Source organism: Saccopteryx leptura, chromosome 2 (assembly GCF_036850995.1).
Source record: "Saccopteryx leptura isolate mSacLep1 chromosome 2, mSacLep1_pri_phased_curated, whole genome shotgun sequence".
Classification (NCBI taxonomy): Eukaryota; Metazoa; Chordata; class Mammalia; order Chiroptera; family Emballonuridae; genus Saccopteryx; species Saccopteryx leptura.
In genome coordinates this window covers 41,981,469-42,190,025 of record NC_089504.1, presented here as the reverse complement: position 1 = coordinate 42,190,025, position 208,557 = coordinate 41,981,469, and the positions used below count along the sequence as shown (strand labels likewise).

At 42.7% G+C, this 208,557-nt stretch overlaps 5 protein-coding genes across 9 annotated transcripts; 1 reads left to right on the top strand and 4 right to left on the bottom strand.

The window, feature by feature from the left end:
• Positions 1 to 9,510: 9,510 nt before the first annotated feature.
• Positions 9,511 to 78,312, top strand: NAA35 (N-alpha-acetyltransferase 35, NatC auxiliary subunit). Of its 5 annotated transcripts, none has more exons than XM_066367874.1 (23): positions 9,511 to 9,611; positions 10,675 to 10,803; positions 18,997 to 19,030; positions 28,897 to 29,011; positions 29,878 to 29,952; positions 32,203 to 32,370; positions 42,600 to 42,666; positions 42,745 to 42,788; positions 43,967 to 44,017; positions 45,080 to 45,163; positions 45,962 to 46,076; positions 56,268 to 56,446; positions 59,086 to 59,145; positions 61,825 to 61,931; positions 66,823 to 66,889; positions 68,469 to 68,567; positions 69,542 to 69,720; positions 71,328 to 71,464; positions 72,245 to 72,312; positions 73,191 to 73,331; positions 73,716 to 73,838; positions 77,186 to 77,266; positions 78,106 to 78,312. In XM_066367874.1, exons 2-23 carry the CDS (start codon positions 10,680 to 10,682, stop codon positions 78,163 to 78,165), a joined length of 2,178 nt encoding a protein of 725 aa, XP_066223971.1. In that variant the 5' UTR covers positions 9,511 to 9,611; positions 10,675 to 10,679; the 3' UTR covers positions 78,166 to 78,312. The 5 variants fall into 5 exon arrangements, with proteins under 5 accessions (XP_066223971.1, XP_066223972.1, XP_066223970.1 ...); XM_066367875.1 differs by lacking the exon at positions 9,511 to 9,611 and adding an exon at positions 9,694 to 9,788; XM_066367873.1 differs by lacking the exon at positions 9,511 to 9,611 and adding an exon at positions 9,716 to 9,823.
• LOC136393666 (thymosin beta-4-like) lies at positions 36,721 to 36,900 on the bottom strand. Its single transcript, XM_066366292.1, has one exon. It carries the CDS (start codon positions 36,898 to 36,900, stop codon positions 36,721 to 36,723), a length of 180 nt encoding a protein of 59 aa, XP_066222389.1.
• Positions 78,313 to 78,602: 290 nt separating the features above from the next.
• Positions 78,603 to 135,942, bottom strand: GOLM1 (golgi membrane protein 1). The gene is made up of 10 exons (XM_066367878.1): positions 135,811 to 135,942; positions 125,270 to 125,419; positions 123,272 to 123,451; positions 106,550 to 106,604; positions 102,241 to 102,343; positions 95,406 to 95,535; positions 93,061 to 93,220; positions 92,141 to 92,413; positions 89,964 to 90,077; positions 78,603 to 83,058 (listed from the first exon to the last, which is right to left on the bottom strand). Exons 2-10 carry the CDS (start codon positions 125,396 to 125,398, stop codon positions 83,015 to 83,017), a joined length of 1,188 nt encoding a protein of 395 aa, XP_066223975.1. The 5' UTR covers positions 125,399 to 125,419; positions 135,811 to 135,942; the 3' UTR covers positions 78,603 to 83,014.
• A 25,079-nt stretch (positions 135,943 to 161,021) lies between these two features.
• C2H9orf153 (chromosome 2 C9orf153 homolog) lies at positions 161,022 to 166,690 on the bottom strand. The gene is made up of 3 exons (XM_066362881.1): positions 166,625 to 166,690; positions 165,325 to 165,493; positions 161,022 to 161,074 (listed from the first exon to the last, which is right to left on the bottom strand). Exons 1-3 carry the CDS (start codon positions 166,688 to 166,690, stop codon positions 161,022 to 161,024), a joined length of 288 nt encoding a protein of 95 aa, XP_066218978.1.
• A 19,792-nt stretch (positions 166,691 to 186,482) lies between these two features.
• Positions 186,483 to 203,876, bottom strand: ISCA1 (iron-sulfur cluster assembly 1). The gene is made up of 4 exons (XM_066367861.1): positions 203,683 to 203,876; positions 192,760 to 192,813; positions 188,578 to 188,683; positions 186,483 to 186,778 (listed from the first exon to the last, which is right to left on the bottom strand). Exons 1-4 carry the CDS (start codon positions 203,839 to 203,841, stop codon positions 186,630 to 186,632), a joined length of 468 nt encoding a protein of 155 aa, XP_066223958.1. The 5' UTR covers positions 203,842 to 203,876; the 3' UTR covers positions 186,483 to 186,629.
• Between the last annotated feature and the right edge of the window lie 4,681 nt (positions 203,877 to 208,557).

The window sequence follows — 208,557 nt, the reverse complement described above, 5'->3', positions numbered from 1 at the left end:
GGCAACCTACTCAGGACTTTCAGAAGCGGGACGCTGCTCCCTGAAATTTGGATTTGTTAACTCTAGAAGTGACCGGTCACATTAGGAATCTCTCTTTGCGCCGTGCTGCGCTGCATTCTGTCTGAGCTTGAATGACTGAGTTGAGTGTGAGACAAGTGTGTTCCTTGTGTTAATAGTGTGTATCGCCTGTATCCTACCCCTCCTTATTATTCCTGAATCATCTAGGATGGGACAACAGGAGTCTGTGCCGGGATCCCCGCTCGAGTGCCTGTTGAAGAATTTTTCTGATTTCCAGAAGAGGGCTCAGGGGTACAGAGGTCCGTCACCAAGTCCAGGTTTCCTCCGGACCCTGAGCCAGCTAGAATGGCCTACGTTTGATGTAGGCTGGCCCTCAGAGGGCACTTTTGATTTACAACTTTATTTGCTGTTAGAGCCACGGTCTATAGGACACCCCACCCAGACCAATACCTATATATAGATGTGTGGGTAGATATAGCCACTGAGCAGCCTGAGTACATTAGAAAGTGTCTGAAGGACAGCCAGCGAGGCAAACGGGCAGTTTGTCTCACTACAGGAAATGGGAAAATTGGAAGAGTCAAAGAAAAGGAAAAGGGAGAAGCCCATCTCCCGACACGGCCTGGTGAGCCGTTCAGGCTTTACCCTGTTTTGCCTGGACCACCGGAGGACCACCTAGACCCGGTGAATTCCCCTCCGCCGTATTGGCAGCAGGAGGAGCCAGATTCCTCACAGCAGGACGTGAGCAGGCTCTCGAGTCTGCCCCACACCCACACCCGAGGAGGGGTGGTCTATGGTACAGGAGGCGCCACTATTTTGCCTCCTTCTGCAGGAGGCGCCGCCGGCACCAGATGCTGGCCCACGGGCACCTCCTCGCCTCATCTATGTGCCTTTTTCCACTAGTGATTTATACAATTGGAAGCATCAGAATCCCCCATTTTCCGAGAGACCCCAGGGATTAATATCTCTCCTTGAGACCATTTTTAGGACCCATCAGCCTACATGGGATGATTGTCAGCAAATTTTACAAATCCTCTTCACTTCTGAAGAAAGGGACAGAATAATGAGAGAAGCTGCTAAGGCGGTATTGGGGGAAGAGAGGGAAACTCGAGAGGGAAGAAGGGAAATAGAAGATGCTCTCCCGTCTCAACCTCCTACCTGGGACCCTAATACCGCTGGAGGAAGGGACGCGCTTCTCCAGTATCGCCGGGCTCTGTTGAGGGGACTCAAGGCAACAGCTGGAAAGTCAACCAACCTTAATAAGGTAAGTGAGGTCATCCAGGGAAGGGAAGAATCCCCGGCAGCCTTTTTAGAAAGACTCATGGAGGCATATAGAGTGTACACCCCCTTAGACTCAGAAGCGGAAGAAAACAGGAGGCTAATAAACATAGCCTTTGTGACTCAAGCAGCTTCTGATATAAGGAAAAAGCTTCAGAAAATTGAGGGATTTGAGGGAGAGAATAGGAGTAAGCTATTAGAAATAGCCCAGAAGGTATACGTCAATAGGGATGATCCGGAGATTGGCAGAGCAAAGGAAGTTGCCAAAATCCTGATTGCTGCCCAGAAACTTCCCCCCAAAGGGAAAGGGGGACAGCAAAAGGGCCAAGGATGGCGAATAGCCAAAGATCAATGTGCCTATTTTAAGGAGAAAGGGCACTGGAAGAGAGAGTGTCCAAGGTTGAAGGCCGACAGCCAAGGGCCAAGACAGGGCCCAGAGGTCTTGCTCCAAACCTTAGACTGACGGGCCCAGGGCTCCATTCCCGCCAGCTCCCAGGAGCCCATGGTCACCTTAACAGTCGAAGGAAAGCCAATAGACTTCCTAGTCGACACGGGAGCCACCTACTCAGTCCTAAAGCAACCACAAGGGCAAATTCAGAAGGCAACCACCAAAATAGTAGGGGCAACGGGCAAAGCAGAAGCCTATCCATGGGCTACCGCAAGAATTACTAACTTAGGCCGAGGCACCATGACCCACCCCTTCCTAGTCATTCCAGACTGCCCTTACCCACTACTTGGCAGGGACTTATTGCAGAAACTTCAGGCCACCATTACCTTCGACGGGAGGAAAGCCCTACGAGGGACAAGGAGGCAAAAGTCAGCTTGGAGATAACTGTCCCACTGTCTGAGGAATACTTACTTGCCATGATCCAAGGAGGTAAGGAGGAAGGAGCAGGGGTTCCGGATGCCCTGCGTGCTCGGGTACCTGAAGTTTGGGCAGAAACCAACCCACCAACCGCCTGTCCTAGTACAGCTGTTGAGCACTGCCAGCCCTGTTAGGGTCAGACAATACTCGGTCCCGGCCCGAGCCAAACAGGGCATTGCATGGCACTTGCAGCACCTGCTGAAAGCAGGCATACTCCGAGAATGCCAATCAGCCTGGAACACCCCGTTACTCCCCGTCCAAAAGCCGGGGACCCATGACTTCCGCCCGGTGCAGGACCTGCGGGAGGTGAATGCACAGGTAGAGACTATCCATCCCACGGTGCCCAACCTGTATACCTTACTGAGCTCATTGCTCCCAACCCATACCTATTATTCGGTCCTGGATTTGAAGGATGCCTTCTTTTGTATTCCCCTGGCACCTCAGAGCCAGGAGATCTTTGCCTTTGAATGGAATGACCCAGAAAATGGACTGGTGGAGCAGTTCACTTGGACCAGACTACCACAAGGGTTTAAGAATTCCCCCACCATTTTTAATGAGGCCTTCAGCAAAGATCTGCAGGCTTTCCGCTCCTCCCATCCATCAATCATACTGCTCCAGTATGTGGATGACATCCTCATAGCTGCCAAGGATGAAGGAGAGTGTGAGGAAGCTACCTCGGACCTGCTACAAGATCTCGAGCGAATGGGGTACCAAGTCTCTGCCAAGAAGGCCCAGATTGTGACGCAAACTGTAAGTTATTTGGGGTATAACTTACAGGGAGGGCAGAGGACATTGTCCAGCCAGCGAATCCAGACAGTCTTGCAGATCCCCGAGCCTACCAGCAAGAGGCAGGTGCGAGAATTCCTGGGTGCAGTAGGATACTGCCGACTGTGGATATTAGGCTTCGCAGAACTAACTAGACCCCTACACGAACTAACCAGGGGAAAGGAAGAACGATTCATATGGACAGATAGGGAAAAGCAAGCCTTCCAAGCACTTAAGGAGGCCCTAGTGACTGCCCCGGCCTTGGCCCTACCGGATATGGCCAAACCCTTTCAGCTATTTATAGCTGAAAAGGGAGGAATATTTCTAGGGGTACTAAGTCATGAGCTCGGGCCGTGGAAGAGGCCTGTCGCCTATCTGTCCAAGAAACTTGACCCTGTAGCCTTGAGATGGCCAACATGTCTGAGGGCACTTGCTGCCACCTCAATACTAGTCAAAGAGGCTAATAAGTTGACTTTGGGTCAGGACATCCAAGTGATTGGGGAACATTACGTAGAGCAAGTGCTACGAGCACCTCCTGACAGGTGGCTATCCAATGCAAGGCTGACACAATATCAGGCTCAGTTGTTGAACCCTCCGTCTGTTCAGTTCCTCAAAACAACTGCCCTGAACCCAGCGACCCTGTTGCCAATACCGGAGTCCACAGTGGATCACAGTTGCAAGCAAATCCTTGACACGGTGACTTGCTCCCGCCCAGACTTAAGGGATCAGGCCTATGAAAAGGCAGACCTGACTCTCTTTACTTATGGGAGTAGTTTTGTCAAGGATGGACAACGGTATGCAGGGGCAGCCATGACTACGGGAGATGAGGTCCTATGGCAGAAAGCGCTCCCCACAGGGACATCTGCACAGAGGGCAGAGCTAATAGGACTAACCAGGGCCTTGCAGATAGTGGAGGGAAAAGTTGTCAACATCTATACTGACAGCTGTTATGCATTTGCCACCGCCCATGTTCACGGAGCTATATATAAGGAGAGAGGCCTCCTGACAGCAGGGGGGAAGGACATTAAGAACCGCAGTGAAATTCTTGCCCTCCTTGACGCCATTGGCTACCTGCCAAAGTTGCCATTATCCATTGCAAAGGACACCAGAAGGGGGATTCTCCTATTATAAGAGGTAACAACCTAGCAGACTCAGCTGCAAGAGAAGCAGCCACTAAGCCACAAGAAAGCCTTCTGCCATTGCTGCCTAAGCCAATGCTACCTCCAGATCCTAGATACTCCCCAGAAGAAGAGCAGGAAGGGATACAGTTAAAGGGGAAGAAAAATCAGCAGGGATGGATAGAACTTCCTGACTCCCGGCTCTATTTACCCCAGGGAATAGTAAGGGAAATAGTGAGAGATAGTCATACTAGCACTCACCTAGGGCAGAATAAGCTAGAACAACTTGTCAAGAAATATTATTCCGGGCCCAACATCAGGGATATTGTCCACTCCGTTGTCTCTAGATGCAGCATCTGTGCCAGGGTAAATGCCCAGAATAAGAAGTTGCCTCCCTTTGTGAGGTATCGGGGGAAAGCTCCTGGAGAGTTATGGGAAGTAGATTTCACAGAAATGACCCCTGGAAAGTCAGGTTATAAGTATCTATTAGTATTAGTAGACACCTTCTCAGGATGGGTAGAAGCATTCCCCATGCGAGGAGAGGCTGCTTCCACAGTTTGCAAAGTCTTATTAAGGGAAATTATACCTAGATATGGCATTCCTCTAGCCCTAGGATCAGACAATGGACCTGCATTTATCTCTAGAATATCTCAAGAACTAGCCGCTAAGATAGGTATCAATTGGAAATTGCATTGCATTTATAGGCCCCAAAGTTCAGGACAGGTAGAAAGAATGAGCAGGACTCTGAAAGAAACTATAATCAAGCTAAGGGAGGAGACCGGCAAAAACTGGGTTGAGCTCCTCCCTTTCGCCCTTTTTAAAACCAGATGTACCCCCTATCTCAATAAATGGACCCCTTATGAAATCTTATTTGGGCAACCTGTGCCCCTTGTACCGTGATTAACCAGGGAGGAGCTAGAGGTTTCTAATCATAATTTCCTCAAGTCCTTGCAGGCCCTGCAAAACATCAGAAGCGAGGTGCGAGCCTTCCAGAGATCAGCCCAACCGAACCAGAAACACAGCTCCTGGTTACCAGAACCACCGGAGCCTGGACAGTGGGTGTGGATTCTTAACCACAGATGGGCAACCTTGAGCCGCGTTGGAATGGACCGTTCCAGGTACTTCTGAGTACACCCATGGCCATTAAAATAGCAGAAGAGCCTTACTGGATCCATCTCTCCCACGTGAAACCAGCTCAACTTGACACGGGAGCCCAACACTCAGACCCGAGGAAATGGAGGGTCCGCGCAGATCCCAAGGACCCCTTAAGATTGCGGTTCACATCTGCATCCAGATAATAGGGGAACTGACGAATCCCAAAAGGAAATTCATCATCCTAGGAGGACTACTGTATTTATTAAAATTTACAGAGGGAGGATTGAGGCCGACACTAACCGCTGAAGAGCTACTCAAAAGGCTGTATGGCCCCCTTGTGAGTACAGAGGAGGAACCTCTTCCATTATACCAAAGCAGTACTCAAGACAGGTCGATTGTTCTAGTAAAGTAGCATACCTCGCCTCAGAGAAAAGTATAGGGGGAGGTTACACACAAGAGTGGAGATGCTGTGACAAACCTCGCATAATCCCCACTGTTTTAGGCAAGCCAGGACCCTGTCCTGCTGAGTGCGCTGACTTTCTATATCAAATACACTCCTCTTGTTTTGAAAGTTTTCAGGAATGCACTAGTGGTGATAATACCTATTTCACTGCCATCCTTCAGAGAACCCGAGCTGGCGTGAGCCTGGAAATAGGATCACATGGCTTAATGCAGGCCTCATGCGAAGGGGAACCCGGAAAGCCTGTATGTTGATCCAAGGTACCCCCTCTACATGTTTCTGATGGTGGAGGACCCCAAGATACTATTAGGGAATCTATAGTACAAGAAAGAATTGAACAAATCATTAACCTTATGTACCCCAAAATTAGTTATCATCCTTTGGCTTTGCCAAAGGCACGAGGTGTCGACTTAGACACTTAATCCTCTGATATACTCTTAGCTACCCCTCGGGCACTAAATGCCACAAATCCTTCCCTAGCTACTGACTGCTGGCTCTGTATGACCCTAGGCACCCCCATGCCAATTGCTTTACCAGCAGCATTCAATGAGTCTTTGCTTACCCCACACCCAAATTGCAGTGCTAGCATTCCTTTCAGAGTTCAGCCCATGAACTTCCTTAATACCTCCTGCATCTCAAGTCACCCACAAAATAACAGCTTCGATATAGACGTTGGCTTTGCAGATTTTGCTAAATGTAGCAAATTTATTCATTTCAGCTCCCCCCTCTTCCCTAGCAGGGGGCAAGTATTGCTATGTGGAGGTAACCTAGCTTTCTCCTATTTGCCTGCCAATTGGACCGGGGTCTGTGTGCTAGCCACTCTACTACCAGACATAGACATTATACCCGGGGAAGAGCCTGTTCCCGTCCCCACTTTGGACTATATCGCAGGACGCTCTAAGAGAGCTGTTACACTCATCCCACTGTTGGTAGGCCTAGGTATTACCAGGGCCGTAGCTACTGGTACTGCCAGACTAGGGGTTGCTGTTCATTCCTATGCCAAGCTTTCTAACCAGCTAATAGATGACATTCAAGTCATATCTAGTACAATTCAAGATATTCAAGCTCAATTAGATTCGCTTGCAGAAGTAGTCCTGCAGAATAGGAGGGGTCTAGACTTACTTATAGCAGAGCAGGGAGGCATCTGTTTGGCTCTACAGGAACGTTGCTGCTTCTATGCCAACAAATCTGGTATAGTCCAAGACAAAATCAAAAGGCTACAAGAAGATCTAGTAAAAAGAAGAAGAGAGCTTTTTGAAAGCCCCTTATGGAGTAGCCTCAATGGTGTTTTGCCTTACCTTCTCCCTGTACCAGGTCCATGTATTGGTTCCCTATGCCTCTTGTCCTTAGGGCCCATTTTGTTCAACAAGCTACTCAGTTATTTTAAAGAAAGAATAGAAGTAGTGAAGTTAATGGTTCTGTCCCAACCTTATACCATTCTTCCCACTGATGAAGAATCAAGGGTTTGATTTATGCCCAAAAGAGATGGGGGAATGTTAGGTTCAGGGAGGTGTGCTGTGGCTGCCAGAGTCTGACTCTTGGAGGAGCAGGAACAGGGAAGGGCTGATAGGGTCCCTGTGAGGCCAAGAACAAAGAGATCAGCACAAAGCTGGGCAAACATCCCTGCATCCCATTGGTTAGAGACCCTTGTCAGAAGTTTATGTTTGAAATTCACCACTGAGCTAAACTCCCCCTGTTGCTATGTTGCGCACAACCCCCCTAGCGAATAGCTAACTGCCACATCTGCTTCTGTAAATGCTTGCTCACTTAGGATATATAAGGACCTAGTTGTAAGCGCCAGGTGCGACTCTCATTTGCAGCCCCTTGTGGGTACGGTGTCTCCGGACGCCTTGAGAGTTCGCCCCTGCGCAGGTTAAACTTGGCCAATAAAGCAAGATCTAAACCCCTGAAAGTCTCCGACATTTGTTCTCGTACCCGGTGGATGCAACAAGCACATACTGGTTGGGGCGAAAAGGAAGGGGAGCATGATACAAAAGTCATTTACTGATAAGCTTACAACATTTATTTATAGGATCTATTAAAAGAAAAAACATTCTTACATATTAAGACTACAAGATAATACAGTAGTGATAAATGTTTTACATACCCAACACAGTAGCTGTAAATGTTTTACATTTCAACACAGTAGCGATAAATGTTCTTTTACATATCAAAGACATTCCCAAATCTTCCAGGGTTTACACTTATCATTGTTGCCACAACAGTGGAAAATGAAATGTTTTAGCTTAGAATAAGGAGAGAAGCTAACTGAAATTACCTTTGCCAGAAGTGTCCGGGCTATCTTATCAGGAAACCTAATGAGCTAGTCCCCGCTTGTTTAGTTTACAAGTTTTATATAAGAATTTCAAAAGGGATGATTATTAATAAGCATATAAAATGTTACAGAATGCAGGTTTTTCAAGCAAGGGGAGTGGGTAGTGATCCCTTTGTCTAGAGGTATAGGTCACTCTCAGGACTCTAGGAGGGAAGGAAGAGTTAGAATCAGTGTAGGAATTTTTAATTAAGATATGTAAACATTGTCTCCTAAAGGCTTTTACGGAAAAGGAATAGGAAGTTTTCAGATGTTTTACCTTCTTTGCTGTCTAGCAAGTGGCCTCAGTTCTTCCAGAGAACTACAGTTAAATTATGATTAGTTACTAAATTTTGCCCCTTTAATCTCTCTCTTTAGGTTTTTTTTTTTTCCTTCAGAAAGAAGGGGTAAAGAGGCCTGACTCCTCCTTTTAAAGTTCTATTAACAATTTTTGCAATTTCTTGGCACCTTATCACAAGGAAACGTATATATTATCCATAAGAGACAGACAGATGTGTTATTGTTAAAAAAAAAAAACTTTATTGAGGTTTGGCTTGCAAACAATAAAATGCACATTGTTTATTTCAATGAATTTATACATACGTACCACCCATATAAATAACCATCACTATGAGATACAGAACATTTCCATTACCTCAGAACACCTCGCCCTATTCCAGTCAATCATTCCTTGACACTACCCGCCCCTCCCACCCCCCCCCTGCAGTCACTGTTGTTTCCTATCACTGCAGTTTGAAGTCTTTTTATAGTTTCATATAAATGGAATCATACTCTTTTGCTCACACTGTGATTTCCTTTGTTCAGTGTAATTTATTTTGAGGTTCATGTTTTTGCATGTCTAGTAGTTCAACCCTTTTTGTTTATAATTACTATTAATTACATCGTATGGCTATACCCCAAGTTCCTTATGCATTCATTCACCAGTTGATGAACGTTTGGGTTGTTTCCAGTTTTGGGTCATTAAAAATGAAGCTATGAAAATTAATGTACAAACACAAATTTTCATTCTAAGTAAACACCTAGGAGTGGAATTGCTGGATCATATAATACGTGCATGATTAACTTTATAATAAAAGACAAACGTTACTAAAGTAGGTGTAGCCATTTTGCGTCCCCATCAGCAACAAGAGAGGTACATCGGCTCCTCATCCTAGCAAATCCTAGGATTTGGTACCGTCTTTTATATTTTAATGGGTATGTAGTGGTAAAGATGCGTTTCTTACCTGTACCAGTCTACTTACCTAACCCCATTTTAAAACTAATTATTTATAAATTTTTTTGAAATCTAAAACATATAAGAGTTTGAAAAGAAAATAGCTTGACCCTGCAGTTATGTTGTTTCTCTTTGCTCTCACGAAACCCCAAGGTGTTCTCCAGAAAACACAAATCTGGTGCCGGGCAGCCACGGCTTGAGAGAACGCTAGGAGCCACCTCTCCATTCAAGACCACGCTTGCTCACGTCACTCGGTCTTTCCGGATTTCCATGAGCCCTCACGTCACCTTTCTAAGAATTTCCCAGAGAGCCGCGCGGAGCGGGGCGGGCTCTGCGGCACTAGGCCCCGCCCCTAACCGGACCCTCCCATGGACTCGCCCCGAGGTATCTTCCGGTCTCGCGACCGGCTCTACTTCCGCGAGAAGAAACGACGGCCGCCATCGGCCCAACTGGCGGTGGTGAGGGAAGAGGTGTGGCTGGGGAGCGCAGAGTGCCCAGGCGTGAGGGAGAGGGGCGGGGTCGCGCGCACCAGGAGTGCGCATGCGTGCAAGCAGCCGGTCGTGCTGAGCTGAGAGGGGAGGGGCGGTGGCGGCGGCGGCGGCGGCGGCGGCCACAGAAGAGGTGTCGTTATTTCCGCGGTCTGGGCGGTGCGTGGTGGCGCGGGTAGCCACTGGAGTTGTAGGTAGGGATTGCCCGTGCAGAGCCGTTGAGACTACCTGTCTCCCGTGTCTGAGCGCTTCAGACCCCGCTTGCGTGGCAGACCCTGGGGACGCCAGGTCACCCTGCGCCCCTGGCCCTTCCTCCGCGCTTCAAGTGGGAGCTGCGGTTTCCCGGGTGCCCGCTGCCCGCCGCGGCCCTGGCCTTGACCGGTGTTATCGGGCGAAGACCCAGTATCAGGCGTGCCCGCACTCCCGCGCGACAATAGCCCTGTCCTTGCTTTCGTGCCCTGTGGGGACGGGGCCAGAGCCGGGTCGGACTGACCGGGCGGGGGCGGTCCCCGCCTCAGGTGCGCTCCGGCTCTGGGCCTGGCCGGGGGGACCCCACGGTGCGCTCCCGCACGCCGTGCCCTTGGCGAGGCTGTGCTCGGGTCCTGCCGCCGGGGCTGGGGTGGGGGATGGAGATTGGCCCAGTGAGCTCCTGGCAGGTGGGGGACCACCTTGACTTGAACAGTTGCGAGAGCGGATCCTCTAGAATGCTGTGGTCATCTGTGGCCTGTCTCGAAATTTGGAAGCCCTAGAGTTGGTTGTTTGGGCCAGATGTGGGATGGTTTGTAATTTTTCTCCTTAAATAATAAGGCAAACTATGGGCTCTGTTAGGCGGTTGGCTATTAATTAGTAAATGAGCTGCAGTAGTATTAATTATCGTGAGATTTAATTGTATTAAGGTATGTTTTCCCAATACTAACCTTAAACTCAGAAGACCTCTGTTTAAACAGATTAGTAAGATTTTCATCCAATACTTAAACACACGTGGCTTGCAAATACGCTGGCCCTGAAAGCTGCATCCTCTTTTACACTAGTGTTAATTTTGTAGGCATAATGGTTATGAAAGCCTCTGTCGAAGATGATGATTCAGGATGGGAACTCAGTATACCAGAAAAGGTGGAAAAAGGCAATACCAACTGGGTGGACATAACTCAGGATTTTGAAGAAGCTTGTCGAGGTGAGTGAATTTTTGGATTAAAAGTTCAAAATCTGCGGAAGGGGCCTGACCAGGCAGTGGCGCAGTGGATAGAGCATCGGACTGGGATGTGGGATGTGGAGGACCCAGGTTCGAGACTCCAAGGTCGCCAGCTAGAGTGTGGGCTCATCTGGTTTGAGCAAAAGCTCACCAGCTTGGACCCAAGGTCGCTGGCTCCAGCAAGGGGTCACTCAGTCTGCTGAAGGCCCACGGTCAAGGCACGTATGAGAAAGCAATCAATGAACAACTAAGGTGTTGCAACGAAAAACTAATGATTGATGCTTCTCATCTCTCTCCGTTCCTGTCTGTTCCTATCTATACCTCTCTCTGACTCTCTGTCTCTGTAAACAAAACAAAACAAAATTACAAAATCTGGGGAAAGGTAAAATAAAATCTTGATTGTAATTATTGTCTCAATAATATATAAGTTTGTTTATGTCAGTCTCACATATTCATTCCCTACCCTCTAGCTTTAACTTTCATTTAAAGCCAGTATAGCCTGACCTGTGGTGGCGCAGTGGATAAAGCGTTGACTTGGAATGCTGAGGTCACTGGTTCGAAACTCTGGGCTTGCCTGATCAAGGCACATATGGGAGTTGATGTTTCCTGCTCCTCTCTCTCTAAAATCAATAATAAAAATCTTTAAAAAAAAAAAAAGTATAGGCCTGACCAGATAGCTCGCTCATTTGTTAGCATGTGCAAAGGTTGCTGGTTCTATCCCCAGTCAGGACACATAAACAGATCAATGTTTCTATCTCTCACTAAAATATATAAAGTAAATATATTTTAAAAAATGAAGCCATATATATATATATATGCACATTAACTTCAAGTGTTCAATTTCTCCTATTAAAATTTTCTAACATTTTAAGTAGAGATTAGAGCATAGGTCCCCAAACTTTTTACACAGGGGGCCAGTTCACTGTCCCTCAGACCGTTGGAGGGCCACCACATACAGTGCTCCTCTCACTGACCACCAATGAAAGAGGTGCCCCTTCCGGGAGTGCGGCAGGGGGCCGGATAAATGGCCTCAGGGGGCCACATGCGGCCCGTGGGCCGTAGTTTGGGGACACCTGGATTAGAGTATACAGTAATAATTTGGAACCGTGGAAATGGGTTTTGTTGACCTAAAGACCGTAGTATTATTGTATACTGGAGGTTTGAAAATGATCAGATTATATCATTCCCGGCTTAAGTTTCTCCGCTGGCTTCCTATTGCATATAGAATAAATTTCAACCTCTTCCCCATGGCCTGTATGATCTGGTGCCTGCCTACCACTCAGACTTCATTTTTGTACCACCTCCCCACTGGGCTCATTATGTTAGTTACATAAGTTCTTATGCCATTAAACACTCCCAGGTGATTCTCCCTTCCTTTGCGTATTTTGTTTTCTATATCTTTCTTTTTTTTATTATTTTTTTTATACAGTGACAGAGAGTCAGAGAGAGGGATAGATAGAGACAGACAGACAGGAACCAAGAGAGATGAGAAGCATCAATCATTAGTTTTTCGTTGCAACACCTTAGTAGTTCATTGATTGCTTTCTCATATATGCCTTGACTGTGGGGCTATAGCAGACCGAGTAACCCCTTGCTTGAGCCAGCGACCTTGGGTCCAAGCTAGTGAGCTTTGCTTAAACAAGATGAGCCTGTGCTCAAGTTGGCGACCTCAAGGTCTCAAACCTGGGTCCTCCACATCCCAGTCTGACACTCCATCCATTGCGCCACCGCCTGGTCAGGCATGTTTTCTATATCTTAAATTACTTTGCCCCTGGGACTTCATATAGCTGGCTCCTTCCTGACCATTTAAATGACCATTACCTTTCCAGTGAGGATTTATCAAAACAACCAATCTAAGCAGATTGAGTCCCTCATTCTCTTCTGTCCAGCTTCAGCTCAGTAGAATCACCCTGTTTTATTCTCTTCATTGCATTTATTTACTGTCAGAAACCATCATTTTCAGTTATTGTTTATGTCAGTCTCACCCACTGGAATGTAAGCTCTGTGAGTGCAGAGATCTTGTCAGTAACCCTAGCATGCAACATTTCCAGGCATATAGTAAGTTTGATAAATGATTGGAGAAATGAGCGTGTTTGTTGTTTGCGGAGGAAGAGCCTTACGGAAGTGGGAGATGGAAGATAAGAGAAAGGAGCAAAGATAAAGTGAGAGCTTGAACTTTAAGAGAGGATTGGATCAAAACCATGGTAGAGAAATTAACTCGGGGAGAGGAAAGAATATGGACCTACTGAAACAGGAAAAATTGAGGTTAGATTGGTGAAGATATAGGTATATTTCTAAGTGGATGGAGAGGAATGATGGAGTGATTCACACCTTGTTGACTTCTGTATTCTCAGCGAACAAGGTTAGTTCTTTGGTGATGGTGAGGTGGAGTGTGTTTGGAACAGTGCTCATAAGGAGAGGAATGAAGACTTGGAGCAGCTGCAGGTGGAAAGGGAGCCAGTTGAGTATAAACAGAATGATAAATAATGTGCCTACCCTTCAACTGTTTTAAAATACATGTCCAATTAAAGTATGCCTAAGAGAGAGAGTAGAAAGAGCATTAGACTGGGAGTTGGGTGACTGCCTATATATGTCTGTCTAAGGGAGAGAGAAAGAAATGTAAGTTGCGGTGTAGTGTTTGTGCTCAGAGATCTTAGACTAATAAGTGGACCATACATCATGTATGGGTTTTAAGTGATCTATATTAGAGGGCTGTCATCATGAACCTAAATGGAAAAGGTTTTATGAAGTATATGTGGCTTAAGTTGGACCTTAAAGGAGTGTTTGAGTTTCTCTAAGTGAATATAAGGGAATTATTCTAGAGGTGAACCATTAAAGCCAGATACAGTTTTTATGTTTGAAGAACAGTGAATATTCTACTTCTTCATGGAAGGAACCTAGAATAAGGGATATGGTTAATCCCTGCTTCAGTGTGGATTGAGAGCGGGTAGTGTCATTTTGTCGCCAACATCTAACCATCCTATTAATTCTTCCATAATTAGCTCTTGCACTGTCTCAAGTGGCACAAATGTGATGTATAATTCTTAAAACTAAAAAGTTGATATAGAATGAATCTTCCTTTACATGTAGATTTAGGACTAAAGCCTCTGGTATTAATTTGTTTTCTCCTCTTGAAATAATCAGATTCATTACCTGGATTATAGTTTAGACTTATGTTCTAGCAGCTTTCTGAAAACTAAATTTAAAACAAACATCATTACCTCATTTTCTTTAACTATTACAGTGGTTTCTCCTGTTTTGTGATGTATGATACATTTGGCTAGACTGAAATGTACATGAAAAACATAGATGGCAATGTTTTTCATGTACATTTCTACTTATTCTTTGAGTGGCTCTTCAAAATCTTGGATTAAATTCTACCTTCATCATTTCTTTTCTTTTAGGTAGATGACACACATTCTCCCCCATATTTCCTACAACTGACATTGACGCTCTTGTTTTTATCTTTCCAAATTATTTTTGAATGTATGGTGCCATCACTGTTTTTTACTTGATATATAGTAAGTCATTCTTCTAAGGAATACCTCTGAGCTTTTTTTTTTTTCTGTATTTTTCTGAAGCCGGAAACGGGGAGAGACAGTCAGACTCCCGCATGCACCCGACCGGGATCCACCCGGCACGCCCACCAGGGGGCGACGCTCTGCCCACCAGGGGCAATGCTCTGCCCCTCCGGGGCATCACTCTGTTGCGACCAGAGCCACTCTAGCGCCTGGGCAGAGGCCCAGGAGCCATCCCCAGTGCCCAGGCCATCTTTGCTCCAATGGAGCCTCGGCTGCGGGAGGGGAAGAGAGAGACAGAGAGGAAGGAGAGGGGGAGGGGTGGAGAAGCAGATGGGCGCTTCTCCTGTGTGCCCTGGCTGGGAATTGAACCCGGGACTTCTGCACGCCAGGCCGACGCTCTACCACTGAGCCAACCGGCCAGGGTCTAACAGAGACAGAGAGAGAGAGTCAGAGAGAAGGATAGATAGGGACAGACAGACAGGAACGGAGATGAGAGGCATCAATCATCAGTTTCTCGTTGTGGCACTTTAGTTGTTCATTGATTGCTTTCTCATATGTGCCTTGACCGTGGGCCTTCAGCAGACTGAGTAACCCCTTGTTCGAGCCAGTGACCTTGGGTCCAAGCTGGTGAGCTTTGCTCAAACCAGATGAGCCCGCGCTCAAGCTGGCAACCTCGGGGTCTCGAACCTGGGTCCTCTGCATCCCAGTCTGACGCTCTATCCACTGCGACACCGCCTGGTCAGGCCCTCTGAGCTTTGTTTCTCTAGAAAACCTTGCCTAATTAAAATCATCTCATTTTGCTACCTATAAAATAGTCTGTTCTTCATATTCCATTTGGTTGTCTTGATTGTCTTGATTTAGGTGCTTTCTGAATTACAAACCCACAGCTTAGAAATTTTACTTTAATGTAAATAATCATAAAATATACACTGCTCTTCCACCTTCTGCTTACCAGATTCCTTCTTATACATGCTCTCTGTATCTCCAAAATCCGTTCCTAGGATGGTGTCTAGAACTCATGGTCGGCTATCATTTCTTCTATTCTTTTTAAGCTCTAGTCTAAGAGAATATGGACCCTCTCCCATCCCATTTTTTTCTCTCTATTTGATGGCAGAGTTTATTTTTTCTTAGTCATTCTTTATTGCAGGTACCATTGTTTATGACTCTCTTTTTCATCCATTTCTTCAGTTCTTTCCCAGTATTTTTGGAAAACTTTTTATTGCCTTCTCTTCCTTCTTTTAAAATCTAGGTTGCTTAAGTTTTCTATTTCTCTTCCTTTCTGTTTTGTCTTTTCTCACCAGAGCTTTTTTAGGTGTTCAATATGTATTTGTTTTAAGAATAAATGAAGCCTGACCTGTGGTGGCGCAGTGGATAAAGCATCGACCTGAAAATGCTGAGGTTGCTGGTTCGAAACCCTGGGCTTGCCTGGTCAAGGCACTTTTGGGAGTTGATGCTTCCTGCTCCTCCCCCCTTCTCTCTCTCTGTCTCTCTCTTTCTCCTCTCTCTCTCTCTCTCTCCTTTCTAAAATGAATAAATAAAATTAAAATAAAATTAAAAAAATAGAATAGTGACAATTAAAATAAATGAATTAAATATAAAGTGAAAAACAACATAAGATAGAAATGACAAATGCTCTATGTTTAAAGAATAAATGAATATTGCCCTGGCCGGTTGGCTCAGTGGTAGAGTGTCGGCCTGATGTGTGGAAGTCCTGGGTTTGATTTCCAGTCAGGGCACACAGGAGAAGCGATCATCTGCTTTTCTACCCCTCTTTCTCCTCCTTCTTCTTCTCCTTCTCCTTCTTCTCCGTCTCCTTCTTCTCTTTCTCCTCCTTCTCCTTCTCCTTCTCCTTCTCCTTCTCCTTCTCCTTCTCCTCTTCTTCTTTCTTCTTCCTCCTCCTCCCCCTTCCTCCTCCTCCTCCTCCCCCTTCCTTCCTTTCTTCTTCTTCTTCTTCTTCTTCTTCTTCTTCTTCTTCTTCTTCTTCTTCTTCTTCTCTCTGTCTCTCTCTCTCTCCTCTCCTGCAGCCATGGCTCAAATGGTTTGACCAAGTTGGCCCTGGGCGCTGAGGATGACTCCATGGCCTTCGCCTCGGGTGCTAAAAATAGCTTGATTGCCGAGCAATGGAGCAGCAGCTCCAAATGAGCAGAGCATCACCTGGTAAAGGGCTTGCCAGGTGGATCCCAGTTGGGGTGCATGTGGGAGCCTGTCTGTCTGCCTCCCTGCCTCTCACTTAATAAAAAAAAATAAAGAATAAATGGATATCCTAAGGCGATGTTTCTTCAGACCAGAAAAATATCTGGATCCTGGACGTCAGAAGTTTAGGAATTACTGCATTATATTAAATGCTGTCATTCTGGTGACTGCTTAGAAGCAGCATAGTTATGAACATAAGCTCGAGCACTGAAATTATAGCAATACTTGATTATAATGTTATTATTCAGTTGGTCTGGAATGTATGTCTGGAATGCTTTTAAAAGATTATCATTGAACCAATTATATATACATAGCATTTAACAATTATAGAAGTATAGATTCTTTTCTGAGAGATAGAGGAAGGGGGAGAGAGAGAAGCATCAACTTGTTCTGCTTGGTTGTGCACCCATTGATTGCTTCTCATATGTACCCTGACTGGCTCAAACCAGCGACCTTGGGGTTGCTGCCAACCCCAGGGTCAAACCAGTGACCTTGGTGTTCCAGGACGACGTTTTATCCATTGCACCGCTGGCCAAGGCAGGTTTTTTTCTTTAAATTTATTTATTTATTTATTTTTTAATTTAATGAGTAAAGAAGGGAGACTAGACAGGCAGACAGGGACATCAAGCTGCTCCTGTATGTGCCTTGACTGGGGATTTAGCTGGCAACCTCTGTGCTTCTGGACGACCATCTAACCAACTGAGCTATTCGGCCAGGGCTAATTTTTTTTTTTTTTTTTATTGATTTGAGAGAGACAGAGAAGAAGGGGGAGAGAAAGATAAAGGGATAGGGAGAGAGAGAGAGAGAGAGAGAGAGAGAGAGAAAGCATTCATTTGTTGTTTCAATTGGTTGTGTATTCATTGGTCACTTCCTGTATGTGGCCTGACCAGGGATTGAACCTGCGATTGAACATGCAACTTTTGTGTTTTGGGATGACTCTCACCCACTGCACTAGCTGGCCAGGGCTGAAGTATAGGTTCTTGATAAAACTTTCATGGACTTTTGGTCCCCCATCCACATCTATTGATCCAAATTTGAAAATCATTGTTCTAGGAATTTGCTATGTTTGTTAGCACTTAATCTAAAAAAAGGGATGGAGAGAAATTGTCCTGGTGAAAGATCTGGGCAACCTGTAAAGTATTTTTTAATTTATTTTGGTTTTGGAATTGAAAGTTATGTTTTCTTTGTTCTATATTTAAAATATGTATTTTCCGATGGCTTTAGGCGACCCCTGTGTTTTGGTCGTTTGACCCCCGCCGGGGTCGCGACCCACAGGTTGAGAACCGCTGTTCTATACCATAAAGAATATTTTCAGTGATGGAGTATGGGTTGATGGGCAGCTGTTAATTGTGATCACTGATGATAATTGCAAATACACTGTAATTGTGGATCACTTTAGATCATCGTTTGTCCAGCAAAAGTGATCTTGCCCCTTAAGGGACATTTGCCAGTGTCTGAGACAAGTTTGGTTGTCACAGTGCGGGTGGAGGGAATTACTACTGGTGTCTAGTAGGTACACACCCTAAGGATGTTGCTAATCATTGAATGCGCAGGATAATCCCAACAAAAAAAATTTTCAAAATATCAATAGTGCTGCTAGTTCATTTAGATTACTTTCAGGAATATTTAGCCATCATTTAACCTCTTGACCATGAATTCTGTAGAAAAGGGACATACGGACTTTGGATGTCTTAATATCTCTAACAGATACCATTAACATAGAGCAAGCAGTGAGAGAGAAAGACCTTTGATATGCTTTAAGGCCTCTTATGCATTGTTGAATACATCTTACCAGATTTTCCCAGATCTTGAATTGTGTATTCTGCTTTATATTAGAAGTTTTGGTCAAGAGAAAAGGTGTCTTCAGAAGTTACCACTTTCCCTCTTATAGCTGGTTATTTTGGTACTCGTGATTCTAGATAGCATGCTTTTATTGTTACATCTTGATGCCCTCCACTCCCAATCAGGTTTTATGTATCAGCTTCCCCCAATATAGTTATACCTACACTATGGATATGCAAATATTATTATTATTACTTTAGGGAGAGAGATGAGAAAGATCAACTCGTAGTTGTGTCACTAGTTGTTCATTGATTGCTTCTCATATGTGCCTTAGTCCAGGGGGCTCCAGCCAAGCCAGTGACCCCTTGTTCAAGCCAGTGACCTTTGGGCTCAAGCCAGCAACCATGGGATCACATCAATGATCCCACTCTCAAGCTGGTAACCATGTGCTGGTGATCCTGTGCTCTATCTGGTGACCTTGGGGTTTTAAACCTGGGTCTCAGGTCAATGCTCTGTCCACTGTGCCACCACCAGTCAGGTTAACCATATCTTAGAAAATAAAGTTTACATAATGCAAGCATATTTTTCAGGTGCTAATATTGTTTTACTTTTTCTTAGCATTAAAAGTTAAATATGAATACAGTATTATTTAAAGAATTTTTCTCTTTGTTTCATTTAGAATTAAAGTTGGGAGAACTGCTTCATGATAAGCTGTAAGTATTTGTGTCCTTTGGAATAGTGTGGTATGATAGTTCCATCTATTTTTTTCTCATGTACAGTACTGTTCCTTGAAGTCTGAGTAATTTTCCATTTAAAGCTATAAAAGTAAAACTAATTATAAATACATTATTAAACTTGTTGAGCTATTTTGGGGCAGCTGACTCTAGTTGTGGTATGAGATGTTTGTATCAGTAACACTGACTTAAGGTCTTTTCCTTGAGGATAAATGTACAGGATGTGGCATTTCTTTCTTTTTTTTTTTTTTTTGTATTTTTCTGAAGCTGGAAACGGGGAGAGACAGTCAGACAGAATCCCGCATGCGCCTGACTGGGATCCACCCGGCACGCCCACCAGGGGACGACGCTCTGCCAACCAGGGGGCGATGCTCTGCCCCTCCGGGGCGTCACTCTGTTGCGACCTGAGCCACGATAGTGCCTGGGGCAGTGGCCAAGGAGCCATCCCCAGCACCCGGGCCATCTTTGCTCCATTGGAGCCTCGCTGCGGGAGGGGAAGAGAGAGACAGAGAGGAAGGAGAGGGGGAGGGGTGGAGAAGCAGATGGGTGCTTCTCCTGTGTGCCCTGGCCGGGAATCGAACCTGGGACCTCTACACGCCAGGCCGACACTCTACCACTGAGCCAACCGGCCAGGGCCCGGATGTGGCATTTCTTAAAGAAAAGGTATTGGCTGTATGTCATATATGGTAGGCTGCTTGATGACCAGAGATAGGTGGCTAACTGCCTGGATAAAAGTAGATTTGGAATCCCTGGAAAGCTAAAGTAAAAAGATATGCTTGGTTATATTTGTACTCCTATAGATAGCCTCAGTTCCCATATTGCTGTATCCAGGCTCACTTTGTAGGTTAGGAATATGGAATTTTAAATTAGTAAGTGGGCAAGTTGGACGTTTGGGAAGAGGGAGTAGAACCTGAAATTTAATTCTTTTCAAACTTTACTGTGCATCAGAGTCATTTGTTGTTTTTTGTTTGTTTGTTTTTTACAGAGACAGAGAGTGAGTCAGAGAGAGGGATAGACAGACAGGAACAGAGAGAGACGAGAAGCATCAATCATTAGTTTTGTCATTGTGCATTGCAACACTTTAGTTGTTCATTGATTGCTTTCTCATATGTACCTTGACCACGGGCCTTCAGCAGACCAAGTAACCCCTTGCTGGAGCCAGCGACCTTGGGTTCAAGGTGGTGAGCTTTTTGCTCAAACCAGATGAGCCCGCGCTCAAGCTGGCAACTTCGGGGTCTCGAACCGGGGTCCTCTGTATCCCAGTCTGACGCTCTATCCACTACGCCACCGCCTGGTCAGGCGCATCAGTCATTTGAAGGCCTTTGTAAAAAGTGGATTGATGGGCCCCACTCCCAGAGTTTCTTATTTGTTTATTTTAGAGGGGACAGAGAGATGAGAAGCTTCAACTCAAAATTGCGTCACTTTAGTTGTTCATTGATTGCTTCTCATGTGCCTTTACGCCAGTAGTCAACCTCTTTTTTTTTTTTTTTTTTTTTTTTTCCTGTATTTTTCTGAAGCCGGAAATGGGAGAGACAGTCAGACAGACTCCTGCATGCGCCCGACCGGGATCCACCCGGCACGCCCACCAGGGGGCGACGCTCTGCTCCTCTGGGGCGTCGCTCTGTTGCGACCAGAGCCACTCTAGCGCCCGGGGCAGAAGCCAAGGAGCCATCCCCAGCGCCTGGGCCATCTTTGCTCCAATGGAGCCTTGGCTGCGGGAGGGGAAGAGAGAGACAGAGAGGAAGGAGAGGGGGAGGGGTGGAGAAGCAGATGGGTGCTTTTCCTGTGTGCCCTGGCCGGGAATCAAACCCGGGGCCTCTGCACGCCAGGCCGACGCTCTACTACTGAGCCAACCGGCCAGGGCCAGTAGTCAACCTTTTTATACCTACCACCCACTTTTGTATCTCTATTAGTAGTAAAATTTTCTAACCGCCCACTGGTTCCACAGTAATGGTGATTTATAAAGTAGGGAAGTAACTTTACTTTATAAAATTTATAAAGCAGAGTTACAGCAAATTAAAGCATATAATAATAATTACTTACCAAGTACTTTATGTCAGATTTTCGCTAAGTTTGGCAGAATAAATCTTTATAAAACAACTTACTATAGTTAAATCTATCTTTTTATTTATTCTTTGGTTGCTCCGCTACCACCCACCATGAAAGCTGGAATGCCCACTAGTGGGCGGTAGGGACCAGGTTGACTACCACTGCTTTATGCCTTGAACAGGGGGTTCTAGCTGAGCCAGTGACCCCTTGCTCTATCCAGCGACCTTGAGCTCCAGTCACTGACCTTTGGGCTCAAGCCAATGACCATGGAGGTCATATCTATGATTCCATGCTTAAGCTGACAACCCTAAACTTAAGCTGGTGAGCCCGTGCTCAAGCCAGATAAGGCTGCACTCAAGCCGGTGACCTTAGGGTCTTGAACCTGGGACCTCAAGGGCCCAGGTCTATGCTCTATCCACTGTATCACCACTGGTCAGGCCAGAGTCCCTTATTAGTAGGTCTACTGTGGGATCGAAGAAGTGCATTTTTATCATGTTCTCAGATAGAATTGATGCTGCTGATCCTGGGATCACGCTTTGGGAACCACTGTAGATCATCATTTTGATGTTGCAGGCAGTTTTAGGAAGGATATAATGAAACCATATCGCAAGCTGATGCAGGAAAGCTATAGAATAGGACTTGAGAGAGCATAGCTAGAGGGACCTAGCCTTCCTTATTTTCTCAATGCTTTAGGCTCAGCCCAGGGAACAGCAGCCTACCCGGACCATCTGTTAAAGTTGCATCCTTCTGGTCCTTATCTTCTTATCTGTCTTGTCTTTCTTCCCTATCACGTATAGTCTTCTATCATATTATGTAATTTATCTTTATTGCTTATTGTCTGTTTCCTTACACTAGAATATAAGCTCCATGAGGCAAGCAAATACGTTGTGCTCACTCATGTCCCAAGTGCTTAGATATAGAAGGGACTAAGTATTGAATGAATGAAATAGTTACACTCAAACTTTCTTTTACGCTTGTCTTCTTTCTCTACCATTTCTTAAGGCCTGTCTCAGTTAATGAAATACTTACTAACCAGTCCACATGCATCACAACTGGATGAAATGGCTTTTATGTTTCATCCACAACTGCTTTTAAGGCTAATAAACTATGAACATTAAACTCTCAGGATTTCTGGATTACTTTTCATTATTTACTTGCTAAAATTTTGGGCATTGTAGAGTGTAATGTGCCAAATTATCGGACTTTAAAGATATAAAGAAAATGTACAAATCTATAGGTTATATTTGATAATGACTATTCCAAGCATGACTTTCTATATGTTAGAGAAAATTTTAAGGAAGGCAAACTGACTTGGGTGGTGAACACTCGTTGCAGTATACAGATGATGTATTAGAGAATTGTTCACCTGAAACATATACAATTTTATTAATGTCGCTCCAATAAATTCAATTAGAAATAAATAAATAAACTATCATCTCCCCAAAACAAGAACTGGGTCACCTAATTATTTTAAAATGTAACAAAATGCAAAAAAACCCCAAACCCCAAGAATTCTTAAGAGCGGTAAAAATAATAAAATGGCTGGTGTAATCCTTAAATTAAATGGCGAAAAACAAATGTTTAATAAATGCATTGGCCATCAAATAGAAATGTAAATAGGGCCCACGTGGCCAGAGGTGGTAATGTCAGCGAAGTTTCATGGAAACTGATGGACTTTCATGATGGAGCTCCTCTGGTCAAGAAGAGATGAAGAAGGAATAAGCTTAAATTTGATCTTGAGAGAAAAGTATTTAACTAATCTAAAAGCTCTAGCTCTCAGCCGTTTTGGCTGAGAGAGCCATGAACACCACATATTTTAAAATGTAATTCCATACAATGACCCGTGTACATAATGCATTATCCAATAAAAATTTGGTGGTGTCCCAGAGGACAGCTGTGATTGGCTCTAGCCACCCGCAACCATGAACATGAGCGGTAGGAAATGAATGGATTGTAATACATGAGAATGTTTTATATTTATTTATTTATTTATTAGTATTATTTTTGGTATTTTTCTGAAGTTGGAAACGGGAAGGCAGTCAGACAGACTCCCGCATGCGCCTGACTGGGATCCACGCGGCATGCCCACCAGGAGGCGATGCTCTGCCCATCTGGGGTGTTGCTCTGTTGCAACCAGAGCCATTCTAGCACCTGAGGCAGAGGCCATAGAGCCATCCTCAGCACCCGGGCCAACTTTTGCTCCAATGGAGCCTCGGCTGCGGGAGGAGAAGAGAGAGACAGAGAGAAAGGAGAGGGGGAGGGGTGGAGAAGCAAATGGGCGCTTCTCCTGTGTGCCCTGACTGGGAATCGAACCCGGGTCCCCGCACGCCAGGCCGACGCTCTACCTCTACTGCTGAGCCAACCGGCCAGGGCCCTGTTTTATATTTTTAACGTTATTTCTTTTTTATTAAAGATTTATCTGCAAGCCAGAAGCAGCCATCATAAGAGCCACATCTAGCTCGTGAGCCATAGGTTCCCGATCCCTGCTCTAGCTCCAAGAATATCTGATCCTTGTAGTTCTGATAAGTAGTAGCCCCAAGGGCTGATAAGAATCAGGTGGCATGCATGGCAACCACATAACCATTTAGAACCAAGAATGTATCACTATTTAATGAGAATATTCAGCTTGCCTTGGTGATACTTTAGAATATTTGAGAAGCAAACCCCAAAGAATGGGTGTTTCCTGTTGCCCTAATTTATGGTCAAATGCATTCCCTTAGGAACACAAAAGATAAGTTATACTGTACAGTAAAGATCTTCCTCCAAATCCTCTAGACATTTTGACAAATATTTATCTACAGATGAGGATCATATTTGGATTTAAAATCTCTCTATAATATGAAGATGCTCTCATGGAGATATCAAATGAATTTCAAAATGACTGTCAAAATAATCAGACTCCAGATCCTCAAGACAAGGATGTTAAATTAAGAGTGTGTTAAGAGAGAACGAACGAGTGGGTTGATTTGAAAGTGCTGGATTAAACTAACAGTTACTTTCCTGCAGGACTCCCAAGAGCTATGCTAATACACCCAGTGCCTCCAAGAAGAGGACATGGGATAGAGTTTCCAAAATGCTCTTGGTCACAGAAGCTTCATTTCTTGGAATCCCCGTAGGACTAATGTTCTACAGAAAGTACTTTGGCACAGTGTCTGGATTACAAAGTCCCATACATTTGTTCAGTATACATTCATAAAGCAAAAACAGCAGCCTCTTTAGAAGACATAACTACTAGGTAACATGAACACTAAGCGTTCTCAAGGACTCTCAATTGAACATGTAAAATTGGTAAGGGTCTCCAGACTGCTACCTATAGGATTAAGCTAAAACAGTTTCAGAAATAGTCAAGTCCCGCTAATTTATATATACAAAAGAGAGTTTTCAAAATCTCAAAACTGCATCATAGAGATATTGTGCGGAAGCACAGTTCAGTAGAATAGAAGGGCACCACAGAGATTTGAAACATAACCTTCATTCTTGGGAATAAAGCAAGTTGACATCACCCCTTCCCCTCTTCTCATAGGAGGTCTCCAACACTGAGAAGGCTGGCAGAGCAGGGACCTCTGGGGGGTGACTGTGTGCTCCCTTTTCCTCAGCCAGTTCCAGTCCCTGTACTTTTGTACATGCTTTTCCTCTTCTACTCTGCCTAGCCAAATCTTTGCCCTGTTTGGTTATTTAATTATTTCATGCACGCATTTCTATCTTTCTAAAAAATGATTTTAAGGCCCCAATGACAAGACCCATATACTGATTCTGTCATAGTGCCTAGCTTAGAGCCAAGCCTTTATGAAATATTCGCTATAATTGTTTTATCTAAATGAAGTCATTGCGAGAGATTTTGCTTATCACTTACATTTGAACAAAATTTCACTTAGATATCCTGAGAAATTAAACTCTAATCAACACAGGTTCTGATTCTGTAAGATGCTTTTTTCATAAAACTTAAAGCAGCAGCAGAAAGAAGGAAAACTGGAGACCTAATAAAGACCTTAGGTCAGTGGTTCTCAAACTTTTTGAAGTCAGGGCGCATTTAAAATCCTACAAATAATTGTAGGTGCACTATATACAAATTTCTGAGAAATATGTTAATTAAGTCAAATATTAAAGAAAAAAAAAACAAAGTCCAAGCATGCTTTTATGGTAATTAAATGAAATAAATATGACAAAATTAAATTTATTCTGACATTAAAAAACATTTTTATGGCCTGACCAGGCGGTTGCGCAGTAGATAGAGCGTCAGACTGGGATGCAGAGGACCCAGGTTTGAGACCCCGAGGTTGCCAGCTTGAGCGCGGGCTCATCTGGTTTGAGCAAAAGAAGCCCACCAGCTTGAACCCAAGGTCGCTGGCTCCAGCAAGGGGTTACTCAGTCTGCTGAAGGCCCCCGGTTAAGGCACATATGAGAAAACAATCAATGAACAACTAAGGTGCCGCAATGCGCAATGAAAAACTAATGATTGATGCTTCTCATCTCTCTCTGTTCCTGTCTCTCTGTCCCTATCTATCTCTCTCTCTGACTCACTCTCTGGCTCTGTAAAAAATAAATAAATAAATAAATAATTTTAAAAATATAAAAAAAAAACATTTTTATGTTACATTTTTTGAGTTATGCTTTTTAGAATTCGTAAAAAGGGGTTAAAAAATAAAGACAACATTCCCTGGCCGGTTGGCTCAGCGGTAGAGCGTCGGCCTGGCGTGCGGGGGACCCGGGTTCGATTCCTGGCCAGGGCACATAGAAGCGCCCATTTGCTTCTCCACCCCCCACCCCCTCCTACCTCTCTGTCTCTCTCTTCCCCTCCCGCAGCCAAGGCTCCATTGGAGCAAAGATGGCCCGGGCGCTGGGGATGGCTCCTTGGCCTCTGCCCCAGGTGCTAGAGTGGCTCTGGTCGCGGCAGAGTGACGCCCCCGGAGGGGCAGAGCATTGCCCCCTGGTGGGCAGAGCGTTGCCCCTGGTGGGCGTGCCAGGTGGATCCTGGTCGGGCGCATGCAGGAGTCTGTCTGACTGTCTCTCCCCGTTTCCAGCTTCAGAAAAATACAAAAAATAAAAAAAATAAAAAATAAAAATAAAATAATAAAGACGACAAAAAAGTTATCTTTTTATATCTATAGATACATTCTTAGTAAGATTTAGTAAATTCAGCAGGTGTGAATATGTTAAGTTTTTTCATTCTTGTGTTTATGAGAAACATGAGCCTGATGTATCCTAGCGATTTCTTCCATGTTTGGGCATGTATTTGAAAGGCAAACTCTCATTTCCTCATCAATACATTGAAGAATTCCTCTCTTTTTACTCTTAATTGTGTTGAGGGTAGAAAATCCTAATTCATATAAATAGGATGTTGGAAGTTGTAGTAAAATGTTCAAAGCTTTTTTAGATATTGCCACGTGTTCTTCTTTTATAGAAATCCAAAAGGCTTCAAGAGACAATTCCTTATGTTTAATCATCAATCCACAATCAGTGGATATAGCTGCCAGTTCTTCTGTTAATGTTAAACCAAAATCACTTGACGCTTCCATGAATGGGTTTCTAATCCAATCATATTCAGTGTTAAGTAATGGAAAATGCTATAAATTAAATTCTGCCCATCAGCCTTCAAGCCCTATTTTATATATCAGGAGTCCCCAAACTTTTTACACAGGGGGCCAGTTCACTGTCCCTCAGACCATTGGAGGGCCGGACTATAAAAAAAAACTATGAACAAATCCCTATGCATACTGCACATATCTTATTTTAAAGTAAAAAAATAAAACGGGAACAAATACAATATTTAAAATAAAAAACAAGTAAATTTAAATCAACAAACTGACCAGTATTTCAATGGGAACTATGGGCCTGCTTTTGGCTAATGAGATGGTCAATGTCCAGTTCCATATTTGTCACTGCTAGCCGTAATAAGTGATATGACGTGCTTCTAAAACCATGACCGTGCATCCTGCGTCACCAGAAGAAGTACTGTACATGAGTGATGCTGCACTTTGCGGCGCCACCACATACAGTACTCCAGGATGCGTCGCATCCTATGCTCCTCTCACTGACCACCAATGAAAGAGGTGCCCCTTCCTGAAGTACGGTGGGGGCCAGATAAATGGCCTCAGGGGGCCACATGCGGCCTGCGGGCCGTAGTTTGGGGACCCCTGTTATATACACTTAACTTTTGCTCACTTCCAGAATCGGATTCTCCAATATGGCGCTTCTTTTTGAGAAATCTATCCATTTTATTTGGGCGTATTTATCTAAAAATAATATAATGATGTGTTAATAAATATAATAACGATGTGTTAACAAAAAGAGCAGTTATTTCCGTAATGAAATGGTATAATAGAGTAACTATTTATTTTTATATCTGGGCACATGCCGTGAACCAGCACAGCTAGTGATTCTAAAAAAAAATAGTGATTCTAGGTCCTGAGTGGGAACCGTGCAGAATTAAGAAAATAATGAGGTTGGGAGGGTCCTGTAATTGCTGCTGGCAAGAACAAAGCATGCCCAAAAACTGCATCTTGCTTTATAGGGCAAGGTGAGGCCATTATTAAATCAGTGGTCTCTGATCACGTTTCCAAGGCAACCCAAGAATTTTACTAAGTGCAGAAAGCCCCCACCATACATACCATCTTAATTTTACACCAAACAAAGGATAGAAGAAACTTGCCTCCAGTCTTTCTGGGGAACATGGGGGGTAGTGTAAACAATCCAGCACCACAGCTTAATAGCCTTTGCAACCTAATCAGGCGAGGTGGGGGATTGGGCAGACTGTCAGCTTCCAACCAATTCCCCACACCTCTGTCACCCCAAAATCTAAACTCCAAAAACCCTGTTGGGTTTTTTTTTTTTTATCTCCAACAGGCATATATTTCTCTGAAATACCATAGGGCGCACCAGTGTACCCTGGCGCACACTTTGAGAACCACTGCTTTAGGTGAAGTGTTGATGTTACTAGAAGCTAAGTTCTAAAGCTGTGCCACACATGGCTATCAGGTGGTCCAAATTGAAATGTAGCTTAATATATGCATTGGAGTTCAAAAACTTAGTATGGAAAAAATGCAAAATATCTCAAAAATTTTCAGTACTGACAATTAAAATAAAATATTTGGATATATTGAGTTAAATAAAATATGTTATTAAAATAAATTTTATCTGGCTCTGGTGGGATAGCTTGGTTGTTTAGAGCATCATCCCTAAGCACAGGTTGCTGGTTTGATCCCAGTCAGGGAATATACAGGAACAGATCGATGTTTCTGTCCCTCTCTCTCCCCCCTTCCTCTCTCACTAAAATCAATAAAAATAAAATTTTAAAAAAATTTATTTTATCTGGTTTTTTTTTTATTTTGTGTGGCTCACATTATATTTTGTTGGTCAGTGCTGCTGTAGTGTTTGGGCACCCAACACTAGAAAGTGGTACAAATATTAAATGTGGCTACTAACTTATAACCTAGTTTCAAGTTTATAGTGCTAAAAAAAGAATGAAGTGGGAAGGAAAAAATAGGCGAACTGGAATCCATTATACATCAGTTTGATGTCTTTTTACCAAAAATTTCTAATGCATAACCTGTTGAAAACAAAAGATAATTTTGTGCTTTTTTTTTCTTCACAGTGCATGTAATTTCAGTGACAAGTACACGGAAGATTTTTGTGTTAAAGGAAGGTTATTTAATTGAAGTAGATGTGTCAGCAAGTTGGAAAGACTTAAATACTTAGAATACTGTAGTTGCTAAAAGTATTATAATTGTATACCATTGTGAAAATCTTAAGCTTACTAGTTTAGAAACAATTTGTGGGATCAATTTTTTTATTTTCAGATTTGGTCTTTTTGAAGCCATGTCTGCCATTGAAATGATGGATCCCAAGATGGATGCTGGCATGATTGGAAACCAAGTTAATCGAAAAGTTCTCAATTTTGAACAAGCTATCAAGGTAGTTAACGTTGTGCTTTTTGTGTTTTCTTTTATTGTTTTTTATTCATATTTTAAAACATTTTGATTAATAATGGAAATGAAACAATATGTATATTAATTTAGGAGTATAATTTTTTCAAAGTATCTCAGCTATATAAACAAGAATTAGTTATAATCTTTAGTTATCTATTTTTATTGGAATCTGAAAATTAATTAATTATGATCTCTAAGTTGTGAATTTTGTGTGTATGCATTTTTAAAATTGAATTTTGAAAGCATTTAAGTATATTCAGAGTAGAGTAATTGATACAGGGATCAAATTTTATCTATTAATATGTTAAGTAAAATGCTTGTGGTAGTGAATTTGAAATTGACTCACTGAGACTTGATTGAGAAATTATTCAGAATTACCACAGAGTTTAATTTTGTATATTTTATGAAGAAAATTTTATTAAGTAAATGGAAATTTACAAGTAGTATAGTTAACCAACTTGAGGGAAATAAGTGTTTTTAAAAATATTTATTTTATTTTTTGTAAGTTTTGCTTTATTAAAAATTCATATTTTTTAATACTTGAAACTAATTTGAACTATGATTTTAAAATATTTTTTGGTTTGACTTTAACGGCCTTTATTCTGTTTCAAATGAAAGGGGTACTTTTTTTTTTTTAACTGAAGACCTCTTAGATACATTATTTTTAGGAATACAGAGTTAATCTGGCATCCTATTATATCAGGTGATGAGAGTTTTCTTACAATTGCTATTTTTAAATATTTAATTTTTAAAAGCCAAAAGGGCGTGAATTTGATATAGCACTTGCAAAATGCTACTGTACATAAATTTTAAAAACTTCTGTTTATATGTCGTATTTCCCTTTGTTTTTAGGATGGCACCATTAAAATTAAAGACCTCACCTTGCCTGAATTGATAGGAATAATGGATACATGTTTTTGCTGTTTGGTAAGAGTTAAGTTAACACTATTGGTTAATTTAAAATTATGACTTACCTGAATATTTAAATTTAAAAGTATACATACCACTGTCAATATGAAATATGTGTAATGCTTGGCCTAGTAAACTGTACATAAGATTAGCAGGTCAAGTTGTACTATAGGAAACAGTATTTTATCCTCTGTTCTGTTGATTTTTAGGTTCTCATTTTCTGGATGAGGGGATATTTTCTTTCTAGTGACCATCATAACATAGTCATTATCTAAGTATCCTTTTTGTTCTCAGGGTACCTGGGAAACAAATCTGTAATTGAAAGTTTCCATAAGTAAGCATGGAATCAAAACAAAGACCTTTGGATTGGCTTTGGAGATATATTTTTCCTAATCTAGAGTGAATTGTAGTAAACTGGCCATGTTTTTGAAGATGAAGAAAATTTTTTGGTGCTTCCCCTCCCCCCCCCCCCCCCATTTCTTTTCCAAGTGAAAAGAGAGGAGATAGAGAGACAGACTCCCTGACTTGGATCCACTTTGTGACCCCCACCTGGGGCTGATGCTCGGCCCATCTGGGCATAAGCCATGCTCACAACCATACTATTTTTACCACCTGAGGTGGAGGCTCCACAGAGCCATTCTCAGTGCCCGGGGCCAATGTACCTAAAGCAGTCAAGCCCTGGCTGTTGGGGGGGGGGGGAGAGAAAAGGGGGGAGAGAGGGGCTTGAGGGGTGGAGAAGCGGATAATCGCTTCTCTTGTGTAACCTAACTGGGAATTAAACCCGGGACATCCACATGCTGGGCCAGTGCTCTATGACTGAGCCAATTGGCCAGGGTCTTTTTGATGCTTTCTGTATTCCAGTTAAGTTGTTTTCCCTAAACAGTGTTGGTTAATTGTGGCAAAATTCTCATTTGTACGGCCTGTTTTCTTTTTCTTTTTCTTTTTCTTTTCTGTCTACTTTCTATCTATCTCTTTTTAAACTTCTAAGTCATGGTCCTTAAAAATATGTAAATTTTAATCATTTGGTCATTTAATAAGTATCAATTGGCAGTGTGTGTGAAGTACTTCTATTAGGCATTTTTCATGTATATTTTTCACTTAGGTCTTATATCAGCTTTATTCACTTTATGGTTTCATTTTACTTGCTTACGATTCTAGGAAGGAGTGTAACCAGAGTCCTAATCCTGATCTTTCTCCAAAGCTGTCTCTTTCCTGTGAAGATATCTTTCTTATCCTTTAGCAGTTTACAGCCCCAGTGGTTAAGAGGCAAATGGGAGGGGTTTTTCCAAGTTGAGCAACCATTATATGAGACTCTTGGGACTGTTTCTAAGAGTTTGGCCTCTAATAGGCAGATGGTTTTTAGTCTGGAAAGTCTTCTGCACACTAATAATATAAAATACATACTTTAATTAGAGTAATTTTCATGTGCATTTCTCATTTTGTAATGTAGCATTATGGGTCTTACTGTATTGCAGAATTTTGGGTTCAGTATAAAATATGACTATATAAACTTGGACAAAATTATTTATACTTTCTCTTTATCTGTAAAAGGAGGAAAATATCACCTTCCTCAAAGTGTTGAAAAAAGTGAGATAAGATATCAGTATATAAAAATACCTAGCATAGCACTTGAGACATAATAGTTACTCAATTCTGACTATAATAGGTACTCCCAGCTTTGAGTACCTAGTACCTGGCCCACTGTAACTACTCAGTAAAATAGTGTTGAATGATTATTTTTGTGTTTTAGAAAGATTCCTCTGGTTTTGGGTATAGAATTAGAGATGGGAGGCGGTAAAGCCATTGTATAGTTTCTTGTAGTAATCTAGGTGAGATAGGGTGCTGTTGACTGGGTTGGGTATTAAGGATGAAAAAGAGTTGAATGAGTGTTTAGGGACCTAGTTACATAGTTCTAAAATTTTAAATTCCCTAGTTTATGGGTTTTTATTGACTCTGTATGGAATTAATTGCTTTTGGATGCTATATTTGGAGGCACTCTCGTCTCCAAATATATTGCAAACTAAATTATATATAAGAATGCTTTCCTTATTTATCTTTAAGCTATATTTATGGTATGTGACTCTTGAAAGACTTTAGTCAGTGGAAGTGAATTCTAACTTTTTTGGCCTTTCTTTAATCACCTTTTAAGTCTTGTGGTTAATATTATATCTATTTGGGTATGTGGTACTCTGGTCTTTGACCATTGGATCACTTGACTCTTCAGACTCTGTCACCTTAAATGTATACATTCTTTTATTTCTTTTATAGATAACATGGTTAGAAGGCCACTCCTTGGCACAGACAGTATTTACGTGCCTTTACATTCATAATCCAGACTTTATAGAAGATCCTGCCATGAAAGCTTTTGCTCTGGGAATCTTGAAAATCTGTGACATTGCAAGGGAAAAAGTAAATAAAGCTGCTGTTTTTGAAGAGGTAAGATTTTGTAATATAAGAATTCCTGAAGTTCATTGACCACCTTATTCACTGTGATGGATTCAAATAATTATATAATACATATTTTTGTTACATATATAGTTAAAAACAATTTTTTAAACTGATGCTATTGCTGTTTATAAATGTACTAGAAAGCCCGGCGGTCATACGAAATGACCGCTGTTCTAGATATTATAAATTGTAATTAAAATGATTTGTGCAAAGGTGTCTGCTAATTCAAACTGAATTACCCAGGGCAGGCGGCGAGGACGCCCCTTTGCTTAGTGCCCCACGGGGTTTCCCCCTTCTACTTGCTTAATTGCTTAAAGTAGAGTGCAATGAAGGAAACCACTGGCGGTACATTTCTTAAGAGCCACCGCTAGCTCAATAAATAAAGGTGATTTAAATATGTTTTAGTCTTTTTTGCGTTTCAGTCAGCATTAGTCTGTCGTTTTTTTGCATTTCTCTCCTGCCTTTGTTCAAGGGACTCATTTTGTCGAGACAGGCTTTTTTGTCTTGCATCTGAGGCAAGCCTTGTTTCTCTATGCTCATCAGTCTCATTTTGCTGAGAAAGATGAATTTGCTCTGCGACTGAAGCAAGCCTTGTCTTTCTCTGCTCAGTGGTTTCTTTTTGTTGAGAAAGCCGTTTTTGTGCAGCTTTAGCTCCTTTTCTCTCTTCTTCAGTGCTGTATTTTCTAGAAGGCATTCTTAAAAGAAATTACGTTAAGACGTAGTTTTTATGTAAAACAGATGATTGCCAATGCAAACAAATGTTCACCTTCCCCCTGACACACTCAGTTTGCCTTCAGCCTTAAATTGTTTCAAAAGCAGATGATTGCCAATGCAAACAAATGTTCACCTTCCCCCTGACCGGCTCAATTTGCGTTCAGCCGTGGCAACTTCACCCCATTGGCTAGTACAGTTACGCAAGTAACCAATAAGCTATCGGCGACAGACACTTAAGCCGCATATAATAAAGATTCACTATAGTAATCCAGTTCTAAGAATGAACTTTCCATCTTAGTGTATGTTTTTTCTGTTGGTCCCATTCATTGAGTGTCCGTTAGGTGCACAGTACTTTGTTCTGGGTGTTGTGGGGCATATAGAAGAGCCTGCCTCTTCCCTCAGTTTCTTATAAATTAAACAGAGAAGTGCTACACTTTCAACCTTGGAGAAGAGGGAACTAAGGGAAACAAAGATATGAGGAATATTTTAGGGCAGCGATTTTCAACCTCTGTCAATCTCATGACACACATAAATTAATTACTAAAACTCTACAGCATGCCAAAAAATATATTTTTTTCCAATATGACAAAAAATTGGTATAATTTTGATTCTTTCACACTGGACGGCTATTGTTGTATTGGCTGTTGTCAATTTTTATTTGACAATCTAAGGGAAAAGAGGTCAGTTTTCTTGACTAAATAGTCAGGAATTGCATGTTTTGAAAATTCTTGTGGTGCACTGGTTGCAAATTGCTGTGTTAGGGTATAAACATTTTCCTCCAGTAAGTACTAAGCACCTCATCCTGAGGAAGTTCTAGGTTATAGACATAGATTTTCTTTCTCCTTATAGAAAATAAAGTTTCAGATGCTGATAATTGTAAAGGGAAATGTGATAGTATTTGAGATTATTGATAAGTGATTTTTAAAATTCTTTGTTGAAACTGGTAAGTTTCTTTTTAACATTGTTATTGATCCAAAATAAATGTCTTAGGCTCCTACAATGGTCCAGTGTTTAATATGTAAAGTGAGAATAATTAAATATATACCTAACTTGATTGTCCACATTTAAGTGCATGGCTTGTGAGTTGTTTATGAAATATTGTCTACTTTTTATACACTCATTGATTATTTAGTTACATATTTGAATTGACATGGTGTCACTATGGAAAATCTGATCCATTGGGTGGAATTTTTAAAAAAGAATAGCTTAGCCTGACCCATGGTGGCGCAATGGATAAAGTGTCGACCTGGAAACACTGAGGTTGCTGGTTCAAAAAAACAACAACCCTGGGCTTGCCTGGTCAAGGCACATATGGGAGTTGATGCTTCCTGCTCCTCCTTTCTGTCTGTCTATCTGTCTCTCTCTCTGTCCTCTCTAAAATGAGTAAATAAAAAATATTTAAAAAAAAAAAAAGAATAGCTTAAGTTAGTAAGTAAGAAGAGAAAAGACAAATTATTTTGAATACTGTAGTTACATTCTCAAAGTACACCCAAAGAACATAAAAAATCAGTGGTATAGACTCTACATTGTAGAGGATTTAACAATTCATACTGGAACAACTGATTATCACCCTTGAAAATTAACTGTCATTTTACATCTGTCTTAATCCCTTTGGGCTGCTATAACAGAATACCAAGGACTAGTTGGCTTATAAACAACAGAAATTTACTTCTTACTGCTCTGGAGGCTAAGTCATCCAAGATCAGTGTCTGGTGAGGGTCAGCTTCCTGGTACATCACAGCCATCTTTACACTGTATCCACACTTATTGGGGGGGGGGAGCTCTGTGGGGTCTGTCTTATAATGACAGCAGTCCCATTCGTGAAATCTCTGCCCTTGTGACTTAATCACCTCCCAAAGGCCCACATACAAATATTTTAGGACTTACTGAATAACATGCCTGTTATTTCTTTGCTCACATATGCAAAATCAGAACCACAATCTCCACCCCCTCCCAAACCCCCGCTTTTCCTCTTACATTCAGTATCCTGCAAAATGATATCTAGAGTGCTATCTTTGATTTTTTTTTTCCCCTTAAATCTTCTACTTCCAATCTCTTTTATTTTTTTTTATTTTTTTTATTTTTCCTGTATTTTTCTGAAGCTGGAAACGGGGAGGCAGTCAGACAGACTCCCTCATGCGCCCAACTGGGATCCACCCGGCATGCCCACCAGGGGGCGATGCTCTGCCCTTCTGGGGCGTTGCTCTGTTGCAACCAGAGCCATTCTAGCACCTGAGGCAGAGGCCACAGAGCCATCCTAAGCGCCCGGGCCAACTTTGCTCCAATGGAGCCTTGGCTGTGGGAGGGGAAGAGAGACAGAAAGGAAGGAGAGGGGGAGGGGTGGAGAAGCAGATGGGCGCTTCTCCTGTGTGCCCTGGCCGGGAATCGAACCCGGGACTCCTGCACGCCAGGCCGACGCTCTACCACTGAGCCAACCAGCCAGGGCTCTCTTTTATTTTTACCTTGCAGATATCTTGAATCTGGGCACTGTTTTTTCCTTCACTCCCCTTGTTGCTGCTTTAGTTTATACCTTTGTCAGCTCTAGGTTTAAGTAGAACTCTTCTTTCTGGCCCAGTGTTTCCCTTTTGTTCATTCTTTGCTTGACCCTCTTAAAAATAGGTAATCTGGTCATGCTGTTTTGCTCTTCAAAATTTTGCCTGGGGTATGTGTTTAATAACAGTAATAATACTCGTATATAATCAAATAGCCCACAAGTCTTATTGTGAAGAATTGTGTTCTCTGCTCTTTTGTTGTTTTAACTTAAAATTTTTTTTATTTATTGATTTTTGGAAAGAGAAAAAAAAGAGAAACATTGATTTGTTGTTCCACTTATTTATGCATTCTTTGGTTGACTCTTTATGTGCCCTGACTGGGGATCAGACCCGCAACCTCTTTTACTGGGTTGACACTAATCAACTGAACTACCCAGCTAGGGCCCTCTGCTCTTTTTTATCCATTCTATAATAAGTGATTCTTCAACTTTTTTCTACTATTTTCATATTTCTGGATGATAGGCTTATATTTTAATTTCTGGATTTAATAGTATTTAGTGATAGTATATCAGCACATCTCCCCCCCAGCCCAGTTTTTAGTAAGAATTTAGCATTCAAGATTATCCCCTGCCCTCCCCCAAACAGTAATTCAAGTTTTGATTAAATCATTATTCATTGTTGACATTATTGTGGTTATATAAATCTTAATGACAGATGAGCCAAACTGGTGTATTGTATGCTGGCATTTTCTTATTCATGCAAATTTTTGTTTTTCTCCCCTGGCATTTTACTGTTCACCGATCCTGAGTATATTACACTTCCATTATTTCATGCTCCTGCACAGGATGTTCCTTCTGGCTTTTACACTTTTTTCCTTTCTCTTTTTTTTTTTTTTTTTTAGGTTTTAAAACTGTAGTTACATATTTTAAAAATTGTGTATTCCAGCAATTAAAATGATTTTAAAAAAATTGCACTCTGAAGTTCTTTTCCTTCCATGCCAGCCAGGCAGGCCCATGGGAGAGACAGGTGCATGCTTTGTTGTCAGTTCTCTTTTGTGCAAAAGGGCAGTAGTTATTTAAACTGATCCAGCCTCTTTGCATCTGACAAAGTTCAACAGCTAAGAGCAGTAGAATTAGAAGGCAGTGCTTGTGGAAGGTACAGTGCACATTGGTGGTGTGGCCTCATTATGATGTGTCTGCTTCTCCTGTTCAGTCATTTCTTTTGAAGGCAGGGGATAGTTCTCTTGTGTTTCTGTCTTTGGTTTTGACTTACCGAATTTCTCAGTCTCAGCCATATTGGGTTTGTCAGCCATGGTTGCAGAGGAAGGGTTCTGGAGGTCGGAAGTCCCACACAGGTCTCACGAGGCCTAAACCAAGGTTCCAGAGGGCTGTGTTCTTTTCTGGAGGCTCTAGGGAAAGGTCTGCTTTCTTGCCTTTGCCACTTCTGAAACTCTCACATTCCTTAGCTTGTGACTGCGTCTTTAAAGCCAACAATGCTGCATATCTCTGGCCCTTCCCTGTAGTTACATTTCCATCTGATTCTCCTAATACCTTTTTCTTTTACTTACTTTGTTATGGCAAAGTCCTACTTATTTTTAAACTTGGATCCCACTCACCTGACTTGCTCAAGCAGACTTTAGTTTTCTTCTCTGCCCTTTCTTAGCATATTCTTCTGTTATAGTTGGTATATGTACATACTGGTTTGCATGGAATAGTTCTACTTGAAACCTTTAGTCCTGGTGTGATTATTAATAGCATCCTGTTCTACTCTCAGTAATATACCAGTTTGAATAATAATGGTGTGGTCCGCCATACCAATCTACTCACCTCCAAAATCTTGATTCAAGCATACTACTTTTGGTTGCAGCCACTTACTTTCTAGCTTATTTACTCTGATTTCCCTACTGCCACTGTCCTTTAGTTCAATGGAGACTGTCATTTTATGGATGCTGTTGCTTTATTTTTCTTTGTTACTCTCCTCGTGTCCTCATTTCCCTGACCCAGTGCTGAAATTACTCTTAACTCCCTTGCCCCTCTTATTTCATTGTATTGTGTCACTTATTTCACGAAACCCTAACCATCTGCCTACTTGCTGCTTGTACCGAAGCAGCAGAAGGCTGCTAGAGAAAATCCGTATCTGTGTGTCTGTTCTCACTTGAATTTTGGGACTACGAATCTGAGATGGGCACTCAACACTTGTGAAATTCCTACCCTATAACCCTTCTGTAGTGAACTTGCTTTTCTGGCCTCTAAGATGACTTTTCTACATCTTTTATGTCATTAGAAGTATCCCACCTTCTCACTATCACAAGTGCTAACCCGTGTTGATACCCACATACTCTGCCTTCTATCTTGTTAGAATTGAAAGTATCCCTGTGACAGCCTAAGCTCAGCCCCTCCACTGTGTTCTAGATTCTCTTGCCTACTGCAATTATTAACCCTTTGTTTGTATTGCATTACTAGTGCTTCCTTCACTACTATATTATTCTTATTGGCATATAAACATGCTTTACTATCACTCAGTTTAAAACAAAACACCAGTTCCTTTGATCCCTTGGCTCTTTATATTTACAGTCTCATTTCTCTGCTACCCTGTAACTATACAAAAATTCCTTGACTGAGCTGCTTCAGTCTCTTCTCACCCACTTGGACGTTCTCCAACAGGACATTCTTCTCTACTACAACGCAGACATTGGTGTTAACAAGGTCCTTACTGATAGCTGTCATGCTAAGTGCATTGTTCTCACCCTCCCTCTTCAGCCTGTCAGCACCATTTGACTCAGTTGACCACTCTTTGAAATACTTTATTCTTCTCATCTTCTTGATACAGTCGTATCTTAGATTTCTTACTTCCTTACCGGTTAGTCAATTTTAGTGCTTATTCTTTTTAGACGGCTGGAGTACTCCTGGGCTTTCTCGCTTTTCCATACCCTCTCCTTCTGTTGATTTCCTTTAGTTCTATAGTTTATAATACCTCTAGTTCTGTGGTTTTAATATATGCTGACAAACCCAAATTTATATCTCATTCTGATGCCTCCCCTGACTTCCAGACTCTAGCGAGTAGTTTCCTGAAATCTTCACTTGGTTGACCAAAGAAATGGAAACTAATGTAACCAAAATTGTACTTCATTTCTGCCATTAATCCTGCTCCTCCTCAGGTCTGCCCCGTCTCAGTAAATGGCACATACCATCATTTACCAGTTGCTCGGGTCAAAAACGATTGTATGATTTATGTCATACCCCATATGCATTTCATCAGCACATCATGTTGGTTTTACCTTTTAGATACTCATTTCAGCCACTTCTCACTTTCAGTTATCTCAGTCCAAATCACCGTCAGCTTCTGCTTGGACTATTAGATTGTGTCCAGTATCTGGTTTCACTTTGATTTTTATCCTTAAAGTCATGAAGTTTTTCAGAGTGATCTTTTAATGGCAGCACCTGTTTACCCAACTCCTCTGCCTCAGCCCTCCAGTGACTCACATTAAGTTCTTGTTATGGAGGCTTTTATTTATTACACAGACCGGTGACATTCTCCCAGCCAAATGCTTTTCCCTAGATGCCTCTTGGCAAACTCACAATTCACAGAGGACTTACAGGTGATGTTTTGTTTTGTTTCATTTTCACAGTGTTGGCCTTATTTTTTTTATATTTGGTAACATTTAAAAATCGGAAGATTTACATTAAATTGGGTTTTTGATCTGAAAAATGAGGAGGCCTTACCACACTATCCTTGCATTAATTCATGACTACAATAGGGTAACTAGTGGCTGACTTCCTTTAAACGAAGTATATTGTCTCTGGTTTGCTACGGTCTCCACCATTCCCCATGGTGTCTTTTTTTTTTTTTTTACAGAGAGGGATAGACAGGGACAGACAGACAGGAATGGAGAGATGAGAAGCATCAATCACTAGTTTTTCATTGCGCATTGCGACACCTTAGTTGTTCATTGATTGCTTTCTCATATGTGCCTTGACCGCGGGCCTTCAGCAGACCGAGTAACCCCTTGCTCGAGCCAGAGACCTTGGTCCAAGCTGGTGAGCTTTTTGCTCAAACCAGATGAGCCTGTGCTCAAGCTGGTGACCTCGGGGTCTCGAACCTGGGTCCTCAGCATTCCAGTCCGCCGCTCTATCCACTGCGCCACCGCCTGGTCAGGCTCTCCATGGTGTCTTGTAACCAGCCTAATAGACTTGGGAAAGTTACCAACTGCTTGAATTTTTGGCCCTTGCCCTATAGTAAGTGATCATTTATTCAACGAACATATTTTCAACAGTACTCTGTGCCAAGCACTATTATTAAGTCCTGGAATAAAGTAGTGAGTAAAGCAAGGGTTGGGAACCTATGGCTCGCGAGCCAGGTGTGGCTCTTTTGATGGCTGCATCTGGCTCGCAGACAAATGCCTGCGAGCATTATTTTTAATAAAAATAATAATAACATTAAAAATATAAAACATTCTCATGTATTACAATCCATTCATTTCCTACCGCTCATGTTCGTGGTTGCGGGTGGCTGGAGCCAATCACAGCTGTCCTCCGGGACAACACCAAATTTTTATTGGATAATGCATAACATACACTGGTCGTTGTATGGCTCTCATGGAATTACATTTTAAAGTATGTGGCGTTCATGGCTCTCTCAGCCAAAAAGATTCCCGACCTCTGGAATAAAGCAAAGGCCTGATCTCTTGGATTATGCATTCTTTTGAGTAGTCAATGTGTAAATAAACAAATACATAATGTCAAGTGATGATTAGTTCAATGAAAAGTAAAGCAGGGGAAGGGGATAGAAAGTGGTGTAGGGCAGTGGTCCCCAACCCCAGGGCCGTGGACCGGTACCGGTCCATGGGCCATTTGGTACCGATCTGCAGAGAAAGAATAAATAACTTACATTATTTCCATTTTATTTATATTTAAGTCTGAACAATGTTTTATTTTTTTAAAAATGACCAGATTCCTTCTGTTACATCCGTCTAAGACTCACTCTTGACACTTGTCTCGTAAGTTCGACAATTATATTTAAAAATACCACAGTTTTTTGGCCTGACCTGTGGTTGCACAGTGGATAAAAGCGTCGACCTGGAAATGCTGACGTTGCTGGTTCGAAACCCTGGGCTTGCCTTGTCAAGGCACATATGGGAGTTGATGCTTCCAGCTCCTCCCCCCTTCTCTCTCTCTGTCTCTCCCTCTCCTCTCTAAAATGAATAAATAATAAAATAAAATAAATTAAAAAAAATACCACAGTTTTTATGCCGGTTGCATAATTTTACTTTGTGCATTTATCCGTCCCACCCTAAAGGCCGGTCTGTGAAAATATTTTCTGACATTAAACCGGTCCGTGGCCCAAAAAAGGTTGGGGACCACTGTTGTAGGATACTGTTTTAGAAAGAATGCACAAGGGAAACCTCTGTATGAGGTCTTAACATTGGAACAGAGGCTGGAGTATTGTGGGGATGCAGCTTTGTAAATCTTTTGGAGATAATTTTGAGGAGGGCATCAGTAAGTACAAAGGTCCTGAGAAGAGAATGGGTTTGATGTGTCTGAGGGACACAAGGCCTGAGTGACTGCAGTGCAGTGAACACGGAGAGAGTGATGCGTAGGAAAGGAGATTGGAGAAGGAGGCCAGGGCCACATGATGAATGGCTTTAGAGGCCATGCTGGGCTTTTGGATTTTTCTGTGAGGAATGAAACTAGGTTTTGAGTAGAAAGTGCTGTGAAATGACTAAGACAATCTCTGACTTCTGGTGGCAAATTATAGCAGGGACAAGTGTGAGGAGGTAGGGACCTGTCTCGAGATAGTTATACACGTGAGAGATGGTAGTGACTTGAACTAGAGACAACTGTGAAAGGAGTGAGATGTGATTAGATTTGAAATTGAAGGTAGAACTTACAGGGTTTTCTGATGGAAAACCCTGGGCTGTGGGAAAAATGAGAGGACTTGACATGCAGGTTTGCAGCCTGAATAACTGGATAGGTAGAGGTGCTGTAGCAATATGGTCAGCACTTAAGAGAGTTCATCTTTTTAGACACGTAAAAAGAGAATCCTATTTGATGTTCAAGTAGAGATAGAGTATAAACTTCACCTAGACTAGAGGATAACCTTATAGCTCTGCTACACAACCTGAGATTTTTGAAAGACAAATCCTGTGAGTGAGGTTCTTGGAGATCAGGGACTTAATGTATGTATGTTTGTTTTTTTTCTATTTGTAAGATAGTAATACTTGATATGAATTGCATGGTCACTGATGTTTTCATTAAGAATTCAGAAATTTTGCTATAGTTCTGGCCACTGCTGTAAATACCTAGTAGTCCATTATACTAGGCTTTTATATACATTTTTATAAGAATGGTAATATGACAGAAACACTCCTTAAATAGAGCTTCTGATTTCTTAATCAAATCATCCAGATGATACTAAATTCATAGTCTTTAATGTGAGTCAGCAAGCCATTTAATTTGTTAATGTCTCAGTAGTGTTTTAAATGATTTGGGGGGGTTAGAATTCATGCGTGAATAATTTTTCTTTGGAATAGGCCTGAAGTAGGAACGTGGTTTTGCTGTAACTTTGAATAATTCTATTTGAGAAGGCTTAACTTTTGTATCCTAACCATAAAATAGGAATTTAATAGCTTTCATAATAAATCTTATTTAAATCTTGCAATCTTAAAATAAGACAGTAATTTCTATATATTTACTGTTCACCTGTGAATGTGAAAATACTCTGTAAGTGCAAATTATCTTGTGATAGCCTTATTTTACAAATGAACTTATTAAATACAAGTATATTTAAATTGCTTAAAGACAAGAAATTGAAATTAAGAATACAGAGAGCATTAGAATATGGCATTTTAAGGATACAATGATAAGGAAAGCCTGTATGTTTGATAGTATTATTTAGACAAGCAGGCTGACATTCCATTATAGTTTTCTTATTAGCAAATAGTGATTTTGTAAGAGAAATATAAGGAAAGGTTTTATTATTTCTCATTGACCTAATTATTCCTTCTTTGTACAGGAAGATTTTCAGTCAATGACTTACGGGTTTAAAATGGCTAACAGTGTGACAGATCTTCGCGTTACAGGTAATACCTTTTATAAAGCTAACTCACAAGTTTAACATCTGGGTTTGTTTCCTTTTTAAACTCATTGTCTCTTTCTAGGCATGCTAAAAGATGTGGAGGATGACATGCAAAGAAGAGTAAAGGTATGTATGTATATTTTTCTTTTTTCTTTGGTATAAGATTTTTGTTTTCTTCTGAAATGTCAGGCTAACTTTAAATACAAATAGCTAATGTAGGTAGGACCATCAGTTTCCTTTGGATATGGTGTGCCTTTTTAGTAATGAGTTTGAAAGCCATTAAGAAGCTTCTGATAAGTATTAAAAATTTAACCCTCTCAATTTTTCAGTTGCGGGCCAGTATTTTAGAATTTTTGTATGCTATTTTAAAAGTGGTATTACATTACAGTTTTAAGTTCCTCTGACATAAGGACTGTCTTCACCTTTGTATCTTTAATAGCTAGGAGAGTATCTGTAACTCAACACAGTGGAGGAGCTTAGTAAATGATAGTATCACAAATCTGCTAAAAGCTTTGTATGAATGACATCCTTCAGCTAGATGATCCTGATGATTTGGTTCTCATAGAGATTACAAAAGGAAAAAAGTTAATATTTCTACTATTTTTTTTTAACTTGTAAAACAGCATGGTTGTCCAAGCAATTTTACATTGGTGTCTTTCTTGATATTTACAATTATTAATTGAATTAGTAAAATACACATAGTGCCCCACATTTAGATGAGGAAAATACAGCTCAAAGGAATTTAGTAGCCTGCCTGAGCCTTACTTAAGGGCATGCCACTAGTCCTTGGCAGCTCTAGTGCTAGAAACCAACTTCTACCAGATCTTCCTAAAATTTTGTCAGAGGAGTCAAATATATATTACTCTTGTATTAACAAGAGGTCTTGCATTTTAGTGCAGAACAAATCAGTATTTACTATGTGATTTTATTTTTATGATATTATTTTGTAAAGGTAATCATTTTTCTAGCAGGGTTAGTTTTGAAAACATCAAGAATTTCAATGAATAATCACTCTTTTTAAAAGAAAGTACTGTGTTATGTGCTTTTACTTACGTGTTTTACTGTTTTGCTTTTGCTGCCTTTAATACCTTATTTTTGTGTGTGTGATCTTTGTAATTTATGTCAGAATTATCTTTCTGTATATAAGAGGAAAATAAATACTAAATACAGCTTCTTTTCCTTCTCAAATATTTTTCTTAAAAATAGTTCCTTACAATAAATTTAGTGCTTTACCTTGTATATTTATAATTTAATGCTTCTATAGGTTTGTGCTTGTTTTAATTCACCTTTTTTAAATATTTTAGAGTACTCGAAGTCGACAAGGAGAGGAAAGAGATCCAGAAGTTGAACTAGAAGTAATTGAACTTATTTTCTGGTAGATAATATCAGAGAAGTCTACCTCTTAATGTTGTAGTTTTATGAACTGCGTTATAATTTATGGAAGCCCTTTTTAAGGTATTTCTTTAAAAATTGGAAATTGCAAGGGATTTTAGTTCCCTTGTATTTATTTTGGTAGAATGATAATACAGCTCTTTCAAATACATGATTTCAAGCTGAGTCTTCAGTATTCCTATGAGGTAGGAAGAAAAATGACTTTTTTACAGATGATATGTCAAAGCTTTGCAGAACTCAAGAACTTGTACAATATCAAAAGTTGCCAAACCTTTTTTGAGAACCTAAATTTTCTGACTCTGCTTAAAGAGCTTTTTTTTTTTTTTTTTTTTTTTTTTGTATTTTTCTGAAGCTGGAAATGGGGAGAGACAGTCAGACAGACTCCCACATGCGCCCGACCGGGATCCACCCGGCACGCCCACCAGAGGCGAAGCTCTGCCCACCAGGGGGTGGTGATACTCTGCCCCTCCGGGGCGTCGCTCTGCCGTGACCAGAGCCACTCCAGTGCCTGGGGCAGAGGCCAAGGAGCCATCCCCAGCGCCCGGGCCATCCTCGCTCCAGTGGAGCCTTGGCTGCGGGAGGGGAAGAGAGAGAGACAGAGAGGAAGGAGAGGGTGGGGGTGGAGAAGCAAATGGGCACTTCTCCTATGTGCCCTGGCCGAGAATCGAACCCGGGTCCCCCGCACGCCAGGCCGACGCTCTACCGCTGAGCCAACCGGCCAGGGCCTTAAAGAGCTTTTTTAACAATCCTTTTTTAATGCTGCTTTAATCGGTTTTGAGATGATAGTGTAACTTTTGTCATAGGGCATTATCAGTTCTGTTGTTACAGAAGCTTTCTATTTGAGTAGAGCAGGCTTGTTATGTTTTTCTTGCATCTCCTATTTTCAGGTATTCAAAACCGAGTGAAGTTGTTTGTAACATAGTAAGTTATTAACACTGAGATTTAGGACTTAAAATATATTTTAAAATGAAATTCTTTTCTCAGACTTTGCATCTTTTAACTTCCAGTTCTTTCTTATTTTTTAGCACCAGCAGTGTTTAGCAGTATTCAGCAGAGTGAAATTTACTCGAGTGTTACTGACCGTGCTTATAGCCTTTACTAAGAAAGAGGTAAGGGTGTTAATGTAATGTCTATTTTAGGGGGATTTTTCGTGTGTGTGTGTGTGTGTGTGTGTTTCACGGAATGTTTCATTGAAGTAGTTCTGAGACTTCCATTGCAATGGTCCTGGGTGCACATACCCAGCATGTGTATTGACATCACAGTAGCCCTGATGATTTTCTCAAAAAGTCACATGAATGTTACATTCTGCTCTGTGTAACATGCATGTCTGTTGTTGGTATAAAAATAGGGTAGTCATATTTTGTGAATTGAAAAGATACAGTAGAAATGAGAATTTTAAGATGTCTTTCATTCAGGAAATAACTGTTAGATTTGTGTAGACCCCAAAGTAAGCCCTAGTTGGTGAATATTTTGTTTTTTGTATATGTGCATCTCAACTACAGATGAATTTGTGAATAGTTAAGTGGTGAGTAAAGGGCCAACTTTTAATATTGTTCTAACTTTTGTAATGCTATTTTTTTTAAATTTCACTTTGATGAATGACAAAGTAGGTATGTTGAAATTTTTCAGTTGGCTGGATCTCCTCTTTTTTTTAAACAAAGATTAACAAAGGAAACCAGAATGTCTTCTATTGTTTTTAAATAGCTCCTACAAAATACAGATATAGGTTAAAAAATGATTTCTATCCTAACAGGATCTGGACATGTTATATTAAAGGAATAGTTTATGAAAACCAATTTCATTACAACAAGCATTTAATTTCATTATTGTTTATAGGATTTTCCTATTTAATGTATATCTTTCAGTAAAAGAATATGTAAGAATGTTTTTGGTGATTTATTTGCTAGACCAGTGCTGTTGCAGAAGCTCAAAAATTGATGGTTCAAGCAGCAGATCTTCTTTCTGCCATTCATAATTCATTGCATCATGGTATCCAGGCCCAGAATGATACTACAAAAGGAGGTAATTGTCTCTTTTGCTCCTACTATTTTTTCATTCTTCCTCATCCAGATTGTCTAGTGTTTGGTTCTAAAACTTTATTTAATTCAGTCTGTTGGGACTTTGGAATATTTTGCTTCATAGACTTATAAAGTATTTATGCTCCTTTCTTTTAAAATGCTTTATAGAACAAAAACAGTACTATACTTAAACTGTATATATTCTGAGTATATACTCTGGTGACCATACTGTGGTGTCAGCAGTCACTCTCCCGTTTACTTCCTTCAGAGATCACTTCCTCCATTACTGAGTCTTCTCTGATGCCACCAGGAGGGACTGAGAGTTCCCTCATTGCACTCATACACGCCTGTTACTACAGTTTTTAGTGTATCATATTGTTGTTGTTTATCTATTTGTCTCTCCATGAGCTTTTAATCATTTAGGCCAGGGACTGTATCTCTATATCGCATGGCACACTGTTGATCCTCAAATTTTATTTATGAAATATGCTTTAACATGCCTGACCAGGTGGTGGCACAGTGGATAGAGCATTGGACAGGGACACGGAGGACCTAGACTCAAAACCTTGAGGTTGCCAGCGTGAGGATGGGCTCACCTGGCTTGAGTGCGGGCTCACCAGCTTGAGTGCAGAGTCGCTGGCTTGAGTGTGGGATCATAGACATGACCCCATGGTTGCTGGTTTGAGTCCAAAGGTCACTGGCTTGAAGCCCAGGGTCGCTGGCTTGAACCCAAAGGTGGCTGGCTTGAAGCCCATGGTGGCTGGCTTGAAGCCCAAGGACACTGGCTTGAGCCCAAGGTCGCTGGTTTGAGCAAGGGGGTCACTCACTGTGCTGTAGCCTTGCTAAGGAGCCGCAACGAAGAATTGATGCTTCTAATCTCTCTCTCTTCTTGTCTGTCTGTCCCTATCTGTCCCTATCTCTGTTTCTGTCAAAAAAAAAAAAAAAAAAAGAAATATGCTTTAACATGAAAGGAACAGTGTACTTTTTTTTGTTGTAAGAGTTGCAACTGAGTTAACATTTTAGATAATGTGTGGCAATTTTTATTACCCTTAAAACTCATTAAAATGAGATAATGTTTATATTATTTAAATTAGTTTTCCTCAGGTGTTGGTCTTTTGACTAGGAAGGACAGTTTTTACTAATTCATACTGTGAAAGCACCTCCTCTCCTGCGCTGCAGTGCAGTGGTGGTGGGCTCCTCACAAAGCTTCTTCTTACTCAGACGTTAGCAGAGCAGTGCAAAGGCAGTTTGGTTTAGGAAATCAATATTATCACAATCTTTATCTAATAATTATAATGCATTTATTAATTCATTAACTTTTTTTTTATTTTATCCAGGAGGGGAATAGGTATATAAAATGCCTAACTAGGTGGCATTCTGCAAACCATGGGACATAGAAAGAGAAAGGTGGTTATGCATAGGAAGCTATCTAGTACATGTTTATAGAGAGGTGTAACATATCTACAATTCTTCAACACTTTGGTAGTTCAAGAATACTTCTGTGAAAACCAGTTTTGTGAAGTAATATATTAATTTGAAATAATTTGTTGGGTTATATATCAAAAAGATATTAACAATGTAAAATGAAAGTATTCCAGACAGTGATTTTGTTACTCCTTTTCTGTTATCCTGACCACAGTGGGCTGTTCTGGTCTATAACACTGAGGATAATAATTGCCACAGGATCATTAGTTGCCCATGTGGTTTGTGGCTTCCCTGTACTTCAGACTAGTCAGTGCTTAAAAAAATACTGCCTGTGTGTGTATTCTCCACTATTTGCCTGCTTTTATAGTCTGCTCACAGGTAAGCATCAGGAAGATGGTTTGCATGAAGTTAGTTTCAATAAGCTTTTTAAAATATGTAATCTTATGACTAAGCAAATGAGGTTTTAAATTTAGGGAGTATTCATTCTGCTTAGTTTTCTGTTTAATACCTTTAACTGGCTTAATTTAATTTTGTAATTTCCCTTAAGCATAAAGCTAAAACAGTTCTGTGATTAAAAGACAAAAAGTGAATATCTTTCCAATAATGTTTATTCTAAGAAGAATGATGTAAAACAAAAATGTAGATTAATTTTTATCTCAGATTACCCATTTGCCTTCTTAACATGACTCCAGCTGGTAACAAAATGGCTATGTGAAGCTTGAAATCACTGAGCATTCTTTTTCACTTCTCAATGAAAGGAATATAATCAGTAGGACTTGGAAATGGGTGTAAAGGAAAAAGGTAGGAAGAATGAAAGTTGATCCAAGGATTATACTAGTGGGTTTACTCATGGATATGATGTCTTAAAGGTGCAGAAGGCAGAAGTGGTTTAGGAACAGGAGGTGGTTAAGGGGGTCAGCTCAGATATAATGAATGGGATTTTTCGATGTGATGACATAGAGCAGTCCACTAGTACAGTAAATATTTTACTCTGGAAAATGGATGGAAATGCAAGTTTTGGAGTCATTTTCATATTAAGTGCTAATTGAAGCAAATGTTTCTCTTTTTTCTTTTTTGCTTCTACTATATTATGGTTCTTAAATTCTTCATTTCTCTTTATATGTTTGTGGAATTCTAACGCATCCTTCAAAATAGTGTTTAGATCATCTCCAGTGAAATTATCCTGGTTCTACTTATCAAAATTTATTTCTCTCTCCCATGGTCTTCCATAATTATCTGTGGATTAGGTTTGGTTTTATTCTTTATAATGTAGGCATCTTTAATACTTGCTAATGAATGAAAAATTTACTTAAACTTATGTTGCCTGAAATTGATAGATACTTTTGAAGTATATTGTCAAATATGTCACTCAGTTTCAAGAGGGCTTGTCATCCTTTTAAAATAAATTTTAAAATTGTCTGATTCAAATTGGTACATAGAACACATGCATTTATCTTCTGAAATCCCAATGAAACAGTGAAGTAGGTTTTTTTTCTAAAGTAGGCATAATCAATAAAGAGGAACAAACAGGATAAGGAGACAATAGCAACAAAATTTTAGAAGCTGGAAAACAGAAGGACATTGATCTAGCTGTTTTCAAAAAGCTGAGTTCTTAGCCAGTAATAAAAGGGAGAGTCAAGAGACAGCCCAGTTTGTATTGGAGATTCACTCAACAGCCCCATTTTTATATACCAGGTATGTCAGAAAATGTGGATGAGAATTATGCTCACGACACGAGAACTCATTTAAAATTTGGTTCTAGAAGCAGAAGTTTCCTCCTTTTCTCTTTCGGGTGGCATTCCTGAGCCTCAGAAGACTAAACCTTTATTCTCTATAGTAGGGGAACAGAGATTCTAGAGTGAGGGAATGCCAGGCACAGCTGAATGGTACACATTATGGGGGAGTCGGGTGAAAATTTAAATACTTAGTATTGTCACTTAACTTCCTTCCTCCTCTTTCCCCTGACTTCTTTTCTTCCTCATTTAGCTTCCAAAGCATTATAGCCCGGCTCTTGTACTCCATTTCAGAATTTGGAAGATTCTTCTTAGGGAAATATAACACCAAGAGGTGGGGGAAAACAGCAAAATTTAAATGCACTGTTCTGATAAAAATGGCTTGGTGGAAAAGTAACCTGTATTCACAGAGCTCTAAACAGGGTTTTTATCCTCCAGTTTCTTTTAGTTAATTTTTATTGATTGATTTTAGAGAGAGAGGAAGTGGGGGGAAGGGAAGAGAAACATTGATTTGTTCTTCCACTCATTTATGCATTCATTGGTTGATGCTTGTATGTGCCCTGAGTAGGGATGACCCTACAATCTTGGCATATCAGGACACGACACTCAACCAACTGAGCTAGCTAACCAGGGCTGTCTTCCAGTTTCAAATCTAGCCAAGGATGGGCATCTTTAGCCTGAGAAAAGGTACAAGACAGGCCAGCAAGCCACATAACCTAAAAATATAAGAAAAATCAGTGCACGTGTAAAATAAAACATAGGATATCATACCCCCAAAATAATGTAATTTTTGAGACTCAAATGTAAGACTAGATATGATAAAAATAAAAACAGAACACAAAGTTGAGGAAATCTTACAGAAAGTAAAGTTAAAAAATGAAAAAGATGGAAAATAGGGAGAATAAAGAATATTATAGGATCACTCCAGAAGGTCTATTATCTAATAAGGATCAATAATTTAAGATTAGTAAAAGATAAACTAATAAAAGTTGTTTCAGAAGTAGAGATCAGGGCCCTAGTCAGTTGGCTTAGTGGTAGAGTGTCAGCATGCTGTGTGGATGTCCCAGGTTCAGTTCCCGGTCAGGGCACACAGGAGAAGCGACCATTTGTTTCTTCACCGTCCCTTCTCCCCCTTCTCTCCCTCTCCCTCTTTTCTCCCTCTCCCTCTCTCTCTCTCTCCCTCTCTCCCTAAGCCATGGTTTGATTGATTTGAGCACATCAGCCCTGGAGCCTTCACCTGAGGCACTAAAAATAGCTCCATGGAGCCTTCACCTGAGGCACTAAAAATAGCTCAATTGTGAACATGGCCCCTGATGGGCAGAGCATTGTCCCCAGATGGGGGTTGCCAGGTGGATCCTGGTCAGGGTGCATGCAGTAGTCTCTTTATCTCCCTTCTTCTCACTTGGAAAAGAAGAGGAAAATAATAAATAAATAAATAAATAAATAAATAAATAAATAAATAAATAAATAGAAAGAAAGAAATAGAGATTAGAAAGTAGAAGCAAAAACCAGAATCATTGTTAGGAAAATTTTCTGGAATTGAATGCTACAAATAAACTTAGATCAAAAGGGCAAATAAAGAACTAGCTGCCCAGCACAACCAGGATGAAAATAGGCTTTGGTCAAAGCTATCATCATGAAATTTCTGATTGGTGGGTTAAACCCAAGGTCCTAAGAGATATGAAAAAGACAAAAATAAGTTACATATGCACAATCAAATCAGAATGCTGTCAGACCTCTGAACAACAATAATGGAAACTGAAAATCAGGAACAAAGTTGAAGGAGTCATATTTCTTGATTTCAAAACTTGCTATAAAGCTGCTGTAATTAAGACAATGTGTGGCATAAAGTAAGCATTGATCTGTGGAACAGAGTTAAGAGTTCAACAATTAACCCTCATATTTATGGTCACCTTGAAACCTGTAAATGTTACTTTATTTGGAAAAAAGGCCCTTGCAGATGTGATAAGTAAGGGTCTTTCAATGAGATAATCTCGGATTATCTGGTTGGGCCCTGAATATCATTGTAATTGTACTTCTTGGAACATAAGCAGAGAGAGATTAGACACATGGAGAAGGTTATGTGGAGACGAGTATAGATTGTCAACAGAGTGTGGCCCTGTCAGTGTCTTGATTTCAGCCCAGTGAAACTGATGTTAAACTTCTGGCCTTCAGAACTATGAGAGAATAAATGTCTGTCGTTTAAAACACCCAATTTCTATGTCCATATACATATGTATATTTTCTAGTTCGATTTTCTAAAGGACGCAGGAGACCTATCATTCCAGATCTTGATTCCTAAAGACCATTGTCCACTGAATGTAACTAGGGGTGGGACTTGACCAAGATGGTGACAGGAGACTTCTGAGCTCCATTTCTCACATGGATAGTGAATGCACAGCTACATACGGACAATTCCTTCTGAAAGAGGTCCAGAATCTAGCTGATCAGCTCCTACACATTAGATCAGGGGTCGTCAACCTTTTTATACCTACTGCCCACTTTTGTATCTCTGTTAGTAAAATTTTCTAACTGCCCACTGGTTCCACAGTAATGGTGATTTATAAAGAAGGGAAGTAACTTTAACTTTATAAAATTTATAAAGCAGAGTTACAGCAAGTTAAAGCATATAATAATAATTACTTACCAAGTACTTTATGTCAGATTTTCGCTATGTTTGGCAGAATAAATCTTTATAAAACAACTTACTATAGTTAAATCTATCTTTTTATTTATACTTTGGTTGCTCCACTACCATCCACCATGAACGCTGGAATGCCCAGTAGTGGGCGGTAGGGACCTGGTTGACTACCACTGCTGTAGATGAATGAGAAAATAAGTCAAAACAGGTAGGAAAAGCCAAGACATACTCTTGCCAATAAACCCTTATACTCAGCATAGCACCATGTAGTCAGGAGAGGGCCCCCAACTCCCAGCTTCTACCTGAAGAATGAATGGTTTGGATCCTACATCTAGTGTCCCAACTTTTTTTTTTTTTTTTTTTGTATTTTTCTGAAGCTGGAAACGGGGAGAAACAGTCAGACAGACTCCCGCATGCGCCCAGCCGGGATCCACCCGGCACGCCCACCGGGGGCGACGCTCTGCCCACCAGGGGGCGATGCTCTGCCCCTCCGGGGCCTCGCGACCAGAGCCACTCTAGCGCCTGGGGCAGAGGCCAAGGAGCCATCCCCAGCACCCGGGCCATCTTTGCTCCAATGGAGCCTCGCTGCAGGAGGGGAAGAGAGAGACAGAGAGGAAGGAGAGGGGGAGGGGTGGAGAAGCAGATGGGCGCTTCTCCTATGTGCCCTGGCCGGGAATCGAACCCGGGACTTCTGCATGCCAGGCCGACGCTCTACCACTGAGCCAACCGGCCAGGGCCTAGTGTCCCAACTTTTAAGAGTCCTTCTGGAACAATGGTCTTTCAGAACCCCTGGCTCTGAAAGTCAGCATGACTTGTGTCTATAAGACCTATAACACTTTAGGAAACAAAGAAACAGTTCTTTTTCTTTCTTTCTTTTTTTTTTTTATGTGAGAAGTGGGGAGGCAGCGAGACAAACTCCCGCATGTGCCATTACTGGGTTCCACCTGGCAAGCCCCCTACTGGCTGATGTTCTGCCCATCTGGGGCTGTTGCTCAGCAACCAAGCTATTTTAGTGTCTGAGTTGAAGCCATGGCACCATCTTGAGTGCCCAGGGCCAACTTTCTCCAGCCAAGCCACGGCTGCAGGAGGAGAAGAGAGAGAGAGAAAAGGGAGAGGGAAGGGGTGGAGAAGCAAAGGTCTCCTCTGTGCTTCTCCTGTGTGCCCTGACTGGGAATCAAACCCGGGATGTCCACATGCCAGGCTGTGACGCTCTACCACTGAGCCAGCCTGCCAGAGAAGAAACAGTTCTTTTTTTTTTTTTTGTATTTATATGAAGTAAGAAGAGAGGGAGACGGACAGACAGATTCCCACATGCACCTGACCAGGATCCACCCGGCATGCTCACCAGGGGCGATGCTCAGCCCATCTGGGGTGTTGCTCTGCTGCAACCAGAGCCATTCTAGTGCCTGAGGCAGAGGCCATGGAGCCATCCTCAGCACCCGGGCCAACTTTGCTCCAATGGAGCCTTGGCTGTGGGAGGGGAAGAGAGAGACAGAGAGGAAGGAGAGGGGAAGGGTGGAGAAGCAGATGGGTGCTTCTCCTGTGTGCCCTGGCTGGGAATCGAACCAGGACTTCCACACGCCTTGCCAACTTTTTACCGCTGAGCCAACCAGCCAGGGCTAAGAAGCAGTTCTTAATGGTCTCGTGATTGCTTGGCTGTGGCTGTCCCTGCAGGGTCAGCAGGGCAAAATTACCCTGCTCCCAATTTATTCCTAAAGGAAGTTTATCTGTATACTTTAAAAGCTACTGCCCTAGCTTGACCTGTGGTGGTGCAGTGGGATAAAGTGTCGACTTGGAATGCTGAGGTTGCCGGTTCAAAACCCTGAGCTTGCCTGGTCAAAGCACATATGTAAATTGATGCTTTCTGCCCCTCCCCCTTCTCCCTCTCTTTCTTTCTCTCCCTCTCTCTCTCTCCCCCTTCCCTCCTTCCATCTCTCTCCTCCCTCTAAAATGAATAAATAAAATTTTCAACAAAAAAAAATAAAAGCTACTGCCCTAGGGTCAAGTTTCTAAATTAGCAGGCACTAGGGGCCAACTGTGATCCTTCCCAGCGACCAGGAAAGCCCACGGATACCTTGCTTGCTTTTTTCCTCCAGCTCACTCCAAGTGGCCCGTATCTCCCTAGAGGGAGCTTGTTTATATAGCTGCACCCCAGCTTTTACTGCTGGGGACTGAAGGATGGACCTGGACTGCCTAGTTCTGATAGCCAAAGGAGCTTTTATCTGTGAGTCCCAAAGGACTATAGCAAACAAAGAAGCAGCTCTTAGCGGGCTCCTGAGCACTTGCCATGGCTGTCCCTGCAGGAATCAATGGAGAGGGAGCAGTCAGCATCGCTCATCTCCCATCTTTCCCTCAGACAGGTTTACAGTATACGCATACTTTATAAGCTATTGCCTGAGTGTCTGTCGGGCTTCTAATTTAGCAGGCATCTAGGGGCTAGAGATCTTCCTCAGAGACTGGGAAAACCAGTTGGTGCCTTTCCCACCTTCTCCAGCCTGTTACAGTAATAAAACCCAGTTACCAGTGTCACCCAGGAAGGAGCTTATACACACAGCTGATGCTCAAGCTTTTGCAGCTGTCATTCAAGGGACGCGCCTCCAGATCACCTGGCTCTACTAACCAGCAGGGTTTGCATTCGGGAGTTCCACAGGACTATGAAACAAAGAAACAGTTGTTCACAGGTGTGGGAGCACCCTTCCTCCATTGATACACATGTAGGCCCAGGATAGGGATTAAGCAAAAATGCCCATCTCCCAGTTTCTGCTTGGAAAGGGTTTAACTATATACCTCCCCAACTGCTACCTGAGGGTTTAACTTCTAATTGGCCTGAATGTAAGTACTGACTTAGGACACTGATGGGTCTTGGCACAACTTCAACTATTACTAAGAAGTAAGGAGGAGGACAATCACAGAAGTTTGAGAGGCAGCTAGTAGCTTGGGCTGCCAGAGAAGGTAAACATAAGGAGGTGTAAAAGTGTTAAAAGTAAATCTATACAGCCACCCATCTGTATCAGCAGGGGACTGGTTCTAGGATCCTCCATGGATGCACAAGTCTGTGTAAAACAGTATAGAACAGATTCCCAATTGTAGATTGAAAATACTGTTTTCTATCTGTGGTTGGTTGAATCCATGGATACAAAACCTGTGGATTCCAACGGTGGACTAATTTAATTCAAGATACTCTATTGTTGTGATGGTGGTGGGTAAACCACTTATAACTCTTGTATGAAGGTTAAAAGACAAAGGTATTTAAAATGACTATACTTAAAGTAATTTGTTAATAGATTCACAATGTAAAAATATGCAAATTGTGACATCAAAACCAAAATATGGCGGAGGAAGTTTGTGTGTGTGTGTTTGAAGTTATCAGCTTAAAATAGACTACTACAAATATATTTTATGCAAGCCTCATGGTAACCACAAAGCAAAAGCCTATAGATATACAAAAAAAATAGAAAGGAATCAAAGCATATCACTACAGAAAATCATCTAATAACAAAGGAAGAGAGCAAGAGAAGGAAGAAGGGAACAGAGGAATTACAAAAATTATAAAACAACCAGAAAACAATGGACAAAATGGCAATGGAAATTCCATACCTGTCAATAATTACTTAACATGTAAACTAAATTCTCCAATGAGTACACATATAGGAGTGTAGCTAATGGCTTGTCAGTTTTGTTTATCATTTTGGTAAACCAGCTCTTAGTTTTGTTATCTTTTCTATTGTCTATCTGTTTCATTTATTTCCACTCTGATCATTATTATTTCCTTTTGTCTTCTAACTGTAGGCTTAATTTGTTTTTTGAGTTCCTTAAGGTATAAAGTTAGGTTGTTTATTTGAAATCTAATTCTTTAATATGTGCATTTGTTGCTATAAACTACCCTGTCACAATTGCTTGTGCAGCTCATAGTTATTTTATGTTTTGTTTCCATTTTTATTTGGTTTAAGATCTTTTTTATTTTCTTTTGATTTTGTCTTTGACCCATTGGTTGTTCAGAGCTGCGTTGTTGTTTAGTTTCCACATATTTATAGGTTCTCCCTTTGCCTCTTGTTGCTTTCTAACTTCATACCATTGTGGTCAGAAGAATAGTTGTTATACGGGACTATATTCACCCTATTTTGTCCTATTCCTGGCTTGGGTAGAAGCCCCCCCCCCCCCATGTAGGTAGGAAGTACAATTTTAGGTTCTTAAATGTTTTTTTACTTTATATATTTACACATACTTTAAAATATGTGTGTAGATATATTAATTATAAATTATAAAATCCTAGAGAATATTGTGATTAGAATTCGTTTGAAGATGCTTTTGAAACTGGCCTTTTTCTTTTTACATTCAGTAGTATTTGAGTTTTAAAATGCCAAGCAACATTGACAGTTTTATTTTTTCTTTTTAGATCATCCAATTATGATGGGGTTTGAGCCTCTTGTTAACCAGAGGCTCCTTCCACCCACCTTCCCTCGATATGCAAAAATCATTAAAAGGGAAGAAATGGTCAACTATTTTGCAAGATTAATAGATAGAATAAAAACTGTCTGTGAAGTGGTCAATTTAACAAATTTACATTGTATCCTGGTAAGTACAAATCTCTGTTCTGGAATATATTCATTTTAGAGATTAGGAAACTAAAGTCTAGAGAGGTCAGATAATTCATCTAGATTTTACAAATGGGAGTTTGAACCCTGGATTCTGTCTTCAAAACCTTTTACATAGGTGTATGCATGCATATATACACATAATGTATATGTATCAATATTTTTTCATACAAAAATTGGATCATGGTATTGGTAACCTTTTTCTTTAATTATTAATCTATTATGAATATCTTTCTTTTCATGTCAACAAATACATATATTTCTATATTATTTTAATGGCTATATATGGGATTGCATTGTAAGCATATATCACTTTTTATTCTCTATTCATAATTGAATTGCATTTGTCTTTTTTAGTGTTTTACTGTTATACACAATACTATGGCAAATGTCTTTATAGATAAATCTTTACATCAGGCACTTTCTTCCCACTTAAGATAAATTTTTAAACAGTGAGGTTTCTGGGTAGAGTATGTACATTTTTAAGTTGGCACTTTTTGGATTAATCTTTTTTATGGATTTAAATATAGAAAAATATACTTTTATTTTAGGAATATTAACCTTTTGAGTAGTACGAACGTTCATGAATGTCCTCACTCAAAGGGTTAACAAAAAACTCACTACTCAAAGAGTTAAAACATTGAGGTGGAGTTTTGTTAATTGGTAAGGTTATAGTGATATATAAGGTTAGTAGGAATGTAGAAAATATGCAAAACAATACTGTTGATATTTAGACACAAGTACACTAATTTATTTTGTATGACTACACCTAGATCTGCATGTGACTGTGTTCCCCCTACATGCTGAGGTGCATACTTCCTAGCCCCAAGTCATTTCCTGTGAAGTTTCCTTGTTAGTGCCAGGTTTCTTCTGTGCCTGTGTTCTTGGAGACGGCAGATGAACTGGTTCATATTCCTAGAGCTGAGCAGTGGCCTCTGGGATACACTTCATGTTCAGTGAAGATTTGTGCTTTTGTTTATGCTCTGCCTTATAATAACTTTATTTTCCCTTCCACTAATTCTTTGTCATTAAAGCCCAGTTTAAGTCTTCATTCTTTTGTGAAACTTTCACTTATTATGCCTTTATTACTTCCTTTTGTGTTTGCATTCTGTTTAGTAGTCTGTCCTCAAGAATCATAGAATCTTAAAGGTAGAAAAGATCACAGACATAAGCCAGTTCATTTTGCAGTTTATTGTACAGCTAAACAAAGGTTCAGAGAGATTATAATTAAATTAGATTGGTTAATGACACAGCAGTAAATGCAAAATGACACTGTAACAGAGGAGAGCTGGTGGGGTTGGGCCTGGACCACCGGCCCTGGGCATGGAAAGAGCCTGGTGGAGGAAAGTCTGGATGCCTGGAAGGCTTGGACAGAGGAGTAGGTAGTGGTAGTGGGGAGTGTGGCAGAGGCCAAAAGTAGAGGAAAAGATTCAAGTTAGGAAGGATAGGGATCATTAGTCTGGTGGATCTGCATAAGAAACCTATTATTAGGATAAAGTACCAGATTATAGAGAATGCTGACATATCAGTAAGATAAAGATGAGCATCCAAATGAAAACTTGAGAAAGGACATAAGCATACACATTAAAAATGCTTAACCTGACCAGTGGTAGTGCAGTGAATAGTGTCAACCTGGTGTTGCTGAGGTCCCTGATTGGAAACCTCTCCCTCTCTCATTCTCCGCTCTCTCCCTTTCTCTCTTCCTCTCTCTCTTCCCCTCTCTCCCTCTTTCTCTCCCTTTTCCCCCTTCCCTCCCCCCTTCCTGCCTCTTCATTGCTCTCATTTCAATAAATAAAAATGTTTAAATATTTAACCTTACTATTAATTTTTAAAATGCAGTTTATAACATCTAGCTTGAAAACTATAAGAAGATTTAATGTTGATAAAGGGAAATAGTCATTCTCCTGTACTCCAGTGACTCTCTCTCTCCAAAGTCTTAAAAGTGTGTATACTTTGACCCAGAAAAATATGAAGATGTTAACTACATATTATCTTTTTTCCTATCTGTATATAAATCCATGTATAGTTTTTTAAGCTATCTTTTTGGCCTATGCCTAAAATCATACAGTCGGTAATATGAATCCAGTTGGTCTGTATTTATGTGAAGTAGGAAGTAAACCTTTGCCGTTAGTAAATTATTACTGATACTGGTATTTTCATGGTGTACAAAAGTAATATGAGTATCCACACAATATTGTTACTGGTCAGTTTCTTCTAAAAAAGTGAGGCTCTAAAATTATCCAAGGTCTCATTGATGCAGTTCCGGTGGTCGGCAAACCATGGCCCGTGAGCCACATGAGGCTCTTTGGCCCCTTGAGTGCGGCTCTTTGGCCAGTTTAGGAGTACCCTAATTAAGTTAATAACAATGTACCTACCTATATATACATAGTTTAAGTTTAAAAAATTTGGCTCTCAAAAGAAATTTCAATCGTACTGTTGATATCTGGCTCTGTTGACTAATGAGTTTGCCAACCACAATCCCTATAGTGATAATCTTTAGCTATTTGTCACATTCTAACTCTGGTAGTATATTATTTCCAGTAGAAATTACCCTCTATATGCAGATGTTCTTCTGTTTTTATTTAACCCATTATTAACATTGCTTTGTCTCTATCTTAGGATTTTTTCTGTGAGTTTAGTGAACAATCACCATGTGTTCTTTCAAGATCTCTATTACAAGTAAGTTCCACCTAGTATTGAAAGTATTTCTTTAAACATCAAATTATATGTCTGTTGATATTGTTATATTAATTGATGGAACAAAAGGTAGATGTTTCTTTTTTGAAGGATATTCTACAGTTAATGTTACATTTTTAATTAGAAACATTGACTAAGAGTGTTAGACATTCATCTAGGCCATATCCTGGGCCATAAAATAAACCTTAATTTAAAAAATCAATTCAAATTTTTAAAAAAATGATACAAAGTATGCACACTGAGTGTTTTAGAATTAAATTAATAATTAATAATAGAAAGCTATCTGGAAAATCCCCCAAATATTATAAAGTATTACGTGTCTAAAGGACCCATGGATAGGCCCTGGCTGGCTGGCTCACTGGTAGAGCATCAGCCCTGTGTATGGAAGTCCCGGGTTTGATTCCCGGCCAGGGCACACAGGAGAAGAGCCCATCTGCTTCTCCACCATTCCCCCTCCTTCCTCTCTATCTCTCTCTTCCCCTCCTGCAGCCAAGGCTCTATTGGAGCAAAGTTAGTCTAGGCGCTAAGGATGGCTCCATGGCCTTTGCCTCAGGTGCTAGAATGGCTCCAGTTACAACAGAGCAACACCCCAGATGGGCAGGGCATCGCCCCATGGTGGGCATACCAGGTGGATCCGGTTTGCATGCAGGAGTCTGTCTCTCTGCCTCCCCCCTTCTCACTTCAGGGAAATAAAAAGAACCTATGGATTAAAGAGGAGGTCTTAAATTAGAATGAAAATGAAAATATAATTAATATGTTTAGTTTTTGGTCATACACTAAAGTAAATCAATAGAGAAATGGTAGTCTTTTCAGCAGGTGGTGCAAGAACAATTGGACAGGCATCTGGGGAAAAACTGATTCAGAATACACCCTAAACCTAAGTGTAAAATACGAAACTAAAATTATTACAAGAAAGGGGAAAATCTTTGTGACTTTGGAGAAGGCAGATAATTCTCAGGTATGACATCAAGAGCACAGTCTTTAAGTTGATAAACTTAAAACTTTAATTCTGGTCCTGGCCAGTGACACAGTGAATAGTGTCGGCCTGGTGTATGGACATCCCAGGTTTGATTCCCAGTCAGGGCACACATAAGAAGCGACCATCTGCTTCTCTCCCTCTCCCTCTCTCTCTTCTCCCCCTTTTCCCCCTTCTCCCCATTCTCCTCATTCTCCCCCTTCTCCCCATTCTCTCTCTCTTCCCCTCTTGATTCAACTGTAGCCCCAGGTACTGAGGATAGGTCGATTGGTTGGAGTGCATCAGCCTCAGACGCTAAAAACAGCTCAGTGCTTGAGCATCAGCCCAGATAGGGTTGCTGGGTGGATCCCAGTTGGGGCACATTGTGGGATTCTGTCTGTCTCCCCTCTTCAACTCTAATTCTGTGAAAGACACTGAAGAAGGTGGAAATGAGTCTATACGGAGCAGGAGAAAATATTTGCAAAGGACTTAAATATTAACAAAGGACTTAAATCTAAACATATGAAGAACTCTGTTTTTAAAAAACAGGCAACCCAAATTAAAACCACAATGAAATACCGTTATTTCCCTTTCAGAATATCTTTTAAAAAACAAAAGGAATAATAGAATATCAGTGCTTGTAAGGATGCAATACTGATGGAAATGTGAAGTGCTGCAGATACTTGGGAACACAATTTGTCAGATTCTTATAAAATGAAGTGTACACATCCCACTCCTACTTGTGTACCCTAGAGAAGTGGAGTCTGATGTTCTGGAAACCTATATGCAAATATTTATTTTATTTTATTTTATTGGTCAGCGAGAGGGACAGATAGGGACAGACAGACAGGAACAGAGAGAGATGAGAAACATCAATTCTTTGTTGTGGTTTTTTAGTTGTTCATTGATTGCTTCCTCATATGTGCCATGACGGGGTGGGGGTGGGAGGCGACAGCAGACCGAGTGACCCCTTGCTGGAGCCAGCGACCTTGGGCTCAAACTAGTGAGCTTTGCTCAAACCAGATGAGCCCGCGCTCAGGCTGGCGACCTCGGGGTCTCAAACCTGGATCCTCCACATCCCAGTCTGACGCTCTATTCACTGCACCTCCACCTGGTCAGGCTGTATGCAAATATTTGTTGCTGCTTGGTTCATGATTACCAAAAACTGGAAACAACCCAGATATGTTAGGAAATCCAGTAAGGTATAATGTAATAAATAGTAAAATGCACTGTGGTTATGGGTAGAAAATTAAATGTGAATTTTTATTTTATATTTAATAAAGTATTTTTAAAATATTTTTTTCCAAAGTGTTTATTAGAGATAAAGATTATTGCCTAGCTTAATATTTATAGCCATTTACTATTTCATAATTTATCAAGCCCTTTCTTATATATTAGCTCATTTGACATATTTAGACTAGTCAGTTTATTTTGACCAGTTCACAGTTACTATTCTTGACTTGAAAGATTTTTTTTCTGCACATTTTTTAGTCTCTTTCATCAAAATACACCTTAACTAAGGACTGATAAGTAATACTCATTGTGGATGCAGTGATTATTACAAATTTTACACCAATTTTTTATATTTTAATCTTTTTTGTATTCTGTAGTATTTTTAAGAAATATGGTCGTGACAATAATGACAACTATATGTGCAATATGTCAAGTGTGTGGCAGCATTACTAATATATAACTCTTGTTTTAAGACCACTTTTCTGGTGGATAACAAAAAGGTCTTTGGAACTCATCTCATGCAAGACATGGTGAAAGATGCACTTCGGTCATTTGTCAGTCCTCCGGTGCTTTCCCCAAAGTGAGTATTGTAAGACATTGTCTAGTGGACGTGTTTCTTAAAAGCCCAGAATCTCTGTCCTTTTTAGCCAAGGCATAAGGGTCTCTATAAAAAACAATACTTGAGCATTTTAAAATTGATTTATGCCACATATTTGTTTAGATTTAATAGGTTGTTGTGAGGTTGACATTATGTTCAATATGAGAAGAAAAACTTCCAAGGAGTCATCAGAAATTCAGTAAGTTGTATGGCCTGTTACTAAGTACAATACACTGTGTTAGGTAGGCACTTTGGGAAATAATTACAAAAAAAGAAACAAGATAATGCCTGACCTGTGGTGGGTGCCACAGTGGATAAGGTGTCAATCTGCAACACTGAGGTCCTCAGTTTGAAACCCCAAGCTTGCCTGGTCAAGGCACATATGAGAAGCAACTACTACAAGTTGATGCTTTCTGCTCCCCCCTCCCCATCATCTGTTTAAAATCAATAAATAAAATCATTTAAAAAAAAAAAAGGTCTCTTCTCAAGGTGAGCTGAGTCTAGATAGAAATAGAAAATGCAGATAATTGATTTTTAAATGTTCTGATGTTCTGATGGAGTCACTGACCTGAAAACATGCTGCCGTAGAGGCCAGAAAGTATTTCGGGTGGAAAGAATCATCATGAGAGTTGGCATTTTGGAAACTGAGCAGAGCTTTCTGTGGCAGAGGGAAGAAATGAGTCTTTATTTTTTAACAAAGAAGCCAGCATGGTTTTATGTTTTGTTTTGCTTTGTTTTTCCTTCTTAAGTGAGAGGTGGGGAGGCAGAGAGACAGACTCTGACATGCTCCCTAACTGGGATCCACCTGGCAAGCCCCCTACCAGGCGATGCTCTGCCCCTCTGGGGCAGTTGCTTTGTTACTCATCAACTGAGCTATTTTAGTGCCTGAAGCAAGGCCATGGAGCCATAGTCAGCACCCTGGGCCAGCTTGCTTTAACTGAGCCATGGCTGTGGGAGAAGAGAAAAATAGCGATAGAGAGAAGGGAGAGGGGCAGGGGTGGAGAAACAGATGGTCGCTTCTCCTATGTGCCCTGACCGGAAATTAAACCCAGGACAACTGTACACCAGGCCGATGCTCTCCCAGTCAGCCAATCAGCCAGGACCCAGCATAGTTTTTATTATTAATTTTGTTTTATATATTTCCTTTCTGATCAGGGAATTGATTAAATTTTATATACAGAATATTTATGGATTAATAGATTTTATGAATTTCCTTGGTTTGTATATTCAATTAAATTAGTACCTGCTATTGCCAGGTACCTTCCTAGATTCTAGGGAAAAGAAGGATATACCTGTTGACAAGGAGTTTTGACCTTTCAGTAGGAGAAACTAAACTACACAAATACGCAGTGTCAGTTTATGATAAGTGCTACGTAGATAGAGGAAAAGGGGTCGATGGTTCTCTTAGACGTGGCGGTTGTGAAATGCCTCTCAAAGTGGTGATGTGTATGAGTGAGCTGAAGGAATGATGTCAACACAGGAAAGGTCCCAGGGTTGGGCTGAGTTTAAGTAGAAGGAACAGCTCATTTTAACAAATTAAATTATTTGAGAAATATCTAAAGCAGCAGTTCTCAAGCTTTTTATTAACTTTTAGAAAATAGCCCATTACATGTTAACAAAAATGACATTTTTATGTAAAATGTATGTTTTAAAGAAAAATTAGAAAAGTGGCATTGTTTTTACATTTTTGCAAATCTTTTATTTGTCTTAATAGAAGATAGCTGGATTATTTTAACTTGCTTCTGCTTTTACTCTGTTATAATATTACATGCCAGTGTGGCCTCTGGAAATGCCCACTGTACATTTGTGAGAGAATAAGTGCAAAAGGCAAATAACACCTTAATATTATTATGAAAAAAAATTTTTTTTTTACAAGGAGAGAGAGTCAGAGAGAGGGTTAGACAGGGACAGACAGACAGGAACGGAGAGAGATGAGAAGCATCAATCATCAGTTTTTCATTGCGACACCTTAGTTGTTCATTGATTGCTTTCTCATATGTGCCTTGACCGCGGGCCTTCAGCAGACCGAGTAACCCCTTGCTCAAGCCAGCGACCTTGGGTCCAAGCTGGTGAGCTTTTGCTCAAACCAGATGAGCCCGCGCTCAAGCTGGCGACCTCGGGGTCTCGAACCTGGGTCCTCTGCGTCCCAGTCCGATGCTCTATCCACTGCACCACCGCCTGGTCAGGCGAAAATAATTTTGACTTTTGGTCTCCCCCAGACGTAGCTCAAGAACCCCCCTACCACCACCATCACCAGAGAAACCCAGGCCACACTTGAGAACTGCTCACTGCACTTCAAATCCTCGTCCCCACTTGCTTTACTCTCCCTCCGGTCCTTGTAGTTTCTATCGCTCTTTATGAATGCTTCCACACTTTACCCAAATATATGTGTCCATAAACAATACATCAATTTATTTTATGTTTTAAAACTTCACATAAATTTTGTCACACTGTATACATCCTTTTGCAACATTTTTTCTCATTTGACTTTAGCATTTGGAATCAACCAACTTGATCATGCAAATTTACTTCATTGAAATCACCCTTCAAAATACTGCAGTTCATTTTGCTAATTCTCCACCATGGACATTTAAGTTACTTCCGATTTATTACTGTTGAAATCACATCTTTGAATATGTCTCTTTGCATACATAGGCTATATACTTAGAATAGAATTAATTGCTGATCCTAGGGCATGTGCATCTTCAACTTGTTTTGCCAAACTGCTTTCTAAAATAATTAACCAATTTGTATGCAAGCCAACAGTGTAAAATGATTCCAATTTCCCCATAGTCTAGGCTTTGGTATTAGCAGACTTTTTAATTTTTGACAATGTGATATATGTGAAATAGATCCGTATCTTCATTTGCATTTTGCCTTTTCTATTTAACAGTTCTCCTTCAGCACTTAACTATAGTCCATCTCATTATTTGTGGATTCCATATTTGCAAATTTGCCTACACTCTAAAATGCATTTGTAACCCTCAAGTCAGCATTCACTCTGCTCTTATCATCTTTGTGAACATGTGCAAGCAGCCTGACACTGAGCTTGAATGAGGCAACCCTCTTGTTGCCTTCTCTCAGCCCTTATACTATAAACAACTCTGTTCTTGTGCCTTTCATTGGTGATTTAAGGGTGGTGGTTTGCAATCCAGTGTTCCTTAGCATAAGAAGGCTGTCGTGTGCTTTACAGAGAGAATGTGTTAGATAAGCTTTGCTCCGGTGAGTTCAATGCTGACAATCAACAATATACATTATATATGATGTCTGGAAAACAGACACACATAAAACAAGGTTATGTATTGATTAGTTGATAAAATGTGGCACGAGGCTGACAGGAACAGCCCTGTACTTACCCTAGCAGCACTGTTTTAGTACTAATTGAGCGTCCACAGCGACTGTGTGGAACAGCACTGTCGTGGATACCGAGAATCAACTGTGCACATAGCAGAAGCCATTGCATGGCAGCTTGTAGATGGTGAGTCACAGATCGTGGAACTTTTCAAGTTCCAGTGTTATAGATAAGAAATCTGATGCTGATCTGAGTCTTCATTTCCTTTGTAGAAATTTGACACTTTGGTTTGGAGGATTGTAGAGTTTCTCTTTATTTTTAGGAGTTTTAGGAGTTGAAGAGTTTTAGGAGTACAACAAGAATGTTCATGTGTGATTCTCTAGTCCTATCTGGAACTCAGTTATTAAAGCCTCAAGTTTCTCAGATCATTTTTCCTATGTTATTATTTAATTATTGCTTCACCTTCATCTTTTTTTCCTCTCTTATTTAGAGCTCCTCATAGACTATTCTTATCTCCATATATCTCATGACATTTATCTCTCTGTTATTTTTGCTGAGGTTGGAGAAAGTTCTTTCTCTTAATCAAGACTTCTGATGAGCATCTTTCATCTGCTGAATTTTTTATTTGAAAATTCTAGTTTTCAGATGCAGAAAGTCTTTTTTTCTTTTTAAGTGCTTTAGTGTATATAGTCTACGTAAGTAATTTTCTCACTGTGGAGTAAAAGATGTTGTGGACCTTTCAGCTCTTGTTTTGCCCACCTGTTCCAGGTGTCCTGCCCTTTCTTTCTGCATGCTCCTGATGCGCTCTCTTTCTGTTGCCTGAGACCATGCCTCTGTTTATCTTTGAGGCTCTGGTCAGACAGCTCTGTTACAGCAAACACTGAGGAGCAGCGAGTACTTAGCTCTTATCAGTGCACCAGGAGGATGTCTTTGCTTCTTCCCGTCTCCTCAGGTGCAAAGCCTACTGACCTCCCACCTCAAGGACAGAAAATGACTGTCTTCCAACCATTCAGCATGTGTAGTTCTGCCAGAGCCAGGAAGGTAGCAGATCCTCTGGACTGCTCAAGAAAGCTTTAGTCAAGAAGTGATGCTTGTAACTGAGATAAGGAATGCCACAGGGAAACCACTTAGTGAGGATAGGAGACGAGGTACCAGAGGGATGTGTGGATGATGACTTTGGCCCGTGGCTGGAAATATGGATCCATCTAGGAGAAATAGAAACTATCAGGAGCACAGTCCATTGTAGAAAAATAAGTGACATTGGAGTAGGGTCAGGAAAAAGTGGAGTTTGGGAATTCTCCTCCTTTCCTTGTTAATTTAATCTTACTCATTCCAACTCTAACTGCCCAGATATGGAACTAAAGAAATTGAGAACAGTGCACATTTATTGTGTGAACAGCACAGCAATGCTGAAATACTTCTTAATCTAGAGCCACCAGTCTTCAACTTAACGATGTATTTGGCTTCATTTCCTTCCCCCCCGCCCCCACCATCACTGTTTGCTGGTAGCACCTACAGAAATCACTGCTGCTTTTTTGGGCCAAGTAGTTTGATTCCAGTGACCTGGATATTCTCTTCCAGGTGCTGCCTATATAACAATCACCAGGCTAAGGACTGTATCGACTCCTTTGTCACTCACTGTGTTCGGGTAAGAACGTTTTTGGATTGTTGTGATGACACTTTACAATTGGTGAGGTGTGATTCCTTTGGTAACATTAATTTGTGCTGTTTTTCCATCTATCATTTCTTATTCATTTGCACTGAATAAATGGCAAGTTTCTGTCTCTTTTTATGCTTGAATTGATAGTTTAATAATGGTCATCTTCCTGGCAGGTAGGGGCAGGTACAGAGGCACCTTTTGATGCCCTCTTACTACAACCCTCAGGAACCACAGGCCTGGCTGGATTAAACTATGACCCCCATCTCGGAAAACAACAGATGGTCACCTTTTTTCTATTTTTTTTTTGTAAATGGACATAAAAACTTTACTTATTGCCTGACCTGTGGTGGCGCAGTGGATAAAGCATCGACCTGGAAATGCTGAGGTCGCCAGTTCGAAACCCTGGGCTTGCCTGGTCAAGGCACATATGGGAGTTGATGCTTCCGGCTCCTCCCCCCTTCTCTCTCTCTGTCTCTCCTCTCTCTCTCTCTCTCTCTCTCTCTCCCTCTCCTCTCTAAAATGAATAAATAAAAAGTTTAAAAAAAATTAGAAAAAAAAACCTTTACTTATTTTTGACCTTATAAACAAGGAATATTTGTAACATCTCCAGGCACTTATCCTTGTACTACCTTAATGAACAGGAATGTAGTAAAATTAAAATAATTTATATGAGATCACAGACTTTCAAATATCAAGTAATTAGGAAAAAAATACAAACCTTGTGCTGGATTAAACTTACTATGATCATATTTAATTATAAGCTCTTTATGGACAACTCTTGTATTTAATTCTAATTACTAAACATATATATGTGATATATGCACATGCACGCGTGTGCACACACACACACATATATGAAGACGGCATGGTATGATCAAAGGAGAATCAATAAAAGACTAGATCTCATTTTTATCACTAACATTGTCATTAGGCAGATCACTTTTCTATAAATTTCCAGTCTTTAAAAAGTGAAATGTTAATACTTCTTAAGAGGATAGGCTAGTTATTGACCAAGTGAGATCGTTTCTGTCAAAATATACAATATTGAAACAATATTATAATTGAATCTTATGATTCATACATCTTAAATCAGAGCATCCTATTGTTCATGTCTGTTGTCTGAACAGTGAAATGTTACGGTATTTTATCTGAGAATACTGTATAGATTAGGAGTAGAAGAACCTTATTCAGAGTTTGTAGGTTTTAGCCATTACTCAAACATTACAATTATTAGGTATTCTGGTATATTTAAAGCAGCACAGAAATGGCAGCCTTGAACATTCCCTTTTGGCTTAGATTCAGCAGAAAAGAAACTGTCCTCTTGAAATTGTGGGACAATATCTGAAGACTGAGAGAAGATATTTTTGTCATATGAAAAGAAGTTTCATAAATAGCCAGTTTCTTCTAGCTGTTGATAAAGTCTGATGCATATGTAAAATATATACTTGGGCTTGATTCTTATAGACACAGTATTTTTTTTCTCCTTAAACTGGATTTTGGAAATTTGGAATATTTTCTGTATAAGAAGTTTCGTATTGACAATTAACCAGTGTTATTTGTTACACAGCCATTCTGTAGTCTAATTCAGATCCATGGGCATAATCGGGCTCGACAGAGAGACAAACTTGGTCATATTCTTGAGGAATTTGCTACCTTGCAGGATGAGGTAAGAGCCAGCAAGAAGCCCTTTCTTCTAAAATTAAGCAATTCATATGCCTTGACCATATTTTTTAAAAGAATGTTTTGGAACAATATTTTGACTATTCAGTTTTTCAATATGGTGAATTCTCTTTTCACTTACATTGTAACAGTTTCATATACCAAAGAAAGAATTTACAAAAAAGAAACAGAACAGTAATCTATACTGAGAAACAAATTATTTCTTTGATAATCACAATAAATTATAAAATGTTTGTAGAACTATAATTAAAAAAAATTTTTTTTTGTATTTTTTTTTTGTGTTTTTCTGAAGTTAGAAGCAGGGAGGCAGTCAGACAGACTCCCGCATGCACCCAACCAGGATCCACCCAGCATGCCCACATGGGCTGTTGCTCCGTTGTGACCAAAGCCATTTTAGCGCCTGAGGCAGAGGCCATGGAGCTGTTCTCAGCGCCTGGGCAAACTTTGCTCCAGTGGAGCCTTGGCTGCAGAAGGGGAAGAGAGAGACAGAGAGGAAGGAGAGAGGTAGGGTAGGGAAGCAGATGGGTGCTTCTCCTGTGTGCCCTGGCCGGGACTTGAATCCAGGACTTCCACATGCCAGGCTGATGCTCGACCACTGAGCCAACCAGCCAGGGCCAGAACTATAATTTTACAGCAAGTTCACATTAATATAAAAATATATTAACCTTAGAGTAAATTTGTGAGTAGCAGCAATATTAATTGATAATATAACTAAAGACCTAAAGTCAGTTATTATTTTTTAGTCGTAAAAATTGGATATCTTTTTAGTTTAGGACTATTTAGCTAAATATTATCCATTGTGAAATGAGAAGTTTGGAAAAAACTTAACCAAAACTGCTTTTTTAAGTATGAGTTCTTTTAATGGTAAGATCTACACTTTCTACTCATGCTATTTTTATTTATTTTAAATTCTCATGTTATTGAAAGGAAAGTAAATGCTATGATATTTTATTCTGATAGGCAGAGAAGGTTGATGCAGCTCTTCACACTATGCTGTTGAAACAGGAACCCCAAAGGCAACATTTGGCCTGTTTAGGTACCTGGGTCCTTTACCACAACCTCAGAATTATGATACAGTATCTTCTGAGTGGCTTTGAGTTGGAGCTCTACAGCATGCATGAGTACTACTACATATATTGGTAAGAACATTTTGGGTTAAAATTGGTCGTGAGTAGGACACATACCTCAGAGGGCATCTGTAGAGTATAATTTCAGGGTACTATTTCATTTAGTGCATTTTCACTTTAGTTGTGGGACAACTGGAAGAGCTCTTATCTGTTTCTAGGGAGAAAAATTAACATACATTTTGTCCTAACTTCAGTGATGCTAGGTACTAGCTGTGTAATGTACTTAACTGTACTAAAGTTCAAAATTTCAACCAGATCTTTCTTCTGAGAAGAAACCAAGGCTAATAGGGTTATCATTGGGAGCATACTTATTGCAAACTGTAGCCCTGAGGTTTTGTTTCAAGAGATTTGAAGAAGTTGGTAAGACATGATCTTCATTCAGCAGAGTAGTTCTTTGCTTTCACTTGGAGCTAAGATAAAGAAACCTAGTAAGAGGATGCTTGAGAATGGAAAAACTGTCATTGAAAGAAAGAAAATTGTGAGCTAATGAATTCAGTTATTTCACATCTTTTTCTTAGTCTGCCAAAGTGTGGTGGTAATTTTAAAACAGTGATCTATTGCCTGACCTGTGGTGGCGCAGTGGATAAAGCATCGACCTGGAAATGCTGAGGTCGCCAGTTCGAAACCCTGGGCTTGCGTGCTCAAGGCACATATGGGAGTTGATGCTTCCAGCTCCTCCCCCCTTCTCTCTCTGTCTCTCCTCTCTCTCTCTCTCTCTCTCTCTCTCTGTCTCTCCCTCTCCTCTCTAAAAAAATAAATAAATAAAAATTAAAAAAAAAACAACAACAGTGATCTATTACTGCTCATCAAAAGCAACCAAGTTTAGTATATTAGATCTTACTATAGTTCACCTTTTTACTCATTTAAATTATGTTAGTAATTAATGTTTCCTATAGTAATTGCTGTGAGGGAATGAAAGTAATTCTCTTCCACGCTGTGGGCATGGTTTTGTCATCTCGACTCCTGTGACTCCTTAACAGAAAACCCTTGGCTATGAAAATTGAATTTGAGCATCAACTATAGTAATATGGAGAAAATAATATTGGTATACTGTCCACCATTTTAATAGATAACTCGACCAACAGGTCTGGATATAGATACTAGGGAAACATTTTGTTAACTCATAGTAGACAAGACATTTTATAGAGGAAAAGACTCAAGTTCTTTCTTTGTGGTTTGAGGCAACTGATTGGAAGCTTTTGTGCTTTTGATTTAGAGTCACTTGCTTTATTTTGTAATTAACAGGAAAATAAAATATTTACTTAATAGGTTGAGATGAACTGTGTCCTAATACAGTAAAAGCAGTATAATTGGTATTCATTTGATTTACATACACACATCATTATCAAGAAATCTGTAAATATGTAAAATGCATGTCATTATAGGAAATTAAACAAATTTTTCAGTGTTGTAACATAAATGGCTACAAGAAAGGGAAAGTTAATCACTTGTAATGCTTCTTTTTTGTAAGATCTAATATATCAGTTATGTAATTGGATAATCTATTTTTGAAAAAGACGTTAAAGCATTATGAAAACTATCTATTAGTATAATACATGTATTGCTAACACTATTTCATGTAGATATCCCCTATTAACTAACATATTTTATCCTGTAAGGTACCTCTCTGAATTCCTGTATGCGTGGTTGATGTCGACACTGAGTCGAGCGGATGGCTCTCAGATGGCAGAGGAAAGGATAATGGAAGAGCAACAGAAGGGCCGGAGCAGTAAAAAAACAAAGAAAAAGAAGAAAGGTGCTGTGGATTATTTTTAAACTTCAGAAATAAATAACAATTAGAGACATTTGAAATTCTACAAATAAATTAGATGGGGTGCTACCTGTTCCATATAATGAGTTCTCATCTTCGGGAAATATCCCACATCAGTGATACAAGCCTCTTTGGTTCCTTTCCATGCTTTCCCTATACTTCTTTGTGATTGCATGTGTCAGAGGACCTTAGGACAAGCAGCAGCCATGTGGAGCATGCAAGCAAGATAGGTTGATAGGTTAAGGAACAAGACAGCAGGAGACCTTTGATCTTTTGACAGCTCTGGGAGTCTGCACAGAAGGATGGTTACATGGCTACCAGGAGAAAGAGATGTTTCAAAAGGACTACCTTATTGTTCATTCATGGAAGGGTACAAATACTGCTACAATCACTACAAAATATTACTTTCTGTCTCCTTAGGATTTCAACAGTGTGGGTGGGCTATTAAATGACCTTTAATGGGTCCCCTATTTAAGAAGTTAAGTCTCAACATCAAGTCTCCATATGATGAATTCAGAAATTAAAATACTTCATACTAGAATTTTACAATATTAGCCATTCTGGGAACATAATTTTTATTTAGCCTTTTCAGTTATATTTTATTATTTGTAGATTTGGGCCACAAAATAAAATATAGCCTGTAGGAACTGTTTAAAATTTTAGTTTAGTAAAGAAGGTGGAAGATTTTCAAAAATTCGATTTTCTCCTGCAGTGATGCAAGAGGGAGGGGTTAAAGAGTATAGGTGATTTTCTTTCTAATTACAGTTCGCCCTTTGAGCCGAGAAATCACAATGAGCCAGGCCTATCAGAATATGTGTGCTGGAATGTTTAAGGTGTGTTCTCTTTGCTTTTTAACTACATTGCTATTGTATAGTTTAATTAAAATGGACTCTCTTCATGATTTTTTTTTCTGGGTTTTAATTTCACCTTTGTTTTTATTAACCGTCTGCTTAAAATTACCTTTTTTCCAAACCTAGTTGTTTTCATTAAATTGTTTACCAAATATTTGAACCCATGTGTGTGCCAAGCATCTTGTACTGAGCACACTGCAGGACACCAAATCTAATCAGATATGATCCTTGTCCCAAATGCCTGATTAATGACAGGCCAGTGATATGAGGGATACAGGTAAACAGATGAGGAAGAGGTTTCTTCTGATTGATGATCAGCAAAGCTTTCTTGAAAGGGATGGGGTTTGGATTTTTTAGAAGGGTGCTAGAAAGGGGTGAACTCCACAGTGAATGGCCTCAGTCAAAGCAGGCATTTTCCAGGAGGCGTGGTGAGCACGGGGTCTTAACTTGTACTTGGGGATTCGAGAAATGATTTGAAGCACTTATATTAAAATACATAGAACATGGACTGCTGTTGGAAAAACAGGACCTATGCTTATAAAAATTTATGTGCTACTTGTTTCTTCAGAAGCTTTTACATGAAGGTTTCAAAGCTATTATGAAGCATGAAAAAATAATGTGTGTGTGGTGTAACTTCACTGGGAGAGATAGTAGCAAACACTACACCTTGAAACTTTTTATATCAAAGATGGCACACAACAAAAATGAATTTACTAAAGCCAGTTTTTCTCTGTTTCTGATTTCTGAGCCTTAAGTTGTTTTGGCTGTGTGTCAATAGCTGTTTATTTTCTATTCTGAATTAATGAGAATGGTCACTTTTTCACATTGGTATTTTTTTTCACATTCTCTTTTTCCGTTAGACCATGGTAGCATTTGACATGGATGGCAAAGTCCGGAAACCCAAGTTTGAGCTTGACAGTGAACAAGTTCGGTATGAGCACCGATTTGCTCCATTCAACAGCGTAATGACACCACCCCCAGTGCACTACCTGCAGTTCAAGGTGAATCTGTTTGTTAAAATTACTGTACAATGTTTAGTCATAGACCTTCTTGGAGAGATTTGTACCTAGCCATTTTGTTAAAATAGTCAAACCAGACTATTGTTGGACCAATATGACAGGTGATAAAGTAGCAACTTAAATAGTGTGAAAATAATTTGGCTTTTTTGAGATGTATTCTTCATGTGAACAGTTATTTAAGTGTGAGAATAATACATGGCAGTATAGGAAGATTGAGAATTTAATGTTCCATAGGAAAAAGTACGTATATGCTGAGTGTCTGCTTTGGTTTCTCTATATGGATGGTCAATGGAGAATTCTTCAAAAAGTTAGTTGAGAGTTGTTCATTTTAAACCTGTTTTGACTAATAGTATTTCCCCCTTTTAGGAGATGTCAGACCTCAATAAATACAGCCCTCCTCCTCAGTCTCCAGAGCTCTATGTGGCAGCCAGTAAGCACTTCCAGCAGGCAAAAATGATACTGGAAAATATCCCAAACCCAGACCGTGAGGTGAGGGAGAGATCAATGGGAGTACATGCTTCACTACTGGGTGACAGTCTAAATACATGAGTGAACTTCATATTACTAATAAATGAAGCCTGTCATGTTTCTGCCAAGGATTTCAAATGGCTTTGCTAACCTAACTTTGTCAGACTTAAAATTATTTGATGAGAGACGTGATGTGAGTATCTCCTGTGGGTAAATGTGGAAATCATTGTACAAGGTAGAACAATGTAGAAATCAGTGCAAGGAGAAACTAAGACTTAGAAACATAAAGAAAAACAGAAATAAGATCCAGATTGATCTATAGCTTAGGCATGTGAACATTTATATTTTAATCTAAGCTTACTATATTCAAATATAATTATATAAATCTTAAATCTGAAAAATGATCTGGCTAGTTATCACAGGAAGTAAAACACTTTATCCATTTAAGCATTTAAAATAAAAGCTATTATTTTTGATGATTTTGAGATACCATTTTACAAAGCTTAGAACTTAAAAATATTAAGTTTCAGGCTTTCAATTATTTTCACAATTTGCTGTATACCTAATTTTATTCTGTAAAGTGTTACCTGCAACACAGACACCATTTTGAGGAAGCATATCTTGGTACAACCTCCATGGAAGGGTAGTTTAGCAGTATCTGTCAGAAAGTCACAAATGCTTAGGCAGTTCTGCTTCTTGGGGATTTTCTTACAGATACATAGCACAGGTGGGGACTGAGGAATTACAATAGTATTTATTGCAGTGAGATTTCTGATAGCAAAAAAAAAAAAGAAATGTTAGTGTTCTTCAACAGGGGACTGTTAATTATATACATCATACAAGGAAATACTATGTGGCCTTTAAAAGGACAAGGAGGAACATTATGTACTGTACTAGAATATTCTTTAGAATAAGAAGTTTCGCCCTGGCTCAGTGGATAAAGCATCCTCCCAGAGCACAGAGGATGGGGGTTCTACACCCCAGTCTGGGCATGTACGAGAAGCAATCAATGAGTGCACAGCTAAATGGAACAACTAAGTGGAACAATGAGTTGATCCTTCCCTCTTTCATGGTCTCCTTTCCCCTCAGTCAATGGAAAAAATTTTAAAAAGCAATTTAAAAATAATAAAAGAAGTTTAAAAAGCAAGGTAATAAACTATAGTATGCTGCTATTTCAATAAAAAGGGGCATGGCATGTATTTTCTTATATAACATTTCTGGAGAGATACATATATAAGAATAACAGTGTTTGCCTCTTGGGAGGGGAGCTGAGTGCCTTAGGGAACAGAGATGGGAGAGAGATGACTTTTTTATCATATATAACATGGTAATAAATAGAAATAAAAGGCAGAAGTATTCAAATTAGAGGAAGGTGCCTACAATAAATGGCATATTTCTTTTGGTGGACTTCATTTATTTACAAATATTTCTTGAGTGCCTCCTATGCCTCCAACACCGGTCAATTCCAGCAGTGGAAAAAGACAGAAATCCTAGCCCTCCTTGGGCTTGGGAGAGTAGTGGGTTGCAGAGAGGAAATAGACAAATGAAAAGATAAGTAAAAATAGAACAGTATATTAGAAGATCATAAGTCTTATGAAGATCAAATTGGGAATGAGATAGTGACTACATAGGAGATAGGGAGGTAGTGGGGATGAGGCATTTTTAATAAGGTGGCCCAAGCAAATCCTGGAAGGCAAAGCCAGCCACATGGCCATCTAGAAGGGAAGCCTTCTAGAGGAGATAGGGAGGTAGTGGGGATGAGGCATTTTTAATAAGGTGGCCCAAGCAGATCCTGGAAGGCAAAGCCAGCCACATGGCCATCTAGAAGGGAAGCCTTCTAGGCAGTGGCACCTGCATGTGTAAAGGTGCTGAGGCAGGAGTGTGTGAGTATTTGAAGAACAGCCAAGGACTGGTGTGCTGGAGTGGGGTGAACATGGGATGAGTTATTAGAGGGCTTTGAGCAGTGGAATGACTAGATCTATGTCCTAAAGGGTCATTCTGTTCACTTAACTGGACATAAAACTGTAAGAGGCCAGCAGTGGAAGCAGGGAGCCAGTTAGTAAGCCACAGCAGTGTCCTAGGTGAGAGCTGATGGTGACAATGGTAATCAGAAGAGATCGCATTCTCTGTATTTTAAGGTCAAGTCAGTTGGGTTGATCGATGGATGGGATGTGGTGTGAAAGGATGAGTAAAGAACAATTCCAAAGTTTTTGGCCTGAGCACCTGGATGGATTGAGTCAAATGAGGAAAACTGCAGGAGGAGCATGTGAGGAGGCATGGCTAAGAAGTCAGGAGCTCAGTTTTGGACATGCCTGTTGGATGCCCACCCAGAATGGAACTGTCATCTGGGCAGGTGGATGTGTGACCTGAGACTGAGCAGGAGTGGTTCTTGAACTTACCATGATGCATGTTTCCTGAGAGGTCAGCAAGGGGACGACAATGGGAACCTTTTCCTTCAAGTTGCATACTACTCCCGTCTTAAAGAGAAATTCAGGCCCTGGCCCATTTGCTCAGTAGATAGCATGTCAGCCCGGTGTGTGCATGTCCTGGGTTCCATTCTCAGTCAGGGCACACAGGAGAAGCAACCATCTGCTTCTCTTTCCTCCCTCTCTTGCTTCTTTCTTTCCCTCCTGCAGCCAGTGGCTCAACTGATTTGAGCGTTGGCCCCTGTCACTGAGGTTGGCTCTTTGGAGTATCAGCCTCAGATGCTAAAAATAGCTTGGTTGATTTGAATATCAGCCCCAGATGGGGTTGCTGGGTGGATCCCAGTCAGGGGATATGCAGGAATCTGTCTCACTATCTCCTCTCCTCTCACTTAAGAGAGAAATGCAGTATTCCATTTTTTGTTATTCATGTGATGGAGTGAAGCTTTTTAGACAGAAATAATAGCAGTTGATACTTAAAGCATACTGTCTGCCAGGCCTGTTTCTCAGTTTATAATATATATGAACTTATTTAATCTTCAAAACAAATCCTTATGGGATAGGTAGAATGATTATCCCTATTTTTACAGGTCAAGACACTGAGGGAACAGGAAGTTAGAGAACTTGCCAGAGGTTTCCTAGCTAGTAAGTGGCAAAGCTAGAATTTGAAAGCAGACAGCCTAACTCTTGTCCATGCCCCAACCTGTGGTGCTGCCTGAGGCCTGATGTTTTGTTTTCATGGGAGCGAGCTACAGTAACCTTTCAGGTGTTCAGCATTGATAAAATAGGGTGGTGTGCTGCTAAAAGAAATATATTCATATTTTTAAGTTGCCTTTAATGAAATATCAACACTTAATTGTAGAAAGTTACTCCTAGTATCTATACTATAAAGCCTTTTGCCTATGAATTTTATATTTTGATAGCTTAATGTTGCTCATTGTTTAGGTCAATAGAATTTTAAAGGTTGCCAAACCCAACTTTGTGGTTATGAAGTTATTGGCAGGAGGACACAAAAAGGAATCTAAGGTAAGTACGCTGTGGGGAACAGAAATGGTCCTAAATTATTGTGAAACTTCACTTTTTTCAGTATGATGTATAAGTATTATTACAAAAAATGTTAAGCACTCAAAAATCATCCTAAAAGAGATTCAGCAGTAGGAAATAGAAAATAAACTGTTTCTGTATTCCTTGAGACACAGATTTTAACATTTCTAAAGTCTACACTTTCATTCCCATTGTGTAAATTTCTGAATGACTTGCATTTAAAAAAAATGTTATATACATTTATTTAAAAAGTCATCTGCCTTTAGAAAAGTGAATGCCTCAGTACGATATTTTTAATGGCTCAGGAGATGGAAGATTCCATAAGCTTCCTTGCTCGTGTTTATCATCAGTGCTGTATAAACATTCCACACCGAGGTTCTGTGTCTTGTTGGAAGCCGACCGCCGAGACAGCTTTGGTGGCATCTGTCCATTCTGTGTACCTGTTTACTCCCGTTTTTCCGTCTTACCTCCTGCCCTGCTTACCAGGGACTCTCATTTCATTGCTCAGTACTACCTGTGACTCTGGAACTAAACAATTGCTGACCCATGACTTTTTTCTTGTAATTTAAGTCTGTTTTCCTTTAACTATTCTCTAAAGAAAGAAAACAGATGATCAGCTTGTTTTCTAGCAATCTTCAGAAATCCAGAAATAAGCTAATTATTTTTTTCCTCCGGGTTAGTGCCTTAGTTTTCTCATTTAACAGCTTTTTTTTTCCTTTCATGCTGCCTTGTCTTTAAAAGTACAAGAAACTCTAAAAATAATCTTTGTGTTACCTACTGTTTGAATGTTAGATACATTAACTTTCTGATTGTCTTTACAGGTTCCTCCCGAATTTGATTTCTCTGCTCACAAATATTTTCCTGTTGTGAAACTTGTCTGAGACGGAAGGAGACCAAAAAGGGGTAAAATCTACTTTCCGCTTCTCCTCTTAGAGGATCCATCCATCACTTACCACATAACATGAAGTAAAATGGATTCTTGCATAACCACCCATTACAAGGAATTCTTTCAGTTTGACAGCCTTATATGATGTGAATGAAAACTGCTGTTTTAAAGTGGTTCGTTATGTCCATGGATGAAGCTGGTCTTGGTGAATGCATTGACAAACGTTATATGGTTTTATTACAGATTTCATCATAAGTCATTTTTTATGAATGGAGTAAAAATAGTGTTTGTAAAGGTTAATAAATTTCTTGACAAAAATGTACTACCGGAGATGAAAAACAAGAGCACTTTGTTGATACGTACTAAGAACTGAAGGTGTTTATTCTTTAACATTTGAGTGATTCACATGATCCAAAAGACACTTCAAATCAAAGGATTTATAAACACTTGTATGGAATTTTTGGCAACATACATTTAAAAGGGATTTTGAGAGGGACCTTTAAGTTATATAGGGAGGCTAAGTTACATGGGAATTACGATTTTGTGTCATGACATTTTAAATTACATATCTGTAAGAATGTAGTTTTAAAAAACATCCTTAACTGTTGCTCTGGCACTTTTAAAAGATTAAAGTTTAGACCAAGCCCCTTAAAAGTACTTAGCACTTTTAGTTGTAATTTAAATAGTTGTTTCGTCTTCACAACTGTAGTATAAGCTTGAGAAAAGGGACTTCCTAGTTCCAGACCCAGCTCATTCAGACATCCTGATGGCATTGAGCTGTGCTGGGGTAAACTGAGTAGAGGGGTAGGAAAAGCAAGGCCACTAGAGCAGTGGGCTGACAGCGTGTTTTAGTGGGACAGGCACCGGATGGTGAGGACACAGGACGGCAGAAGCGCCGAGGAGTGCGGCGGGAGCCGCTGGAGCAGTGCCTTGCCCTAGCAGGTCACTTCAGCTGATGAAACTGATCCACTTACTTGCAGATCAGTCTAAACACGAATTGGTCTATCAAACACCTCCAGATCTTAAGGAGAGTAGGGAACCAGACACGGTGGCCTGTGCAAAAGGAGCCATAAAACAAAACTGGAGATAACTCTTATTGTCATCCTACAGCTGACAAAGGCATTTTATAATTTTGCTTTTGAAGAGATGAAATGACCTGAGGTACTGAATCAGTCCACCTGTGCATTCATTTACATTGTGAGACTGTTAGATTTTTCTCTGTAGTCCTCTGCTTTTAATGCCTTCCACTTAAAAAGAGAATGTATCCGCTTTGGGAAGATCATGTAAAGTTATTATGTAACAGCTCTGAATGTCTAAGGCCCTGCAAAGAAAGAGATACAGTGTTGGTAACCTTCTGTCTCCAGTTCAAACAGTAACCAAGCTTAAAGGAAGGTGTATTTTGTTTTGATCACAGATGTCACCTGTTGAGTTCTGGAATAATTTTTGAATGAGGCCTTCTAAGAAAACAGGAGCAAGATTGTCCTTTGTAGAAGAAAAAAAACAAACTGGCAGTTGCTGGCTGCTGGTTGAGGTCACAGAATTACTCTATTAAATGAAACTCAGATAGTAAATGTGATAATCCAGCAGCTTGTTTGGAAAATGAGTGAAAACTGGTGAATGTTGAAATGTGACCCAAGCTCTGGATAAAGGCAGACACAGTGCGTCACCCTGCGGTGCTGTCTCTGCCACTTACAGCAGCCACGAGAGAGAGACAGCCGCGCTTCCACAGGCCCTGGCTTCCCTCAGACAGCTATGTGCATTTTCTTCCTAATTCCCATGTGGTTAACATTCATTCCAAAGGCATCTGTTCTTCTAATTCTGTTTATGAAAGTTCTAAAGGGTATACTTCAGTTATACGGAAAATTAAGTTATCTAGGACCACACCTCTGATCAGTCACAATCATTTATTTGGACTTAACTGTCAGATATTTACCAGGCACCCATCACAGTACTAGAATCTCTGTAGGGGTAGAAGTTATGTAAGCAACGTACGGTCTATGTCACTCAACTCAGGACAGGGTAGCACTTTATTCTCGAGAGTAAGGATAAAAAAAAAACAAACAAGAATTTGCCTCAACTAGGTAGGGCCTTGGTTTGTAAAACTCATTGTCTGAAGTGTATATACATAGCTTAAAGATGAGAATATTGGAAGTCATTTAACTTTCCCAGAGATGTGTGCCAATCAGTATAAAAGCCTTTTGGGTTTAAGTGCATGGGAAGATACCCACTTAGAGTAATCTTGTAGTGTATACATTATGAAAATTTACAAACCAGTTTTTAAGAAACAATGGCTTAGTACACTTTAAGTGTTGCTCTCTGAACTGAGAAATAGCATACAAATACACAAACACTTTTATATACACAAACTTTTCCCCACTTTCTGACACATTCAAGGTCTAAACATGAAAAAAAAAAGTTAACCCAGTTAATGGAACCTGTTTATTTTAAATTTATAGATTTTTTAAAAAACGCATTTCAAAGACAAGTGTTAGAAGTTGTTCAGTCTCCTATAAGCTGTAATTATTTATAATTAATAATATTTTTAGGCTAAAACATAATGGGAGTAGACTGATCCCTTGCACCACAGAGGACCCTGAACGCACAATTCTCTTTACCACATTTCAGGTTCTGTGATCGAATACCCAGCTATTACCAATTAAAACAATCATGCTAGTTATCTATCTAGTTATTTAATGACAGTGTAACAGGGAATGGTTTATTTCTCAAGTTCCATCACACAAAAGTACATACTTCGGTATGTGCTGTGATTCGATTACTCAAGAAATCTAATCCAAGATTGCTTAGGAATTTGTCTGCAGTCTTACCTGCAGGAAAGAAGATGAAATGACTATCACTCCTGGCCATACACCATGTGCATTCAATAGTTTATGCCTATTAAAAATTAGAATAGCTGCTGATTCAATTTTGGATGACCAAGGAAGTTTGATATCTACTTGATGCTTATTACACAGGTTTCTGTTTTCTTTTAAACAGCCACGATCCCTATAAATTGTTGCTCTGGAATAGGTGCCTGTGATCCCAAAGGAAGCGGTGGTGACACAGCGTGACTGCCTGGGACACTGCTCACAACACACCCTCCTGAACAGGCCTTGGATGCCTCGCTTCTAAATAAAGATGAAATCCTCATGGGTTATTTTTTATTTATATGGACATCCCATCTCCACAATTTAAAAGTGGTTCTTTAGGGATCAAGAAGGGGAAGATGGCAAAACTGAAAGCAGTTTACTAAGAGTATTTCATCTCTCAGAAACTCTGCACACTGATCTTTAAACATGCAGTGAATACAGAGAGGCCGGCCTTATTAAGGAGAGAACAGCAACTCGAAGCCTAAGTGGGGGGTTGGACAAGGACTTACATAAAATCTTATAAAGCTGCTTTTATACTCTTCTTCAGTTGCCTTTTCTGGGTGGAAGCATTTAATCTTACAGATGAGGTAAAAGGATACAATACATGATGAACATCAAGTTGGACATCTTCACCTGAATGCAGGTCCTGCCTTCAGTGACAGCCAGGGTTACAGGAAGTCCACCCTGGGGAGAGGCCGGCTACGCTCCATAACTTCTGGGCCCGTTTCCTCTCTGAAAATGAGGGAGTTCTACCAAATGACCTGAGAGGACTGCATCTCAAACCCAAACTCCAAATATATTTTAGTAATCGTCATCATCCACTCACCCTTCAGAGAGCCTTGCTGAAAGTCATGGTGCGACTGCTGGCCGTTCACAAGTGGCAAAAGCCTATTTACCTGACGTATTGAGGACCAACTCAAGCCAAACCTACCATCACTGTTATCAGTGTAAAGTATGATCAGTCATTTTCAAATGAATATTAACTTGAATTTTAGATCAGTTTTGATAATCACCACCAGCTAAGTGTGTGAACTATGACAACACGACTGCTGTTTCCCTTGCCTTTCTAAACCTGCCCCGTCTGTATCAGTGTGTACCTTCAACACCAGCTTTCTCTTCTCTGCCTCCAGTGAAGCAGGCAGCGTGTCCACAAGCCGCCCCCCAGTGCTGGGCTGCCCTCACCGCTCTGTGATGGGCACCCGGTCACCTCTGCCCTGGCCCCTGTTGTATCAAAAAGTCTCATCCACTCGTAGCTTTTCTTGGTAAGGGACTTACTACAGAAAATTTTACTTTGCCCACACATATTAGCGAAGAAGTATAGATCACAAATTTTCAAATTACAGGCTACTTAACATTAATAACAAAGGCTATTATACAAGTAGTCTTTTTAAAAATTCTCCCACAAAACACCTTGGTATTTAAACTTGTTTAAAACTGCTGTTAGTGGTATTTGTGTTAACAGTGCTCTGGGCCACTGAGTGTCAGAACCAGAAGAAAGCCCACTGCAACAGTCTAGCGCCGACCAGGGAGAACAGAAATGAGGGGCTGCACCGCCCTCGCCACTGGGAAAGCAGTTCTCGGAGTGAGGCAGGTCTCCGTCGCATCAGCAGATGGGCTCGCTATGCAGCATTTTATCTCAAAATTAGATTCAGAAGAAGTGCCACTGCGCTGGACTTGGAGAACTTGTGTTGTAATATCGTTGATCTCATGAAATACCTATTAGCCAACAGATTTTAACATCTTTAATATAGATGTTTCTAAAGCAAACTCCCAAAAACTGTCTGAAAGACAATCTCGTTTTCCTACATGAAGTACTACTAAGATTCCACAATAATCATCTTTAGATGTATATTTTACTTAGTGCATTCACAGTATTCAACCCCGCATGAATATTTTGTATTTTTCACTGTTCAATCCTGATGTGAAGTATGTGATTCCAGTTTGATTCAGGGTGTGTGGTTCCTCTTTCCATGCTGATCAAGTAAATTTATCATCTCTTTTCTGATTTTCAGCATTAAGAACTAAAAAAGAAAAAACAATATTCTAGTATTAAACATTTTGAGAAACCAGCCCAGCCAATGCCATGTGACATAAGTAGAAAGTGCATAAAGAAAATTGTCTCCCATAGCAACATTATAATGGGGAACTGCAACCCTACCAAGGACAAGATAGCAACCAGGGCTATCTTAGACAAGATAGCAACCAGTACTATGGAACAAAGCTAAAACATCTGGAAATCTTTATTGTTGAAACAGTGAAAAAATGCCCCATGTCCCATAAAATATAAAATGTACTCAAAAAATGTTTGATGCTATCACAATCCTCACATGCTAGTGAGTCCCTCTGGCCCTGCGGCAGGAAGCGCAGGCCTCCTAAGGGTCCTTTGCAGTTTTGGGCAGTTTTTGTTACTCCAAAGTTCTTCCTTCACAGCGCTGAGATTGCTGTGGCTTCCACCGCCCTTACTCTATCCTTGGACACACAGACATAAAAGGATGTCACAAATAAGACCTAAAATCAAGATCTGATTTACAACTCGTACATTAAATTGTTAATGATGTTATTAAATTACTTAAATAACTGCCTTAAATTACTATCTTTTACAGTTCTCTACTAAAGTTGGGGCTAATGCCTTTTCTTTTGTCCTTAGAGCAAGCAAAGATTGAAACTACTTCAGTGATACAATCTTAAAATGATGATGATGACATCAAACTCTTTTTAAAAGCACTGATAAGCATTCATCCTACCTTGCCTACCTCCCTCACTTTTTTAAAAGCCTTGCACGAGGTTAACTCCTTAGGATGCCTGGGTGTAGGGGATGAAAGGTCACAAGCATTCACTGTGAAGCCAAACATTCAGGAGGATACGAGGCTCATTTAAAAGTGTGGTAGAGACGTACTAAGACAGTAACCACATCAGAAAACATGCTCTTCAAGAACTGAGGTCCTACACAAATGAGCGGAGAACAGAAAGATAGAAAAACTTTGTATTTGCTTACAATTCTGACAATAAGGTGTTAATCTGCATTTTTAAAATGGTACCTAAATACTCGAGGAAAATAATTTGAAAATCAAGTTAGGACTTTCATTTCTAGAAATTGCAAACAACTCTGCCATATGTAAAAGCTGACCTCTGGATAAAACAGAAAAGGGGTGTTTTAAGAACACACTGTTGAATCAGACCCAAATTGAGGAACTTTCTACCAAGTAAGGAGTCTAGCCGAAACACTTAAAATACATCAGTGTCATCAATGATAAAGACAGATGGCTTCAGGTTAAATAAAGGACACTAAAAGGTTGACAATAAATGCAGTGTATGATCCCAGGTTAGATCCTAGATCCAAAAGATTCATTGGACAATTCACTAAATTTGAATAATGTCTACAGATTAGACAATACCATCGTATCAATACAGATTTCTTCATTTTGATCTCTGTACTTTGGTCACACAAGATGTTCACATTTGGGGAACCTGGTGGATGAAACATGATTTTCTTTTAGTGTAAATTATTTTAAAATGAAAAGTTAAAAATTTTAAATTAAAAAAAAAAACATTAAAAAAAATGCATTGCCCATCATGGAAGAAAGGGCGGAATCTGCGAGGGCAGACGTGAAGTGGAAGCAACAAGGCGTGCGGGTGATGAGGGTCAGAGCCAGCTTCTGCCCTAGGACGTCTACTGCAGCCTGAGACGCGGGCTCCTCCCGTCAGCTGCAGAAGGTACAGGGAGACAAAAACTAAAGACGAGGGCTCCACACAGGTGGGGAGCCATGCAGGGGACCCCTGTATACAGCTGACACCCCAAAGGCCCATACCTCTGGTTTAAAGGTAATGAGAAATGGAGATAGACATACAGCAGTGTGCTTAGTGTACCCCAAGGTTCTCTTTACCATGCCACAGTTGCAGAGCTCCAGGGAAAAGCAACCTGGTCTCATCTCTCCAGGCAGAGGAGAACAGAAGCTCCATATCCACGCATGCTGCAAATGGCTTTTCCAGTCTACCTGAATCATTACCAGCTAGAAGCAGCGGTCACTGGGACTTGGACATGAGCTGCAAAGTATAGAATGGTGACAACAATTCCAGTGTCATGCGGACTTTTCCTGGATGTGGACTTTTCCTGGACTCCTGCTCCCTGTGACAGCTCCTAACAGACTGAACTGTGATTGGGTTGCATTTTTCAGGGATTTGGCATGGTGATGGGGCCAACTTGGACTCAGTGAACATGTTAAGAACACTGCTCTTTTATGGTTTCTTGCTGTATTGGCCAAGAGTTTGCTTAAAGGCTTTTAATCACTGTAAAAAAAAACACAACAGAAGACTGGATAAAGAAGATGTGACACATATACACCATGGTATATTATTCAGCTAGAAGAGATGATGACATCGGATCACTTACAACAGAATGGTGGAATCTTGATAACATGCGGAGTGAAATAAGTGAATCAGAAAAAAACAAGAACTGCAGGATTCCATACATTGGTGGGACATAAAAGTGAGACTAAGAGACATGGACAGGAGTGGGGTGGTTACGGGGGGTGAGGGGAGGGTAGGAGGGGGAGGGGGAGGGAAGGAGGGGGAGGGGTACAAAGAAAACTGGATAGAGGGTGACGGAGGACGATCTCTCTTTGGGTGATGGGTATGCAACAGAACTAAACGACAAGATAACCTGGAAATGTTTTCTTTGAATATATGTACCCTGATTTATTGATGTCACCCCATTAAAATAAAAAATTTATAAATAAATAAAAATAAAGGTAATGGGAAATGAAGTGCAATGGAACGGATAGCAAGAGAGCCTCGTGTGTGGATGTGGGGGGGTCTTTACCACAGGAGAGGGCTGTGCAAGTATATAATTTTACCTCATTTCCTATGTCATCCCAAAAAAGCCTGAAGAGAAAGGTTGTGGACGCTGGTGCCCATCTAAAGCCTGGCAGAAGCAAACTGCCTTCCCCGGGAGAATTCACCTGGAACTGAGTCTACAGAGACTTCCCACAGAAAAAGTTCCCAGGAAACTAGCCACTCACAGTTGAAAAGCACAATACAAAAGGAAATAATTGGAAGACATGGAATATAAAACAACTCTGTGATATTTAAAGAAATAAAATGTTTGAAAATAAGTAAGGAATAAGGGCTCAAAGAATGGCAAATACAAAGTCTAGAAATGAAAAAAAAAATTGAAAACAAAGTAATGAATTAAATGCAAGGCATAGCTGAAGGAAAAAATTGTGAACTGAAAGATATTTTTGAGGAAATTATTTTGCACGCAGACCAAAGAAAAATGAAAAATATGAAAAAGGGTAAGAACATGAATAGAAGGAGAAGATCTAGCACACTACTGAGTTCAAGAAGGAATCAAAATGTGAAGAAACATTCAAAAAGATGTTGGTTGAGATTTTCTTCCAAGGGGACCAGACTTACCAGATATAAAAAACAGCTGTTACACTCAGGATAGTGTGGTACAGTATGAATCAACAGAAAAACCAATAGAACACAAACAGCCCCTAAATAAGACCCGAACACATATGGAAATTTAGTAATTGATAAAGCAAACTCCTCAAATCACTTGAGATGGCCACTTGAAGTGGTTTTGAGTTACTTGGACAGCCCCTGAAATAACTGGACTCATACCTCATGCCATACACCTAAATGCAGTTGACTCAAAAGATATAAATGTAAAATCTGAAAGCAGGATTTTGAAAAGATGACAACAGTGGCATAGTTTCTGAATCAGAGTCCCTGAAAAAAGGAACTGAATTGAAGAACTCAAAAACCATGGACTTTTACAACAAGACTAGATGACAAGGAGTCCTGCAGCTCCCCTACAAGCTTTTAAACACAACCACAGATGGCTATTTACGTGACAGCATCTGGAAATAAAACAGAGGGAAGCAATGGAGCATCTGATGGACCTGAGGAAAGGAGAACCCCAAACAGCCAACAGATTTGTACCAGAAAGTACTTGGGCCCATGGGCAAATCGCAGCTGGAAGTGGGGGGAGGTCTGCTACTCACACAGCACATTACCACACAGTGGCCATGGCGAGACCAAGGGGCTGGTAGGAGTGAGCCCCATGGACTCCTGAAACCCAGCTGCCAGGGCTCCTTTATGGAGCTCCTTCCCAGGTGGAGTCCCACAGGCAGGACAAGAGAGAACCTGGAGAGCCAGGCGTGGGGTGGAGCAGCACCGGGCAGGGCGGGGACTGGAGCCAGGCATGGGGTGGAGCAGCACCGGGCAGGGCGGGGCCTGCAGCCAGGCGTGGAGTGGAGCAGCACCGGGCAGGGTGGGCCTGGAGCCAGGTGTGGGGTGGAGCAGCACCAGGCAGGGCGGGGTCTGGAGCCAGGCGTGGAGTGGAGCAGGGCGGGCCTGGAGAGCCAGGCGTGGGGTGGAGCAGGGCGGGCCTGGAGAGCCAGGCGTGGGGTGGATCAGGGCGGGCCTGGAGAGCCAGGCGTGGGGTGGAGCAGCACCGGGCAGGGTGGGAACAAGATGCAAAGGAACCGAAGGGTCAGACAGAAGTGGGAAAGCTGTACAGCCAAAGATGGGCCAACTTCAAAAAGGGTAATAAATGCAGTTGGGTAAAAACCCATTACATATGTTTAAATGCGTAAGTTTATATTTTTTAAATCATGATCAGATAACAGGAAATAGTCCGTTATAAAAACTGGTAAATAAACAAGCATTTGTGCTGTTCATACTAAGTGAAAAAATCCACTGACTTGTCTGTTTACAGAAATACTCCAATTAACAAATGAAACAGAAAAGGCTGACTCAGAATAACCGCAGTGAATAAAGACATCGAGCATCAGTGCTGCTGACATTACAAAAAGAAAGAAGGCCTCCTGATGAAAGAACACACCACTGTCCACCAGTAAAGGGCACCAGGAATATATAATCAGTACTATCCAGGTTGCGGGAAACTTCAAGTCAACTGGCTTTGGCTCTTTGACTACAAAGAAAAAAAAAAAGGGAATGGAGGGGGAATCGTCGGTTAAAGGATAAACTGAATTTAGGAAAATAGGCAAGACTAAACTGTGCAGTCCAGGGATGCCTACTGGGGTGATAACCTCATAAAGAAATGTGAGAGCCTGACCTGGTGGTGGCGCAGTGGATAGAGCATCGGACTGGGATGCGGAAGGAGCCAGGTTCGAGACCCCGAGGTCGCCAGCTTGAGTGTGGGCTCATCTGGTTTGAGCGAGGCTCACCAGCTTGGACCCAAGGTCGCTGGCTCCAGCAAGGGGTTGCTCAGCCTGCTGAAGGCCCGCGGTCAAGGCACATATGAGAAAGCAATCAATGAACAACTAAGGTGTTGCAACGCGCAATGAAAAACTAATGATTGATGCTTCTCATCTCTCTCTGTTACTGTCTGTCTGTCCCTGTCTATCCCTCTCTCTGACTCACTCTCTGTCTCTGTAAAAAATAAATAAATAAAATTAAAAAAAAAAAGAAATGTGAGAAAACGCCTACTAGAATGGTCAGGAGAGGGGTTACTACTGTGGGGAGGCAAGGGACTGGGACAAGGACAGGGACGCGGTCTCTGGAGGGCTGGCCAACTTCTATTTCTTGACTGGGTGTGGGGCGAGTTGACAAGGTGTTCACCTTCTAATCATGTTTTGTGTGTTTCTTCTGAATCTGTGTTTTATTTCATAACAGAAGAAAATTTTCTAAGTATACTGAATGAAAACATGGCTGAATTCCTTCCAACTCTAGATGGGACACCTTTCTAATGGACTCACTATTCAGATGCAATAAAAGATATAAAAATGTGTAAAACTTCTGCATGGCAACATTGCCATTGGCAAAATCAAGACGCACTGGGAGAAAGTATTTGCAACTTAACATCAAAGATAAGGAGCAATCTCTCTAGCATATCAATAGCTCTTAAAAACTGAGGATTAAAACACCGAGGATCTGAAAGAAAAAATAAAATTTGAAAGGAAAATCAGTGATACTAAAACCAACCAGTATGTGTCTGAGTGTGTGAGTGTACACATGTGAAGGGTGACATGATCAGAAAAGTCACCATTAGACAAGGGTTTACAATGGATGGTAAAAAGCCACACCATTTCAAAGCACCCCACTACAGGGATGAGATGAGGACTGATGGCGTAGTTAACAGTGCCTTATGACATATATGAAAGTTATTAAGAGGGTGGGTCCTAAGCATTCTCATCACAAGGAAAAATAATCTACTTTTGTGTGCCTAATATGATAAATTTTAACTTACTGTGTTAATCATTTTATGAGATACTTAAGTCAAACCATTATGCTATACAACCGCAATGTATACAGTGGTGTATGTCAACTATATCTTAATAAAAATGGAAAAAATGCATCCCATTCAAGATGACATATTAATTATATGGGAAAATGGATTTCTGCAAGGGAGAGACCTGGTGGGCACGGCCTTACCCGAGCCATCTACCTGCCCTTACATGCCTCCTGGTGCGAAGCAAGGGGAATGCACTGGAGCTACCAGATGTCTACCCTGAATCCAGTTGCAACGAAACAGACAAATCCAGAATCTAATACAAAATTCAAAATCATAAACAGTACAAAGTGCTATTATAAAAAGCTGCCTGGAAGCTCTGTGTATATATTAGGGCTTTTTTATTGGTGTGGTAGAGTGATCACATGGTGACCTGGCCATTCTGTTGGGAAATCCCTAAAGATCACTGAAGACAAATCCTCCAGCTGACTCCTGAGGGCTTGAGCCCCACGCACATGCAGACTAATTTACCTGGGCTCCTTAACCTGCACCTCCCACCACTGTCCCTACATGCAAATGCTTCTGAAGAAAAGAAAGTCTTCAAATGATGGACCACTCACAAAACTACTCTCAGGATCATTGTACAGTCACTCCAAAAGCGAAGGACCGCAGAGCAGACCCTCACAACCACACCGGGATGAGGCGAGCCCACCACCCACCACTGCTTACCATTCGCGATTTTGTCGTTGCCTGCAAGGGCTGCCTGCTTGTCTGTTTCAGACTCGGCCTCATTTTCATCCACGTTGTAGTCATCATCTCCTCCCATTTTTTGCTGGTTTCTCCCTGTAAAATTAGCACATAAACTACATCATTTCTCACTTGATGCCCTAGAAACACCAGAGCCCAGATACTGGGGTAGTTATCCCACTCAGATCTTCTTGCTGCATCTCAGGAAGTGACAGGGACTCGTGCTGCTGCCAGCACAGGTCTGTGGCAGGTTCTCTATTGCATTATGTCCACTTTGATTCTGAGTCTACATCAAATGGGGTGACTGCCTAGCTAGCTGAACCCAAATCCCAGTTTCTTTTTTTTTTGTATTTTTCTGAAGCTGGAAACGGGGAGAGAGTCAGACAGACTCCCGCATGCGCCCGACTGAGATCCACCTGGCACGCCCACCAGGGGCGACACTGCCCACCAGGGGGCGATGCTCTGCCCCTCCGAGGCGTCGCTCTGCCGCGACCAGAGCCACCCTAGCGCCTGGGGCAGAGGCCAAGGAGCCATCCCCAGCGCCTGGGCCATCTTTGCTCCAATGGAGCCTTGGGTGCGGGAGGGGAAGAGAGAGACAGAGAGGAAGGGGGGGGTGGAGAAGCAAATGGGCGCTTCTCCTATGTGCCCTGGCCGAGAATCGAACCCAAGTCCCCCACACGCCAGGCCGACGCTCTACCGCTGAGCCAACCGGCCAGGGCCCAAATCCCAGTTTCTTAAAGAGAAAACCAACTTGAGGTTACAGGAAGGCTACCACTGTTTTTAGAAACAACAGGTGTCTAGTTAATGACAGCATCGCCTTAGAAAAGATTCATTGTTCCAAAAAAAATGTCTGTTGTGAGCCAAAGGATGAAATTCTCCATCATACTCTCAGAACCAGATCATTCAGCCTGGGAGAGAACAGCAACCAGAGGAAAGCAGGACAAAATGCATCCGATGGATACAGCCATAGGGCTGAAGTAAATGTTATATACGTACCTAGGTATGGAGACAAAGGCATTTTTTTAAACTTGCCTGGGAAAGTCAGCTCTGGTTCTATTTCTTTGCCCTCACTGCCTGAAGTGGAAGCACGCACAGGCCTGAGTGCCTCATGGCCTTATTCTGCCCAGTGAATCACGGCAACTGCGCCCGGAACAAGGTGCGTTCCCACACCCAGCAGCGCTGTGGGCCCCCTAGTGGTGGCTGTGACACTTGGGGACCAGCTGCTGGGTGGTCCGAAAGCTGAATGCCACATCAGCTACCCGAGTTTCTTTTCTTTTTTTCCAATTCCTGAACTGAGAACTTGTGAAAACATGTTCTGCAGAAAGAGACACTTGAATGAAAACGATTTAAATGGAGTCAGGATAACTTCTGCAAATACGCGCACTCCCCAAATCTTTGTTACTGGGTCGTTTAGGAGCACAGGTGTCTTCTAGTACGTGCTCCTGGCTCAGATGGGATTGGAATTTCTCACATCTTTAAAAAGAAAAATACACCTGACCTGTGGTGGCGCAGTGGATAAAGTGTCAACCTGGAAACGCTGAGGTTGCCGGTTCAAAACCCTGGGCTTGCCTGGTCAAGGCACATATGGGAGTTGATGCTTCCTGCTCCTCCCCCTTCTCTCTCTCTCTCTCTCTCTCTCTCTCTCCCCTCTCTATAATGAATAAATAAAATCTTTAAAAATATATATATATATTCTCCTAAAAAGAAAAATACATCCCAGAATATCCTTATGATCTTAGTTTCCCACACTTTGAGAGAAAAGTCAACCAAACCAGAAAGGTGGGATTCACACTCCCCTTTCCACAAATTAACCCTCCCTTCCTGCCTCACCAGGTGCTGACCGGTGATTGCGTGCGGGAGCCCAGAGACAAAACAGGGCCTGCGGCGGGCCTGCCAGGGGCCTGCTTCCACCCACGCTCAGCCCCCACCAACTCTTCCACTTGAAAAGCCCCCTTGTTCCCTGGGAATGTTATTTCTGAAAACTGCAGTGCCAGGAAGTACACCGCTCTTCCCTCCTGCCTCCTACTTGATATCAGATACTGAATACACAAAAAGAAACACCAGACTGTGAACTGCTACTTAGCAAACTGCGTGGGGACCCTCCCAGTGTCAGCAAGGAGGCTGGAACCGCAGGGAGCACCGAGCACAGAGCCGCCCACCTTCCTCGCTGGCACCCTGCTCCTCCTCCTGCCCATCCCGGACCACCAGCTGGTCCCGCTCAGGCTCCTCCGCCTCCTCCGCGTTCTCCTGGCTCAGCAGCAGCGCCGTGGGCGCCCGGGGGGTCGGGCCGGCGTCTCCGGTGTCCCTCGCTCCTCCTCCGCCCGCACGGACGTCTTCCTCCATGGCCCGCTCCGGCTCCGGCCGCGGCGGCAGCCCCAGGCTGTCCCTCCGAAGCTCCTCCTCACTGACGACCCGAATGTCATTGGTTTCCTCTGTTCATAGAACATTGTTAGCTGTAACCTCACCGGTACTTAATTTCACTCAAACTGAAACCGGCAGACCACTCAGCCCCAGAGCACCCCGGGCCTGTGGACGGGCGGGGCAGCCGGCAATCCCCCAGTGGCCTCGGCAGAAGACCCCCGTACGCCCTATGCCTGGGGCTCATCTTCAGAACCATGAGGAACAGAAAAGCGGTTTCGAAAAAAACTTTCTGGAGTAAATCATCTTGATGACAGCGATCACCTACAGTGGAGGAAGGGTTACTGCTGAGGGGGCCTGAACGTCGCATGTCCGAGGCCAGTAGGTGGGAGCCACTGCCGGTGCCGAGCACTCAGCTCCCGTCCTTGGCCCCGCGGCACCACAACCCCCCGAGGAGAAGCGCAGCCTGGGCCTTTCTTTTCACAGCTGCCCCAGAGCAAGGCACTCTGCACAGGAGGAGACAGCGGGACAGAGACGCCTGCAGCCCCCCCACGTGCCCAGAGACACCTGCACCTTCGCCGCCCCACCACTGAGCTCGCTGGCACACCACTCCGCTCTCAGAGTATTTGCTCAGAGTGGAGGGCTTAAACCTCCACTACGTTTTTCATTTGAAGGGGGCTCTGAAGAGCGTTTAAACACGTAATCACCAAGCTTCACTTACCTTTCTCACCCTCTCTCCTCAAATCCGAGGCCACCTCAGAACTGGGGGCTGGCGTCTGGGGCTCGCGGCGGCTGGGCATATTTCCTTTGGCTTGGGGCCCCTCTGCCTGGGACAGAACTGCCTCCTGCAACCTTGTCTGAGGTTCACTGGGAGCCTGGAGCTGAAAAAGGAGCACAGGACAGCCAGGGCAGGGGCCCCATGACTAGAAACCTTGTAACAACCCGAGCTGCGCAACAGACCGCCATGTCCTTCTGACAAATGAGAAGAGTGGGACCCTGAGACGGCCCCAACTGTGCCCTATCACCTGTCATAAATCAGAAGACCTGAGGTGGAGTCAAGAGCTCTCAGGAAGCACTTTCAATAATAGATTAACAAGTAGGCAGAAAATCACCAAGGAAAAAGAAGACTTGGGCAACATTAGAAACAGGACAGGACAGACATCGATAAAACCCTCAACCCAAGAGCAAAATACACATCTTCTCAAGTGTGCTCTGAATATTATCCAGAATAGACAGATGTCAGGCCACAGAACAAAAGCTCAACAAATTTAAAGTGACTAAAATCATACAAAATGTGTTTTCAAATTACAGTGGAATTAAATATGAATCACAGCAGAATGAAATTTGAGAAATTCACAAATACGTGGAACTTGGGTAACACATATTCCTAAATAACATAGCAGCATTGTTCATAACAGCCCAAAACTGGGAATAACCCGAATAACTATCAACTGACAAGTGAATAAAGAAAAGTGGTACAAGCCCTGGCTGGTTGGCCCAGTGGTAGAGCGTCAGCCTGGCGTGCAGAAGTCCCGGGTTCGATTCCCGGCCAGGACACACAGGAGAGGCACCCATCTGCTTCTCCACCCCTCCCCCTCTCCTTCCTCTCTGTCTCTCTCTTCCCCTCCCGCAGTGAGGCTCCACTAGAGCAAAGATGGCCCGGGCGCTGGGGATGGCTCCTTGGCCTCTGCCCCAGGCGCTAGAGTGGCTCTGGTTGCGACAGAGCGACGCCCCGGAGGGGCAGAGCATCGCCCCCTGGTGGGCGTGCCGGGTGGATCCCGGTCAGGGCCATGCGGGAGTCTGTCTGACTGTCTATCCCCGTTTCCAGCTTCAGAAAAATACAAAAAAAAAAAAAAAAAAGAAAAGTGGTACAGTCATACAACGGGATATTATTCAGCCACAAATAAATAAATAAAGCTACAACATGGATGAGCCTTGAATGCATTATGCTAAGTGAAAGAAGTCAGACACAAACGGTCACACACTGTTTGATTTCACTGACATGAAACACCTAGATCAGGCAACTCGAGAGAGAGAAAATGAACTGGTGGCTGTCTGGGTATCCGGGGGTGTGGGGTAGATGAGGGATTTCTTTGGGGATCATGAAAATGTTCTAAAATTGACTGTGATTGATTGTTCCACAACTTTGTGAACATACTAAAAACCAATAAAATGCAAAATACTACATGGGTATATAAACTGTATTTCAATAAAGGGGCTATATTTAAAAACAAAAATGAAGATGTCCCCAGAAACAGTTTCACGGGCTGTGCTTTAGCCAGGAGGCGGCCTGACTGGGCCTGGGCCCTGACCAGCTCCACCACCAACCAGGCACTGTGACCGTGGCCATAGGATTCAACCATCCTCACAGGCCCCCGTAACCTCAAAACAGGAAAACAAGAGCACCTCTCCCCAAGGTGGCTGTGAGCTTTTAAAAAGTCATCCTGGTGAGCCCTGGCCGGTTGGCTCAGCGGTAGAGCGTCGGCCTGGCATGCGGGGGACCCGGGTTCGATTCCTGGCCAGGGCACATAGGAGAGGCGCCCATTTGCTTCTCCACCCCCTCTCCTTCCTCTCTGTCTCTCTCTTCCCCTCCTGCAGCCAAGGCTCCATTGGAGCAAAGATGGCCCGGGCGCTGGGGATGGCTCCTTGGCCTCTGCCCCAGGCGCTAGAGTGGCTCTGGTCACGGCAGAGCGATGCCCCGGAGGGGCAGAGCATCGCCCCCTGGTGGGCAGAGCGTTGCCCCTGGTGGGCGTGCCGGGTGGATCCCGGTCGGGCGCATGCGGGAGTCTGTCTGACTGTCTCTCCCCGTTTCCAGCTTCAGAAAAGTACAAAAAAAAAAAAAAAAAAGTCATCCTGGCAAAGCCTGGGGCGTGGGGACTGAGCCCGGACCTGGCAGACCCAGTCAGGGTCCCAGCATCCCAGGACCAGCCTGCTGTGTCTCAGGAAAGCAAACCGGCCAGGGAGAGCGGAAAACAGGGCAAGCCAGGCAGCAAAGACGGGAACACGACGCCTGACGAGGGGGTGCGAGCAGCTTCGGGACTCCTCGGCAGAGAAACCCAGCGTTACCTGCTGGCCGCGTTCCTTTTTCTCACTCGGGTCTCTGGGAGCCGCAGCCTCGCTCCCCCTCCGGGTCACCTCTTCTATCCGCTCCTCGCACTGCTCCTTCACCTCTCTCATCTGGCTGATGCACTGGCTCCTGGGGCGACAGGGGAAGGACAGTTCCACAGGAGTGCCTAGGCACCAGTGTGTCCCTGCTGGGACTGTGAAACCCACCCCAGGAGAGAAACGGCGCGTCCTTTTCCTGTTCTGGGCACTTTACCTAAAGACAACACGTGGCCCTGGCCGGTTGGCTCAGCGGTAGAGCGACGGCCTGGCGTGCAGGGGACCCGGGTTCGATTCCCGGCCAGGGCACATAGGAGAAGCGCCCATTTGCTTCTCCACCCCCCCCCTTCCTTTCTGTCTCTCTCTTCCCCTCCTGCAGCCAAGGCTCCATTGGAGCAAAGATGGCCCGGGCGCTGGGGATGGCTCCTTTGCCTCTGCCCCAGGCGCTAGAGTGGCTCTGGTCGCAACATGGCGACGCCCAGGATGGGCAGAGCATCGCCCCCTGGTGGGCAGAGCGTCGCCCCTGGTGGGCGTGCCGGGTGGATCCCGGTCGGGCGCATGCGGGAGTCTGTCTGACTGTCTCTCCCCGTTTCCAGCTTCAGAAAAATACAATAAATAAATAAATAAATAAATAAAGACAACACGTAAGGCAGGGCAACGAGCACTTTCGACTATTACCAGACAAGAAAAGTGTAGTTGATTGAAATTTACTAAGAATATGTCACCTTGTTCTAAACCAGGTAAACTTTATTGGCTAGAAAAAAGTAACTTAAAAAAAAATTTTTTTATTTATTGATTTTAGGGGGGGGGGAGAGCAAGAGCACATGACAAGAACATCCATCTGTTCCTGTATGTGCCGTGACGGGACTGAACTGGCAACCTCTGTACTTCCAGATGATACTCTAACCAACTGGCTATTCAGCCAGGGAAAAAAAATAACTTTAAAAAATGTCATCTGTGACCCTGACTGGTGGCTCAGTGGATAGAGCATCGGCTCAGCAAATGGACATCCCGGGTTCAACTCCCAGTCAAGGCACATAGGAAAAGTGACAATCTGCTTCTCTCCCCTCCCTCTCCCCCTTCTCTCCATCTTCTCCTCCCGCAGCCACTAGCTCGATTGGTTCAAGCTAGCCCCTGACACTGTGGATGGCTCTGTTAGAGCACATCGGCCTCAGGCACTAAAAACAGCTCAGTATTTGAGTACTGGCTTTATATGGGGTTGCTGGGTGGATCCATTATCGGGACAGACACAGGAGTCTGCCTTACTATCTCCCCTACTCTCACCTAAAAACAAAAACGTGTAATCTGTGATATAATGAAAAAAAAATTTTTTTTAAGTCTTTGTCCGCAGCTACTGGCACAGAGCTCCTAACATCCTTGGAATTTCCTGAGTAACAAGAGTGATGTCTGGTTTTCATACTGAAGCCCTATGGACCATACCTGAATTTATGCTAATACGCTGACTCACCGAGAGGAGCCTACAAAGCTCTAATCATGAACCAATCCTGGATTAGAGAGCTAGACCTTTCAGCCCCACCCCCATTCTCCAGGGAGAGGGAAGGGACTAGAGATTGAGTTCAATCGTGTAACTCATGACTTAATCAATCAACCATGTCTATGTAATGAAACTTAAGAGGAAAAGTCTGAAACATGCCTCTCGGCAATCTTCCCAGTGGGTGAATGTACGTTTGTATCAGAAAGTTGGCACCCCAGCTCCTGCACCGACCGGCCTTCAACACAGAACATTACCTTTAGCTGTTCCTGGGTACATCTTTTATAATAAAACTGTAATTGTAAGTCTAGAACGAACCTGAGGGGGTTGTGGGAAGCCCTGAATTTGTAGGTAGCCAGGCAGAAGTACAGGTGGCTTGGAGACACCCGGAACTTGTGGCTGGCATCTGTAATAGCGGAAAACTTCCGGGACTAAGTCCCTTAATCCATGGGGTGTGTGCTAACTCTGAGCAGTGTGAAAACTGAATTGAATTTCTGCTTCCAGGAAGATGGAACAGAGAGATTTTTCTCTATTCCTCCACTAAGCACAACTAGAAACGCTGGACATTATATTTTAAACAAAGATAAAAGGACTCTGAAAGAGGGAGAGGAGAAGGCAAACCAGCTAGGGACCTGGGCCTAAAGAACAACACAGTGCTTTAGTCACGAGAGAGTACATGGGAAGCCACCATTCCTCCTTCCACTGGCAGTGACGAGGTCCCCTCCCTCTCCAACGGGGGCACCAAGGAAGAGTCAGGACTCTCACCACTGCCCAGAGGCTCCAACCAAAGAACCAGGAAGATCTCAAATTGACTGAAAAGAGACAATCCATAGATACCCCACTGACATGAGAGAAAAGTTAAAATAATCTGACAAAGGTTTTAAGGCAAGTACAAAAAACTATTTCAAGGAGTGTTTAAAACATGCTTGAAGCAAATGAAAAAATAAATAGCTTCAGCAAAGAAACAGAAAATCTTAGGAAAAGAAATAGAAGATTTAAAGAGGAATCTAGTGGAAATAAAAGAATTTGAAAATGCATTAACGAAAATCTAAAAACTCTGTGGAGAAAAAAAAATCAGTGAACTAGAAGATAGAACAGTAGATATTACATAATCTGAACAGAGATAAAAACTAATGGTGGGAATTAAATAGCAAAACACAACAAGAAGAAAACACAGCTTCAACCTGTGTGACTCTAAAGATCTAAGATTCATGTCATCAGACTCTGGGGGGAGATTTCCCAGCTAGGCTCATACAACTAATCATTGTTATGCCCACCCCCAATAGATGACTGTTCTTCACTCACCCCCTGACAACATGATACTGTCCGCTTGCCCAGACAGATCACCCCGAGCGCCCCTGGTTCTCTCTCTTTTCTAGAAAAAGTCCCAATCTCCTCCTCTACTTCCCATTCTTTAAGACTCAATTCTACATGGCCTTTGCTAAGAAGTAATTTTAGGGCTTTAGACAAACATTCATGAAAATGATGTAGTGTGATTAAGAAACAATATCTTAAAAAAATAAAAAAAAAGGAAAGACAATATCTAAAGGCACTTCTAAAAAGTGGCTAAGTTAGCATCAGGTTTGGCTGAGTAAAACAGAAAGGCCAAAAGATAGTAGCTTATTTTTTTCCTCCTATAAAAGAAGTCTGGACACATGAGGTTCAGGGCCATTATGAGAGCTCTGGGTTGTTAAAAATCCAGGCTTCTCTTTCCGTCTCAATGTGCTTAGCACTGGTTTCTGTCCACGTGAACACTCATGGTCCAGGACGGCTGACAGTGGCTGGCCTCTGGGGGAGGCCCGGCAGCAGAAGGAAGGAAGAGAAAAGGTCAAGGACAGGGATGTGCCAGTGGACTGTCCTCAAAGCTTTCCTGGAAGTCCCACCCCATAATTTCCTTTTTCCACCAGCAAGAACTTAGTCGCTTGACCATATCTAACTTCAAAGAAAGATTAGAAATGTTTTATTTTTATTGGGGGGGGGAATGAATTGATTTGGATAAGCACTGGACAGTCTTTGCTATACACAGTTTCAAAAGTGTTTGAGCCACAAAAATTGATAAAGTAACTGAACAGGAGCCTAGTGCACAGAGAACAAAAAGAGAGACATCTGTGTACTGAAAGAACCAGACAGGTCTGATTTATTTACCCAGCAATTTCACAGGAGCTGAGGATTAGCAAAGGAGCAGGTGCAGGGCTGTGCCTGGACCTTGAAACCCACAAAAGGGAAATAGGTACTGTTTCCGCCTGCTCTCAGCCTTGCCAAAATCAAGTACAAAGAGACTCTATCTCTCAGCCTTGCAGAGTAAGGGCAGCTCTCCACACTCCAGCTCGACAGCAAGAAGTGAACAACCTCAGAAAGAGGCTCAAACTCTGAGACACAGGTCAGACAGACCATGGCAGTGTTACCTCTCGGAGCCTCCAGCTGGCTTTTTCTTACACGTATGCAGTGAATATCCAGGCATTAGCTGGAGCTCAAATACAGAGACATACAAGACTTGGCCACTGGAGATCATCCTAACTGGTACAATTGACGGTCGAAGACTATGAACGGAATGTGCTCGGTATAGGAACCTACCCAGGCAGACAACCTGATTATCCAGGATGCTGATGTCAGTGTATTATTAATGACATTCCACCAACTCCACTTTCTCAGACACGGAGATGAGATGGCAGGCACTTCCTCTCATGCACCAACGCTAGGTGCTCTGGGGAGAGAATGCAAGGCTGTCTGGGTCAACAACAGTGACCTCTGAGGGATGTCTACCACAGGGTAGTGGGAAGAAGTGGGGACATGTGCTGACTCTGATAGCTGACGAAAGAACACTAACTTGCTCATCAGGACACCTGGCCTTTCCGCCAGCTTCTTCACCCTCAACATTGCCTTTTATAAAATGTTTAGACCAGAGAGGGTGTTTTAATGGAAGATGGGCAAATTTATAAATGGACATACACACCAAGTTGTGCATTCAATTTGTGGGTCCCTGATGCACAACTTTGTGTGTATGTCCATTTATACATTTGCTAACAAGGTGTTCAAACCTTTTATTAGATCCCTACAAAGGGTCTATAATCCAAAGGATATTACAAACAACTTTTTCAGGCTTTGAACATTCTATGAACACCAATCATCCCTGGGAAACATCTTGTATCTGGTTCAGGGCTTTGGACACAACTAATGAAACAGACGTGCTCAGCCAGAGTGCTCCATCTATCAGCCTCCGAGAGAAACAGTGGACCCCGCACACGCGGTCAACGCAGATCGTCCTGCTCACTGCTGTCTGAATGCTCCTATCCGGGAACAGAGCTGCTGTCACTGCACCCTGGCTGACTTACAGCTAAAGTCTTCTGGGTCACACACATCAAGTGAAGCTATTCATGGCCTACTGCATTTCAGTCAATAGAAGGGAAATACATGGCTGGAGGTGTTTTTTAAGGATGATTAATAAGATTAGGGCACCTCATTTTTGTCTGAAAGTTTTCATTGATTACCAGCCTAGTTCAGGGCTTCTCAGTTCAGCACTTTGTATTTGGGGGCAGATAAAGCCTTGTTGTGGGAGGAGCCCTGTGCTTCTCTACCCCCTCGATGCTATGGCACCCTCTTCCAAGTTGTGACAACCGAAAAAATGTCTGCCAAAGTCTCTTTGGGGCAAAATGCCACCCATTGAGTGCACTGGCCTAGCTGAATAAGGCTTGGTAGGCATATTTTCCTTACTGTTTCCTTTGCATTGACTGCGCATGTCCTTTCCATATTCATGTACTTGGGGGTTCCTGGTATGAGTTGTATTTAGTTTCAGAGAGGTCAGGAAGATATTACAATGAGTGGACAGTATTTTGGAAGGCATCAGAACGCCTGCAAGGGCAACAGGAGTGAGGATACTTACTCTCAACACTGCTGGTGGCCGTGCAGATGGCCAAAACCTCAGAGAAGGCAATTGGGCAATTCATACTAAATGACACACTAAACCTTGAGCTAAGTCTTTTTCAGAAGAAAATAATCTAAAATAATAATTTATAAAAGGTATAGGCATTGATATTAAGCCAGTTATAATAACCAAAACTTAGAAGTTACCTCAATATCCATCAAACAGGGACGTGGTGAATTAAATTTGATGCCTCCGTAGTATGGAATATTCCAGCCATTTTTAACGATGAAACACTTTGGAACAATATGCAATTCTAGATATACATAATGCAAGTAAAAAATGATTTAAAATTTTAATGATGACTATAAGTATGCAAAAAAAGCTGTGTGAACTTGGGCACAAACTAAAGTCAATGAGAAGAGGGTTGGGTCGCAGGTAGCTGGAGAGCTCTGCTTGTGCCTGAGTTACATTGTTTTCATGAGGGAAAAAAGGAAAAAAATTCACCCATTACAACTTCCTTCTCTACCCTCTAAATTGTCTTTTTACTATCTTACTGAATGGGTGTAGCTAACTTTTAAAAAGTTTATTGCTTTGTTTCGATCATAAAAGTCCTCCAATAAATAAAACTGTAGTTTTTGTATATAACTGCAGTTACCAACTTAAAACAGATGTCATAGCTATAAGCCAGAGGTCTAATGTACAGCATGCTGACTACAGTTAATAATGTCATGTATACCTGGAATTCACTAAGAGAGTAGCTTAAGTGTTCTCACTATACACACACACAAAACGGTAAATATGTGTCGTGAGAGTACGGCTGACTAGTTAGCTTAACAGGGGCAGTGTTCTACAATGTATATCAAAACGGTACATTTTACACTTTCAATATACAGATCTGTCAATCACGCCTTAATAAAGCTGGAAAAATAAAAGTACTCCATTCTCATTGCAGAAATTTGGAAAGACACTTAAAAAAAATCTCAAGAACACAAAAGCAATATGTCATATTGACACTATGCCAACAGGCCTCTCAGTCTAGGAGTTGGACTTAGGTTGCATGGGAACACTTCTGGGACCCATGAAAGGCTTTAGATGTACTGACTTAACCAGTTCACCTGTGTTTTATAGAGTTTGAAGTTATATTAGGTTTTAAAGTAGATATAGTAAGTCATTTCCTGCTAAAGAGAACTGTCCTCTTATTTATCTTGTATTATGAGCCCACTGTCTAACACTTCCCCACGACTTTCTGAAACACTAACACTTAAAATATAAAATGCATGACTTCTGAAGGGCCTGGCTCCTGGAGGGGACTGGACCGTTCCCACCGAGCCCTGTATGCTCTCTGACAGGAAGGCCGAGTGGGTATGAGGCTGCACGTGGCCTGCTGCCCTGGGCCTGAACCTCAGCAGCACCCGAGGGCCTGCACGCGCTGCTGTCACACTTACAGGTCGTAGGAGAACTTCCTCTCCAGGTGGGTCTGGTTCTTCTGAAACTGGAGGACATCCTGCTGCAGCTTGCTGTAGCTCTTCTGCAGGGCCTTCAGCTGGTCTAGCCAAGAGGGGGGCAGGAGGTCACACAGGGCACCAGGGTGGCCACCAGGCAGCAGCAGACGCACCCCAACCACACCCAGAACACAACGGGCAGGGGCACACAGAGAACCAGGAGGGAAGGAGGAAGGGAAGGGGAAGGCAGGAGGACACAGTCCCCTCCCAGCACTCAGGACACCCAGCCACCAAAGCAGCCTTGCACAATCTACGGTCCCACAGGAACCTGGACCTTGCTTCTTTCCCAAACCTCTCTTCTCTCTCCAATCTCCTTTTGACCTCCAACCCTTAAAATGCTTGTTTCTTTTTCAGACATCATAAACCGAGCTGTCCCACAAGGCTGCACATGCCACCACATGCCGCACTGGTTTTGACACCTGTTCGGAGAAGCAGCCTCTCCTGCCGAGCACCCCCGGCCCCATCCCCATCCTTGGCTGCCAGCCCACCTGCCAGGATACTCCCCCTGCCATTTACGGACAGCCAAGCTGCTCTCTGAGGCCCCAAGTTCACGTAAGCACCTGACCCTCTCATCTGGGCAACTGTAGATTTCTTTGAGAAAATTCATTAGCCCCATCCCTGCTGCCTGGACGACTTGGCTTATAAAAGCAACATAGTAGGAAAAATAGAAATTAAGTAGGTATTTAGAAATCTGGCAAGAACTGCAAAAGAGAAAGGATGGAAAGCTTCAGAAACATCGAAAACAAATCTTGTAGCCTGACCAGGCAGTGGCGCAGTGGATAGAGCGTCGGACTGGGATGCAGAGGACCCAGGTTTGAGACCCCGAGGTCACCAGCTTGAGCGCGGGCTCATCTGGTTTGAGCAAAGCTCACCAGCTTGGACGCAAGGTCGCTGGCTCCAGCAAGGGGTTACTCAGTCTGCTGAAGACCCGTGGTCAAGTCACGTATGAGAAAGCAATCAATGAACAAAAAGCAAGGAAAAACTGATAATTGATGCTTCTCAACTCTCTCCATTCCTGTCTGTCTGTCCCTATCTATCCCTCTCTCTATCTCTGTAAAAAAACAAAAAACAAAAACACCTTTAAAAAAAAAAAGGAAAAGAAATCTAGCAAAAAACTCTATAGGAAAAAGCAGCAGCTGACAAAGGGCCAAGCTGGGGGTGGAAGGACAAGCTGGTGACACCAGACTGGGCAGATGGCAGCAGCAGGGCCCGGAACAGAGCCCTGTACAGACCTGGGCTCCCAAGGCTGTCCTACAACTCTAAACCTGCAAGGCTCTCCAGGGGAAGTAATGAGAGTGAAGGGCCCATGAACTGCTGCTGCACACAGCAACAAGCCTCCACGTCAGCAACCTTTGTGTGATGTCCTCAAAAACTCAAACCAGGGCGGCGTGGGGAGGAAACTGATCAGTGGGGGCCTGAGGTTGAGGCAGAGCCAGGGCATTGACCACAAAAGGCTGGGGGAACTTCCTGCAGTGACAGGCATGAGCTGTGTAGTGACTATGACTGGTGGCCTAGGGCAGTGGTCCCCAAACTTTTTTGGGCCACGGACTGGTTTAATGTCAGAAAATATTTTCACAGACAAGCCTTTAAGGTGGGACAGCCAAGACAAGCATCAAGAGTGAGTCTTAGCCCTGGCCGGTTGGCTCAGGGGTAGAGCGTCGGCCTGGCGTGCAGAAGTCCTAGGTTCGATTCCCGGCCAGGGCACACAGGAGAAGCGCCCATTTGCTTCTCCACCCCTCCCCCTCTCCTTCCTCTCTGTCTCTCTTTTCCCCTCCTGCAGCCGAGGCTCCATTGGAGCAGAGATGGCCCGGGCGCTGGGGATGGCTCCTTGGCCTCTGCCCCAGGCGCTAGAGTGGCTCTGGTCGCAACAGAGCGATGCCCCGGAGGGGCAGAGCATCGCCCCCTGATGGGCAGAGCGTCGCCCCTGGTTGGCGTGCCGGGTGGATCCCGGTCGGGCGCATGCGGGAGTCTGTCTGACTGTCTCTCCCCGTTTCCAGCTTCAGAAAAATACAAAAAAAAAAAAAGAGTGAATCTTAGACAAATGTTAACAGAGGGAATCTGGTCATTTTTAAAAAATAAAACATCGTTCAGACTTAAGTATACATAAAACGGAAATAATGTAAGTTATTTATTCTTTCTCTGCGGACCGGTACCAAATGGCCTATGGACCAGTACCGGTCCGTGGCCCGGGGGTTGGGGACCACTGGCCTAGGGGACTCTGCATTGGTCTAAATGTATATAGAAAGGCACATACAAAGGGTAAACTTTATTGTGTGTAAATTACTGTTCAATTTACAGTGCAGTGGATAGAGCGTCGATCTGGGATGCTGAGGACCCAGGTTTGAGATCCCAAGGTCGTCGGCTTGAACACTGGCTCATCTAGCTTGAGCGCAGGGTCACTGGCTTGAGTGCAGGGTAGGTGGCTTGAGCGCAGGATCACAGACAGGACCCCATGGTCACTGGCTTGAGTCCAAATGTCGCTGGCTTGAAGCCCAAGGTCACCAGCTTGAGCCCAAGGTTGCTAGCTTGAGCAAGGGGTCACTCGCTCTGCTGCAGCCTCCCTGGGTCAAGGCGCATATGAGAAGCAATCAATGAACAACTAAGGTGATACAACGAGTTAATGCTTCTCGTTCTCCCTTCCTGTCTGTCTTTCTCTCAACTAAATAAAAAATAAACCTAACCTTAAAAAAAAAGGATTCAAAATCAAACCAAGCATGGGGCAATGGAATACTATTCTGCAATAAAAAGGCATGAACTACTGTCATCTAAACTGTGTGGATGAGTTTTAAAGTATGCTCAGTGGAAGAAGCCAGAGAATGAAGGATATGTATGTCTGAGTCCATGTATATAAAACTGTAATAAATGCAAACTAGTCTAGAGACAGAAAGCAGATAAGATGCTAAATGGGAGGCCCTGGCCGGTTGGCTCAGTGGTAGAGCGTCAGCCTGGCGTGCAGGAGTCCTGGGTTCGATTCCCGGCCAGGGCACACAGGAGAAGCACCCATCTGCTTCTCCACCCCTCCCCCTCTCCTTCCTCTCTGTCTCTTTCTTCCCCTCCCGCAGCCGAGGCTCCATTGGAGTAAAGTTGGCCCGGGCGCTGAAGATGGCTCCCTGGCCTCTGCCTCAGGTGCTAGAATGGCCCTGGTTGCAACAGAGCAACGCCCCAGATGGGCAGAGCATCGCCCCCTGGTGGGCATGCGGGTGGATCCTGGTCGGGTGCATGTGGGAGTCTGTCTGACTGCCTCCCCGTTTCCAACTTCAGAAAAATACAAAAAAAAAAAAAAAAAAAAAAGATGCTAACTGGGGAGGAGTATCAAGGGCACAGAGAAACTTCTGGGAGTGATGGATACGTTCACTGTACTGATTTTGGTGGTAGTCTCTTGACATGTACACTAAGTCAAAGCTTGTCAAACTGTGCACTTTAAATATGTGTAGTTTACTGTATGTCGGTTATACCTAATTAAAGCTGTTTAAATATACTAAGTACAGTCATGCTCTGCATAATGTTTTGGTCAGTGACGGACCCCATACATGACAGTGATATACCATTTGTGTAATGTATAGCCTAGGTGTACAGTAGGCTATGCCATCTAGGTTTAGGTAAGTACACTCTATGCTGTTTGCACAATGACAGAATCACCTAATGACACATTTCTCAAAACCTATTCGTAGTTAAGCAGCACCTGACTGTACAGGAAATGTTGCAGACTATATTCTCTTCTTGAGGTTTAATCACGAACATCAGCAGATCTCAGGCTCTTAGAAGAGTCCAGCAACCAAGTAACCCATTTACCTTTGTGTAACCCTGCATCTCCCCTATTAATATCTTTACACTTCTAGACCAGCCCTGTCCAATTGAACTATGCATATATATCTTCCCCACAATGCAGACCACATACATATCATAGATAGGGGTGTGGGTATATAATTTTTTCAATGTATCAAAAATAAAGAGTATGAATTCTTCTGCACAGAACAGCTTGCAACATATTCAGTAATATTTTTAAAGGAAAACCTCTTTAAGGAAATATAGTTAGGCAGAAAGACTACTCAATCACTCATAACTACATCCATCATTAGATAAGAAAACCTAGAGCCGGACAAAAGAAAGGAGCCCCCTCCCCAGCAAAAGACCTGATGTCTGGTGTAAAAGAGGGGAGGGGGAGGGGAGAGAAGGGGAAGGGGAGAGAAGGGGGAGGGGAAGGGGGGAGGAGAGGTGGAGGGGAGGGGAGGGGAGGGAAGGGGCAGCTCACCTTGCAGGGTTCTGATGAGCCTCTCGCCTGTGGTGATATTATTCACTAAAACAGCCTGCAAGGAAGATAAACACAGAATGAAACACCCAGAAGCTAATGACTAAGAGGTCCACATGGGGAAAGAGGAAGGGGCAGCCCCTCCTCCACCCAAAGCAGGTGCCAGGAGGGAAGGCCTCTATGCAAGCAGCTGTCCCCTGGACTATGGGAGGGAGGGACGTTCAGAGCCTGAAAAAGAATGTGTGTGTTGCTTTCCAAACACCAGCCTGTCACAAAGGGGGAGCCAGGCCCCCAGCTCTACTTGAGCTCCAGCACAGGCTCCCACTACATGCAAGGGCCCGGCCCTGCCTGGCAGAATCGGCCCTGCCTGGCAGAATCGGCAACTCGGCCCTTCTCTGGGGGAGCCTGGGTACAGTCGCATCCTCCATCAGAAGTCACACTCTGAGTCCCAGGCTGGCTGACAGAGCACAGAGAAGGGGACTCGGTGACCACTCCACCAGCACAACCTCTGAGCCACTCTGACCTCTGGCCTCTCCCTTCTGTCCACAGAGTCCACAAGAGTGAGGAGTGGAGGGTTCACACCCCGTTAGTTACACAAAGTTGGGAATGCTGACAACACGGGGGAAAAAAAAGCAACAAGGAACTCAGGATAACAATGGAAAAAGGTAACATGCAAGAAAAGTGAGGGTGCAAGTCAGCATAGCGGCAGCCTGCGTGCGCTGGGGAACCAGTTTACACGGGTGCCCGCTGAGCGCTCCACACCCGCCTGCTCACTCACTCTTCAAACCAGCTGATGAGGTGGGCAGAGCATTATTCACCTTAGGGGGTAGGAAACTGAGGCACAGACTGCTCAGGAGGCTCAAGGCCACACGGCTCTCTCAACAGCAAACAGGCAAAGCCAAACCTGAGCTCCAGCAGGCCAGCTCCAGGAAGCAAGTTTTCATCACTACTTGCCACACTGGATCTAAACCCCGCGCGGGACACCAATCCAGTGGACTGCACCTAGCGGTAAGAGCAAATAAAAGCCCGAAGAAGACGGAACGAGGATATGAAGTATCAGAGGACATCACACTGGCAAGTGTTTTGTGAACACATGCACTGTGTCCTGGGCCACGATGGGAAAACTCCTCCCTGTGTGGTAGCCAACAAAGTCGATAAAATGCTGCATGCTGGACATGCCGCCCATGACTCGGGGACACATTCCTGTCCTGTTCCTTGTTAATGGTGACAATGACAAGCACACTGCCTCCCCCTCTGTGCCTCTGGTTCCTCCTGGACCTCTCTGCCCAGTTGTCACTCTTTCTTTGGCCTGGACAGTTTTCTGGGGTGTTTATGAATACAGGGGTGTGCTCCCAGAAATCAAATCTGGCCAAACAAATCTGTGTTGATTTTGGGAGAGCTGAGCACAGGAACATTTCCTGGAATAAGAGGAAAGAAGTCACAGTGCTAATACCTGTATAATTTAGCCCTCAGGGAGAGCTTACCAAGAGGGGTGTTTATAGATATTCTAAGCCAACAAAAAAGAAAAAAATATATATATAAGTATATATATATAAGTGTATATATATATGTATGTATGTATGTATATTTCCCCTCTACACCGTGGCAGAGAGAAGAGACCCTGCAGAGACAGGAGGTCTGCACAGCAGGGAATCAGACAGACACAGCTTGCAGAGGAATCAGACGGACGCAGCTTGCAGAGGAATCAGACGGACGCAGCTTGCCGAGGAATCAGACGGACGCAGCTTGCCGAGGAATCAGACGGACGCAGCTTGCCGAGGAATCAGACGGACGCAGCTTGCAGAGGAATCGGACACAGCTTGCCGAGGAATCAGACGGACGCAGCTGGCCGAGGAATCAGACGGACGCAGCTGGCAGAGAAATCAGACGGACGCAGCTGGCAGAGGAATCAGACGGACGCAGCTGGCAGAGGAATCAGACGGACGCAGCTGGCAGAGGAATCAGACGGACGCAGCTTGCAGAGGAATCGGACACAGCTTGCTGAGGAATCAGACGGACACAGCTTGCAGAGGAATCGGACACAGCTTGCTGAGGAATCAGACGGACACAGCTTGCAGAGGAATCGGACACAGCTTGCTGAGGAATCAGACGGACGCAGCTGGCAGAGGAATCAGACGGACGCAGCTTGCAGAGGAATCAGACGGACGCAGCTTGCAGAGGAATCAGACGGACGCAGCTTGCAGAGGAATCGGACACAGCTTGCTGAGGAATCAGACGGACGCAGCTGGCAGAGGAATCAGACGGACACAGCTGGCAGAGGAATCAGACGGACGCAGCTTGCAGACCTGCTACTCTTGAGAAAGGCTTGCACACATTCAATTAAAAAAGACAAAAGATGACCATATAATCCAGCGTTCTCACTTCTGGGTATATATCTGAAAGAACTCAAAGCCAGATCTTGAAGGAATATCTGCATCCCCATGTTTTTTTGTTTGTTTGTTTGTTTTATTTATTTTTTATTTATTTTTTTTACAGAGACAGAGAGTCAGAGAGAGGGATAGACAGGGACAGACAGACAGGAACGGAGAGAGACGAGAAGCATCAATCATTAGTTTTTCATTGCGCATTGCAACACCTTACTTGTTCATTGATTGCCCTCCCATATGTGCCTTGACTGCGGGCCTTCAGCAGACTAAGTAATCCCCTGCTGGAGCCAGTGACCTTGGGTTCAAGCTGGTGGGCTTTTGCTCAAACCAGATGAGCCCGCGCTCAAGCTGGCGACCTTGGGGTCTCGAACCTGGGTCCTCTGCATCCCAGTCCAACGCTCTATCCACTGCGCCACCGCCTGGTCAGGCTGCATCCCCATGTTTTATAGCAGCACTATTCACAAGAGCAAAGGCTGGAAGCAACCCAGCACCCCTCAATAATAAAACATGCACGCATAGACAAATATGCAGCCTTTTAAAAAGAGTGGCATGTGCTACAACATGGGTGAACCCTGCGGACATAATGCTAAGCAAAACAATCCAGTCATAAAAGGGCAAATACCGGAGGATTCTGCTTATATGAAGTATGTATTGAAAGCAGTCACAATCACAATAACAGAAAGTAGGAAGGTGGCTTGTTCCCAAGGGTTGGGGAAGGGAGGAAGGAATTAGGGTGAACAGGCACAGAGTCTCAGTGTTGCAAGATAAAAAGACTTCTAGAGATCTTTTGCATGAAAGCATGAACACTACTGAACTGCACACTTCAACTTCCACCTCACCTAGGTATCAAAGCTTCCTTCCCCGGAACATCAGAGCTGAAACAAACAGGAAAAGAAAAGGAACACTTAAACGATTATACACTGATTACATCTCAGAAAGTGTTGTTATCTCTTGGGTAAATCAATTCTAAATGATAGCAATATAAAAATTATGGCAATTTGACTTGTCCCTTCTCCACTCATTCCCCTTATCCCACTCCCAAAGCATTGATATTGGAGTTTGCAACTATATGGGGTTTAGGAAGGTTCAGAAATGGGGGCTTTCTGAGACATCAGTCTCCTGTGTGACTTTATTCTTCCCAAGAAAATACATTTTAGTTATCTTCCTCTACCTACATACTTATGCATGGAAAAATACAGTCTCCACTTAGTAAACAAGAAAAGGTTCATAAAATGCCATCAAGCTTTTATATATAGTTTTATTATTTATTGTAAATCTTGTTGAGTTGTTTTCAGAACAATAATGGAAATGCTTAATAGTTTTTTGGAAAGTTCAACAAAAAAAAAATATCTGCATTAAACAAAATTATTTTTAAATGAATGCTATAGTCTACTTTAAACAACCCGTTGTTCTTCCCATGTTGGTGCAGAGTGACTGGGGATGGGGGGGGGGGGGACACGCTGCACTTCCTGGTGTATGCGGACTGTCCCCGGGGACCACTGAGCAGGAGACAGGAGGCACAGCAAGTGCCACCATAATGTAACTGGACACTAAACTCAGAAGAACTCAAGATGAATCTTCCACATACAAATTCATTACAACTATTATATTGGGGAAAAACATATATTGGATCAAACTATTTCTGGATTAGATTCTTAGAAAAATAAGATCAACATTTCACAATAAATTTCCAAAGGAATAAATCTACAATAAATTATGTTCTGTAAGCTCAGTAAGGTGTAAAATGATTTTCAAAAGTAAATTTCGAAAGTACTAGCTTTTGAGAAGTTCACTGAAGTGTGACGCTGACCACATGCTCCTGGATTGAAACCACTGGGTTTGACGACCGCAAGCACCCCTTAATCCTCCAAATGCCTGCGACCCTGAGCTCCCAGAAGAAAGCCCAGCAGGGGAAGCTGTGTCCCTGGAGTGGGGCCAGGAGACGCACATTGATCCACAGCTCACTTGAGGGGATGGGGGAGCCAGGCCCACTGAGGAGCACAGCTGTCCACTCACCAAGGAGCTATTGAAGAGTCCAGAACTCAACAAGACTGCACAGTGTGTGCATCATGTGTCCAATGTGAGCCAGGCGTGGCGGCGCCGAGATGAACAGTCTACACCACTCCCCTCGGCCCACTGGTGGGCGGGGAGGTGGCCGGGGAGAATCCTCAACAAAAGGTGACTGGAGTGAGTGGAGAGGTATGCATGGGGCAGGTGACACCCAGAATCTCAGAGCTCTGGTGGCGGTAGAGAGAGACTGAGCCCCAACCCCCAGAGGAGGTGCTTAGAGAGAGAAAGACTGGACCTAAGCGTTAAACTGAAGATTTACTCTGGGGTTAAAGAAACCCAGGACACTAGAAAATGTGAGAACTTGCAATTCGGGTCATTCAAGATCCAGTAAATGGTAGGAGCACAGAAGTGAGTGAGTGTGTGTGTGTGTGTGTGTGAGAGAGTGTATGTGAGAGAGAGAAAGAGAGAGAGAGAGAGAGAGAGAGAGAGAGAGGGAGGGAGAGAGAATGAATCAGTGTAAGGATGTATGTTAAAGACATTATGCTAAGTGAAATAAGCCATTCACAATAGCACAAATGCTGTATGATTCCACTTATAAGAGGTACTGATAGTAGTCAAACCATAAAGAGAGAAAGTAGAATGGTGACTGAGAGGACATGGGAAACAGAGGAATGGAGAACTATTGTTTAAGGGGTTCAGAGTTTCAGATAGAGAAGATAAAGTTCTAGAGACAGATGATGGTGATGGTTGTATAACAATGTGAAAGTACTTAATGTAAATAAACATCACATTTAAAATGGTTAAAATGGTCATTGTTATATTACGTACATTTTACCGCAATAAAAAAAAATAGCAACCCCCCCACACACACACACACACACAAAGAATGTGTGTAGCGGTTAGTGAATTAATGTGTGAGGGCATGGATGGGGGTGGGCAAGTGTGAGAATGTGAGTGTGACGCTGCGATCAGGAGATGAGTGTGTGTGCAAGTGCACAGAGTCAGACATCAGAGCGAGCAGCAGAATCCCAGTCCGAGGGTTCCAGGTCCCTCGTGGGCAAGCGCTACTGGACAGGCAGGAAGGTCAGCTCGGGCTGTGAGTGCAGAGCGGTCGTGGAGTCTGAGTGGAAGGTTGAGGAGGAGATGACGCAGAACCCTATATGGAGCTTTAAAAAAAGAAACACCATCTATCCAGGAAAACGTGCAGGTACAGTTTCTCTACACACCCAAAATAGCTCCTGCCAGAAGGTCCTTGTGTTGTCACGCAGCACAGACAGCACCAGCAATCTGGAACATTCCTCGGCTCTTCCTGAACCAGCCAGGAAGCACCACCACGGCAGGGTGCGGACGGAGCTTACAGCTGCAGGTTCCAGCCTCTCCCAACCCCGCGAAGAAGACCTGGCTGGGCCCCTCTGCGGCTTCAGCTCCTTCCCTCCCAAAGGGAAACGCTAACAATGCCTCCGCCCTCACTCGTGGAAAGATCAAATCCCGACTTCCTGCAAAGAGGTGTACAGAGACACAGGGGATTAAAGAGAAAACGAGCCCTCAGCTGAGCATCTTCTTGATACGCCAAAGTTGTGGGTTTGATCCCCGGTCAGGGCACATGTAAGAATCAATCAGTAAATGCACAAAAAGTGGGGCAAGAAGTATGTTTCTCTCTCTCTCTCTCTCTCTCTCTCTCTGTCTCTGGCCTTTCCTCTCTAATAAAATTTAAAAATTAAATAAAGAGAAAACAAAAACTGAAGTCAGTGTACAAGTTACAAGGCTGCAGCCAGTGCTCCTAACAGACCCCCCCCCACGGTTCTTTCAGAGGAGAATCACGACCCCCTCACACACTTCTCACAACTCCCCCCACACACACTTCTCAGCACCCAAGGGAAAAGAAATGAAAAGGTGGCAAGGTCAAACTTCCTCTCTGTATTCCACCTCAAACACTTGTTCTGCGGGGCTGGGTGACGCCCGGTGACCAGAAGGGCGGAGCATCTGCGTGAGGAGAGCAGAGGGCCAGCACAGGGGCACACCCTAGGTGTCGGTTACACCTACAGCCGCGACACATGGAACGGCTCTCTCCAGTGAGGAGGGTGCCAAGTTCAAGAGCAAGTACTTCAGCAGTGTTTCCTCCTGTCTGTAGAACAAGACAGCAGTGCACACAAAGCACAGCCACATCTGCTCAACGGCTATCACCATGGGCGAGTCTCCCTGCAGGTCACACCCTCCACGTGGAGCTAATCCAAGGTGTACCATAAAACCAAATCAGTCTCTAATCCAGTAAGCTTTCCCCAGGTGTCCTCCTGAGATCCAGCGACAGACCCAGGCCCCTGCCCCTGGCAGGACGCACAGGGTGGGGAAGGGATGGAGAACAGCCTGCTGCGCTTTGGGGACAGTTGCAGAATGTGAAATAGTTTGTCGTTTTTTCTTAACGCATTCATTTTTTCAAATGTGGAGTTTAATTACAAAGCTGTCTTTGAAGGCGACATCCAATGGCAAATGAGAGAATTTACAATCTGAAAAGACTGAAAGTCTTCAGAAACCCACTTTTTTTAAAATGAAGAAACAGATTTTTGATGGATTTATTTCACCTGGTTTCTACTTTCCGGCTCTACCAGAGCTCTCCCCTCTCCTCTCCTCTTCACGGCGCACCTGTCACCAGGCCTGTTGATTCCTCCTGCCGGCTCTCTCTCCAATCTGCTCACTTTGCAGAATTTATTCTATTCTTACCTCAATTTGGCATATAATTTTTGCTTCAAATATTTCAAGAGCTGCCTGAGTGATCTGCCTCCTTTCATCCCTGCTCCCGGCCCCAAGGACACTCCCCAGGGGCAGGGCCTGCCTTTGAAACCTCCAGATCTGACAGACCTTCAACTCAAGCCCAAACTCCCCACGTGGCTTAAAAGACCCTGTGTGAAAGGGCCCCTGCGTCCCTCTGTCCTCCCTCTCTGCCCAACACCACCCTCACAACCAGCCTGCAGGTGCTGTTACTACCCCTGACACTCCAGAGGGACACATTCGCCTGGTCAGGTGAGACGCCTGTGGACAGCGCTCCTGGGACTCACACGGCACCCGGACACCCCCGCGGGCCGGCCTGCCCGGTGGAGGACGCAGACCGGCTCCTCTGGGACTGTGGCGCACTTTTAAACTGTGCCTTACTGAAGAGGCTTGAGAGTTCACGTGCATTTCCCAGACTCACTCCCAGTGCGGTTAGATCCGGTCAGATGCATTCACTTGAGATCGGAATGCTGAACAAAGTTAGGGGGTGGGAGGCCCCAAATGCAGCAAGGAGTGGCGGGGGGGCTGTCTCTGAGCAAAGGCTGCAGGGGCAGAGTCCCGGTTCAGCCTCTGGGACGGGCCCCAGGGGGGGTCCTGACATGGTGAGCCATCCCAGCGAGACTGCTCCTCCAGGTCCTTCCCATCGTTCCACTGGCACCTACTTCCCTGAACCAAATCTCTGCTTCAAACAGCTAGAGTGATTCCTCTGTCTATGACTGACCAACAGACTCATTTACTTACCACTCTCGGGGCCCTGTGGGAAATGCACAGGCAACAGACACAGCCTAGCCCACCACGGGCACTGGCCCAGTGCTGGGCAGGACACTGAACTGAACACAGAACATAATGGGAATAAAGACAGGAAAGCTTTTCTAGATCCCGTGATTCTTCATCAATCACAGGGGAAAAAAGGTGGTCAAAATATCAAACTGCCTTTATCTGCACAAGTCCACTCTGGTCGGTCCTTCAAAAAACAAAGCACCTCTCAGAAGAAAAGCACACGCTCTCAGGTGCACAAGAACAGCTGCCCAGAGAGGAGAAACCAGAGCACGGAGAGCTGTGTCCTGCCATGTGGGAGCACAGTGCTGGAGCCAGCAGCCCGGGCCTGGCCCCCTGGCCCCTCTGCAGGTCCCTGACGTCAGCAAGTGACCTCTCAGGATGCAGTTTCCACCTCCACCCCAGAGGTGCCACCTGTCTCCCAGTCAGGCACTTTGAGAAAGTAAATGTTCTTAACCAGGGATCCCCAAACTTTTTACACAGGGGGCCAGTTCACTGTCCCTCAGACCGTTGGAGGGCCGGACTATAAAAAAACTATGAACAAATCCCTATGCACACTGCATAGGGATTTTTAAAGTAAAAAAACAAAATGGGCCCTGGCCGGTTGGCTCAGTGGTAGAGCATTGGCCTGGCGTGCAGAAGTCCCGGGTTCGATTCCCGGCCAGGGCACACAGGAGAAGCGCCCATCTGCTTCTCCACCCTTCCCCTTCTCCTTCCTCTCTGTCTCTCTCTTCCTCTCCCGCAGCCGAGGCTCCATTGGAGCAAAGATGGCCGGGCGCTGAGGATGGCTTCATGGCCTCTGCCTCAGGCGCTAGAGTGGCTCTGGTCGCAACAGAGCGAAGCCCCAGATGGGCAGAGTATCGCCCCCTGGTGGGCATGCCGGGTGGATCCCAGTCAGGCGCATGCGGGAGTCTGTCTGACTGCCTCCCCGTTTCCAGCTTCAGAAAAATACCAAAAAAACAAACAAACAAACAAAAAAAAACGAGAACAAATACAATATTTAAAATAAAGAACAAGTAAATTTAAATCAACAAACTGACCCGTATTTCAATGGGAACTATGGGCCTGCTTTTGGCTAATGAGATGGTCAATGTCTGGTTCCATATTTGTCACTGCTAGCTGTAACAAATGATATGACAACGCTTCTGGAGCCATGAAGCGTGTGTCCCGCGTCACTGGAAGTAGTACTGTACGTGAGCGACACTGGAAGTAGTACTGTACGTGAGTGACACCGTGTTTGCGTCGCCGCCACATACAGTGCTCCTCAAAGAGGTGCCCCTTCCAGAAGTGTGGCGGGGGCCAGATAAATGGCCTGAAGGGGCCGCATGCAGCCCGCGGGCCGTAGTTTGAGGACCCCTGTCCTTAACATTAGTCATTTCTTTTCTAAGAGACAGAATCTTACAGAGAAAAACACTTGTAGAAACAAATGCTGCTGCAACTGAAGGGGGCAGCCCAGTCCAGGGCCAACACTATGCAAGAACCAATGACTCAAACCATCTCAGCTATCCTTGTTTTCACAGCCCAACGGCTGCAGAAATGCCACTAACCCATCACTTACAGCAGGAAAGCCCTCTAAAACATGATGTTTTTGTGCCACACACCCTCAAATAATGCTTGACACAGTCTCCTCACACCCCGAGTTACTGGGCAAGCGAGGGGAAACCCAGAGGCTCACTGGAGCCACCTCAATACAGGTGCAGGTCACACAGGTGAGTGACACAGGTGAGGCTAAGGCAAGGCGAATGGCCGGCCGGCCTCCCTCCCTCTTTCCAGCTTGCTCTGTCTGTAAGCTCTTCTCTTCCGGCCACAAAACAGTTGGCACACAGCCAACATCCCCTCTTCTTCCACTGGGCAGTCTTTCTTTCTTTAGGTCAGCTGCTGATAAGGGACCTGGATTTTCATTACAAAGGAAACGTTACTCAAATGATTTTCTTCACACTACTGCACTGTTAATTTACACATTTTAACAATAAATGACAGTCTGAAATTCAACATCAGATAAATGGCTAGCAAGGATGTCACAAACAAAAATATAGAAAATTAAGCTATTTCAGACCCCAGCTTGCAGCAACAAAAATGAACACACTAGCAGGAAGCTGAACGTCCCCTGGATGAAGTGCTACTAAGTAATTCATCTGGGTCTCCTTGATTCTTTCCAAGTATTTCAGATATTAGGGTGTTTGTCCCTCACATGCCTCTAGGGCCACTGTGTATCTCTGAAGCAGCCACCGGCCAGGAGAGTACCCAAGAGCGTGGTGAGGACCCAAACCCCAAAAGACTGATCAGCCGTCTGACAACAAAATAAAAGGATGAACTAAAGCCCCCTGTGCCACCCTCAGGAGATAATGCAGACCTTGACGAGTGAATCTCAATTAGCTTTAGCCAAGAACTAGAACCTGAGGATCTGTTTTAAAAGAAAGAAAATGGTATTTCACTGGTGGTATGTAAAGATATATATCCACACAAATTTGGCGGTGTAAAATGTGACCTCAGGTTTTTGACACTGTCACAAAAATAGTCTAATTTCCTCCTTTACTTTGGGCAGACCTTAGTGATTCACTTCTAACATAGAGGAAGTGACCCTACTGGCCATAATGAAGGAAGTCAACATGACTGAAGAGAAGAGGCAAAGATACAGAGATGCAGAGGAAACACAGCCGTGTGACAACAGAGGCCAAGACGGGAGTGATACGCGTGCAAGTCCAGCAATGTCAAAGATGGCCAGCAAACACCAGAGCCCGCAGAGGCAAGGAAGGACCCTGCAACAGAGCCCTCAAGGTCCTGCTGCCCCTTGATTTCGGAGTTCCAAGCCTCCAGACTGTGAAAGAATACATTTTTGTTGCTATAAGACACCTAGTTTATGGCAATTTGTTAGGGCAGTCCTCAGAAATTCATACAAAGGTGACAGCTTCCTCCTGGCTCGTTCCCTCCCCCTCCCCCCGTGTCTGGATGCTCGACCTGGGAACCCAGCCTCCATACTGGAAGGAAGCCATGCAGTCATGCGGAAAAGCCACACATAGGTGCTTCAGCCCCAGCCCCATGGAGGTCTCGGGTCACTGATCACCGGACACACAGATGAAACCTCCAGGCGATTCTGCCCTGGCCTATGAGTCACCCCAGGCAGTAACACAGTGTGAGGGAGAGTAGACACAAGCTGTCCCCATTGAGCCCTCGCAAACAGGAGATGTGTAAGCAAAATAAATGTTGTCTGGCATGGTTTTAAGCAACTATGCTTTGGGGTAATTTGTTATATAGCAATAAATAACTGAAGTAACACTAACACATGTATGTATAATCTTATTCACCTGAATCAAATGTATATCTTCCTAACCAATACCTAGTACCCAAGCCAATTAGATTTCAATGTAATCTATATATATATTTTTTAAGTGAGAGACAGGGAGGCAGAGACAGACTGCCACATGGACCTTGACTGGGATCCACCCAGCAGCCCACTAGGGGGTGATGTTCTGCCCATGTGGTGTGCTGCTCTGTTGCTCAGCAACCGAGCTATTTTAACGCCTGAGATGAGGCCATGGAGCCATCCTCAGCACTCAGGGCCAACTTTGCCTGAACCATTCGAGACATGATTGTGGGAGGGGAAGAGAAAGAAAGAGAGAGAGAGAGAGAGAAAGGTAGGGGAGAGATAGAGAAGCAAATGGTCGCTTCTCTTGTGTGCCCTGACTGGGAATCAAACCCAGGACTTCCACATGCTGGGCAGATGATCTACTGCTGAGCCAACCAGCCAGGGCCCATAATGCTTTTTCATAATGCTTTTTGTTTTAAATGATTTCTGGTTGATGGGTACACAGCTGTTAGCTTTGAACTTTCTGTATGAGCAGCTATTTCGTAACAGAACTGTTCTGGGTCTCAGTCCTCATCACATCACCACAGCACCACTGGTGAGAAACCTGCATGTTTCACGCTCACCTCCCTATTTCAGTGACATCAGAAAGGGCACCTGAGCAAGCCAGTTTCAGTACTAACAACCTCAAGACACACCTACATCCCAGTTCCGGAGGAGACGGCAATCTCAGGGGAAATGTGGTAAGTAGTAAATGTCTGGCCTGCCAGAGCTTCTAAAACTTTTCAAGAATTACAGTGCAAGGCCCTGGCCGGTTGGCTCAGCGGTAGAGCGTCGGCCTAGCGTGCGGAGGACCCGGGTTCGATTCCCGGCCAGGGCACACAGGAGAAGCGCCCATTTGCTTCTCCACCCCTCTGCCGCGCTTTCCTCTCTGTCTGTCTCTTCCCCTCCCGCAGCCAAGGCTCCATTGGAGCAAAGATGGCCCGGGCGCTGGGGATGGCTCCTTGGCCTCTGCCTCAGGCGCTAGAGTGGCTCTGGTCGCAACATGGCGACGCCCAGGATGGGCAGAGCATCACCCCCTGGTGGGCAGAGCGTAGCCCCTGGTGGGCGTGCCGGGTGGATCCCGGTCGGGCGCATGTGGGAGTCTGACTGTCTCTCCCTGTTTCCAGCTTCAGAAAAAAATGGAAAAAAAAATAAAAAAAAAAGAATTACAGTGCAAGAGCATAAATATGAAAGAAATATCTTAGAAAGAAAACATGAATGTCAATTACTTTGTAACAGCACAGCACTGCCAAATTACTTTTAAAGAATTATATCTAATTATAATGCCATCTACTTTTAAAATCATGTCATCGAGGAAGGGTCAAAAAAATAAAAATTAAAATCCTGATAAGACAACTTTATTGTTAACAGTGTAGCACTGAAAATTACCTGTTCTCCATCACTAGCCTCTGGTTTAGCTACCTGCATCACAATCATCTGAGAACTTCAAAAATATGGTGCATGTGCCTCTGTGTGTGTGTGTTTAAACTTTAAAATAAAAAATTCTATATTCTTGGAGGCAACCACAGTCAGAGATTCTGATCCAGTGTATTTTAAAAATCTGTATTTTTTTTGTATAACCTCCCAGGTGATTGCTTTGGGCAAGAACTAATTATTCTGAAACAACTGCTATAACAAATTAGTTCAGAACGTCAAGAAGCGGGATAAACAGCCAATCGATTTGATGAGCTGAGTGATAATTCTGCACCACCATACACGAGCAAGCAAGCAACAGAGACTTTCACACGGAGCACAGCCACCCAATCAGAGGGCGCATTTAACTGACGTACCTAAAATCATGCAGCTGAGGAAACAAAGACCTGAACATCGGTCTGCCTGACTAGATGCCCCAAGCCTTTCCCCACCACATCGAGCCAAGGTGAAAATCCTCCTAGAGGTAAGAAACTAGCCCCCAAAGTGGAAAAGACTTTATATCGTTTGTCCTAAAAATTAAAAACTCCAGACGTAAACGGGACTCTCATTCCTTTCCAAAGGCTATTTGACTTTCCTTCAAATGTGTCTTTTGCCTTCTTTTACTGGAACTCCTTGACGTTCAACAGATACCAGATATTTACTGTGACTACAAGAGCCTCCCTCCCCTGGATCTTCAGATAGTTCTGAACTTGGGGGTGGGCAAGGGGGCAACACTGATGCCTCCTCTAAAAACGAAGCCATAAAACTGAAGTATTAGAACCCAGGTCAAACAGTCACCTGGTTTCTGGCTAAAAGATGTTTTCCTTCTTGTTTCTTTCTATATGGGCAGATGTTTTTAGAAACCAGCTCATCAACTGTATTTCAAAGAATTCCAAGTTTTGCTCTAATTCCCACAACAAATTGTACTCAAATGAACCAGCATTTCTATCTTAGGACTTGCCTGTGGTGATGATGCTTCATCGACCATGTTCCTGGAACTCACTAGAACAAATGGTTCTGTGCCCATGTGACATGGGAAGCCCTGTTGTTTACATTTCATAGGGGACCAGAACCCCAAGAGCTTGGACCCAGGACACAGCGGAATGACCATGAGCAGAAATAGCCCTGCGACAACCTTATTTCCCCCCTTCAGCCACAATTTCATGCAATGCACAAAAATACCCAGAAGCTTCGAGAACTATGAAGAAAGAGATTAGTCCAGAATTTGGGATTTCATGGTTCCAATAAATTTCAGAAGCATTTGGTACTGATGGAGTTAAGAAAACTAGGAAGCTTAAAAGCAACAACCAAGCTCTGGCTGGTTGGCTCAGTGGTAGAGCGTCGACCTGGCGTGCGGGAGCCCCGGGTTCGATTCCCGGCCAGGGCACACAGGAGAAGCGCCCATCTGCTTCTCCACCCCTCCCCCTCTCCTTCCTCTCTGTCTCTCTCTTCTCCTCCCGCAGCCGAGGTTCCATTGGAGCAAAGATGGCCTGGGCGCTGAGGATGGCTCTGTGGCCTCTGCCTCAGGCGCTAGGATGGCTCTGGATGCAACACAGCAATGCCCCAGAGGGGCAGAGCATCACCCCCTGGTGGGCGTGCCAGGTGGATCCCGGTCGGGTGCATGCGGGAGTCTGTCTGACTGCCTCCCCGTTTCCAGCTTCAGAAAAATGCAAAAAAAAAAAAAAAAATGAAAAAAAGAAAAAGCAACAACCAAACACCACACACAGACAGACAAACGTACTATCTTCTATCACTACTATTTCAAAAAGGAAAAACCAAAAACAAAAATGTAGAAAGGGCAGAGGCTCAGAGTAAAACACAATTCTAAGGAAAAGAAGTAAATTTTCAAGTAATGACATATACACAGACGGGGGAGAGGCAACCAGAGACACACCAGACCTGCACGTTCTTCCTCACGCCTTGCAGACCGAAAACCTGCTCTGACCGGCCCCAGCCCCAGCCTCCTGGGCCAGGCACTGAAGAAGAAGCACTAACCCAGCACGAGGGTCCTTCATCCCTGCCCAGCCTGGGCCCATCTCAGCCCGGGCCCTGCGGGTCGATACTGCTGGTCTCTGCTGGGTGCCCCTTCCCAGCCCAACCTGCCCCCTACTCCTGCCACACTCCTCCTTCCTAACCGCGCAGACGACCAGGGTGCCAGAGACGCTCTCATGCATAGCCTACAAATCCAAGATGGAATTTCTGCAAGGTCCATTCCTTGAGAATAAACTTGACTTCCTCTCAAAAATGTGCTTTAGCCCTGACCAGGCAGTGGCGTAGTGGATAGAGCATCGGACTGGGACGCGGAGGACCCAGGTTAAAGACCCTGAGGTTGCCAACTTGAGTGCAGGCTCATCTGGTGTGAGCAAAGCTCATCAGCTTGGACCCAAGGTCGCTGGCTCGAGCAAGGGGTTACTTGGTCTGCTGAAGGCCCACGGTCAAGGCATATATGAGAAAGCAATCAATGAACAACTAAGGTGTCGCAACAAAAAACTGATGATTGATGCTTCTCATCTCTCTCCATTCCTGTCTGTCTATCCCTATCTATCCCTCTCTCTGACTCTCTCTCTCTGTAAAAAAAAAAAAAAAAAAAAAAAAAAAAAAATTTTTTTTAAAGTGCTTTAAAGGGGTTCTGTCTGTGGTACCCTGTGAGAAACATCTAGATCCGATTCTAGTCAGAGGAGATTTCTTAGACACAGTGTCACCCACATGTGAAAAAGAGTAAAGAGAAATTAGGAAGCACTTTAATAGCATTAACATTGGAACAACGCCCAGAGGGAAAAAAAAATATGTTTGTGAATATGGCAAAATACTCTGCAAATGAACAAAAAAGTGTTTCTCACATTTTATACCAGTTAGGTAAGAAAAGTCCAAGGCTCTCCCTAGAAATGGCTCATTTTCTACTGAAGTGCTGGCCACTAGTTCATACTAACACCACGTCCACCTTCAAGATAATGGATCTCAGGATACAACCTCCTTCCCAGAGACCAAGTATTTCAGAGACAGGAGTGCATGCATTTGTAGGGGCCAAACACCGCTAGGTAATAAACAGTCATGAATTTGCTGCACTTCAGAAAAGAAGATACCAGTAACTTGCACCATTACACAACTTAATAAACGAGAAAGCAGTCAACCACTCCCAGGGAAAATGGAAAATGAAAGACACATTAATTAGCAGAAAGCCGCCCCTTTTTAATCTGTGTAGGATCTGGTATATTTTTTAACTTAAAACCCAACATTCTTATTCCCGGCCAGGGCACACAGGAGAAGCGCCCATTTGCTTCTCCACCCCTCCGCCGCGCTTTCCTCTCTGTCTCTCTCTTCCCCTCCCGCAGCCGAGGCTCCATTGGAGCAAAGATGGCCCGGGCGCTGGGGATGGCTCTGTGGCCTCTGCCCCAGGCGCTAGAGTGGCTCTGGTCGCAATATGGCGACGCCCAGGATGGGCAGAGCATCGCCCCCTGGTGGGCAGAGCGTCGCCCCCTGGTGGGCGTGCCGGGTGGATCCCGGTCGGGCGCATGCGGGAGTCTGTCTGACTGTCTCTCCCTGTTTCCAGCTTCAGAAAAATGAAAAAAAAAAAGAAAAAAAAGAAAAAAAAAACAAACAAAAAAAAAACCCAACATTCTTGAGTCCCCTAGTCTCTTTGCTAGTCCTTCCTCAGAGGTCTTCGACCCTTCCAATCCACACGCTACAACGGGCATGGTGTCACTCTTCTCTGGGACACAAACATGGAGCACAGACCTGGAACAGGGTAGGGACTTACCACATCTGCAGACAGTAAGGGAAAAAGCCAATGAGAGGATAAATCTGATGCTAAGATAGTTCTTCTGCATTTCTCTCATTTATCACAGTTTTACACGAAGCCTGCTCAGCAACTAATGGTCAGATGGGAAACAGCCAAGTTTCATCAAGAGGCTAATTCTGTATAATTACATAAATGCACACACTACTACTACGCTCCCCGCAAGAAGAGCTGGGCCGCGTACAAGCTGGTGTGCAGCACAGATCAAGAGGAAACGCAGCCGGCCTTGCCTTCTCATCCTGGTGCAGCCTGTTGACGCTCTCCATCTGGAAGCTGTGGCTGGACTGGATCTTGTCAAGCTGTTCCCGCTGCTTTTCCAGCTCCCCCTGGAACTCGTTCTTCTTCAGCTCCACGGCGCCCCTCTCGGCGGCTGCCCTGCGCACCCTGCCTTCCAGCTCCATGATCCGCGTCTACAAGGACACCAGGGCGTAAGGGCGGGTGTCAGGCCACCCCTAGCGGCCAGACCACCTGAACAAAGACAACACAGGGCCCAGAGCCAGCAACACGCCAAACACGCGTGGAGTGTTCCCAAGGCGCACTCTTTAACGTCAACCGTGTAGAAGCTGCACAGTGGGTTTTTCTACAGAAACGGTCTAGAAGCGATAGAATTCGCTTCCATGTGCTCCCCCATCTCCACTGCAGGTCCCCATGGAAATACCACCATGCCCCTCACAGGGAGGTTCTCGTGGAAATACCACCACGCCCCTCACAGGGAGGTTCCCGTGGAAATACCACCACGCCCCTCACAGGGAGGTTCCCGTGGAAATACCACCACGCCCCTCACAGGGAGGTTCCCGTGGAAATACCACCACACCCTCACAGGGATTTTTGTGAGGTTTAAAATAAATAAGGACATAAAATGCCTGTGCTTTACCTGACGTGAACTGGTGCTCAAAGATTTAGTTCTTTTTCCCCTACTAACTAACAGCCCTTAACCACTCCTTATCAGACAAAATTTCTCAAAGCAGACTCGGTTCTCCAGCTCTGGACACCAAGCCCACACCTGTGCAGAGAACAGGGCTCCAGGGAAGCTCAGACAAAGGCACGCAGCCCTGGCGGGTGTGCACGAGAGGGGGCAGCTCTCGGGTGCAGAGCAGCTCCAGGCCTGAGCACCCAGCTCTGACAGCAGACAGACGGGGTTAGAATCCCAGCTCCCCTACTCCCAGGCACTTACCTCTCTGGGCCTCAGTCGGCCCGCCTGTGAAATGGGGAAAATCAAGTCCCAACCTTGTAGAGTTGGGTACAAAAGATGATGATGTATAGAATGAACTGTTTAAGGAAAACTATTCTGTTGCCTGTTCAAACAGTACAGAAAACCTCGCTGGAGACGACCACAGCAGGGGTCATGACTAGGGCAGCAGGGGTCATGACTAGGGCAGCAAGGGAGAGGGAACAAGCTCAGCTTGAACCCAGCAAAGACTGCAGAGGACGTAGAGCCAAAGAGCAGACTGAGGGGCTCACTATGCAGAAAAGTACTAACAGGCACCATCAAGGGTGAGGGGACTCCTGCTAAACCAGGCTAGCAGGATTCTTGCTCGAGGCAGACCTAGGGCTTAGACATACAGAATGAGAGATGAGGAACTTGATCAGATCCTGGGGGGCGGGGGTGACTTAGTCTCTGCTAAGCCTGGGCAAGCCACAAACAGGCTGGGAGGGGTGGGGGGCACATGGAGGCCTAGTGCAAAAGGGGGCGCCGAGGAGCCCAATTAAAGTTTGGTCAAGGACAAGTGTGTTGTTGCTTAGCACTGCCCAGCCCACAATGGGCAACAATAAACGGGACAGCTAACATTATTACTACCATTAAACGGTGATGATAAGACTGGCACCTTGAACAACCCATTTCTCACACCCATTACCCAACTGTACTTCCATCACCATAGTTTGCTATTCAGTGTGATGGGAGGACAAGAATGGGTTGTGGTCAGTGCATTTCATCACACTGTCATTTCATCACAACCAGCCCAAATGGCTCAACTAAAGTTCTTAACTCTCAGGAAAAGCAGAGAGAGATGTCCTGGCCGCAATCGTAAGAAGTCACAAGGGGGTCCTCCCCCACCCATGAGCAGAGCTAGTATGGAGAGTCAGGGCCCTGCACTCACACTACAGTGAGCACACACCACGGCGGGCAACGCCTCAGGTGGCGATAACTACAACCCCTCGGACCCGACCACCCAGCAACTTCACACACTCTCCAACATCTGTGTGCACAAAACAAACAAGCACAACACCTGGAGATCCACGCTCCGAGAGCTCGCAATCCAGTAGTTGAAGCCCAAGACAATGATACAGGCCACCAGGGCAGCCAGCACAAAGGGCGGTGACTTCATGGTCCGACGCCCGTTCCCCAGTCCCATCATCTGAAAGGCCAGGCTGTGAATCTGCCGAATAAATACAAAGACATAAGCCTCAATACTGGTATTCCAGGCCTGGAGCAGACCATGCCCATTGTCACAACCAACAGGAAGGCATCCTGCCCCAAGGCACGACTGGCATCTTCTCCGTGAAACATGAAGCTGTCGAGGGACAGTGCGTCAAAGCACCCACAGTGGGTGGTGTGGCTGCTCCCCGGGACACACTCACAGACCTTGGGCAAGTAACAATTTCTCTTATGCTCAGCTTCCATCTGTAAGAAGGGGACAGAATTACTAAGCAGGAGAGTACACTGGAGCAGTGTGAATTCGCATTTCGGTCACAGACAGGGCCTACGAGCCAAAATGAGGCCATCACCCCAGCTTCACAGGTCTCTCCCCTTTCGGGGTCCTTAGGCGTGTAACCACAGCACACTGGGCTGCGCAGCACATCCCAGTGATGAAGACTTTGAGATCTGCAGAAAGCACCAAACTTCTTAAAAGAAACACAAACATACCCTGGCCAGCTGGCTCAGCAGTAGAGCATTGGACCAACGTATGGATATCCAGGGTTTGATTCCTAGTCAGGGCACATAAGAGAAATGACCATCGGCTTCTCCCCCCCCCCCCTTCTCTTTCTCTTTCTCTCTCTTCTCCTCCCGTAGCCATAGCTCGATTGGTTCAAGTGCATCAGCCCAGGCGCTGAGGATGGCTCCGTGGAGCCTCCATCTCAGGTGCTAAAAATAGCTTGGTTGCACGCATGGCCCCAGATGGGCACAGCATCGGCTCCAGACTGGGATGCAGAGGACCCAGGTTCGAGACCCCGAGGTCGCCAGATTGAGTGCGGGCTCATCTGGTTTGAGCAAAAAGCCCACCAGCTTGAACCCAAGGTTGCTGGCTCCAGCAAGGGGTTACTCAGTCTGCTGAAGGCCCGCGGTCAAGGCACGTATGAGAAAGCAATCAATGAACAACTAAGGTGTCGCAACGCGCAACGAAAAACTAATGATTGATGCTTCTCATCTCTCTCCATTCCTGTCTGTCTGTCCCTGTCTATCCCTCTCTCTCTCTGAAAACAAAACAAAACAAAACATAAAAAAAAAATAAAAAATAAAAAAAAGAGAAAGGAGCCATCAATTTGGTTCATGGCTTCAACTTAAAACCAGGTCTGGCTGGATGCCAGCACTGTTCACCAAGGACAAGGAAAGTTGATTTTGCAAAAAAAAAAAAAAAGATTTTGCTGAGCTGGATAAAACAGAACCTTATCAGAGAGAGGGCAACACAAGCAATAACCACTCTTATGCCAGGTGGCGCTAGCAGTGCATGAGAAGGGGGAAGGGTGAGAAGGGAAGGGGGTGGAGAGTGAGGCGAGACCACCAGGGACTCACCTCCAAAGTCAAGTTCTTGGGAATAAGAACACAGGAAAGCTGACAGAGCCCACTCTTCCCCTATGGTAAGGATATCTGGGCATTGTCCTCTTCCTTAATCCTGTAAAAAACAGTGGTCCCCAACCTTTTTTGGGCCACGGACCGATTTAATGTCAGAAAATATTTTCACGGACTGGCCTTTAGGGTGGGACGGATAAATGTATCACGTGACCGAGACAAGCGTCAAGAGTGAGTCTTACACTGATGTAACAGAGGGAATCTAGTCATTTTTTAAAAATAAAACATCGTTCAGACTTAAATATAAATAAATCGGAAATAATATAAGTTATTTATTCTTTCTCTGCGGACTGGTACCAAATGGCCCACGGACCAGTACCGGTCTGTGGCCCGGGGGTTGGGGACCACTGCTGTAAAGGTATACCCTGTTTTATTGCTCCTCAGTTTACAGTATGTTTCTCACACAATAACACAAACTTTTTAGTGTCTGGTAATCTCAATAATAGTAATATTTAATATACATTTCTTTAGTCATGAACATCTTTTCATTGGCTATCTGTATGTTCATTTTGGTGAAATACCATTTCATAGCCTCTGCCCATTTTAAACGGGGGTGTTTTATCAATTTGTAAGAGCACTTTGTATATTAAAAATAAACTAATCTTTGTTCCTTTATTAGATCATTTTTTTCCTCAAATTTTTATTTGTTCTTTGACTTTCTCTGTGTAATTTTCTGCCCATAGTTTTTGGTTGTTGGTAGTGTTTTTAAAATAACAATTTTTTTTATCTTTTATTGCTTCTGGACTGTTCAGATTTAGAAAACATTTCCTACTCTGAGTTTCGAAATAGATTTACCATATCCAATTTCTCCTCTCAACATATTTATGGTTTCATACTTATATTTAAATTTTTCATTCACTTAGAATTCCTTTACAATGTAAGGAGTAAGAAAATACAAAAAAACAAGGCTTTTCTTTTTTCTGTTCGGGCAATGGCTAGCCAGTCCTTTCAGTGCCCTTTATCGAATAATCTATTTTTATCCAGTGCCTTGAAAGGCCACGTTGGTTATATTTGTCATTCCCTACAATATAATTTTATATGGAATCCTTCAATGACCTTTTGTTATCCTAGCAGCTCTAAGTCAGTGGGTGGGTGTGTTTTAAGTTTAAAAGCAGAATAGGCACTCAGTTCTCACTCCATGGGAACTGTATAGATGACTGTTTAATCCTCCCTTTCCTTCAGCCAGACGGTTGTACTGAGCAACCACCATAAGTCAGGTGCTATACTAGCACCAGGCATCTCAGGGCAGCGTTAAGAGAACAAATACTACCACCCAGTTAGCCAGTGTTGGATCCTGCTTCCACGTCTTAAGAGCCACAGGATCCATCTGTGCCACACTGTCCTCCTTGTACGGATAGTATGAGGATCAAATGAGTTTAGATATGAGAAGGACTTAGAACCACATCTAGCACATAGGAACTGCACGATATATGGTGACTATGATCATTAGAAGTGGAAAGATGAATAACAACTTATTTCTAGATCTAGTCTTCTCCTATTTTATAAGGAAAATGTGATGCCCGTTCTCCTCCCATGATCATTCTATTTAACAGAAACCAGCCATCTGCATTCCTGATCAGCGCTTCTGTAAATGCAGCAGCAGAAACTGCCATCACCTGCGGCTGACTTACAGCTGCGGCAGCAGGACACATCCTGATCAGTCCCATGTTACGGAAGAGAAAGGTTCAAGGGAGCCCAACTTGAGTCTCAGAGGCCCCTCGCTGTGACCCAGTGCTCTGCTGGCCAGAAAGGTGTGCAGCTGCCCAGAGGGCATCGTTAGGAGAGCCCTGGGCTCCCAACAGACACAGGGCTGCCCGGGTAAGAAGGTGACCACAAGGAAGGAAGGGCCAACACTCATTCTTTAGGCCTGTGAGGTGCTCCGCCGCTGACTTCCGGGGCTGCAGAAACCACTGCTGCTGAACAGAACAGGGCAGTACAGGTGGGAAATGATGGAGACTGAGGACGCCCTCAGGCAACGCTTAGAGCCGGAGTTTACGGCTGTCAAACACTACACACACTCTCCTTCCCCTAGCTTAATTTATGTACACTGAGGGGGTGAGGAAAGTGGGTGGGAGATAATATTGCACCACATATATTAATATTCATTGTAATTTAGGCTTCAGAGAGTGTTTTGTCTCCTATTTGTTACAGGCATCTGAACATACTAAAAAAAGCGATTAACTTAAATCAACTCAACCCTCAAAGCCCCGGCTTCCCTGCAGTGAAAGCAGTGTGTTCAGTGTGTTTCTGCATTAAAAGCCTCTTGGTAAATCGGAAAAGTCATAAAAATACTGCAGATTCTTTCTTACTGGCTTAATTTTTAAAATTTGACCTACTGGTTAAAATTATTATTGGCTTACAAGACAAATTTTTATTATAACAGAGACCTCTAATTACTTTCATATGTAAAAAAAAAGGAAAGAAAATGCATAGGAAAATGGGCAACCTGCCAAATGCCTCAGTCCCCTGGACCTCTTACTAAATACTTTTCATTTCCTTATTTTAATCATATGGGCAAATACATATCGGCAATCAAGTCAGATTAGTGTGTTTGATCTGTGTCCCCATTCTGGGACAACACAGCTTCTCCAAGTAGTGGGGGAACTGCCCTTTCTTCCTTCTCAGGAAAGGGCCCCACCTGGGCACGGAAACCAGGAGACCAGGGGAGCCGGGCAGAGCAGGAAGTTCAGAAGTCACTGCATGAGCAAACAGACTGAGAAAACCAGTTCAGCGCCTGCGGGGACTGTGAAGGAATCGGTAAATGACATTTTTTAAAGTTTATTTTTTTTAAAGAAACATTTTTTTTATTGATTTGAGAGAGAAAGGGGGAGAGGAAAGAATGGGGAAGTGGGGAAAAGGGAGAGGCAGAGAGAGGGAGGGAGAGAGAGAGAAACAAAGATCAATTTTTTGTTCCACTTATGTATACATTCCTCGGTTGATTTTTTTTTTTTTTTTTTTTTTTTTTTTTTTTAGACAGAGAGAGAGTCAGAGAGAGGGATAGACAGGGACAGACAGAAAGGAATGGAGAGATGTGAAGCATCAATCATTAGTTTTTCGTTGCGTATTGCAACACCTTAGTTGTTCATTGATTGCTTTCTCATATGTGCCTTTACCACAGGCCTTCAGCAGACCGAGTAACCCCTTGCTGGAGCCAGCGACCTTGGGCTCAAGCTGGTGAGCTTTTTGCTCAAACCAGATGAGCCCGCACTCAAGCTGGCGATCTCAGGGTCTCAAACCTGGGTCTTCCACATCCCAGTCCGACGCTCTATCCACTGCGCCACCGCCTAGTCAGGCCCTCGGTTGATTCTTGTTTGTGCCCTGACCAGGAACTGAACCTGCAAACTTGGGAGTATCGGGACGATGCTGTAGCCAACTAAGCAACGCAGCCAGGGTTGAGGATTTAAAAGCATTCTACCCTGTCCCAAGAATGTCTTAACTTTTTATTATTATTATTATTTATTTTAGAGAGAGAGGAGGGAGAGAGAAAGAAAAACATGAACATCCATATGTTCCTGTATGTGTCCTGACTGGGGATGGAACCGGCAGCCTCTGCATTTTCAGACAATGCTCTAACCAACTCAAGCTATTCAACCAGGGCCCAAGAATGTCTTTAAGTCAGGTCAGCAAACCAAGGCCCATAGGCCACAGTTGGCACAAAAACATATAGCAAATATTTATAAGGAAGGATACATACAAACTACAGTAAGTGCAGAATGTATAGAGGAGAGAATTGAAGTTTTTATTTTTTACTTTATACAATCTTTTTCTCCTCAGTGAGCATATTTTTACTACAAAAGCCAGACTGTAACCATAAAAAATAAAGACGTAAAGAAGTTACATTGGTAACATTAGCAAGTTTTGAAGCTGTATTTCTAGCATCCCCAGATTAAATTATAGCATTTTACAGCTGCCCTTAAAACCAATGATACTACATGTATGTTCATGAAGTAGAGGGAAAAAACAAACTCATTCAAACAGATTCCAAGCCTCTCTTCTGTGCTAGAACCCATCAATGGGGACACCAGGCTGGCAAGAAGAATGTGTATTCTCAAGGGACACAAAGAAGACCCAGGTCCCTATCCTGAGCCTCGGGCAGGTAAGAGAGAGATGTAGTGTAGTGCAGAGTGAGGACCAGTCCCTAACTGGGTGCCAGGCAGGTACTCATCTTCTCCTAGCACTCTGGAATTGTCAGTAAAGAGCTAACGTTGGTGTCTGTCTCCTAAGGCTGGGGTGAACATTAAATGCGAGCATTTACTTCTCACCAAGTAAATAATTAACTGAAAGGGGCTGGTGTGGTATTAAGGGAACTTTTTCAATCACAGTTTACTCATTTAAAAAAAGGAGGCTGAGATCAATTGTACCTACCCTCATGAGATTCTTCTGATGATCAAAGGAAAGAATTATCCAAGGCTAAAATAAGAAACCAGCTGTCTACCCAAGGCTCATGCATGCCAGTGTGCTGAAGATGCTCTACAGAGCCAGGGGTGGGGGTCGCAGAAGTTACCTTTCTTTTTATCCAAAAAGGACAGCAACTATGTTTTAGAAACAAAGTATTACATTTAATAACTCAAATATATATATGTATTATGTATATACTAATTATGGTAATTATTTTATACTATGTTATATTATACTAATTTTATTGTACTACCTTAAAGTACTAACCGTTCTAAAAAAAAAGTAGAAATTGCTTCTCCATCCCGAGTCCCTTTGTCCAGGGTCATGTGTCCCCATCCCTCTGAAGTGCCTGAGGCACTCTTTTGAGCCTTCAGGACTTATACAGTGAGGTGGACTGACATATTACAAGAAACATTATAGAGTATATAAAGCTTTCAAATTCCTATTAAAAAAGCACAGATTAGTTACACCAATAAACACAAGCACAGGCAAACAGAAGCCCAGTGGAAGGTGCATGCTTCTCACCCTGAGTCAGCTTTGCAGGAACCATATCATGAAGTAAAAAGCTATGATCTGATATCAAGACCAGACTGGCAGCTATCAGATGGTAAGGGGGTTGGAGGCTGGGTGAAAAAGATAAAGTGATTAAGCAAAGGGGAAAAAAAATACTCACAGGACAACAGTATGGTGATTACCAGAGGGAAAGGGGGTGGGGGAAGGTAAAAGAGGCCATGGGGGGGTAAATGGTGATGGAAGGAGACTTGACTTGGGGAGGTAGACACACAATACAATATACAGATGATGTGTTATAGAATTGTACCCCTGAAACTATATAATTTTATTAACCAATGTCACCACAATAAGTTCAATAAAAAAGAAAGCTATAATCTGATTACAAACAAGCCAGAAATACTCAAAATTCAAGGAATATTTGAAATAGGGCTTTACCTCCACTGCTATTAACAATGAATCGTATATTGTTATTAACAATGAAGAGTATATTTAACAGCACATGTACCTGTGTGGTGAGAGTTAAAGTTATTTTATTAAGATATAATTGACATGACATTGTATAAGTTTTCAGTGTTAAAAATTTACTAACGAGCCCCCTGGTGGGCAGAGCGTCACCCCTGGTGGGCGTGCCAGGTGGATCCCGGTTGGGCGCATGCAGGAGTCTGTCTGACTGTCTCTCCCTGTTTCCAGCTTCAGAAAAATGGGGGGAAAAAAAAATTTACTAACGAGAATGATCAAAAAGAAATTGGAAACCACAGGAAACTACAAAATAGATCACTGTAATCATATTATATAGTATTTTTACATAAATTTTCTTCCTGTCAGACACTAATCTTCAAAAACCTTAGTTGGGAAAATATTATCAACAGCCCTATAGGGTTTTAAAGAAAAATAAGATCAAAATGTAAAAATCTGAGAAGGTGTGCATTTTCCCCCCTGAAAATATAGGAAGTTTCTGGCCTGACCAGGCGGTTGCGCAGTGGGTAGAGCGTTGGACTGGGATGTAGAGGACCCAGGTTCGAGACCCCGAGGTCGCCAGCTTGAGCACGGGCTCATCTGGCTTGAGCAAAGCTCACTAGCTTGGACCCAAGGTCGCTGGCTTGTGCAAGGGGTTACTCGGTCTGCTGTAGCCCCACAGTCAAGGCATGTATGAGAAAGCAATCAATGAACAACTAAGGTGTCGCAATGAAAAACTGATGATTGATGCTTCTCACTCTCCATTCCTGTCTGTATGTCCCTATCTAGCTCTCTTTCTGACTCTGTCTCTGTAAAAAAAAAATACACACACACACACACACACACACACACACACACGTATAGGAAGTTTCTGTGTGAAGTAAAGTAAGACTCTGGGAATTTAGGAAACACTTCCTTAACTTCAAACTAAGTCTCTATTTCAAGGTAATCTCATAAGAAACCTGAAAGTTTAGAAAACACCCACAATCAAAGAACATTTTTTGGAGGGCAAATGAAATACCACTCACAGTTTCCTAAGGGGGAGCAAAAGCGTATCAACACCATCCCTTCTGCTTTTGCAAATGTTTTTTTAATGTGGCAAAGTGTTCTTCTGGAGGGGGTTATTTACAAAAAAGTATTTTTTTTTCTTAGCCCAATTATGGATATTATTTCCCACTTTAGGTCATTGAATAAGAAATGAATCTTTTCCGAAGTCAACTTAGTTTTTTCTAAAGATAATAATACAATCCGGGTGCCCCCTCCAAAAACAAAAAACAAAAAACAAAATAAAAATAAAAATAAAGATAATAATACAACCGAATTAAAGCCCAGCACACAGGGGCTCTCATCACTGGCCCTAGTCTCCCCTCCACCTCCTGGTCACCCCAGGCAGTTTTAGAAGGGAGGATGACCTTCAGGGACCATGTTGTCTTCAAGCTCCCCTGCTCTTCACAGCCTGCTTGGTGACACCGCCCTTCCAACACGTCCCTGTGAGGCCATTTCCCCTGGCTGCCCATGTGCTTCAGATGCAGATATCCAACCTGCATTCACAGGACCGTCAGTGAAACCTACTTGCAGGGGCCAAGCGGCAACATATACGGACTCCAGGTAACCCTGAGCCTCAATGGCCTGAACAGGTCTACCATTCTCACTGCTGTTTCTGCCCCACCATTGAAAAAAATATTCAAATACAGTACAAAATCTTTGCATCCCCAATCAATCCCTGGACCAGCAGTTAGAAAACAGATGGCTTCCTTAGCTCCTAATAGCAATGTCACTGCAATCTGACCCCTCCCTCCCTCCCCCTCAGCACGCTGTCTTCTCATCCTTTTTTTTTTTTTTTTTTTTTTTAACAGAGACAGAGAATCAGAGAGAGGGATAGATAGGGACAGAGAGACAGAAAGGGTGAGAGATGAGAAGCATCAATTTTTTGTTGCGGCAACTTAATTGTTCATTGATTGCTTTCCCATACCTGCCTTGGGGGGGGGGCGGTTGTTGATGATACAGCAGACTGAGTAACCCCTTGCTCAAGCCAGAGACCTTGGGTTCAAGCTGGTGAGCTTTGCTCAAACCAGATGAACCCGTGCTCAAGCTGCCGACCTCGTGGTCTTCTTGAACCAGGGTCCTCCGCATCCCAGTCCAACGCTCTATCCACTGCACTATCGCCTGGTCAGGCTGTCTTTCACTTTTAAACAAAATCAATGAGAGGAAAAAAAAGAGATCACCTCCTCATAAAAGAACAAAGTACGTCTTGAAGAGCTAACCTTTCCCTTTAAACATCTTAAGAATCCAATGTCTTTTTAACCACTGACACCTTAAAAACTGAATTCTGGCCTAAGAACAGGTAAGTGTTAGCAAGTTCTGTTTACAAATAAAAAGTAAAATTATTCTTCCCAATAGCATGAGCTTAGTTTATCTTTTATGACACAAGGAGAAGGAGCCGGAATGCCCTGGAAGGCCACGTGGACCTCCCCAAGAGCTCACAATGCTCCCCAGCTCTCACGCTCCAAAAAAATGCAGAAATATGAAAACTGCCGAAATCTGAGTCAACCTGATGGACATAAACCAAATACAGAGTCACTCGAGAGCTGTTAAATATTTCATCAGGCTGTTGGACATCTTACTAATCCTCCCCTGGGAATGTCTCTCGACATTTGCATAATTTCAGGCTGTAGGGCCTTGAAGCCCCCAACTAGACAAAGGAAATCTCAAAACGGTGAAATCCACACAAGTTTAAGACAAATTTAGAAACGGGACATTTAAAAATGACTATCTTCATTATGGCATTCCGAATATAATTCTTAAATTCTTCTGGAAAAAAAATTCATCAAAATTGGTATTTTTCCCATTTTGTTTTACCAAAGGAAAAAAAAAAATCATTCCAAATGTTAGACAGGTTGTGAACTATGAAGAGTATATAAACCCAGGAAATTGTTTTTACAACAGAGCAAAAGTTTGGTGGATCCTTCACATTGCCAAAGGTGGAGAATACAGGAGGGGACCTGGAGCATCCCTGACGCGCACTCCACCCGCCGCGCAGTCCGAGGACCCGGCGCCCAGCTCCCGGTCACCCGCCAGGACTCGGGCGCTGCCAACGTGTGCACTCGCCGCTGCCCGAGCGCCTCCGCGGTGGGGGGCGGGGTGGGGGAGGAAGAGGAGGTGGGTGGGCGGCGCGGCCAGCCTCCATCCCTGCCTTCGTGCCCAGCAAGCCCACAAGACTGACACCGCTGCGACTTTGGGGACGCACGCTTTTGACTTTGAATGCCAAAGCGCGTGGCCAAGCTAAGAACAAAAAGAAAGGCCCCGCATCGCCCCCGACTGGCCTCCGCAAGGGCAGGGAACCCTCGCACGGCCACTGCGTGCTGGCCCCTGGACGCGGGGGATGGAGCCCAGCGGGTGAGGGCGGCCCCCAGGCGCAGGCTCCGGCGCCGGAGGTGCGGGGCCGACCCGCGCCGATTCCGGGAGAAGGCTGCGGTAGGGGCGTGCGCTGGGCGGTGTCAGCGCCCACCCGCACCGAGTCCCTGGGAGCGAACCCCGGGCTGCGGAGAGTAGAGGCAGCCAGGGCGCGGGGCGGCGCGAGCGCGCGCCGGGGAACGCGTGCCGCTCACTCACCTCCTGCCGCCGCTCCGGCGGCCGCTCGGCGACGCAAGCCCGGCTGCCCGGCCGCCCGGCCGTCCTGCTGCTGCCGCCGCCGCCGCCGGCCTCGTGCTCCCGCCCGCTCCGCGCCGCCGCGTCTCCAGCCTCCGCAGCGGCGAGTCCCCGCCCCCGGCAGCGCCGGCGGCGCGGGAAGGAGGCGGTGCCGCGAGCTCACCGAGGCAAGGCCGGTGCGGCCGGGGCCGCGCCCGGACGCCGGCCCAACGGAGCACGCGCCCGACCCGCGGCCCCCCCTCGGCAGGAGCCGGAAAACCGGTGCTGCGCCCCCTCCTTGCTGCCCCTTTTTGCCAAGGTCACCTGGCGCTTCTTCGGAAAGTGGCTCTGACGCTTCTTAAGGAGGCGCGTCAGTCCGAAGCAGTGGCGGAGCAAAGGGACCTGGAGAGACAGCCCCCCCCCCCTCCGCCACTCCCCAGCCACCACTAATTTTCAGGAAGCCAGAGCCAACCACGCCCAGCGCCACACACCTTGCCACACTCAAGTGTTCTCCAGTGGTCCAGGCCCAAACTGCCCAGAGTAGAGAAGCCAATGGAGATATTGAAGGGGTATATACTCACCAAGTTGTCTTTTTTTTTATTCCACATCCCTTCCAAGTTGGCCATAATCTTCCCTAGACTGTTATGTCTCAATCTTTACCTTTGGGGGTTGTGACACTCCAACTACTTGAGGCAGATAAAATGAAGATTCTTGGCCGCAGAGAAGCGGAGAAAGCACTGTTAGGTCATAGCTCCCTGCGTGGATGCCACAAAATTAACGTCCTCCAGGGTTCCCATACTAGAAAATTCTAAAGTAATGGTTCTTATCACTGACCGCACTGGCCAGAGGTTAGAATTATCTGGGAGCTTTACAGCAGTGGTTTTCAACCTTTTTTATGCTAGGGGATCGGTGAAAATAGAAGAAGTATTACTGGGACCAGTAAGGCAGAAATCACCCTAAGCTAGTGGTTCTCAAACTTTTTGAAGTTGGGGCGCACTTAAAATCCTACAAATAATTGTAAGCGCACAATATACAAATTTCTGAGAAATATGTTATAATAATTAAGTCAAATATTAAAGAAAAAAATATAAAGTCCAAGAGTGCTTTTATGGTAATTAAATGAAATAAATATGACAAAATTAAATTTATTCTGACATTAAAAAATATTTTTATGTTACTTTTTTTGAGTTATGCTTTTTAGAATTTGTAAAAAAGAGGGATTAAAACATTTTTAAAAGACAAAAAAGTTATCTTTATATATATTCTTAGTAAGATTTAGTCAAGTCAGCAGGTCCCAGACAAATGTGTTAAGTTTTTTTCATTCTTGTGTTTATGAGAAACACTAGCCTGATGTGTCCTAGCAATTGCTTCATTGTTTGGGCATATACAGTGTGTCCGTAAAGTCATGGTGCACTTTTGACCAGTCACAGGAAAGCAACAAAAGACAATAGAAATGTGAAATCTGCACCAAATAAAAGGAAAACCCTCCCAGTTTCTGTAGGATGATGTGGCAGCATGTGCACATGCGCAGATGATGACGTAACACCGTGTATACAGCAAAGCAGCCCACGTCCATGCCAGTCAAGATGTGGACAGTACAGAGAAAAGTTCAGTGTGTTCTGTGGCTCACTAAATTTGAATCCGTGACCAAAGTGCAACGTGAATATTGATACATTTATAACGAAGTACCACCACATAGGAATAACATTCCTCGGTGGGATAAGCAGTTGAAGGAAACCGGCAGTTTGGTGGAGAAACCCCGTTCTGGTAGGCCATCAGTCAGTGATGAGTCTGTAGAGGCTATACTGGATAGCTACCTAAGGAGCCCTAAAAAATCTGTGTGTGAGCCCACATCGAACTGCACTGAATAGGTATGAAACTGGGAGAGTTTTCCTTTCATTTGGTGCAGATTTCACATTTCTGTTGTCTTTTATTGCTTTCCTGTGACCGGTCAAAAGTGCACCATGACTTTACGGACACACTGTATTTGAAAGGCACACTCTCCTTTCCTTGTCAATACATTGAAGAATTCCTGTCTTTTTACTCTTAATTGTGTTGAGTGCAGAAAACCCCTACCATACATATCATCTTAACTTTACACCAAACAAAGGATAGAAGAAACTTGCCTCCAGTCTTTCCAGGAACATAGAGGGTAGTGTAAACAATCCAGCACCACAGCTTAACAGCCTTTTGCAACCTAATCAGGCAAATGAAGTTGGGGGTTGGACAGACTGTCAGCTTACAGCCAATTCCCCACGCCTCTGTCCCCCAAAAATCTAAACTCCAAAAACCTTGTTGGTTTTTTGGTCCCCAACAGGCACATATTTCTCTGGAATACCACAGGGCGCACCTGAAAATCTTCTAGGGCGCACCAGTGTGCCCTGGCGCACACTTTGAGAACTACTGCCCTAAGCATAAGTGAATTGGCTAAGATCATTGGGTCTATAATGTTCATACCTCAGGGTGGTTAACTCTTTTCTCGGACAAGTATGAAATCTCTGGTGATCTATGGGGATTGGCAGTTGAAAAACATTGCTTTGAGTATTCAGATACCAGGGTGCCACTTCTGGAGTTCTGAGTTCAAACACTGGTGTTTTTGTTTGTTTTAAAATTTCCCAGATAATTCTCACATATGGCATATGGCCAGGACTGAGAAAAAAGTTCTCCTAGAATTATTTTGGAACTTACCTAGCTCTGGTGTCTGAGGAAGAAACCCCTTCATCTCATCCCTCCAAATTTCAACAACAAAAAACAAGCAGGGAAATATATTCCTAAGGGAATGCTTACAGCCAAAATTGTTTTCAACCTGAGCAAGAGACTCACCTTGAAAAAGGTGACCAACATAGCTTACTACTACCTGACCATGGGTCTCCTTAACTGCCAGAAAAATACCTTGATGTGCCAAAACCTCCTAACTGAATTATGAGCTGACAATAATTGAGCTGACAATAATGACCCCTTTAAGTCACATTCTACCATATTCCAAAATGATGCATTCATTACTTACTGTTAGACTGCCACCTGGTCAGACCAAATGCTCAAAAGCCAAGGGTGTGTTGGACATCAGCCCTGGCTCTTCCAGTGACTCGACTTCCAATTTGCTAATGACCTTAAGTGACGGCATCCAGGGTTGGGAACAGATACAGTAAATTCCCTTTATTGCCCCTTCTGGCTTTCCTGGTTATGTTTTGCCGTCTTAGATTGATAGACAGTAAATTCCATCTTCTTTGCCTCTAAGTAGGTCTCCATCAGTGCTCTCATTTATCAGCAACTAGTCAGTGGTGACTAAGCCAGTGACCGTTATGTCTAAAGTACTAGGGCAGCTGTCTGAATTAACTATATCTTTACTGAGAAGGATTCCGTCCTTTTCAAGTTTTCATGAGAACCTTTATGACAGAATATGGAATTTTTAAGATGCAGTTATATATAAAATTATATTATATATACAACATATATAAAACTTAAATATAATATATAAATATATATTGCATATATATTTATTGGGTTTACATTCTTTATAAAGTTTTCTATTTTCTCAAGGCTTCTTACCAGAATATTTAGCTTATTGAGCTGCTGGCCCTAAAAATTCAACTGGACAGATTTTGATTAAGTGATATACAAGGCGGCGCTAAGGTGGTTGGTGGCAGTGGGCAGCCATGTTTTGCCTGTTCAGTATCTTTTTCCTTCACCTGCTAATGGCACCTGCTTTTCAAACAGGAATCTCCCCCCTACTCGCCCAGGGATACAGCCTTGATAGGATTGTCAATCAAAGTAATGGTCTCTCCAGCTGGGGGGGGAGGGGGGAGGGGCAGGGAACCTTGTATTAATTTTCTATTTGCTGCCCTAACAATTGATCACAAACATAATGAATTAAAAACAACACAGTTTTATATGTCAGAAATCTCAGTGGGATGCATTCCTTTTTGGAATCTCTACTGAAGACCCATTTCCTGTCTTTTCAATCTCTAGAGGTTGCCTGTGTTTCTCAGCTGTGACCCCCTTTCCACATTCCCCAAATCAATAACATCTTTTTCATCCTGCTTCTATACTCACATTTCTCAGATCCAGCTGAGAAAGTTTCTGTATTTCTAAGGACCTTTGTGATTATATTGGTCCCACCCAAATAATTCAAGATGTAATCTCCCCACCTCAAAGCCCTTAATTTAATCACATCTGTGGAGGCCCTTTTGCCGTGAAAGGTAATAATCACAGGTTCCCGGGATTCTTGGAGGGCCATTTTTCAGCCTACCACAGACCCCTAACCTAGGCTGGTCCATTATGCTCTGTTACTGAAATGAGCAAATTGATGACCAAAGACTGAAAGTATTGGTCACCTACCTTTGTGATGGCTCTCATCCTTCTTGGCACATGAATCTGTAAGGCTGGCTCCTGCCTGACTCTTCAGTTTATCCTTCAATTCTTAGAATTTTCCCATAGCTTAGAATTTGCTAGAATTAAATGTAAGACATCACAGAGCAACATCAGTGCGGTGTCAGAATGCTTGGTCGCAGACAACAGAAGCAGCCTTTGTCAATCTTAAGGAAAAGGAGAATTGATTAGACAGATGTCAGTGTCTCACAAAATCAATGGTGAGAATCAGTATAATCATATTGATTGACTTCCAGTTAATTTGGAAAACCAAGACAGTAAAAACCACTGCAAAAGTGACACAGCAGAGTGAGTGTAGTATGTCTGCCACATTCCGCTGCAGCTTTAAGAAACAAGACCTTCCTCTGATCCCATGCAAGGCTTGCTCAAGATATAAAATGTCAGGAAGGAGCTTCTAATTGGAGCAATTTGATTCCTTCCTCAGGCTAGCAGGGACAATCCCTCCGGTTTCTCTAGTGGGATGTGGCCACTAATTTTCATCAAGGCCAATACCAAGGGACATTTCCTCAAGGAGATAGGGTACTGACAGGCAAAAAGCTAGCAAATGCCCCCCCCCCCCAAATATCTCAAGAGAAGTTCAAAGAGCTATGGGAGAGTCAGAAATCATGTCTGTTTAGGAAAATCAGAAAAACCTATCTGGAAAGTGGATGTATAACAGGGCTGTCATATAGAAATAGAATTCGGCCCTGGCCGGTTGGCTCAGTGGTAGAGCGTCAGCCTGGCGTGCGGAAGTCCCGGGTTCGATTCCCGGCCAGGGCACACAGGAGAGGTGCCCATCTGCTTCTCCACCCCTCCCCCTCTCCTTCTTCTCTGTCTCTCTCTTCCCCTCCCGCAGCCAAGGCTCCATTGGAGCAAAGATGGCCCGGGCGCTGAGGATGGCTCTGTGGCCTCTGCCTCAAGCTCTAGAGTGGCTCTGGTCTCAACAGAGCGAGCCCGGGATGGACAGAGCATCACCCCCTGGTGGGCATGCCAGTTGGATCCCGGTCGGGCGCATGCAGGAGTCTGTCTGACTGCCTCCCCATTTCCAGCTTCAGAAAAATAAAAAAATAAAAAAAAAATAGAATTCAAGCCATATATGTAACTTAAAATTTTCTAGTAGCCACATCAAAAAAAAGTAACAAGAAACAAGTGAAAATAATTTTAATGTATTTTATTTAACCCGTTATATCCAGTATATTATCATTGCAACATGTAATTAATATGATAAAATGTTAATGAGACATTTACATGCTATAAAGTATTTAATGGGAAAACGTACAATTTCCATTTTTGACATTTAAATTAAATAATTAAATAAAATTTAAAATTTAGTTTTTTGACACCAGCCACATTTCAGGTGCTCAGTGGCTCCATGTGGCTGCCATATTGAACAAGACAGGTCTAGAAGGGTGTGTCAGTTGGGGTCCAATTCGGAGAGAGAAACCACAGTAATTTGAACAGGGAAAGGTTAATATAAAGAAGCAGTAACAAGATAGTAGGGTTTGTACTAATGAGAGTCTAACAAGAAGCACAGAGAACTGGAAAGGACTTAGGAGCAGCAGCAATAGGGAGGAGCTGCTGCCTCTTAGGGCTGAGATAGAGCATCATGAGGCAGGGCCCCCTATCTACCCACCCACACCTGTGAATGAAATCGAAACCTCACTGGAAAGGGGATGACTCCCGGAGTATCGGAGAAATTACCGTTCTGTCAAGTAGAACTTGCTGGAAATCTGCCCTCTGGAACATTCCTTCTGAGGTACCTGGGAAAGCTGGTCACAGGTTGGTTTCTCATTGGAATTTACTACAAAACTGCTCTGGGAGCCAGAGGAAGTGGCCATTAGTTGCCACTGGCTCTCACACCCTGTGGAGACTGGACATTGCGGAAGCCACATGGTCTACAGTAGCCAGACACAGGCCTGGGTGGGTGGATATTTTGATTACAGAGAAATACTCCAGCATGATGACAGGCTTAGAGGAACAAAAGTCTCAAGCAGAAAAGCAAGGTGACAAGTTTGGATTGGGAAATTACTGTAGACAGGAGGGTAAGATGGAAATGTTATAAGATTGAAAGGTATACCCAAGGGTATGTGGGTTTACCTTACACTCAATAAACATTCTGTACAACATTATAATCTTCCCCAAGTAACCATGTGGTCATGTCGCCCTCTCTTTAATAACTTTCAGTGGATTTTTCTTGTCTATGTAGAATCAGTGTTCTTGGCTATTTGTCCAAATTTCCTCACTCCACACCAGGGTTCCTTTTTTTTTTATCTTTTTTTGTTTTTTGGTTTTTTTGGGTTTTTTTTGTATTTTTCTGAAGTTGGAAACGGGGAGGTAGTCAGACAGACTCCCGCATACACCCGACTGGGATCTACCCGGCATGCCCACCAGGGGGAGATGCTCTGCCCATCTGGGGCATTGCTCTGTTGCAACCAGAGCCATTCTAGCGCCTGAGGCAGAGGCCACAGAGCCATCCCCAGGGCCTGGGCCAACTTTGCTCCAATGGAACCTTGGCTGCAGGAGGGGAAGAGAGAGACAGAGAGGAAGAAGGGGAGGGGTGGAGAAGCAGATGGGTGCTTCTCCTGTGTGCCCTGACCGGGAATTGAACCCGGGACTCCTGCACACCAGGCCGACGCTCTACCACTGAGCCAACTGGCCAGGGCTTTTAATTATTTTTTTATTTAATTAATTGTGTTTACAAAGATTCTAGGGTCACCCGAATGCATCCCCCCTCACCCCTATTCCCCTCAACATCGCCCTTACCCCCCTCCCAACAGCGCCCTCCCCCCTTCCCTTCAGGTTTATTCCATCCTATCATCCCCTTTCCCTCTGTTTCTCTTTTCCTCTGGTCCCTTTGATCTCTCCTCTGTCTCAATTCCATTCCTCAGTTCTCATTATTCCTTGGATTCTTCAAATAAGTGAGGTCATATGATATTTTTCTTTCTCTGCCTGGCTTATTTCACTCAACATAATAGTTTCCAAGTCCCTCCATATTGTTGCAAAAGGTAATATTTCCTTCCTTTTCATGGCCCCATAATATTCCATTGTATATATGTAACACTGCTTTTTAATCTACTCGTCCACTGACGGACACTTGGGCTGTTTCCAGATCTTTGCTATTGTGAACAATGCTGCCATAAACCTGGGGGTGCATTTCTTTTTTTCAGTTGGTGATATGGTGTCCTTGGGATATATTCCTATAAGTGGGATGACTGGGTCAAAGGGCAGTTCCATTTCTAATTTTTTGAGGAATCTCCATACTGTTTTCCACCGTGGCTGTACCAGTCTGCATTCCCACCAGCAGTGCAGGAGGGTTCCCCTTTCTCTACATCCTCACCAGCACCTATCGTGTATTGTTTTTGTCAATGAGCGCCATTCTGACTGGTATGAGGTGGTATCTCATTGTGGTTGTAATTTGCATTTCTCAAATGATTAGTGATGTTGAACATTTTTTCATTTGTCTATTGGCCATCTGTATGTCCTCTTTGGAGAAGTGTCTATTCATTTCTATTGCCCATATTTGATTAGATTGTCTTCCTGGTGTTGAGTTTTACAAGTTCTTTATAAATTTTGGTTATTAATCCCTTATCAGATGCATTGTCAAATATGTTCTCCCATTATGTGGTTTGTTTTTAGCTGTGCAAAAGCTTTTTCGTTTGATATAGTCCCATTTGTTTATCCTGTCTTTTATTTCATTTGCCTGTGGAGATAATTCAGCAAAGATATTGCTGTGATAGATGTTGGTGAGCTTACTGCCTAAGTTTTCTTTTAGAATTCTTATGGTTTCACGATTTACATTTAAGTCCTTTATCCATTTTGAGTTTCTTTTTGTGCATGGTGTAAGTTGGTGGTCTAGTTTCATTTTTTTGCAGGTAGCTGTCCAGTTTTCCCAATACCATTTGTTAAAGAGACTGTCTTTACTCCACTGTATGCTCTTACCTCCTTTGTCAAAAAATAATTGTCCATAAAGATGTGGGTTTATTTCTCGGTTCTTTGTTCTGTTCCATTGATCTATATGTCTGTTCTTATGCCAGTACCAAGCTGTTTTGAGTACAATGGCCTTGTAATATAACTTGATATCAGGAAGTGTGATATCTCCCACTTTATTCTTCTTTTTCAAGATTGGTGAGGCTATTCATGTTCTTTTTTGGTTCCATATAAATTTTTGAAATATGTGTTCTATATCTTTGAAGTATGTTATTTGTATTTTAATTGGTATTGCATTGAATTTATAAATTGCTTTGGGTAATATAGACATTTTAATTATGTTTATTCTTCCTAACTATGAGCATGGTATATGCTTCCACTTGTTTGTGTCTTCCTTGATTTCTTTTATCAATGTTTTATAATTTTTTGAGTACAAGTCTTTAACCTCCTTGTTAAATTTACTCCTAGGTACTTTATTTTTATTTTTTATTTTTAAAGTGTTCTTTTTTTTAATTTTATTTATTCATTTTAGAGAGGAGAGACAGAGAGGAGAGAGAGACAGAGAGAGAGAAGGGGGAAGGAGCTGGAAGCATCAATTCCCACATGTGCCTTGACCAGGCAAGCCCAGGGTTTCGAACCGGCGACCTCAGCATTTCCAGGTCGACGCTTTATCCACTGCGCCACCACAGGTCAGGCCTAGGTACTTTATTTTTTGTTGTTGTTGCAATAGTGAAGGAGATTGTTTCCTTAATTTCTCTTTCTGACAGTTCATTGTTGGTGTATAAAAATGCCTCTGATTTCTGAGTATTAATTTTATATCCTGCCACCTTGCTGAATTTGTATATTAGGTTCAGTACTTTTTTGACTGAGACTTTAGGGTTTTCTATATACAGTATCATATCATCTGCAAATAATGATAGTTTTACTTCTTCTTTTTCAATTTGGATGCCTTTTATTTCTTTTTCTTATCTGATTGCTGTGGCCAGGACTTCCAGTACTATGTGTAATAAGAGTGGTGAAAGGGGGTACCCAGCTTTGTTTCTGATTTTAGGGGAATTGCTTTTAATTTTTGTCTTTAATTATAATATTGGCTGTGGGTTTGTCATAGATGGCCTTTATCATGTTGAGGTATGTTCCCTGTATTCCCACTTTGCTAAGAGTTTTGATCATAAATGGGTGCTGGATTTTATCAAATGCTTTTTCTGCATCTATTGAAATTATCATGTGGTTTTTCTCCTTCCTTTTGTTTATGTGGTAAATCACATTGATTGATTTACGAATGTTGTACCATCCTTGCCTCCCCAGAATAAATCCCACTTGATCATGATGTATGATTTTTTTCATGTATTGCTGGATCTGGTTTGCTAATATTTTGTTGAGGATTTTAGCATTTAAATTCATCAGGGATATTGGCCTATAATTTTCTTTCTTTGTGTTGTCTTTGCCTGGTTTTGGCATCTGAATTATGCTCACCTCATAAAAGGAACTTGGAAGTGTTCCTTCCGCCTGAATTTTTTGAAATAGCTTGAGAAGGATAGAAGTTAGTTTTTTGAATGGTAGAATTCACCAGTGAAGCCATCAGGCCCAGGAGTTTTGTTTTTTGGGAGCTTTTTGATAAGTGTTTTGATCTCTTTTGTTGTAATCGGTCTGTTTAGGTTTTCTGATTCTTCTAGATTGATTTTTGGAAGATTATATGTTTCAAGGAATTTGTTCATTTCACCTAGGTTGTTTAATTTTTTTGGCATACAGTTCTTCATAGTATTTTCTTACAATATTTTGTATTTCTGTTGTGTCTGTTGTTATTTCTCCACTCTCGTTTCTAATTTTACTTATTTGAGTCCTCTCTCTTCTTTTTTTGGTGAGTCTTGTTAAAGGTCATTGATCTTGTTTACCCTTTCAAAGAACCAGGTTTCACTGATCCTCCTTATTGTTTCTTTAGCTTCTATGTCATTTATTTCCACTCTGATTTTTATTATTTCCTTCCTTCTACTACCTCTGGGCTTTACTTGCTGTTCTTTTTCTAGTTCTTTTAGATGAAGGGTTAGGTTGTTTATTTGAGCCTTTTCAAGCTTCTTAAGGAATGCCTGTAGTGCTATGAACTTCCCTCTCAGGTCTGCGTTTGCTGTGTCCCATAAATTTTGAGTTGTTGTATGCTCATTATCATTTGTTTCTAAGAATTTTTTATTTCTTCTTTGATTTTATTGTTAACCCATTTGTTATTTAGTAACATGCTATTTAGTTTCCATATGTTTGAGTATTTTTCAGTTTTTCTGTTGTGGTTGATTTCTAGTTTCATGCCGTTGTGATCAGAGAAAATGCTTCATATGATTTCAATCTTCTTAAATTTGTTGAGACTGCTTTTGTGTCCTAACATGTAGTCTATCTTAGAGAATGTACCATGAGCACTTGAAAAGAATGTATATTCTGCTGCCTTAGGGTGAAAGGTTCTAAAGATATCTATTAAATCAAATTGATCTAGTGTGTCCTTTAAGTCTGCTCTTTCTTTGTTAATTTTCTTTCTTGAGGATCTATCTAGTGATGTTAGTGGGGTATTGAAATCTCGTACTATTATAGTATTGCTATTGATCTCGCCCTTTATATCCATCAAAGTCTGCTTTATATATTTAGGTGCTCCTATATTAAGTGCATAGATATTTATGATTGTTATATCTTCCTGTTGGCTTGCTTTCTTTATCATTATGTAGTGACCTTCTTTATCTCTTACTATATAGCCTTTATTTTAAAGTCCATTTTGTCTGATATAAGTATTGCTACCCCAGCTTTTTTTTTCATTTCCATTTGCATGAAATATTTTTTTTTCATCCTTTTACCTTCAGTCTATGTGCATCTTTTGTTTTAAGGCGTGTCTCTTCTAGACAGCATATATACGGGTCCTGTTTTCTTATCCAAGCAGCTACCCTATGTCATTTGATTGGGTCATTTAATCCATTTACATTTAAGGTTATTATTGATATGTAGTTGTTTATTGCCATTTTATTCTTTAAAGCTGTATTCTTCTTTTGCTATAGTCTTTTCCCACTTTGCTCTGTTTACAACAGGCCCCTTAACATTTCCTGCAGCATTGGTTTGGTTGTAATGAATTCTTTGAGTTTTTTTTTCTTTTTTTTTTTTTAATTAATTATTTTTATTTATTTTATTTAATTTTTTTCCAGAGACAGAGAGAGAGTCAGAGTGAAGAATAGACAGGGACAGACAGACAGGAACGGAGAGATGAGAAGCATTAATCATTAGTTTTTTTGTTGCGCATTGTGACACCTTAGTTGTTCATTGATTGCTTTCTCATATGTGCCTTGACTGTGGGCCTTCAGCAGACCGAGTAACCCCTTGCTGGAGCCAGCGACCTTGGGTCCAAGCTGGTGAATTTTTGCTCAAACCAGATGAGCCCACACTCAAGCTGGCGACCTCGGGGTCTCGAACCTGGGTCTTCCGCATCCCAGTCTGACGCTCTATCCACTGCGCCACCGCCTGGTCGGGCTTTGAGTTTTTTTTTGTCTGGGAAGCTTTTTATTTCTCCTTCAATTTTAAATGATAATGTTGCTAGATAAAGTAGTCTTGGTTGTAGGCTCTTGTTCTGCATTACTTTGAATATTTCTTGCCATTCCCTTCTGGCCTTGTTTCTGTTGAGAAGTCGGATGTCATCCTTATGGGGGCTCCTTTGTAGGTGATAGCCTTTTTTTCTCTAGCATCTTTTAATATTTTCTCTTTATCGCTTAGCTTTGGTATTTTAATTATGATGTGTCTTGGTATAGGTCTTTTTGGATTTTTCTTTAATGGAGTTCTCTGTGCTTCTTGAACTTTTGAGAGCCTTCCTTGCATCAATTTAGGGAAGTTTTCATCTATGATTTGATTGAATAAAGTCTCTATCTCTTGTTCTTTCTCTTCTTCTTCAGGAACCCCTATGATGTGGATATAATTTCTTGTCATGTTGACACAGAGCTCTCTCAGAGTTTCCCCAGACTTTTGGAGTCTCTTTTCTTTTTTCTGCTCTGCTTTTGTGCCTTTGTTCATCTTGTCCTCCAACTCACTGATTCAATCCTCAGCTTCATCCATCCTGCTTTTAATTCCTTCCATTGTGGTCTTCATTTCTGATATTGTATTTGTCACCTCCAACTGATTCTTTTCTAATATTTCAATGTCCTTTTTTATACTTGTTATCTCTTTATTTACATGTTCGTAATGAACATCCATTGTTGTTCTAAGATCCCTAAGTATCCTAACAATCATTATTCTAAACTGTACATCTGGCAATTTGGTTATTTCCATATCACTTCATTCCTTTTCTGGAGATTTCTCTTGTGGTTTCATTTGGATTGTTCTTCTCTGTCTTCTCATTATGTCTGTGTGTTTGGTTGTGTTGTTTGTAGGGCTGGTTGAGTCTAGGTTTGGTGTTGTCTGCCTCCAATTTTCAGTTGTGTTATTTCTAGATCCCACACCAGGGTTTCCACCTAGGTTTTGCTCTGCTATTTTGCTTGCAAGGGCCCTGTTTCCCCTTCTAATTCTCACAGTTTAGTTCAAAATCCCTAGCCAGAAACAAGTCTCATAGCACCCACCATATTTCTACCCCGCCATGTAAAGTCTGCAAAGTGCCCAAGAAAGGGACTCTCCTTTGTTAGCTTGGTGTCCCCCCCCCCCGGCACTTAACAGGGTAGGTGCTGGATAGATACTTCAGCCTGTACTACAGGCTCCTGCGGGCAGTGCAGTGCCCTGCATATTGGAGGTGCTCTCCAAATATTAAATACATGAGATCAATGGAATGGAATAGACTAGGAAGTTTTTGACATAAACATCTTGTTATGTTTGCTTCCCAGCATCCATTTTTTCTTGTCTCAGGTACCAGCATTACCTTTTTTATTTATTTATTTTTTTGAGAAAACTTTCTCATTGACTTTTCAATCCTAAATGCCTGTAGGGGGTTGAAAGTTGACTCCTCAAAAAAGATACTCCATGTGCTAATCTCCAGAACCTGTGATGTGAATATTACTTTCTAAGGCACAATATACAATTAAGTTACAGATTTTGAGAGGAGGAGTTTGTTCTGGGTTATTCAGGTGGGCCTGAAAAACAATCCTACATGTCCTTATAATGGAAAGGAAGAGGGGTTTTTGAGACAGAGAGAGGTGGAAGCTCTGTGGCTGCAGAAGCAGAGATTAGTTCCAAGCCAAGGAACACCTAGAGCTACCAGAAACTGAGCAAAGCAGGGAATGGAGTCTCCCTGAGAGGCTTTACCAGGAGAGAATAAAGCTTCTGCTGGTGTAAGCCATTTGGTTTTGGTAATGTGTTATGGCAGCCACAGGAAGCTAACACAGTGTCCAATTCCAGTGGCAGTAGTGATTCGTTCACAGATAGGCATGTGCCCGAGTTATCCAGTGAGATTCCATTATGCAACATTCCCTGGAGCTACTGGGAAAGAGAAACTCTTTTTCCACTAAGGCTGCCCATGCTCAGAGAAGATGAGGCTGGAGCTGGTTAGGGCCACCATGTGGAGACAGTGGCCTAATACAGAGTAGTGCAAAAACAGGCTTACAGTTGTGAGCACATGAAACACAGAGTTTATTGTTGATTATTATTTATTGATTATTATATTATTTTTCATACAAACAACTTTAAATCTACTTTTTCCCACCCTGTATGTTAAAAAAGACAGAGACAAACACCTAGTGTTGATGATGTCATTTGATCATCTGGATCCAGCCGTACCTGAAGCCAGAACCAACCTTGGATTTTTCAGTTCTATCATCCAGTTAATTTTACTTAAGCTGGGTTTAGTATGAGCTGGGTTTTTGTCACAAACAGCTCAAAGCCTTCTGACTTATAGAGGCCTTTTGATACCTGTATAGGGTTGTCAGTTATATAGGAACTCTGGATAAAAAAACAAGTAAGTTTTTAGTATAAATGTATCTCAGATATTATATGGGTCAGATACTAAAAAAGTTATTTGCTGTTTATCTGGATTTCAAACTTAACTAGGCATCCTAGTTTTTTGGTTTTGGGGGTACTTGTCTTACGCTAAGTTTGGCAATCCTATGTTATAAGGTCATCTGAAACCTTTGAAAGGCCAGGCTGTTACAGTACAAAGGGAAGTAGGAATAATCCTTACTCTATAGTAGATGCCTCTTGTGATTTTAGGCATCCAAACAACAATCATCTATGTTCTGCACTGATTGGGGTTGTAGTTCGTTGTGATTATAGCCTCATTGTGCCATGAATCTTAATGTGATTTGAAATTGAGAAGGAAATATTCATTTTTAAAAGCCTCCTAGCGGCCCTGGCTGGTTGGCTCAGTGGTAGAGCGTCAGCCTGGCGTGCGGGGGCTCCGGGTTCGATTCCCGGCCAGGGCACACAGGAGAAGCGCCCATTTGCTTCTCCACACACCCCCCCTCCTTCCTCTCTGTCTCTCTCTTCCCCTCCCGCAGCCAAGGCTCCATTGGAGCAAAGATGGCCCGGGCGCTGTGGATGGCTCCTTGGCCTCTGCCCCAGGCGCTAGAGTGGCTCTGGTCGCGGCAGAGCAACACCCCGGAGGGGCAGAACATCGCCCTCTGGTGGGCAGAGCGTCGCCCCTGGTTGGCGTGCCGGGTGGATCCGGTCGGGCGCATGCGGGAGTCTGTCTGACTGTCTCTCCCCGTTTCCAGCTTCAGAAAAATACAACAACAACAACAACAACAACAACAACAAAGCCTCCTAGCACTGAGCAAAGCAGAAAAAGGTGCCTTTGTGTGTTACGAGACCTACAACTTCCTTTAAAACTGACGCTCTTTCTGAGTGGCTTCCACGGTTCTCTCTGGTTGGTGTGCCGCATGTGTTAAAGGCGAAGGAACCAGCTGCTGGGGCAGGTGAGGGGCTTCTTGCAATGCCTATCAGCTTTTTTGAGCAGGTAAGAATAAAAATGGCCAAGCTGAGGATATGCTAAAATCTGGGACCAGCCTGGAAAAGTAAGACTTAAGAAACACGTGAGAAGAAACTACCAAACTGTTTCCCCAAAACGGTTACTATTGATATTTTTCATTCCTGCCAGGCATGCTTTTGTAAAATTTATAAAAGTTAGACTTTAATCTGGAATGTAAAGCAGAAAATAGATCTGTTTTGTATTATTTGTGATACAATGTTGCCTTCTCCAACCTAAGATATTCTTCTACACTTTGTTTTAGCTTATTCATTCATTCATGTATTCAGTATTCTCATTCACCTGATACATAGTGACTGATACATAGCAGAAGGCCTTCTTTGGACTGTAGTAAACCTAAAGCCATAAAGCAAAATATTTTCAGATTTGACAGCATAAAATTTTAAAAATGTTTTGTATTTAACAAAAGCTAAGAGCAAACTTAAAATACAAGAGAAGACTGACCAGGCCATGGCACAGTGGATGGAGCATTGGACTGGGACATGGAGAACCCAAGTTCAAAACCTCGAGGTTGCTTGCTTGAGCGTGGACTCATTTGGTTTGAGCACAGCTCACCAGCTTGAACCCAAGGTCGCTGGCTTGAGCAAGGGGTCACTTGCTCAGCTGTGGCCCTCTGGTCAAGGCACATGTGAGAAAGCAATCAATGAACAACTAAGGTGCTGCAGCAAAGAATTGATGCTTCTCATCTCTCTCTTATCTGTCCCTCTGCCAAAAAAAAGGAAAAAAAAACACACAAGATCAAACATGGAAATAATATTTGCCATATCTGGTATTCAGAGGATAATTTAAATGACTTCTATAAATCACTAAGGGTAACACAGGACCTGGCTGGGTTGCTCAGTTGATAGAGCACTGTCCTGAGGTACCAAGGTTGCAGGTTTATCCCAGGTTAGGACACATACAAGAAGCAACCAATGAGGGTATAACTAAATAGAACGACTAAGTAGAACAAGTTGATGCTTCTCTTTCTTTCTCTCTTTCTCCATCCCTTCAAGCCCCTTCTCTCTTTCTGTCTCATAAATCATGGAAAAAGTCTTTTTTTAAAAAAGTGCTCTGGCCAGATAGTTTGGTTGGTTAGGGCATTGTCCCGAAGCACAGAGGTTGCCGGTTCAACTCCTGGTCAGGGAACGTAAAAGAACAGATCGATGTTCCTGTCCCTCTCCTTTCCTTCCTCTTTCTCTAAAATCAACAAAATAAACATTAAAAATAAAAAGTAACACAAACCATCTGTATAAAAATTGAGCAAGACTGTGAATAGGCAATTCACAGAAAAACAAACACGGGGGTAAACAAAGTAAGGTGAGTTATCTTTCAACATAAAGTGAAGAAAGATTATTTTATTGCTTTATTAAAAAATTATTCTTTTGTATTTTTTTCTGAAATGAGAAGCAGGGAGACAGACAGACAGACTCCCGCATGCACCTGACCGGGATACACCCGGCATGCCCACCAGGGAGCGATGCTCTGCCCATCTGGGCCACTGCTCTGTTACAACCGGAGCTGTTCTAGCACTTGAGTGGAGGCCATGGATCCATCCTCAGTGCCCGGGCCAACTTTGCTTCAATGGATCCTTGGCTGCGGGAGGGGAAGAGAGAGATAGAAAGAAAGGAGAGGGGGAAGGGTGAAAAAGCAGATGGGCGCTTCTCCTGTGTGCCTTGCTGGGAATTGAACCCAGGACATCCATACGCCAGGCCAACGCTCTACCATTGAGCCAACTTAGGGACCATTTTAACCAGCAAAATCACCAACAAAAAGCACAAAAGTGGGGGAAATGTGGCACTAAATAGACTGTGAATAGGACACTTGTTTACATTATGAGAGCTGAAGCCAGGCTATGTAAGTCAGGTGACTCAGTTTTTGCTGCCCTGTGTATGTCAGCAAATGACACAAAACTGGTAAAGTATGAATGTGGGGGGTTACAAAATGTTTTTATTGAGTGGAGGACTCTTCCAATTATGAGGATTAAGTGCATATTTTAGAAATCATAGGTTCACACTGATACCTCCAATTCCAACCCATCCTTGGAATGGATGAGTTCTTTCTTGCCTCTCCTCATTTCAAATTTGTAAGTCCCCTCTTCCACTGTGAGAATCCTGGCTTCTAAATATCAACACATTTACTCCTTTGTTCAATCCTATAATACTTCTAAAAATTGTTTCAGAATTGCTTCATTCATTGACTGACTACACAAACACCTCTAAAAAGAGCTCAGCATATTTACATATAGTTCTCCTACCCTGCCAAATAACACAGGTCCTGGAATAATGTCATTTCATTCAGTGTTGTTCTATTATAACATTGATGAGATGGCATAGAAACTTAACTCTTGTTTACATCAATTAGCCTAGGGTAAATCTGGTTTCGTTACGTGTTGTTTTGCTCAAAGACGCAGAAGCTATAGACAATGTTAGGTTTTACTGTACTGTATTTACGTTCTTTGGATTAGTCCTTTCTTTCTCCTTCAGTGTAGTTAGTTATGGTATTCATTGGATATACAATTGAGTTCATTTTTTTTTTCCAGTTTGCGTTCAGTTTCATATATTTTTCCATCTTTTCTATCTTTGTTAATTTTCTTACATGAATACATAGAACGTTGACGTGTTTCCCAAAGTCAGAACTGTATAAAAAGATGCACTCAGAGTCACGTCCCTTCGTTGTACATCCCTCCAGCCCTGACCCTCCTCACCTCCTGCAGGCGGTTGGCTTCATTGTTTTCTGGCTGGTTCCCCATGGTTTCCTTTTTAAGGTAAGCAGACATGTGCCTGTTTGCTTATTTTCCTCCTCATACAAATATAGCTTACCACATATGCTCTTTTGCACTTTGCTTTTTCCAAATGTTTCCCAGAAATCACTCCATAGTAGTGCAGAAATAGCGTCCACATTCTTTTTCTTAAAATAACTTCTCCATTTCATGTGTGTATATTTATTTAACCAGTCTGCTCTGCTTACATGAGTATTTTCATATTGTTGAAGAGAGATCTTCAGAGCATGGACGCTCTAAGAGATTTGAGATTTTCATACTTATCGCTAAGTTGTCCTCCAAAAACTTGTCTTAAGTAATGATTGCTCTTCTAATGCTTTAGACCATTCTTTTAAAAAAAATAAAAATAGGCTTATTGACTTTAACGGGATATTCAGTAATGTAGAATTTAAATTTCTTCTTTTCTGAGGCGAGAGCATCCGTCAGCTGCTTTTCTGGGTAAAGCCAAAAGCTCAAGTTGGCTCAGGCTTTTGTTGTTTGCTTCTGGGAATAGTTGCTTAGTAGTGGTCATCTTCTCTTAGTTTCAGTGACTGGAAAACTATAACTGAATAAAATACTGTGTCCATCTCCTAGTGTATGTTTGAATAAGCAGCAAAGCTGTCTTAATACAGTATGTCAAGTGAGATAAATTGAGATTATGCTTTATAAATGGTAAAACTCTAAACAAATAGTCGTCATTCTTACTACTGCTTAGAGCCCATACAGACACCTCAAAAAAAAAGGCATGCTGTAAGATAGCGATCATGAGAGCCTGGTCATGAGGGTGCAGAGCAGGGAGCATCCAAGGAAAAGTTACCGCATCATAAGTCTAAAGCCTCATATATAAGGTTGTTCTGTGTTTTTAAAGCCTCCAGTCTCAGTTCAGCACAATGGGTTTGTGTTGTCTTACTTTTTTCCTTTCTGCCTTTGACCCATGTATATTTCAAATGCTTTAATTAGTGTCACCAAAATGTCGGGTTTATTATCACCCTATCCTTCTAGTGATATGATAAATAATTCCCTTTCTCAGGATCACAATGTCTATTTCTATTTTCAGACATGACAGTAACTAGATCATTTGTTTTGTTTCTGGACCTTGTTAGAGACCCTAGCAGTTACCTTTTAATTGGCCCATTTCCCCTTAATAATCATTTCTTAATAGGAAGCCACACAAATTCAAAGCTATTATGCTTATATCATAGTACAATTGTGTCATTCAAACATTAGTTTTCTTATGGTAATTTTTCAGATTATTACATTTCTGTTATCTCCTAATCTTAATTATGTTATATAGTCTTTTAGTGAGACTCCATGTGATCTGCAACCCCTAATCTTATTTTTTAAATATGATTTAGGTTGATTTTATTACCATTCTAGAAACAGATACAAATTAGAGGCAGATCAGAAGCAAAACTGGCACAACAGGTTCTCAATTTCATGATGCATCAAATTTGGAGGCAATTTATCCTAAGTGGGAAAAGTTCAAGTGGTAGCAAAGACCAACAGCCCTTGAAGAAATATAATTTGATCTTAAGATTCTAGAACAAAGGAAAACACATCGCTCACTACCCTGAGTAGAACTGAGTTCAAAGGACCCATTTTCAATAGTGAAGCATGTAGGTTATTCAGGGATTTATTTAAAATTTTTTATTTTCTAAAATAATCCGACACAGTCATTGTATCTGCCATGACAGGGTTAGTAGCCACATTTGGAACTCTCTGGGGCATGTCAGTAGCTGCAGAACTTTTATCTTCTTGGGCAAGTTTCTGGGGAAAAGATTGTGAGGAGAGAAAACGTATTGCGCAGTGAAGGGAAAAAATTCCCACCTGAACTATATTACTTTTCTTGACTTTCTTGTCTACTTTTGGATTGATTAAATGTTTTTTTTATTCCTTTCTTCTCTATTTACTCGTTAATTATACATTATCTTCCTGTTCTTTTAGTGGATACCCCAGATATTACAACATACATCCTTATTAAAAACCAGTGTACATAAGTTCCTGTACCACATCTAGGCACACTCTACGTTAGCACCCTCTGACCCCATTTACCCTCATGCAACTTATGTGCTATTGTTTTCATGTATCTTAATTTGAGAGAGAGAGAGAGAGAGACCCACCCCTTAACATTTTTTAGGACTACAAAAGCAGTACAAACGGAGGCCCATACATTGTATATCTACATAGTTCAAAGTATAAATCAAGCTAATAACTCATTGAGTAAAATGTGTGCTATTTTCCTATAATCCTCCATGAAAATTTGGAAGACCAAATTCAATTTTATAACTCTAAATTAAAATTTGGAACCCTTCTGCAAATGACTCTAAAGTGTGTCCACAGCAGAACAGATAAATAAATAAAGCTATCTTCATATAATTGAATGTGGAATGGCAATGAAGATGAGTAATTACTGCTACATATAGAACAACAATGAATCTAACAAACATAGTGCTGACAGAAGCCAGATCAAAAGAACCCATACGGCATGTGTACATGTATGTAAAGGAGTGCAAAGGCAGACAAAACTAGCCTATGGTCAGCACTGGTTACTGGACGGTGAGGGTTCGGACAGGGCGAGAGAGGCACTTGCTGGCAGTGATCTAGTTCTGGAACCGGGTCTGTCCAGTTTGTTATAGTTCACCAAGCTTGCGATTTCCTGTATGATATCATACGTTTTTTTCCAGAAAAGTTTACTGTAAACAAAACAAACACTAATGAATCTACAATGCTATTTTATATTTTTATTGATTTCAGAGACGGGAAGGGAGAGAGAGGGACAGGAACATGGGTCTGCTTCTGTATGTACCCTGACCAGGGATCGAACTGGCAACCTCTGTGCTTCAGGATGACACTCTAACCAACCAAGCTATCTGGCCAGGGCCTACAGTGCTATTTTAAAAAAGATAAAAAGAGAAACACTTCTTTGGCCACCTTTGGAAGTAACTATAACATCAACTCTTTAAGCTGAAAATTGGCAACTAAAAAGAGAAATGTAAGCAATTAAACACCTTTTTTGTATAGGCTGTATTTCAGTGTAGTTAAATAACCCCAGATGAGGAGGGAAAAGTTTCCTTTACAAATTATTCCCAATTAATAAATGTGGAATTAACAATAAAATTAGAAAATCATCAGTGAGTAAACCCTGATGAAAATAACTAATCCAGGCAAAGATCCTTGTATTAGTTACCTGTTGCTTTGTAAGATTACCCCAAAATGTAGCAGCTCAAAATAAATACTTATTATCTGACAGTGTCCGTGGATGAGGACTCTGGGCCTGGCTACCTGGGTGGTCCTGGCTCAGGGCTTCTCTCTAGGCTGCAGCCGAGGGTCAGCAGTCATCTCGGGTCATAACGGGGAAGAGGATCTGCCTCCAAGCTCACTCACGTGGCTGTTGGCAGACCTCAGATCAGCGCTGGCTATTGGCCAGAGATGTCAGATACTTACCACATGGATTTCTCTAAAAGGCATCTCTGAAGATGGCAGGAGCATCCCTAGGAGCTAACAGGTAAGTGAGAGCAAAAGAAGGAATCCAAGATAGAATGTACAGTATTTTGTAACTTAATCTTGAAGTAGCATTCTATCACCTCTCCTGCATTCTCTTCGTGTAAGTCAGTCATGTGTCCAGCTTAGACTTAGGAGGGAATTACACAAGGGAGTATCTACCCGGAGGTGGGGATCCCTGGGAGCCTCACAGACGGTGCCTACCATATTCGTCTAGGGATGGAAGCCATTAGATGAAAAGTTGATGAGGAAATTTATAAAAGGTATCAGGCTGTCACTACCTGAATCCACTACTCAATCAACCAGATATTACTTGCCTTCTGTGGTGAGGCAATCTGAAGTACACAGCATCACCTGTGTACTTCACAGGACAAAGAAATTCTCACGCAAAAGAAGTGAGCCTGAATCTAATCAAGCTACTAGCAAACATCCAAATTACAAGAATATGGATGACAGAAGAATAAGTTAAATGACCCCAAGAGTATACAAACCTAGATTGTGAAAACTTCTGCAGGACAATGGACCTTCTTCAGTAAGTCAAATTGTGCGGGGAAAAAAAAAAGTGAGGAATTACTGTATATTAAAAGAACTTTGAGAGACCTAAGAATCGAATGAAGTCCTTAACTTTGTGTGGATCTTGATTGAAATAAACCAACTGGGAAAAGGCAGTTCTGAGACCATAAGGGGACTTTAAATATATATAAATAGATGGCAACAAGGAATTGTCATTTTTCTTGGTATAATAATGGTAGTGTGACTATGAAAGGAAATGTCCATATCTGTCTGAGATGCATACCAAAGTATGTAAGGATAGTATCTTAGATCTGAAGCTTAAGATTTGCTTTAAAATAGTTCAGCCTCCAGGCCCTGGCCGGTTGGCTCTGTGGTAGAGCATCGGCCTGGTGTGCAGGAGTCCTGGGTTCAATTTCCGGCCAGGGCACACAGGAGAAGCACCCATTTGCTTCTCCACCCCTCCCCCTCTCCTTCCTCTCTGTCTCTCTCTTCCCCTCCCGCAGCCAAGGCTCCTTTGGAGCAAAGTTGGCCTGGGTGCTGAGGATGGCTCCATGGCCTCTGCCTCAGGTGCTAGAGTGGCTCTGGTCGCAACAGAGCAACACCCCCGATGGGCAGAGCATCGCCCCCTGGTGGGCATGCTGGGTGGATCCCGGTTGGGTGCATGCGGGAGTCTGTCTGACTGCCTCCCCGTTTCCAACTTCAGAAAAATACAACAACAACAAAAAAATAGTTCAGCCTCCATAGCAAACACAACGATAATAAAATAGATAAAATGAGTGTGGTAAAATCTTGAGTGTTGAATCTAGTTTAATTTCTTAAAAATTTTTTAAATTTTATTTATTTTTGAAAGGTGGGGGGGGAGATGGAAGGTGGAGTTGGGGGAGAGAAGGGAGGAGGGAGAAGCAGGAAGCATCAACTCCCTATGTGCCTTGACCAGGCAAGCCTACGGTTTCAAACCAGTGACCTCAGTGTTCCAGGTCGACACTTTATCCACTGCACCACCACGGGTCAGGCATGTTGAATCTAGTTTAAACATTTTCATAATAAAATAAGAAGAAAAGATGTCAGGGCTAGATGATATTATAGCTGAGTTCTAGCTAGATTTTAAATATGTAGCTTTAAAATATTTCTACCACTATTTTTTTAAATATTTATTTATTTATTTATTTTTTTTACAGAGACAGAGAGAGTGTCAGTGAGAGGGATAGACAGGACAGACAGACAGGAACGGAGAGATGAGAAGCATCAATCATTAGTTTTTCGTTGCGCATTGCGACACTTTAGTTGTTCATTGAATGCTTTCTCATATGTGCCTTGACCGTGGGGCTACAGCAGACTGAGTAACCCCTTGCTCGAGCCAGTGACCTTGGGTCCAAGGTGGTGAGTTTTTGCTCTAACCAGATGAGCCTGCGCACAAGTTGGCAACCTCAGGTCACGAACCCGGGTCACAAACCTGGGTCCTCCGCATCCCAGTCCGACGCTCTATCCAGTGCGCCACCGCCTGGTCAGGCATCTACCATTATTTAAACATCTGTAGCCTCAAAAAATATGGAAAACCTTTCTAATATTATTTAAATATGATAGCTATGGTTTAAAAAAAAAAGATGAAAACTCCCCAATTCATTTTATGAAGGTAGTGTAACTTGTAAAACTTTTGGTGAAATATAACATGCGTGAAGAAAAGCTGTATAGCTTGAGAAATTTTTGCATACTTAACACACTTGAGTTACACAGATTTAAAAACCCAGAATATTGAAAGAGCCCCAGAAACCTCTCCTCAGCCCATTTCTAGACAGTTATCTCCTGATGGAGATATCCACTATGCTGAAGCCAAAATCTGACTTTAAAAAAATAGTGCAAAAAACGAAAACTAAAGAATAATTTCACTTATATTGAGGCAAATTTTTAAAAATAAAATATTAGAAAATAGACTCTGGAAATATATTTTAATATTGACCCAATCATACACATATATTATTAAGAATTGCTCATCCTATTTCTTGCACTCCTTCTGGGTTCTTGCTAAAGTATGTTTGCTAGTATTTTTTTCAGTAAGGGATAGTAAACAACTTTGCCTATTTCATGGCAAATGAAATGAATTTCTTTTTCCCTTATTCTTGAGAGTTTGGCTGGTTAGTGAATTCCAGATTGACAGTTGTTTTGTCTCAGCGTTTGAGTATCTGACAATATCGCCTCTGACATCTATTGTTAGAGAGAGTTTCACCATCGCTTTGTCATATTTCTGTACCATCCATCCTCTTTCTTTTCTAGATGAAATTTTACTTTTTTGCTTAATACTCTGCAGTTTTTTTAGTGTTTCTAGATGTAGATTTATTTTCTTGCTACATGGTGAGATTTTTCAATTCAAGTTTTCATGGGTTTCTTCATTTATGAGAAATTGTCAGTCATTTTATTTTCAAACATCATTTTTCTCTCTTCTCCTTATTCTGCACCGTCCCCTGGATATAATTCTGAACTTCTCATTCAACACTCCGGTACCTTTAACTTCTCTCATAATGTCCTCCTTTATCTTACTGTGCTGTGATCTGGAAGTTTCCTTCTCAGTGCTAGCTTCCAATTCCTTAATTTTCTCTCTTCAAATAGCTCCAGGATACCATTGAGATAATTTATTGAGGATTATTATTATTTCATTTTCAATGACTATATTTTCACTTCCAAGATTTCCAGTTTGTTCTTTTGCAAGTCTTTCAATTCTAGTTTAATAGATGCTATTTCCTTTCTCAATTCTTTGAGCTGTTAACATACTACTTTTGAATGCTCAGTCTTTATATCCTCAGGTAGTAATTGTTCCTGAATTTATCAATTATTTTTATAATAGTGGATATTTTTCATGTGCTTAAAATTTTTAGAGAGCTATTCTTGCTTCTGTGTTCTCCATACACACCCTAAGAGGTCAATAGATCTATATGTATATTGTATAGACTCAGTTCTTATTTCTAGGGTGCCACTGCTTCTTTACTTTTTGTATATAAATTCAATGTTCTCAAAAACAAAATCTACATCCAAAATATTTTAATAAACTATATATTCCATTTACGAAGATTTTTTGGATAATCAACTTGAGGATAAATGACCAAAGACCTACAATTCAGAGGTGGGGAAATAACATCAGGCATATCCCGGCTCTCCACAAATCTCTTCTCACTGTCGTATTGTATGTTTGTGAATGGACCTGAGATTTTGCGTGTCCATGTTGTGATCCCCTTATAATATCTCCATTCCAGATCCCTTAGATCTATGAACTGTTTTTCTGAAAAGAATCAGATTTTCAAAGAATCACATGGTGGTGTCATTTAACCCTCAGTGATTCAGAAGTGCTATGTGACAGAATAAACCTTTGATGAATTTGAGTCTCTTACCTTGCAGTAGAAAGCCTGTTCTGAACAGTTTTTTTATTTTTTATTTTATGTTGTTTTAGTCAGAGATTCAGAGAGACAGGAAGGGAGAGAGATGAGAAGCATCAATTCACAGTTGTGACAATTTAGTTGTTCATTGCTTCTCATACATGCCTTGACTGGCGGGCTCCAGCCAAGGCAGTGACCCCTTGCTCAAGTCAGTGACCTTGGGCTTCACACCAGCAACGCTGGGGTCATGTCTATGATCCCATGTTCAAGCAGGCGACCCGTGCTCAAGTTGGGGAGTCTTCCCTGAAGCCAGATGAGCCTGTGCTCAAGCCGGCATCCTCAAGGGTTTCAAACCTGGGTCCTCCGTGTCTGAGCTCAATACTCTATCAACTGTACCACCACCCAGTTAGGCCTTTTCTTAATCTTTATAAACTAAGGAAGAACCTATGATATCTACCACATTTAAAGCCCTCCTCCAAATAGAATATTGGGTAGGCATGGCTAACTGGGCTGTAGAGGACCCAGCAGGGCTATACCAGGTAGACAGTGGCTCATTTGGTGCTTGGAAACTAAGAGTATGAAAATGTAGAGATCTGCAGAGCACTGAGGTCAACAGGGAGAAGAAAAGGATCCAAATGAGCTGTTAAAACAAAGAGGAAGATTTACCAGAAGCACATATACTGCTAGTGTCATTTCTTCCAAGATGCTGACGTAAGCCCTGAGTATAAAAAGACAATGGTTTAGCTAGAATGTGGCTGTTGCTCTGCTCTTTCAGGGCCTACCAGTGTGGAGTGTCATTAGTAGTTGCAATTTCGTCAAGAAGCCAATGAACCCTGGCCAAGATTGACTGCATTTCCCCCTACACAGCAGCCATTTCCCTTTCACATCCCTGCAATTCTCTTCATGACTAAATAAACTGTAAACCTGAAAGAAGAAAAAAAGGAAAAAGGCAAGGCCTAAGGCAGGGCCTTGAATGTAAAACCAGAAGTCAAAGAGCCAAGATGAGTTTAAAGAGTACAAGGAGAATAATGAGTGCAGCAAACAAGCAGGGGGGCTGGTCTATTTCTCATGGATGGTTTTACCATCCTCCCTATATGGTGATATTTGAGCAGGTCACCTATGGCCCAGATACTGTCCCTTCCCCAGTCAAGCCTCCATTCCTGAGAAGGACCTTGACCTCGGTTTCCTGGGGTCTACCTGGTAGAAAGATATATCATACACATACACACACACACACACACACACAAAGTCTCCTATTGCAGGCGTGCACCTGAAATAGGAGACTGAGGGCAGGGACTGTTTCTTGAGTTCATACCTGGCCATGGTGTTCAATAGTCTGTCCCTAGGACCAGTAGCCAAGTTTCAGGGAGTTTGACAAGACCTTGGCAGGCCTGGCATAGCAAGAACTGGTGATTGAAGAAAGAAAAGGACTATTTGGCAAAAGAAGGCCGTAGAATTGATAATTCTGATTACTAAAGAGCTTGATGTTGTGATTCTGTGGTAGACACTAAGTTTGCTTACCCAAGACAATCCTCTTCTCTCTGTCTCTACTCCAGGGAAAGGAAAGCTCAGAACTCTGTTCACCAGCCTTCCTTGCAGTAGGGTTGCTATTGGACATAATTACGGTCAATGAACTAACTATAAGGAGAAGTCACCTCAGGACGTGTGTTCTGAGGAGCTTTGCTTCCTGCTCACAGAGGACTAAACTAGCCAATGTGTCCCTTTGTCCTGTCCCCCTCTTCTTGCCTGGAATGTGGCCACAGTGCATGGCATTGAAGACAACACCTTTTGGCCATGAAGACAAAAGCCATACAGGAAGAGATAGTGGAGCCTGGATCCCCAATGACATCAAAAGCACTGCTCTAGTTCTTGTCTGCCCACCCATAGATTCTAATTATATAGGAAAAATAACTGCTGTTTGGTTTTTCAATTATTTTTGGTCAAACACATGCCTAACCTACATGGTCCTACAGGTTTGAGCCTGAGCAAGAGTTGCTCATAAGTTGCTCTCTGCTTGGTGCTAGTAAAGATATGTTCTAGACTATTCTTTGGTATACCAGGAGTCCTGAAGGTTTCCTGGCCTGAGAATACTTCAAGGACTAGCTGGCTGATAAAATGAAGTAATGCTGGATAATATGGGACAGTAAAAGATGAAGTGTTGCAATATCAATTTCTTCAGTGGGCTTTTTGCCAGTTCTTATCAGTCCTCAACACTTTCAATGATTTTTCCTCTCTGGTGACAGACTTTACCTGTGTACTTTTGTGGATTGTGTAGACCAGGGGTCCCCAAACTTGTTACACAGGGGGCCAGTTCACTGTCCCTCAGACCATTGGAGGGCCAGACTATAAAAAAACTATGAACAAATTCCTATGCACACTGCACATATCTTATTTTAAAGTGAAAAAACAAAACGGGAACAAATATAACATTTAAAATAAAGAACAAGTAAATTTAAATCAACAAACTGACCAGTATTTCCATGGGAACTATGCTCCTCTCACTGACCACCAATGAAAGAGGTGCCCCTTCCAGAAGTGCGGTGGGGGCCGGATAAATGGCCTCAGGGGGCCGCATGTGGCCCGCGGGCTGTAGTTTGGGGACCCCTGGTGTAGACCATTCCAAAATTGCCTTAGTTTCTACTTCAATCTGAGCTGGAAAACACACAAAGTGTGATTCTACCAAAGGAGCATGAAACCTGCATTAGGTTGTATCAAAATGTCAGTGTATGCCATGGTTGGGTGGCTCGGCTGGTTAGAGCTTTGTCCCAAAGCACAGAGGTTGCTGATTTGATCCCTGGTTTGTGCACATCCAGGAACAGATTGAAGCTTCTGTCTCTCTCTCTCTCTCTCTCTCTCTCTCTCTTCTTCTCTAATATCAGCACATTTAAAAAAAAATGTCAGTGTAAGGAGTTAGAGCAAAGATTCTTCCAGCATCATAAACCAAAGACAGAGTGAGCCAAAGTAGGTTTACAGTTGTGAGTACATGAAACACAGAGTTTATTCTCATATTATTATTTATCTATTATTGTATTACTTTCCATACAACTATTAACCTACTTTTGCCCCAACCTGTCTGATTGGAGTAATCAACATATTCCTTTGAATTTGTTCCTGTCTCTCCCACTACTTTTAATATAAAAAAATTGTGTCAAAATATTTGCTGTGTAAATGGTTTTATCTCTGGTCAAGAACCTACTTCAAAAAGACTCAAATATTTTATATCATTGGTTTAACCTACTTTTATAGCTACACAGAATGACAAAATATTATTTCCCTTAAATTATGTAAAAAAAAATGGAGACCTTAGGAATGCTCCCTTCTCTTTATAGCTTACCATCATATGTTTTATATATTCTCTAACTTTTTCTCTATGGCCTTTGATCTTTTATGGGTACTTTCCTATTAAAGAATCTGAAATGGAGAGTTTCCTCCTCTGTAGAGATATTAACAAAAGGGAAGAATAAAGGCTCATGGGAAAAAAAAATCTAAAAATCCCTCAAATGAAGAAAAATCAAGATATTTAAGAAAAATAAGCCATTATTTAGCAAATACTTGACTGACTTCATGATACGGGAAACAGTTACAGACACAGTGGAGTCCAAGTTTAAGCGGCTCCTTTTCTAAAAGCTTTAGGCTGTGTCTAAATAATACACCTTTTGTGGGCTGGGTCTGAGTTTTGACTCTGGGATGTCTGCTTCTCTGTTCTCTGTTTCCCATTGCCGTTACATGCAGTAAAGCGTGAGAAGTGCACAGTTCCCCTAATCAATGTTTGACTCTTTCAGCTCCAGAAATCTAGGTACATTTTCCAGTAAGGTTTCAACTCTTTTCTCCCTCATGGCCTTATCTGTTTCGATTACCTGATTCAGCTAATAATTGTTCAGAAATTTTATCTTCAGTGATAGTCTTTGTTGGCTGGATATGGTAAATGCCCGGCTTGTACAGTTTTCTGAAACCCTGAGTCTTCTCTGTGGTGGCCGGAGTGTCATCAGAGGGGATCTCATAAGGGAAAGTGTGCGAGGGAAGAGGGATCCCACACTGAGCGAGTCTCTGCTGGGTTTTCGTGAACCTGTCTAGCGGGGAAAGGGAGTCTTTCAGTAAGCTGCGATATAGGAGTTCGGTCATAGATACTGGCCTCTCTTCGTTTTTTGTAACCACCTTGAAAACAGGTTGGAAATCTTCTCTCAGACCAGTTCCACTGGTGAATGACATGGTATTCAGATTTTCACTAAGTATTTTCTGGGCTTCCCTTGGTGAAATACCATGACTTTTTAGGCGATTCAATTTCTTGCTCTCCTTATTAAAATTCTCAAGCTGTGCATATAATTCTGGCAGCTGTGGGGGAAAAGTGCAAAGTTATGAGACTGATGAACAGTAATTGTCTGGCAGATGCACCAACCCTAAAACAAATGGCATAACATATATCCATGCAAACGAAAGTTGTTGCCTAACTAAACCAAGTAAATTGGTGCAATGTGGAGCAGAGACCAGCTGGTCAAGTCTCAGATTTATTCCTCAGAAGAGATGTTGTTTAGACACATCACGTAGAGCTTTCATTATAAAACGAGCCTGGGCCCTGGTAGCTTAGTTGGTTAGAGCATCATCCCGATGTGCCAGGGCTGTGAGTTTGATCTCTGATCAGATGAATGCATAAATAAGTGGAGCAACAAATCAATGTTTCTTCTTCTTTCCCACTCTAAAATCAATAAATACATCTTTAAAATTTTAAATAAATAAGTAAACTAAAACAAGCCCATTAGACTTGTGTTCTCGTCTATAAGATCTTTCCAACTTTAAAATTCTGTGAGTTAACAAGGAGACAGCTTTAGGGGTCTGCCACATTTTGGGTAAAGCTACAGTTCTTTTAAGGAAGAAAGGGAGCCAGATAATCTAGATATCAAAGCTTCATTCGGGTGTCCAAAGGGTTTGAAGTGTTTAGGAACACCGTGCAAAGCAAGCTGTAATTGTCCTTATTAACTGGAATATTTTACCAAAATATATGGTTGCATTTGTGGAGTGCTTGGGAATAGCTGCTGGCAGAAAAGACAATAAATGTTGCTCGAGAATCCCCCTTCTCTATCTAAAATCCTTTATTAAAGGAACAAAATTTTATTTTCTAGAACATTCTGATTACCAACCCCCTTATTCCTAAGAGGCTTCTTAGGCCATTAAATTGAAAGGCCAAAGAGGCTATAGTGAGAGCCCAAACTTTGGTCATGTAGCTCAGCGCATTATTAGTCTCATGAGCACGCGTTAGGACTCTTCCCCCGGAAGAGCTGCTGCGCCAAGCAGGGCGAATCACTGGACGGAGGTGTTTGTCTTCCCCATGCGTCCCCAGGCGTGCCACTGGCTACTCAAGGGTTTGAATTTTTATAATCTTTTTTTTTAGGTTTTTGAATTTTTGTAATTCTTGAATGCACAGTTTCCTGTGTACAATATTACAGAATTATTAAGTACAATACATACCGAACACGTGGGAAACTCAGTCTCCACACCATCTTTACTGGGATCTGTGTCTCTGTTGAGGAACATTGTGCTGGGATTTTATTCTCTAATTCCTAAAATATCAATATAAGGGAAAATGAAATGAAAGATCAAAAGTCAGATAAAACACAAATGGGGGGGTGACACATTTTAAATCTTCTGAACTTTGTAAATGGGACACTTTAAAAATGTTCTACCATTTAACTTTTTCTTTTGTTTTCTCCTTACTCTAGGTCTGCCAAGTTAATCACGATTCAAGAAACTGTTTTCTCTGAAACACCTCAGGTTTTTATGTGACATATATGTGCAGTCATTTAATACTAGTTCAAAGAATCCTATATGGATTGTTATTTTTGTCATACATGTTTTGATTTTCAGGTCATCTAAAGAAAAATTTACCTACCTCCATACTTAGGAAACTTTTTTTTTTTTTTTTAGATTTTATTTATTGATTTTTAGAGAGAAAGGGGGAGAGAGAAAGACAGAGAGAGAGAAACAGTAGAGAGAGAGAAAGGGGGAAAAAGCGGGGAGCACCAACTTGTAGTAGTTGCTTCCTGTATGAGCCTTGACCAGGCAAGCCCAGGGTTTCAAACTGGTGACCTCAGCGTTCCAGGTCGACGCTTTATCCATTGCGCCACCACAGGTCAGGCTTACTTTTTTTTTTTTTTTTCAGAAGAAAAAGGCTAATAACAACAATTGATATTTTGAAATTATTTGCTTTGGGCCACGTATGATTATAGGCATTTTACAGATGGAATTTTATTTAATCTCTTTTTGAAAAAGGCCATAGAATGTCTACAGTTGGTTTCATCAACACATGGCAGCAAGTCCACTCCCACATTTGACTCTGAGCGGGCACTAAGCTTGACTTTGACTGAGAGCATGAGATGTCAGTGATGTTTTGTGAATGCCGGAGCCCAGGCATTAGAAAGCTTTGCAGTTTCACTTGGCATGTTTGGAAACCTGAGCCACCATGGAGAGATCAGCTACCCTTCCGGATCACGTGGGGCTGAGAGCCAGCACCAACCAGACGTGTAAACCCCGCCCCGTCTGAGCCTCAAGCTCATATGAGCAACCCCACATGGTTGCAAATGGGAGAAAGAACCACCCATCTGACCCAGGCAACTCCAAAATTAGGGCAAGTAATGAATTTTAGTCGTTTCAAGACACTAAGTTTTCTTTTATCAATATCTTTTTTTTTTTTTAGATTTTATTTATTGATTTTACAGAGGAGAGAGAGAGAGAAAGGCAGGTGGGAGGGAGGAACTGGAAACACCAACTCACAGTAGCTTCTAGCATGTGCCTTGACTGGGCCAGCCTGGGTCTCGAACCAGAACTTTAGCATTCCAGATCGATAGTCTATCCACTGCGCCACCACAGGTCAGGGCCAGACACTAAGCTTTGACTGGATTGTTATATAACGATAAATAACAGATAAACCCCACAATACTTCACACTCTTGGTTTAACTTATCCCAGTGAAACCTCTGTTGGTAGGCAGGGAAATGTATGAGAGAAAATATCTTTCTGGGTACCACTGTCTCCTGACTGGTTGCTGTGAGAACTAGGATGAGTGTCAGAGATGAACCAGAAATACTCACTTAGTGTTTGGGGGCTAACGCAAAATAATTAGATTCTTCCTCCTTCCTAAGCAAAGTAGAAAACCCAGGAAAAAAAATATGTATATGTATGTATATATATGTATATGTATATATATGTATATATAAATATATGGTTACACACACACACACATATATAGTTACACACACACACACACATATATATAGTTACATGCAAATATATTTTTATCACTACCAAGTCCACTATATCATATATAAAACAAAAAAAGCAATATAATACATCATGCTTACCCCCATTCCTATATTTGGGCAGTGGCTTCACAGACATGTCTGTCTCCAATCAGTTAAAATAAGACTTGATTGTGCTTTCCTTTCAATAGTTCCTGCAAAGGAAAATATTTCTCTAATCTACTTCATCTAAAACTGCTCAGTGACTTCTGGTCAGCCATTTATGTCATCTTCCAGTGGTTTCAGTCACTGTGGGAGGGCTACCATCTGCCATTACCAACAGACAACAGATTTTTCTGTCTTCTCCCCTTAGAAGAGGGCTAAATTTAAACCCCTATCACACACATGCTGAACTTTGATTAGTGGTGATTAATGCCCAGATAAATGCTTTCCAACTTCAGCGGCCAGTCTCGCAACTTTATATACCTATAGTCAAAGCAACATGTAAGAAATCTGTACTGGGTTCGTTACAGTGAGAGTAACAACAGGGAGTTTAGGGCAAGAAAACCTAGACTCTTGCTGAATTCTCTTGGCTGAACTAGAACAGGATTCAGAATGCTAACACAGATCAGCTGCCAAACATGCTTTCATCCACTTCAATGCCTCTTCATTAACATACTTTCACCATAGGCCCTTGAGCCAAGCCAATGCCTAACCCTAGATTAGCCCTTCAATCGGCCTCTCGTGAAGAGTGCTTCTGGAGAAGTCATGCCAGTAGGCCTGCTACAGTTTCATACAGCCAGAGGGAGGGAGTCCTTGTAGAGCTCATCACTTCTATCCATCTTTCATATTCCCAGAAAACCCCACAGTAAATTCTGATTTCATTGAGAAGAGCAAGGACCTCTCACAGGGTCTCCCTTGGGTGCTACCCTCTTCTCCATTCATCGCATCAACTTCTCTCTGCTCATCCAATGGTAAGTTTTCCTCTCCCACCCAGGATGGTTTATGTTATCCTCCTCATAATTCTTGTGAAATAGAAGGAGAACCCTCCTTCTTTCCCTTCACTGGGGAAATAACTGCTCTCCCTCCATTATTCTTTTTTTTTTTTCTTTTCTTTTTTTTTTTGTGGCAGAGAGTCAGAGAGACGGACAGATAGGGACAGACAGACAGGAAGGGAGAAAGATGAGAAACATCAGTTCTTCATTGCAGTTCCTTAGTTGCTCATTGATTGCTTTCTCATATGTGCCTTGACCAGGGGACTACAACAGACCGAGTGACCCCTTGCTCGAGCCAGCGACCTTGGGTCCAAGTGGTGAGCTTTTGCTCAAACCCGATGAGCCCGTGCTCCAGCTGATGACCTCAGGGTCTCGAACCTGGGTCCTCCTCGTCCCAGTCTGACACTCCATCCACTGTGCCACTGCCTAGTCAGGCTCCTCCATCATCCTTTGGTCTTCAATCTCATGTTCCCAGTGGCACTTCCTTTCTTACCAACATCCCTTCCATTTGGGAGAAGAATGCAACTCTTCTTGACTCTGATCTGACCAGGAACGTTCCAACTTTCTCCTTTACTTCTGTACTTGTAATTTTTATAGTCTCATGATCTAATTTTCAGTATAATAACACTGAGCTAAGGTAGAAGACAACAGTGAGTTCTTAATCATCAGTTCTAATGTAGTTTTTACAGTCTTCACTTTTATCCATCTTAATTCGTAACCATCCTTTCATTCTGAAATTGATGGAAAAAATACCTTCTCTGTCTTTTCAAACTCATTGTGATGATTCTGATAAAAATCCTAATTGACTTCATTTTGGGGTTATTACAATGATCTCCTTCTGGTTTGCTCACCCTCTTGTTGTTGTTGTTATTAACAATAATAGTGGTAGTAATAATAGTAGTAGTAATCTATTCTGAATCACCTGTTGTTGTTATTAACAATAATAGTAGTAGTAATAATAGTAGTAGTAATCTATCCTGAATCACCTGTTGTTGTTATTAACAATAATAGTAGTAGTAATAATAGTAGTAGTAATCTATCCTGAATCACCTGTTATTGTTATTAACAATAATAGTGGTAGTAATAATAGTAGTAGTAATCTATCCTGAATCACCTGTTGTTGTTATTAACAATAATAGTAGTAGTAATAATAGTAGTAGTAATCTATCCTGAATCACCTGTTATTATTAACAATAATAGTGGTAGTAATAATAGTAGTAGTAATCTATCCTGAATCACCTGTTGTTGTTATTAACAATAATAGTGGTAGTAATAATAGTAGTAGTAATCTATCCTGAATCACCTGTTGTTATTATTAACAATAATAGTAGTAGTAATAATAGTAGTAGTAATCTATCCTGAATCACCTGTTGTTGTTATTAACAATAATAGTGGTAGTAATAATAGTAGTAGTAATCTATCCTGAATCACCTGTTGTTATTAACAATAATAGTGGTAGTAATAATAGTAGTAGTAATCTATCCTGAATCACCTGTTGTTGTTATTATTAACAATAATAGTAGTAGTAATAATAGTAGTAGTAATCTATCCTGAATCACCTTTAAAACTTCTTGACCAGACTTACAAAGACTATCCACAATTTATTTCTAAACATTTCATAAAAGTCATATTTCTACATCACCAAAAGGCCAGAAATGTTCTCCCTCTTTCAGTTAGCCGGGGCAATTCATTCTTTTCTGAAACAGTCTTCTGAGCTCTCATGCATTTTTGCTTGTGCCCCTGCTCACTCTTTGATGCCCCACTTAATCAAGCAGAATGTTTATTTATTTATTTATTTTTAAGACTTTATTTATTCAATTTTCAGAGAGAAGCGAGAGAGAGAAAGAGAGAGAGAGAGAGACAGGGAGAGGAGCAGGAAACATCAACTCCCATATGTGCCTTGACCAGGCAAGCCCAGGTTTCGAACTGGCAACCTCAGAGTTTCAGGTCGACGCTTTATCCCACTGTGCCACCACAGGTCAGGTAGAATGTTTATTTAATATCCTTCATATGCCAATCTAATTAAGAACATAATAGAACTCAAGATAAAATTGGAAGAAGCATAATATTGATTAGCTATTGTGGCAAGCAAAAGCAAACTCTGGAATAGGAAAAAGAAATCAAGAAAAAGTTAAAAGAGAGGAGCCTGACCAGGCGGTGGCACAGTGGATAGAACGTCGGACTGGGTCGAGACCCCAGGGTCGCCAGCTTGAGTGCGGGCTCATCTGGTTTGAGCAAAAGGTCACCAGCTTGGACTCAGGATCACTGGCTCAAGCAAGGGGTTACTCGGTCTGCTGAAGGCCCGCGGTCAAGGCACATATGAGAAAGCAATCAATGAACAACTATGGTGTCTCAATGCGCAACGAGAAACTAATGACTGATGCTTCTCATCTCTCCATTCCTGTCTGTCTGTTCCTGTCTATCCCTCTCTCTGACTCTCTGTCCCTGTAAAAAAAAAAAAAAAAAAAAAAAAAAAAAGAGCCCTGGCCGGTTGGCTCAGTGGTAGAGCGTCAGCCTGGCATGCAGGAGTCCTGGGTTTGACTCCCGGCCAGACCACACAAGAAATACCCATCTGCTTCTCCACCCCTCCACCCCTCCCCCTCTCCTTCCTCTCTGTATCTCTCTTCCCCTCCCGCAGCTGAGGCTCCATTGGAGCAAAGTTTGCCGGGGCGCTGGGGATGGCTCTGTGGCCTCTGCCTCAGGCGCTAGAATGGCTCTGGTTGCAACAGAGCAACGCCCCAGATGGGCAGAGCATCGCCCCCTGGTGGGCATGCCGGGTGGATCCCGGTCAGGCGCATGCAGGAGTCTGTCTGACTGCCTCCCATTTCCAACTTCAGAAAAATACAAAAAAGAAAAAAAAAGTTAGAGAGGAACCAGTTATGGTCAACTGATATTTATAAGGTGGCTAACACAATTCAACAGGAACAAGAACTGTCTTTTAAATAAATGGTGTGGGGACAATTGGATATCCACAGGTAGAAGAGTGAAACTGGACTCCTTCTCTAGTCCATACAAAGATTAACTTAAAATGGATCATAGACCTAAATATTCAATATAAGAGCTAAAACTAAAAAACTCCTAGAAGAAAACAAAGTAGTAAACTTTCATGACTTGGGTTAGGCAAGGGTTTCTTGGATACAACACCATAAACATAAATAAAAAGAGTAAAGAAATAGATACATTGGATTCCATCAAAATAAAACTTTCGTGCTTTAAAGGACACCATGGAGAAAGTAAGGATGACAATGCACAGACTGGGAGAGAATATTTGCAAATCATATATCTGACAAGGGATTTGTACTCAAAATACACAAACAACACAACTCAACAACACTTAGGCAACTCAATTTAAAAGCGGGCAAAGGAATTAAATAGAGATTTCTCCAAAAAAGATATACAAATGGCCAATAAAAAACAAAACAAAACAAAAACATGCTCACCATCGTTAGCTACCAGGAAAATGCGAATTTAAGCACCAGTGGAATATCATTTTACTTTCTCTCGATGGCTATAATAAAGATAGATAATAACGATCCCTTGTATGCCAATCTAATTAAGAACATAATAGAACTGAAGACAAAATTGAAAGAAGCATAAGTTAGAGAAATTGGCAAGGATTTAGAGAAACTGGTACCATCATAGATTGCTGGTGGAAATAAAATATGGTGCAGTCACTTTGAAAAACAGTTTGGCAAGTCCTCAAAATGTTAAACATAGAACCACCATATAACCCAGAAGATTCACTCCTAGGTATACATCTAAGACAGATCAAATGTCCACACAAAACCTTGTAAGTGAATGTTCATAGAAGCACTGTTCATAATAGCCAAAAAGGTGAAATGACCCTAATGCCCATCACCTGCTGAATGGATAAACAAAATGTGGTCTATCCATATAATAAAATACTTTTCAGTGATAAAAACGAAATCAAGTGTGCTGCAACATGATTAATCTTGAAAATTTATGTCAAGTGAATGAAGCCATCCACAAAATAACACATATAATACGATTGCATTTATATGAAATATATAGGACTGGAAAATCTATAAAGACAGAAAGTATAGTAGTGGTTGCCTGCATCTGGGCATACGAAAATGGGCAATGACTGCTAATCATACAGAAATGGGGAATGACTGTATCTTTTGGGAATTATGCAAATGTCCTAAAATTGACTGTGGTGATGGTTACATAACTGTGAATATATTTAAAACTAGTAAACTATAGTATTGTATATACTTTGAATGGGTGAATTTTATGGTATGTAAATTATTTCTGAATAAAAATGTTTACATCGTTAAATTGACTTTAGAGAGAGAAAGAAACATTAAATTCGTTGTTCTACTATATATGTATTTATTGGTTGATTCTTTTTTTTTTTTTTTTTTTAAAGATGCTGCAACTAAGAGTTGAGGCTTCTTTTTCTTTAAGACTTTATTTATTCATTTTAGAGAGGAGAGAAGGAGGAGAGAGAAAGAGAAAGAGAAAGAGAGAGAGAGAGAGAGAGAGAGAGAGAGAAGAGGGGAGGAGCAGGAAGCATCAACTCCCATATGTGCCTTGACCAGGTAATCCCAGGGTTTCGAACCGGCGATCTCAGCATTTCCAGGTCGACGCTTTATCCACTGCGCCACCACAGGTCAGGCTATTGGTTGATTCTTATACGTGCCCTGACTGGGGATCAAACCCACAACCTTGGTATATCAGGACGACACTCTAACCAACTGAGCTCTTAGGCTAGGATTCAATAAAAACATTTAAAATGATTTAAAGAGAAAATGATAGATATAGAAGATGGACTATGGAGATATAACATATTTAATTGGCTATCACAAAGGGGAAAAAACCCCAAATCATGGAAAACAAAAGGATTTAAAATGAAAATTCAAGATTTTTCTGGAACTAAAGCTTTTAGTCTATATATCAAAAAATTACACCATTTGCCGGGGGAAAATTGACCAACAATGGCTAGCACTGAGACCTATTCTAGGATAGTAATTGGGTTTCAGAAAAAAAGAAAAAGTCCTGTTTTACTTATAGTAACAGACCAAGAGAAAAATTCTGAGTCAATGAATTTTCTATCTATTTAAGCTATTCTCAAAAGAATAAAAGCTAAAGAAAAAATTTTGATCCTGCAAGAACCCAGGGAGTATTGCTCTCATGAGTCCTTCTAGGGATAACTCTCAGTACATGAACTTCAGGCAGCTGAGAGGTGAGTGGACTTCAGAGGTAAAGAAAGAAGCCTTTGGCAGTAGGGCAGAAAGATGACGTCACTTACAAGGGAAAATTACAAATGTATATACTCTCTGAACCTAGAATTTCCACTTTTGAGAATTACATATTTTTTCATTTGAAAAATATATTTGCATATATGCAAATAGATATAAATGAGGTTATTCACTGCAGCATTGTTTTTAACAGCAACAGACTGAAAACGACCTAAGGGTCCTACGAGAATGGTGGCCCCAAACAACCTCAATGCCTATCAAAATATAAAAGATAAGTTGCGATTTATTCATACAATAAAGTGATGTTCAACAAAATGATTCTGCACTTCATGTTTCAATGTATATAACATTCAGATATGAGCAAACCTTGATATGAGTTTAGGAGTCAGGATAGTTTTTTCCTTGGCAGGGAGATTAGTGCCCACTTAGAGTATGAGAATCCCATAGTTCTAGTAATGCTGTTTACTTGATCTGAATGCCAGTTGTGTATAATTATTTATAGGGATGTGCACATTTCTGTATATATATTAGACATCAACACAAACTTTACCTGAGGGGAGAAAGCCAAGAAAAATCTATTCACACTGATTTTGGGCAACCAGTGACTGAATACTGTCAACACAGAGTGCTGAGTGATAACAGAAAGGATCAACTCTGTAATCCAATGTATGCCTGCGGCAGCCCTGGCAGCCACACCCCAGGTTTTCCTGACTGTACTGTTGTGCCACCAGGTGGCGCTCATGGAAAGTTTGTCTGATTCCTACAACTTTTTCTTTCTTTACCCCACCACTCCCTCACCTCCTCCTCTCTCTCCGTGGCAGTGAGATCATGTGGACAGACACTCAGAGACAGTTTAGTTATAGAGCAATAGCCTTTTTTTTTTTTTTGTATTTTTCTGAAGCTGGAAACGGGGAGAGACAGTCAGACAGACTCCCGCATGAGCCCACCAGGGGTGACGCTCTGCCCACCAGGGGGCAATGCTCTGCCCCTCCGGGGCGTCGCTCTGCCGCGACCAGAGCTACTCTAGAGCCTGGGGCAGAGGCCAAGGAGCCATCCCCAGCGCCCGGGCCATCTTTGCTCCAATGGAGCCTTGGCTGCTGGAGGGGAAGAGAGAGGCAGAGAGGAAGGAGGGGGGGGGGTGGAGAAGCAAATGGGCGCTTCTCCTATGTGCCCTGGCCGGGAATCGAACCCGGGTCCCCCGCACGCCAGGCCGACACAATAGCCTTTTTTTTGTTGATCTTTTCCTGGTGATCTTTCGTGTGGGCACTTGGAAATCCATTTCAGTCTACAGCCCACTGTCTACAATGGCTTTTCACTGGGTTTTCAGTTGACAAAAGGAACAAAGTGTCTCTGTGTCTTTCATCTTCTGGTATATCCAGGGGTGGGCAAAAGTAGATTTACAGTTGTAATGCAAATGAATTAATACAAGGATGAACTGTGTTTCACATACAACTGTATATACTGCACATCAACAGCTATAAACTAGCTCACATTTGCAATCGGAAATGCTGTCACATTATATATTGTTAGTATTTATACAGTAAGAGATCTGATAAAACTATTTTGTCAACAGCTTATTTTCTGAGCACAACATGTGATGAACTCTGTGGTCAAGTTTACAAGATTCTTCATGAGAATGTAACGTATACCTATTTTTGCTTCAGCAAGTAGAACTTTTGAGTAGTGGGTTGGACCTTTTTGTCTTCGCTGTGTTTGTGGCAGGAGTTTAGAGAGACTTGAGCAGACCAAGGACAATGGGCTAGGTACAGGTCACCAGGGCAGGAAGCCCCAGGTGCTTAGCAACGGGAAAAACTGAAAACAAGGACCTTGCCCCGAGGGTAACCTTTCCTCCCCCTAGTGTATTGCTGGTCGCGAGGTTTGGACCCCTTGACCTTTCACATCACTATTCATGTGGGTCGGACCCTCCCCTGACCTTTCCTCCCCTGGCATGTTGCTAGTCTGTGTTAGAACCCCTTAGAGGGGGAATGAACAAGGGGGCTGGAGAATAGCCCTTAAGCATTAAGCCCCCAGGACAGTGAGGTTCTGACCTGCATTAAGTACATAGAGGCCTCAACTGTGTTTCAGCTCCAGGCCCAGAAAAGCAGCAAAACCAGACAAGAGACGTCAGGGCTGACATCAGAACCAGCTGGCTGCATTGACCAATGACCCCCTTGAAAGGGCACACCTGGACAGCTGGTGAATATGGTATTGAGGTCCTCGCCTGAGACCTCCAAATAAGCACCTTCTGGATGGAGGCCCCAGCGCGCCCCTCTAGAGAGCACCCTACGCCCGCCCTACCCCTGCCCCAGGCGGCTTTCCTTGCCCTTCTCTTTCTCCTCAGCTCCAGGGGCTCTTTCTTTGCCTCTATAACTTTTTCCTCAGACCATTTCTTTTACTACTCACTTCTTCTGACTCTATGACTTTTGAAATAAACTTTCTCTGATAGTTTGAGTCTTTGCTCTGAATTCTTTCTTAGCCCACACTCAAGTACTGAGGTTGCTGAGCCACGGTCCAGGCTGCTCCCACCAGTCCAACACTGGTGCCACTTCCCTGCTAACATGTTCATCAATCAAATTAATTTTGTTCTGGAAAGCAATCTTTTGTACTTGTTCTGGAAAAACCCCATTGGTTTATTAAATGTCACTGCCTTTGTTTGTGTGAATGACTCTAGTCTAAGGCATCAGTAGACCTCCGACCCGGTTGATGACTTTGCTAGGGTCAGGGGGCCATTGTGCAAGGGGAGCTTTGATCAAAATTCAGTTTTCAGATATTCATTGTGGCACGACCTCCTATTCAGTTCCTGTTTTCAATGGTTTTGTGTAAAATTATCACACTTGCAGATTTGCTCGACCCAGTAAGTCCTGACTGACATTTTACATTTGGAGCCATGGCCATCTTATGTGTTCATAAGCTTATTCTGATCTGTAGGACATGCATTACTGTTTCCATCACCATTTTATGCTTCCCAGAACACTTGTGAGCCACTATTCCCCTTTTTAAAATTGAAAGTGAGTTTATATTTTAAAATATAATCCACTAGCAATAATAAAGATCGCAATTTCGATAAACATAATCAAGCAAATGGTATGAAAAATACCAGGATGAACCCTGTTAGCTGAATGTTATTTAAGACAATCTGATTAGAGTCCTTATGGGAAACAGTCAACATTAAAGAATTCTATTGTTACTGAGAACAAAATGGGATTTCTGTGAAAACATTACCATCTTACATTTTTAATTCGCAAAGAATGACTGTTTCGTTGCTTTTTGTTTCGAAAACTCCAAAGTGCCTGTGGCCCACCGAAGAGAACAGCTGGTTCTCTGCTTTGGGGACTCTGGTCTAACTGAAAAGAGGGGCCCTCGGGAAGCAGGTGAGAGCCACAGGGACCTGAGGTTTCGCCTGAACTTCATTAGTTCTTGCTGGCTGGGTCACCAAAATGTCTGCTGGGCTTTCCCTGGCTGATTCCTTAGCCTTGGTGTCCTCAGGGACTGTGGGTGGAAGGAATAAAGCACAGAAATACCGAGAGGAGGCAGGGATGTGAATGGAGAAGCCCCAGAGGAGAGAAAGATCATACGGCTCAGTCATGACCGGCAGGGTCCAGCTTCCTGTGACCCACAGGGAGGAGAGAGATGAGTCTCCCAGCCACCATCTCCTCTCTGGGCTCCGGCCTTTCCTATCGCTCTCTCGGTTACCTACTTCACCCCACCTGTCCTTGCCACGCCCACACTGACTTCATTTTCACTCTTTCGTGCTCTCATTATGCCCATCATTCATCACTGCACTTACCACTTGCTTTACAATCAATCATCTGTTTATGCGGCCATTTTTGTCATGAACCTGTGTGCCCGAGAGCAGGGGTTGGGACCCCGTCAGCTGCTAGTCCCATGGCCTAGGCCGGTACCTGACATATGCTAAAGCTTCGTGATGAATAAATGAGTACCCGTCCATTGTGACATATGTACATCCTCAGTCACATACAGCGCTATGTAACAATGAGCACAGGGGCTTCTCTTCCTGCATGAAGCTAATGGGTAGAGGGTGGAAAGGTGCGAAGGAGAAATCAAAGCAGTTAAACAGGAGACAGACCTGTGCTTCCTCCATCCAGCTGGATGTGGATTGAGGGCCGCACGGCCAGATGCACTCTCTACAGGAGCCAGGCTGCTGTGTTCTGGACTGGGTCCCAATGGAATGTCTCCCTCCTTGGGGGATTTTTGTGGCAATCATTAAAAACTTTGCCAAAACAACCATTTCCCCAGAATGGAATGGAATCTACTGTATTAGTCAAGACTCTCCAGAGAATAGAACGAATATGTGTGTGTGTGTATATGTATATATATACATATATATACACACACACACACACATACACATTATATATAGAATATACATATGTATACATAATTATATATTACACATTGCATACATTATATATATATTAAACATTTATTATGTGGAGTTGGCTCACGAAATCATGGAGGCCAGGAAGTCCTGCGACCGGCAAGCTGGAGACCCAGGGGAGTCAGCTGTATGATTCAGTCTGGAGGTTCCCATGACCTCCTCCTACTTGGATTCGATTAATTGCTAGAGTGGCTCACAGAACCCGGGGAACACATATGTATAAAGGATATGATCAAATATGCAGCCATACACAGGGTGAGGTCTGGGAGGCTCCCAAGCGCAGGAGCTCCTGTGTCCCTGGAGTTGGGGTGTATCTCCCTCCCGGTATGTGGACGTGTTCATCAACCCAGAAGCTCTCTAAACCCCACACCTTTGGAATGTTACGGAGGCTTCTTAATGTGGGCATGACCAATCATTCACTATATTTCCAGCCCCTCTCCCCTCTCTGGGGAAATGAGGGAGGGGGTAGCTGAGAATTCCAATCTTCTAACCATGGCTTGCTCTTTCCTTAGACCAGCTCTTATCCTGAAGCTATTCAGGAGTCACCCAGAGTTGCCTCTCAATAGAACAAGAGACACCTCTAGTGTTCTTGTTCCTTAGGAACTTACATGGGATTTAGGAGCCCTGTGCCTTGAGGCTCTAAGGCCAGAGACCAATGTATATACTTTATGTTACCTCACACAGGGCAGTGTTTGTTACTAATAAACGCGAATGACCGCAGTCAGGTGTGCAGTGAGATTGGTGTAGCCTTTAGAGACGTGGGTGGATCCCTTGTGTGCCTAAGCTCACTTATTTTTGTAATACAGACTTGACACCATGTTTGTTGTTTTCCTGTAAGAGGAGAAAAAATATCTGAACTTTTGTAGTATTTCTGAGTTTGAGATATACAGAAATTTGCTATGTTGAGAGTGAAGCAGAACTTCTTAAAATGATCTGAGTTTTCTCCATTAATTGATTTAATACTAAGTTACTTTGTGTTTAATAAATGTTGTCTTTCTCTACCCTGAAAAGGTTACCTGCTAAAATGAAATTTCAAAGAACTACAGATTCTCAAGTTGGTAAGCATGGGGAAATCTATCTCATCCTACCCTTTCATCACACATAAACCTCTACTGAAATATCCTTCACCACCCAGGTGCCCTGAGGTTAGGGACCACGCCCTCACGGCAGCCCCCTGCAGTCTGCCTTTGCTTTCTGGAGGACAAACACAAACCTTGCCCAACATGTTTCATTCATTTTCAGTCAACTGCATGTGTACGATCCAGGGACCATACAGGTTTTGTCAACTTGGAAATCCTCAGGGCCTCAAAAAAGTCCTAGCACAGTGTAGGCAGGGAATAAGTTTTTGTTGATTAATGGAATGAATGAATGGATGGAATGCTGGAAAGCAAGGAATAAAAAAAAGGTCTGTGGCAGCACCAAATTAGTCAGCTTGACTTAATTCCTGACAAGAATGGGAGAGGTCCTACATATAGTATTTAACTTCCTTTGATATCCTTAATGATGTTTCTGCCCCGGAGTCCTAATGAAGAGTTTCATCCAGGTCTCTAGGAATCTACACTTTTTTTATACTTTTCTAAAAATGCCCCCAATTGCTCATAAAAATCCATCAGCAGACACATCACGAGATGACAATTTCACAGCAGAATAATTAAGGACCCCGTCAGCATGGCTTTAAGAACAACAGTCGTAACTGGTCAGTGTTTAGGCCACATCTCAGGAAGACAAAAATTATAATTGTATCTCCTCACCAGACACAAAAGGACATGCATTTGAGGTACACGAGGTACCTGGAGTAGACAAATTCACAGACACAGGAGGTAGGGGGCGCTGAAGAGTTATTTCTTAATGGGTATAGAGTTTTAGTTTGAGATGATGAAAAAGTTCTGGAAATGGATGGGGGTGATGGTTGCACAACAATGTAAACTTAATGCCATTGAACTGTACACTTAAAAATGGTTAAAATGGTGAATGTGATGTGTATTTTATCACAAAAATATCTCCCGAGGAAGGAGAACCCTGCGTCACCTTTGGTAGCTGTTTACAGTAGGCAGGGCCATACAAGACTTTGCCTCTCCTTTTGTCTCCCTGCGATGGCAAACTTAGTCTTTCGATCTGAGAAGACTCTGGTTTGGAAGCATTAGGATAAGAACTGGTGAGCCCTCTGAGTCCCTTGGTTCTGCTGGCTAAAGCAGTGGTGGCCGAACTGGGGACCCCAGCTATCACGGAAGCTACTAAATGGAAATGTGGCTGGGGTCCCCAAGGTATTTTTAGTACTTCAGAATACCTAAAGGAATCAGCACTAGTTACAGCTGCCTGGTCAACGGTCACGGCCTGCGAGTTCTGTTATCTCAGGGCGGCAACACCAGCATCTCGGGCTGATCAGAATTCCTGAGCACCCCGAGGGATGTGCAGTGAAGACAGATGAGGGCACGATTGTCGCTTAATACAATCCGGTTTCTCCAGAGGGAAACCCTGTGCTACCTGGTACTCAGAGGTGGTCTGCAGAGCCCCAGCAGGGGCTCCTGGGCCTGGCGTGTACAACCCCAGCCTCCACCCCGCACCTGTAGGGTCAGGTCTGTTATATCAAGAGCCCCAGTGACTTAGTTACACCTTAAAGCTTGAGAATTGGGTACTTTATAAGTGAACAGTTTGGGGATTACTTGTTTATGGAAGTAAAACCATGAAGTAACCCATTAAGAAAGCTTATCAAAGAAATAGGAGTTGTAAGCAGGGGACTTTTACTGGTACAGAGCCCTCGCCTTGGGGAAGGCTGAATGCCAAGTCACCATTAGTAAGAATCCTGGGAATCTGAGCCTTCAACAAAGATTTTGAAAGAGCACCTGACCAGGCGGTGGCGCAGTGGATAAAGTGTCGGACTGGGATGCAGAGGACCCAGGATTGAGACCCTGAGGTCGCCAGCTTAAGCGTGGGCTCAGCTGGTTTGAGCAAAAGCCCACCAGCTTGAACCCAAGGTCGCTGGCTCCAGCAAGGGGTTACTCGGTCTGCTGAAGGCCCGCGGTCAAGGCACATATGAGAAAGCAATCAATGAACAACTAAGGTGTTGCAACGCGCAATGAAAAACTAATGATTGATGCTTCTCATCTCTCTCCGTTCCTGTCTGTCTGTCCCTGTCTATCCCTCTCTCTGACTCACTCTGTCTCTGTAAAAAATAAAAAAATAATTAAAAAAAAAAAAGATTTTGAAAGAGCCAGGGAGGAAGTTGACCTCATCCACCCCCCATGAGCTGTGCATCTCAACGGAAGTTGAGGGTAGGGTAGACGTCCATCCCTGCTCTACCCCTGAGGTCTACTGTGGCCCACCTGGGTCCAGGGCATTCAGCTATTACTCCTCAAGTAAGCCAGGTTCCTCTACACAGGAATTCTCCAATCAACTACTAAGAGAACACAATTTGATTATATTTGTAGTTCTTTTCAAACATGCTACTGTAGTCATTTGAAAGAAATAAAGCAAATTTTCCTGGATTTTAATATGGGACAATAATTCCTTAATTGTGCAGAAACTCCATTTCCATAAACTCTTGTTCTGAAGGAAAAATCGATGGGTAAACTATGTCTCCAAGCTGGATGTCGTTTGTGTGCTCTTAACTCCTCCGGACTTCCTGAAGCTGGAGAAGGCTTGACAGAAGGGAGGGGCCCAGAGCAGTTACCTACCTGTGCCGGGTCATCAGGGGACAGAAATAGCAGAACCCCCAGTTTAAATCCAGGTGTATCTCATTCCCAAACCCGCACCTATGCAGGCCGCCATCCCAGCCACTGCACCAGACCAGGCGCATTTGTATTTAGTCCAGGTTGATGCCGCTTCTCTGGCCCAGGTCACGTCTGCTACGAGGCACAAGTGGGACACTGAGAGAGCTTGCAGACTGTGAGGGCCCTGCCAGCTGCTAGAGGGCACGCACAGGGCTGGCAGCTAACCATCACAGGCCTTTGCATTTCCTGATCTCAGAGGTGCCAAAACAAGATAAGAAAGGCTGTTCTTTAAAGGTATTTCCTGCTGAGTGAAACCGAGAAAGTCCTAGGAATTTTAGAAACATCTGATCTTGTAGGGAGTTTTCTAACACCACTCCGCCCTTTTCCTGTTGAGAAGTCATTGTGTGGGACCCCAGACAGGGCACAACAGCTCCCCCTCCTGAAACTCTTCCTGGGGAAGTTCAGCCACAGTGGCCCCAGCCGCCCGATTAGCATCCTGATGTGGAAGACTCAGCTCTAGTTCCGCCTCAGTGTGAAGATCCCTCCACAAAGCTGATGGTCCTCCACAGGTCACACGGGCACTACTGAGTGACCTGTCATAGGACGTCCAGGGTCTGGCGTGAGCTTGTTGAATAGGATACAGAACAAACCCGATAGAGCTGAAAATGGCATTTAGTCAAAATACTTACGACATGCCTGGTGTTAAATGAATAGCAAAGAAAATGATAAAGCTTGTGGCAAGAATCTTTCAATATTGTTCAAGAGACAGACCAAACCCAAAAAATCAGTTCAAGTACTGCTAGTGTGATTAGCCAAGAACCACCAAATCATGGCCCTTTTGGTCTGTTGACAGTCCACTGACCTCACCCGCCCCTCCCTCAGGCCCGTTCTGGGGTGTTGCAGCAGCTCGCTCCTGTCCCCCTCGATGTCAGCCTTCTGTGCTCCACAGGGCAGCCTGTTGACACGTTTTTTCCAAATGCACTTGTTCTGATGACTCCCTACACTACCTAGAGAAAGCCCAATGTCCCAGGTCTGGCTTGTCCTGTCCCTCACATACTGCTGAATGCTCAGCTTCCTGTATTCAATCCTCTTCAGTTTTGTTCCTTCTCTTCCCCAAATCTCTTTTAAGCCTCAGCTCAGCTGTCCTAACTTCTAAGGCACTTTTTAAGAAGTGCACCCTTATCTTGGTTCTTATTGACACACATGTAGCCTAACTGCTGGGAGCCAGGTAGCATGGGATGTCATTAGCCCAGCCACTTACCCTGTTACCTTAGTCAGCTAATTTTATCTGTGTTTGTGCTTTAGTCTTTCATCTATGTTCTATGCACTAGACCAGGGGCCAGCTCACTGTCCCTCAAGACTGTTGGAGGGCCAGACTATAAAAAAAACTATGAACAAATCCCTATGCACACTGCACATATCTTATTTTAAAGTAAAAAAACAAAACGGAAACAAATACAATATTTAAAATAAAGAACAAGTAAATTTAAATCAACAAACTGACCAGTATTTCAATGGAAACTATGGGCCTGCTTTTGGCTGAGATGGTCAATGTCCGGTTCCACATTTGTCACTGCTAGCCGTAACAAGTGATATGATGCGCTTCCAGAGCCCGGACGCGTGCATCCGCGTCACCGGAAGTAGTACTGTACGCGAGCGACGCTGCTACATACAGTACTCCAGGAGCACAGGATATGGATGCTGACCACCAATGAAAGAGGTGCCCCTTCCAGAAGTGTGGCGGGGGCCAGATAAATGACCTCAGGGGGCCGCATGTGGCCTGCGGGCCATAGTTTGGGGACCCCTGCACTAGACAGTAGTAGTCAGACCTACTTTACTGGGTTGTTGTGAAGATTATATTAGAAAACTTCTGGGCATGCAGCAAATCCGCAATAAATGTTAGTTGTTAGCAACATACTGTATTTTATTGGTGTCTTATTTGTCAACTCTAAGATGTCTGAGGTCAGGAACTGTCTCTGGTCGTCTGTGAAACCTCAGGGTGCTTGGAGAGCAGGTGCTCATGCATATGTCTGAACCTTTTTGGAGGTGAACATAAAACTTGGATGACAGATTTGAAAAAGCACTCCAGGCAGGAATGGTGACACATGAGAATGTAAGGAAGAAATCTGTGTGGGAGGCTTGAGAGGAATTCCGATGAAATGGATGATCCTCACAGTGAGACAGGGAGAAAGACAGGGCTGAAGAGAGAGGAGGACTCTTACCCAAGTGCAACAGGAAATGGCTGTGTCGAGGGCTGCGTGGAGAACGCAGCAACTGAAATACTGAATGCAACAGAATCGATGGAGAAAATTCTAGCAGTGGGGAAAGCGGTTAGAAAAATATGGCAATTATTTGTAAGTAGCAACTGGAATAGCTATTATTCCCAAACCCTTCCCTCCTTAAAAAGACAATTTTATGATCACAAAGAGGCCAAATTTTTTTATTGACAACTCAATCACTACATACACTCAGTATTGCACAAATTATAAGTGGGTTAACAATTATATTAATACAAAGTCATGAGCATAAAGCTACTGCTCTAGGTTTTGGTGCATTTTGTGACAGGTACTTTAGTAAATACAACAAACATCTCAGCTACTTCGATTCGCAAGACTTGGCTTTAGAAAAAAAGCATATGGCACCTCAGAAAACACTATGTCAAACACAGGAAAATTAATAATTAAATTATAGAAGGAACACTGTGAAAAAGAAAAACTAGTGATATAAATGTTAGGTTAATATACTAGATTTAAAAATTTTAGCAACTGGACATAGGATCCAGAACTTGTGTGCATATTGGAACTTTCAGGAAGAGAGCCCTGTTCTGCTCCAGTTACTACACTACATCCCAGAAGGGCACTTCTGGGTCGCTACGTCTTCCCTGCCAGTATAAACCACTGCTTCATACCTCAAAAGAAACATGGTAATTCACATAAAGGAGCTTTAAAGTAGGGTTTTTCTCACTCAAAATAAAATAAAAATATGATCTCCATCAAGTAACACAGAAATCTTATCAAGATGTCAATCAGATAGAAGCCGGACCGCCCATTTACCCTTGCCACCGCCTCAGCACGCGGGCTCTGCAGTGTGCAGGGGGACACAGCCCTTCTCCCTTCCCAGGTTGTGTTTCCTTAGGTTTAGAACTGAGGGGTGGGCAAGACAGATGGCTTGTAAGAGACCTTCCTAATAAAAAGATGTGAGTCATCTTGAGAACCCGCCTTGAGCACACGCTTTGAGTGGCCAAAGAAATCAATGAAAAATGGTGGGTGAAGTATTTCTTACTTTTTATATACCACACTCAAAACCATTCTGCAGTACAGCTTAAGGGAATCTCTGATACTTTCATCTAATGGTTGATGCCGCTAAAGGGTAAGCAAATTAGGCACCTGACGATGAAATTGTGGATAAAAATGTAGAAAAGCCATGCCAAGATACATGCACCACCATGCAACCCAGCAGTCAGGACTTCCTGCCTGTGAATTTTAAGAACCACCAACCTGGCCTGGAGATGCAGTCAAGCCACTCAACAGAGATCTGAAGAGTGCACATCAATTAAGAATGTGTTTACTCAAACTGCCCTGGGCAGGCACCTCCCATAAAACTGGTTCTAATGGAAAGGATACAAGAGAATTAATTAAGAGTAGGGTAGGATAGAATACTTTTTCTTTATAGATTAGAAAAATGACCCAAAGACTATAATGGCTTCTCACATTTTCTCACCTAAAAATAATACAACAAATATCACTTCTAAAATCTAACACACTGGCTTCATTTTCAAAATGCATCACTTTATTTTCCTCCAAAGGCAGCCAGGCATTTTAAACCTCAGGCACGTGACAGTCCCACGATTTCTTCAGTGAGCCCCGGGCTTCCACAGGCTTTCCGGGAGCCTCAGCTGATGACACGTCCAGGAGTCAGATGTTAAAGCTTTCTCCACAGCCACACGTTCCTTTGATGTTTGGGTTATTGAACACAAACTCACTGGATAATTTGTCCTCAACATAGTCCATTTCTGTTCCTAAAAGTGTCAGCTGTGCTTTCTTTTCGATGAACACCCGGACTCCTTGGGGAGAAGAAAATGCAAGTCAGATAAAGCCTGCATGCCAAGAGAACCTGCTGAGTCAAAGCACAAGTAAACAGTAACCACTAATACAAATCAAACAGGAAGCTTTAGAATCTGTCTCATTATTTTCTCCAAGGGATTCAGTGCTCAGTTTCCTGTCCCTTCTTTCTACACAGTAATCCATGTAAAAAAAAAAAATCACATTAGGTCAGAAAGTTGTACACAGACAATTCCATGGCAAGTCAATGTAAAACTAGAATTTGCCTTTCACTATATTTCACCCATTTCCCCAATTTGCAACATAAAGAAAATGTGTATATTTTCAGTAAAAGTTTTGTAAGGATGAAGTCAATAACATTTATGAAAATCCTGCAATGAGACCTGTACACACAACACACTGCCACACCTACACACACAAAGGACAGTGGTACAGTGGCTGTTTACAAAGACACAGTCACTCTGTTCTTCTGTTAGGGGCTAGAAAACTGGTGGTAGCATAACTCCATAGTAATTATGTAGGCAGAAATTGGCATCCTCATAAATATAATTGGTTTAAGAAAGCTTTCTTCCTTATAAAAAATGGAGTCATTAAATATAAACTATAAATATTTACTAATTGCCTCTTCTTTAAGATGAACAATTTAAGGTTTAAATTTATATACTGATTTATTAACAACCACCTTCTTTGGTTATTAACTTCAATTTAGTGAAATGAACTCACACTTGGAACCCAAGAAAGCTAGCTAACAGCACACCTCAGATGCACAAATCCACCACTGTAAAACCCATGTACACTTAAGTTCTCCAAAGTTGTAGCATTATTTATTTTGTTTATAATAGGTTTAATCAGATTCTTGTATAGAGAGGCAAGAGGCAAAAGCAAATATAATTAAAACACTGAAAATTTTAATTTGGAAATTAAAACTGGAAATATAATGTCCTCAAAAGCATGAGATGAAGCCCTGGCTGGATGGCTCAGCGGTGGAGCGTTGGCCCAGTGTGTGGAAGTCCTAGGTTCGATTCCCGGCCAGGACACACAGGAGAAGCGCCCACCTGCTTCTCCACCCTTCCTCCTCCTCTCTTTTCTCTCTGTCTCTTTCTTCCCCTCCCACAGCCAAGGCTCCATTGGAGCAAAGTTGGCTTGGACGCTGGGGATGGCTACATGGCCTCCGCCTCAGGTGTTAGAATGGCTCCGGTTGCAGCGGAGCAACACCGCAGATGGGCAGAGCATCGCCCCCTGGTGGGCATGCCAGGTGAATCCCTGTCGGGCCTGTGCAGGAGCCTGCCTGCCTACAACCCCCTTCTCACTTTGGAGAAAAAAAAAAAAAAAAAGAGCACGAGATGAACATTGCTTATTTGACATATATGTAAAATTGCTACTTCATACAAAAGTGGTTGGTTGATTTTGAAGTTGTATCATCTTAAAATATTTTTTCACACAATAATAACCTTTCATAACTGAAACAAATAAACGAGTTTATCCAATAATCTACCAGAGCACAGCCTCTGGAATAAATCTGAATGGGCTCAAATGTTCACAAGTCACTTACTAAGTTTGTAACCTTATGCAAATTACTTAACCTTGCCATTCCTGAAAAGTTTCTCTTATCTGCAGAAGTGAGACAATTATGCTGCCATTCTCATTGGGCTGCTACACATAAATCAGTTAATCCCTGAAAGTCTGTCAAACCACGCCCTGAGCAGTGTATGCCATTCCTACTTTCATCATTGCTCTTCATGCTACAGAAGGCTCAACATTTTAGGCACAGCAGAGTGCCCAGAAAAAGTTTAAAGCTCACCATCTTGAACAACTTCTTCATCAGAATCTCCTTTTGTCTTCGTATATTCTAGAGTATAAGAGAGGCCATTACAACCCCTGGTTCGAACACCAACTTTCAGACCTACCTGAAAAATAATTGTAAATATAAACTTAGTTTTATAATAGCACAGATTAAATAATCATATTAATAAGTCCTGGCTATCTGATATTTTTCATTTCTTCATTGACTAAAATTTTCCTATTGTACAAACATCATTGTGACACTAGTGGTGACCCCAAAAGAATAAAAAAACAATTATACATTGAAAAAACAATACAGAGGGGAGAAAATACCTAAACTATAATTACTACCACCCTAAAACACAGCTTTTATTTTTTTTCTGTTTTCTTCCAACCTTTGTCATAATATATAATCTAAACATAATTTTTATTAAAACTTAAAAAAAAAAATTTTTTTTTTGTATTTTTCTGAAGTTGGAAATAGGAAGGCAGTCAGACAGACTCCTGCATGCGCCCAACCGGGATCCACCTGGCATGCCCACCAGGGGCGATGCTCTGCCCATCTGGTGCGTTGCTCTGTCGCAACCAGAGCCACTCTAGCACCTGAGGCAGAAGCCATGGAGCCATCCCCAGTGCCCGGGCCAACTTTGCTCCAGTGGAACCTTGGCTGTGGGAGAGGAAGAGAGAGACAGAGAGGAAGGAGAGGGGGAGGGGTGGAGAAGCAGATGGGTGCTTCTCCTGTGTGCCCTGGCTAGGAATCGAACCCGGGACTCCTGCACGGCAGGCCAACGCTCTACCACTGAGCCAACCAGCCAGGGCTAAATTTTTAAATTTTTTTCAGAGACAGAGAGAGTGAGTCAGAGAGAGGGATAGACAGGAATGGAGAGATGAGAAGCATCAATCATTAGTTTTTTTGTTGCGACACCTTAGTTGTTCATTGATTGCTTTCTCATATGTGCCTTGACCGCGGGCCTTCAGCAGACCGAGTAACCCCTTGCTCGAGTCAGTGACCTTGGGTCCAAGCTGGTGAGGTTTTGCTCAAACCAGATGAGCCCGCACTCAAGCTGGCAACCTCGGGGTCTCAAACCTGGGTCCTCCACATCCCAGTCCAACGCTGTATCCACTGCGCCCCCGCCTGGTCAGGCTGCTTTTAAAAAAAATTTAAGCTATCATCTTTCCATGTAACTGCAAGTAATGCCTACATAATATTCCATATACCAATGAACATTTATTACTTAACCAACTACCAGCCATTTAGGATGAAAATAACATTTTTAAGGAACAAGTTTTAATTGAAAAATGAATAATCACTTATTTTCCCTTTCTTTCTTTCTTTCTTTCTTTCTTTCTTTCTTTCTTTCTTTCTTTCTTTCTTTCTTTCTTTCTTTCTTTCTTTCTTTCTCCCTCTCTCTCTCTCTTTCTCTCTCTCTGTCTCTCTCTCCTCCCTCCCTCCCTCCCTCTCTCTCTTTCTTTCTTTTTTCTTTTTCCAAGTGAGAGAAGGGGAGACAGACAGGCTTCCTCACATGCCCTGACTGGGATCAACTTGGCAACCCCCATCTGGGGCTGATGCTCTGCCCATCTGGGGCCATGCTCGCAACTAAGCTATTTTTAGGGCCTGAGGTGGAGGCTCCATGGAGCTATTCTCAGTTCCTGGGACCAATGTGCTCAAACCAACTGAGCCAGAGCCATAGCTGAGGGAGGAGAGGGGAGATGAGGGGGGTGAGAAAGGAGGGTGAGAAAGGAAGAGAGAAAAAGAGAGAAAGAAGGGGGAGCGGGAAGGGTGGAGAAGCAGATGGTCACTTCTCCTGTGTCCTGACCAGGAATTGAACCTGGGACATCCACAAGCCAGACCAATGCTCTACCAACCAGCCAGTACATGACTTTTTTTAAAAAAAGAAAAAGTTATCTACAGCAGAGCTGAGAACCTTAAAAAATGAGCTTGCTCAAAAACATTTTTGGCCTGACCAAGTGGTGGCGCAGTGGATAGAGCATTGGACTGGGATGCGGAAGAACCCAGGTTCGAGATCCCGAGGATGCCAGCTTGAGCGTCGGTTCATCTGGTTTGAGCAAAAGCTCATCAGCTTGGACCCAAGGTTGCTGGCTTGAGCAAGGGGTTACTCGGTCTGTTGTAGGCCTGTGGTCAAGGCACATATGAGAAAGCAATCAATCAACAACTAAGGTGTTGCAATGCGCAACGAAAAACTAATGATTGATGCTTCTCATCTCTCCGTTCCTGTCTGTCCGTCCCTGTCTATCCCCCTCTCTCTCTGAAAAAACAACAACAACAAAAAAAACATTTTTGTTCCTCCTCATCACGTGAGATGTTCTCAGGAAGTTTCCCTATGATTAGGGTTAGAGTTCAAAAGCCTGGCGAGTGTGCTGCCTCTACACAGGGCCTTCATTTTAGGGCTGACCTGTGTAGACAGTCTCCAATATTAGGAAGCAAAAGATTGATGCAAATGTATTTGTAACAAATTTAAAAAGTGACCAAACAACACTTAAAATACCAATGTCTATCTTAATGTAATTTTCTTACAATGTCTACAGAATTTTATTCTTGGATCCTATTTGTTTTTCATGTAAATACAACAAAAGTATCATCATCAAATGTAGTATTTCGCCTAGCAGATCCTGACTCCCTGAAAAACATTCAGTATGCTTGCCTTAGGAGAGCAATCATGAACTGGGTAGACGTTGGTGAGGAGTGTGAGTTAGAATGTTAAGCTGCCTGGGTTTTGAGGAGCTGAAGCATTCATAGTAGTCTCTTCTGTCCTTAAATAACAGCATAGAGAGCCTAGGAGGGAGTTTAATATATTCAGCAATAAATACACAATGAATTGCTTGAGTGAAATCCTGGAGTGCAAGTCTTAAGTATTTAACTTAGTTTTTATCTTTGTAATCAGGAAGACTCAAGCAAGCAGGAAGCCCAATTACCAGATGGATCTAGAGACTTAAAGCGCACGTGGAAGTCCAGCTTTAGGTAACTGGAATTTGGAAAAGGGATTGATTGCTTGTGCCATGGAGCCACCTGATGAAGTGTCTGCTTAGTCCTTCTCAGGTCAACATGAGCAAACACCCTGCAAATCTACAAAGCAAAATTTTTGTTTCATTTGTTCAGTTCATACTCCAGTCATTAGGCCATCCAAATGGAGTTGGACTACTGACATACTCGAGCATTTAATGATTCCTAGGAGGGCGGTGCTAGAACTGGCACTGTAACGGGAGGCTGTATAAGGGAACCTAGAAGCCACTCTGTAGTCTAATCACTAAATGTTAAGTCTTGGAAGTAATTTACAGTATTCCTTAGGCAACTGGCAACACACTAAGATTAAGATGGGGAACACATTCCTCACTCATCAATTCCACATCTAGGAATATAGCCTAGTAGATGCACTGAGCTACACTTATAGACCTAAAACAATGGGCCTGGCACACTACAGACACTAAATATTTGCTGAATGTTTGTGGCAGCACCAAATGAAAACAACCCAGAAGATCTTTAATATGGGGGACTGGTTACATAAATTAAACTTGTTCAATGGAATATACTATTATATGCATCCGTGAAAAAGAAAGAGGTGTATCTTTGTGTAATGATATGAAGAGATCTTCAAGTTACTTTATTAGGGGCAAAGAGCAAAGTGTAACTATAGCATGTATGGTATGCTCTCATCCAAGCAGGAAAAGAGAGACACACATAGCTTAACAAGCAGAGTTGAGGCCAATGGTTCCCCTTAGGGAAATATTTTTGGTTGTGACAACTGAGCGATGAAATGGAATCCTGGCAAAGGTCAGAGATGACACTAAACATCCTGCAATCCACTTCCAATGAAGAATTACACATCCCACAACATCAGTAGTCCTGAGGCTGAGAAACCCTGGTCTGGGTAAATAAAATGTACAGGTTGTCTCTGAGAGGTGACTGAGAAGTTCCCTCCTACACAGGAGAATGGGGACGATGTGTACGGAGTAATTTCCTTTTCATCGAGTATCCTGTCATATTATCTGAATTTAGGGAGCATCTGAGACCTTGCTCCCTGGCATATGTCATCAGTTAGGCTCAAACTCTTCAAAAATTATGAGAATATTTACTTTTAAAATAAAAATCCTTAATTAATGAAAGCATACTGTTTGAACTCACTGTGAAAATACAACTTTTCTTCTTTACTAAATATATACTTGTCTGATTGGTTTTACTTACGTGCTCAGGCTTATCTTTAAGAAGTTGTTTTATCTTGTTTACTGCTGAAGGTGTCTGAAAAAGAAAATGTTATTAAGTTTTTAACTACAAAAGTTGTCTTCTTCAAAGCCTTATATTTTCTAATCTTTAAGACTACTCAAGACTATCGCAAATTCATTTAACTAACTTATGTTCCATTCTTGCCATGGTACCTTGTGGATTTTATACACAAATATATGAACTCTACTTATAATGAAAATCATTCTATTTTTAAAACATCTTTTAGCAACAGCCTTTTCATGTTACTTCCCCAGTAAAGGTCCACTCCCTGCCACAATCTCTATGGTACTATCTACTTACATCATAAATGCAGTCGTGCCGGGCAGCATTTATTTCGTGCTCCTATGGTATGCCCAGCAATAACCACATTGTCTGACACACAGTAGGTGCTCAGTAAGCCAATGAATGAATCACGTACCTTTCCGGGAAAGCCAATCTTCAGGCATTTTTCGTGTTGATTATTAACACCATTGCTCTTTTTGCTTACCCAAATCAATTTCAAATCGATCAAAATGAATACTTAGATAAAAGAATGCTACCAGCATCAAATAACCCAGAATGTGCCTGTTGTCCCAGTCCCACCAAATGCTCAGATTCTAAAGCTGCCTTAAATCAGTATTTCAGGGTAGCTAAGCTAGTCAATTATAGAAACAAGAACAGGGAAGAGTTTTTGGGGGGAGAAATGCTTTTAACCTAGTCGAGTTGTCCCCAGAATAAGAAAAACATCACAGCATACTGCATGTGTATGGGGCAGCATCACCAAATCCACTTTCTTGCGAAAGAGGCTGGTAGGGACAAAGTCTGTTTCAGGGCTTTGGTCCACCTCCTAGCTGTGTCACAGTCCATCAACTGGCCTGAAGGGTATAACACCCCTCTTCCTCGGAATTCACGAAGAGCATTCAGAACAGTACCAAATTAAAATGAAGAACTCATGTCCTTCCTACTTTGGTTCTCCAGTTTTTTGTAATGCTGTTTTCCTGGTATGTGAAATCCCAGAGTGGACATCACGACCTGTGACTGGGTAGTTTTGTAGCCTGAACTCAAGCCCGGGCCGAGAGAGCAGACTCAATGGATGGCCACAGAGTATGCTCTTCTGCTTTGTCAGGTGGTAGAAAGGTCACAAAACCAATTTAGAAGGTTGAGGTTAGCATTTTTAAAAAACACAAAATAGGAAATAATGCATTGTACTTGGTAAAGATGAATGTGCACTGAAACATGACTTCAGTTATTACTATATGATGAATATGTGTATATACATTTTTCTTATTGTGTTCAACTGTAAAAAAAATAAATCACTAGCAGTGGGTGTCCATGAAGGCCTTTCCTCATGATTTTATCAGAACAGGAGGTGAACAGCCCAACAAGACACGAACTAGTAGGCAGGGGGATGAAGAAGGAAACACTGAAGAGAATAACTATGGCTTTTATCTTTTTGGAAACCACAGCATACCAACCTCACATAGTTACAGAAATAGTAATGAAAAAAATTTTAAGCCCTGGCCGGTTGGCTCAGTGGTAGAGCGTAGGCCTGGCGTGCAGGAGTCCTGGGTTCGATTTCCGGCCTGGGCACACAGGAGAAGAGACCATCTGCTTCTCCACCCCTCCCCCTCTCCTTCCTCTCTGTCTCTCTCTTCCCCTCCCGCAGCTGAGGCTCCAATGGAGCAAAGATGGCCCGGGCGCTGGGGATGGCTCCTTGGCCTCTGCCCCAGGCGCTAGAGTGGCTCTGGTCGCAAAAGAGCGACGCCCGGAGGGGCAGAGCATCGCCCCTTGGTGGGTAGAGCGTCGCCCCCTGGTGGGCGTCCTGGGTGGATCCCGGTCGGGCGCATGCGGGAGTCTGTCTGACTGTCTCTCCCCGTTTCCAGCTTCAGAAAAATCCAAAAAAAAAAAAAAAAAAAAAAAAAAAAAATTAAAAATGATCATTTACCCTTCCAAATGGTTGCCAGTAAAAACTAGCTTCCATAATTTTCATGGTCATATTTCCCACGAGTCCTGAATAAATTAATCTAATTATTGTCAAAAAGCAAAAGGTGTCTGATAGGTTACACAAAAAGGCACAGCCACAGGAAAATATTCCTTGGAAGTACAAATCAAGGCATGGCCTTGGCTTAAACGGGGGTGGGAGCAGGTCAAAGGTGTAGAGGGCACTGTACTGCGTGAAGTCAACAAAACAGGGGGCCGGAACACTAAGCTGTCAGCAAGCCCCAAGGGTTGTTGTTTTTTTACTGCCAAGTGATTTTCTAAGTGACCTAATTTAGTTTTACAAAATAATATATTTTCTCCCATCCAAGTACTAACCAGGCCCGACCCTGCTTAGCTTCCGAGATCAGACGAGATCGGGCGCGTTCAGGGTGGTATGGCCGTAGACAATAATATATTTTCTTTTCTCAACTCTTACAAAACCCAGGAACCCAGGTATGTCTTAATTTTCCTGTGTCAGGCAAAACCCAAATAATATGCTCCACTGGGAGGAGTATTCCTAATGACGAATAACTCAGCTGAGCTCTCTTTTAAGGGGAAAGATAAGGTTCTTATAACTTTCCAAATGGTGTATCTGAGAACAAGTCACAATGACTAAAGAGGATATACATTCGGGACTAAAAGAAAACTTGTGGCTATAAACGGTACTTTCTGTATCTTGGAACCAAGCAGAAGCTAACGTGCCCACTTTGCACTAAAGCTATTCGCATACTCCAGCAACACTGCAGGTAAGTAAAGTCAACCTGGGAAACAGTATAAAAACTTCAACTAAACATCATGCTGCAAGCCTAGCAAGCCTTCCCATTTTACTGCACTTCCCCAAAGAAACCCATAACTTTCCAAGAAATTTACGTAACATTAATGACTCTAATTCATCTGAAATTTGGCCAGTGAATTAACACTTAAAACTCATCGAAATATAATGATGGTTTTTAATCTAATCTTATGCCCATCACAGGACAAGATCTTCTTTCAAATGAAAGAGCATCTTTGAGAGAGAAAGTCTGACCTTTAAAAAAAGATTCCCAGTCTGTTTTTGGTGTTGAAATTATGTGAACCATCACTGTACAGTGTAGATGATGCATTTCTCACCTAATTCATAGCAATATACTTTTATCCACTGGGATACTGTTCCTACTCCTTGTAGCAGATACTTGATCCTCAATACCGTGTCTCCTTAAGTAATTAGCCAATTTTCTTTTTTTGCTGCTTAAGTAAAATTAAAACCCAAAGTGAACTCCATGATTATGTACACTAAATATGTACCAACAACTACAACCTATTTTAATTTCATTATAAAGCTAGCATTTTAAGGTTTAAAAGATGGTAGATAAACAGCAGTCAATGAGTTAGTTATAGTCTATTTTAATTCTTTAACAACTATGGTTGGCATCATGGTGCTATTTCTCTTTTGTCTTTTCCTATTCCTATGTATGTGTAATCTGAGTATGTATACACAATTTTGTAGCCTAATTTAAAAAGTTTAATGTTTCTCATTTGATACATGGTAATAAACAAATTGCCACTGTTGTAAGGTATCAAAAGTTACAGAATTAATATTAACATTTTAGGAAGCTTAAAGAACATTTTATTAATTTGGGCTAGGTGTGCAGAGATTTTGAAAACGATCTTTGTACTTGTGTGATTAGCATCAAAACAAGGGTGGCTGATGGCACTGTATTGTAGCTGCAGAGGGGAAGGAGATTTAGATACTCTGACCTTCCCCCAGACCTGTAGGGAAGCAAGTGAATAGCTAGCCAAGTGCAGGAAGAGAAAAGATTAAACTTTTTTCTTATATTGATGGGCCATTCACAGGCATTTGTCCTGATGAAAACTACCCTCCTCCTGAAAGCCTCTAGTTAATGTATATAATCTCTGAACAAAGGAATAGCAAATGAACACTGGACGATGTGGGAATGTCTTTTGATATGTAGAGTGATATTTTTGCAGTTGTAGTGCCTTTTAAGTTTTAATGTGTGAGGCATCTTTTTTTGTGGATTATAGACAAATGTTATAAACTTGCTAATGAGTTGTGTCCCATTCCCCCCTTCATCCTTTTCCCAAACCTGTATTGGTGAAAACAAAGGTTATAAGCTTATGCCATGATGTCAAGCTTTTCCCTTGCCCATGTATAATTAAGGGTATATAACCAGCCCCTAGAATATTAATTGGACACACGATCTGGGACTGCTGCCCCGTGTTAAGATATATGAGGCCAGCATATTTAATAAATTTCCTCCTTCAATAAAACTTTTCCAAATTCATCTGGACTGGGTGTCTCTATGTGAACTCGATGAAATGAGGTACGGTGCCTTTCAGAATCTGGGGTGCAGTACTTTATAACACCACCATATACTGAGTATCTTCTAGATGCTTAATGGTTTATATATATCATATCATTCCTACAATCTGTGATTTCAGTATTAAGCAATAAATAATTCGCAGAGCTAGTAAGTCAAAGAATAAAGAGATGCTCCTAAACTAAAAAAATAGAACATTATTTACAATGACTACATAATATTTCATCAACATGATCTACTCTAATTTACTTACCCAATCTCTCATTAATACACATTCTGGTTAGTTTCATTTGTTTCCTGTGTAATACCCGTTCAATTGTTTACATGTACAAATCTTACTGCTTGGTCACTGTTCCAAAGGCTAATCCTTCAATAAATTTATAGCTCCTTATTAAGCCCCAATGTATTTAACATCCATTGTTTCCCAGCCCTTGTCAACCAGATGCCACTGGATCATTAAGGCACTCATCCCACATAATCAATTAACTTTCCTGTGTATCAAGAATGATGCTGGCTACATACCATCATTCTCGCACACTTTAGTTGAGCTTCATATACAGCTGTGGATATCCTAATCCTAAATTAGGGCTGCTCTGATTCTGATTTATTTATTTATTTATTTTTCCAGAGACAGAGGGAGAGTCAAGAGAGAGGGATAAACAGGGACAGACAGACAGGAACAGAGAGATGAGAAGCATCAATCATTAGTTATTTTGTTGTGATACCTTAGTTGTTCATTGATTGCTTTCTCATATGTGCCTTGACCATGGGCCTTTAGCAGACCGAGTAACTCCTTGCTCGAGCCAGTGACCTTGGGTCCAAGCTGGTGAGCTTTGCTCAAACCAGATGAGCCTGCGCTCAAGCTGGCAATCGAACCTGGGTCCTCGGCATCCCAGTCTGACGCTCTATCCACTGCGCCACCGCCTGTTCAGGCTGATTCTGATTTATATGAACTTGGAAATAAAGGCCTCTGCCAACAGGGTAGTGTGAACTCTTCAGGTTCTTCAGTCATATACTGCTCACAAAAATTGGTAGATATTTCAAACGAATATGAAGCAATAAAATATCTCCTCATTTAGCCTGACCTGTGGTGGCACAGTGGATGGAGCATCGACCTGGAATGCTGAGGTTGCCGGTTCAGAACTCTGGGCTTGCCTGGTCAAGGCACATATGGGAGTTGATGCTTCCTGCTCCTCTCCCCTTCTCTCTTTCTCTCTCCTCTCTAAAATGAATTAAAAAAAAAAAATCTCCTAATTTTTGTGAGCAGTTGTTGGGCAGATAAAATATATTATGCTCACTTTGTTAAAGATGGCACTGCCCACGTGAAAGCCCATTGCCAGGTGATTGCTTGAGATGGGCATGATTATGTTAATATGTGTTGGGGAAGGGCTTTTGCACCAAAAGGTTTTAAAAGGAAGAGAGATCATGTTGTTCTGGGGAGAAGGGTGATTACGTTCTAGGAGAGCCCATGCTAGAGCAGAGCAGAGAAAAGCAATGTGAAGGAGAGGAGAAGCAGCCAAGATGGCGGAATGCTGAAGGAGAAGCCAGTTTGTGCAGAGTTTGTGTAGAGAGGAGATGGGGAGCAGAGGTGGATAAGGCTAGTGAGCTATAAACCTTTGATTCTAGGAAACTCGGATAAGTCAGTAGCTTTGTGAGCGCTGAATGAGTGGGTTTTGGAGCCCAGTGTGTGTTTTTACTTGCCTGCTGGGTGCAAGCTAGGATTAAAGGTAATGGCCCACCAGTTCTTGTCTCCGTTGTTTTTGTTTTTTTTTACAGAGACACAGAGTCAGAGAGAGGGACAGACAGGGACAAACAGACAGGAACGGAGATGTGAGGCATTAATCATTAGTTTTTCGTTGCGCATTGCGACACCTTAGTTGTTCATTGATTGTTTTCTCACATGTGCCTTGACCGCGGGCCTTCAGCAGACCGAGTAACCCCTTGCTCGAGCCGGCAACCTTGGGTACAAGCTGGTGAGCTTTGCTCAAACCAGATGAGCCCGTGCTCAAGCTGGTGACCTCGTGGCTCGAACCTGGGTCCTCCACATCCCAGTCCGATGCTCTATCCACTGCACTGTCTGGTGAGGCAGCTCCGTTGTTTCTTTACCGACTGTCCGAATCCAATGTGAACCTGCATGGGCCAGGCGGCTGTGATGGTGGCCGTGGCTACTGGCTTTACAGCAGTGTATTTAGCTGGCTGGCTCCTACAAGTTCATTTTCATTTGTCAATTCTTGGGAATGTAGGAAAGTAAGGAGAGGGCTCTGTCCCTGGATGTTCTCTGCAGGTGTCCAAGGGGTTAAAGCCTTTAAAGCATTTGATCAAGGAACCATCTCTGAATTGCACAGGAGTCTCACAGGCTGCCCGTCACCAGTCTTTTAGGTCTTTCTCTCCAGCAAACCACTGATCCTCTCCTGGATTAACATCACTTAATGCAGATAATCTGGAGCTGACAACATGGAACCATGTTTTTGTTTCATTAATCCCTTTCCCTAGCCTCTCACTGAGCTCTGGTACACTGCACAGGTACAGCACTTCTCAAAGGCTGCAATATGTCGAATTCCTGATGCCAAAACGTATATACCTAGGTAACACTGAGCTCTTCTTACATATTTCATTGAATTATCTCTAGTTTCACTTGCTCTCATCTGTCTCCATTTTTTACAAAGTACTGCATACCTCACTTCATCAAGTCCATGTAGAGATACCCAGTCCAGATAAATTTTTAAAAGTTTTATTAGAGGAGGAGATTTATTAAATATGCCGGCCACATATGGCTGACGCGGGGCATCAGACCTAAATTGTGCGCGCCAAAAATAGTTCAGGGGCTGCTTATATACCCTTGATCACACTCAGGTGGGGCAGAGCATGATATTATGGCACAATCATTAACAAGAGTAAAACATTTGTCTAGGGCAGTGGTCCCCAACCCCAAGGCTGCGGACTGGTACCTGTCCGTGGGCCATCTGATATCAGTCCGCAGAGAAAGACTAAATAACTTACATTATTTCCATTTTATTTATATTTAAGTCCAAACGATGTTTTATTTTTTAAAAAATGACCAGATTCCCTCTGTTACATCTGTCTACGACTCACTCTTGCCGCTTGTCTCGGTCACGTGATACAGTTATCTGTCTCACCTTAAGGCCTGTCGGTGAAAATATTTTCTGACATTAAACTGGTCCGTGGCCCAAAAAAGGATGGGGAGCACTGGTCTAGGAGATACACAGAAACATTAAGGTAACACAATCAAAGATATTTACTAATCTTTCAGGGTTCCTCTTCCCTCCCTAGCCTAGAGGTATTTTACTCTCAAGATTCCAGGAAAGGGAGGAACTATAATCAATGCAAGGTGGGGTGTAAATTCTGTCTCCTATTGAAAGGGAAGAAGTTTCTCTGTTAACCTTAATCCTTTCAGAAAACTTAAGACCACATGACTCTAGTTGTCCTTGTAAGTCAGGAGACTTCTAGATTCCTTTTCCTCCATTTTCCAAGGAAAGGACAGGAAAGTCTGACCTTTTCTTCCTAGAATATTAGTATTAATTTGCAGCTTTTTGGTACCTTACAACACATTCTTTACCTTTGATAACTTCACTCCTTTTATACTTCACAGAACATGCTGGAATTAAAAATGTTTGCACAAACGGAAACAGATGCATGCCAGTGTTTTAAGAATAGGAGACATATGCTAGGATTAAAATGACCTCAAGCCTGTTACTCTGCACTGTTGGTGGAAAGCAAAACTGCTGTGCTTTTTCTCTGGCACAAGCTTCTATGAAGATCACAGAGAAAAGAACACAAGTCAACCAGTTAAGTAGGATCAGTTCAGATAATGGATGCTTATAAGTTAATCAAAAACATTTTCTTTTTTTTTATTTTTCCAAAGTGAGAAGGGGGGGTGGGGGAAGGCAGACTGAAACAGACTCCTGCATGTGCCCAACCAGGATCCACCCGGCATGCCCACCAGGGGGCGTTGCTCCAGTGTAATCAGAGCCATTCTAGCACCTGAGGCGGAGGCCACGGAGCCATCCTCAGTGTCCGGGCCAACTTTGCTCCAATGGAGCTTTGGTTGCTGGAGGGGAAGAAAGAGAGAGAGAGAGAGAGACAGGAGAGGGGGAAGGGTGGAGAAGCAATGGGTACTTCTCTTACGTGCCCTGGTGGGGAATCGAACCCATGACTTCCACACACCAGGCCAACACTCTACCACTGAGGCAACCGACCAGGGCAATCAAAAACATTTGATAAAAGACAACATGGAGACCTTATGAATGACAGAGCAGTGCCAGTAGTGGAATTGGCCTGGTAAGTGGTAATACAGGAGTTAAGTGTGGAGAGGGAGCCCAGGTCTGAGAATGTGGGCAGTGTTCCTAGTAATTCCTAGAGGTGGCAAAGGCCTGGCCCATGATTATGTCTCTAGGAAGTAGAAACTATATAACATTTATTTCTTATCCAGAAACACAATAGGTCTTAAATGTCTGTGGAATGGATTAGAAGGGGAAATCTCAGAAATTTTAAATAAACAGGTAACATGTCAAATGGTGGTGGAAAAAAAAAAAAAGGCAAACAAGTGTCTGTGCACTTTCTGACTTTACCATTACTAATGGTAGAATTCTGGATCATTTTTACTGAGATTAAAAAGAGACACAAAGTTTCAGTCACATCCCCTAACTCTTTTGATTTCAAGACCTTAGAAAATCCAAATAATTAGTGCATCTTTTCTTTTTTCTTCTTTTTTTTTTTTTGCATTTTTCTGAAGCTGGAAACCGGGAGAAGACAGTCAGACAGACTCCCACATGCGCCCGACCGGGATCCACCCGGCATGCCCACCAGGGGGCCGATACTCTGCCCATCCTGGGCGTCGCTATGTTGCGACCAGTAGTGCATCTTTTCAAACATGAAAACAGACTTGGTGGTACAGAAAAATCTAATACAGAATACAGTGCCTGATGTAATTAGGGTAACCTCATGGGCCTAAAACATTAATCATTGTAAAAATGAATTCTCCCATGACTTTCTTCTATAATATTTTGCTACAACTCATTTTCCAGCCTATAGCATTACACTAGAATCAATGATTCCGTTTAAATACAGTAATCTATTTTCCTACTGTCTAGGTCAGTGGTCCCCAACTTTTTTTGGGCCACAGACCGGTTTAATGTCAGAAAATATTTTCATGGACCGGCCTTTAGGGTGGGATGGATAAATGTATCACATGACCAAGACAAGCATCAAGAGTGAGTCTTAGATGGATGTAACAGAAGAGGGAGAGAGAGAGAGAGAGAGAGAGAGGAGAGAGAGACAGAGAGAGAAGGTGGGGAGGAGCTGGAAGCATCAACTCCCATATGTGCCTTGACCAGGCAAACCCAGGGTTTTGAACCGGCGACCGCAGCATTTCCAGGTAGACGCTTTATCCACTGCGCCACCACAGGTCAGGCGGAATCTGGTCTTTTTTAAAAAATAAAACATCATTCAGCCTTAAATATAAATAAAATGGAAGTAATGTAAGTTATTTATTTTTTCTCTGTGGGCCGGCACCAAATGGGCCACGGACCAGTATTGGTCCGCGGCCCGGGGGTTGGGGACCACTGGTCTAGGTGATAAATGCTTGCACAAACGGACCTTCATCAACATGTGTGTGTGTGTGTGTGTGTGTGTGTGAAGACAGTTGACATAATTGATCATATGCTTTCCAATAAAATTTATCTTTTCAAACTGCAAATACAAGTGACTGCTTAATGGATACAAAGTATTTTTTTGGGATAAAATATTTTGGAACTAAATAGAAGTGATGGCAGCATAATGTGAATGTAAAACGGTTGATTTTACATGACTTTTCCCTTGGTTAAAAAACAAAACATTGCATAGTACGCCAGGGGTCCAGCATGAACGCTAAATTCTTGAAGTATCTGCGTTTGTACTCTGGTGCCCTCTGTGTGTGTGTGTGCGCGACCTTTCACCCAGAAGACACTGTAAACAAACTCGGATAGAAATCTCGAACGTTCCACATTCTTTGTGAGCTGACGGAAGCCTCGGGCGGCCCAGGCACAGAGGGTGTTTCAAAGAACCAACGTAACCCCAACACCAGGAAGTAAGCCCCGATGCCCTGCAGCTCCATCGCAGCAAGGGGGTGGGCTTTGTTGGGGACGCGCTCTTACTGTCCAAGACCGCACTTCCACTGTGGTCGGTAAGCAAGCTTCCGTCCTCCCCAAACGCCTCAAGGGTAAATTCTGTTTTGTTCACCCAGCTATGCACCACCCCTGTCCCGTCTGACCTTTACACTCGCGACCTCAACCAAGGTAGCCACAATGTCTCTTACGAAGAGGCTCGGCTCCTGGCAGGCCGCGGCGACCGCCGGGGTCGCGCACGCGCACCGCTCCTCTCCACACGGGGCGCGCGCAGTCTGATGGGAAACGTAGTCCCCGAGCGCCAGCTCCCACGGAGCAGAGGCTCCTAAATTTATTTTCCCAGCAGGGACGGAGGATGGGGGACGAGCAGCTGGGCTGGCCAGGGTCCCGCCGCTCGCCTCTGTCTCACGCCGCCGCCGTGACCTCCACTCGCAGAACGGATGTGAACCAATGTCACAGGCCTGCCGCGCGCCCCGACTACTCACCAGTGTGAGGGCGGCCCGGGTAGGCTGCAGCTTCCTCTTGCTCACAGCCCGGACAGTGGCCCGGACTAACGAAGCCGACATCCTCGCCGTCCCGGAGCCCTGGTGCCTTGGGCCGTAGCTCGCACACCTCAACCGCTCTCCATGGACACAGCGGCGCATTGACGCCACAAGCTCCAGCGCAAGACGCCCCTACGCCCCGCCCCGGCCCACCCCCGCGGCCGCCATTGGGCAGGCCACGTAAGTGACGGCTGGAGGGCGGGCCGCGGGCACGTGACTCGGCACCGCAGGGCCCCGGGAGGGAAGTCGTCTCTGCTAGGGTGCTCTTGGAAGCCAGGCTCTGGCAGGCGTACCCCAACACCGGTCCGACCGTGGACTGCGAGGCGCGTGGCTCCAGGCCCTGGTCCCTTGGCAGGGTGCGCCGCCACAACGCTGAGAGGTCAGCCTGGCATGGGAGCTGGTGCTCTCGAAAACGAGTGGTTCCGAGGCCAGAACAGCTTCAATCGGTTCATCGTATTTTTTTTTGTTGTTGTTCAGCTGGGCAGTTCTGAAGAGCGTAGAATCACCAAAGATTCGCACAATTAATGAAGGCTTTTGCCCCCTCCAAGCGTGCTGAATTGCCTGGGATGTTGAGGGATGGTGCTAATGCACCATCGGTTTAGGTGTTGATTTTGGAACCCTACCCTACCCTAGGATGTGACTGGGTAACTCTGTGAATAAATTCATAGCGAGACCCAATAAGTTTGATTGAACACCTGTTGTCCCACCTTATCAGGGGCTACTCAGAGGTCCTGCCTTTTAATTCTGCCTGAGCACCAGGCACTATGTCTGATCATACACAGGAAGACTGGTGAACGGAGGGCCCAGGGAAGAACGAGACACGGTGGGACAGACGTGCAGCAGGGTTAGCAGATGGGAGAACAAAAGGATATAAGCCAAGTTCTGTGGAATGGTGCTGGGGCGGGGATGTAGATGCTTGCTCAGTGTTCTGATGTGGAAAGAGCTAGTCAGTACACTGTATTTTGAAGCCCAGTCTGTCTTTAATGCCCTAATGCCTACAGGATTGTACAGTTCTAAATTGTGTTATGCCCTGGCTGGGTTGCTCAGTGGATATTGCATGGAATTGGGGTGCCAGAGGTCACCTGCCTCAGGGTACGTAGAAGCAATCAACGAGTACGTAACTAAATGAAACTAAATGGCATGAGTTGATGCTTCTCTCAAATCAATGGAAAAGAAAGCCCTGAAGCACTGGGATTAGACAGTAGTGTGGTGGGAGACAGCAGTTGTGTGATTTAGGGAAAAGATATTTTTCTTAGGTCCTTCCTCCTACAGATACTGTTAAGATTAAGTGAAAAGCCCTTAGAAAATGGATGGCACATTGCAGCGCTCAGTAGATAATGCATAAAGAAGCCATATATTTTGAAACTACTTTGTGTTCTATTATAATGGTGGATGCATGCCATTACATACTTGTCCAAATCCACAGAAAGGGGTTTTGTACCACACCAAAAAGGAATTCTTGTGTAACCTAGGGGCTTTGGGTGATAACAGCGTGTCCCTGTAGGTCCATGGATTGTAACAAATGTCCCACCCTGGTATAGGGTATGGATAGTCGGGAGGTTGGCTTGTAAGAGCATATGGAAACTGTACTTTCCGCTCAATTTTGGTGTAAACTCAGCTTTAAAAAATAAAAATTTAAGAAAAGATAACCTGTTACTACTTTTATTGATTATTAAAATATCAGTGGTGTAGCACAGCTTTGAAAAGAACCCCTGAGCACATGATGTCATAGTGGTCTCATAGCTCTGAGCTGCATAGGATAGGGATGTTGGTGCAGCTATTTTACAAATGAGGCTTTAAACTCAAGCCTTTTAGTATTATGCATCAGACACTATTTAAAAAGTTTAGTTTTCTGATCCAGGATCCTGTGTATATCTAACAGCCTTCTCTCCTTTAATACACTACTACTCAGTTTTTAACTTAGAAGTGTTTTGCATGTTAAGTGCAAAACATACTTGTCAGTGGTTCAGTAATACCTAATGTTATTTGAAACTGGCACAGGTCCCTCAAATTGGTGTTAGACCAGTTTTCATGACCTTAAGAAATATGTGCTCCTTTATCTCAGAGCAGCAGCTGTTCCGTGGTGTTGAATGTGGTGGGGGTGAGAACTGTTGAAAGAGATTGCAAGCTGTTACCATTTTTAGATTTCCACTTGATAGGTTAAAAACGTTCAATAGGGAAATATTCAATACTGCACCTCAAGTTTTAGTTTCAGGGTTGTAGACATTTTAAAACTCCTTTTCCTAATTAGACCTCACTTGATCTTCACTACACTGTGGAAGGGCAGGTGTGATTTCTATTTTGTAGGCATGGAAACAGAGCTTCCAGCACATTAGGGGCAGTGCCACACTCTCAGCTGGGAACCTGGCATAGCCAGACGCCCCTTGAGCCTAGAACATCACACAGTGAGGTTTAAGTCTTGACTGCTGCCCATGTGTGCCTGCTTTCAAAGAAAAAAGCACGATGTACATTTTTCGTCTTATGGGGGAGGTTGTTAAATTGTATATTTGCTTTTCAACATTTTTTTTGCCTGTGCCAATATGAATCCTTTGACCTATCTACCCACAATTATTTCCACTCAATATATATTTAAAACAATCATTTGTGAAATGTATTTTAAGATGAAGAAAAAATAAATTGAAGTTATCTCAGAACATTTAAATAACATCTCTAAATGTGCCTGACCAGGCGGTGGTGGCACAGTGGATAGAGCATTGGAATGGGATATGGAGGACCCAGGTTCGAGACCCTGAGGTCGCCAGCTTGAACGCAGGGCTCATCTGGTTTTAGCAAGGCTCATCAGCTTGAGCCCAAGGTTGCTGGCTTGAGCAAGGGGTCACTCGGTCTGCTGTAGCCCCCAGTCAAGGCACATATGAGAAATCAATCAGTGGACAACTAAGGAGCCGCAATGAAGAATTGATGTTTCTCATCTCTCTCCCTTCCTGTCTGTCGCTATCTGTCCCTCTCTCTGACTCCTCTGTCTCTGCCACAGAAAAAAAAAAAAAAAAAAAAAAAATCTCGAGTGTGTATATTGTTAATACTGTACACTGGGGCTATACAAAATGGATTTCATATTTTTGTTCCTGAGAGAAAGAGAAAAGGAGAACCCCAGTGGTAGGGCATTTGTAGAGCCTGCTGAGAGGCCAGCTGCATTTGAAAGATAGCTACACCCTGGGAACTGGACATGGCATCGAGCAGATGTATCTGTCCCCAGAGGCGCTGAGAAGGGGCTATGACCAGCATCCAAATAAAGGGAGTAAAGAACCAAGGGCAATCCATTCTCCAGATCTGCCAGCAAGTACTGGTCACTGTCCCACTGATCCAGCATGAGGGATCAAAATCAAACTAAAAGCATAATACAGTGGGTAGAATCTACTTTGGAAATCAGAACAGAATGCAGGAAACTCCTAACATCCTTAAAAGGATATAAGAAAGCATGGTTTCTATGAAAAGACAATAAAAATAAACTGAAATAGAGGCAAAGGTAGGTAGCTAAAGTGAATTCAAGAAAATCAGAAGAGCCTGGCTAGTGGTGGCATAGTGGGACACAACATCAACCTGGGATGCTGAGGTCCCGAGTTCAAAGCCTGGAGGTTGCCAGCTTGAGGATGGGATCATCAACATGATCCCATGGTCTCTGGCTTGAGTCCAGAAGTCGCTGGCTTTAGCAAGGGGTCATTGGCTAGGCTGCAGTCCCCCGGTCAAGGTATGTATGAGAAGCAATCGAACAAATGAAGTGACGCAACTACTAGGTGACACTTCTCATTTTCTCCTTCCCTTCTGTCTCACTATCTCTCTAAAAGTAAATAAATAAATAAAATTAGAAGTGAACCCTGGATGGAAAGCTCAGCTGATTAGAGCATTGTCCTGGTATGTCAAGGTTGTGGATGATTCCCCAAAGCACATACAAGAATCAACCAAAGAATGCATTAATAAATGGAAAAACAAATCAATGTTTCTCTTGCTCCCTAAAATTAATAAAAGAAAATTAGAAGTGAAATGACAAAATCTACAGAGGTGTGCAAAAGTAGGTTTACAGTTAGTTACAAGTACATGAAACAGAGTTAATAGCTATTGTAATATCATAACATGCATGCTTTTCCATACAAACAACTGCAAACCTACTTTTGCCCCTTCCTGTATGTTAAAAACAGCAAACAGCAGAATGACACTAAAAATCAAGCCAGTCATGTGCAGATTAAAATTGAGAAGTTTTCCTAGCATGAAGGAAAAAGAGAATATCAAGACAAAAGTATTTTTCATAAAAAATGAACTTAGAACATAGATACTTTTTCAAGTTGATTAAAAAAATTTTTGGGAAGGGAGATACACTGGATTCAATTTTGTTTCAGACGAAAGTCACTGACACAAAAGTTACAGGAATAAATACAAGCAGAAAAATAAAACCTACAAGGGACTGAAGATCAGGCTGGCCTCAGACTTCCACTCTAATGCCGGGAGACCACAGCACCAACACATTTCCCACAGAAAGTGTGGCAAGAGCTGTGTGCTCTGTAGAGCAGGCTTTCCCACATGAAGCCAAGAGAACGGAGGAGCAGCAGCTGAGGAAGTCATGTAGAGCAGTTTCAGGCCGGGCTGCAGCAGTCCCATGTTTAATTCATGAGTTTGTGTTCATTCACACCGAGTAAGAAATGCTCACTAATTCTTTCTACCACCCCTTAATTCTAAAGTTATTTTTTCATATGATTCTTATTTAGCTGGAATTGTACTTAGTTTAAAAGAAGGGCCACGGGTGTGTATTTTTTGAGTCCTCCCCTACCTGGGAAGGCTTGCCTAGCAAGCACCCTTTGCATCTCT

Excerpts from the sequence above, each read along its gene's own strand:
- NAA35 (XM_066367874.1), top strand. The coding sequence starts at position 10,680 with ATGGTTATGAAAGCCTCTGTCGAAGATGATGATTCAGGATGGGAACTC. Across the intron at positions 46,077-56,267 it reads GAATGATACTACAAAAGGAG|ATCATCCAATTATGATGGGG; the intron begins GTAATTGTCTCT and ends TTTTCTTTTTAG. Across the intron at positions 61,932-66,822 it reads CCTCCGGTGCTTTCCCCAAA|GTGCTGCCTATATAACAATC; the intron begins GTGAGTATTGTA and ends ATTCTCTTCCAG.
- ISCA1 (XM_066367861.1), bottom strand. The coding sequence starts at position 203,841 with ATGCGCCGCTGTGTCCATGGAGAGCGGTTGAGGTGTGCGAGCTACGGC. Across the intron at positions 192,814-203,682 it reads CCCGGGCCGCCCTCACACTG|ACACCTTCAGCAGTAAACAA; the intron begins GTGAGTAGTCGG and ends TTTCTTTTTCAG. Across the intron at positions 186,779-188,577 it reads TGAAGAAGTTGTTCAAGATG|GAGTCCGGGTGTTCATCGAA; the intron begins GTGAGCTTTAAA and ends CTTCTCCCCAAG.
- LOC136393666 (XM_066366292.1), bottom strand. The coding sequence starts at position 36,900 with ATGGCTGACAAACCCAATATGGCTGAGACTGAGAAATTCGGTAAGTCA.
- GOLM1 (XM_066367878.1), bottom strand. The coding sequence starts at position 125,398 with ATGATGGGACTGGGGAACGGGCGTCGGACCATGAAGTCACCGCCCTTT. Across the intron at positions 106,605-123,271 it reads GGCTGCACCAGGATGAGAAG|GCTGTTTTAGTGAATAATAT; the intron begins GCAAGGCCGGCT and ends TCTTCCTTGCAG. Across the intron at positions 95,536-102,240 it reads AGGAAGTTCTCCTACGACCT|GAGCCAGTGCATCAGCCAGA; the intron begins GTAAGTGTGACA and ends CTGTCGCCCCAG.
- C2H9orf153 (XM_066362881.1), bottom strand. The coding sequence starts at position 166,690 with ATGTTCCTCAACAGAGACACAGATCCCAGTAAAGATGGTGTGGAGACT. Across the intron at positions 165,494-166,624 it reads CTGAGTTTCCCACGTGTTCG|CTGCCAGAATTATATGCACA; the intron begins GTATGTATTGTA and ends TTTCCCCCACAG. Across the intron at positions 161,075-165,324 it reads GAGAGAAGATTTCCAACCTG|TTTTCAGAAAAACAGTTCAT; the intron begins TTTTCAAGGTGG and ends AAAATCTGATTC.